General features: G+C 37.9%; 1 protein-coding gene and 1 long non-coding RNA gene across 3 annotated transcripts; both read right to left on the bottom strand.

Moving 5' to 3' along the window:
- Positions 1-76256: 76256 nt before the first annotated feature.
- Positions 76257-240016, bottom strand: LOC118617398. Of its 2 annotated transcripts, XR_004956825.1 has the most exons (4): positions 239939-240016; positions 220348-220551; positions 219403-219555; positions 76257-76420 (listed from the first exon to the last, which is right to left on the bottom strand). It is a non-coding gene; the product is annotated as an uncharacterized LOC118617398 (long non-coding RNA). The 2 variants fall into 2 exon arrangements; XR_004956824.1 differs by lacking the exon at positions 76257-76420 and having other exon boundaries at positions 218798-219555.
- Positions 95910-96077, bottom strand: LOC118617397 (40S ribosomal protein S3a-like). Its single transcript, XM_036243314.1, has one exon. It carries the CDS (start codon positions 96075-96077, stop codon positions 95910-95912), a length of 168 nt encoding a protein of 55 aa, XP_036099207.1.
- Positions 240017-288358: the final 48342 nt, after the last annotated feature.

Genomic DNA, 288358 nt, shown 5'->3' with positions numbered 1-288358 from the left:
GGAGTAAGAACACAGATTATCCTACATCCTGAGAGAGGTGTGGGCTCTGTTTCACTCTTCTTAATATTCGACCACGCTAACAAAAGAACCAAATGCTTAATAGTTGTGCAACAAAGACTTTCTGGATGATCCCCACTTTATTGCTGACATTGAGGTCTAGAGAGATGAAGACCTTGACTAAGGTATCATAGGAAGTGGCCGAAATTCCACTCAGGGTCACAAGACCACTTCATTTTTCACTTGACTGTGTTGACACTTGGTGTTTCTTGAGTTAACAACTCATAGAAATGCCAAATCACTGGCATTACTGAAACTCATATTGATTTGTCAGGTTTATCATGATCACATTAAAATATACACAAATGTCTTCATTGATCAAGTTGATATTGCTGGTGGTTACTAAAGCAAATCACTTTCCACATGTATTTAGGCCATATTTCCGGTAGCACTTCTTGATTTTCTCAAAGAATATCCCTCTGTCCCTTAAAGCAGGCTGGACAAATTTTCATACTTTCACTAGAAGAATCTCAAGTGGTGGCAAACTAATGCTTCTCCTGTTTTCCCTCTGGAAAAGCTAATAGATTATGATCAATTGTTCAGGCTTGATAGCATTCTCCCTTTTCTGACAATGCTTTTTCCCAGAGCACATTTTTATTTTTTTCAAACAAGAACCATTTACATGAAAACCTTCCTCTATGTCTTATCAGCCTACATCTTGATGGGTCTGTTTTATTTCTTTTTGCTCACTCACTATTACCAATGTGTACATTTATATATATATATTTACTTTTGATCAATTTTTAATAGGTATCTATTCTTTCGTGTCTCTGAGTCTCATCCATATGAATGCTAAGAAGGTCAAAAATACAATGATCACACTTCGAAGATTCCATTATGCCTTCCTTTTCCTTTCTAGGAGGACAATGTACACAAAATTCTATTGAAATTTCTTGAATGAACTATATATAATAAAATATTTTAGTGTCATTGACTTTGCAGTGAAATTAAACTTGAATTAGAATTCTGGCTGTGATAATTACCACTAAATTTGAGCAAGTTGCTTAATTGTTCTACACCTTTGATTTCTTATCTCTAAAATGGTTCTGATAACACAGTTTATTTTTTAGGGCTGTGAATATTAAACGAGATAATACACGAAAAGTGCTCAACACAGAACCAGCTTGTCCTAAACACATGTGAATTACTTACTTGCGTCTTCTATATTTATTGATATAGAGAGTTGATCTTTTCAGTCTTCCAAATGGGAAGTGTAATGTGGACCTAGAAGTCATGTTGTAATATTCCCAAAATAACAAGAAAAAATACTTGCTGAAAAGTCAAATCTATAGGAGCTTTGCAGTACATGAATGAATGTCCATGGCACTGGATAGCCTACACAATATAACACACATACATGCACACACACAAAATAGAAGTAAAAGTTGCTATTTAGATAGTCACAAATGCAACACACACACACACACACACACACATGCATACACACTCAATATGAAAACTCTACAATATTATATTTTTGGAAGTAGTATCTTTATAATTATATGTCCTTAAATATAATTCATGCCTTTAGTTCCACTTGCCACATTAAATTCCAGAGTTCATAATTCTCCTTGTAAACACTAATGTAAAATTTTATTTTCATGGTTTAAAGTATACATTCATTTGTGAATTCTCCATGCAATGTTTACATTGTGAAGGTAAGGAAAATGTCTGGGTGGTAAACACATGTTCTCTTCTTTGTACTTCTTGGAGTGTGACAGATAACCTAAACTTATAGGTGCCACCCTGCCCTACTCCCCTAAACTTTCTTACAATATGGATTCCATTCTGTTTTAGCAAGTTTATGTGTGTACACGTATTTATAGGCTTATTTCAGTACCAGCACCTCAAAAACCTCTAGGCTATTTTCTAGTCTAAAAAAAATTAGGTGACGGGCAGTGTAGACCAAGGTCTTTAGGAGACTTTCACTGCCCTATCTATTCTTGTTCTCAATGACTTTGTGGAGAAATCACTTTGGAAAGTTTCTTTAAAAATCTGACTTTAATAGACTCTTTTCTCTTTGATAAGGTGAACATATTATCCAAGAAAAAATGGATAATTATGAATGAATAAAGATTTTGGTTTCAGGTGTGATAAGTAGTCATAGAAGTGACCTATTGGACACTAACATTTTCAAGGGTATGGGAATGTTTTTCATACTTATTTGGGGGGATGCTAGGGATCCGAGGCAGGACCACTGACGGTGGTACAAAAGGTGAGGGATCGAGTTGCCAAGTGGCCAGGAACTGTAGGCTTCCCTCTTGGTCTTCAGTGAAGATAAATGGGATTCATTTGCTTTTCATATTGGGATTCTAGTTTTTTTTAATTGAGATATAGTTTATATAACATAATATTCATCATTTAAATTGTAGAACTCAGTGTTTTTTAGTATTTTCACAAGGTTGTCCATTGATCACCATTATCTAATTGTGCAACATTTTCATTAACCCCAAGAGAAACCCTGTTCCCATTAGTGGTCACTTTCCATTTTCTTCTTCCACCAACTCCTGGTAATTACTAATCTACTTTCTGTCTCTATGGATGTGCCTATTCTGGATATTTGATAAAAATAGAATCATTTAGTATGTAGCCTTTGGTGTCTGGCTTCTTTGACTTGACAGAATGTTTTCAAGGTTCACCCTCATTGCAGTTTCCATCAGTTCATTTCTTTTTATGGCTGAACCTTCCTTTGTCTGGATATACTGCCTTTTGTTTATCTAGTCGTGAATTGATGGACATTTAGGCTGTTTCTACCTTTAGGCTGTTAGAAATGCTCTGCAATGGACATTCATATAAATTAGCATTTGTTTTCAATTCTCTTGGTATATACCTAGGAGTGGAATCGCTGGGTTATATGGTAACTTTGTTTAACATTTTTGGGGAACTGTCAAACCACTTTCCACAGTGGCTATACCATTTGCATTCCCACCAACAATATGTGAGGATATATATTGAGGGTGAACACATTTAAGGTGAAATGTAGCCAGGGATAAAATTTCAAAACCTAATACATGAGTAAAAATGGAAAATTATTTGAAATCAGGATGATCTAGTAATATCTAGGACATGACTCCCCCGTCACCACTTTTAGGGCTTTTCATAGTGATGATACTTAACGATATGTGCTATATAGGAATTTCCTGTCTAGTTTGGTTGAGAATAACAACGGTTTAAATTCCAGGGAGTGGCTCAGAGGCTTATTCTCTCTCTCTGCCCCAGCCCATTCCTCTTTGCTCTACTTCTGTGAATACTGTTTAATTCTGTTCATTTCGTGAGGATCAGCCTAGATGTCTTTCAAGTCTTTCCTGACCGATCCAACTTCTGGTTAGATATCACTCTTATCCATCTGGTGTCTGGTCTATCCATTTGATTGTAACCAAGCTATCTAATATCGGTTGCTTTGTTCATGAATGTAGATGCCTTGTCTTCCTAATTCTGAGGCCAGCACCATATGTAATATTTCTTTTGCTTTCCCAAGGTATATGTTCTGGTATTGGGATTCCTGTATGTTTAGCAAATAATCAGATGATCAGTTTTAAAAAAGAAGATTTTTGAGCAGTGAACAGGGAATTACCATTTTTCTTTTTTTTTTTTTTTTAGCAAATCTTGTGCTAGGTTCCAAGCTAGGGGCTTATCTGTTAATAATCATAACTCTATGAGCTGGCTGTTTATATTTTCTCATTTTGGGGGGAAATGGAAGGTTAGAGAGTTCCCCCCACATCATATGGCCAATAAATGACAGAGGTGGGATTTGAGTTCAGATATGATTTCACCATGTTATAAAGCTTCATTAGGTTTTAAAAATCCCCCCCAAAAGGCTATTTAAGAAAGCTATTTAAAAACATTGTAGATTCTTATGCATCTGGAATAGTTTAAGTATGGGAATTCCTAGAAGCAGGGGAAAGAATACATTAAGCTTTGAGGCTCTGCAATCTTTACGATTTGATTTTAATAGGTGATGTTAAATTCCTCTTTTTCTTAAACAGAAACTAATTTTAAAAGAGATCTGACTTGGAATATTGACATAATTAAAGCTATCAAATAATTTTCTTAGTTTTTACAAGATTTAAAATTTTTTGGATCATTGCTTACAATAATCCAGCTATATGTATACTATAAAGTTGATCTGCCACAGGATAATGCCATTTTCACAGTGACCAAAGGTGATTTTCCGGTACTGTTAAAATTCTATTTATACTGCTTTGCACATCACCTTTGGTATATAATGATGAAAGTCTTAACATGTGAATATACTCTGTCAACAAAATTAATATATTTATAATTTTGAAAAACAAGGAAAACACCCTGTAGAAGAAACAGCATTGTACTTGAAGGAGGGTTGGTCCTCACATGGTCACAAGGTGGGTGTATAACATTATAAAATACTAAGGTTGGGCCAGGTGATCTGGAGGGTGCTTTCAGTTTGAAGGCTAATGATCATCATAATGGGAGATTCTAGAGAATGAAAGCTACACTAAAGAGATTTGCATGCTCTGAGCTGCCTTTTAGAAAGTTGGCAGTAGCCTTGACATCAATCATAAGCCAGAGGGCAGAGCTACAATGTGTGATTGTAAAGCTTCTAGCTCTTAATTTTTGGGTGAGTTTCTGACACTTCAGGGTGGTTTGAATGGCTCTGAGTGCCCTAGTGCCACACGAAGCTCCCATCACTTGAATCCTAATGAAACCTTCACAGATGTGCACTGGAAAGATTTTCTGGGAAAGTTGGACAAATGAAACTGTAAATGCCTTCCAGCTGGCATGCTTAAATGTTCTTCATCTCATTGGAGACATGTTCAAGTTAATTTCAGTTGATGACTGATAGCTCATCCAAATGTTACTCAAGATAATGTGGAGCCATTTTTCTCGCTTAGTGATGAACTCAGATGAGAGGGTGATGAATGAAAAAAAATGTAAGGAAGATTTCTCAATTTAAAAAAATGGCATTATTGCACAAGCACAAAACTAAATTATAACATCTTTTAAAAAAGAAAAAGACTCAAGGTCGGGACATAAAAAGCATAAGGCTAATTACACACATACATATGGTGTGTCTTCCAGTTAAGTACTGAGGGAGTTAACACCTTCGTGCCCAGCTGGTTTAGGTCACGCCATTTACATCCTGCTGTTCACAATAGTAATGATAAGAAATGGGCTGCCTGCTATCACTAAGTGCCAGATACAGACCATATGGCAACAAGGCAACCTCGAATTAAAAAAAAAAATAACAGCTTTCTTGAGATTTAACAATCTACTGCACATTTCCTTGATTTCTTTAAATTCCTTTTCTAGTCCTGGCATGGCTGCTGGTTGTATTTCAGCTGTTTAATGTGCGTGTGAGGGAAGCAGGGAGCATGATAACGAAATCACATATCCTGAAATCTACGCTCTTCACTTTGAAAGAATTTCTTCTTTAAATGATAACTTCTCTCTTTATAGAAAGAGCAGAATTCCAGGAAAGGAAAAACATAAAAAGAGATGACATATATGCAGTAGACAGACATATACCATGGGAAGTGGTTTTTTCCCAAAGTAGAGATGAAAACAATGGGATTATAGAATGTTAAGTTTGGAAAGGATCTCAGAGCTTAAAGACTGACCCCTGAGAAGGAAACTGACGCAGAGCTGTGTTAAATCACTGCCCAAGGGAGTTATTGACAGAAATTAGTCTATAATTTAGGCCTATAGGTTTCCATTCTAGTGCCCTTTAAAAATCTATGTCATATGTGGATAGAAATAAAAATAATAAAATTTCAAATAATTAGTTATGATGGTTGATTGAGATAGTGTGTGCTGTGCAACAGATAGGCGGGCCTGGACTACATAATTAAAAATAATACATTTTTGCCCTGGCTGGTTTGGCTCAGCAGTTAGACTGTCTGCCTGCAGACCTAAGGATTGTGGGTTCCATCTGGTCAAAGGCACTAACCTGGGATTTAGGTTCAATCACTGGCCCCAATCAGGGTCGTGGGGAAGCAACCAATCCACGTGTCTCTCTCACATCGATGTTTCTCTGATGTTTCTCTCTCTCTCTCTCTCTCTCTCTCTCTCCCCCCCTTCTCTCTCCTCCTCCCTTTCTCCCTCTCCCTCTCCCTCCCCCTCCCACTCTAAAAATCAATGGAAAAATATCCTCAGGTGAGGATTAACAAAAATAAAAACATTAAAATTTTAACAAATACATATTCTTTTGAGGAAAACTTTAATACAGCTCTAATATGATTTTGTTAAGTGAAGTATCAAGTTGCCCTAACCACTCATCAAATCATTTTTTGGTATTGATTTTACAGTCATTTTCCAAATCTTTCTCTGTACACAAATTAAAAATAGCATATTTCTCATGGTCCGATGATGGATACCCTCTTCTGTAAGATGGGCCTATGTTATTTCAAAGGTCTCTTTCACCTCCAGAAGATTAGGTTCTAAAATACCTGTTCACAATGAAGTCTGCTTTTTAAAACTGTAATCATCTGAATTCAAGGTAGTTCAAGATTTAACTTTTGCTGAATTTTCTTTTTTTTTCTTAAATATGTTTTCATTAATTTTTTTAATCAGAAGTGTAGTTTATTAATTAAATTTTGTTACAGATGTTTCTCCTTTTCCCCCCACTGATTCCCCCCTCCCCCTCCCTCCCTGCCCTGTCCCCAGCTTTGTTTTCCATGTCCACTGTTCATGCATACATGCCTATAAGTTCTGTGGTTTATCTCTCCCCCACCATCTCCTCTTCTGGGGAGTCTTGGATTCAATATTACTCCTCTTCTGGGGATTGTCAGTCTGTACCCCACTTCCACACCTCTGGGACTACCCCATTCCTCAGACTGTTATGTTCATTATATTCCACAAATAAGTGAGATCATATGATACTTGTCTTTCTCTGGTTGGCTTGTTTCACTTAGGATGATACTTTCCAGATCCCTCCATGTAGTCTCAAAGGATAAGAGATCTTTTTTCTTACAGCTGCGTAGTACTCCATTGTGCATATGTACCACTGCTTTTTTATCCATTTGTCTACTGATGGACACTTGGGCTATTTCCAGATCTTAGCTATTGTAAATAGTGCTGCTACAAACATGGGTGGGGGTACATATATTCTTTCTGATTGGTGTTTCAGGCTTCTTAGGGTATATTCCTAGAAGTGGGATCACTGGGTCAAATGGAAGTTCAATTTTTAATTTTTTGAGGTAATACCATATTGTTTTCCATAGTGGCTGCACCAGTCTGCATTCCCACCAGGAGTGTACTAGAGACTCCTTTTCTCTACACCCTCGCCAACACTTGTTGTTTGATGATTTGTTGATGGTGGCCATTCTGACAGGTGTGAGGTGATACCTCATTGTTGTCTTAATTTGCATCTCTCTGGTGATTAGTGATGATAAGCATTTCTTCATATGTCTCTTAGCCATTTGTATGTCCTGTTTGGAGAGGTGTCTATTTAGTTCCTCTGCCCATTTTTTAATTGGGTTCTTTGTCTTCCTTTTGTTGAGTTGTATGAGCACTCTATATATATTGGAAATTAACCCCTTATCTGATGTATCATTGGCAGTTATGCTCTCCCATACAGTGGGTAGCCTTTTTGTTTTGATGATAGTTTCTTTTGCTGTGCAGAAGCTTTTGAGTTTGATGTAGTCCCATGTGTTCATTTTCTCCTTTGTTTCTATTGCCTTAAGTGATGTATCAGTGAAAATTTTGCTGCGTATAATGTCTGAAATTGTGTTGCCTACAGTTTCTTCTAGGATTTTTATGGATTCATGAGTCACATTTACGTTTTTGATCCATTTTGAGTTTATTCTCGTGTAGGGTGTAAGTTGATGGTCTAGTTTCATTTTTCTGCATGTAGCTGTCCAATTTTCCCAGCACCATTTATTAAAGAGGCTGTCCTTACTCCACTGTATGCTCTTGCCACCTTTGTCAAATATTAATTGAGCATATTGCCTTGGTCACCCACAGGCAGGCAGAGAAGCCAGTAACTGACATCAAACCACAGAGATTAAGATGATGGACAAGTAGGTGACACTTTCAGCATGTTTCTGGAAAATAACAGTTTATGGCCACTGGAGAGGAGAAGGGTTCTTTTAAGTAGGTCATGTTGGGTGTATATATGTTTATCAAGGTTATATCTTCCTGTTGGATAGATCCTTTCAATATTATGTAGTGGCCTTCTTTGTCTCTAGTTATGGCCTTCATTTTGAAGTCTATTTTATCAGATATGAGTATTGCTACCCCAGCTTTTTTTTCCTTTTTGTTTGCTTGGAAGATTTTTTTCCATCCCTTCACTTTCAATCTATGTGAGTCTTTTGTTGTGAGGTGGGTCTCTTGAAACAACATATAGATGAGTCATGCTTTCTTATCCAATCAGCTACTCTGTCTCTTTTTATGGGAGCATTCAATCCATTTACATTTATTGATATGTACTTATTTATTGCCATTTTTGTTTAGTGTGGTTCTATTTTTCTTCCCATTTCTCCTGCTAATTACAGCAGTCCTTTTAACATTTCTTGCAGTGCTGGTTTGGTGCCAATGTATTCCCTTAGCCTTTTTTTTTTTTTTGTCTGGGAAGCTCTTTATTTGACCTTCTATTTTGAATGATAGCCTTGCTGGGTAGAGTAGTTTTGGATTCAGATCCTTGTTTGTCATGACCTTGATTACTTCATGCCATTCCCTTCTGGCCTGTAGTGTTTCTTGTGAGAAGTCAGCTGAGAGCCTTATGGGATTTCCTTTGTAGGTAACCTGTTGCTTATCTCTTGCTGCTTTTAGGATTCTCTCTTTGTCTTTAATTTTTGGCAGTTTGATTATTATGTGTCTTGGTATGGGTCTGTTTGGGTTCTTCGTACTTGGGGCTCTCTGTGCTTCTTGAACTTGAATTCCTTCTTCTCTCACCAAATTAGGAAAGTTTTCTGTCACTATTTCTTCAAATATATTCTCTAACCCTTGCTCATTTTCTTCTTCTTCGGGGACTCTTATGTTGCGAATGTTATTATGTTTCCAGTTGTCCCACAGTTCTCTTAAGCTGTCTTCCTGTTTTTTTAATCGTTTTTTCCTTTTGGTTTTCTGATTGGTTGATTTTTTTCTACCCTGTCTTCTAATTCACTGATCCGGTCCTCAGTTTCCTCTACTCTGCTTTTTAGACCTTCCAATGTGTTTTTCATTTCTGATATGTCATTTTTAATTTCCAACTGGTTGATTTTCAACATTTCTATGTCTTTATTCATGGTGCTCATATCCTTACACATGCTGTTGAGCTTCCTCAAGATCATGGCTCTGAATTCTAGTTCTGTTATCTTGCTTAACTATACCTCATTTACCTCATCTTCGGTAGAGGTCTCTTGTTCTTTCATTTGGCTTTTGTTTCTGTTTTTCACCATTTTAGCTATCGCAGTGGGCTTTGGAGTCTGCCAAATTTTCCCTGTGGGTGTTTGTGTTCTGCTGTTTGTGGCTCCCTCCCCTGGGTTTGGATGAGCCAGGGAGGACCCACTTTAACCACCACTGTCAAGTCTTAACTTTCCTCTTTTTTTTTTTTTGCCTGGAGGCTATTAGTAGAGGTCACCTGCAGACCCTTGGTTTCTGAGTTGCCTGAGAAACTCCCTCAGGTGCTCAGTGTAAGAGGATTTCCTGAGGGTGGGGCAGCTGCTAGTTGTTAATGGGCCTCAATTAGCATTTCAGTGGCCACCAGGTGCGGTTGAATCTCCGAGGGAGGGGCCACCACCTCTCCCCAGGGCCCTGGGAAGGAGTAAAATGACCACAGTCCTGAGTGGCTGCACTCAGCAAAAGCTCTGAGCACCCTCCAAATCCCGAGTGTCCCCACACAGTTCCAGTCCAGTCTGCCTTCCCTCTGCCAGAACCCAAGGTGAGTGGCTGCTGCCAATTTAGCCTCAGTCTCGACTCTGCGTCGTGGAGCCGCCTGGGACTTTTAACCCAAGGGCTCTGCTCCCAGCTAAGGGCGGCCGAGTCTGCAGCACCAGCCGAAGGCGTAGCACTCAGCTGAGTTCGCAGGACTTAGCCGCGGTCGCAGCTGAGGCGGCAGCAGCTTCCAGCTGAGTCCCCTGTTCCCGGCCGAGTCCCCTGGTCCCCGCCCAGGCCGCTGCGGACCGTGGGCTCCGGCCCCCTCTCGCGTCCTCGCAAGCCGACCAGGATTGAGTCGGTGTCCCTGGTTGTGTGGTCCTCCAGGCTGCCTTTCGGTTGCCCCTTCCTGACGATTTGTCTTTATTTTCGTTGTGAACCCAGTTTGGTCCCGGGAGATGGTCTGTGTAGCTCCATTCACTCCGCCGCCATTTTTTTCTCTCTGTTCAACTTTTGCTGAATTTTCAAAGGCACTCTATAGTGTTGGTTATAATTTTTTTTGCTATAGCTTTATAATTTCAAATTATACCTAGATATTTCAGAACATTGTTCTCAAGATAAATGTTCAGAAATTTCTATCTACTATTGATGGAAAAGTTATCCATTGGAATTTTTCCATAACTCACGCTTAAATGTATAAAATTGGAAGCCCTTGAGGCTATTTGCATCGGTGCAGAATTTTTCACTTTTTTGTCTGTATAAGTGGCCATGTCTTTTTAAACGCGTCTAAAGTGAAGCAATACTTATTATTTAGATTGCATTAGGCTTTGTGTATGTCTACATTTTCACCTCTATACTCCATGATAAAAACCTATCCCAGGGATCAGAACATCAGGAGGACAGGTATAAAAAGTTATGGACAGCCCTGGCCGGCTTGGCTCAGCAGTTATAGTGTCGACCAGCGGACCAAAGAGTTGTGGGTTCGATTCTGGTCAAGGGCACATACCTTGGCTGCAGTGTGGTCCCTGGCCCTGGTAGGGGTTGTGCAGGAGGCAACCAATCAATGTGTTTTTCTCGTATTGATGTCTCTTTCTCTTTCTCCCTTATAATCTATCTGAAGATAAATGGAAAAATATCCTCGGGTGAGGATTTAAAAAAAAATAAGAGAGACTGCCATGGGTCACAACTTTTAGTTAAAAGCAGAGTAAAAATCTGAGTTTAGAAGATTATAATTTAAGTTTGAACTAACAACTAATTTATTGAAAATTCTTTTTGTTATTCAGTTTTGATTTGATTGGAAATTACTCAAGGCCTTCAGAGGATATATATAAATGATTATTAAAGGCCACAATAGGAATTATGTCAAAATCCATCATGAGTTCCAAAAATGTCATCACTCATTTCAATTTTTGGGGGTGCAAAAAATGTAACTTTCCTCACACCAACTTTTCCAGCTGGGTTAATAATCAAATTAACACGAGACAGAGTAACAGGAGAAATGTCCAAAATGTATTACAGCTGTACATTCGGGGGTGCCCTAACACATGAGATTTGAGGACACATTGGGAAATTGAGGTTTATATGTCATTTTGGACAAAGAAGAAAGGGGTTGGGATCTGGGATTTCAAAGGGAGGCAGGTAATTCACAGAAAGACAACCTGTGGTAAACAAATTCTTGCTGGGCAAGCCAGAAACAATGGGCCACAGAGGGAAATGCAGCGAACAGATCTTTGCTTGCTTCTCCCTGTTTGCTATACTCAGTTCAAATAGTCTGAGGTGGACAGGCTGAGACTCCCTTCTAGAAGCAGGTCCTCTGTCTGCATTCCCCGAGACAGGAAAGGGAGAGGGTCCCCGGTTCTTTCTGAGTCCTTGCTTTCCTACCACCCAGCCTAAAGTTGATATTCCAAAAGGCATTTTGAAATGGCAAACCTTTGACCCCTTCAGCCTCTAGAACAGGTGGGACAACTGTCCTGTTTATTTCAACGTGCATTTGGAAATAACACTGGTAATAAAGGGCAATGACTTGGATCATAAAAATAAAGGTTTTTTTTCTCTAATACAACTGTCTGGTAAAAGGAGTCCGAGCTCTTTGAAAAAAATGTCTGATTCTAAGGCCGGGGCAAGGAACATATAAGAGTCTAGAGCTTATATTCCCAGGAAAAAAAAAAGAAAGTGTTCAGAAACCCAAAGCCATGGAAGAGGGAAGATAGTCAAAGTGATACAGGAACCAAACTGAAAGACCTCCTAGTGGCCAAAGCTGGGCCAATCTGAGCAACAAAATAAATAACATAGTATTAGAGTATAACCCAATGTATAAAATAAATATCCATTAATATACACTGATAAATAAATGATTAAGTAAGTAAACGAAGCAGAGATAAATCTCTGAATACTTCCAAATAATTTTTATAGCTACTCATCTTTCAAGGAGGTGGATCTTGACTCCTTACCCCGTAAGTGTGAGCTGTGCTTAGAGATTTGCTTCCAGAGAATAGGAGTAGGTAAAAAAAAAAAAAAAAAAAAGAAGTAACTTTACAGTGAAGAAACCTGGCAAATGCTATTTCAATTAGATGATCAATGTTAACATCCTCAGCTTAAGTTACATTGATAGCCTGTAGCCTGGAAATGATGTGATAAGAATGGCATTCTGTGGTCTTCTTTCCCCAAAGCCTATACAAATCCAAATCGAAGGAGGGACATGCTACAATATACATGATCAGTACTCCTCAAAACTGTCGAGGTTGTGAAAAACAAGGAAATTCTGCTAACCTTTCAAACCAGATGAGACCAAGGAGACATGAGTACTGAATGTAATATGTATCTTGGATTAGATCCTGTGACAGAAAAAGAAAAAGAATAGTATCAGAAATATGAATGAACTCTGAATTCAGTATGAGTTCAGTCAGTAGAATGTGTCTGTATTGGGTTATTAGATGTGACAAGTGTATAACACCTATATACTAACAATAAGGGAAACTGGGTGTAGGGTAGATGGTAACTCTCGATATTATTTTTGTAACTCTTCTGTAAATCTAAAACTGTTCTCAAAAAGTTTATGTAAAAATAAAGGAATTTAATGATTTTTCTTCTCTAAAGTTTCCATAAGGTATGTTGCATGTTTTGGCTGACACGTTCTGTTTGATTAGTCTTCTTTACAAAGACTTTTGGAATAACTAGGCAATGGACAACTTGCATGATTGCAACAATTTACATGAGTATAAAATAGAGAAATAAATTGTTTCAAGTTATGCTGCGCTCTGCCACAAAGTTCAAATCATTTCATAAAGTCATCACTCATTTTCTAATGTGATAAAATTTATGAAGGTACAGTAGCACACCTCCCCTCCCCCATCTGTCATTTTGTTTTCAGTGGTTTCAGTTACCCATGGCCAACTGTAGTCTGAAAATATTAAATGGAAAATTCCAGAAATAAATAATCCCTAAATTTTAAATTGTGTGCGGTTCTTATGCCATCCTGCTTCTTCCCTGCATCATCCCTTTGTCTAACGTTTCTGTGCTCCACACTCTACCCACCAGGAGCCACATGGGTTATCAGATCGCTGTCATGGTACTGCAGTGCTTGTGTCCCAGTCACCCTCATTTTACTTAATAAACCACATTCACATGACTTTTAGAGCAGTATATTGTTATAATTGTTCCATTTTATTATTAGTTATTGTTGTTAATCTCCTACTGTGCCTAATCTATAAACTTAATCATAGATGTGCTTGTGCAGGTAAAAACATAACATATATAGGGCTTGGTGCTATCTACAGTTTCAGGAATCCACTCAGGGTCCTGAAACATATCTCTTGGGGGTAAGGAGGGGCTACTGGATGTTGTAAATTGTCGAAGGCTGCAAAATCTGTGCTATCATCAGTATCGCTTTACAATTACCTTTATTCTTATTCCTCAGAGCTCCACAATGTATCGGTTACTAGAGGAAGTTTCTATACATTAGGAAATCTGTATCTTCATAAAGTTAGTGCAAAAAAAAAGGTTTCATTTATGCCCATAAAATAGCACTTAATGTGATTTTAATTATATAGATATGACCTTACAATTAAGCATAATTGTCCAATTCGGTTGATTTCTTCTTCCTTGGTCAAACCAAGTGTTTCATATTCTGAGTCTCACACTTGATGAGCCATTTTAATAATAAAAGATAAAGAGCCTGATAATATCTTTAATGTACATAGGATTTGACCCTGAGCATCCGGACATAGGCTGATTGAAGTCAGCAAGGCAAAGCTGCAGACAGTAAGGCAAAATTACTGAATATTTATTCTCTCACTCTCTGTGTATGAGTGGGTGACAGAACATTTCTTTTTGTGAATTGGGACTGCAGTCATCTTTGATACGGATCCGCCCCAGGAGTGGGAAGAAAAGCAGAGCCATCGTGCAGGTCCCCTGATGGGGTGATTCGCAGTGGTGGGAAGCTGCACCCCTACTGTGAACTTTCCCTGTGGATTTTTAGAAAGACTTTAAATTGAGGTGTAATTGAAATACTATATACTGTACAGATTTAAAGTGTTCGGTTTGGTCATTCTTGGTATATGTATGCAACCATGAAATAATCACCGCAGTCAAAATAATGAACATATTTATCCTGACACATTTCTACGGATACAATGCTTAACTCTAAATATGAAATTGAAATGTCCATATGTATACTTAAAACACACAATTATGGGCCATTTCTGACTAATAAAATTGTTTGACATACAAGAATTTCTATTTTTTTTTAAAAAAAAGAAAAGAAAGAAACTCATTTCCACTGTTTTTAATATATAACTTATATTCTCCCCATGACTAAAATATGAGGACTGTCACTGAGCAGAGTAGACTTTGAAAGCCAGCTACCATCGGTGCACGAACCGGGGCACCAAGCCACTGCTGGGAAGGGGTCCAGGGGAGCTGCACAGGGACAAACGTCCTGCTCTGTTCCAGAGCTCCAAGCTCTCTCCTGGCTCGCAGAGCGCACCTTCTTGTGCAGCGTCATGTGGCAGGAGGGGTTGAGGAGGAGGGAGAGAGGGGGAGAGAGGAAAGAGGAGGGAGAAGAAGGAGGAGGAGGAGGAAAAGAAGAAAGGAGCTCTTTTGTTTCTCTTCTTATAGAAGCACTGATTTCATCTGAGGCCCCAGCCATGACCTCATGTAGAACATGGTTCTCTCCCTGAAACCCCATCTCCACTGTCAGCACCCTGGGGGTTAGGAACTTCAACATGTGGATTTTGAAGGGAAGCTGTTCAGTCCATAGCAATGGATCTTGTACCGTGACCTTCCAAAGTAAACCCATCAAGGAGTAAACAACTTGGATGGAAAGACTTACACAAGAAGTAATAGACTTTTCTAATCCCAGTCTTGGAAAACATCTCTTCTTGGTCCCTCCGTTTCCTCAATGGAAAAGTGAAAGAGTTCAAGCAGATCTTTAAGTCCCCAGCTTTCATTCAGAGATTATAGCTCCTGTTTTGTAATTAGTTGATATATTTGTATAGTCTATGATTCCTTCAGATTTGACATCAATTTGGCAGGAGAGCAAACTGCCTGTCGTGAGGCTGTGAGTATGGGCCTACTCTAGATTTGATATTAAGGTTTCTTAGTACCTTCGTGTGTCCATGCTCATATCATTGGAGATCATCAACAACAAGGTCATGGGATGTAGCCAGTCCACCAGCTTTCACGTGATAAACCTTCTGGCTTTCCGAGGAACTGAAACTTTAGGTACAATGCACACGCGCACATGCACATATGCACACGCAGTTACACTATTTTCTCCTCTTCACAAGCAACCATTTCATTTCTTTTAGCTAATTATTTTGGGATTTACTGCCATTTTAAACATCTTCATGCTTGTATTGCTACTTCTTGACTTTCCATTTTAGGCTTTGTCAATTGACTTTCTGTCACAGAAGAGGAAAAGTGATTTTTCCCACCCCTTCTCATTAACCATTCATCTAACTGTCATATTGTAATTTTGCTTAGACCACTACCTAGTGTTTACATTGCTATGACTATTAACAGCTAAACTATATTATAAACTATGATGGATTTTCTTTTCCTACTGAAGTTTGTGTCCCCCTGGAGATCTTTAGAACTCGGTCAGCATCCTTTTACCTGTAGTTTCTCCCAGCTTGCAATACCTGCCTTTCTACTTCCCACTTGCTCTGCAAATATGTTAGCATTTCCCCCTATTAATACAGAGGTAGTCTATTTTTTAAATGTGGCAAATTCTTGGTAGTAGAGTCTGTTTATCTGTGAAAAATATTTTTCACTCAATAAGTATTTATTGAATGAGGTAGGCACTATTCTAGGTCTTGGAGGTAAAGCTGTGAATGCTATAAAGTTCCTCTCTTGCATTATAGGGAAATTCAGACACTATAAGTTTCCAAATCAACCAAGACAAATGCCTCTAAATGCAACATTTTTTGTTGTGTTTTTCCTTTTAAATGAGAAACTGTTTTAATATCAGCTAATGTGGCAATACATGCTTATCTGTATTGAGTTCATAAATATGCAGGTAAATACTTACCCAGCTTAGGTTTATCATCTCCTTTAAACTCCAGGGTTTTGTTTAATGACTCAAGTTTTTAAAATCACTGAAGAGAACTGGAGGGCCCTAAATTAGTGCCAATCACAGCCGAGACAAAAACATTTGGGGCTTTACAGAGCAATTAAATACAGGAATAGCCAGTTTCAGTACAAAATCCTCTTAGTGAAATCACTGTCCTACATAATGAAATGCTCTATCTTTTAAAATTTGTTTTTGAAAATAAAGATGAGGTGACATATTTGCCCAAACTTTATTTTTACCATTCAACATGACCTACTTAAAAGAACCCTTCTTCTCTCCAGTGGCCATAAACTGTTATTTTCCAGAGACATGCTGAAAGTGTCACCTACTTGTCCATCATCTTAATCTCTGTGGTTTGATGTCAGTTACTGGCTTCTCTGCCTGCCTGTGGGTGACCAATGACATAGCAGGCTAGTTCAGGAAAACCCAGATCATTGATGCAAGGCATGTGACAAACAAAATGACACCCATATTTTATTTCCACTTGCAGAAGAAGGCAGTTCTTCATTAGCCCTATTGATTCTGTGCACATGTCAGTGCTGGTAAATACCTTTCACACAATATCCGCCTAATGAAACTCTGAGAGAAATGACAAGCTTGCCATTAACCTTTACAGCAACTGATGGTGGTAGAACCAAAATTTATCACTTCTAAAAACTACTTGTCAGTGTTTTATGGATCATTTGTCTAAGAGATAACTATTAATGAAGTAGGTTTTAACCTTGAGGAGTTAAGCCTTCTGCAAGTAAGTTGCTGAAATAATTAGGTGAACAATCACTAATTTTAATACTAGAAAAAAGGCATACATGTTTTCAGAATTTTAAATATTTTCCTAGCTTCAAACTCAGGGACACATAACTCAACTACAACAACAATGAAATGTCCTCCTAATTGTGCAAAGAGAGAGACTATATCAGAAAAACAATGAAAACAAATACATGTATATGTAAATAAATACATGTACTTAGCTTTTACTCTTCTCTTCTTTTAGTAAAATAAAGGTAGAGAATGCTATAACATCTGCTATCAGAATCTGGAATTCTGCGTTTAGCTCGCCTTTCTCATAACTGAAATGTGAGTACCCTGGAATCCACTGCAAGGTCCCGAATACTCCTAAAGCATTTTACAAGTTTTAAAAATATTTTTAATAACCACATTCTTTTCATCACTTTGCAAGCCACCTGAGATTCTAAAATCTCCTTCGCTGATTCAGTGCGTAGTCAGAGTTGACGCTAGGGGTCAATGTTCCCCAGAACCGCCTGGGATCTTGTTCAAACTGCAGGCCCCTGACTCCCTACCCTGGACCTACTGAGTCGGAATCTGTACCGGGTTGGGCCTTGACGGGTATGTTGTTAAGAAGGCACCTCCATTGCACTCAGGGTTACTTTAAGGCTAAGTAGAAATGTTGCAATCGATCCTGATTTTTCTTTCTTTCTTGTTATCTAAAGCCTCCTAAATTTCTAACGATAGCTGCAGCTTTACTTGGCTTTGTGATGATAGGCTTGCCAACAGGATTTGTGTTGTTTCTTCTTCCTTTTTATTGAATTTACTAGGGTGACACTGGTTAACAAAATTATACAGATTTCCAGTGCACAGTTCTACAGTGAATTGTCTGTATGCTGTATTTTGTGTTCACCATCTTAAGTCATGTCTCTCCGTCACCATTTATCCCCCCATCTCTTCCCCTCCCCCACATCTCCTCCCTGACTTCCCTGCTTGTTCAATCTTTGAGATCTCAGAGCAGTTAATTTCTTAATTCATTGAAGGAAAGTGTCACTCCTAGCTTTTAATTTTGACATTAGCTTGGTAAGAATTCTAAAAAATTAATTTTTTGAGAAAACAATTTTAAGATTTGTTAGAATTAGGCAAAACAGGCAGTCCCACGGTCTACTGGTTGGGTTGTAAACTGGTACAGTCTTTTTGGAATGTGGCCCTCTCATCTGGGAAGGTGAGGAAGGTCACCTCGGGCCGCTGTGGCAGGCGGGTCAGCCTTGTACCCTCCTCCCCCTCCACCACGCACGTATCGTAGACTCTGGGAAACATCAGTCTCTAGGTTTATTTCAGCCCACGTGCCTGAGCCAATGCGAATGCAGACAGACTATCCTACAAGTTGGTTCCCTTGTTACCTTCCGTTCTATGTTCTTGGCATGAGCCCTTGTACACAGGCATGACTGCATGAGTCCTTGTTTGTGGTGTCTTAAGTTACTTTGCACATGCTGCTACAAAGACAGCTGAAAGTGTATCTCTGCAACTAGATATATTTAGCCATTCACTGACAGCTCTCCTGCACACAGATATGCTTTATACTCATTGAATGCTATACAAATTTGGAAGATAATGAAAAGCACTTTGTGAGGGTGTCAAAGGGGGAAAAAAGGAGGGACATCTGTAATACTTTCAACAATAAAGAAAAAAATTTAAAAAGCTCTTTGCAAATGAGTATTAGCTGTGAACTATATGGGTAGCTACAGCATATCAGGCACTATATCAAGCATTTCTAATAAATTATCTCTCATATTCTCCCCAAAACTGTAAAGTAGGTGATATTGTCCTCATTTTAGAAGTAAGGAAATGGAGGCTGTGATAGTTGAATCCAACATCATACAAGTAAGGAGTAGAAAGAAATTTTAATTCAGATGTAAAGTCAGTAGTTAAAATACTACAGCCAATCAGACGTCTGCTCTACTTTAACTGAATCTTGCTTAACAATACCTGGTCTATACAGTAACTTTAAGGATTCACCTGGAGCCAGGCTGGTAGGCGTTTCCACACTACCAATGTGAACTTGGGAAAAGTTCTCAATCTCTGAGAGTTTGTTTGTTTACCTACAAAATGAGATTATTTGGGGATAAAATAAAGACATGGGAGCCAAGAGCCTAGTCATAGGAGGTTGTTACGACTGTTACCTGATCTCATTCAAGTCCAACTGTAGCGATTCCCCAGGTCCATGTTGTGACTTCATAGCAAATCAAAAGGTGAGAATAGAACTCACAGCTTCTAATCTAAAACTTCAGGTTAAATTGAGAATAGAAGGTTTGGATTTCTACCCATTCTGAGAAAGGGAGTAATTCTAAAAGAACCTCACACCAAAACCCAAATATGAGCCCAGTTTTATACACAGGCAGGGCTACCTTACTGTCACACTTTGCTGGAAACAGCTCACCACAGACTGCTGTGTGGAGAAAGACGTGTTCTTTTCCTCCAGTTCTTCCAGAAAACATTCTGTCATCCCTTTGCCACGATACTGCGACAGTGTAACAAGTGTGGGAAATTCAAACAAGTAAAAAAAAAATATTGATCTGAAGTGGAGAAATAGAAACCTGGAAAATGTCTCACTTCCACTTCTTCCTCACATATTTTGTCATTTTGTCAACTGTCCAATTCTCAGAATCTGGGTAAGTGTTTGGAGGGCAATTCAAAGAAACATGCCCTGGCCGGTTTGGCTCAGAGGTTGGAGCGTCGGCCTGCGGTCCAGAGAGACCGGGGTTCGGCTCTCGCTAAGGGCATGTTCCTCGGTTGCAGTTTGTCCCTGGCCCTGGTTGGGTCGTGCAGGTGGCGGCCACTCGATGTGTCCCTTTCGCGTCAATGTTTCTCTCTCTCTCTTTTCCTCCCACTCTATCTGAACAAAATGTGGAAAAAGTGTAAAAAATGTCCTCGAGTGAGGATTAAAAAAAAAAAAGAAAGAAACACGAAGGACTAAACAAAAGAAGAAAAAAGCATATGCAAAAGAACTTTGTTTGAAGAAGTTATGAATAAAGCAAACAACTCCAGTGTCATGTAATATTTATTCAGCACCAAGAAAATTAATGAGAGGGTTGTCTAACCTTTAGGAATTTGGGGATAAATGACTTGAGCCTTGATATCTTTACACTGAAGTCACAGTAGGAGTCACAATGAGGCTCCAGTGCTTGTCATAAATACAGTAATTACTCTTCACTACTTCACTAGAGATCCCTTTCTACACCCCCCAAAAACAGTATAATGCTAATTCACATTCATAAAAATGACAGGTTCTGTGGTTCCTTAACAGACATTGTATAAGGCTCCAGTTTAAAACAGACTTAAAGAAAAACCCTCAATATTCATTTAGAAAAAAATTACTACAAAGAGTTTTTGTACATAGTGGATAAACAATAGACTATAGGGCCAGGATGTATGTGGTTTCGTTTGTTCCTAACCCTCCCACTTACTAAGTGTGTGACTTTGGGGAAGATACTAACCGCTCTTTGAGTCTGTTTTCTCACCTGCAAAATGGGAATGATATGTGGATATAAAACATTCAGAATAGTACCTGGTACATAGCTGTGGCCATCTAAACCAGCTTCTTTAAGCAGGTGTCTGAGTCGCCATCTAGCCATTTGGTCTTGAGTAGTCTGAGTCTGATTTTAAGATTTTCCTAATCTTAAAATAGGGAACATATCTGGTACCTAGCTGCAGAGCGAGGACTACAGATTGTCTTTGAAACAAGGCTATATATAGTGAATCTAGTGGTTCCTTGCATCATAACCTTTTATGGCCCTTTATAGCTTTTATATTTCTCTTCTCACCTTTTATCTTCTGATATAATTATTTGTATGTGTGTGTGTGTGTATATATATCTATAGAAATATATATATATAACCCCTCTCTCTCTCTGGAATAATAATATATTCCAGATTATTAATTTTTTGAGAAGTGGGAGAAATATATGTTTATACTCCATGACATATAGGTCAGTATGTTATATGTGGCAGGTACTCCAAAATTGTTCATTGGCTAACTGAAAAACATTTTAATATTAGCTTAATTTTAGCACTTTAGGGTACACCAAATCCTGTTAGTCTCTTTAGCTTTGCATTGTGAATTATAAAATATTCCCCAAGAATCTGGGAAATCAACATTGTAATATTTTCTATATCATATAGATATAGTAAATAGAGTACAAGTTTACAAACATATTTTAAAAATTGCCCTGGCCGGTTTGGCTCAGAGGTTGGAGTGTCGGCCTGTGGCCCAGAGAGACCCGGGTTCGGTTCCCGCTGGGGGCATGTGCCTCGGTTGCAGTTTGTCCCCAGCCCTGGTTGGTCGTGCGGGTGGCAGCCACTTGATGTGTCCCTTTCACATCGATGTTTCTCTCTCTGTCTTCCTCTCTCTCCCTCCCACTCTGTCTGTACAACAACAAAAAAATGTCCTCGGGTGGGGATAAAAAAAAAAAAATCTTAAAAAATATTTAAAAAATTGTATTTTTCCATTGGTTTTCTGCCATCATATTTTTTGTCTCATAAGCTCACAGCCCCCTAAAATCCTCATTCATGTTAACCTTTCCCCAGGTAGCGGAAACTGCTAACGTGAACAAGAAGGCCCCGTTCTTACACGTCCAGTCAGCTTCCCGGCGCTCTCCAGTGCCAGGGCCGGCTTCGTGCTGTTCTCCCCTTGGGTGCACGCACACCGATTTCTCACCGTGAGGCTGTTTGGTCCCAGCACGGCTTCTGCATTCACAAAGTCACAGTTCTTCAGGTGTTCACTCAATAGTTTATCTTTTTTTCTTGGAAACAATCTTTTAGCAGTGTATTATTTTCCTACGGCTACTGTACAAATGATCATAAACTCAGTGGCTTAAAACCACACACATGTGTTGTCTCACAGTTCTGTAGCCTGGAGAAGTCTGACAGGGGTCTCCCTGGTGTCAAGCAAGGTGTTGTCAAGGCTGTGTTTCTCTTGGAGGCTTTAGGGGCGAATCCATTTCCTTGAACTTCTGGAGGTCATCTGAATTCCATGATTGGTGGCCTTGCTCCTCCTTCTTCCCAACCAGCAGCCGTGAGGTGAGTCCCTTCCTTGTCACATCACGCTGACCTTTCCTTCTGTCTTCCTCTCCCACATTTAAGAGCCCTTGTGATTACATCGGGCCACCCAGATAAACCAGAATGATCTCCCTATTTTAAGGTCCTCTAATTAGCAACTTTAATCCAATCTGCAACCTTAATTCTATAAGGTGACATATTCGTAGGTTCTGGGAGTTAGGACATGGATATCTTCATTATTCTGTGTACCATAAGCTGTTCAAAATAGGTTCGATGTCCTTTAAAACTGTGCAGATTAGCATGTCTTGGAAAACTGAGATGGTAAAATCGGGGTTCTTTAATAGTTTGGGGGAAATCAGACCTCTAAATGGAAAGATCCTCACTGTGGGAAGCGCACCCTAGAGCAGTGCTGAGAGGGGTCTGCTCAGCAGCCGGGTTTCCGCGGTGACAGGCGGCCTGGCCTAGCAGGGTCACTGCGGGGCACTCCCCCAGGCTCCGGCGCGAGCAACCAGGAGACAACGCACAGAGCTCTCCGGGCGGCGCACTTGGTCTCCAGGTCCACAGGCTGCAGAGCCTCCGCCAGCCCAGCCTGGGTTCCACGCTGTGCTTGCAACACGCTGGACTCAATGGAAAGATTGCTCTCACGTCAGACAGTTTCTGCGACTGACAGGTTGACGGCAAAGGGAAGTGAATGGCGAACAGAGAACGTCTCAAGTCCGCCTAAGGATACCAGAGTCCCCAGTGTCGCATCTGAGCTCCAGACTGAGCGTGGAGAGCTTCAGGTGCAAGCCAGCCTCTGCACTCCGTTTCCACCTTTGGGATTGCCATGAGCCGCATGGTCTCGGAATGAGACACCAGGGGCAAGCCCAGCCCTTTTCCTCGAGACTGGTCATCACGGGCATTTTACTTTTTAGGCCTCAGTTTCTGCAACTGTAGAATTAGGGTCATTTTTATTACAATATAGGATGACTATAAGAAAAGTGAGGCACTGTGTTAATGTGTTAGTATAGTGCTTGGTCCTCAGTGGGGGGCACACGTTTACTTTTTCTCTTTTCAATCTGCTAGACCTTGCTGCCTTAAATCCCACCCAAAGTATTAGGGAGAATACGAGAGGTATGTCTTTCACCCACCGCTAACAGCTGCTGAATTTTCTTTCCATTGATGTACTATTGACACCACAGGAGACAATTTTTTTATTTTTTTTATCCTCAACCGAGGATATTTTTCCACTTTTTGTTCAGATAGAGTGGGAGAAAGAGAGAGAGAAACATCGACATGAAAGGGACACATCAAGTGGCTGCCACCCTCACGACCAACCAGGGCCAGGGACAAACTGCAACCGAGGTACACGCCCTTAGCCAAACCCAGGTCTCTCTGGACCACAGGCTGACGCTCTAACCGCTGAGCCAAACCGGGCAGGGCCACAGGAGACAAATTTGAGGGAGTAATGCTATGTCCCTGAGAGTGTCATCGAGGCAAAAATTAACCAATTCGGGCTAACTAATGGAAACTAACTCTGGTTTCTTGTTGTCTGATAATAAATCACTTTGTTTTCTAAGTGATTTTTGAGTTATGAAATCATCCTAACTGATAAATAATAACTCAAAGCCTTAGAGTCATAAATTTTCATAGTTCCACATTCTGATTGTGTTAAAGAACTAGTCAATGTTTTTGGGGATCCTTAGGGTATTTAATTGAGTAGTTAAGGGTGAATAGGCAACAATTTTCATGAGGTTGAGGAGGGAGGGTCAGGCCAACTCTCACAAACATAAGATGCCAATACAGACTTAAAGGAACCAGTCTGATTTTGTGGGGAAATGCGAGATGCCCTGGTCTAAATGTGAACGCCAAAGATAAGTTTTGCTAAGTTATAAGTATGTGTTTGGCCTCTCTGGAAGTGGATAGAAATCGAGTCTGGCATAAAAAGGTGATTTGGGTTCTCTGACTTTGTTACTTTTAAGCTGTCAGGCTTACCAAATAAATTCATTCATGTAAAAGCCTGCTTCTAAACCTTCAAAGCTTTAATCAGGGGCCACTCCTACTGATTTTGTTCCATGTGAATTATTTTTAGTTTACGGTTTCACCATGATCTTTGGTTCTCACATGCTCAGGGGTTCATTACCATTTTCCCCCTGCTCTCTCCTGCACAGTTTGAACCTCCCTCTGTCAGTATCAAAGGCTCCCTGAAGAATAGCCTACCTATTCTGGTCCACGAGGACCACCTCCTCTGGCACAGACCTTTCTGAACCACAGATTTGCTCCAGCTTTCTGCAGCTCCTGGACAAGATCCACCCAAACCCTTCTTATTCGGCCAGAAAATTGACAAAGCCATTGACAAAAGCCTATTCTTTTAATTGACCAGCATTCAGCATGTACTTGGTTTTTGAACATCTAATTGCAGAAAGTAAATATCAACTTTACTTTTGCAGGGAACATTCAGTTATCTCAAAGTGTATATTGCAGAATTATATAAAAAAAATGATTAAACCAACATTCATTCACATTGATATACATTTAGAGGCTATACACATATCAAATAAAAGTGGGTATAATGAATTAAACAAGATTTGGCTTTTCAGGATAACCTTTATTGTTCTTTCTTAAGCACAGAAGAATGTTTCTGTACAGTGGACAAACACTTGTTTTCTTGGTCCTCGTTGTTTCCTGAAACTATGGGCTAAGCTGAAAGGCCATTAGGGCAGGAACCTCATCATTCTCGTCACTCCTGGAATCTACTGTTTAGTGAAATGCTTGATATACATTGTGTGCTGCTCTTTAAATACATATTTTTTAATAAATAATTGTTTCTGATAGTCAAAAGCATTGAAGCAAACTGTGGGGTGCTATGATCTAGTGAACGTACTATGCTCCCAGAAGACTACGTAAGAGACCAGTCACTGATTTCCACCGTGGTCTCAGAGTCAAAGGGGCATGAAGCAGTCTTGTCCAGTGATCTCTCCCCCACTGGATGCTTGTTACATTCAGTCACTTGTCTGAGGCATTCTTTCAGGAGAAAGACAGAAAAAAATGTACTCCATCTTCTGTGTGACTGGATTTTCAGATCCAGAACAATAGTTGTTGCTTCTGCATGGGAACAGTTCCCAATTTTTCATGACATCATTTCTTCTTTCCCTTACTATCTTGATATTTGATCCTTGCACCTTTCTCTGGGATACAGATGTTTCCTTTAAAATGCGGTATCAAGGAATTAAACTCAATACTCCTCATCTACTCTTTTTATCCCAATTTTTAAAAGAAAATATTAACCCTAGAGAAATGTTGAAGGAATACTGCATTGAACACCTCCATACTGTTCACATGCGTTCAACTATTGTTAATATGTTGCCACATTTGCTTTACTTCACTCCATGTATGTGTATGAAAGTTTACCTGAAACATTGATATTAAGTTGCTGACATTATAACACATTATTCCTAAATGCATGAGCATACATTCTGAAAGAACAAAGACAACAACCCATGTAACCACTATACCATCAACACATCCAAGAATTATTTAACATAGTAATGGTAATATATAGTCCAATTCAAACACCTCAGTTGTCGTACAATTGTTCTTTATAGGCGTTTCTTTTTCTTTTCCCTGTCTCGGGGTCCAATCAGGGATCATGCTTTGCATTTGGTCGTTGTCTCCTTAATCTTTTTAATGTCCCTCACTTTTCTTTTTCTTGGATTGTATTGACCTTTTTAAAGAATTCGGTCTGTTGTCTTACAGAATGTTCCACAAACTAAATTGGCCTGATTGACTTTTTCATTATAGTTTCAGATTAAGCATTTTAAAGGAATACTGCATAAATAATATGTCAGATCACTTTATCACATCAAGGGGCGCATGGTAGCGGTTTGTCCTGTTACAGGTGGAAAACATTTTGATCATTTGGTGAAGATGGCATTTCCAGACTCTCTATTATAAAGGTCAGTCTTCACTTCTGTGATTACTCAACAAATTATGTGTTGCTGCTTTAAGACTATATGCATATCCTGTTCTCCAACATGTTATACCTATAGTTTCAGCGTTCATTGATGATCTCGCTTTCATCAGTTATGACACTGGCAGTTGCAACACTTCTAATTTCATTTCCTCAACCTCCACTAGCTGGCATTCTCCTATAAAGAAGAGCTTTGGCTTTCCTGATATGCTTTGAGCACTTTTGATCTCCTTTGATCTGCATAGAACACCCTCAGTAATGCAGCCTGAGACTGCAGTGAATTATTTTTCGCAGTCAGGTCACACAGTTCACTCATTCAAAGAACAAGTTGTAGTTCCATTTGAACATGTAGAATTTTAAATCATTCTTGGTATCTCAGAGCACTAAAGGGTAATTAATTAGAAATGTTCATATAATTCATAAGGGATATTACTACTTCTTTAGCATCCTGACTTATTTCATTTTTTGTGTGTGTGTTTTCAAAGCTCTCTACTGATTTAATATATTTTTCTGGCCTCTTGCTATACTTCCTACTATAGATCTATCTACCTTGTCACTGGCCTGCAATGTCTAACAATAAAAGTGATTACATGATATTTATGGAAACCATTGCAATTCTACCCTTAGCTACAAAGTCAGCTGCTAATGAATTTTTTCCACATCAGTACTGTGTGTTAACATATCAGGGCATAAATGTTTTCACTGCATGCTAAAATTAAGTGAGAATTAGAAACATTAAATATGGGAATCAGATGAATACCCTTGAGATGCTGTTATTATTTAAGCATATTAATTAATCAGGAAATGGGCTAAATAGTTTGAAATTAGGATTATTTGGTTCATTATCCCCCCCCCCCCCCCTTTCTAAGAATACAACACAGACCAGAGAAACCAAAAGTCAGTTTTTTCAAGGACATGCTGATTGTTTTTTTGTTTGGGTTGATTCATAAAGTACATGAATTCCTGGATTGGTGTTTCTCTCCTGAGTATGATCATCCCTCAAACAAGCTTAAAGGAGAACAGATGTGCCTTTTCTTCCCGTGAAGACTGTATGAAGCTGCTGCAGTTAAACATACTTCTCAGCTGTGTCTTCGTAACTGCAATTTGGCATTGCTTTCTAATTTATCAAATTGAAAAAAAAAAAAACATAAGGCAAAAATTATGAGTCATTTCTCTCATTATTATACTGATTACACAGATTCAACACGAACAAGACAGATGCTAATTTGTACATAAAACATATTCCTTTTGACAGGAAAATATACATAAGTTGTGGTTGGAAAAAGACAACAGGGATACTGTTAGAACATTTTTGGGTTTATGTGGAAAGTTTCCAGTGAAAGGCATGAGCTCCTGCTTTATTACATCAACAATAATGTCTAGATATAGAATGTCAGTAAAAGCACCCAAACAAAATTCTTCCTGCGGAACCAGATGCCGTATCAATGGGCCATTCTTTAACCAGTGGTGAATCCAAGCAAATCAAGGCAGGGGTTGTGATGAACAGAGAACCATGTGGTCTACTCTAGTCCCAATTTCTAGCACCATTTCTTCTGCAAGCATTCCAATGTGACCTTCAGCAATTTCCAGAACATCTTTAGGCCTCTGTTTTCTCATTTCTTAACTGGAGATATTGGGGTTATATGCTGGCTTGTGTACCTTTTAGCTATAATATTTGACATACGAATTCTACTTTTTGAGTTATGTAGAATGAGTTTGTGATCTAAGTGTCTGTAAACCAATATAAATTTATAGACAAATAACCCCCATGGCAGGTGAATTTTCCCCAAATCCCATTACTACCCAGAAAAATTTGATATTAAAAGCAACTTCCTTCCTGATAACCTTAGAAGTACTTAAGTGCCATAAATTCAAGACTCCGACAGCAGAGCAGGGATGCTGGCTGCCAGGAATGAGGGCAAAGCAGACGGCAGGAGAGCGTGCGGAAAAGCCGGCAGCTGTAAGGATTGTCGTGGTGATGGGAGAATTTCTGCTACTCAACCTGCAATAAAATCATACTCTTCTTTTAATGCCTAGTCAAAATGCTACTTACCCCATAAAACCTTCCCAATTGTCCTTCCCTGACTCTGCTTTATACGGATTTGTTCTTTGCCCCTTTGATTTGGTCCTCTATTAAAAGGAGCTGTTTAGCCCTGGCCAGGTTGGCTCAGCAGTTAGAGTGGCAGCCCATGGATCAAAGAGTCGTGGGTTCGATTCCGGTCAAGGGAACATACCTCTGTTGCGGTTTGGTCCTCAACCCTTTCACATTGATGTTTCTTTCTCTCTGTCTCTCTCTCTCCTTTCTTCCCTCCCACTCTGTCTGAGGATAGATGGAAAAGTAACCTTGGGTGAGGATTAAAAAAATAAATTACTGGGTCAAATGGAATTTTTAATTTTTTGAGGTAACACCATATTGTTTTCCATAGTGGCTGCACCAGTCTGCATTCCCACCAGCAGTGTACTAGAGTCCCCTTTTCTCCACACCCTCGCCAACACTTGTTGTTTGATGATTTGTTGATGGCGGCCATTCTGACAGTTGTGAGGTGATACCGCATTGTTGTTTTAATTTGCATTTGACCCAGTAATCCCACTTCTAGGAATATTCCCTAAGAAGCCTGAAACACCAATCAGAAAAAAATATATGTACCCCCATGTTCGTAGCAGCACTATTTACAATAGCTAAGATCTGGAAACAGCCCAAGTGTCCATCAGTAGGTGAATGGATATAAATATGTGGTACATATACACAATGGAGTACTATGCATCTATAAGAAAGAAAGATCTCTTATCCTTTGAGACAACATGGAGGGACCTAGAAAGTATTATCCTAAGCAAAACAAGCCAAACAGAGAAAGACAAGAATCATATGATCTCACTTATTTGTGGAATATAGTGAACATAACAGTCTGAGGAATGGGGTAGTCCCAGAGACATGGAAGTGGGGTACAGACTGACAATCCCCAGAAGAGGAGGTGGTGGGGGAGAGATAAACCACAGAACTTATATGCATGTATGCATGAACAATGGACATGGACAACAAAGCTGGGGACAGGGCAGGGAGGAAGTGGGAGGGGGAATCAGTGGGGGGAAAAGGAGAAACATCTGTAACAAAAATAAATTGATTAATTAATATTAAAAAATAAAATAAAATGAGCTTTTTACATGTTAATCCTTCCCATTGTTTTGTAAATTTCAGGAACCCTCAGACACTTCTCTTTCTTTACTTTTTTCTTTTTCTTTAAATTTTTTTTTCTTTTTTATTGATCTTAAGAGAGAAAGGAAAGGAGAGAGAGAAACATCAATGAGAGAGAACATCAATTGGTCACCTCCAGCATGCCCCTCAGATGGGGATCGGGCCCACAACCTGGGCATGTGCCCTGACTGGGAATCAAACCGGTGACCTTTTGGTGCATGGGTCGATGCTCAACCACTGAGCTACACCGGCCGGGCTGACACTTCTCTTTCACTTTTGTGTTCATTCTTCCTCCTTTTGTCTTCTCTTGCTCTTCTTGCATCCCCACTCCCAGACCACGTGCTCTACATGTGGTACCCACAGAACATTTACTTGTCAAATTGAGCATTATTTCCATTGCCAAATGAGAATACAAATGACGGAGCGTCATGATCATTGCATTGGAGGAGTTTCTTGGTCAAATGATCAAATGGGCCGTTGACTTGGTGTTCTGTGTGTGCAGTCTCTGAGTATTAGCTTCATTACGTAAAGTAAATGTCTCACACCAGTTAATTGAAAGACTAACTCCTCTTTGCTGCAACTACTATTGATTAATAATTACTGATATGTATTTTCCACTCTCTTTCTCATTATGATTGTCAACAGTTAAGTACCCATCAATCTCTGGCAGACAAATTATAAGATTTACATGACTCTGAGCTTCCTGAAGTCAGGGACCATGTCTTGTTCAACTTTGTGTCTCCAGTACCAGGCATGGTATTTGACACTAATTCTGAACTCTGTCAAAGCTTTTTAAAAAATCCTCACCCAAGAATATTTTTCCATTGATTTTTTAGATAGAGTGGAAGGAAGGGAGGAGGGAAGGAGAGAGAGAGAGAAAAAAACATCCATGTGAGGGAGACATAGATTGGTTAACTCCTGCACGACTCTGGCTGGGAACGAGGGTTGAACTTACAACTCAGGTACGTGCTCTTGACCAGGAATCGAACCCATGCCCTTTGGTCCTCGGGCTGCTGCTCTAACTGCTGAGCCAAACCCTCCAGGGCTGTCAATTTTTTGTTTTTAATCCTCACCCGAGGACATTTTTGCATTTATCTTCAGATAGAGCGGCAGGAAGAGAGAGAGAAACAAGTCAATGTGAGAGAGACCAATCGACTAGTTGCCACCTGCACGACCCCAACTGGGGCTGGGGACAAACTGCAACCAAGGTACATGCCCTTAGTGGGATCCAAACCCAGGACTCTCTCATCCGCAGGCTGATGCTCTAACTGCTGAACCAAACTGGCCAGGGCTGTCAATGCTTATTTAATGGAACAGTCCTGACCTATGAGCAAGGTTAAGGTTAGGCAGACAAAAACCAATACATTTTTTTTTCTTGGATGAATTAAAAAGAGAAAACACTTTCAAGATAGCAAGTAAGTGATTGGAGCTCTCTATGAACCATAATATTGACGATATTTTCGTAATAACTAGTCTCTAATTAGTCTCAATTCAACAATGCATTAATTTTTAATGAACTCATATCAGGGGAGTGTAAGACTCAGTGGATACAAAGGGAATCATATTAACATCATAGATTAAATAATCTGTTTAACTAGCTCATTTCAGATATGTCTGGGGAGCTGATAAAAAAAAGTTTCTAATTATTTTTTTCTCCATTCTGGCCTATGAGTGAGATTTTTTTATTTTATTTAATGACCTGATAAAAGTTTGTTAGAAATTTCTTTCAGTGAACAGTTTCTAGTTTATAACATTCATTCTTAAGTGTTCTAGGATACTAATAATACAGGTAAGAGAGTTGATCTCTTTGTAACTACAGGAAGAAAATTAGAGAATTCCAAGTTGCCTGAGTAAAATGTGAACAAACTTTTGTTGTTGGAGTTCAGAGTGTGGATAAGGTCAGTCGCAATAAATACTGTTATTTCCCTGACAGTCCTCTAGATCCAAGGCCCGTGTATGTGGGATGTTTGTCTGTCCACCAGGGGTTCTACCAGTCTCTCACTTTTCCACAAAGTAGCTACCAGCTGTCCTATCCTCCTCCATAATGTCCAAATTATAGGACGCCTCTCCCAGGAAGCGTGTGAGGGGGCCTGTGGGAAGCCAGAGGCCCCCTTACGTCTGTGTCACTGGCTGCACCATGGTCAGAAGCCCCAGAGCGATGATGCCTGTGCTGATGTGGAAGATGATTCAGCGTATTAATTTATTGTGTGATCTATATAAAATATTTAGAATTTTATTTGCTTTATATTCTACATGATAAGAGTAAAGAAAAAATATTTCCTCTAAATGCTCTAAGAATAATGGGGGCTTTGGGGTCAGATAATGGAGGAAATACAACATGCCATGTGCTTCTCTTGGACATTCCTGACATACGTTAGCAAACCAAGAACCTTCGAGAAATTAACATTGTAATCCCGGCATTTCCTGAATTTATCTGACTGTTCTGCATTCTCCTTCTTCCTCCCACTCCCTGTCACTCTTTCTCCTCCTCTTTTTGGCAGAACATCTACAATGAACAGAACACTTTAACCTCTGATGCATTCTTTGGGAAAACTCTAGACAGGTTAGAATTCATTATGAAATAAAGTCATAGCAGAAAACTATAGCATTGTCTAGAATGTGTAGCCCTGATGATTTGCTCTTATGGAGTTGCTTTTTGGTGCTAAGTCCTGATAACTTTCTTATAAAAGTTATAAATGTTTGAAGATATTGTTCATCCCAGTGAACTTCCCTAGGAAGTTCAAAGTTAAAATGTTCTTAAGCACATTTTCTGTTAATTACTAAGGAAACTTTGCTTCTCCCAGAGAACTGATACTTTTCTCTCATAGACAGTGAGCATTATCAGCAACTCTATCTCCATAACTAAAGCATTATACTTCCAGTTAACAAGATGTCAGGAGATGGTTCAGTTAGACTTTGAGTAACTCAGCAGCTCAATGACATTCATGCATTCATGACTTCTCATTTTTCTTAGCTCTGCCACCTGAGTGCCAAGCTTGTTATCAGATAGCCTCATTCATGGATGTTAGATGGTTACAGTAGCACCAGGAGCCAAATCCTTATGCAGTGACATTTGGCAGAATACAACATATCTGCAGCTCTCAGTGTATTCTTGTTAATTTCAAACATGTCAAAGAAACATCACCCGGAGGACCCCCAGTTACCACCTACCATGTCATTGACCCAAACCAGGTTAAGTGCACATCTAGAACAACTACTAGCAGAAATCTACTAACAGGGAGAATGAGATTTTATGACTGTCTTAGACTAATCAGAATTTACCCCCAGTCTAGTTAGTTCCCTGAATAAAAGAGAATTTTGGGAATAAAGTGGAGAGAAGAATAGACCTTGACTAGGAACCAACAGTGCCTTTTAGAATCACAAAGAGGGTCTCCTTCTCATTGTAAAGTAGAAAGCATAGAATTCAATTTTATAAATTATGTATTTACCTGGATGTCCTTTCTGTATTTGCTCTATTCTCCCCCACCCCCCTTAGTCTTGATATTAAGTTAAATTTATTTTTCTGCTTATGATATTTTGCACACTATTTTTTGGCATTTTTTCCTGATGTTCCATACTTTATGTGGTTTTCAAAATGTGTAAACTACAGTTATCGTATCAGGCTCAAACTAGGTAATAGAAGGTAAGTAGGTGACGGCTCTGGGTTTGGACATACAGGATTCATTGACATTCTAGCGGAATAGTTAGAACTTGTCAGTTCAAAGTGACTTTGAGTCAAGCCTTTAAAAACATGGCTGTAATAATAGACTTCCCAAGCATGTTAACACTGAATATTCTCATATAATTAACATTTCTAATTTACAGACAAGCGGTGGTGGCACTTGCTGTCACAGGTAGAATTTAATTAGCCAAGACAAATAAATTAGGTTTCACGCTTCTATCAGGACAGAGGAATTGCAGAGGCTGGTCTGGAAATTTCAAGCCATAGAAAATGCCATTTGACCTCTCAGGGAAATTAACTTTTCCAACTGCCATTTGGGAAAGTTCTAATTAGAGGAAGACATATTGGTATTATTGACTTATTTATTACAATGGATGCCATGTAGGGTACTTTCTTAGAGTTCTGGAAAACTCTTCAAATGTTATTTTGCTCAATGCACAGCTGCATGACAGACGAGATGGGAGGCAACTTAGGACTGGGTACGTGTCAACTGGACCATAGGAAGAGAAGCCTTACAGGGAGTAATCGTAGAATCTCAAAAGACTTACTTTATCCTTGTCATATGGGAACCACCTTGTATTACATTTCCTTTTGCACAAGAGCCTTACAAAATACAGAATGCACAGTTAAATATATTTGAAGAAAATTAGCCTGTATGGTAATGGGAAACATTGCAGAGAAGAGAGAAATGTTCACCAGGCAAAGGTGAACTCATTTCATAGGGAAATAAATAAATAGTGGGAAGACATGCAACATGAAGGAGGGATGGTCAGGTCCGGTCAGTGTGGCTCAGTGGTTGAGTGTCGAACCATGCACAAATAGGTCGCCAGTTCAATTCCCAGTCAGGACGCATGCCCGTTGTGGGTCCCATCCCCAATGGGTGGCATGCAAGAGGTGGCCAATTGATGCTCTCTCCCATTGATGTTTCTATCTCTCTCTCCCTCTCCCTTCCTCTCTCTCTAAAATCAATAAAGGGGAAAAAAAAGTGATGGTCAGTAGACATCTGGAGAGAAATGAGTTAATTAAATTATATATAGGATAATAATTACTATCAAAGGACTTGTAGGTAGAGATATAATTAATTATAGGGTTTTGCAAACTTGAAAACACCTTGTGTGCTTGAGAGCTTAAATAAAAACGTTACTTGAACAGGAAGTAAGAAGAAAGAACATGTTGGAATCAACAAGAACCCTGGAGGCACAGACATAACAAAGAGAGATAGAAAATTTGATTTTCTTGCAGCCAGAAAAGGAAGGGGATAGAACAGTTAACTATAATGCATGATTATTTTTAAGTTATTCCTATAGGATGTGTAATGTATGTTTTCTCAGCTCCCCGATGAAATAATTCATAAAAGCTAAAATGTCTCTCTAATGTTTTGTGGGTTGGCTTGTACTTGAACAGTGTGACTTTTCAGTTTATTCAATTTAGACTTGGGAGAACAGCCACTTCTGTGTTTCATTGGTTGGGTTTCTGTAAGTGAATTTATTTTATGTTTTTATTTGTTTCACTTTTGGAAGGTGATATTACTTTTTTTCTGTCTCACTGCAGAGGCATAGAATTATCTTGGGCTCTGCTCTGCTATTCTCTCTCAAGCACCCATGAAAAGAGCACATTCCCCACCTCACCATGAAGCCAAAGCTCTCTCAGAAAGGACCTCCTGCTTGGGACCTGGGGATAAATGAGCCAGGTATGTACTTATGGAAAGTGAGGTGGGGTGGCAAGGCACCACTGGTTTGGCATTCCTACTGATAACCTTAATTATTTGCCTTTGGACAACCTCTGCTCTTGGTTGACTTCCTGTGGACACCTGGGGAGCTTCTCTGGAGTTTCTCTGAGGACTCTTGGAATGCATGGTTTTAATCTTTGTAGTGGTCCTCTCTGCCTGTTTTGGTGTATGTGTGTGTGTGCGTGTATGTTAAACAATGACTCTCTGTCTTACTAATTCCAACTTTCTTCTAGAAATTTCACAAAATGTTTGCCCATCAAGGTAGTTTCTACTGTTTTCTAACTAATGTCTATTTGTTTTTATTTCAATTGGATTTTGGGAGGAAAGATAATTAGGTATAATCTATTAAATCAGCCATCTTTAACAAAGGTCACAGTTGTATATTCTTCATGCTTTAAAATGTTCTGTATGTACATTGGCCTTATACAGTTTTTTCTTAATGGATTAGCAATACTAAAATAGATTCAGTTTTTCATACTTCATGGTTTCATGATAAGGGGAAAACATCCATTTGACCAATTTTTATTTAACCCAACTCATGTAATTACTATTTTGGTTTAAGATATTAGCTTAAGGTGGAGGCTCTTATTTAATAAACAGCAGATATTCAGATTTTAGTGGTATTGACTTACGGCATTGTGTTGGAATGTGGAAAGCATCATACATAAAAGAATAATTAATGGAATATGAGTTGGTGCTGTACTTTTTCCTCGCGACTACTTTTTTATTCTTTTAGAGCTAAATTATTAAAATTTGACTTATTGACGAACATTGCTATATGTATACTCAAGCTAATAAATATACTAAGTGAGGAATCAACTTTTAGTGTTAGAGTCAAATTAGGGCAAGTATCATGGACCAAGTTTTGAGTGTGGACTTGAAAGACCTGGGAACAAATCTTGACACTGTCACGTTTTATGATTTTTTTTTTAAAGATAGTTATCTGTGTTCCTGACGTCTACCCAGTTTCCTCCTCTGTATACTGGGGATAATATCATCCTCTCGTTGTTGACAGTAAATAAGAACATCCTGTATTTAATAAGTGCTCAATTAATGTAATTGAAATCTAGTACTGCTATGTTACCATGTCATCCTCTGCTGCTTTCTCTCCCCATTTCCTCCTCTCCTCTAGCCCCGGTTCTCCCCGGAGTGTTGACATTACTACGTACAGTCTGATATGCTCCTGTCAGTTTTGTTCTTGCATTCAGCCCTGTTCATCTTTTTCTTGACTTATTTGTACATATTAGATTAATCTTAGAGCCAGAATTCTATTCTTTAATATATATATATACACACACACATATATATATGTTTTATTGATGTTTTAGAGAGAGAGGGAGGGAGAGAGAGAGATAGAAACATCCATCAGCTGCCTTCTACACGCCCCCTACTGGGGACTGAGTCCACCACCCAGCATGTGCCCTGACAGGAACCAGGACCTCTCTTTCCATGGTATGGCGCTCATCCACGGAGCCACACCAGCCGGGCAGAATTTTATTCTTTTGTGTTTTTTTTTTTTTTTACCCTTTTCTGCCCAAATTCCCCAAATTATGCTTTTGTTCCTTTGATGTCTTCTCCAACACCTGCTCCAAGGCCAAGCTGGAAATGCTGGGTAGCATAGCAGGCGGGAGGGCAGGGTTTTCATAGTCATTCCTCTCTTTCAGACAGGTCATCAAATCACTGGTCCACTATAGTGATCTGAGTGGTAAAATAAAATAATTAGGAAACATAGGAAATGGAGAAGTTAGAATTTCTAAAAAGATAATCCTAAAATCATGTTATTTAAATACTTATTCCCTGTACAATTCCTGGTCTAACTCTCCTGGCTTTGAGGATGAGGGTGAGATCCTGGCTACAGTGATTAGTTGAGGGAGGAACAGGTACATGATCCAATTGTTCCTGGTAGAAATAAGATTCTTTTGAAGAGTCACGGGAAATGCATTTGGGGGACCCATGCAGAGGAGGACTTGAGGCATAGTGGTAAGATTTACTGGAGAGAGAACAAAGAACTGCCCCCAGGTGCCTGATGTCCCCTTCATGACCGGATGGCTCTGCTCTATCTCATTGTGGAAGAAGTCCAGGATCTGACCTGCATCCCTGCCTGTCAGGCCCGGGAGGGCCAAGACCCAGAGATGCAGAACTTCTCTGTGTCTAATTTCCCCACTTGTATGTCCACGCCAAGGCCTGATAGTGCACAGGCCATGACCATCACTGTGCTGCAACCTGCACTTGGGAGAGAAGATGAGAAAGATGGACCCTGATGCCATTTTGTGAGCCCTGGTGTCCATCTGGGCCCGTACCATTCAGCTACACAAGCTCCTAAGAGCCCCTAAATTCTCTTTTGTGCTGAACACAATTGAATTGGATATTTGTCCCTGAGGAGGACAAACATTTTGCCAGCCCAAAATACGCCTCATAGGATATTGATTTTAGACTGGTTATTAAGAGACAAAAGACTCAGAAATAACCTTTAACCCTCCTCCTTCCTTGTTTAAAGAATTCAGATAGAAAAACTTGCTTAAAGTAAGGAAATATTACCTTAGCATCATAACATAAACTGAATGTGACAGACAGGGAGAAGCCTGTTGGTTGCTCTTCCTCTGGGGACCATGGTTTCTGGGCGGCCCAGCAAGAATTTGTTATGCACATGTTTGCTCTTTCTCATCTCCCTGTGAGTTGCCTCCTCTCTCTTTCCATCCCAGACCACTGCCCTCCTTCATTTTGTCCAAAATGGCTTATGAACCTCACTGCCCAGTGTGTCTTGGGTCTCATATTCTTAAGGTGCCCTCATATGTACATTCATAATAAAAACTGGACATTTTCTCCTGCTAATCTGTCTTGTGTTGATTTGCTTGTTAGCCAGCTAGAAGAATTTAGAACGTGGTAGGAGAATTATGTTTCTTGCCCCTCCCCCACACATGCATATGTATTACCCAACAGAGCAGTTCTGAATCTCATGCCAAGAGCTAGGTCTACCACCTAAAAATATCATTTGGTTTCAAAACTTAATGACCTGTTTTTTTTTGTTTGTTTGTTTTTTTTTTATCCTCACTCGAGGATATTTTTCCATTTTTTGTTCAGATAGAGTGGGAGGGAGAGAGAGGAAGGGAGAGAGAGAGAGAAACATCGACGTGAAGGGACACATCGAGTGGCTGCCACCCGCACTACCAACCAGGGCTGGGGACAAACTGCAACCGAAGTACGTGCCCTTAGCGGGAACCGAACCCGGGTCTCTCCGGACCGCAGGCCGACGCTCTAACCACTGAGCCAAACTGGCCAGGGCTTAATGACCTGTTTTTATATGGATGGACTCCAAATATTATTTTCCCAAATCTAGGCAAAGTTTAAGGGGAAAGCAATAGATCAGTCATTAGGAAGGTATCACTTTTTGAATATTTCCTGTGTTAATCCTGTCCCTCCTTTATTTAATAATCACCTAGCCCTTTCCTGGCTCACCTGACCTAAATTTAGACATTGCATTATGATTTTAGATACAAAGGAATAGAAAATGCTATTAATTTTTTTTAAATTAGTAATTAGTTTACTAAACGGATTACTCAATGACCATCTCAGCAAACCGAGATTGTTTTTTCTCTGAGGATTCTACCTGTCATGAGGTCTGAAGTTGTGGACATCTTAAAAAATTCTCACCATTCACTGAGAACCGTGATTGTTGGTTTTATCTTCCCAGAACACTGTAGATTTGGGCCAAGTTTAGAGGTGGCTGGGTTGATAGTTAGGTGAGTATTTTGAGATTCACAGGTTAAAGATTCTCTATGAGTAAACAATTTTGGATTCTGCAAAATGGCATATAACGCTGATAACACAGTAGCAAACTCTTTAGGAGAGAAACAGTAAATTTTCATCCTGTTGCAGTCACTGTGAGCGAATTCCTTCTAAAGCTTAGCAGCTACAATTTGTATATAAAGAATATTAATAATGCTTTCAAGCAATTTTGCAACATAATAGAAAATCATTGTTTTGGGATCCTCTGATTTTTCAGAATGATGAGAGAGTTGTTTCTAACAAGCATGGTGAGAACATGCAGCTGTCATTATGTGCTCAAAACAAAGAAAAATCATTCTGTTTGTGTGGACTTGGGCAGTGGCACCGAAGCACACAGTAGGGCAAGTCCTGCCCCAGGGCTGCAGGACACAGTTCATGGTGTTTCCGGTCGGCAGTGCAGCAGGGTGCTGCAGAGGGTGGCAGATCCTTAGAAAACTCTGAGCTGTGTCTCTGTGTTCAGGGCCCCGATGATGTAATTGGCCTCTTATACTCCTGAAAACAATTGCATCATACTTGCTTAGTTGACAGATTTGTTTATACCTCTTGTTTTTTTCCCTAGAAAAATAGTTCTTAAGATTAAATGGTGAGGTTTTAGAGAGATTTTTTATTACCCCCCCTTTTTTTATTCCTAACTTTAAACCTCACTGTTAAAGAAGAGCTTCAGTATCATTGTGACATGTGGAAGGCACCGTCACTGTCATATCATAGCCAACATTTCATATCCAAGTCAAAGCAAACACACTGGTGAATTCAAGTACACACACTAATGTAGGATTTAAAGGAAGGAATAACTAAATATACAATGGCTTATATGCGTAAAGTAAATATAGAGAATTACATAGGAAGCCAATTATATGGCGATCCAGACATAAAAAAAAACCCCAAATTTCTAATATGCATGTACTGTGCTTTCTATTAAACTGATAAATAAGATCTACAGCGGGCCTAGTAGCTACCTTAATTTCCAAGGAGTAATAAGCATTAAACAATATTTGCAACAATTATAAAATGACAAAGGCTCAAATACTCTATCACTATTGTGGTGATAAAGAACGGAAATGTTAAATTTCACTTTGAGGTTGTAAAAATAAAGACGCAGTAGTAGTGTGTTTGGGAAGGGATGATGTTGGCCGAAGACTGCTTCTAAGTAAACCGGTTTCAGAAATGCAAGCTACCTTCTTTTAACAGGTGGCTGTCTAAATGGCTCCAAGAGCCGTTCTTATACTTTCCATTTCTTCCACTTCACCTCCCTTTGTTATTCACTGTCTGTTTCTTCCAAACTGTTAGGCAGTAAAGGGAAAGAAAACATACCCGGGGCCCTTGGGGAACTAGGGGAGAGGATTTTTACACTTTCCTCACAGCCTTGCTGTCGGTCTAGCTGCAAACAGTAGCCAGGCTGGAGGCAGCCTCGAAGGGGAAAGGCCTTCAGAAAAGGATGCTCACAAACCGGATGCCTGGAATCTGGGCAGGGCAGAAAGGAACATTTGGGAAACCGGTCCTGGAAAACAGGAAAGGCCTACGGGAGTTCACCGACAACAACCTAGAATTCAGCTAAGATTTCCTACATGCCAGCTATCATCGGACATTCATTGTATCTATTATAAAAACATAGTATATGTTTGTGAATACGTATTGGCTATTTGTCTGTTTCAAAACTTGTTTGATCTTCTAAAAAATGCCATTATGAGTATTGCTACTCCCATTTTAGCGATGAGGAAAACTGAGGCACGGAGATGTTAAATGCTTGCCCAAAGTCACACATTTTGTAAGCAGCAGAGCCAGACTCAGAATCGAAAGCTTACTTCCTAATTCTTCCCCACAAGGACCATTAAAGGGATTGGGCTGACCCGAGTGTAGTCAGGGTATATAAAATGTTTACATGGAGTTTCCAAAATGTCCTGAGATATTTTTTTTAGTCTGTTGATTTTTCACCGGCATACAATTATTTTATGCTATCATGCACTTAAAATCAGACGCTTTATATTTGAACTGTTCCTGAAATTACCACGTGTGTGTAGTTCTCCCTTGGCTAATTCATATGCTTCTTAACTCCAAGTGTTTCAGCACAGAGGGAGAAGACGTTCCAAATCACCTGCTCAGCCCCGAGAGCTGGGTGCGCGAGCCGGCGGTGCATGCAGCAGTTCATTAGGGAAAGGAATTGGATCTGATTAACTTCTGCTGTACACTGATTGACTAAGGCAGTCCATTTTGCTAACATTTATACTGCAGTAGAGTTTAATTAGGAATTATTTTGCCATGAGGCAAACTAGACTGACAGAAAGCAGAGAGTGAAAATTTACAATGCTATATAAATATCTATTTCTAATTTTCTGCTAATAGCTTTTCTATTTTACTTCTGGCTTTGGGCACCCACTTTTTATAAGTACACATAATTGTGTTCCTAAAATAAAATATACAGCAAAATTAATAAAGACAAAGAAATAAATCTAAGAAACACAGAATCAGAATCCAGTATGACAGCTCCTCTATGTACACATTTATTTTACTCTATTGACTTGATGTTAATGGTCACGTCAGTCAAAAAAATAGATAAACCGACTGATGTGGCGGTTTTGGAATAGTGATTTGCTCTTACGTATCAGGGGGAGTGCGGAATGTAGAAAGATTTTCCACTGCAGGATGCCACCCTAATGTATTCTGTCTTCAGAGCTTTTTCTCTGTTTTTCTTTTTTTCTCAGATGCCTCTCTGTTGGTTTGCTTCTTAAAGTGATTAAAGGATTATAGAGACTGCTTCAAATTAGTCAGGCTCATCCAAGATATTTCCTAGAGAATAAAACTATTAGCTTGAAAAGCTCAGAATACAAAAGTGACTGGGTAGGAAAGGGAGATGTGGAGGGAGATGTTCACTTTCAAGGGCAAAAGTTCCAACTTTAATTGTGTGTCCTAGTTCGCATTTGGTAATTGCTGTTCATGTCGGTTTCGGGCACAAAGATGTGGATAGCTGTGCCATTCAGACAAGCACGAACAGGAAGTGTGCACACATTGAACTCGGGTCCGAAACCAGCTCTGTTTTACTGACCTACCTTAAGGTCTAGATAATGTGGGATATAAAATAATTAGTAAGCATATCAGATTGCAAATCTGAAGTTCTCATTTTTAACTCAAATCTTGTCTTATTTGATCACCAAGACCTCCAATAAAAATGACGTCCTGGTTTGTATCAGTACAATAAAGCATTTGAGGAGAGTCAATAGGTTCAGTTCATCATTATAATTAGCAGCCGGGTTTATAGCTTTAGCAATAAAAATCCCGATGTAATATACAGAACAAGGAACTAACTACTCAGTCTTGTCCAAAAGACTCAGTGCATATCTTTCACTGTTTTCTTTTAAGGATGAGTTTTTTGTTAGCATCTTTCTAGCCTGTCATATGAAAAATTGGTCATGCAACACGGATATTTTAAAAATTTTGTTCAACTTTTTTTTACTGTTCAACAAATAGTAGTTTGCTCTAGAATAAATTTAAAAAAATAAATAAAATCAAAATAAAGAGCAAAAATGGCCTGTAATCCTTTCTCCTCCCTTCACTAGATAGCCACTGTAAACAATTGAGTCTATAGCCTCCCAGACATATATGTAGATGCATGTTTCCAGATATATACATATATTTCTGATAAAAATATTCAATATCCACATTTTAGAAACACATTTTAAAAGTTGCATCTTTTGATCTCACCTTAAATAAATTTCCTGGTCTCCTTCTCATTCTTTCATAAACTCTCATTATTTAAGTTTGCATCAAGTAAATGGTCAATTAAGCTTATACTTATTAGCTAGCTAATTGCTAGTTAAATGTCTTTTTCTGTTTCTAAAATCAGACATATTTCAATTTTCTTTTAACTTTTCTGAGTTTAAATTCATGCATTTAAATGTATATATTGAAGGTTCACAACACATTCAGAGATAAATGAGGGGCTGGGGGCAATAACAAAGGGCAAGAACTGATCACTTTCTTTAAAGTGATTCTAGTGTGCTCGGGTACAAGACACACACGCGCGCATGGATGGGAGAGCCGATGGTGCAACAGAGGAGAGAACAGGGACAAACACCTGGAATTAAAGACTCCTCCGGGAAGGCTTCAAGGTTGGCAGGAGGCTGCTGCACGGGGAGATTTAAACTGCAGGAGGGAGGGGAAACTTTTCCAGGTGAGGAAAGCAGGCAAAGCCCACTCGCGGAGTGATAATGACCTTGGCACAGCAGACCTTCGTCGGGTGCAGAATGTACAGAGGAAAAGGTGGTTGTAAAGTTTGATGGTGGTTACAAAAAATGTAATCGTTATTAGTTTACAACATTTTGACCTGAACCCACATTTTGTCCATTTGCATGATTTTATCTTGGTATATTGAAGCCTTATCTAATATCATCTTTATCTCGAGCAGCTCCTTAGCTCCCCTGCAAACTCTCAGGCGCCTGTCCCAGTCCCACCGAGCTTTCAATCACGCGTCCACACTGCACTCATCGTATCCCCTCTATTGAACTCTCCAGATTATCACCAGGGGATCTGTCAATAAAGCAAAGCTTAACTCGAACTTGGCTCAGTAAGGGAGAAGAACATGACCTTGACTGTCCTAGAAGTGGAATATTTACAGAATTTTGTCATCAAGGCTTAAGTGGTTTAAGGGTGCTCCCTCAAATTGGAAGCTAATTGGGACTGCACAGATCTCCTAAAGAAAGCCTTGATAAGCAAACTTTTGTTTGGTAAGTGGGTTGTTTGCTCAGGTGGACAGTCTTATCTTTAATAAATGCATTGGTAGGAATTTCCTAAAACAATCGGTGGAATTATTTCTTGGCTTGCACTTTTATCTGTCTCTGGAAGTTTTCCAGAAGAAAGAACTAAGTCACATTGACATAGGTGGTCTACAGACTTATCTAAGGCATGTAGACACAGATGTTGTCAGTTCACACCTCTCTTATCCAAGTCCTTCTAAGATGTTTCCTGCCTGAGTCACTAGTAACACCACCATCCCCTTCTCTCCCAAGGAAAAGAACTTGGCGATCTTTTCATGTCCCCACATTCTAATGCAGGCTCTCACCCTCCACTCCCGTACCTGGTAGTTGCTTCCCAAATACTCTTTCTTCCACACAAAGGTTAGAGCTTTATTTCTGAGATAAATAGCTGAACGTATAATTTTTCTCCTAAAAGAATCTCAATAGTTTCACAATGTATACATATACATGGTTTCATCATTTGTACACCATAAATATATACAATTTTTATTTTATTTTAAGTTTTTAGAGAGAGAGAGAGAAACAGATGTGAGAGAGACACATCAACTGGTTGCCTCCCACATGACCCCGACTAGGCCAGGGGTGAACCACAATCTAGATACATGCCCTTGACTGGAATCAAACCCACGACTCATTGGTCCGCAGGCTGAAGCTCTAATCTCTGAGCCAAACTGGCCAGGGCAATAAATACAATTTTTACTTGGCATTGATACCTCAGTAAAGCTGGAGGGGGGGGGGGGAGTTTCCCAGCACCTAAGAGTAAAACCTGAAAAGCACAGCCCTTTTAGGCCTTTGTTCCACCTAATGCACATTTCCTCTCGCTCTGCTCAAAGGCCAGTTTTCTCTTCTCTTTCTGTGGTGTCACCGCTCTGTTTGCTTCCCATTTCTTCATATTTCTCGCTGCCTTTCTTCTAGTTTCCTGATTTCCTATTGTTTTGATTAGTGTCTTGGGGTTATGCTTCGGCTCATCACAATTTGTATTTTCTGTTTTCTTTTCAGATGATCTCAGCTATTATTATTTTTTTATCCTCACCAGAGGACATTTTTTTCAATTTTTTGTTCAGATAGAGTGGGAGGGAGAGAGGGGAAGAGAGAGAGAAACATCAATGTGAAAGGGACACGTTGAATGGCTGCCACCCACACGACCCAACCAGGGCCCGGGACAAACTGCAACGGAGGTATGTGCCCTTATCGGGAACCGAACCCGGGTCTTTCTGGACCACAGACTGACGCCCTAACCACCGAACCAAACCGGCCAGGGCTGATCTCAGCTATTTTAATGCATTTGCTTCCTCATAGTTGATTGTTCTTCAGTCCACATTCTTCTTCCTTAACTCTCCATACGCAGAATCACCAATGCTCCTCACATCTCCTTGGGATTCCCATGGGTATCTGAGAACTAACATGCCCGAACGAAACTCAGTCCTCCTTTTATATTTCTTATCACTAGCATCATCATCCAAGGAGCAAACCCGAGTGTCATCTTTACTCAGTCTTGTCACTCACCTTTACCTTGCTAGTTTCACTTCCTTAGAATTGCTTAGATCTTTCCTGTCATCTCCGTCCCTCTACATTTGCCCTAGTTCACGCCTTATCCTCTCTTGCCTGAGATTTTGTGTAACTCCTAACTGCTCTTCCTGACACCTTGCTGTTTTCAAACAAAATTTCTATAGAGCTACTTGTGTTTCTGAAATAGCAAAACAGTCATCTCTTATAACCCTTCAATGGTTCCCAAGAGCCTGCAGAATAAAACTCAAAATAAAGCTCAAACTTCTTAACATTCAATAAAAAACCTTCTGGTCCCACTTCTAGGAATATACCCAAAGAAACCTGAAACACCAATCAGAAAGAATATATGTACCCCATTTTTATAGCAGCACTTTTTACAATAGGTAAGATCTGGAAACAGCCCAAGTGTCCATCAGTAGACAAATGGATAAAAAAGCTGTGGTACATATACACAATGGAGTACTATTCAGCTGTAAGAAAGATCACTTATCCCTTGAGATGACGTGGAGGAATCTGGAAAGTATTATCCAAAGTGAAACAAGCCAAGCAGAGAAAGACAAGTATCACATGATCTCACTTATTTGTGGAATATAATGAACATAACAGTCTGAGAAACAGGGTAGACCCAGAGACATGGAAGTAGGGTACAGACTGACATCCCTCAGAAGAGGGGGTGGTGGGGGGAAGGAAGAGATAAACCACACAACTTACATGCATGTATGTATGAACAATGGACATGGACAACAAAGGTGGGAACAGGGTGGGGAGGGAGGGAGAGGGGGGAATCAGTGGGGGGAAAAGGAGAAACATCTGTAACAAAAATAAATAAATTAATTAAAAAAATAAAATAAAATGAATTTACTATAAAAAAAAATATATATATATATAAAGCCTTCTGTAAAACCTGTTCCCTCTGACTCAATCCTACCTTATCTGTCTTGTGTTTTACATCTCAGCAATTATGATTTATTTTATCTTTTGCCTTTGAAATTGTGTTTGATGTTTTCTTCTCCTGGAGTTTACATATTTCCTAATTCTCTTGAAAAATCTTTTTCTCTAAGATCCCATTGAGCATCTTTCTGAGAAATCCTTCTCCTTGGATAAAATTGTTTCCTTTCTGTATTCTCATAGTGACATATTATTAAACATACTGTAATGAAATTATTTATTGTAGACTACCCTTGGTGAATTATTCAGGACTTGGACCATATCATAATTTTTGTGTATTTTAGTTAACCCTCACAAACATACAACAAAATAGGCACTTTAGTCATTATAATCACTTTACTCATGAGAATTTTAAGTTTATGAAATTTTAGTAATATTTTCAAGGTTATATAGCTAGCAAGAGACAAAGCTTGAACTTGAACCCAAATATGTTTGACTTTTAACTATTGTGCTCTAATGAGAAGATGTTATAGTAAGATCAGTGTCTGCACATTGTGGATATTCAATACATGTTATTTATTATTATTAACAAAATATATTTTAATTATTTATTTTTGTATATCTAGTACATAGTCTATTATAAGTGCCCAATAAATGTTTGTTTTGTTAACCTAAAATTATTTTAAAAACCTTTCAAAGTGATAAGCAACACACATTTGTTGACATCAATAAGAATAGCTATTTGGGAATCATTAATTCAGGCAGAAACCCAAATAATATTTCAATTAGGAGACAAAGACAATGGGTGGTTATGAGCAAGAGAAAGGGAACAGTTACATCAATAGATGGATGGCATTTATATCGGTACAAATAACATAACATAGTGATGTTAATTTTAAACAATGTCTTTAATTTTAGTCCATTAATCATTAGTCAAGTAGTCATTACAACTGCTTTCTTGGTCTCTTTGCAAACAGTTCTTTTTTAAAGAAAATTAGTTAACTTATTTATTTTTTTACAGATGTTTCTCCTTTTCCCCCCACTGATTCTCCCCTTCCCCTCCCTCCCCACCCTGTCCCCACTTTTGTTGTCCATGTCCGTTGTTCATGCACACATGCATATAAGTTCTGTGGTTTATCTCTCCCCCCACCCCCTTTTCTTGGGATTGTCAGTCTGTACCCCACTTCCATGTCTCTGGGACTACCCCGTTCCTCAGACTGTTATGTTTATTATGTTCCACAAATAAGTGAGATCATGTGATATTTGTCTTCTTGGCAAACAGTTCTTTTGAAAGGCACTAGGTTGCTCAGGTTCAGTCAAAGGTTATTTTGCCCTGTTTTTAGCATTCCAGGGCTTGAGGTATATGATTATGACTTAAAAGGTAAGGGACTTGCAGGAGGCAGCCGAATGATGTTTTTCTTTCACATCAAATTTTCTACCTCTCTCTCCCTTCCTCTCTCTCTAAAAAAAAATCAATAAAAACATATGTAAAAGGTATATACCTCTGGCAAGACAGCTCTAGCTTCATTTTAAAGTGGCTCTGTTTGTATTATTGTTTACGGTTTCTTAGAAATAAAAGATGGTTCTTGACATTCTCTGAGTTGAATAAATACTTTTTTTGAACATGCTGTCTTTAACCTGTACAACACTATTTTATGCTGTATTGCTGTGAGTTGTTCAAATGTTTGTTCCTCATATAGCCATGAACAAGGTTAGACTATATATGTCATTATTTGTCCACATACCTTCCATATGCTGTTTGCAAATAGAGATGTTTAAAAAAATCTTAGTAGAATTAGATTATCAAGATATAATTTGCATACATATAGATATATAAGTCTTAAGTATACAGCAAGCGATGACAAATGTAGACACCTACTTCATAAAGGCACAGAACACTTTCATCAATCCAAAGAGTTTCTTTATTTCTCTTCTCAGTCAATTAATGTCCCATCTACCATGCAACACTATTCTGATTTTTTTCATCATTAATTAAGTTTTGTCTCTTCAAGACCTTAATATAATTAGAGTTATACAGTATGCATTATTTTGTGTCTGACTTCTTTTGTTCAATGACTTAGAGGAATATCCATATTTGTGTGTGCCAGTAGTTTGTAACTTTTTACTGCTCAACAGCATTTTATTTTACAAATATACCACAAATTGTTTGTCCATTCTCCTGTTGATGGACATTTTTGTTATTTCCAGACTTTGGCTATTAGGAATAAAGCTGCTATAAACATTCTAATACAACATGTCTTATGTACATGTGTTTTTATTTCTCTTGGGTAAATGTTTAGAAGAGGGCAGCTATGTCATTGAGTAGGTGTGTTTAATTTTATGAGAAACTGTCAGATTAATTCTCAAATTGGTTGTATATTTTATACGCCCACCACCAACATATGAAAATTCCAGTAACTTCACATCCTTGCCAGCATTTCATAATATTATTCATTTTAATTTTATTAAATCTAGTGGGCCTTTTGGGGCATCTCACTGTAGTTTTAATTTGTATTTCCAGATAATTAATGATGTTGAACATGTTTTCATGAACTTATGTTGAATTTGGATATTTTTCTTTGTAAGTTTCTATTAAACTATTTTGTGATTGCTTATTGGGTTGTTTCTCTTTTTATTATTGAAGTGTAATTGTTCTTTATATATTCTGGATATAGGTCCTTGGTTGATGTGTGTATTGCAAATATTTTCTCCCAGTCTGTGACTTTCTTTGTCTTTTTAGCTATACTTTTTGAGAAATAGAAATTTTTACTTTTGATGAAGAACAATTTATGCATTTTTTTTGTTTATGATTATTGCTTTCTAGATTCTTTGTAAGAAGTCTTTGCCTGTCTTGAGTGCACAGTATTTTTCTACTTTTGCTTTTAGATATTTTATACTTTTAGACTTTATGTTTAAGCCTATGATCTATTTTAAATAACTATTTGGTTATAGATTGAGATAGGCATTGAAGATTGTCTTTTTCCATATAAATAATATACATTTGTCCTAATAGCCCTGGATAAAATACTTTTCTCCAAAATACTTTGGACTCTATGTAAAAAGAAAATCATTGTTTATATAAGATTGTGTCAATTTTAGACACTCCATTCTGTTCCATTGATATACTTGTCTAATTATCTGTTTTAATTAAGTAAGTAAATGTAGCTTTGTAGTAAATGTTGAAATCAGGTAGTAATATAGTCCCCCAATTTGTTATTTTTCAAGTTTCTTTGAAATATTAGGTCCTTTGTATTTCCATAGAAATTTTAAAATCAGCTCATCAATTTCTAAAAAAGAGCCTTCTGGGATTTTGATTAAGGTTTGTGTGTGATACATCTGATAAGGGGTTAATTTCAAAAGTATATAAAGTACTCATACAACTCAACAAAACAAAGAGAAAAGTCCAATTAAAAAATGGGCAGAAGCCCTGGCTGGTTTGGCTCAGCGGTTAGAGCGTCAGCCTGTGGTCCAGAGAGACCTGGGTTCGGTTCCCGCTAAGGGCACGTACCTTGGTTGCAGTTTATCCTCGGCCCTGGTTGGGTCATGTGGGTGGCAACCACTCGATGTGACCCTTTCACATCGATGTTTCTCTCTCTCCCTCCCACTCTATCTGAACAAAAGACAGAAAAATGTCCTTGGGTGAGGACAAAAAATAATAAAAAATAAATAAATAAATAAAAAATGGGCAAAGGACCTGAATGACTACTTTTCCAAAGAGGACATACAAATGGCCAAGAGACATATGAAAAAATGCTCAACGTCACTAATTATCAGAGAGATGCAAACTAAAATGACAATGAGTTATCACCTCACACCTGCAAGAATGGCTGCCATCAACAGATCGATGTGGAGGAGAAGGAACCCTAGTATACCACTGGTGGGAATGCAGAATGGTACATTCTGGTACTGAGAAAAACTGTAGAGTTTCCTCAAAAAATTAAAAATGGAACTTCCATTTGACCCAGTGATCCCACTTCTAGGAATATATCCTAAGAACCCCAAACCACCAACAAAGTAGAATATATACACTCTATGTTCATAGCAGCATTATTTATAATAGCTAAGATCTGGAAACAGCCCAAGTGCCCATCAGTAGATGAGTGGATAAAAAGCTGTGGTACATATACACCATGGACTATTATGCAGCTGTCAAAAAGTAGAATCTATAACCCTTTGAAACAGCATGGATGGAACTGGAGATTACTGTGCTAAGCTAAATAAGTCAGTCAGATAAAGCCAAATATCACATGATCTCACTTATATGTGGAATCGAATAAACAAACAAAATAAATTCATGAATAAAATGGTACCAGAGGCCTAGAAACAGAGAACAGACTGATGAATTTCAGAGGAAAGGGACTGGGGGGGTGGGGGGAAGAATAGGTTAACCAAAGAACCTATATGTATATATGTATTGCCCATGGACATAAACAATAGGGTAGCAAAGGCCTAGGGTGGGATGGAAACTAGGTGGAGGGGGGCAATGGGAGAAATATGTTATGAGACATCTATAAAACTCTCAACAACAAAGATTTTTAAAAATTGCTTTGAATCTAAGATCAACTCATCAAGAATTGGCTACTTAAAACAATAGACTCTTCAAATTCATGAACATGGTATAGCTCTCCATTTATTTAGTGTGTAAATTGCTCTCAAAGATGTTTTGTAGTCTTAAATGTAGAGATCTTGCACATATATAGTTAAATTTATTTCTAAGTGTTTTTGTTTTTTAATGCTATTGTAAATAGTGTATTAAATTTTTAATTTTCAGTTTTTTATTGCTGATATATATATATGTGTGTATGTATAAAATTTATTTTTTATATTGACCTTGTATCATATGGCTTTTCTAAATTCACTAATGACTTCGAGTAAATTTCCTGTAGATTGTTTAGAATTATCTGCATAATCTTATCTGATAATAAAGATAGTTGAACTTTTTTCTTTATAATCTATATGTCTATTTCTCCTTTTCCTGTCTTTTTGCATTAGCTAACACCTTTATTACATTGTTGAATGAAAGTAGTGGGAGCAAACATTGTTCTTAATTTTATAGGGAAGGTGTTATATATTTTACCATCAAGTATGATGTTTGCTGTAGGGTTTCATAGAAACCCTTTATAGACGTACCTCAGAAATATTGTGAGTTTGGTTCCAGATTACTACAATAAAGTATATATCACAATAAAGTCAGTCACAGATTTTTTTAGCTTCCCAGTGCATGTTAAAGTTCTTTTCACACTATACTGTAGTCTATTAAGTGTACAACAGCATAGTCTAAAAAATACAATGTACATAGTACTATTAAAAAGTACTTTATTGCTTAAAAAAGCAAACCATCATCTGAGCCTTTAGCAAGTCATAATCTTTTCACTGGTAGAGGTCTTGCCTCTATGTTGATGGCTGCTGGCTCATCAGGGTGGTGTTTGCCAAAGGCTGGGATGGCTGTGGCAATTTCTTTAAACAAGATGACAGTGAAACTTGCTACATCAGTTGAAATTTCCTTTCATGACTGATTTCTCTGTAGCATGTGATGCTGTTTAATAGCATTTTACTCACAGTAGAACTTCTTTCAAAATTGGAGTCAGTCCTCTCAAACCCTGCTCTAGCTTTATCAATTAAATGTATATACTACTTTAAATCCTGTGTTATCATTTCAACAATATTCACAGCATCTTCACTAGGAGTAGATTCCATCTCAAGCCACCACTTTTTTTGCTTATCAATAAGAAGTAACTCCTTGACCGTTAAGTTTTATCATGAAATTGCAGCAATTCAGTCACACCTTTAGGTTTCACTAATTCTGGTTCTCTTGCTATTTCTACCACACCTGCAGTTACTTGCTCCACTGAAGTCTTAAACCTCTCAAAGTCACCCATGAGGGTTGGAATCAACTTATTCCAAACTCCAGTTAATGTTGGTATTTTGACCTCTTGCCATGAATCACAAATGTACTTAATGGTATCTAGAATGGTAAATTTTTTCCAGAATGTTTTCAATTTACTTTGTCCAGATCTATCAGAAGAATTGGTATCTATTGCAACTATAGCCTTATGAAATATATTTCCTTTTTTATAATAATTTTATTTTTTTCAATTATAATTTATATTCAATGTTATTTTGTATTAGTTCCAGGTGTATAGTCCAGTGGTTAGACAACCATATACTTTATAAAGTGTTCCCTCTGATATTTCCATTACCTACTTGGCACTGTACATAGATATTACACTCTTATTGATTATATTTTCTATGCTTTACTTTAAATTCTTGTTTTTGTTTTTGTTTTTGTTTTTGGTTCATGCCCCTAGCAGGAACTGAACCCGGGACTCTCTGGCCCACAGGCCGACGCTCCAACCACTGAGTCAAACCTGCCAGGGCTCATAACTATTTTATAACTACCAATCTTATTTCTCAATCCCTTCACCTTTTAACCCTGACCTTGAAGTCCTCCCCCTCTGGCAATCATCAGTCTTGTCTCTATGAATCTGTTTCTGTTTTGCCTGTTCATTTATATTGCTATTTAGATTTCACATAGAAGTAAAATGATTTGGTAATTGTCTTTCTATGACTGAATTATTTTACTTAGTATAATACCCTCCAGGTCCATCCATACTGTTGCAAATAGTAAGATTTTGTTCTTTTTCATGGCCCAGTAATAGTCCATTGTATATATGTACCACAGTTTTTTTATCCACTTATCTATTGATGGGCACTTGGGTGACCTTTATAGTTTGGCTATTGTAAATAATACTGGAATAAATATAGGTGTGCAGATATTCTTTCAAATTTGTGTTTTGGGTTTCCTCAGATATATACCTAGAATTGAAATCACTGGGTCATGAGGCAGTTCCATTTTTATTTTTTTTGAGGAACCTCCATCCTGGTTGCACCAATGTTCATTTTCATTAGCAATAACTATACAACTCCTAGAAGGAATATAGGCAATAAAATTCCAGGCATTTCTCTTAGTAATATTTTTTCTGGTATGTCTCCTTGGGCAAGAGAAACAAAAGGAAAAGTAAACAAATGGAACTTCATCAAACTAAAAACCTTTTGCATAGCAAAGGAAACTATCAACAAAGTGAAAAGACACCCCACTGAATGAAAGAACATATTTGCCGATGATATAACTGATAATTTGTAAGTAACTCACACAATTTAACACCATCTCCCCCCACCCCACAATCCAATAAAATATGTTTCCTAAATAATAAGACTTGAAAGTTGAAATTACTCCTTGATCCATGGGCTACAGAATGAATGTTGTATTAACAGACATGAAAATAACATTAATCTCATTGAATACCTTCATCAGAGCTCTTTGGTGACCAGGTGCATTGTCAATGAGCAGTAGTATTTAGAAAGGATTCCCCCCCCCCCCCCCGAACATTATGTCTGAACAGTGGGTTTAAAATATTCTGAAAACAATGTTGTAAATAGATGTGCACTCATCCGGGCTTAGTTATCCCACTTATAGAGCATATGAAGAGTAGGTTTAGCATAATTCTTTAAGGGCCCTAGAATTTCTAGAATAGTAAATGAGCATTGCCTTAAACTTAAACTCAGCAGCTGTATTAGCCTCTCACAAGAGAGTCAGAATGTCCTCTGAAGCCTTAAAGGCAGGCATTGACTTCTCCTCTCTATGAAAGTCCTAGATGGCATCTTCGTCCAATGTAAGGCTATTTCTACTATACCGAAAACCTATTGTATAGCATAGTCACCTTCATGAATTATCTTAGCTACATCTTCTGGATAACTTGCTGCAGCTTTTACATCAACACTTGCTGCTTCACATTTTTGCACTTTTTTTTTTTATCCTCACTTGAGGACATTTTTCCATGTTTTGTTCAGATAGATGGGAAGGAGAGAGAGAGAGAAGCATTGAGGTGAAAGGGACACATCGAGTGGCTGCCTCCCGTACAACCCAACCAGGGCCGGGGACAAACTGCAACCGAGGTATGTGCCCTTAGGGGGAACCAAACCGGGTCTCTCTGGACCGCAGGCCGACGCTCTAACCATTGGGCAAAACCAGCCAGGGCCACTTTTGCACTTTTATGTTATGGAGAGGCTACTTAAACCCAGTGAACCAACCTCTGCTAGCTTTAAACTTTTCTTCTGAAGTTCCATCACCTCTTTCAGCCTTTATAGAATTGAAGAGAGTTAGGGCTTTGTCTGAATTAGGTTTTGGCTTAAGGTAATGTTGTGGCTAGTTTGATCTTCAATCTGGACCACTAAAACTTTCTCAATATCAGCAATAAGTTTGTTTTGCTTTCTTATTATTCATGTGTTCATTCATTGAGTAGCACTTGTAATTTCCTTCAAGAACTTTTTCTTTGCATTCACAACTTGGCTAATGTTTGGTGCAAAAGGCATTATCTTTGGCCTATGTTGGCTTTCAACATACCTTAGCTTAATTATTTCTAGCTTTTGATTTAAAGTAAAAGATATGAAACTCTTTCACTTAAAGAAGCCATTGTAGGGTTGTTAACTGGCCTCATTTTAATATTGTTGTGTCTCAAGAAATAGGGGAGCCAGAGGAGAAGGAGAGAGATGGCCAGTCCATGGAGCAGTCAGAACACATGACTTTTTTTGTTAAGTTGGCTGTCTTATCTGGGCATGGTTTATGGTGCTCCCCACCCCCAAATTACAATAGTAACATTAAAAATCACTGATTACAGACCATTATAACAAATATAATAATGTTAAAAGTTTGAAATATTGCAAGAATTACTAAAATGTGACACAGAGACACAAAATGAGCAAATGCATTTGGAAAAATGATGCTGATAGCTTTGCTCCAAACAAGGTTGTCACAAACCTTCAATGTGTAAAAAACACAGTATCTGTGAAGTGCAATAAAGAGTAGTACAATAAAGCAAGATATACCTATATATATTTTTTCAATTATTTACTGTTATTCTACCTGTGTTTTTATATTTCAAGTAAGTTGGATCTTTTTTTTTTTATCCTCAACCGAGGACGTTTTTTCATTTTTTGTTCAGACAGAGTGGGAAGGAGAAAGAGGAAGAAACATAGACGTGAAAGGGACACATTGAGTGGCTGTCACCCACACAACCCAACCAGGGCCCGGACAAACTGCAACCGAGTTACATGCTCTTAGTGGGAACCGAACCTGGGCCTCTCTGGACCACAGGCTGATGTTCTAACCACTTAGCAAACTGGCCAGGGCGGATCTTGTTGTTTTTAATCCTGCTAGACAATTTCTGCATTTGAATTTGTGTGATTAGCCCATTTCTGAGTAGTTATTGATATATTTACATTTGTCTACCATCTTTTTATTTTCTTCTTGTTTGATAAAATCTTTTTTTTTCTTTTTTAAACCTTACTTAGGATTTATTATTTTCTAATATTTTATTTTATATTCTCCATTGGACTTTAGCTACAACTCTCTATAAATTTTTAAAATGGCAATCTAGGGTTTATAGTAAGCATCTGTAGTTTATTATAATCTATCTTCAAATAATATTATTGTACACCTCATGTATAATTTAAGAACCTTATACCAATATATTTCCATTTACTCTCTCCTATGCTTTGTTCTTTTGTTGTCATATTTTACTTCCACAAATCTTATATATTCCACACTTCAGCATAAATTATACTTTAAAGAATCAACTGTCTTTTAAAGAGGTTTTATAAACAGGAAAAATAAACTATACTCACCCATATACTTACTATTTGCAATGTTCTTTTCTACGTAAAGACCTGAGTTTACATTTGGTATCATTCTCTTTCAATCCGAAAAGCTTCCTTTAACATTTCTGGTAGTGAAGGTTATTGGTAACAGATTATCTCAGCTTCTACGTATATGACATTGTCTATTTCATTCTCACTTTTTATGAACACTTTTTTTGGATGTAGAATCCTCAATTGACATTTCTCCCAGAAATTTAATGATATCATTTTTTGTTGTTGTTTTCTGGTTTACTTATGAATATTCAAAGGTTATTTTATAATTTTCCTCTATTAATAAAGGTCTCTTTTTCCGCTTAGTTGCTTTAAGGATTCAACTTTTTATTTTTATTTTTTTTACTATTTATTGTCAGCAATTTGATTATGATGTGCCTTGATGTGGTTCTGGTTATGTTTATTCTGCTCTTGGTCTGTGAGCTTCTTGGACCTGTGTTTATATTTCAAATCAAATTTTGAAAATTCTTGGCCATTGTTTCTTCAATTTTTTTGGACCCCATCCTGTCTCTTGTCCTTTTCTAGGATTCCAATTACATATTTATTAGACTGTTTGACATTGTTTCAGAGATCACTGAAACTCTGTTCATTTTTTAAGCCTTTATTATTTTTTCTTTCTTTCTTTCTGGCTTCAGTTTATGTTGTTTCTATTGCCTGATCTTGAAGTTCACTATATTTTTCTTCTATTATATTTAATCTTTTGTGAAGCCCATGCAGTGATTTTTTTATTTCATTATATTTTTTTCTGTAGAATTTTCATGTGGTTCCTTCCTTTGTATGGTTTCTATTTATCTAGAATCTGTACCTGTTTCCTCATTATACTCATGTTTTATTTTAAACCTTTGAACATGGACATGCTATTATGCTTTTCACTAAGGGTTCTTGTCCGTTAATTGAATCAACTTTGTAATTTCCAGTTCTGTTTTTATTTACTGATTTTTCTTCTGATTATGGGTCATGTCCTTCTCCCTCTTTGCATGTCTGCAAAGTTTTATGAGATCCTAGATATTGTGATTGATGCTTATGAAGTAGATTTTGTTTCCTTCCTCGAAATTGTTGAATTGTATGTCAGATGCTTAACATATTTGAAAATCAGCTTGATCCCACTGAGGATTTTTTAAGTTCTGTTATGACAAGTTTAAAGCAGATTTTGCAGAGTTAGCCCTACTCTTCAGCTGTTGTCTTTCCGATGTCTCTTCTGAGTATCCTAAAGATTTAAGGAAGACTTTCCAAGCTTGTTGGTCAGAATGGCCCTCCATCTCATGCTAGTTCTTGTGGATGGTCTGATTACAGCCTCAGACAGTTGTTCTCTACCCACTAGGTCTTCTTTGCCTGGTTTTATGTAACTAAACCCCTCATGTGTGCAACTTAGTATTCAACCAAAGATTTAAGGGGACTGCCATTGATTTTTGGAGTTCTTTCTCTGTGTGACTCTCTTTTTGCCCCTCAAATTCTGGGTGACTTTAACTCACTTACGTCTGATCCTATTTCCTCATCTAGTGGGACTACGGTGCTCTGCTTAATTTCTGTCTTCTACCTTTGGTTTCTAAAGTACCTTCGTGAGCAATCTGGGTCAACTGTGGGGTTCCTTTCATTTGTTTCTTTTTTCTCAAGGACTAAAGTCCTGTAATGCCTATCACTAGCATATGAAAAAAAATGTATATAGTTTGCCCAGTTTTCTAGTTGTTGTGGCAAGAGGGATAATCCAAGATTAGTTAACTCATGCATGGCTAACATTGGGAGTCTAGCTAAAATTAGATTAAGTCATAAAAAGTAGCTGGCAATGTTATAAATTTATGGACTAAAAAGAAATTTGTGATGGTTAGGAAATCAAAGTATTATTTACTAAAGCAAGTTTTAAGGATATATTGATCACTTCTTCATTTTTATTAAAGGAGTTTCTACAGTAGTTATTTTTTTATGTACTCTTATTAAATAAACACTTCATCTTCTACAATGTCTTTTGCTCATATAAATAAATTATAATTTAGCAACAAACTTCTGACAAATATGGCTCATTGATGAGTGGATGGCTTTTTACAGTTTTTATTTGTGCTAAAGCTACTTTTCTTAATCATGAAAAAATAGCTTGTGCGTAAAAATCTACCACAGAGAGTAGATTTTGGCGATATTGACAGACAGGATGCATACATCCTGCTAAACTCACCCAAACCCACTGAGCTGTGATGAGCATCTCCCTTCATCTGGATGAGTGAGCACATGGTGTTTCTCATTTAAATACCAAAATAGTTCTCAGAGATTTATAGTAGCATGAAGCCACAGTGTAATGATATCTTTTTGACAATAAGCATGTCTATAAGAAAAGGCTTGAGTTGACTTAGGGACAGTCTTTAGGGAAGATTTTAAAATGCTGATATTGCAATGACATTGGCCCCAATCAGCAGGCTATTTTTAACTTTTCTGCCTCTCATGAAGAATTGAGCAGAAAGCAGCCCTGAAACCAAATATGTGCAGAGAAAATGAACAACCTGTAATATCTACTCTAAACTCTGACCCTTATCAAGTATTTTATGATTGAGGAGAAAAAAACCTTAGGGAAAAATACAGAGTAGTAAAAGTTTTGAAAATATAACGTATGAGGGTTGTTTTTATGGCTTGTGGTTACTTGAAAATTAGAAACCTAGGGAGGAATAAAGTGTTTCTCTTACTCTATTGGCTTTGGAGGTTGAATGGTGGACATTATAAAAAGGTAGAAATGTGCTTTCAAGACCCTCTGCATACCAAGAAACAGAAAAAAAAAACATTTGGAAATCATAACACAAGTAAACTTTCTTTACTTTTCAAATATGCTTATGACCTCTTTCAATTCCCCACTGTAACAGATCCTTGAAAAAGCAGATTATTCTGAACCATTTGAACCAAAGTGAAAAAAAAACAAAAAACCTTAAATTATTTTGCTATATTCAGTGGGGTGCTGGTAAACCAGCTCTCTGGGGCTGGGGGAGGAAGCCTTTACTTTTGGTGCTTGTTGATTTCTATGGTGCAAATATTCTCACCATTGCCAAATCAAGTTACCAGATTTTAACAACTGGCTTGCAAAATTGCTGGATATTTAACAGCTGACAGTCCACATAGGTAGCTCCAACTCACCAGTGGCTGTATTCCACAGTGTAAGAGAGGGGTTGTGATGGTCTTAGTTTAGCAGTCTGGCACCAAATTTTTGTGAAGTATGACTTTGGGATAAAAATATTTCTGGCTGTATTAAATAATTTGGAATTTATTAAATCTACAAAGAATTGCTGTGAAAATTGAATGAGATAATGATGAGTGCTTAGCACAATTCCTGAAACATAATAAGCATTCAATAATTGGCAGCTGTTATTGACTATAGGTAGTTTTATGAGATATTATAGTCTAATTACATGAAAGTAAGTATGTTTAATAATTTTTAATTAATTAATTAATTTTTGTTACGGATGTTCCTCCTTTTCCCCCCACTAGTTGCCCCCTTCCACTCCCTCCCCTCCCTGTCCCCAGCTTTGTTGTCCATGTCCACTGTTCATGCATACATGCATAAAAGTTCTGTGGTTTATCTCTCCCCCACCACCTCCTCTTCAGGGAGTGTCAGTCTGTACCCCACTTCCACGTCTCTGGGACTACCCCATTCCTCAGACTGTTATGTTATTATATTCCACAAATAAGTGAGATCATATGATACTTGTCTTTCTCTGTTTGGCTTGTTTCGCTTAATATAATACTCTCCAGGTCCCTCCATGTCGTCTCAAAGGATAAGAGATCTTTCTCTCTTACAGCTGCTTAGTACTCCATTGTGTGTATGTACCACCGCTTTTTTATCCATTTGTCTACTGATGGACACTTGGGCTGTTTCTAGGTCTTAGCTATTGTAAATAGTGCTGCTACACACATGGGGGTACATATATTCTTTCTGATTGGTGTTTCAGGTTTCTTAGGGTATATTCCTAGAAGTGGGATCACTGGGTCAAATGGAAGTTCAATTTTTAATTTTTTGAGGTAATACCATATTGTTTTCCATAGTGGCTGCACCAGTCTGCATTCCCACCAGCAGTGTACCAGAGTCCCCTTTTCTCCACACCCTCGCCAACACTTGTTGTTTGATGATTTGTTGATGGCGGCCATTCTGACAGGTGTGAGGTGATACCTCATTATTGTTTTAATTTGCATCTCACTGATGATTAGTGATGTTGAGCATTTCTTCATATGTCTCTTAGCCATTTGTATGTCCTGTTTGGAGAGGTGTCTATTTAGTTCCTCTGCCCATTTTTTAATTGGGTTCTTTGTCTTCCTTTTGTTGAGTTGTATGAGTACTCTATATATATTGGAAATTAACCCTGTATCTGATGTATCATTGGCAATTATGCTCTCCCATACAGTGCATTGCCTTTTTATTTTGATGATTGTATCTTTTGCTGTGCAGAAGATTTTGAGTTTGATGTAGTTCCACGTGTTCATATTCCCCTTTGTTTCTGTTGCCTTAAGTGATGTATTAGTGAAAATTCTGTTGCATATGATGTCGGAAATGTTGTTGCCTACATCTTCTTCTAGGATTTTTATGGATTCCCAGTCACATTTAAGTCTTTTATTCATTTTGAGTTTATTCTTGTGTATGGTGTAAGTTGATGGTCCAGTTTCATTTTTTGCATGTAGCTGTCCAATTTTTCCAACACATTTATTAAAGAGGCTGTGTTTACTCCACTGTATGCTCTTGCTCCCTTTGTCAAATATTAATTGAGCATATTGCCTTGGGTCCATTTCTGGGTTCTCTGTTCTGTTCAACTGGTCTATACACCTGTTCTTGTGCCAGTACCAGGCTGTTTTGATTACAGTGGCTTTGTAGTATAACCTGAAATCTGGTAATGTGATCCCTCCAAGTTTGTTCCTTTGCAAGATTGCTGTGGTTATTCAAGGACTTTTTTTTTTTTTTTGGTTCCATATGAACTTTTGAAGTATTTGTTCTAGTTCTGTGAAGTATGTCATTGGTATTTTGATGGGTATTGCACTGAATCTATAGATTGCTTTGGGTAGTATGGACATTTTAATGATGCTAATTCTTTCAATCCATGAACAAGGTATGTGCTTCCACTTTTTTTATATCTTCCTCTATTTCTTTTTTCAATGACCTGTAGTTTTCTGTGAATAGGTTCTTTATTTCTTTGGTTAAGTTTATTCCTAGGTATTTTACTTTTTTTTGCTGCAATGGTAAATGGGATTGTTTTTTCAGTTTCTCTTTCTGTGAGTTCATCATTGGTGTATAAGAATGCCATTGATTTCTTGACGTTAATTTTGTATCCTGCTACTTTGCCAAATTCATTTAATAGTCTAGTAAATTTCTGATGGAGTCTTTGTGGTTTTCTACATATAGTATCATGTCATCTGCAAATAATGACATTTTCACTTCCTCCTTTCCAATTGGGATCCCTTTTATTTTTTCTTCCTGTCTGATTGCTGTGGCTAAGACTTCCAGTACTATGTTAAATAAGAGTGGCAAAAGTGGGCATCCTTGTCTTGTTCCTGTACTTAAGGACAATGCTTTTAGTTTTTGCCCATTGAGTATGATGTTGGCTGTAGGTCTTTCATATGTAGCCTTTATTATGTTGAGATATGATCCCTCTATTCCCAGATTGCAGAGCATTTTTATCAGAAATGGGTGCTGGATTTTGTCAAATGCTTTTTCAGCATCTATTGATATGACCATATGATTTTATCTTTCATTTTGTTTATGTTGTGTATCACATTTATTGATTTGCGAATATTGTACCAGCCTTGCATCCCTGGGATGAATCCCACTTGGTCATGGTGGATAATTTTTTGGTGTATTGCTAGATCCGATTTGCAAGTATTTTGTTCAGGATTTTGGCATCTATGTTCATCAGGGATATTGGCCTGTAGTTTTCTTTCTTTGTAGTGTTTTTTTCTGGTTTTGGAATTTAAATTATGCTGGCCTCATAAAACGAGTGTGGAAGTCTTCTTTCTTCTTGAATTTTTTGAAATAGTTTGAGGAGAATGGGTATTAGCTCTTCTTTGAATGTTCGGTAAAATTCCCACATGAAGCCATCTGGGCCTGGGCTTTTGTTTGCTGGGAGAGTCTTGATTACATCTTCAATTTCTTTTGTTGTTATTGGTCTATTCAAGTTTTCTGTCTCTTCCTGGTCCAGTTTTGGGAGACTATGTGTTTCTAGAAATTTGTCCATTTTGCTTAGATCGAATTTGTTGCTGTATAATTGTTCATAATATTTGTTAACAATCCTTTGTATTTATGTGGTGTCAGTTATTATTTCTTCTCTTTCATTTTTGATTTTGTGTATTTGGGTTCTCTCTCTTTGTTTCTTGGTGAGTCTAGCTAAGGGTTCATCAATCTTGTTTATCTTTTCAAGGAACCAGTTCTTTGTTTCATTGATCCTTTCAATTGTTTTTTTGGTCTACATGTCATTTATTTCTGCTCTGATCTTTACTATTTCCTTCCATCTACTTGCTCTGGGGTTTTGTTTTTGTTTGTTTTCTAGTTCTTTAAGTTGTGAGGTTAGATAGTCTACTAGAAATTTGTCTTGTTTCTTGAGATAGGCCTGTAGTGCTATGAACTTCCCTCTCAGAACTGCCTTTGCTGCATCCCATAGATTTTGTGTTGTTGTGTGTTCATTTTCATTGGTTTTGAGGAAGTTTTTCACTTCTTCTTTGATCTCCATGGTAACCCATTCATTGTTCAATAACATGCTGTTTATCTTCCATGTGTTGAAATGTCTTTGCATGTTCTTGTTACAATTGATTTCTAGTTTCATGCCATTGTGATCTGAGAAGAGGCTTGATATGATTTCAATCTTCTTGAACTTGTAGAGACTTAGTTTGTGCTCTAACATGTGGTCTATCTTTGAGAATGTCCCATGTGCACTTGAGAAGAATGTGAATTCTATAGTTTTGGGGTGTAATTATCTCTAGATATCTATGAAATCCATTTGATCTCGTGTTTCATTTAGAATCTGTGTTTCCTTGTTAATTTTTTTTTCTAGAAATCTATCCATGATGTCAGTGGGGTATTGAAGTCCCCTGCTATGATTGTATTGCTGTTGATTTCTCCTTTGAAGTCCTCCAAAATATTTTTAATATATGTTGGTTCTCCTATATTGGGTGCATATATGTTTACCAAGGTTATATCTTCCTGTTGGGTAGATCCTTTCAATATTATGTAGTGGCCTTCTTCGTCTCTAGTTATGGCCTTCATTTTGAAATCTACTTTATCAGATATGAGTATTCCTACCCCAGACTTTTTTTTTTTTTTGCTTTCTGTTTGCTTGAAAGATTTTTTTCCATCCCTTTACTTTCTCTCTATGTAAGTCTTTTGTTGTGAGGTGGGTCTCTTGTAAACAACATATATGTGAGTCATGCTTTTTTATCCATCAGCTACTCTTTGTCTTTTTATCGGAGCATTCAAACCATTCACATTTAAGGTGATAATTGATATGTACTTATTTATTGCCATTTTTGTTTAATGTGGTTCTGTTTTTCTTCCTATTTCTTCTACTAATTACAGCAGTCCTTTTAGCATATCTTGCAGTGCTGGTTTGGTGCTAATGTATTCCCTTAGCCTTATTTGACCTTCTATTTTGAAGGATAGCATTGCTGGATAGAGTAGTCTTGGATTCAGATCCTTGTTTTTCATGACCTTGATTACTTCATATCAATCCCTTCTGGCCTGTTGAGAAATCAGCTGAGAGCCTTATGGGGTTTTCTTTGTAGGTAACCTGTTGCTTATCTCTTGCTGCCTTTACGATTCTCTTTTTGTCTTTAATTTTTGGCATTTTAATTACTGTGTGTCTTGGTGGGGGCCTGTTTGGGTTTCTTATTTGGGTTCTTCTTACTTGGGGCTCTCTGTGCTTCTTGAACTTGAATGCCTTTTTCCTTCACCAAGTTAGGAACGTTTTTTGTCACTATTTCTTCAAATATATGCTCTAATTCTTGTCCATTTTCTTCCTCTTTGGGGACTCCTATGATGTCAATATTATTACGTTTCCAGTTGTCCCACAGTTCTCTTAAGCTGTCTTTCTGGTTTTTAAGTGTTTTTTCCTTTTGGTTTTCTGATTGGTTGATTTTTTCTACCCTGTGTTCTAATTCACTGATCTGGTCCTCAGCTGCCTCTACTCTGCTGGGTAGTCCTCCCAATGTGTTCTTAATTTCTGCTATGTCATTCTTCATTTCCACTTGGTTGATTTGCAATGTTTTTATCTTTACTCACGGTGCTGATGTCCATACTCATGCTGTTGAGCTTCCTCAAGATCATGGCTCTGAACTCTACCTCTGATACTTTGCTTAGCTGCATTTCATTTATTTCATCTTTGATAGAGTTTTCTTGTTCTTTCATTTGGGATTTGTTTCTTTGTTTCACCATTTTGGCTATCTCAGTGAGTTTTGGAGCCTGCCAAATCTTCCCTGTGGGTGTTGGTGTTCTACTGTTTATGGTTCCCTCTACTGGGTTTGTATGAGCCTGGGTGGGCCCACATTAAACACCACTGCCAAGTTTTACTTTCCGGGGTAGATTGGCAAGCCCAGGAAAGGTTCAGTTATCCTCTAGCTTTTTCATGGTGGCTAGTAGGCTCAATTACTCAGTTCCTTGGAGTGTAGCCCTGGTGTTCTGCATAAGAGGATTTCCAGAGCTTGAGATAGATGCTGGTTGTCAATGAGCCTCAATTTGCATTTCTTTTTTTCACCTGGGAAAGGCTGAATCTCCAAAGGGGGACTGCTGCTTTTCCCCACAGCTCTGGGAAGGAGCACACTGGCCACTGTCCTTTGTGGCTACAACTCAGCAAAAACTCTGAGTGTCCTCCAAATCCAGGGGGTCCCCACAGAGTTCCAGCCCAGTCTGCCCTCCCTCTGCCATAGCCCCCAGGTGTGTGGCTGTGGCTATTTTAGTGCTTTGTCTTGGCTCTCTGCTCTGTGGAGAGGGCTTGGTCTTTATTCCCCAAGGGTGCGGCTCACAGCTAAGACTGCTGCTGTCCATTGGCTCCCAGCCCACCACCCTCTCAAGCCTCCGCAGATCCTACCAGTGTCCCTGGTTATATGGTCCTGTCCTGCTGCTTTTCTGTTGCTTTGTTCCGAGGATTTGTCTTTATTTTAGTGGTTATTTCCGTTTGGTCCTGAGAGATTGTTTGTGTAACTCCTATTCACTCCGCCTCCATTTTCACATCCTCCGAAAGTAAGTATGTTTTAAATCCGAGGATAGAAAAAATAAATTTAAAAACTATTACTAAAAAACTACTATGAATTCAATAATTTTTTTGGAAAAAACATTGTTTTAATCACATCATGTTCTATTTACATTTGAAAAATTATTTGTATAACTATTTACTCCAACTGCAGACCATGCTTGGATGCATATGGATTTTTGTATGTATTTTAATAGCCTCCCAAGGGTCAAGGATCTCTGGGTTTGGAACTGCCACACTGATAAGTTTGCAGTGAGGAACTGGTGAGAGGGATCTGTTTCCCCTGCAGAGACGGGTGAATGGCTGAACTGAGGAGCTCACTGGAGTCGCTCCTGCTTTCACACACGTGTTTATCCGAACAGCCCAGCCCGTGTGTGGCTTGGTAATGGAATTTCAAGGGAGATCAAATTGTATGTAAATTGGGTGAGACTGATTTTATTTTTCTAAGGTTGTATTATATTTTAATAAAAAATAAGCGCATTCATTTCTACTTTTCAGAACTCTATGTTTTGAGAGAGAATATCAGTATCTTTTGACCTATGAAAAATTGCTGATTAAAGTAGCTAATTTATTAATTTTCTTAGGATGGTCTTTCTTAGGTCTTTTTGTCAGAAACCTTCTAGAGAGTTTCACTTCTGAAGTTCACTCAATTATTATCATTAGATGCAAGTGTGGGAGAAAGGAGGTTCACAGTTATAATACAAATCTAAATACAATAATTAATTAATAATACTGTAATACAAGAATAAAGTCTGTGTTTTCCATACTCACAACTGTAAGCATGCTTTTGCCCACCCCTGTATTTTATTCGTAAAAGGTTCAGTCAAAAGGATTTTCTGAATTTTTAAGTCTAAACAGCTAATGTTTTGTTCTTTTAATAACAAAAACACAATGAAATTTTAATAAAAAATATTTTGAGAGGTAGCATGAGAGTATTTCTAATGTTCTTTTTTTTTTAGTAGAAACAATGTCACCTTTTTTAGTGCTCTTGTGCCAAGCTATCAAAATATATTTAGTCCAGTGTTCATATTTAACCAAAGAATCAGATTATATTTGCATTTGTGCCTATTAGTGGTCATAAAACTGCAGCTACAATAATTAACAATAAGACAGTCAGCATCCATAGAGTTCCCTAGTTGTCCACTTTCGTGTGATCTTAAAGCTTCCCAGTTACACCTCTGGAAAACCACTGAGAAGTGCAAGTGGAGAAGAGGCTGTCAAGCAGCCACATGAACTGGTCAGAATCATAATGTTGGCAGTTCTGTAATCACTGAGCATACAAAGGCTGCAGGACAAATACTTTTTCCACCAACTGACTAAATGTGTATTATTGATGCATGCTTTAAAAAACACAGGTGAAAACACACCATTCTTTGTGTGTGTGTGTGTGTGTGTGTGTGGTACACACCCCTAGCGGGAACTGAACCTGGGACTCTCTGGTCCACAGGCCAACGCTCAACCGCTGAGCCAAACTGGTCAGGACGAAAACACACCATTCTTTGAGCTGAACTTTTAAGCATTTTCAATCTAATCATTGCTTGCTGACTTGCAGAAAGAAGGAATGCTGCCTAATACTCAATTAGCTGTTCCATAATTAACTATGCTGAATGCATTATAAGGACACATTTCTTTTTCAGCTAAGGAGCAAACAGTGGCCAAAATCTCTTACTGAAATGTCCTATATGGAGTCAGTCTAACCTTATCCATTTATTGGACACCATCCCAGAGTCACCAGGACTGTTGTCCTATCTGACAAGCCCTGATTGCTTGCGGAGCCCCGTGCAGGACCTGGAGGGCACCATATCTGGCTAATTTATCAGAGAACCTGGGTTGCTGGTGCAAGGAGTCCTGTGTCTAATGACACAAAAAGGCAAAAAAGTTCACTGAAAGGCAAACAGAGATGATTTGATTGTTTGTCTACTTGTCCAGGCTCTCAGTTTGTCTGTCTCAAAATTACTTTTATTTTCTGAAAGAATCTCCATTAGTTTCTTCGGGCTGTGATAACAGAGTACTCTGAACTGGCTGGCTCAAAGCAATAGAAATGTATTCTTCCACAGTTCTGAAGGACAGAAGTCAAGGTTTTGGCAGGATCTCTGTTCCCTCCCAAGTATCTAGGGGAGGATTCTTCCTTGCTTCTTCCAACTCCCAGTAGTTCTAGGCATTTCTTATCTTTTGACAACATAACTCCAATCACTGTCTTTATCTTCACATGACCATCTTCCCTCTATGTCTGTGCCTTCGCTTGGTGGTCTCCTGTGTGTGTGTGTGTGTGTCCATCCAATTTTTTCTATTATGAGGATGCCAGTCATATTGGATTAGGGCCCATTCTAGTGATCTCATCTTAAACTTGATCACATCTGGAGAGACCATATTCCCAAATAAAGTTACATTCACAGGTACCAGGGGTTTAAGACTTTAACATATCATTTTGGGACACAATTCAATCTGTTATAGGACCTAAGAATGCAAATTACTTCTTCTGGCAGTAGATGAGGGAGTTGAATCAATTGTAGCAATAAGCTCCAAGTGCTCCAAGATGTTTGAGACAAAAACATAAATGAAGGGAGTGTGACTCATTAATTCATTTGTTCATTCAACATAATATATTACAGACCTACTATGGGTCAGAAATGAATTGGCCGTGACCATAAAGTGATAAACAAGACAATGTGATATCTGCCCTCATGACGCTTGGAGTTTTGTAGTAGATTTATAAATATTCAATTAATCATAGTTGAGTTAAACCTAGTGAATTAAGAATTTGAAAATGTACGAAAGCATATACTGGGAGGATTTGACACAGAGTGGGGAATCAGAGAAGGCCTTCCTGAAAATCAAGATAATGTGGCCATGACAGTCTAACAATAATAAAAATGATGACTGCGAACATCAACTGTGCACTTACCCAGGCACCACTGTGATTGTTTTGCTTGTATCAACTCTCCCATCTTCATGTCTATCCTTACTTTACAGATGAGGAGATGCGGCAGAGAGTGGTTGGGTAAATTGCTGAAAGTTGCACAAGAGGTAGGATTTCTGAGGTCTGGTTAAAAATGAGAGAGGCAAGGGTGTGGGGAAAGAAAGCCCCACATGGACGCAGCAGCATGTGTGCCGGCTCTGGGCCAGGGTGGTCCCCTCCGTGGCTGGAGTGAGGTGAGCAAGGAGGAAGGTGATGCAGGAAGGGTGAGAGAGGCAGTCAAGGGTTCAGATCCTGAAGGGTCTTGCAGGCCAAATGAAGACATCTGTCTTTATCCCAAAAGTAATGTGAAACTGTTGATGGGTTTATATAGGACAATGTCTTAAAGAAATCTATATATTAAGGGGAGGGGCAATATTTTGTTGCAATGTAAAAAAAAAAAAAAAAGGATTGGAGAAAGACAAGTGTCTCCAGGAAGGGTTAATAAGAAGCTTCATGAAAAAGATAATGGTGACTTGGCCTAAACTTGTGACAATGGAGATGGATAGAGGTAGACAACATTGTGACTATTAGGAAGTAGGACTGAGCAGACAGGGCCAATATCTAGTGTGTTTTCATGATCAGCTGGGTAGATAGTGGTGCCACTTACTGCAATAGGGATTATTGGATGAAGAGCCAGTTTTAGAGAGAAAACTGTGGCTTGATTTGGACACACTGAGTTATTTGAAAGGCTCTACCAAATACAGTTCTGCAGTACAAAGACAGTGTCAGGAGAGAGCTGTAATTACTGATGTCATTATAATATTGATAGCATTTGAAACTGTGGGAATGAGTGAGTTTGAGCAGATGGAAAGAAGGGGGTGTGAACAGGCTAGGAGCTTTGGATGAAGTACCAAGGATCTCTAGTATTTAAAAATAGGTAGAGAAAAGAAAGCGAGAATTAGAAAAGTGGCTGAAAGGTGAGAGGAGGTAAATTAGGAGCTAGGACATGATGTGGCAAAAGCCATGGGAAGAGAGGGTTTCAAGGGAGTAAAGCGGTCTAATATTTCTGAATAAGATGATAAATAAAAATGTGCATTAGACTTAGCAGAAAAGTCACTGATAACCTTATCAAAAATAAGTTTAATGATGTTGAAAGGGCAATGGTGCATTGAAATGACTGTGGTCTTTTGAAATAAAGAAGCTGAAAAGTAAGACTTGTGTACCATCTTGAAGAGTGTGGTATGGGGAGATGATAGGGTAGTGGCTGACGGTAATGTGGAATCTTGGGGTGTGTGTGTGTGTGTGTGTGTGTGTGTGTGTGTGTGTTTTAAATGGCGATTTTTGTTTAGATCAAACTTAAACATTCAGGAAGAAATCAGTGGAAAGAGAGTAAAAGTTATTTAAACTACAGAATAAAGAGGAAAAATGATAGCCTAAGATTCCAGACCGTTAAAAATTGATGGCAATTGTAGCAAGCAGGGAGGAGAGGAAGGAGCAGAAGCAAATTTGGTGGCAGGAAGTTTCTATTTCATGGCTTCCAATTGTTTTGAGAGATAGGAAATGAGGTAATTTGCCCTGAGCGAGAGAAGAGGGGCTTGGAGTCGGAGGAGATTGGAGTAGTCATCGCAGAGAGCGGGAGGATGCTGTAGAAACCCAGGTGAGAAAGCGCGTTGGTTCAGAGATCTTCGTCAGCTGGTTTCCCAGATGTGTTTCAAATGTCAGCGATGAAACCTGGTGCACATCTGTTGAAGCACTTAGCATCTTTGTTGAAAGGAGGTTTTATGAATTTGAGGTTGCAAGTTTGCCTAAAGGCAAACATTTCTTTGCATCATTTGAAAGTCATTCTTCGCAGATTCTAATGGGACTGCTACCAGCTTTAGGGATTTGAAATGTTGTGAGGAAATGTAGCTTCTTCTGTATTACAATTTCCACCCACCAGCAAGGCTTCTGCACATTGCTCTCCGGTTCCTTTGGAAGGTCGTCCACTGTCCTTAGTGCTTGCTTTGTTGTAGACAATTTCTCCTTTCCTTGAAGGCAATTTGCCAAGGAGACAGTCACGCTTAGGAAGCTTTTGTCACAGGATTATTACCTCTATTAAAAATTTTTTCACATTAGAAAGAGAGATTTATCATGAAATAAATGACGGTTATTCCATATTTAGAATTAGTGTTGTCACTGGAAGAGAAAATGGTGTGCTTTCGCGTGTTTGTCTAGTCTTTATCCTGTACCAAATGGCTTGAGTCAGTTTTGACAACTTTTGCCACTTCTGATGAAAACTTGGTAAGTAATTTGACAATGTTCCTTTTATCAATGTTGTTGCTTAAACAACTCACCTTTCAATTCTGTAGTAAATTTTCCTGTATTACCACACATTCTGGTGGTGGTATTTAAGCTTCTCTGTTAATGCTTACATTTTATTTTGGAATTGAGATTAGCATAATTTTTTTTAGCAACTCTCATTCTTCATAATGATTTAATGATGTTGGATTTACAGAAAGAAAATGTACTGAAATTAATCCAGGAGCATATATATGTGAATATATCTGATACCTTCTATTTTTTTTATTTATTTTTTTATTATTATTTTTTTAATCCTCACTGGAGGATATTTTTCCATTGATTTTCAGATGTGAGGAGAGACACATCGATTGGTTGCCTCCCACGAACCACAACCGAGGTACATGCCCTTGACCGGAATCAAACCTGCAACTCTTTGGTCCACAGGCCGACGCTCTAACCACTGAGAAAAACTAATCAAGGCTATTTTTTATTTTTTAAATTATAGTTGATATACAATGTTTTATCAGTTTCAGGTGTACAACATAGTGATTAGACATTTATGAAGTGAACACCCTGAAAAATCTAGTACCCATCTGACACCATAAATAGTTATTACAATATTATTGACTATATTCCCTGGGCTGTACTTTATATCTCTGTGAGTATTTTTATAACTGGAAATTTATACTTCTTTTTTATTTTTTTTTATTTTTATTTTTTATCCTCACCCGAGGACACTTTTTCATTCTTTGTTCAGATAGAGCAGGAGGGAGAGAGAGAGAGAAACATCGATGTGAAAGGGACACATCGAGTGGCTGCCACCCGCACGACCAACCAGGGCCGGGGACAAACTGCAACCGAGGTACATGCCCTTAGCGGGAACCGAACCCGGGTCTCTCCGGACCGCAGGCCGATGCTCTAACCGCTGAGCCAAACCGGCCAGGGCTGGAAATTTGTACTTCTTAAGCCCTTCATCTTTTTCATCCATCCACCAAGTCCCCTCCCCTTTGGCAATCATCAGTTTCCATCTGATACCTTGGTCAGTTCCTCATTCATCCTGTTCCATTGTCCAGCTTGATTGTACCCTTCTTTCTATAGCAATTGAAAACCTTTCTTTGACAAAAAATTTAGAAGTGATAGCACTTTATTTGCCAGTTTGCATTATTAGAAAATATTTCAAAAAGTATTTCAAATTTTCAAAAGTGATATTAGTTCCTTCATAGAACCAGGAAATTCTCAAAAGATGTGACATACCAACAGTGATAAAATACTCTGAGTATGACTGATACATATAGTTAATTATGAAAATCACCTTAGTAGCTTTAGAATAGCTTTTATTTGTTACTTTAGGAAAATGCTATTCATCGTGTAGAATTAGCAGCCTTTAGAAATTTCAAGGCAGTTTGTTTTCTGCAAGGAATGCCTTGTACATACAATTCATTCCAGAAGGGAGCCTAGCACCCCCTGAATGGCTTCATAAAGTGACTCATTATGGGCTAATTAGTTCATTTTCAACATTCATTGATTCATTTCAACTTTAGTTAGGCAAATTAACCACCTGAGGTGCACCTGTTTGCAAGCATGTGCTACAGAAAAAAAGGGTCTACTCCTCCAGGGAGAAGCAGAGAGTGCTGCATGTGGTAAATGCTTGAAGAATCACAAATTTCCTCAAAATCTCACTACTATTCATTTTTGAGAAAATGCGTGTCTCTACCGCAACTTCTTTCCGATTTGCTTTTATGCTATCAAAGTATCTGCTGGCTTTGCAACAACTATTGCTCAGATCATCTTCCACTGGATGTTTATTGTGTAGCTAGAGAAGATGTAATATTCAAGTATTTCACCTACTTGCAAGAAACATAGATTCTTTAGCTACAGAGGAAACAGTTTTAAAATGCCAATGGCCTTAGCACCTAAAACTCTCTATGATCTTGCCTCACATTTTTGCGTTTCCCAATGGACAGAACAGGGTAGAGAATTCTTATGAAAAAATATTCCCTTTTTAAAAAGAGCATCAAAATATTCATTGGAGCCACTCCATAGATATAGAATGGGTCCCATCCTAAATTTAGTTCATGTCAAGTCTGATGACAGCATTCACACACCCAAAGTGTATGAAAAGATTTATTGCCAACCTTCCAGGCAGGTTCAAACTCACTTGAGGGAAGGGGGAGAGGAGATGTGCTTGGCGTCTCTGTGGTTAGGAGATGGCCAAGGTGAGGGTTCCTGTGTGGGGTGAACCTTCCCACCGATGCCAAAGGAAGGAGCACCTGGGCTTTCGTATCAGCTTGTCCAGACCCAGGGCAGAAGGGAGGAGGGAGAGGTGAGACTTCAAAGATATCTGCAATCAGCCCTGGCTGGTTTGGCTCAGCGGTTAGAGCATCGGCCCAAGGCCCAATGAGTTGTGGGTTCGATTCCAGCCAAGGGCATGTACCTCAGTTGCAGTTTGTCCCCGGCCCTGGTTGGAGTGGTGCGGAGGCAGCCTGTTCATGTGTCCCTTTCACAACACTTCGATATTTCTCTTTCTCTCCCTCACTCCCACTGTATCTAAAGATAAGTGAAAAAACATCCCCAGGTGAAGATTAAGAAAAAAAAGATATCTGTAATCAAGCATTGTAGAGTCAGATTCTTTATTGCAGAAGCCATCATGAAAAAAAAAATCAGGATTTTGTGGGGAAAGTGTGAACTTTCATTTTTGTAGTGCTTTTAAAGGTCTAATGCATGGTGGGTGGGGAATCATTTCTTTTTGTGTTTAAGGCCTCCAAAGTTGTGATTGGCCCTGGGCCACAACTTACCTTTCTAACCTTTTCTACTCTCTGTCTTGGAAACCACCTTTGAGCCACATGGAATCATGTGTTCAAGTCTCTAGCCCTTCACCTTTGGTCCGTCTCTATTCCTGGATGCCTTTCTTACCTCATTTGCAGGTTGGTATGTATTTGTCAAGTCCAGTTCAAAGGCTTGAACCTTTTTCTGGTTCTGCCTCTTGGAAGGAATTGCTGCTAACTCTAAAGCCCCCAAACATGTTTTGCTTCCTCTTAGTATAGTCCTTGTTCTCTAGCTGGTCTTTGAAAGAGCAGGGAGACCAGAATCCAAGAAACTGGTGCGTGTTTATACCTTCCACACTGTCTCTCATAGGACGTCAGCTCCTAGAACACAGGGCCTTTGTCTGACACTGTCGTTTCTTTAACTCTTTGAACAGTTCCTGGCATAGAATAGGTGTTCCCTACTTTTCCGTACATGAATAATAATACAAAACATTTATTGAATGAATGAAAGCTAAATTCACAAAACCTGTTTGATTCAAACTTGTATTAAATTTGTAAATTGCTTTTTTAGGCATTGCTTAAATAGAAGGGGAATGCATCTTTTCCTGAGAGTTTAGCATTTCAACTGGTTGAGTTGGCAGTTGAACTCATTTAAAAGGGAAAAATCAGCATTGGATCAGGCGTTCACATCTGGGCATCTCTGATTTGGTTCTGTAACAGAGAATCTAGTGTTCTCAGAAACCGAGACAGACTTGGATTGAAACACAGAGCATGACATAACCTGCAGATCCGTGCGAAGGTACTCTGCAAGCTTAAACCTTTTGCTCCTGCCCTGTCCCTGGTTTTCAGAGATCTACGCCACATCTGTTCTTTTCATCACAGCTGTAGGCAAAACTGGCAGACGCTGCAACACCGGCTTCCTCAGGCGGCGCACGGATTCTCCTGGGCTGTTCATACGGGTGCAGTATTTATTAGAGGTGGACCGCAGACAGGCAGTGATACAAGGAGTGAGCTCAGTTACTGATCCTTGTGAACGTACGACAGTGTCATGTGGGTCAGTGTGAATGAGGGAGGTGTAATGAAGAAAGAGAAGTCAGGAGTAAATATTTCCAAAGAAGAAGTTTTAGCCTCAGTGTTCGGGGCCCTTTTCTTCTCCAGGGGAATATAAGCCAAACACAGTCTGTAGAAAGTTACAGTATTTGAGCTCAGAGATGCTCCTCCCAAATTAAGGGCATCAAAAATCTCTATCTAAACCAAATTTCAACAAATGGTTATTCTATTTATTTATTTTTTAATTTTTTTTTTTTCTTATTTGATTTTAGAGAGAGAGGAAGTGAGAGGGAGAGAGAGATGAGAGAGAACATCAACTGGCTGCCTCCTGCATGCCCCCACTGGGGATCGGGCCCACAACTTGGGCATGTGTCTTGACCGGGAATCGAACTGGCAACCTCTTGGTGCATGGGTTGACGCTCATTCAGTGAGCCACACCAGCCAGATGGTTATTTATTTTCTCATTTTTATTAAAAAAGTCTCCTTACCTTTCTCTGTGTCTCTTTATATTCAAGAACTTAGCCTGCCCTTCATTCTTAGGTTCCAGTGCCACAGCAGAAAGGGAAAAGGGGAAAAGGGAAGGATACTTGATTATGGAAAGGGATGATCAATAAAACTAGGAGGACTAGCAAGCTGATTGCTAAGGAGCCTGGGGCAGATTGTATTTTCCACTTCTTGAATCTACACTGATTTATAATTTTGATGAAAGGAACATTATATTTCATCCAGAGATCAGGCCTTAAAAGGTCTTGCAGCTTTTGCCTTTGACCTCCTGGATGCTCCCCTGAAACTTCCATGTAAGAAGCCAGCTGAGTTTACTGGAAGATAGGAAGGCACACGGGGAGGAGCTGGGGCACCAGCCAAGAGTCAGCTGCAACCATCAACCAGCCGTGAAAGAAGCTGTCTTGCGCCTCTTCTCTCTGCTGAGCCACCAGTTGAATGCAGCTGCGTGAGTGAGCCTGGGTGAACCCCGCGGAGAAACCACCCAGGCAGCCCACACATTCATGAGGAAGAAACAAACCATGTTGTTTTTAGCTGCTTTAGGCTGATTTGTTACATGACTCATGATAACTGATACAGTCTGGCTGTGAGTTTCACATTTATTTAGTCTGCCTGGGAAGTCTTAATTATTTCTTGCCATTCTCCAACTTCTCAGTTTTTTTCAAAACAATAACATTTCAGCATCTTTAGCTGTTACTTATCTCTGAAGTGTCCTTAATGACTAGTGTCCTTGTTCATGGATCCATATGTTGATTCAGTATAATTTTGCTTCAGCATCATGGATGTGTTAGGAAGTAGCTAACTGAAACTGTGGAGAGAGGCTGGCACGAGACCTGTGCTTTTCAAATCAATATGGGCTGACAAATAAAAACGAAATAGACTGGGATAGATAGCAAAGTCCCACACAGTAAAGATGAACATCGTTTCAGTTATTTAAACGTATGTGTGTACTGAGTCATACAACAAATGAGGGTTCCTATTTTTAAAAGTTTAGAAGACACTTGATAATATCATGGAGAACTCAGACACTATCCTAAAAGTTTTATATTTGTGCTATAGTTTGAGGTGTCACTGAAGAGGGATCTGTTTGAAGGGGGAATGGCAGAAGTTGGGAGAGCAATTAGGAGACTAGACTGAAACACATAAACTGAGAGGCTTTCTTGGGTTTGGAGAAAAAGGAGTAGACCTGAAGTGTTTAGGAACTTTAATTAGAAAAACTCTATTATACTATACCAAAGCAATAGTATAATCAATGGGCATATGAACACATGAACAAGGACACTTGTCATTAAGGGCACTGAATGGGGGTGAAGGGAAGGGAGGCATCAAGGGAATGATTGATATTGAGCAGTTCTTGACAGATTTTATGTGGGAAGTAATGTTGAGAAAGCATCTGGGATAATTCACAGATTTCTATCTGGTATGAATGGCATGGCCACCAGCAGAGATAAGTAATGTAGTTGTAAGAGCAGCATTTTGGGGGACTCTAGTAATTAATTTACTTCAGGAATGTGTTGATTGCAGAACGTTCAACAGCAGGTAGCTAGATATGTAAATCTGAAGCTGGAGAAACAGACATGGGTGCAAGTCAATGGTGATTGAAACGAACATGGTAGATGTATTAAGAGACTTTGTAAAGAGAGAAAAATGCCCTGCCCAAATCTATTCATATTTTAGGGGTTTCGTTAATAAATGCACAGAATTCAGTTCATAAAGAATAGTTAATTTATCACTCCCAGATGTATGTGTAATTTTAACAGTCCAAAAAAAAAAAAAGTGTTGTACAGTTAGGTTGGCTTATGATTCAAAATATAGAATTTAGTGTGAGTTAAACATATTCACACAAACTTGTGCCGTTGATGATGACAAAAGTTTAAAGAGAAAATCAATATTAATACAAAAATAGGCATCATTTCCAGAAGAGAAAACTTCAGAACACTATCAACAGGCTAGCTTTGCATGTATTCCCTATAAAAATGTGTGTTTTATCTGAATTAAATAGCCATTGATATCTAATTCAGCGATGTATGTGTGTGTGTGTGTGTGTGTGTGTGTGTGTGAGAGAGAGAGAGAGAGGATATATACACTTCTCTTTTTAAGTGATAATACTTGGGGGGAGGCAATGACTTTTTAAAATAAATTAGACACACAATAACAAAGCTTTATTGTTGAAATTGTTTTCATGGAAGTGTAACAAATCACTCAATTCAAAAATATCTTTATCCTTGAAATTGACCTTATCCTAGTCATGGATTGTTGGCATTTAATATTCAAGACTCCTAATTCTTCTTGAAAGGCTGTTGCAGGAGAATTGCTTGTAGAATGTTTAATGATTTAGTCAGCCTCACAGTCCATCATATCTGGGAACCAAAGAAAAGAGACACAGACAAGCTGATTCTTTCACATTAATGAAAACATTACCTGGTTATGAATTAATTTTAAGCAATGATCATAGAAAATTAAAAATAATAACATAAGTATCTACTTTTTAAAAGGGTTTTTGCTATTTATATCCTTCATCTATATTTGAAAGATCTGTATTTTAAGTGCTTTAAGGTAGGATGCTTTAGCCTTCACTGTTTCCATTAGATTCACTCAGCATGTTAAAACCTTAGCATTCGTTCAGTCTCTCTGGTGACTTTCAGTGACATTATTTCAGGAAACTGCTATTTACAAACCCAGAATATTGCTGTGAAATAAAAGAATAATGATGGCATAAAGCTTGTAGGTTATTTTTCTCATATACATTTAATGAACAGAACAATAAAAATATAAGCTGCATCAATACGTTAATGTGTTTGAAAAAATTTAGACAGACAACTGGTTATGTTTAACAAGAAAAAAAAAATGGCTTCATTCAATGAGTAGATTATAAGCTAAATTCTTTCTCATTTCTCCCCATTGTTTGTTTTTGTGATTAAATATGCAGAAAGTAGAATTTGCTTTCTGGTACGGGTAATACAGGGTGGGGCAAAAGTAGGTTTATAGTTGTTCGTATGGGAAATAATACAATAATTAATAAATAATAATATAAGAATAAACTCTGTTTTGCATACTCACAACTGTAAGCCTATTTTGCCCCTCCTGTATAAGCCAGATGATTGAGAAATGAAGGCCAACCATATTCCCTTATTTCTAAGTACAAATTTGTGCCTGGGAGATACCTTTGAAAGTTCTGGGGGTTACATGTAAACCAGCTCTTTGTAACAGTGTCTATCAAAGTTACAGCCACATGGAGACAGACCTGTCTTTTATTTATTTATTTATTTATTTATTTATTTATTTATTTATTTATTTATGTTACAGATGTTTCTCCTTTTTCCCCCATTGACACCCTCCTCCCCCTCCCTCCCCGCCCCGTCCCCAGCTTTGTTGTCCATGTCCATTGGCTCTGCGTACATGCATATAAATTCTGTGCTTTATTCCCCCCGCCCACCTCCTTCTCTGGGGATTGTCGGTCTGTACCCTACTTCCACGGGAGATAGACCTGTCTTAATATGGGTGCAAGAACATTTTGGCTTCCAGGTGGCAGTAAACTATTTGACATCTTCATTAAGATGTCTAACAGGTGCCACAGACGTAACCAGTCCCAAACTCATCTAATTCTGCTCCTCTCTTGGCTTTTCCTGCCTCATTGTTCAGGCTAAACAGGTCTATTCCTTGACAGCTCTTTCTCTAACAGCCCACATCCGGTGTGTCAGAGCACCCCGTCCGCTCTGCCTTTAAGATGCATTCAGACCCCAACTTATCATCACCACCCCAGTCCAGGTCACCCCATCTCTTGCCTGGATTGTTGTAGCAGCTGCTGACAGGTGCCTGTTTTCACTCTGCTCTCTGCTGTCTCAACACAGCACCCAGGGTGATCCGTTTTAATATGTAGATTCCCTACTTGAAATCCTCCCAAGATCTACGTGCCTCTCGGTAAAATGAAAAGTCTATATTGTGACCTACAAGGTTCTGTTGGACCGGATTTATAGGTTACTCTGCTCCTCCTTGTTTATTCCTCTCCCTGGCATTCTCCTTGCTATTCCTCCAACACACCAGACGCACGTGTGCTCCAGGGCTTTTGCATTGACTAGTTTCTCTGCAGAGAGTATTTTCCCAGAAATCCACAGGGCCTGCTCTCTCATCCCCTTCCGACCTTCACTTACACCCCATCTTCTTAGCCAGGCCTTCACTGGCCTCTTCGCTGAAAGTTGCAATCACCCCCAAAGTTCTTAATTCTTTTTTTCCAGCTTTCTTTGCCTCTGTAGTATTTATCACCATCTAAGCTATGATCTATGTTTCTTATTTACTTTTTATTGTCTGTCTTCTCAACTAGACTATAAGTTCCCTGAGGACAGAGGGTTTTTTGTTTTTCGATACCCTGTGTGCTTAGAAGAATACCTGACACATAGTAGGTAATAAATATGTGTTGAATAAATGAACAAATGTACCCATGAAACTATGTAATAGTACTTTATGCCATATGTTTTAAAAACATACTACCATGCCGTGAATACAAGTCTTGCTTTTTATATTTAACAATATGGTTTGGAAGCTTTTCCATGTTCGTGTGTTTCTCAGTCTTAATTGTTGGAATTTCTTAGTAAGTCTTACATGGACATAGCTCATGCATGAAGGGACTTTAAAATTATTTCTAATTTTAATAAGTACAATGTAACATGCATATTCTACACCCGCTGCCTTGGGCATATGCGGGTGTATATCTTTAGGGTCGTGTGACAGATTTGTGTTTTTACCCTTGGTAAGCTGAAACGATGTTCCCTGGAATTCCCTTTTCTACGTGGCTTCTGCATAGTGTGGGCTCTAAGAGGCGTTGCTGTGCGATTTGGAAGGTGGACGCCAGTGGGAGCCGTATGCTTTTTACACGTGGAGAGTTGGTGTTGGCACCAGGCGTGGTCGCCGCTCCTGCAGCCTTTCAACAGGCCCGCAGTCCATGGGCAGAGGCTGGGCCGCGGTGAGGCCAGCGCCAGCCAGGTCTCCTGCTGCAGCTGCCTCTACTGCTGTGAAAGGGACACGTTTAGCTACCTGATGACAAGAGCCAGCTTCTCTTGTAGGACACTTCAGTCATTCAATGGACAAGTTTGGTGGTGGTGAGAAACGAACATCGATTCCCACCCTTCCTCATGGCACCAGGCTCAGACTCCCAGGTTCAAGTTCATTTTACAGCCCCCCCCCGCCCCTGCCATTACTTCTATTTTCCCTTCCTGACCACCTATCCTGCAGATTTCAGGCTCCGGCAACAGACAACAGGAACAACAGCTACACACAGACTGTGCAGCCAGCTCCCCCAACTGCATTAGTTCAAACCCTAAATGTATGTAATTATTTCCTATGTAAAACACTCTCTCTCTCTCTCAATATATATATGTATACACACACACACATATATGCACACACATACACATATATATTCATATGTATATATTCATATATATATTCTATATATATGAATTCCTAGTGGTTCTGCTTCTCTGATGAAATGCTGACTGATGCAGGTAGATAACAAGCATCAAATTTGCCATAGGATTTGTACATTTTTTCATTTTAGTAGATTAAAAGTTTGATCTCCGCTCTATGAAATGTTGGAAGCATTTCCCCCCAGGGAGCTGTAAATTGTGAATTGGTTTCATGTGTTTGCACCTTCATGCCACTAAGCACCCGCAGGCTGTGTGTTGGGGCGGGGAGGGTACCCGCGGAAGAGACTGGGGAAGGGACACGAGTAATACGGGTACAAATGATGTCTAGTCCTCATCTGCACAGCTGGCCTCGGTTAACAGCACCACTGTGAATCAATTTACATTTTCAATATTCCTTTTGTAATGCCAGAAATCAAAAACATAATTTCAACAAAACACAAGCCTTTTTGTTGACTGTCACCGAAGGTTTTCTGTCCATGAACAAAAGCAATTTTTCCTCAGTGTATGCGTTCTTTCTCGTGGCAGATGTGGGACAGATGTTTTTACTGTGGACCCATGGGGACTTTCAGGGAAAACACCCTCCTAATTATTCAAAGCAGCCAAAAACTGTGTTTTATAACTTAGTGATGGAATTTGGAAAATGTCTCACAGCTTAAAACACTCCTATTAAGATGCCATACTAGTTTTCGTCCTTTGATCACACTACATCCTCGAGTAAGTTCCTGAGACCTCTCTCTTTAGAGAGACCTGGCAGGATGCTTACCTCATCTCTTGCTTCTTTGTTATTACTCACTGAAATGGGCTCTGGAAGATGAAGGCCTCATTAGATGCCCTAATTTCCTCTAACATAAAGAGTCCCTAGCAAGCAGTAATCCCTAAAGATCCCTAAAGTAATCCCTAATCGGAGGAGTCTCCCTCTGTCCATGTGCGGCTGGAGGGGTGTGCTCACCACGCTGTGCTGCGTGGGCTGCCCAGCCTTACCTCGGCCAGACCAAGGTTCACAACAGACAAGTCACTGCGACTGTCCCACAGAGCCCCAGAGGATGGGCCCACCTGTGGCTTTAACCAAATTGACATTGATTGCTGGCATTAGGTTCGGCAACTAGGAAAAGCCCTTCTTGTGTGTTTTGTATTTTGTTCTGCAAAATTTAGAGGAGTTTTTTCAGTAAAGGAGGGGTTAATGTTACCTCTTTCTTGAAAGCTGAACCCCCCTCAGCGAAGAACTGGGCCTCTGTGGGTCTCTGGGGAGTTCTGCCTGCTGGCAGCCAAGCGCCTGGGCGCGGGGGAGAGCAGGAGGTTAACCTGCTCTGCAGTGAGACACTCACTGAGCAGCCTTGTTTGTATTCCGAAGGTGCCTGTTGTGGACTCTCGGCCACTCCCCGGGGAACTTCAGAGCATGCTGTCACCTGCTCGGGGAGGATTAGGATGCGTTCAAGCTTTGGAGCAGGTGTACTGATAATGTGTAAAGTCTGAACAGATTTGCAGAAGGCCTGCCCTCCTCAGGTCCCTACTTATTAGTTCTTAGACAGATTTTTTCACTTTTTGTATATATATTTTTCTTTTTTAAAACACCATGAAAGCTCACTGCAATTGAAAAATATCTTTATTTTCAGAGCACTTTTGGTCTGGGGTTTTGTGTCTTGTCCTTCCCTTCACATAACTTTTCTGTGAGCACATTCATCATGGTCTTTCCTGGTTGACTCTAGAACATTCTCTGCTTTTGTAGACCCTGAGATGCAGTTTTCCTATTCTTGAGCTGAAAATAAGTCCCTTCCCAGGCCTGGCTCAGATGTTGTTTCCTCTCCCTTTTAGGTCCCAGAGGGTTCCCACCGAGGGAGGTGCATGTAGGCTTCTGGGAGGAGTTACATTGTAAGGCATGGTGTGCAGTTTTCCTATGTAACTCTGGGTCCAGAGTAGGCCCTTGGCACAGCAGTGACCTCAGGTGCCCACCTGACATCAACCAGCCCACTCTCACTCAGCTCCTGCCTCTGCCAGCCAGCGCCCCAGCACAGGCATGCTGGGAGGAGTCCGCTCCTGTCTTCCCCGCCCCACGGCCTACCGATGTCCAACAGGGGGCGCTGTGGACCTCATTTCATGGAGTCCTGGGGAAGAGGGGGATCTCAGCCACTCTGCTTCCAGACCTCGCTCCTCATTTACTTGTTCTATAAGGTCAGACAAATTATTTCATCTCTCTGTGCCTCAGTTTCTTCATCTGTGAAATGGGGGATAAAAACAGCTTGTTTACCACATAGTATTGGTAGTATTTATTGAATCAATATGTGTCTGCTTTCTTGAATACTACTATTTCTGACATGTTCAAGACACTGCAGGTATTACTAGGGTATTTCTTTTCTTTTAAAAGGACAATTCTAGATGATTGACTTTTTTTTAATTGAGAGAATGTCCAGGCTTTTAACGTTCTCTTTCCCTTCTCCCTTTACTTCTCCTTTAAAGTCCTCTCTGTGACTGCACTGGGAGGGGAAGCACACCATGTGTCATGTTGCATCCCCGTGTTTGTAACATGACATGCATGGCTTTCTTCATGTAACCATGGTAACAACGCAGAAGTGGGAGTAGCTGCTTGCCTGGACTAGAAGCTCCTGTGACAGGTGGATGGACCTACAGTCTGTTTCTTGACAAATTTAACCTTAACATCTATAAATACTGTGGTTAATACCAGATAACAGTGCTGATAGAGTGGAAGTAACCCCTGAGAAGGAGGCTTTGGGGGCGGGACTGGGTGGGGCAGGGGCCTGCAATTGTCTTGTTTTACACATTTTAGCACGATTTGACTGGTAGCTATTTTTTCTTTCGTTATTTATTATTATCAAAAACATGACTATACTTCCATTTATTGACCCCCCCTCCCCCCAGTTTTATGTATTATCTCATGGTTTTCTGTTACTGGGAGGTGAGGATTTAGACCTTCCACAGACCTCCTTTGATCTCTCCCGTATATTTTGGTTAGCTCAATGCTGTATTTAGACAGGGTCCTGACTGTAAACATTGTTCATTGGAGAGCCATGTGGTCCATTTTCGTTTATCATCCAATGTAGGGTAATCTTGGAGTTCATAGCAACTACTTTGGTTTACTTTTCTATGTATCAATCATTTATTCATGCCTCTTGATATCTTCAAACACAATGGGTGAGCCACCAGGTTTGGCTTTGTCAAGGATATCTTTCCTCTAGCCCTCCATCTTCCTGCTCTAGCCCGGTAGTTATCCTGGGTCTTCCCGCAACCATCAGGAGACAGGGGCTGTGATTCCCTGGTTACATTCCTTATTCCTCAAACCCAGTGTCTCCCTTCCCTTGATCAGGTGGAGGGCAGCAGTGACCACACATGCACCGGGGTCTAAGTTTCCTCCCTGCCTCCTTTGGCTGTGAAATCTGAGCAAGTTTCACCATCTCCTGAGAAAGGGGAAGAATGGGGATGCAGTTTTTGGGGGCTTTTCCTCATGTGCATTTCCATGCTCACTCACACCCACAGCCATCTTCAAGGCAGTTCTAATTATGCTCGTTTTATCAATCAGGAAACTGAGGTGGAAAGAGGCTTTAAAAATCTGCCCAAGCTCACATTATGATGTAGAACTGAGAAAGGAGTAATTGGTTATATAATTTATTATTAATTGATTTCAATTTCACAGAAATGCATTTCAGAGAATTAATCTGAGACTTATTATAATTTTTTCTTTTCTTCATTTAATCTTTTTCCTCTTTCTAGTTTTGCCTAACAAATTAATTCATCACTGTTTTTGAATGATAATCCTAGATTAAAATGCTATTTTCTGTAATTAGAATATCGGCTTAATTATTACAAGATAATAATCAACGGAGACATTTTACAGATACAGGAAATTGAGTTTGACTATACTATACCATATAAGTGTTAGTCTGGATACTTAAGATCTTTTTCATGGGCATAACACAAAAAGCATTTAGTATTTTTAACTGCTAACAGAGTAATTACAGACATATCTTAGAAATACTGACTACAGTTCTCATTAGAGAAACAATTTTTCACTCCCAGTTCTTTATAGAATTATTTGTCTGTTGAACTTAAAGTTGAGGCAATGACTTAGATGACCTTCAGTTGTCTCCTTTAGTCCTAACATGTTAAAAATCACTTCATACTAAAATGGGGGACTGTACAAAAATGATAGACCAGTGTCCGATGAGTCCATAACTGTTATGGACTGAATGTTTGTGTCCCCTCAAATTCCCTGTGTTGAAGCCCAGCCTTCCAACGTGATGGGATTTGGAGGTGGGAATCTTTGGGAGATAATTAGGTGTAGATGAGGCCCTAAGGGTGGAGCCCCTGATGAGATTAGCATCCTTGCAGGAAAAGGAGGTGAGACCACAGCTCTCTTTCTACCACGTGAGACCCTGAGAGAAAGCAGCTGTCCACAGGCCAGGGAAAGGACTCTCACTAGGACCAGAGTTGGCTGGAACATCGATCTTAGACTTTCTAGCCTCCAGAACCATGAGGAATAGATTTTTGTCCTTTAAATCACCTAGTCTATGGTATTTTGTGATAGCAGCCTGAACATACTATTGCAGTAATTCATTTATTAGAATTTGGAATACTTTCAGAACTTGGATATTATAATATTGACAAGAAACACTTTATATTTAAAAGGAGCATTTCTATTCTAGTCTAAGATGCTGTATAATTTGGAGGCTGTATAATTTTTTTTTTTTTAATCAGAGCCGTGCGGTTGGAAACACTGGGGTCCAAGTTCCACCTTTGGCTGTGGAAATCTGAGCAAGTTTCTCCGCCTGTAACATGGTGTTAATGATCTGCCCCTTGCAGGGCATTGTGAGCGTCAAGAAGCAGATGTCCATCAGGTGCCTAGCATCATGCCTTGTATGTAATAAGTACTCAACATAGAGTAGCTTTGTTGTTATCAATGACTCTCTCTCTCTCTCTCTCTCTCTCTCTCTCCCCCCCCCCCTCTCCCTCCTCCTCTGTCTCTCTGTCTCTCTCCCCCTGAGTTGGTAAATAAAGGCCCAAATCAAAAGTGGTTTCTGGACTAAGATGTCCATGTTACTTGGGATCAGGTCAGGAGACAAAACTCACAGTGTTTTGAACAGGAGACATTTAATATAAAGAATAGTGAACTGACGTAACAGAATTAGACTGAGAGTCAAAGGAAATTGTAAAGAATAAGGGGCAGCAGACATAGCAGCAGCCACGATGCCTAGAGTGAGATTCAGTATTCAAGGAAGGGCCCTTGCCTCACCCAGGCTAGGATCCAGCCTTCTTGGAGGGAACTGGGGTAGCTTGCTAAATGGCAGAAAAGTCACTGTGGTGTGGCCCTGATAGAACTTGACAGAAATCTTTCCTCTGGGTTGGTAGGGAAGATTTTCCACAGAAAGGCCTCAGAACTTTCTAGGTACTGCTGGTTACTAGACGTTGACGAAACTGGAAACTGGGGAAGCCACCCCCTGCAGGAGTCTTGTCCTGTGTGTGGACTTCTGTGTGTGGCTTGGACCACAAACTTCTAGGTCACCTGCTTGGGATGAAGATCAATTTGCCGGCTTGCTAGATGACTAGCCTTGCAGGGTCCTGGGCGTCGATATACATGAGGCTGGGTACAGAGACCTGGGCTGGGACACCAGCCTGCCATGTCTGGGGCTCCTGGCTATGACACTAATGCTTGAATTCCGAGTGGGAAAGAGTGTGTTAGAGGAAGGTGCATCCTTCTGGATCTCAGCACAGGAGAAACTGCCAAGGCTCATTCTCGCACCTCCTGACAAAGTATAACATCTTGCTGGATGGCACAGGAGAAATATTCACAGAGCCCAATTCTATCATCACAGAGCATGTGAAAGGGTGAATTGCAGCTGAGGTGCAATACATCAATAACCAGTGTCATGTCACAATAAAAAACATGCATGCAAAGAAATTGTCAAATCAGGACAACTTGACAGTGTGCCTGGCACTGTGTGCCTTAGAGAATCAAACATGTTAATCCCAATTAGGGTGATAAATGTGACGTGGACCATACTAGTTATAAGACATCCAAAAAATTAATTTTAAATCTGGTCCTCAAAGAACTTAAAGTATGGCTGAAGAAGTAAGAATACAGGAAACAATTAGAAACAAACAATAAGATGCTGTCAAGTGTTTAGAGGCAGACATTACTTTCTGCCAAAAAACTATAGAGGTGACAGATTTTTTTCACTGTTGCTTTTATGTTCTTATGTCTCCCTGATTCTCCACAGACACACTTAAACTGTTTTCTATTTAAGTATTTATTACATTCAATAATAAAATATATTTTCTACAAGCTTTAAAAATACAAATAAGCATTACTTTAAAATCATGTAAGATATTCCATATGCACACTGATTCTTAGTTTCTCAAAACCTGAAGATCATTACTTTGTAGACTAGCAAGAACTTTTTATTTTGGTTAAATAAAAGTTCTTGCCCCATCACAGTGACTTCTTATTTGTTGCTGATTTCCCACTTGTTTTTCTTGCTATTGCCTCTTTTAAGAAATGTATTGGTAGTGAAAACAACAACAACAAGAACAACAACCCATGTCGAAATTCTGTAGAGCTGGTTTGAATCTCAGCTCTGTCACTTATTAGCTTTGTGGGCTTGACTAACTCATTTGTTCTGTTTTAGTCTTTTTTATTAATTAGAATAATTTAAAAACTGTAAATCATAGGAAAGACAGTTAAGAAGTTCCAAGATATATAAGGAGTTATTATTTGAACAAATAACTGTGTTACATTACTTCTGATCTTAAGCACAGGTTGAGTTTTTTATGGAAAGTTGGGAGAAGTTGGTGAAGGATCACAAAACCACTTTGAAAAATCATGGAGACTTCAATGGATGATCAAACAAACTTTCATCCATTCATCCAAGGGAATATTGCTTAGCAACAAAAAGGAGTGAACTCTTGGTACCTGCAATAACCTGGATGAATTCCAGAAAATTATGCTGAAGGAGAAAAGCCAATCCCCAAAGTTTCATGATATATGCTTTCAATCATATAACTTTCTTGAAATAACACTATAGAAATGGAAAAAAAAATAGGGGTTGCCAGAAATTAAGGTGGGGTAGGAGGGCTTATGGGTGAGAGGGAAGTGTGTATGACTGTAAAAGGGTAGTGTGCAGGATCTTTGGGGGATGGAAATCTTCTGTATCGTGTTTGCACCTGTCAGTATTCTGGTTGTGGTATTGGTCTATAATTTTGCAAGATGTTACCATTGGGTAAAACTATGTAAATGATATAAGTATCTCTTGAATATTTCTTATAACTGCATGTACATCCATAATCATTTCAAGATACAAAGTTTAATTTAGAATACTATGATACAATATGAGAAAAATAGCATTTTGAAATGCTTGGAAATTAGAAGATAAAATAACAATTGTATATTATACACATGTTTGCATATGTAGTATACATATTGCAATGTACATAATTGTGTGCATATGAATAAACTTAAAATATCAACTATTTCTACATTTACAAAAAAACATTTGTGAGCCCATAGTACACATACACCACACACATACAGAGGAGGTGTTTGATGTTTGAAGATTCAACATTCACACTTCCCACAAGGGCTGAATTAGTCCAGGGCATGTAGGAATTCATATTTTTGCCAATTCATGGAATGTATTTGCACTTTGCTATTCTGGTTGTTAGCAAGTTGTTTGCTATCCAGGGAGCAACCACAACATGATTTTATGGTTTGTTGTCATCCTATATCCTTTATAACACCCTCTGTGATATAAAATTATATTCTTTCTGAAAAATAGCCATTAAATAAAAGAAAGATTCTAATAAAATATAATTTTTTAGTATTAGGATATGCAGGGGGGAAATGAAGTGCTAGTAAAGGAGCAAGTCACATGTTTGTTTTTAAAATTTAAGGGATTCACCCTGGCTGGTTTGGCTCAGCGAGTGGAATGTCAGCCTGTGGACCAAAGAGTCATGAGTTCGATTCCGGTCAAGGGCACATACCCCGGTTGCGGTTCCTTCCCGGCCCTAGTTGGGGTCATGTGGGAGGCAACTAATCGACGTGTCTCTCTCACATCAATGTTTCTCTTGCTCTCTCCCTCCTGCTCTATCTGAAGATAAATGAAAAAATATCCTCGGGTGAGGATTAAAAAAATATATATATATATAATTTAAGGCATTCAAAATGTAAAGGTATTGACATATATCCCCTGAGAATGTCAATGTTTCAGAAATACACATAAAATGTGTATTAACATGTTATTGAAGAAATTTAAGTAGAATGTGAAATAATTTTAATAGCAGAACATGCATGTTATACAAGGATTTCCAGTAATGAAAAATAGAAATTTGTAAGGATTTTTATAACCAAGGATAAACTAATGATGCCAAAATTATATCAACAAAGAGCCAATAATACTTAAAATGTTTAATCATGGAAACGTATTATCTAAAAGAGTATTTCTGCATACATTTTTCCCTTTTTCTCACTCCTTTGTGTAGCTTTTTATTTTAAGTGTTATAATTTCTAGCACCAACCAAAGATTTCTCTTTCAGTTGGTTATGACCATCACCGTTTTAAAAACGTCTTTGCTAGACGAAGCCCTCTGTTCCGAATGAACAGTGTTCTAACTCCGTGATGGGTCGGAGGAGGCTGTGCAATGTATCAGCAAATAACGCTACAAAAATGCTCAGGATGCTTTTCTGTCCTTCGGGTCCAGACATATACAGCTCGCTTCACACAATCACACAAATCATAAAGGGAAAATACTACACTTTATTATATTTTCTATAGCTTTTCGGTATCATCTTCCTCTTCAAACATCCATAGCTTCCAGTCCCAGTAACTTTGGCTATTGCAATATGAATGTACCAGTTGGAAAATATATTTTCGAAATGATTTTTGTTTCTTGCATGAATGTTTTGCACAATTTTTATTTCAAATTTAGTCTACTTTTATTACCGCACATGGAAACTTACAGTTTAATAATTGTGTTTCACATGCATGTTTAATAGCTTTCTGGGGTGCTGATGTAAGTTCTAAAACGTTTGTGGGCCTTTGAACACATGGGCCCACATATCAACCATGTAAACTCTGGCAGAACTTTATTTACTCTAATGATCCAAGGGCATGTGACGTTGGGAAAAGCATGAGCATGGTTTCTGGAACTTTCTAGTTCCCTTGGAAATAATTAAATGGTGATCTGCTTAGAATGGCAGCGTAAATTGCCTTGACTACAGTGTCTCTAAGTGATAATTTTCCTTTTTCTCAAAAATATGTTTAACTAACTTCATTTTTAGGTAGGGAAGCAATGCGGTTTTTGAGGAGAGTCAGAGAGAAAAGGGGAAGAGTAACTATGCAGCCTACAGCCTTTACTTTGCATTCTTTTTTAAGGTTCAGAGGCTGTTAGAATGGTGATATGTGCGTGCACCTATCTCATACATTTCATTTAGTAGAGAGAAAAAAATAACTCTATTTGGAGATTTTTGTTTTTGTTTTGTAAACAAGTTTAGGCTCTATTCAGTGTTCTGCTATGCAGTCAAACATGGGGAATCTTGTTAGTTACAAAGCAGACAGTTACAGTCTACTGGTTTCAATGTTATACTTTCTTTTTGTTTTTGTTTTGTTTTTTATGAATCTCACTTTCTTAATAATGGTGCAACTGTCTTTTTGGCTAGATAGCTTTTTGTTGTGAGAGTTTGTCTTGTACACTGTAGGATGCTTCTTCTTTTTCTTTTCTTTCTTTCTTTTTTTTGTTTTTTGTTTTGTTAATCTTCATCCAAGGATATCTTTCCATTGATTTTTTTAGAGAAAGGAAGGGGGGGGGAGACCTATGTGAGAGAGACATATCAACTTGTCTCCCCCACATGACCCCCTTCCAAATGTGGCCAAGATTGACCCTCAACCCAGGCATGTGCCTCCAAAGGGCAATCAATATGAGACCTCTGGGGCACAGGCCAGTGCTCCAACCACTGAGCCACACTGGCCAGGGTTGTGGGATGCTTCTTAACCGCATGCCTAATCTCTGCTCACTAGATGACAACAGCCCACCGCCTCCATGGGTTATGACAACCACAAATGTCTCCAATCATTGCCAACATTTCCAAAGAAGAAAAACTCACTTCCAGCTGAGAAGCACAATTTTAAAGATATTAAATTATATGTACATAAGTCTTAACAAAGCTTAATATTAAATATAGCGTATCTTCTGCCCAGAGAAGATGAGGACCTTAAAATACTATGTCTGAACTCCTTCCTTATAGATTCATTTTCCATTCTGATAAAGCACTTCCTTTGAAATTATGCTTTCTGTAAGTATCAAGTCTTTTACTCGGTATATGTATCTAAAATTTGTTAATTTTGTCCTTACTTTTAAGTGATAGTTGAGGTTGGGTTAGAAAGATGATACTACTTTTTCTTAGCAAATAGGAGATATTACTCCATTTGAGTTTGACATGTATCATTTCTCTTAGGAAGTCAGTTGACAACCTGGTAATCATTAGTTGAAAGTGACCTGTCTTTTCTAAGTTGGTTCTATTCTTTCATTATCTTTGATGTTCTGTGGTTTCCTTATGATATGTTCTTCTATATGTAGATTTGCCTTTAATATGTCTTACTCAGGATTTGACAAGTGTTTTTATTTTTTTTATTTTATTAATTTTTAGAGTGAGAAGAACAGAGAGGGAGAGAAAGATAGAAACATTGATGAGAGAGAACTCATCAACTGGTCACCTCCAGCATGCCCCCTGACTGGGAATCTGGCACATAGCCTGAGCATGTGCCCTGACCGGGAATCGAACCAACGACCTCTCGGTGCATGGGTCAACGCTCAACCACTGAGCCACACCATCTAGGTTAACAAGCATTTTTAATCTGAGTATTCATGCTTTCTTCAAATCTAGAAAATTCTTCAACATCATCTCTTCATATATCACTTTTCCTTTATTTTCTGGAATCTCTCCCAGAATTGTCAAAGAAATAAGTTGAAATATCTTATTCATTCTTTGTATCTCAACTCTCACATTTCTATCCCTTATCCATGTTCTCTTTAGTACTGCCCAACGTAACTGCTTAAACATTTGAGTTCTTAATGTTAATGAAATACATTATTATTTCCCATTATGTTTCTTCTTGAATTTTGGTTACATTAGTTTTATCTCTGAATATTTAAAAACTGTTTTATAGTATCTATTTTAGATTTGTTTTAAGGAATTGATAGGATGTGAATTTTTCTATTTTTGAAACTGCTCACTCTGGTTTTGGCAATTTATTTCCTCTGTGTATGCTGAAATGTGTTACAAATGAGCTCATTGTCAGTGGGAGTTACTTTACTGTAGGAGGCTGAGTGACCTAAGTTGTGAGGGTGTCTTTATAGTTTTTAGATACATAAATGTCTTAGCTCTGAGCTTCCCTCTGTGCATTGGATACATGTGTAAATTCAGACATCACACCCACAAGCTTGTGCTTTTTATTTTCATCAGATTACAATTATTCTTCCAGTGACCCATGGAGATTAGATTCTCTCTGCCATATCCCAAGGACTATGGGTAGATTCTCTGATCCTTTTGGACTGGATAAGACAACTCATGTAGATTCTCTTATTTAAATGGGAGCTCAGTTCCATTGCCCAGACATCAGGCCCATGGCCACCACAAGCATCTTGGTGGAGTTCTTAAAAATCCAGCCATTTAATACGGGTGTATTAAACCCATATGCTTGGAGGGACATTTGTTTAGTTCTCACTCACTGTAAGTTTCCTCTTATTTTCTGGCACCAGAAATTTCTCATTTGTATTTTTAAGCTTGGCCTTGAATTTCAAGTTTATTGGTTATATTATATCAATATAATGTTAATATATAATTTTTGTGTTGAAAGTTTCTAACATAAAATGAATTTTCTGTATTGACTAAAACTCATTTGATTTTCTTTTTTTGTCAGTTTTTACATTTTATGTTATATTTTATTTTCTTTTTAATAATTTATTGGGTTCATACTAGTTAACACAATTTTATTGGGTCCAGGTGCACAATTCTACAACAGGTCATCTGTACACTGTATTGTGTGTTCACCATCCCAAGTCAAGACTCTTCATTGCCATTCATCCCCCATACCCTCCTCCTCTGCCCCTCCCCCTCCCCCTCTTGCAATCACCACACTGTTGTTGCTGTCCATAAGTTTTTTCTCTTTTGCTCAATCCTTCCACCCCTCTGTCCAGTGACCCCTGACATCTTTCAGTCTGCTGTCTATGAGTCTGTCTCTATTTTGCTTGCTAGTTCATTAGTTTCTACATATGAGTACAATCATATGGTACTTGTTTTCTCCGACTGGCCTATTTCCCTTAGAATAATGCTCTCTGAGTCTATTCATGCTGTTGCAAATGGTAAGATTTCCTTCTTTTTTACGGCCAAGTAGTGTTCCATCGTGTAAATGTACCACTGCTTTTTTATCCACTCATCTGCTGATAGACACTTGGGCTGCTTCCCAATCTTGGCTATTGTAAATCACACTGCTATCAACATAGAGATACATATATTCTTCTAAATTATTGTTTTGGGTTCCTTTGGATATATTCCCAGAAGTGGTCATAAGGGAGTTTCATTTTTAAATTTTTGAGGTAGCTCTATACTGCTTTCCACAGTGGCTGCATCAGTCTGCATTCCCACCAACAGTGCACGAGGGTTCCCTTTTCTCCACTTCCTTGAAAACACTTGTTGTTTGCTGATTTATTGATAATACCCATTGTGATAGGTGTGAGGTGATATCTCACTGTGGTTTAAATTTGCATTTCTATGATGACTAGTGATGTTGAGCATTTTTTCATACGTCTATTGGCCATCTGTATGTACTCTTTTGAGAGATGTAAATTCAGGTTCTTTGCCCATTTCTTAGTTGGATTATTTAATTTTGTGGTGTTGAGTTTTATAAGTTCTTTCTAAATTTTGGATATTAACCCTTTATTATATATATTGGTGAATATATTCTCCCATTCAGTGGATTGTCTTTTCATTCTGTTGATGGTTTCCTGTGCTGGGCAAAAACCTTCAGGGCCAGTTTGGCCCAGTGATTAGAGCATTGGCCCACAGACCAAAGAGTTGTGGATTCGATTCCGGTCAAGGGCACGTATCTCGGTTGGGGTTTGTCCCTGGCCCTGGTCCCAGTCGTGTGGGAGGCAACCAATCGATATGTCTCTCTCACATCAATATTTCTCTCTCTCTCTCCCCCCTCCTACTCTGTCTGAAAATAAAGAAATAAAATGGAAAAATATCCTCAGGTGAGGATTACAAATTAATTAATTAATTAATTATTTATTTTTTTAAAAAGAAAAACTTTTTAGTTTGATGTAGTCCCATTTATTTATTTTTTCTTTTGTTTCCCTTGCCTGAGGGGATATATTAGAAAAAATATTGCTATAAGAAATGTCTGAGATTTTACTGCCTATGTTTTCTTCTAGGAGTTTTATGGTTTGTAGTCTAATATTTAAGTCTTTAATTTGTTTTGACTTTATTCTTGTGTATGGTGTAAGAAGGTGGTCATTTTATTTTTTTTTGGCATGTATCTGTCCAATATTCCCAACACCATTTATTGAATATACTGTCTTTACCCCATTGTATGTTTTTCACTTCTTTATCAAATGTTAATTGACTATAAAGATATGGGTTTATTTCTGGGCTCTTTTTTCTGTTTCATTTATCTATATGTTTGTTTGTATGCCAGTACCATGCTGTTTTGATTACTATAGCCTTGTAGTATTATTTGGTATCTGGTAGCATGTCCTTCAACTTTTTCTTTTGTCTCAAGAATGCTGTGGCTATTCGGGGTCTTTTGTGGTTTCATACAAATATTTGGAATATTTGTTCTTGTTCTGTGACATATGCCATTGGTATCTTGATAGGAATTGTGTTGAATCTATAGATTGCTTTGGATAGTATGGGCATTTTAATGATGTTAATTCTTCCTATCCATGAACACAGTAATAAGTCCACTTATTTGTATCTTCTTCAATTTCTTTCTTCAATGTGTTATAATTTTCTGAGTACAGGTTTTTTACCTCCTTGGTTAAATTTATGCCTGGGTATTTTATTCTTTTTGAAGCAATTGTGAATGGAATTGTTTTCTTAGTTTCTCTTTCTTATAGTTCATTATTGGTATATAAAAATGTGACTGATTTCTGGATATTTACTACGTATTCTGCTAATTTACTGAATTCATTTATCAGTTCTAGTAGTTTTTTGGTGAAATCTTTAGGATTCTCTATGTACTGTATTATGTCATTTGCAAATAATGACAGTTTTATTTCTTCCTTTCCAATTTGGATGCTCTTTATTTCTTCTTCTTGTCTAATTGCTGTGGCTAGAACTTTCAGTAGTATGTTGAATAAGAGTGTTAAAAGTGGACATTCCTGTCTTATTCCTGATCTTAAGGGAAACACCTGTAGTTTTGGCCCACTGAATTAATTTGATTTTCTAACACATCATTTTTTCCTATTACTGATTTTGTTTCTATATCTTTATTTTTTAAATCATTATTTTATCTGGTTCTATTTAGGTCGTAATTTCTCCTTATAAGCTTTCTACTTCTGTTTCACACAGATTGTTCCTTTTTACATCCTACTATGAAACATATTTTAAAATGCTCTCTGTTAGTTTATATAGTAAATATTCTTCAGGTGTCTTCACTTCATTTTTGCTTTAGGATAAAGTTTGTTTCCCCATCATCTGCAGTAAACATTGTCATAAATTCTGCTCTGGGGTCTTTTCTCTGGTTGACCCTCTAGAGAGCTACCCTTCATCCTCCTTCACCCTGGGTGTTTTCACAGTATGCCCTGTGAGCCAATACGTATGTCTGCAGCAACAGGCTAGAGAATCTTCTGGCTTCCAGTTGGATTCAGCCAATGGGAGCACCTGCAAGAGGAGAATGCCAATGGAATATTTCTTTTCCTACCTTCATTTATTCCAGGTTTTTGAGGCTTGGCACAGCACCTGTGAGGAACCCTTTCTATACAGCCATCCTCTCTATATTCCAAGAACTGTTCTCTGACCTTGTCCCTTCATACTTGAGGGAGAAATGGCTCCCAATAGTTCCTAACCCTGGGGATCTGCATCCTCCTCCTCCGGTTCCTCTATATCCTGCCCACACCTTGGAAAAAGAATATTTTTATTAAATTATTTTCCTTTATTTAGTTTTTGTTTCTTTTTTGTTTTTCTTTCTCTCTCCCTTTTTTTTGTTTGTTTTGTTTTTCTGAATCCTGATTAGTGAAAATTTCACTTTGGTTTTAGATTTTACTATTTTTTTCCCTCGTTCTTTATTGGAAGGCGATCTATCTAGATAGCCAAAGGGTTTGAGAAGATTCCTTAGTCATAACCTTAAAATGGATTAGTCTATTCTGTTTTTTATATTTATAGCTTGAATGTATTACTTTCATATTGTATGACTTTGTTAATATCAAATAGAAATCTCTCCTATAACATTGCCTCTCTCTCCAATATACTTCTCTGCTGAACTCAATGCCAGTTGTGACAGACATAGTTAGCTAGCCAACTTATTTTTTTGTATAGAAAAGAAATATAAAGCCATTTTCTGGCATATATACAATAAAAAATTATTATTTGAAGAGGTACTTCATCTGACTGAGGTTAAAACAAAGAGAAAGACTTAATATGGAAAAAGTTAAACTAGAAAAAGACTTACAGATGCCTTCTTCTTCAACTGGAGCCAAGTAGCTCTTATCAGACCAGCCCTCCAGAGATTAATAAAAACTATCAACAGGTTTTTATTTTTTCGCAAATAGGCTATTTTATTTGTCACCATTAAGTGTCCGAATTTTAAACAGATTTTTGGACTGGAAGCTCATTCAACTTTAGCACCTGTTTTATCTCCAGTAGCTTTTCTAGAACTGCTACCTTCACCAGGAAGCTCTATGGCTTTTCCCAGTTCAAACTTGGGCTTGTTTAGCATTTTGACTTTTCTAACAAAGACATCATGGAGCGGGCAAATAGATTGGCACGCCTTTTCTATGTCTTATCTAATGTGATCTGGAATAAATTTATTGACCACTTTTTTGTTTGTTAATTTGTTGGCACCTCTCAGATTATGATTTCCATCATCTTCTTCTGGATTTAGCAGACCTGTTGTGGATGCTAAGCATAAGAGATCTTCTGAATCCGATTGTTGCATTTTTTTAGTAAAACCAACAAAGAATAGACAAAGCAAATAAACTTTATTAGTGTCGACATCAACATGAACTTCAGTCATGGTCTGCCACTTTTTTAAACATGGAGCACATTCTATCACAGATAAGATCCATGCCATGGAAATTAGTCAGGCAGTTTTTGTGTCCTGAACAGCCTTAGTAATTAGCTGGAATTTTCTAAATGCAAGTTCATCATTCTGCAGATCCACCAGGCTCACTTCAAACACATGACCCTTGAGATCATCAGATGTGATTTAGGTTCCTTGAGTTCTCATGACAAGTGTTTTTCCAATATCTATTATATTGACCATAACTGGTACTTTCACATTATACCAATCTTTCTTAGAAAATGGACCAACCACTTTCTTCTGGGCCCCCTCTTTGCTGTCTTTTATAAGGTACGTATTCTTGTTGACCACCATGGTATGGTTCAAAGAGCCAAAAGGCAAAAACTATTAACTCTTGTGAAAACATAAATAAAACAACTACATGATGGCACCAGAGAATAAAAAAAGAGCAGGCAGAAATAATTAAAGGGAAGATGGCACTTGGAAAAAGAGAAAGGAACTTGATGAGTTTCCTGTTTTTAAAAATTTTAGCCTGAGGGCAGACCCCAGTCTGCCCTACTAGAGACAGTTAAAACTGATAGAAAATTCACAATTTTATTTAGTTGAAAAACTAAAAGACAGAGTTCAGTGGGCAACTGCAACCATGAGGACATGAGGAGAAAAATACCAGAAAATCAGAAAGCTAGAGAGCTAGAAAGCCCCAGCTTAGGTATATAACAGCCCAACTAATGCTGAAAGAGGTCAACTGAGCTTTGCAATGCTGCACATAGCAAGGAGACAGAGTATTGTACTTTGTGTTTAACCAAACTAACTGCTTGTCAAGGGGGATACAAGACTTGTAGGTATTTGCTTACTGAACTTGTCATCAGAGTAGTTTGTCTGTGTAGAGAGTTTCTTTTCCTTTAGTTCTTTTTCTTTTATTGTCTCTTCCTCCTGCCCTTCAGTTCCTGCCAGTTTCTTCAGATGTTTTCTTCAATCTCCATTCATCTTTCTACAATCCAGACTGAATCTTTTATTCCTTTTCCTTCCTGTCATTCAGCCATTACTAGCAAGGAACAAGAACACTGAAAATAACTCAACAACAAAAAAGGTGAGCTCTGTTCAAAGCATAGAAAATTAAGACAGGAAAAGGAGGTAGCCTTTATGGAGACAACTGGGCCTAGTGTCAGAAAGTCATCAGATATAGAAAAATGAAAATATTTCTCTTTCTAAGACTACATGATCTTTTGTCATTACTTATCTCTGCGTGTGATCCAATATTGCAGCCCCAAGCAGAGACCTCTGCCCTTGAGTCTTCATGACTACGTGGCCTCCACTCTGAGATGACTCATTCTCTGAGTCCAATTTCCAGGAAAATTAAAAACAAGACATCCACTTTATGTGTTTACCAGCTCTGAGTTAACGGTGCTGACAACTGGTCCCATAAGCAGGGGCTGGTGAGATGTATGTGTGGGGAATGAATAGGTGGCTACATGACCCCGATAGAAGGCCTCTGGGATGACGAAGATTTTCTAAGAAGGAGGCAGGCAAATTATCTGTCAAATATACTGCAACCTCTGAAATCAATAATAGGTGATATCTTGGTACAGTACATAATAACAATAGACAACTATTTTCATGATGGGGACACTGCTAGGGTACTTGTTAAATCAAGAGTATTCCTTTTGCTGTGCTCAACAAGAGTTGTATAGATCACAGTAATGATCATTTTAATTGTCGAGGACCTTAAGTCATGTTTTTTCATCTTCAAAATTCAAATAGCATAATTTGATGTATTATCTTATTTTCTAACAATAGGAACAGACCAATGATGGTGGTTATTATAAGCAAATATATTTTCTCTTCACCTTATTTCACATAGACCTCTGAATATCCTTTTAATTGTTATATATATAATCATTTTCCTATTAAGAAGGAATGGTGTTAACATCCAGGAAAAGACCCTAAAGTAATACAAGAAATACATCAAAATCTTAACAATGGTTATCTTTGGGAGTAAGATGTAGGAGTGATTTTATTTCATTTAAAAAATTATGTTAAAATAGTCTATAATTAATTGCATCGCTTTGATAATAAAAAATAACTATTCAAATAATGAATTCTAAGTGCACAGGGGAAAATATTTTTGTAAATGAGAAGAACTGTGGGTAGAAGTAAGTGATTAAAGTTATGTAAGAATCTAAGTATAGCTGAGAAAAGCACAGAAGTAAAATCCAGGCCAAACTAGAGAAAGGGAGTGCTAAATTTAGACTTACAATAAAAAAAGAGAAAGTAAGAAATAAAGGTCAACATAAGAGAAAATAAAGAAAAGCTAGAAGTCAGACTGACATTCACCTTTAAATATACTTAGTAGAGTTGCAAATAAAAATTGCTTTTGCCACAAAGAGGCATGGAAAACTTTCAGTTAAAAATTCTGAAAAGACACACTTTTTTTCATTGGTAAACTATATATTCACAAAAAACTTTCAGTGGCCTCACTGGGAATGGAGATAAGAAAGAGAGTCAAGATTCGTGATGAGAATAAAAAAAAAAAATGTGAGGAAATAAAGATAATTCAAATGTGATTACTTAATGTGATCATTCAAAAATTTATATTTTATCTACCAAAAGTCTAGCGGCAGGAAGGAGGGGAATCACCGTAACAGTAGAGCAGTGATTTCTAAATGCTGGCCTAGAAGTAACGGGGGCTTCCATTGATCAAGATTTCATTAATTATTTTTAGGAAAGGGAGGAAAATATGAACAATATTATGAGCTTTACATTAAGGTCAATTTATTAAATTTATGTGAGATTATGTTCTTCATAGATTTTTATTGTTAAAATGTCCTTTCTCTTATAAAATCACATAGATAGTAAATGATGGCTCTTAATGTATCTGCAGCAGAAAGAAGAGCTGGGAATGCTATATTCCCCACAAATTTTAAGAATCTGTTAGATCCAAGAGTTAGAGAACTACAGCTTTAAACCATTGTTATTGTATGTTTCCTTAAAGAGACGATAGTTCAGTTGAGCAAGGTGATAGATACATGTTCATAAATAGAAACAATGCCAGGCGCTGTGTGGCTGTGTGACATAGTGAGTGGCACAGATGTGGGCCCAGAAGCATCATGGCAGGTCTCAAGGTGGAGGGGAGACCACCCTGGAATTTATACTACATGACATTCAAAGGTCTATAAACTGAGTAGATCTATTTATTGGGCATGCTCCAAAAATATAAATAAATAAAAAGTTCAAATAGACAGGATCGATGCAATTTGAGAAAAATCATGTACCTCAAGATTGAGTTAAGTAATTAAAGTTATTTGTTGGTTTTGAAGCAAGGTCTATAATCATTTAAAATTATTATTAAGATTGTTCTCTATGTCTTTGGTGTTCTGTTTTTTTTATGGTTTTATTTTTTAATTTAATTAATTTATTTTTGTTATAGAGGTTTCTCCTTTTTCCCCCACTGATACACCCCTCCCCCACCCTCCTCGCCCTGTCCCCAGCTTTGTTGTCTATGTCCATTGTTCATGCATACATGCATATAAGTTCTGTGCTTTATCTCTCCCCTCCCCCCTCTTCTGGGGATTGTCAGTCTGTACCCCACTTCCATGTCTCTGGGACTACCCCGTTCCTCAGACTATGTTCATTATATTCCACAAATAAGTGAGATCATGTGATATTTGTCTCTCTCTGCTTGGCTTGTTTTGCTTAGGATAATGCTCTCTAGGTACCTCCATGTTGTCTCAAAAAAATAAGAGCTCTTTCTTTCTTAAAGCTGCATAGTACTCCATTGTGTATATGTACCACCGCTTTTTTATCCATTTGTCTACTGATGGACAATTGAGCTGTTTCCAGATCTTAGCTATTGTAAATAGTGCTGCTACGAACTTGGGGGTACATATATTCTTCCTGATTGGTGTTTCAGGCTTCTTAGGTTATATTCCTAGAAGTGGGATCACTGGGTCAAATGGAAGTTCCATTTTTAATTTTTTGAGGTAACACCATATTGTTTTCCATAGTGGCTGCACCAGTCTGCATTCCCACCAGCAGTGTACTAGAGTCCCCTTTTCTCCACACCCTCGCCAACACTTGTTGTTTGATGATTTGTTGATGGTGGCCATTTTGACAGGTGTGAGATGATACCTCATTGTTGTTTTAATTTGTATCTCTCTGACGATTAGTGATGTTGAGCATTTCTTCATATGTCTCTTAGCCATTTGTATGTCCTGTTTGGAGAGGTGTCTATTTAGTTCCTCTGCCCATTTTTAATTGGGTTTTTTGTCTTCCTTTTGTTAAGTTGTATGAGCACTCTCTATATATTGGAAATTAATCCCTCATCTGACGTATCATTGGCAATTATGTTCTCCCATACAGTGCATTGCCTTTTTATTTTGATGATTGTATCTTTTGCTGTGCAGAAGATTTTGAGTTTGATGTAGTCCCACGTGTTCATTTTCCCTTTGTTTCTGTTGCCTTAGGTGATGTATCAGTGAAAATTCTGTTGCATATGATGTCGGAAATGTTGTTGCCTACATTTTCTTCTAGGATTTTTATGGATTCCCAGTCACATTTAAGTCTTTTATTCATTTTGAGTTTATTCTTGTGTGTGGTGTAAGCTGATGGTCTAGTTTCATTTTTGTGCATGTAGCTGTTCAATTTTCCCAACACCATTTATTAAAGAGGCTGTTTTTACTCCACTGTATATTCTTGCTCCCTTTGTCAAATATTAATTGAGCATTTTGTCTTGGGTTTATTTCTGGGTTCTCTGTTCTGTTCCACTGGTCTATATGCCTATTCTTGTGCCAGTACCAGGCCGTTTTGAGTACAGTGGCTTTGTAGTATAACCTGAAATCTGGTAATGTGATCTCTCCAACTTTGTTCTTCTTTTTCAACATTGGTGTGGCAATTTGGGGTCGTTTTTGGTTTCATATGAACTTTTGAAGTATTTGTTCTAGTTCTCTGAAGTATGTCATTGGTATATTGATGGGGATTGCATTGAACCTATAGATTGCTTTGGGTAGTATTGACATTATAATGATGTTAATTCTTCCAAACCATGAACAAGGTATGTGCTTCCACTTTTTTATATCTTCCTCTATTTCTTTTTTCAATGACCTGTAGTTTTCTGCGAATAGGTCCTTTATTTCTTTGGTTAAGTTTATTCCTAGGTATCTTACTTATTTTGCCACAATAGTTAATGGGAATGTTTTTTTAGTTTCTCTTTCTGTGAGTTCATCATTGGTGTATAAGAATGCCATTGATTTCTTGATGTTAATTTTGTATCCTGCTACTTTGCCAAATTCATTTATTAAGTCTAGTAAATTTTTGATGTAGTCTTTGGGGTTTTCTACGTATAGTATCATATCATCTGCAAATAATGACAGTTTCAGTTTCTCCTTTCCAATTGGGATCCCTTTTATTTTTTCTTCCTGTCTGATTGCTGTAGCTAAGACTTCCAGTACTATGTTAAATAAGAGTGGCAAAAGTGGGCATCCTTGTCTTGTTCCTGTTCTTAAGGGAAATGCTTTTAGTTTTTGCCCATTGAGTATGATGTTGGCTGTAGGTCTTTCATATATGGCCTTTATTATGTCGAGATATGATCCCTCTATTCCCAGATTACTAAGCGTTTTTATCAGAAATGGGTGCTGGATTTTGTTGAATGCTTTTTCAGTGTCTATTGATATGATCATATGATTTTTATCTTTCATTTTGTTTATGTGGTGTATCACATTTATTGATTTGCAAATATTGTACTAGTCTTACATCCCTGGGATGAATCCTATTTGGTCATGGTGAATAATTTTTTTTGATGTATTGCTGGATTCGATTTACTAGTATTTTTTTCAGGATTTTGGCATCTATGTTCATCAGGGATATTGGCTTGTAGTTTTCTTTCTTTGTAGTGTCTTTTTCAGGTTTTGGAATTAGAATTACGCTGTCCTCATAAAACGAGTTTGGAAGTCTTCTTTCTTGTTGAATTTTTTGAAATAGTTTGAGGAGAATGGGTGTTAGTTCTTCTTTGAATGTTCGGTAAAATTCCCCTGTGAAGCGGTCCGACCCTGGGCTTTTGTTTGCTGGGAGAGTCTTGATTACATCTTCAATTTCTTTTGCTGTTATTGGTGTGTTCAAGTTTTCTATCTCTTCTTGGTCTGGTTTTGGGAGACTATGTGTTTCTAGAAATTTGTCCATTTCACTTAGATTGTCAAATTTGTTGCCATATAATTGTTCATAAGATTTATTAATGATCCTTTGTATTTCTGTGGTGTCAGTTATTATTTCTCCTCTTTCATTTTTGATTTTGTGTATTTGGGTTCTCCTTGTTTCTTGGTGAGTCTAGCTAAGGGTCCATCAATCTTGTTTATCTTTTCAAAGAACCAGCTCTTTGTTTCATTGATCCTTTGAATTGTTTTTTGGTCTCCATGTCATTTATTTCTGCTCTGATCTTTACTATATCCTTCCTTCTACTTGCTCTGGGGTTTTCTTTTTGTTTGTTTTCTAGTTCTTTAAGTTGTGTGGTTAGATAGTCTATTAGAAATTTTTCTTGTTTCTTGAGGTAGGCCTGTAGTGCTATGAACTTCCCTGTAGTGATGGCTGGTAGTTGAGAAGGGTTCAGTGACTGGTGTTCTGCTTTTTAAACTATATATCTAGGTTTGCATTTCTTATTATTTATTCAGTGTAAGACATGCTAATCTTCTTAAACCTATGGCTTTATGTCTTTAATTTGGGGAAATTCTCAGCCATTCAAATATTATCTTTTCATATTTTCTCTATATTTTCAATCCACAACCCCAAGTACACATATAATAGAACACCTTATTCTGTGTATCATGTCTCTGAATGTAACATCTGGCCTGGCAGAAGGGTTCAAATCAATGCTCACCTGGGCCTTGAATTTTGGGAAGACATTGCCTGTTGAGCAGTCTGTCAGCTGCCTGATGTCCCAGGTCTACTTTTCTGTTGGCCAGATGTCATCAACCTCTGTGTTTTCTTAGTCTCTCAGTGTTGCTGTCCCATGGACCAGTAACTTGTTATACATCCTAGAGCACAACGTGGAACAATACACTATGAAATTGGAGAGGAGCCCTCATTTAGAGGTCTGAGGTGTGCCTTGAGTCCTTACCGTCCCTAGGCTCACTCAGGAGACTGCATTCTTGGTGCTCTTTACCTTTATATTCTTTTTTCCCCCTTCTTTATAGGTTTTTTAGAGAGAGGAAGGGAGAGGGAGAGAGAGATAGAAACATCGATGAGAGAGAATATCAATTGGCCGCCTCCTGCATGCCCTCCACTGGGGATTGGGCCCACAGCCTGGGCATGTGCCCTGACCAAGAATCAAACTGGAGAACTCTTGGTGCATGGTCGACACTCAAACAGTGAGCCACACCAGCCAGACTACCTTTATGTTCTTTCTCCAGATATCACATGGCTTTATTCCTCACTTCTTTCAAATCTTTGTTCAAGTGTCATTTGATTAGCTCTTTCATGAACACTCTTTATTTATTTATTATTTAAATTTTATTTTATTTTTGTTACAGTACACATTCAATATCATTTTGTATTAGTTTCAGGTGTAGAGTGTAGTGGTTAGATAATCATATACTTTATAAAGTATTCCCCCCAGTATTTCCAGTACCCACCAGTATTGACTATATTTCTTATGCTTTACTTAATTCCCATGACTATTTTGTAAATACAAATTGGTACTTCTTAATCTCTTCACATTTTTCACCAGCCCCCACAACACCCCTCCCCTTGGGCAACCATAAGTTTATTCTCTATGTCTATGAGTCTGTTTCTATTTTATTTATTTTTCATAAACACTCTGTTTAAAATGATAAAATGATAGCTAGTTGTTATTTCAATTTCTTGGTTTGCTTATAGTTTAAATTTGAATCTGAGAACTGCATGAAGTATAGCATTATGGTTATAAGGTGTTTGGGGAGAATTTCTCCTCCGCCCTCTGGACAAAGATCCCTATTATCTCCCCTTAATGGCAGTTGCATTTTCTCTCATTTCTCCTTTTACCTAGGATATAACTCATTAGGGAGATTGGGGTCTCAGCTTTACTTGAAATCTGTTTTCTCTCTCTCTCTCTCTCTCTCTCTCTCTCTCTCTCTCTCTCTCTCTCTGTCTCTCGGACTCTTTGCCTTGTTCCTAGCTCTGGCAAAGGCTTAACAACTCAAACTCATTGCTATGATTTTTTTTTTTTTTTTTTTTATCCTCACCCGAGGACATTTTTCCATTTTTTGTTCAGATAGAGCGGGAGGGAGAGAGAGGAATAGAGAGAGAGAGAGAGAAATATCGACGTGAAGGGACACATCGAGTGGCTGCCACCCGCACAAACAACCAGGGCCGGGGACAAACTGCAATCGTGGTACGTGCCCTTAGCGGGAACTGAACCCGGGTCTCTCTGTACCGCAGGCCGACGCTCCAACCGCTGAGCCAAACTGGCCAGGGCCTCATTGCTATGATTTATCCAACTCCTAAAGATACCTGAAACTTCATCTCACTGCATATCACTCTGGCTTGCAGTTAGCTTTTTTTTTGGTATTTGAGGATTTTCCATTACATTCCTATGATCTCAGCTATTTATTCATAAGAATATTTGCTATATATATTTTCTCTCACATTTCTTGGTGTCTTCTAGAAAGGATACACACACACACACACACACACACACACACACACACACACACATTTATAAAACCTACCCCATTGCTGGAAATAAAAAATAAAATTAGTGTTTTGACATTATTAATTGACATGGTACAAGGCAAGATTAGAAGGATGAAAACTCAGTAGTGTACATGTTAGAAGGTTAGTACAAAACACTTAACAAAAAATAGACTTTTCAAGAGCAGTTTTAGGTTTACAACAGAATTGAGAGGGAGATACAGGATTTTCCTATATTCCCTTTGCTGCTGCACCTGCATAAATTCCCCCATTATACATCACGCACTAGAAAGGTACTTCTTTTGTAACCAAAGATGAACCTATATTAACACAAATAAATCTCCCCAAATTCATAGTTTATCTTAGGGTTCACTCTTTTTTTTTTTTTCCACAATATGGGTTTAGATAAATGTATAAGGACCTGTATCCATCATTATAATTTTATCCAAAGTATTTTCACTGCCCTGAAATTCTTCTGTGCTCTACCAATTCATCTCCCTCTGCCCCCAGCAGCCCTGGCAACCACTGATCATTCTATTGTCTGTATATTTTGCCTTTCCTATGATGTTATATAATTGGAATCATAGGTGAGTTTGTAGCCTTTTCAGATTAGTTTCTTTCCCTTAGTAACATGCATTTTAAGGTTCCTCCATGTCTTTACATAGCTCACTTCTTTTTAGCACTGAATAATATTCCTGTCTAGATGTACCACAGTTTATTTATTTATCCACTTACCCTCTGAAGGGGATCTTAGATACTTCCAATGTTTGACAATTGTGAATAAAGCTGCTACAAATATTTGTGTACAGGGTTTTATGGGGCCTTAAGTTTCCAACCCCTTTGGAACACCACCTAAATACAAAGGGGTATAATTGCTGAATCATGATAAGAGTGTTTAATTTTGTAAGGAACTGCCAAGCTGTCTTAAAGCTGTTGTATCATTTTGCATTCCCACCAGCAGTGAATGAGAGTTTCCGATGTCCCACACCCTCACCAACATTTGAAGTTGTCAGTGTTCTGGATTTGGGCTATTTTAATAGTTGTGTAGTGCTTAGTCATAAATTAAGATAGACATTTTTTAAACTTAGAAATGTTGTGTATATACCATGTGAGTATAGGGGAAAGTGGTAGAGGAAACATTTTCTCTTTGTTGGAAAATAATGATGACTCGGGAGAAAACTTTTTGGAGGAGAGGGATAAACAGTTGAGTAGGAAGCATTATTCTGTTACCTAAGAAAGAAAATAGACAATTTTGACTTTTACAGGAGAGGGCAAAAGGAAGATGTTTTAACCAAGTTTAAAACACCAACAGCTGATTTATATCTCATACTAAGAGTTACTTAGAAAGGACCTTTATACTTCTTTAAACATTAAATAAAAATTATAGGAAAATCCAACAATTTATCATGTAATGAATGTATGAATATAGTTTAGTAGATTACACATCTCTGAGCATGATAAAACTTAAATGTATTTCATGTTTTAACAAATACAATTTCATGTCCATTAATCATTCCATTGATTAGGTTATTTTATGCTTTCAGTCACCAAAGGATAAAAGATTACTTAGTGAAATTTGTTCCCAATGAATTGAATGCATGAAACAATTCTGAATCTAGATTTATGTGACAGATGTTTGAGGAATAATGTTCTAATTCCATCATAAAACTGTAAAATAGAAGCAATCTTGTGTTTTTAAAATGTAGCTCCTCTATGCTCACTTATTTGAGAATACAAACTGCTTGCATGAAAACAATAAATAAGTAAACACCTCATGGCATGTCCCTTAGAAACAACTTCCTCTTGCATGAATGAAATGTTGAGAGTCAAGAGAGCAGTTGGGATTTTTCCTTTAACTTTTCTTTACTGCTACATGGTTTGATCAAGAGGGATTTTAAGTAATTAGCATATGGTATGTGAATAACCTACTAAAATCCATTAAATAACCATCAGTTAGTTAACACATTACAAAGTTGGAAGGGAGTGTAAGAGATTTTCTTGTTCAAGGTGTTTACTTAGGCAGATGAAGATCTAAATCAGACATACCCAACTAGTTGCTGGAGTTGACTCATCAATTAAGTAGCTGGTGTGATGCAATGTGCCAGCATCAGCAGTTATGGCCATCACCTCTGGGTAGGAGGTTTGACACTTCTCTTTCCTTTACACAGTTTTTGGGTTGCCATGAACTTTCTCTCTTGTTTCTGATCTGTGTTATAAGTAACCCCCGCCCTCGTCGCCATGTAATTTGGGGCTTTAGCTTTCAATGAAGGGACTTAAAGCAAATGAAAACTCCACTGAGAAGAATCAGAAAGTAGACACAATGCACACACATACCTACAAACACCTGTCTGAAGGTGTTGTAGAGCTCCTCAGAAGCCAGGACTTGGCCGGAGATCTCCAGAGATGGAAAGCTCATTGACATAAGCCCACCATTTGCATATTGTGCTGTTCTTGGGACACATGCCAATTTTTTAGCTTGATAGAGTGAAAAGCTGAAGGCAAATGCGAAGGAGCAGCAAAGCCAGCTGAGTTTTCAGCAATCTAACAGGGTTTAGGACACAAAAATAGAGGTATAGACCCGGGAGCACTGCCAGAACTTGATGATCCAAGATGCTGAAGATAAATGAAGTACAGGGAGGTGTTTTGGAAGTGGTAGAAGAGAACTGGGTCATTGCCCCTCAGGCATCTGTTGATTTGTAAGCTACACAGGACAAGAGAACCAAAGCTAAGCAAAAAAGTAAAAGTCAAGCAAAGATTTCAGCAGTCAACTTCTTTGTTGGGGAAACAAAAATTGGAGTAAAGAATATTGCACGTGGAGAGGCCTTGGTAAAAGATCCTAGACTCTCAGCAAGGAGCCTCTGGTGGTGGGGGTGAGGGTGTTGTTCTAAACGCGAGAAAGAGTTCAAGCTTTCTAGTGTCTGAAGTACAGCCTCAAGTCACCTAGATGGAGACATCTTTCAGCACTCTGGCTGTCTGCCAGAGAGTGAGGTGAGAGGGTTCCGGACGTAGATAGCATCCAGAACCTCTCTGATTTTCCATGCACAATGACTGGATTCCACACAAAATTACCAGGCGTACCAAGAAACATGTCCAAGAGAAAAAGACAGTCAATAGAATTAGCCCGTGATTGGGGCAGGCTATTGCAATAGAATACTAAGGTTTTAAATTTATGGTAATTAATATGTTCAAGATAATAGAGGGTGAGATGGGCAATTTAACCAGAGATCCGAAATCTATAAAAGGAAAGTGTAGAACTAAACATATAATTTAAAATAAAAACTCAATAGATGTGTTTCATAGACTGACGCATCTGAAAAAAAAAAAGGGGGGGGGTATGTGTTAGGAAAGAAGAAAGACCGAAGCTCAGAAAGGAACAGAATGGGAAATAAAAATAAAAAAAAGATCATAAAGGGTATATGGAGACATGAAAAGGTCCTTGTGTGTAATTTTTAAGACAGAAGGGAAAAGTGTGATTGGAGCAGAAGCAATATTTGAAGATCAAGTGACTGAAAATGTTTCAAAAGTGAAGAGAGTAACCGAGCTACAATCATGAAGAGCTATGAACCCAAGCATAGAGAAGTTGGAAAAACAAACAATGTACTATGCAATTGCATCATAGTAAAAACTATTTCATATTAAAGATAGGGAAAAAATATAAAGGGCAGAGAAGCCTGAGACAAAAAGATACATTCACCTTTATAAGATCAACAATAAAACAAATAACAGGCTTCTCAAGAGTATCAATCAATGCAAGTCAGACTATTAAATTACATCTTTAAATTACTGAAACTAACTGACAACCTAGAATTCTTAGTGAAAGTTTCTTTAAAAGTAGAGGTGACGTAAAAACATTTGTAGGCAAAGATTCTGAGAATTTTTTTTTTTTTTTTTATCCTCACCCGAGGACATTTTTCCATTTTTTGTTCAGATAGAGCAGGAGGGAGAGAGAGGAAGAGAGAGAGAGAGAAACATCGATGTGAAGGGACACATCGAGGGGCTGCCACCTGCACAAGCAACCAGGGCCAGGGACAAACTGCAACCGAGGTATGTGCCCTTAGTGGGAACCGAACCCGGGTCTCTCCAGACCGCAGGCCGACGCTCTAACCGCTGAGCCAAACTGGCCAGGGCGATTCTGAGAATTTTCTTTGGGAGTCCTGACACTACAAGAAATACTACAGGGAATTCTTCAGACTGAAGGGAAATAATTCCATGCAGAAACATGGAAATGTAGGAAGGTATAAACAGCAACACAATGGTAACTATGCGAATAAATCTAAGCGACTACGCACTGTACAAAGCAACAACAATGATTTCCCTGAGAATTTAAAATAATTTTTAAAACTTAATATAATAAATTATTTCAGAAGTATGTCTTTCTTCTTCACCTTCCATCTGATTTTCCTTTTCCCATGGGCTATAAAAAAGTCATATCCTTATAAACAATGAGACAACATGTAGGCTTGTTTAGTTGATTAGTCTTGCTAAAGTATATGACGACGACAGCATCCTAGCACTTTCGTGGCCCCTCGAGTGCTTTCTGTGTTGATTTAGATTTGGGAGGGGCTGTTGCTGTGCACAACAGAGTTTCTGGTGCCCGGATTGCATTTACTTTGTTTTGTCTTGCTGCCTTTGTCTTTGTATAACTGCTCCATCCATGTACCCCCACCCCCATTGCCTAGGATTGCTCCCGGCGATCCTTTTCTTTCTGCCTTTACATATCCACTTTTTGTTTGAAGTGACTCCATATCCCAAGACAAAATTTGCTAACACTTTTATCATGCATGTACCCAAGTGCTTGCTTTGAATGAATGACAAGTTTAAAAAATACTTTTCATGTAGGAAAAAAAGATATTTGATTGGATCTGTGACAAGACCCAACGCTGGATCCATGAGCTAAAGACAGACACCGAAAGGAAGACAAGGTTTTAGTGTTTTATTGACTTTAAATGTATACACCTTATTGTCGGGCATAGCTGAAGTTCAGAGGTTTAGACATGCTTAGTTAAGGGTTACAGAGTCTACCTGGAACATGCCATTTCATTGCACAAACAAATGATGTATTGCCATTTTAAATGGCATTTTTTTGATATTTGTTTAATATTTACCTAGTAGAGACATGGAGGGACCTAACTTTTTTAATTGAATTTTTTTGGGGTGACACTGGTTAACAAAAGTACACAGGTTTCATATTCTACAACACATCATCTGTACACGGTATTGTGTGTTCACCACCCCAAGTCAAGTCTCCATTTATCCCCCCTATACCTGCTTACACCTCCCTCTACCACCCCCCTCCCAATCACCACACTGTGGCCCCTGTCCATGAGTAGTTCTTTCTCTTTTTTTTCTTTTTTGCTCAATTTCTCCAACCCCCCCACTAGCCCCACCCCTTGACAGCTATCAGCCTGCTTTCTATCCATGAGTCTGTCTCTATTAAATTAATAAACTGCCTACCTATTTATTTATTTACATTTAAACTATGTAATTTATTTTATGTACTGAACATTGTGTAGTGTTTTAATTTATTTGAAATTATCTTTTATTTTACAATCTTTCTGTTACTCATAGTTTATAACATGTTAATCACTCTCAATCACTGAGGATAGAGGTAACACATATAATTACAGTCTTGTTCAAAATACATTTAAAATATTTATTTTTAATTGCTTTCATGATGGAAGAAAATGTTTCCTACTCTGTATTACTGTTCTTTCTGTTATCTTTTCTTTCCCTTTTTAAAATTGAGATATAACTGACATAGCATTGTGGAAATTGAGGATGCACAACATGTTGATTTGATCCATTTATATATTGCAGTATGATTACCACTGTGGCTTTAGCTAACACCTCCATCAGGTCACATAACTATTCTTTTTGTGGTGAGACCAATTAAAATCTAGTCTCTTAGCAACTTTGAGGTTTATAATACAGTTTTGTTGACTATCATTATGCTGTGCAAAGATCTGTAAGACTTATTTATCTACTAGTTGCAAGTGTATACCCTTAAACAACATCTCCCCAATTTTCTTTTGAAAGTCCCTGAACCAGTTGCCTTTCTTTTTTTTTTTTTTTTTTTTAATCCTCACCCGAGGACATGTTTCCATTTTTTGTACAGATAGAGTGGGAGGGAGAGAGAGGTAGAGAGAGGGGGGGGGGGGACATCGATGTGAAAGAGACACATCGAGTGGCTGCCACCCGCACGACCAACCAGGGCCGGGGACAAACTGCAACCGAGGTACATGCCCTAGGTGGGAACCGAACCCAGGTCTCTCCGGAACCGCAGGCGGACGCTCCAACCGCTGAGGCAAACCGGCCAGGGCTGAACCAGTTGCCTTTCTACAAGGCATGTTAAATATTAAAACTGAGAGAACAAAACCTTCCACCCACGCCTGGTCATTGCACTCCTGTGCACGCGTGATTTTGATTCAGAATTTCTTCTGACAATAGCTACTCAATATTGGCTGGCTCTCAGCTGAATAGCCTCTGAGTCGAGGGTGGGCTTGCCAGCAGTTGCAATGTGGGTGCAGCAAACTTGCTATGTGAACTACAAAACCCACTCAAGCAAAAGAGGGTGGGTGGTGCCAGTGAGGAGTGTTTTTGAAACAATTGTCCACTAGAGGGCACTGTCTACTTCAGTAGGTGAGTAACCAAGTTACATACTGGAATTACATAAGGCATTCTGTGTAGCAAGTCCATTAAATTGGCAGCAATACCTAATTTGCTGCAATGAAACTTGAGCACTGTTTATTGGTGTGGTCTCAGGGAGCTTCCTGGCTTGTGGCTGAATTGTGTTTTTCAGTCTAACCCTACTAATAATTGCTACCAGTGGAATTCCCTACCACTTCCCTGTCTTCTCTAAGCTTTGTTTTTGTAATCTTGGACATTTTTGCCATTTAGAATATCTTTTGTGAATAATTCAACCTGGATGATGAGAGTGTATCAGATCAAACCACCACATGAGATGGAGCTAACAGGAATTGTTTTTCCAATACTTACTCATGCTTCTGCAGTTGTTTACAATACAACAGCATTCCTTCAGAGTAAGCAAATATTAACATGCTTTAGGTTAAATTTCATAAGCATGATCCCAAAGCAAGTTGAAAAGGTTACATCTGTATAGAATTTTATGGTATATAAAGAGCATTTCCACTGTGGAAACCATCTGGCCCCATGTATAGTGACAGCAAAGGGAGAAATTTTGGAGAACTCTGACCATGGACATTAATTGGCTTTCTATTCAAGTATCTAAAATACAATATACTTTGATGAACAAGTTTATCAAAGTATACTCTTTAGTTTACATGAGAAATCTGTGTTGTTCCTAGAGATGGGTGTTCTCTAATTCTCTGTGTGTGTGTATGTGTGTGTGTGTGTATGAACATGCATGAGCATGAAATAACCATCTTACCTTTGTTAAGATTCCATTTTGTCCCCTTGCTATTGTGCGTAAAATTTTAGTATTTCCTGGCATTAACTGAAAATAAGTGGCATTATGCCCACAATTACCTCTTTTTAATTCCCAAATTGTTTCCATGACAAGGATGGTGGCAGGACAAGATAAGGAGAAATAAATTTCAATTTATCTCCAGTACATTTAACATATTTAAAATTATAGCACATGTTAATCAAATTTACAGCATTTTTATATTATTGTTTATTTCTTCCCCAGTAGAACTATTTTTGAACATGTAAAAGACTAATTTGAAATATTTCATTTTTGAAAGATTAAAGCAGTTTCAGGTTCACAGCATGTCACATGAGATTAAAATGTTTCAATATGTTTATTTTATGAAGAAACACTGGTTTAAGAAATACAACACAGCCCAGCTATTGTGGCTCAGTGGACTGAGCATTGTCCTATGGACTGAGAGGTCTGGATCGATTCCTGGTCAGGGCACATGCCCAGATTGCAGGCTCAATCCCCAGTACGAGGCCTGCAGGAAGCAGGCAATCGATGTTTCTCTTGCACATCGATGTTTCTATCTCTCTCTCTCTCCCTCCCTCTCTCTCAAAAAAATCAATAAAAACATATAAAAAATTTATATATATATATAAAGAAATACAACACACTTTTCATAGGACAGTTCATAATTGAATTGTATCAAGATTACACATTACATAGTTGAGTGTACTTAATGACTTAGTATTATGGGCAGAAATTAATTGCTAACTTTTTAACTGAAAAAAGAGGCTACTTTTCTGACTTTTGACATGTAATAAAAAATAAATAAAATATTAAATAAAACACACAAAAACCAAAATAGCCATCATTCCCAAGGTGTTACAAATCTAATGTTTACTAGATATACAAAATTAAGATAAAAATATCCTGAGAACTAAATCATTAAGATACTAAATTTAAAGATACTAAAAGTAAAGAATAAATCATTCAAATTCACAAACACATTGAAAGGGGGTGTGAATAATTGGAAAACTCCTTTTAGGCAAATAAGTTTTGGGTCAGGTAGCTTGGGAAAAATGGTTTATTTCTGTGACTGTAACCTTAAAGTTTCTAAATCTATCATTTAATTTGCCCACATATATATAAATGCTGCACATAAGTACCCAGGAACATATTTTTACCCTTCAACACATTTCTAAATGTTTATGTTATAACATATGCATATTTTTATGTATGTATATATATTGTATCTATACACATATATATCAGTTATTCATTGTCACAATAATATTGCATAACAAATAATTATGATACCTTAAGGGCATAAAATAATACATCTTTATTTATCTCGCACTCAGATAATCTTGGCTGGGTTTACTTATGCACCTATAAGCTGGAGTCATAAGGTGGCTCTGCTGATCACAGCTGGCTCACTCACACAGTGAGGATACACTGGTGTTGGCTGATTTAGGATGGCCTTGGCTGGAATGAGTGGTCCACATGTTTTTCAGCCACCAGCAGATCAGCCTGGTAGAAGTGCAAGAGCAATAGCAGATAATTGAATGCTTTTATTCAAGTCCTGAATGCACCATAACTGCTAACATTGAACCAAGGAAAGCAAGTTGCAGAGCTGAATTCAAAATCAAGGGGTAGGAAAATATATTCCACTCCTTTTTTGAGGTGGGACATGTACAGTTATATGGCAAAGAGTGTGAATGATGGAGGAGGTAAAGAATGAAAGCCATCAATGGACTCAATCTACTGAACTTTTATATGTAGATTTTTAAATGACTTATCTTTATAGAACTAAGAGTTTTTCTTGTCTAGTACTCAATCTCTATGTATAATGGAAAAAGAAAGGCCTTGAAGTTTTCTCTAACATGAAATGAAGATAACAGTTTTGCTTTCACAGATATTTTAATATTAAATTTCTATTTTCTTATAAGATTTAATTTCTAGGAAAGTGGAATTGAATATATTCTCAAAGGATTTGAAAGTAAATGGTAAAAAGCAGAGAGGAAAATATTGACTATGTTGTCTTTTTGGAATTCTGTGACATTCCTCTTCCTTCTCTGCTTGCAATATATCTTGTACTTTCTTCTTCCTTCATGTTCAGATATCATAGAAACACTTAATGACACTTAAGCTCCATTAAGCCAAGGAAAACAAATGAACGAGCTAAAACAAATGGATTCCACTTCCAAACTCAAAGCATGAGATTGGGAAAAGAATTCAAGGGTTTGGAAACTAGTCCTGGCAGCTAGCCATCCACAGGGTGTTTGCCTGGGGATTTTATGCCCACGTAAGACACACCAGAGTAGGAAGGAGAAAAAAGTATAGATCAAAGTGGTATAATGTAAATTCTAAGTCATGAAATTGCAGAGAGGAAATATAATGAAGTGAAACTACTATCAAATTAGAGAAAAAGGCTTAGGTTCTCAGAACAAAGAAGCTTAAGACTCCTTCTTCTACTCCTGTTATTTCTAAATATTTGTAGTCTTGACAGGCTGCTAGAATTGTCCCTCCCAGTTCATAGATCCACTGTGCATTAGTAATGCTTTTGGAAAACTCATGCGTTGAAGTTGCTTACCTGTGGAAAAGCATGCTTTTCTCTTTAACGGCAGTCTAAGAAAGAAAAAGGGGAAGTAGAAAAGAGGACTGAAAAGGTAAAATATTTATCTGGAATTTGACTTCATTTTTGAAGATGGTGTTCTAGCAGAAAATAAAAAGTAAATTACTATTAAAAACAAAGAAGAAAACTCTCGGGAATCTTTTGTAAATTATAAACATGTAAAATATTTGAAAAGTTCTATCATGACTGCTGGAATATTTTGTACTCAACTTGTAACCATGAGAAACAGGTTATGATTAATTTGTCTGAATCATTTATGCTTGGCATTGTTCTTAGGTTCATGCAGTTATTTTAGGAAAGAGAGAAAGTTCAAGGGACCAATAGATAATGGAGATAACATAAATCTGAATCTGTTAGTACATGCTTTTAAAATCCATAGCTGCCATGATTTAAAAATTACCTCCAACTACTGGTTAAGCAATTTGTTCCACTATCAAGGGGTCCTTAACATTTTTTAGATAAGGATCACTTCAGAGACTGATCTCAAATCTCCTCCCAAGGAAAATTCAGAGATTTTTAGACCAACTTGTACAAAGTAACTAATGACTTTTAGTTCTATTGAAAAATAATAATATAATCCTGTTGCATTTAAAGATATAAAAACCACAGTTCATGCTGCTAATTATAGATGAGATGACCAAATGGAGAATTTTTACCACTTAACAATACTAATAATAATGTTATTGTTATTATTAACAAATTTATATGGTTTATAAAGCACTTTTGTGTACATTATGTGTGTTGATCCTCAAAACAACATTGTAAGATAGACATGACTATTATTATTTTATTATTATTATTTTATGATTAAAACTACTGAAACCTCAGTTTAAATAATTTTTTCAATATAGCACTGAATGACAGAAGTGGCATGTAAATTTAGGTTTTCTTTTTTAGGGAGTAGTACTTATTAGTTTATACCACTCCTTTTTGTGCAGTGTACTTCATTTTTCTCATCTGAACAATATGCTTAATAATGGTCCCTACCTCACAAAGGAATACAGAAAATTAACTGAGATAATACATATAAAACACTTAGAATAAAGCATAGCATATAGCAAATGCTTGATAAATGTAAGTCATTATTGTTATAACAAATACATATGTAATCAGAATGCAAACTGCAATAGCTAAATAGAAACTTTACACATAAAAAGTACTCAGAGTGAATTGATTTTAAAAACCAAGAAAATCATAGCTTGTCTAGAGTCAGCAAGCTTTTATCCTCGTGACTTTTATATAAATATTACTTTCAAAATCGCCTGTAGTTGATGTTTAAAATCATGTGACTTTAATAAAAGATTCAGTTGTATTTAACCATGTTAAGTGCATTTTAGGAAACTAGTGATTCACTCAACTTTAGAACTCCAGTACATGGGAATTTCTTTTCTTTTAAGCTCTGGAGATAATTAATAAGAAAGTGTATGGTGCCTAAGCAATTTCTGCTCTAGAAAACTCATTTATATGGGGGTGCCTTACCCTCCTGTATGCTAGTCACCAAACTCAATTTCTGAAAAAGAGTAGGCAGCACACACTAACAAATAGTTTTGTTTTTGGTAGGAGCTTCCTATCTAAACCATACTGAGTGGTTCTCAACGTTCTTAATGCCATGACCCTTTAATACAGTTCCTCATGTTATGGTGACCCAAACCATAAAATTATTTTTGTTGCTACTTCATAACTGTAATTTTGCTACTGTTATGAATCGTAATGTAAATATCTAATATGCAGGATGTATTTTCATTGTTACAAATTGAACAGAATTAAAGCATAGTGATTAATCACAAAAATAATATGTAATTATATATTGTAAAATATTTATTTTTAATTATAAATAAATGAAATTTTGTCTTGAAGCGTGGTGTAGCATGAGTAACAGTCTTAATATAACAACAGTAAACTACATTGCTACATTTTGCGACAGTATGTGTAACAAGCCAAAGTCAGTGTGAAGGTTGAGATTGCTTCTTTCTCACCAGATCAGAAATTCTCAGGGCAACCTTTGCAAGAGCACAACCAAGATCATCTTCCACAACAAGTCCTCTTCTGTATTTAGACTTGATAACCAGCAATCTGGAAAACCCTGTTGTTGGAAATGTAAGAAGAAGGCACAACACAGTCTCAGACAGAACAGGATATGACTGCAAACACTTGATCCAGAATTTTGTAACTGGTATTGTAGAGAAATCCGTTCTCGCTGTATCACTGTTAATAAGTTCAATGAACTCCTCTTGTGCTGTCTCAGGAACATCTTCAACTTTGACTGTGAATGGGCTTCTGGCAAGTGCAAATGTGGTGTCAGGTAGATTTGGAAAGTACAGTGAAATTTCGTCTGCAAGCATGTGCAAGTGTTCTTTCACAGAAATTATCATTGTAATCTTTTTGTCTGGTTCAATGTCATGTTCCTCAAAGAAAACAGACAAGGTAGGCAACATGAAAATTTTATTTTCATCCAATTTTGTTTGCCAAAGCTGAAGTTTCATTTGGAATGATCGAATCTTTTCAGTCAAATTGAGGCATGTTGCATTTGGTCCTTGCAGTGATAAATTCAACTCATTCAAGATAGCAAAGATGTCAACCAAGTAAGTTATTTTCTGCAGTTCACTTTTATCACTGAGAAGTGCTTCTAACCGCGGTATTGCTTTCTGATTAAAAAACATTTTGAGTTCATCACGAAGCTCAAAAACACATTTTAAAACTTTTCCTGTTGACAACCATCTCACTTTAGTGTGAAATAGGAGAGCCTTGTTTGACGCATCCAACTCTTCGCACAGTTGCGAAAACAGTTGACTGTTTAAAGTGCTCACCTTTACAAAATCCACAGAATTTATGACGCTTTTCATTACTTCTTGTAACTCTTGTAGCAGCATCTTTTTTGCTAATATTTGCTGATGAATTATGCAGTGAGTTCTGTTCAGTTTTGGTGACTCATTCAGTACCAGACGTTGAAATCCAGATCGACATCCTTGCATAGCTGGAGCACCATCTGTGCAAACACCACAAACCTTTTCCCAAGAGATCTTATGCTCTTTCAGAAATGAACCAACTGTGTCAAATACATCACGTGCAGTAGTTGTGGTTTCAAGAGGTTTGCAAACAAGAAAGTCATCTTTAAAGTCGCCATCATTAATATACCTCACAAAACCAGTAACTGTGAACAGTTTGCAATGTCTGTAGATTCATCAAGCTGGAAGTGGAGCAGATTTAATTTCCTGGATTACCTGATTAAGAATATCAGCAGATATGTCATCTATTCTTCTGTGGACATTGTTGTTAGATAAGGAAATTGTACTCAATGTCATAACAAATTTGTCTCCGATAAAAACTCAAACAATATCTTTGGCCACTGGCAACAGTAAATCCTCAGCAATGGTGTGAGGTTTCATAGCTCTAGTGATTCTGAGTGCCACCAAATATGAAGCTTCAATGGCTGCTACATTTTGTTTGTGGTACTTGCCACCAGTGTCAAGTCTGGCTTTCTTGAGTCCATCAACTTTGCTTCTAAAATAGTTGGTATCCTTGCCAGCAAACCTCGGATGCTTGCTATCAAAATGGCATTTTTGTTTGTTTGGCTTCATAGATTCAGCTGACAGAACTTCACAACAAATAACACATTGTGGTTTCTCAATTCCTGCTGTAATTACTGAGGTAAAACCATACTGTAAAACATCCTCACTATATTTTCTTTTCCTAATGTTCTTCTCTACACGATCCATTGTCATGGGATGGTTTGCAAATGAAAATAATTATAACAATAGCTTTAATTATACAAAAGATGATACATGGCATAGTTTACTCAATACAGTTCATTAAAGTTTCCTATGATTTACCATTCTCTGTGTTTTTTGTTTTTTGTTTTTTTTACATACCTGTTACTATCACAAGGGGGCAGAATTCACGTCAACCACCCCTGAATATAAAAAGACCAATCAGCATCCAGATTCAGTTCTCATGCTACAGATATTTTTTTTTTTTGCAGTAGTTGATGATTTTACAGTACATGATTTTACATTTACCCAGTAATTATAATTCATAAAGTGTCATTTTACCTCCAATACTGCTACCTTCAACACAGTAGCTGCTTTTTTTTTTAATCCTCACCTGTGGACATTTTTTGATAGTTTGTTCAGATAGAGTGGGAAGGAGAGAGAGAGTAACATCGATGCAAAAGGGACACATCGAGTGGTCACCACCTGCATAACCCAACCAGGGCTGGGGACAAACCGCTACCAAGGTACGTGCTCTTAACAGGAACCGAAACTGGGTCTCTCTGGACTGCAGGCCAATGCTCCAACCACTGAGCCAAACTGGCCAGGGCCACAGTAGCTGCTTTCTACACAGTAGTTACTCTCTACACATGTGTGACTGGTCCACATAAGTGAATTATGGCACCAACCCTGTCACATATACCTGTATTTGTACGGGGTGGATGTGATGAGGTTGGCGTGATGATATCATCACGCCAGGTACTGTATGTGGGTGTATCTGTATGTGGGCGGTCCCGCCTGGAGACAGACAGTGGAGCAGTGTCTCGGTTCTTAAGACCGTCGGAAATATCTGTTTTCCAATGGTCTTAGGCGACCCCTGTGAAAGGGTCGTTTGGCCCCCAAAAAGGTCGTGACCTATAAGTTAAGAACCGCTGCTCTATAGGATGAGTATACTCAAGGGTTTTTAGTAGAAGACATCCTTCTATTTAATCCAGAAAGAGAACAAACAAGGGAAAGAATCCTATCAGGATTGATGACTTTTATATTGTGTTCTATAATTATAATCTCTATAATTGTTTAGTTTTAGTTCTAGAGTTAAAGAAAATTCACATTCATCACCAGTTCTTTTTGCCACTGTTTCCATTTATTTCTTGGGTGGCTAAAATTTAGTCTTCAGTAGTTTCTTCAAGATAAAGTCACAGGCATTATATATCCAGAGTTCTTGCATGTCTAAAGTTTGTTGCTTTTATTCTTGCATGAGAATTTGGGTGGGTATAAATTATTGAGTCATATTCTCTGAGAGCATTGTAGGCATTACTTCACTGTATTCTAGAGTTCCTGGCCAACTTTTGGAGACTAGTCTGATGTTTTACCATTTGTAAATAAATCTCTTGACCTTTATACTTGTAGATTTAAAGAACTCTTTCTACCTTTGAAATACAAAGATTTTATCATTCTATACTGCTATTATTCCATAATAAATTGGTTATTCTATATCCATTTTTTTTTCTTTCTGGGACCAACTGAACTCCTTTTACCTCTAGATTTATCTTTTTTATTTTTAATTTCTGGAATATTTTTTGCATTGTATTTTATAATACTTGTTACGTTTTATTATTTTGATTGTCACCTTTAAGGGAACAATTTATGTAGAGTTGACCATTGAATAATACAGATTTGAACTGTTTAGGTCCACTTATATATGGATTTAAAAAATTAATAAATACCTGTATTGTTTTCACAGATGCACATGGCTGACTGGATGCATTGGTTTGTGCCATTTTATACAGGAAACTGGAGCATCCACAGATTTTTGTATCCACAGGGGCTCGTGAAACCAATCCAAGTTAAGTTTTTGGAGAGTCAAAAGTTATATGTGAATTTTCGAGTGCATGGGGTAGGGACCGGTGCCTCTAACTTCCATGTTGTTCAAGGGTCAGCTGATTTTGTTTGATTTCATAGTAATAATTTTTTCTGTAGTCCTCTTTAACTCCATTTCATTTTGCTTGCTATTCTCAATATTATGTTTCTCGCAGTATTCTGTCCTCTGTGTTTCTGCCAACGTAGTTTTCATTTCTGTGATGGTTTTCCTTTCTATTCCTCTTTTTTCCTAAGTTCTTTCAGCTCATATTTCACTCCTTTGTTACATTTTTATTTACTGTGATTTTTGTTTTACCTTTTATTTAACTAGTTCCTTTATATAATTAATTGCTTCATTATGTATTTTTAATTTATGGAAATATTTTTGGTGGTCTGCTCTGTGGCAAGACTTTTGTGGTAAGTGTTCTTTGTCATTTGTTTTTCCTATTTTTTTCCTTCATGTGATACTATATTTGATGAGAACCAACGTTGATTAGTTTCTGACTATGTATTATCTTTGAGTGAGGTTCTCATCCTGAACCGGTTAATTTTAGGAAGATCTTTGTTTGCAGCATTGTTGGGTTGTTCTTTTCTCCATCTAAGGTAAATGAACCGCTGTGGGTAGGCCTACATTTATGCTGCTAACTTCCACTCTGCCTCTGACTAAATGCTTCCTGGACGTGTGGCACGCCAGTGACATTCTTTGTTCAGGCTTCTTACCTTGATTTCTGTTGCCACGTTAGTCCATGGAGCTCCCACAGTTAGCCCACGCTTCTTCACGTTTCAGTCTAGAGATGTTGACTTACGTTAGCCACTTTGGGAATTCTGCCAGGTTATTCTGAGATCTGCTGCCATCGACATGCATCCTGATCTGTTTATGTCCCATGGTTTGAACTTCTCTTCTTTTGGAAGTCCATACTCATATTATTGTTATTCTGATTCACAGATGTACTTCCTAGGTTTACTGAAATCAAACGCTTCTTTCTGTCTCTTGTTCTCTTCATTTTGTAGGATAGTATTGCCTTTCATGCCAGGGGCATAAAAATGTAACTTTTAAAAATAATTGTAAAGGTACTATCTGAAAGCATTATAAAAACTTTTATTAGTTTAAATTTGTTTTTCAGTGTAGATATTTCTGTTCTTGAAATCATTAACCATCTGTGATAGGAAGTATCACAAAATATACTTATAAAATAGAAGCTCTCACATAATAACCCACATCCATTTGTTCATTTAATAGAGAAGAATTATATCTAGAACAGTTTGGAGAGGTCATAAAATCGAAACAAATTAAGAATCTGTTGTAATCTTGGCTAAAATGGCTAACAGTAGGAGAATCTTCTCAGTAATAAAGCATGCTGGACTTAGACTTCCACAGTGCTTGTAAAGATTCTTAGTTACAAAGGGCTTTATTCTGATGTTGTAAAGATTCTCCACAAATCGTTTATGATGGAATGATGATAAATACTCAATTTTGCAGAGAGGAAAACAAAGTGGATTTTCCTCCAGCATCATCATGCCCATGAATAAAATCTTATTAAAATAGTATTTGAAGCAGAAATGTACAAAGAAGAAAGTGGAGAGGTTTTTTGGAGATGCATCTATGTTTTCAAAGAAAGGATTTATCTGCATTAAGAGCAAATGGGAACACACTGTGAGGATGAACCAGGCTTCTGTGGCTGAGTTCTCCTTTGATTTGAATTCTCGCTCTTCCTCATGGGAACTTAGGAGCTGCTTACCTAAATACTTAATATACATTCAAAGGAGTTGATGAATCTAAAATAGGTCGTGTACCATAACATTAAAAGGTACCATTATTATGCTTGAAATTATTGTTTAGTTCCACTGTCTTATAATCAGAAACAACAATTTTACCATATCAGTCTGGTGCAACCAGTCCAGTTTTAAAGAGACTGAAAAATACATTTGCTGAAGTTAATATAAATGATTAAGTTTGTAAAAAAAAAAAATTAAAAATCAAAAACACTGTTTCAGATGGAGATTCAATTTGACTTAAAGCATTTTGTCCTCTTCAAGGATATTAATACTTGTTTTGTGATTTTACTTTTTATCCCTCATAATTTTTATGCTACATGAAATTTCACCAGTCTATTTTTTTTCAGATTCAATATGCTTTTTATTTCTTAGAAATTTTATCAATACAACTTTCTCCAGTTGTCAGATACCTCTTCATTCTAAAAGTATAATTTTTAGGCTAGAATGTGGCTCAATAATGCTTTTGATCAGATAAAGATTAAAAGGTGCTAAAAGATTGCCTGCATTTAATAACAACAAAAAAGCTCCCAACTATTTATATATAAGATCTATATATTTCATTTCAAGAATACTTTATCTTTCCTATCTTTTAAAGTTTATGCTTCCTGACCTTACTGTGACAGATTTTATTTTCTATTTTTACTCCTTCTTTGTAATCTGCCCTACTTTGCCAGTGTTCTCGTCTGTATGCTCCTCAGGGTCCTATAACTAGCCTCAGCTACTACTTACAAGAGTAGAAGGGAAAGTACCTGTCTTTTATTTGTACCTCTATAGTGCTTATTATGGTGCTAATGCAAAGAAAGTGCTTTATAGACACATACATGCCTTTGCTCACTTGATCCTAGCTTTTCAAGTGATGGAAAACCCTTAATGCTTCTGATGTGTTTTCTTCTGTCCCCCTCCACCCCTCGCTTTATTATACATAAGGTTTCCCAAACTTTTTTTTTATCCCTCTCTACTTAAAATTATTTTCCTGTTGCTTATCCAACTCTTTCAGACAGTTTGTCCTCATTGTAGCTTCATATAATCTTCTTCTTTAGGATCCTGATGCCACCAAAATCAATTTGGTTTAAAAGTTATTTTTTGCATATGCTGTTAATTTTTGAGGGGTATTATTCACACTTTTTAAAAAATTTTTATTTTTTATTTATCCTCACCCGAGGACATTTTCCCATTTTTTGTTCAGATAGAGTGGGAAGGGGAGAGAGAGAGAGAGAGAGAGAGAGAGAGAGAGAGAGAGAGAGAGAGAAACATCAATGTGAAAGGGACACATTGAGTGGTTGCCACCCACACGACCCAACCAGGCCTGGAGACAAACTGCGTGCCCTTAGCGGGAACCGAACCTCAGTCTCTATGCACCACAGGCCGACGCTCCAAACGCTGAGCCAAACTGGCCAGGGCTATTATTCACACTTTTTAAACATGGTCCTAGAGTAAAAAGAAGTTCATAAATGATTATTCTTTTATGAATTCTCTGAAAAGGTTAATAATGTTTCAACAAAATTAAACTCCATTCTGACCAGTTATTCCTGCACGTAAACACCCGAGCAGTTCTCTAAAAACCCTGGGACTGACACCCAGGGGAGACATAAAGATAAGGGGTTAATGGTGGCCTTGGAAAACTTGGAGGGACCATAGAAAGAAAGAGATTAATGATGGCCCTGACCTCTGCTGGAGCAGATGCCTCCCTTACCTCTGAGACAGTTACGTGGCACCAGTTATGTGGCACCAAGAGAATGTGGGATTTTTAATGTAGTTTCTTTTTTTTTGTTTTTTAAAGTTTCTGTAGTTTGCATCTATATAAGCCAGAGAACACAGAAATTTCGATGCTGAGCTCTTTACGGCTCAGCACGCCTGCACCCAGGCGTATGTAATAAAGCTGTTTTGCTCCACTCTGGCCTTACGTTGTGGATGTGATCTCCCCGGCTCACGCCTGTCACTCTCTCTCCTTCGGATTCCTCACATGTGGTCAGTGGGGTATCTTGAATGGACCATGCAACCCTTTCTTCTTTTTTCTTCTCCTAGTGGTGGTGATAGCTCCTCTTGTGGCTAATTTCAAAGTAGCAACTCTGCTGACCCTGCCCACTAAAGGTTCTGCTGCTGTCCCATGTCTGTGCGGTGGTTGCTGGAGCTCCATGTCCAGGTCCTGCTGTGTGCCAAGTGCGCCCGCTCACGTCCCTGACGAGGCATTGGTGCAGTTCTCTGTTTTTGCGTCAGTGACTGGCCCCATCTCCCACTGTTGCAGAAACTAACCATTTTAGTAAATGACTTATATTTGCAGTCTGATTTTCACCCATTTAGGTTTTATTTTTATATTTTGCAACTGCTTTGCCTTAGGAACCAGGTAATAGCCTGTATAGCCTTGTTAGATAGGACAAGGGCCTCAAGGTCTGTGCCGTGCTTACTAAATGCTATTCTTGTTAAAGGTTAGAATGTACTGCAGTGTTTTGCAGACCAGCTGTAAACAGGCCTAGCTGGACTGGAACTCAACCAGATAAATTTAGCTATCTTCAAAGAAGAAAGCAATGTGTAATTGACCAAATAGTGTAATATAAGCAGTAGACAAGCCTCCCTTTGCATATGAATCCCCTGTCTCCTTTACTTGCTGCAAGTAAATAAAACTATCTTGTGACAACCACCTCTCCTTTTTTAAAATAATTCTTACCCAGGTATAAGCCCAATTCCAGAGAGAGAGAGAGAGAGAGAGAGAGAGAGAGAGAGAGACTAATGCAGGAGAGAACATTGGTGAGCTGCCTTCCAAACTTGCCACCTAGCTATGTGCCTTGACTGGGACTCGACCCCACCACCTTTCAGTATTCCAACCAACTGAGCCACATCTGCCAGGCCCACCTCTCATTCTTGATTAGAAAACACCAAGCAGTGAACCCCTTAAGTTTTGTAACAACCTGGTCTAACTTAAAGAGAAACTGAATAATATGCAACATTACATGTTCAGAACCACCCTGATAACAGCCCTCTTTCTAGTGTAATTTCGTGTCAGAATGTAAATGTACTGAAGACTAATGGCTTAATGTAATTTCCTCTTTAAAAGAAACTACTCTTGCAGCAACAGAAAAATTAGAAATGTACCATTCATTTCTAAACACAACTGATAAAGCACCATTTCCCCCCAATTATTTTTCTACATGCACTTCCTCTTCATTTAGAATCTATAATTAAAGAGTCAAAGCATTTACCTTCTTTGAGGGTCATCTGTGCTTAATATAAAACTCTTAAAATAGGAAATATAGTTGGTGATCATGACCTTCACCCTTAGATGCAGATACTCATTTGAAAAATGTGAGTATAGGCAAAAGATTTCTATGTGTTTGGTACCTTAGTCCAATACTTTGACACAATTATAGCTAATGGAGTGACATGATGCCTTCATATAAATGGAAAGAGAAAGTTGAATAACTCTTCTTCAAGGAGTGCAGGGTAAAGAAAAGGGAGAAGGGGCTCGAATAGCAGTAAGAGAACGCTGACCAAGCGCTCAGGGTACTGGAAGTTTGGGAATACAAACTAAAATCCAAAGAAAGACTACATAATTCTCTCTTGCCTACATGTCTTTAAAAATTAGGTAAAAATTTGCCTTAGGTTTCAACAAACAGTAACCCCTGGACGAATTAGAGTAAAGAAGAAAGATAATTTTCAGAGGTTTTTGCTTCAGCCCTCTAAAGCTACTGGCATACCCCACATGTATGGAGACTGAGGATGCCAACTCTCTGGGTAATGATGGCTTATGTCAATAATTATTACTGGTAACAATGCTTCCTAAGAAACATGGGATTTATGGGCAACTATGGCTATGGACATACATAGCCTTCTTGGTTTTCAATTATGTAATTGCAGAATGTTAAGTTTCTATGCCATCTGAGATCTCTGGTTAAATGTTTACTATCGTATGGACTTTGGAATTCTAGTTCATAGGGAAATTGTCAGGTATCTTCTGATAAATAAGTTTGAGAAATTCCAGGTTAAAGCAAAGTCAAATGGATTTCCTTATCATAGGGCTTTTCAGAGTTGTTTTATTTATTTTTAATGATAATGAACCTATGAATAGCCAAGAGAGGAATTTTGAGTAAGAAATTGGGTCAGCTGCATGTAACAGAAACCCAATTACACTGGTTTGACTAAAGAAGGACATTGTTTGTTTGTTTGTTTATTTATTTACTTATTGAATGAAAAGAAGTCCAGGGGCTAGCAGCCCAGGGCTGGTTAAATGTCTTCATGAAGTCATCCTAATCTGACCTTCAATTTTCCTACTCAGTTAATTTTTATTGGGTAATTTTCCACCTGAAGATTTTGGGAAGAATCCCACATCTACAGGCCTTGTGTTACCATTGCTTTCTTTGGTGTATTACTCAGTAGCTGTTGCTAACATTTCATAGCCAGACTGCGTTATATGCTCTTAGGGAGCCTGAAGTTTGTGAAAGATTTTAAACTTTGAACCAAATCAGAATTCCACAGGTGAGGAAGGTCAGAGGAATGGGTATTGAAAAGCAAATTAAAATGTTTGTCATGTAGCATTTTCTAACTTATTTTTCCACTGCTCTAACCCCTCATTTCACCCCCCCCCCTTTTTTTTTCTTTTCTTTTTTTTTTTTTATCCTCACCCGAGGACATTTTTCCATTTTTTGTTCAGATAGAGCGGGAGGGAGAGAGAGGAAGAGAGAGAGAGAGAAACATCGATGTGAAGGGACACATCGAGTGGCTGCCACCAGCACGACCAACCAGGGCCGGGGACAAACTGCAACCGAGGTACATGCCCTTAGCGGGAACCGAACCCGGGTCTCTCTGTACCGCAGGCCGACGCTCTAACCGCTGAGCCAAACCGGCCAGGGCCCACCACCCCTTTTAAGGGACTATCTAACAAGGGCATTTGGGACACAATGAGTGTAATCTAACTTTCAGATATACATTTTAAAAACTGAAGCATATATATATATATATATATATATATATATATATATATATAAAGATTTGCTTAATTTTTCATGCTCCCATTAGTTATAATTTGAATTCAATGTCCAAGAAAATAGCCAGCAGATAAATATGTTTATTTGTCTTGAAAAGTTCTGAAGCATTTCTTTCAGCTCTTACACTGGTAGCCCACTTTAAGCCTTCCTTTACTTGGTTTTACAATTCAGAGCTTAAAACATTATCTTCACATTTATCTTCATTTGCAAATTGGGAGGTTTAGTTATTGAGATAATCATAAAAAGGAGTAATTTTAGAACTTCAAGCAGACATTTTTAATGTGAAACATTTGTCTCTGATATCAATTTTATGGGATTATTTTATTGCATATGCATGTTACAAATGACAGATAGTTTTAATATCACCATGATTAATCGAATATGTTTCTTAGGTTATCCTGCAGAGGAGAATATCGCGATGAAATATTGATAAAGTTCTTCGAAGAACAGCAAAATTGTCATGATATTTTAGGAAGGCTTTAAAATGGAAATTGTATTTTCTCTCTTTTAACAGGCAAGGTATTTTACAGCTGAAGATTAAAATATTCTATTGATTTTTATTATGAAAAAATCATCTCCTAAGATTTCTGTGTCACCCAAAAAGTCTTTCTAATCACCTTGGTTTTCATGGACTTAGGTCATATTTTCCAGAATAATATTAAATTTTGTCAATGATATCAGTTTGTGAATTAGTAACTTAGAAATTCATATTAAAATCACAGTGTCTAAACTAAATTGAAAAAAATCTAGAGAACATTTAGTAGAAACAAGTGGAGTGTATTTAAGGAAGAAAAATACTTGTTAAAAACATAAGATGGGTCATTTATAAATTTGAATAAACCATTGAGGAAAATATCTTATGTAGAGTGAAGGAAAAGATCTTAGCTATAGTGAAGTAATCTAGAAATATAACATCTAGTAGTATGCTGCATTACTCATTCTATCCATGACCTTGCCCTGACTTCCTGTAGACATTGTATTTCCCATTGATATTGGGCTTGACCGTGTCACTGGCTTTGGCTAATGGAATGTGAAAACACATAGTATTGAATGTGCCTGTGTAGACTGGCTGTGTTCCTCTTTAAACATCTGCTTTCTTTTATGATAACAGCATGCCCAGACCGTGGCTGTCCTTTAGTCTGGGATCTAGAAAATGAAGATCTATACAGCTAAGTTGAACCCAGCAGAGATGAAGCCAATCTGCAGATTTCGTGTAAAGTGAGCAAGACATAAATGTTTGCTATTGTGAGCCACTGAGATTTGAGGACTATTTGTTGTAGCACAATAAGCGGATTAGGAAATCTATCAGTAATATTTTGCTGGAATACCCTGACATGTAAATAGATGCACTATGTCAAACATTGTTAATCTTCCTGTGGCTCAGTATTACCTACATTGCCTCTGGTATCATTTAAAAAACTTTTCTACATAACTTTGCCTTTATTTTCACAGGGAAAATATTAAGGAAAGTATACTTAGAAAGTAACAGAAGGAGTGTTCTAGAATTGTACATTCATAGGTTCAAAAATAGTTATTAAGAAACAACTATTGCCAGGCTCTGCTCTACACACCAGAGAATACTGCAATGAACAAAAAATGTGAAGTCCTTGCTCTCTTGGAGCTTAAGTTATAGTCAGAGGAGACACACAATAAGCAAGTCAATTTATCAGTGATCAGTGGCATGAAGAAAAACAAGGCAGGGTAAAGGAAACAGGTGACTGAGGTAGGTGCCGTTTTAGATAGAACCATCTAGAAGGACTCTCTGAAGATACAGCATTTGCACTAGGTGTCTAATGCTATGGAAGAATCTGCACTTTGCCTTCAGTCAGGCCTGAGGTTGACATGCAGCTCCAGCACTAATCAGCGGGGTCACTGACCTTAGCCAAGTTGCCTTACCCTTCTGATCTTGGTTTCTTTGATGTAAAATGGCAATTATAATATAAATACCACATGCATATTGGAAGGTTAATAGGTAAACATTTAAAGGAATCAGCACAATATTTAACACATAGGAGGTCCTTAACAATTGTCAGTTATCATTGTAAGCATTTAATAGCAAGGAATGACCTAGAGGCCTAGGACCAGCTATTATTATCACTGTGAAGTGGAATTGGGGTGGCTCTAATCATGCAGGGTCCATCAGAGAGTTTACACAAGGTCTTGCAGAGTTTTTATGGGATGAGGGGCAGGCAAAAGAAAACCAAATCCTTATGGAAGGAGTGGAGAATAGCATGTGCTAGTCAGTATGTTGGGCATCTGCAACATGTCGCCCTGCATCATGCAACTCCAAGCAGCGTCAAGTACCAGCACCAAGGGAAAGGAAACACCAGCTAGGGTTTTGCTGAATGAGATGGTGCTGCCACTGGCTTTCACTGTATTCACTGGCCTAATCTATGTGTATTGCTTAGTCAACATCCTCCTTCTCTGGCCCAGGACCTCACTGTTTTAAATTTTCTCATTCTTCCAAAGATACAGAGTAATAGAATGAAAGTGACAACTAATTGGAGTCAGAAGACCTGGATTCATGTTTTGATTTTACAATTATCTTAGTTTTTTTTGTATCTAAAATTGCTTCATGCAATTCTATCAAGAATTAAGCGACAAAACGTGTGCTGAAAAAGCCTCATTCAAATGTCTCACTGGTTGAGCATCAATCCATGCACCAAGAAGTCACCAGTTCAATTTCTGGTCAGGGCACATGCCCAGGTTGTGGGCTTGATCCACAGTGTGGGGAAGGTGGGCATGCAGGAGGCAGCCAATCATTCTCACTGATGTTTCTATCTTTCCCTCTTCCTTCCTCTCTCTCTAAACCTCTCTCAATAAAGAAAATAAAAAAAATTTTAAATATCTTCACCCCCTAAGAATAAAAGTTCATTCACTTGTTCATTCATTTGCTCATGTACTCATTCATGAAATACTAATCCACTTGGGTAAGACAGGAAAGGAGATCAAGACAAATAAAAGTAGAAATGCAGAGTCAGTGAACAAACCATCACGTTTACATATAAATCACTATCTTACTTTTTCTTTAACCTAAACAAATATGTCCAAAGGCTTTCTGTTATTTCTACCTAAATGTGTGTGTGTGTGTGTGTGTGTGTGTGTACATACGCATTATTTTATATATGGATATGCTACAAATAAAAGTAAGTTTAAAATTTGGTTTCATTTCAAGGGTCCTTTCACCAGCCTGAGAGACCTAGTGTCTTCAGAAATGATTGCTTAAACTTTTTAAGTATTTACTAAGATTGTTGTAATTTACATAACCATGTTGTTTCTAAGACACAAATTTAGACAACAAAGAATTAGTTAAATAATGTCAACAACTAGAAAATACATTTTTCTAAAAAAAGACATTTAGTTAACATAAATATCATTGCCTCTGAAAGGATTAAATCCAAATAATATCTCTCCACCTCCAACATAGCTTCTGGACATCGCCCACACTTCCAGCTGCTTGCTGGACATTCACATTTGGAGGCTCACACTAGTAGCAAACATTTTATTTGCTTTAAACTGAATTCATTTCTTTTCCAAAACTTGATTCTTATACTTCCTCAGAGACTTATGCTCCAAACCTTAGAATCATTTTTATTTATTTATTTTAAATTTATTTTCTTTATTGATTAGAGATAGAGAGAGAAACATTGATGTGAGAGAACATCGATTGGCTGTCTCCTGCATGCCCCCCACTGGAGATCTGGCCCACAACGTGGGCATGTGCCCTGACCAGAAATCAAACAGGCAACCTCTTGGTGCATGGGTCAACACCCAACCACTGAGCCACACTGGCCGAGCAATATGATCATTTTTAATTAGTCTCCCTTTTCATTTATGATAGTATCCTCATCTTATTCTACTTCCAATACTCAGTGTTACAGGTGCCCCTCCTGAGACTCTGATATCACAGTTCTATGCAATTACTTATCTCTCTTGGGAATAATATGGTATTAAGAAGTTGTGACTAATAATCAAGTTGCAAAAGGACCCCTGTACCCTTTTCCCATTCATTTTCCACAAGATAAATTATACATTCTGTAACAAGGATAGAAGAAAAATTACATGTATTGCAAATTCCCGTGAGAAATCCCTGTTTGTCTAGCCAATTATATATATTTGCTACTTGAAGTTTATTTTAGAGATAGAAAAAAATCTTGTCTGTTGGCACCCAAATGAGGTTAAGGATGTTTTCATTCCATGTCACCATTGAACCTGCCTCAAATAAACTAAGAACTATAATTGGATGTCACTTGGGGTCCTTGGTTTCCCCTGCAGGGAAAGTAATAAAAAAATTAGAACATATTTCCCCATTGAAATAAGTGTCTGGTAATTTCCCTTAAGCCTGTCTGTGGGTTGTAGGCAAAGCCTCCTCTCTGTGTTTGCCTGAGAACCAAGTAAGCTAGATGAAGTCAGGTGTCCAGGTTTCCTGGACTTTGAAGAGATAGCACATTTGCCAGAGGGCTGTAAGCAGTGTATGTAATATTTGGTATTTCCATAACACTACTTTTCAAGATTTTTTCTGAGTAACTAATGGGCAGTTCTTTCCTGTTAAATTCTTGGGGGTGGGAAGAGATTAACCAAAGAATTTACATGCATAGATGCATTACCCATGGGCACAGACTATAGGGTGGTGAAGGCCTGGGGGGTGGGGATGGGAACTGGGAGGAGGGAGGCAATTAGGAGAAAAGGGGGAGGAACCTCTGTAATACTCTCAGCAATAACGATAACGAAAGAATGAAAGAATTGGGAAAATCATTCTGAGATATGGTGATCCACACATGTTGCCCACAATAAGCCTTCTCACTGATGAGTGATGCCAGCAGCCTGAGACAAGTAGTCTTGTCAGGGGCTAGTTTCTTCCCAAGAAATATCTTCTTGCCTTCTTAACATTGGAACATAAGAGAATGTTTCTATTAATTACAGTTAATTTATTTGAGGTTGTTTCTTATATTCATTATGTGCTTGAGAAAGGAATGCAAAGGCACAGAATATTAAAAAACCTTTTTATATTTAGTGTTTCTTCTCAAGTTATTTATATATTAGTAAATGATGTACAGTGATGGTAATACTGTGATATGCTAATATTTTCATTGTTTTATGTAGGGAGAGTTATTCATGGAACACATATTTAATGAGCACCTGCTTTATGCCAAGAATATTCCTAGATACAGAGATGAACAACACAGAAAAGGTCCTTTTGTTGGGGGCTTACAATTGTGGGGGTTTAGAACCAGTCACCCAAAGATGTGCCTCTGTGGTATGTGGATTATTTTGAGCTAAAGGCAACTTGAGCTATGGGCTCAAGAGCATGTTTGCCCCTTCCTTAACCACCTATGAGAACTTGAATTGGTGCCCTTGCTCAAAAATGTATTAGAGAGAACCACTTTTGACCTACCTATAGGGCAGAACAAACTTCTACTTACTAAACATCTGCTCTTCCTATGACCCTGCAATGGTTCCCTTTAGCTCCCAAGGTGTGTTACCTCATCCTAGCTCAGAATGTGTTCATCCTACAACACTCCTGTCTGCCTCTGTCTCCTGCATGCGGGGTCTCATACATCGGTATTGAATCTGGTGATTGTCTCTTGCTAATCTTTCTCATGTCTGTTTGATTGTTAGAGCAGCTGAAAGAACCTTGAGGATAGAGGAAATTTTCTTACTCCCGCACACAGTTTAGTGGGGGTCCCTCGTCCCTCGTTTATCGCGGTGAATCCGTTCCAGGCTCTCGGGGTTGCACCTGGCATTGAAGGGTTCCCGGGGTGTTCCAATACATAGGCCTACAGTCCACACGTACAGTAATTTTAATTTTAATTGTAATACAGGGGGGTATAATTGACTCGGACAACCGAGCGGGAGCTGTATCATTTTCACAGTCTCGATCAACTTTTTAATGAATATATTTGAAAAAAACCATGATAGGGTGAAGCTGCGAAAGTCGAAGCGCGAAGTGGTAAGGGGCGACTGCAATTCTATTCGGTCAGAAGGTTTTGTTTAAAATATATAATTTCTCTATAAAGTATATTTTAAAAAAGAGTTCTGGTTTTTTTATGAGTAACTTTTTAAAAATAAGTTTTGTTTCAAAACAACACAGATTTTTGTTTTTTGCTTTTGAGGCAGAGTTGACCATACTTACTGGTAGTTAAAAAATTAATAAACAAAAATATAGATAATAAAAAAAGGAAAAGTTTAGATTTAAAACATCCCATAATCCTAGAATTAACAAGAGATAACATTTTAGCATATTTTACAGATATTTTTCTATACACAGAAACATAAATTTTAGAAAACAAAATTATATTTCTATAGAGATATAATTTCAAATACACAATCAGTAATCAAATTATGCTATTTTGGTACAAACAAAGCATAGTAAATGACTTTTTAAATTAGTTAATTTATGTTTGTTACAGATGTTTCTTCTTTTCCCTCCATTAACACCTTCCTCCCGATCCTGTGTATGTCCATTGGTCATGCATATATGCATATGAGTTCTTTGACTTATCTTTGCCCCCTCCCTCCCCCGCCTCGAGGTTTGTTAGTCTGAACCCTACTTCTATGTCTCTGGGTCTATTTTGTTCATTAGCTTATTTTGTCCATTATATTCCACAGATAAGTGAGAGCATGTGGTATTTGTCTTTCTCTGATTGGCTTATTTCACTTAGCATAATATCTCCAGGTCCCTCAATGTCATTTTAAAGGTTAAGATATCTTTCTTTCTTACAGCTGCATAGTACGCCATTGTATATATGTACCACTGCTTTTTTATCCACTCATGTATTGATGGAAACTTGGGCTGTTTCTAGATCTTAGCAATTGTAAATGGTGCTGCTATGAACATAGGGGTGCATATATTCTTTCTGATTGGTGTTTCAGGCTTCTTAGGATATATTCCTAGAAGTCTGGGTCAAATGGCAGTTCAATTTTTAATTTTTTGAGGAAACACCATATTGTTTTCCATAGTGGCTGCACCAGTCTGCATTCCCACCAGCAGTGTACTAGAGTCCCCTTTTCTCAACACCCTCGCCAACACTTGTTGTTTGATGATTTGTTGATGGCGGCCATTCTGACAGGTGTGAGGTGATAACTCATAGTCATTTTAATTTGCATCTCTCTGATGATTAGTGATGTTGAGACTTTTTTCATATGTCTCTTGGCCATTTGCATGTCCTGTTTGGAGAGGTGTCTATTTAGGTCTTCTGCCTTTTTTTCATTGGATTCTTTGTCTTCCTTTGTTTTGTAGCATTGTATGAGCACTCTATATATTTTGGAAATTAACTCCTTACCTGATGTACTGTTGGCAATTATGCTCTCCCATATAGTGGTTTCCCTTTCCATTTTGATGCTTGTTTCTTTTATTGGGCAAAAGCTTTTAGTTTGATATAGTCCCATTTATTACTTTTTTCCCTTGATTTCTCTCGCCTTAGGTGTTGTATCAGTGAAAATGATCTTTAAAAAGAAAAATCTCTAAAGCAATTTTCTTGCCAGAAGGAGCAAAAACAGACCCAGGTTACTTTAAAAACTGAGGATTTATTTTAACATCCTGTGTAGCACTAAAGAAGCTGGAAATGGTGCCAGTGTTTGGGAACTGGAAGACCGATCAGGTAATTGTGACACTCCTCAGCTTTCGATTCTCTCCTCTCTTCTCACTGCTCTACCAGTGTGCTCCACCAGCGTGACAGTGTGGCTTCCCTTGCTCTGTGTCCCCATCATGTCTTCTTACCTCAACTGCTCTTCCGAATATACTCTTCTTTCTCTTAAACACACGTACCTGCTTTAATACCACCCATGCAGCCTGAATTGCTATGTCACTAATATTAAAATATTCTTCACACACACACACACACACACACACACACACACACACGCTCCTGTACAGATTAACTCTATGTTCATTTAAGCATATTTCCATTTCCCATGACCTGACTACAGTCATATGTATTCAGCCTCTGCAAACTAGTTCGACAAATGGCACTTTACACTCTTGGCCAATGAGCTTTCTCCATCAGAGATGATTGAATTCTGCAACGTGTAGTTTTCAACTCTTGGTCTTTATTTGTGTCATATATTTTGACCCTTAATAGTTGACCAGGTGTTGGAAAGTGATAGTGGGGGATCTGTCATACAAACTACAGCCAGAAAAAAAAATGAAGAAAGTATGTTGGATGATAGGATGAAAGCTTCGGCTTGAGAGGTCTTCAAGGAGTTGGTGAGGAAATCAGAAGATGGAGATGATCTGGCATGAGGGATGGATGTATGGAAATCCTTTCATTTTAGCAGCTACATCTTGTCACAGCAGCTGGAGGAAACTACGGCAGGGGACAGCCAATGTTTGATACAAGTGACACGCCTCAGAGAGGCTATATTGCTAGTTTGCAAATTGCCCAATGCTGCTTATATCTGGAAAGTACACAAAGTCTTTTCAAGGACTGTTTTAAAAATATTTTTTATTAGTTTCAGGTATAAAGCATAGTGGTTAGATAATCATGTACTTTACAAAGTGTTCTCCCCAATATTTCTAGTATTCACCTGGCACCACACATACTTGTTACAATATTATTGACTATATTCCCTAAGCTGTACTTTACATCCCCATGAGTATTTTGTAGCTATTAACTTTTACTTCTTAATTTCTTCACCTTTTTTACCTGGACCTCCAAGTGTCCTCCCCTCTCTGTGTCTCTGACTCTGTTTCAGTTTTGTTTGTTCATTTATTTTATTCATATGGTATTTGCTTTCTCTGACTATTTCACTTAACATAATACTGTCTAGGTTCATTCATGTTATTGTAAATGGTAAGATTTCATTCTTTTTTTGTGGCCAAGTAATATTCCATTGCACATGTGTACCATGAACTTTTTTATCCACTCATCTACTATTGGCATTGAGTTGCTTCCATAACTTGGCTATTTTAAATAATGCTGTAGTGAACATAGGGGTGCATATATTCTTTTGAATAAGTGTTTTGGGTTTCTTCAGATATATTACCAGAAGTGGAATTGCTGAGTCATAAGGCACTTGCATTTTTGTTTTTTTTGACGTAACCCCATACGGATTTCCACAGTGGCTGCACCAGTCTTTATTCCCACCAACAGTGCACAATGGTTCCCTTTGCTCCACATCCTCCTCGCCAACATGTGTTTGTTGACTCATTGATGACAGCCATTCTGATTGCCCAGTACTACAGCCCAGGTGTGAGGTGATATCTCATTGTGGTTTTAATTTCCATTTCTTGGATGACTTATGATGCTGAGCATTTCTTCATATGTCTATTGATCTTCTGTATGTCCTCTTTAGAGAAGTGTCTACTCAGGTTCTCTGCCAAGGACACAGATAGTTTTAAGGGAATTCATTCTTCAGAGAATTAACTTTCATGCATACTGTTCTTGAAACTGATCTGCCTGAGTAATGTCAAGATGTTAGGTCAGTTCTCTCTCTCTCTTTTTTTTTTTCCATAATTGTTCTTTTTCTACTTAAGTTCCACCCAAAGCGTCCAGGTCCCAAATAACAGGAAAACATTTTTAAAAATGGTGCCTTTAAGTCTACCTTAATCAAAACACCTTATATGTATATTTCAGTCATTGTTGTTGGCAGAATTCTAGAGTGTTCCCAAGAGTCCCAACCCCTGATGTATAATTCTCTCCTCTGGAGAGTGGGCAGGACCTGTGGGTAGTATGGGATAGGCATTCTCAAGAGTACTTTACAGAGTACAAGACTATCTTCGCCCAGAGGCAGAGATTCTCCTGTTGGTCTTGAGGAAGTAAGCAGTCATGCAGTGAAATGTCTTGTGGGAGCAACATGAGACTGGGAATTGTGGGGTCCTCTCTGATCTAAGAGTGGCCCTGGTTGACAGCCGCAACCAGATTCTAAAGCTGCAAGGAACTGAATATACCAAAGACCATCTTGAAAGGAGCCTGGGTGGGGTTCAAAAAGTAATGCTGCCCAGCTGACACTTAGTGAAATATCTGCAGCCTGTGACACCCTGGGCAGAGGCCTAGACTCCTAACCCAAAGAAATGTTGACATGATAAATCATGTTGTTCTAAGCTGCAACATTTGTGGTAATTTGTTATTCAGCATAGAAAACCGATGCAACTGTTCAGAAAGTATTTACTGAGCACATACTATATTTTAGACACTGAGAGTGTTTAACAACATTTTCCCAAATCTCTGCCCTCAGAAGCCTTACCTTTTGGTGGATAGAATAACCATAATCAAATTTAAAGTGTAAAATATCTAGCATTTTAGCTAGTTGTCAGAGTGAAACAAATGAAGTAGGAAAATGGGAAATGACTTGGGATGGGGTCTCATGAGGCCCAGGAAGGAAAGGAAAAGGCAGAGGGGCCAGCGATGGACAGTGGAGTGGATGAGGATGGGGAATAGGAGATGAGGTCAGGCAGGCAAGAGGAGACCAGATCATGCAGAGCTTCGAAGGTCGTGGTAAGCTTTGTGCCTTTAATTCTGAGTGACTTGAGGAACCAAGGGAGATTTTAAGCAGGGAAGTGATATGATTTTACTTTTGTGGAGCAAACTCACTGTCATTGTTATAATATAATGTGGTATAGATTATATTAATGTGGTATAGATTGACGAGAGGCGAGGTGGGGGGCGGAGACGCCAGTTAAGATTCTATTGTAATAACTCAGGCAAGAGGAGATAGTGGCTGGATCAGGGTGATGGTAGTGGAAAAAAGTTGTTAAATTCAATTCCTATCTTTTCAACGAAATTGAAAGCAAATATTGTTGATATGAAGTTGAAGTCTCCTTCTGTTCCCACTACTTATTTATGTAAAGAAGTTTTCTTAAAACGTATATCTCTATAAAATGGACATGTAGAATAAATTTGATGCTGAAACCTAACCTCATTCTTGCAACAAGTAATATGTAGTCATGGATACATGAACTAATTAAAACCTCCCCAGCAATCTAATTAAGAGACACATTTTTGCCTTTAATTTTTAATTAAAAATTTTAAAGTATTTTTACTATTTGTATATTAATAATAATATTAATAAAACTCAGTACACAAAAAAAGTGTCTTTAACGTATAAAACCTTATAGTCACAGGATTAAAAAGTTAATTTCAATTTATATATTTCTTTTATAGAGAAGATTGATAGAGTGGCTAGTTACAGACCTTCATGTGAATATGTTGACTAGGACATTACATTAAATAAACATCTGGGGGAGTGAAATGGAAATGTGAGTACAAAGAAAGGAACAATGAAAGTTTTTTAACTCTTCAAGGATTATGTGATGATTGATTTTTTTTTTAAATCCTCACCCAAGGATATTTTTCCATTTATCTTCAGATAGAGTTGGAGTGAGGGAGGGGGAGAGAGAGAAACATCGATGTGAGAGAGACGCATTGGTTGGTTGCCTCCTGAACAACCCCACCCGGGCCAGGTTCGAACGGCAGCTGAAGTACATGCCCTCGACTGGAATCGAACCCACGCCTCTTTGGTCCACGGGCTGGCGCTGCAACCACTGAGCCAAACCTGGCAGAGGGTGATGATTAATTTTAAAAATGGTTGAGGCTTAGCATCGAATCACTATGGTATTTAGATCTGTATACATTCAAATTGGGCTGCCTCAAGCATCCGTGGAGCCCAGGCCATGAGTAGAGACGAAGGCCCGCCTAGTATATGCTTAAATATTTAAGAGATTTAAGTCAAGCTAACAAATTATATAACCCTATGTTACCCTGAAAAATGTACTCTCAATGTAACAGAGAATCAAAGTATGAAGTTTGGTTTTTATATGTCTCAAAGTTGACAAAATATTAATGAGGACTGAATTTATTTTATTGTATGTGTTTGGATGTTTTGCTGGTGAACCAGAGTTGTTTGCATACATGAAGAAAACAAGGAGATATGTAATATAAATTGTTATATGTTCTTCCATACATTTCATTTTTGTTCCTATTTGGGAATAACATTTTGTTGTCATAAGCAAAGTTTTCACATAAAAGTTTTCATTTTATTAATGGTGATAACCTAAAGGACTAACAATAAAATGTATTGTATTTATATTTACAGTGCATAAAACTGGAAAATATGTTTATAAAGAAACATAAAAACAATAAGAAATCTATTTTAATATTTTGAAAAATGTCCTTTTTATTAAAATAGAATTTTTATTAATGTTAGAAAGCATAATACAAATTATAAATAATGAACATTAAACATTTACATCAAAATTACTCATTATTCAACATTATTAAATATATTTATTAAAAGAAAATTATTTGCAATTCTGTTGTTCAATTTTCATCTAGTTGCCAGTGCAAAAAAATTGTGTAGATATTAATGTATACAAACAAGAGGTAACATTAATTGTTTATTATTTTAAATCATCCTCAGCTATTATATGTGAATACTGCTCTAGTCAGAAATCAGAGAGGCAACAAAATGGTTATTTGACCCTGCTGGAAATATTACTCTGTTATTGCTAGAATATGTGGCATTCATGCCACCCGGCATAGAAGCTTGCTGAGTTCATTAATGTGTCCTTCGCTTACTAAAGCACTCTGTCTGCTCAAACCTCTGCTCTCCGAAGCAGTGTCTGACTCAGACTCAGTGAGAGCACGCCCTACAGGCTTTTAAAACGTTGAGAGGCAGTCTCATTTCAGGTGAGTGCTAGGCCGTGAGGTGTGCAAAAGGGACCCCCTGGGGCTTGAATGGTGTTAGTATTGAGAACAGAGGTTTACAGTGATAGATTGTGGTGTATATTAGACGTCAGGTCTCGAGTAGTACAGAGAATCCTAGGTGTTTTTAAATGAATTTGTATATTGTGCCTTCATGATATGCAGGGGTCCTCTTGCTTAGGTCTAAGGATTTGACTTCATTAAAACATATTATCTTTATTTAAAAATAATAATATTTACACATGTAAGAAAATAATTTTCAAATATTTAAATTTATGATTAAAATTGTGCATTGCAATGTATAATGGGATATAAGATACATAGTTTCATCAAATTACTGTGGGGTTACTAGAGCAAAAAAAGTTTTGAAAATGTTGGACAGGAAGCTGTATGTGGTGCTAATTCAATAGCCTTCCCATTTCTCAAACTAAATATGCCAGTGCCTCCATTTCAAATACATGAAATAAAATATATGTGGTTCATTGAGTTTTTCTTTTTTCCTTTTTTGCCGCAATACTTCTTGGCCTATGATTTCACCTATTATTTGACCACCTCTGATCTAATCAGCTGTGTCCAGGATTTGAGTCACATATTAGGGACCTCTCCAGCACAATGGACATAGATTTTGTTCCAGGAGTGTGTTTATTATATAAGTTATAGGCCTCAAATAGTCTTTGTACTGCTATCATCTTTAATTGGGCAGGGACAAATCCTGGGAGGCATATATGAGAAAAGGAATGAGTACTATAATACAAAGGACCAGGATGAGATTAGTTCTTACTAGATATTACTATTTAACGAGAATGATAGCAATGGAAAAGAAATAAAGTAGCTGCATGAACCCCAAATGGTGAAATTGTAAACAGTCCCCAGAAATGAGTAGTTCAAAGAATTTTTGGCAGCACTCTCTCTGGTTGGTACAAAACAGCGCATAGCTACATGTATGGTTTCCGGAGTCAGTCTACCTGGGTTCTCAGCCTAGTTTACCACTAACTATCTATGTGAACCTAGGCAAGTTACCTAACCAGTCTGTGTCTCAAATTCCACATCCACACACCAGGAAAAATATAATAACTTCCTAATAGGATTGTGAGCATTAAATGAGATCATCGTTTGTCTCTTTGAATAGAGTCTGTTATATTTAAAAAACGAAGAAACACCAGTGTTATGTGTAAAAAACTTATTTGAATCATTTTATAACATGTATTTTTTAATGTAACATATGGATTGGTATAATTCTCAGTCTGCATTAATAGAGGGAAGGAAAGATGTTAATAATATGGAAAACCAGAAATTAAATAAAGATGCATTAACTCATCTGTTCATCATTTCTGGAAATGACCATCAATTTTTAATAATAATTTTCTCTTTTTAATGGTTGCACCTTTTTTATAAGCACCGCTTTTATTACAAACACAGAAAAGCAATAAACATAAAAAACAATTCATTCCTAAAACGGAAACAGCTCCATGCTCATTTGCCAGTACTACCACCAACTCCTTCATACTCCCATGAATTTTCTGAAATTAACTGCATTTAGAAATGAATGGTGAATTCATTCCTATTTCATGATTACTTAATATTTATATGGACGCCCTATTGAAGAGGAAAACAGTGAGAGATCTGTAAAATACAACCAAGAAATTCAAGCATTTAAATTCAAAGTGAAAAGACATGCATGTTAAAGCAAAGTAATTCTAAAAGCAACATGAGTCCATTCATTAGCAATAATTTCCAGTGTGCTTTGGTAGAATTATTACTCAATAGTCTTGTTTTAGGATCCAAAGGCAATTTCTGCCCTGCTAAGTTGTTATTTTAATTTTAGCAAAACAAAAAATCCCTCTTATTTCCAAACTACAGAATGCATCACACATGTGTGTGCATCACACACACACTTTTAAAACCACACCACAAATTACTTTCAACCATAAACTTATAGGAATAATTATTTTCTAAAAATGTTTATAAAAGGCTTTTACATTGTGGTTAAAACTCAAGAATCAACCACTAGTCCTTTTCAAAAAAATTCATACAAGTCAGATTTGAAAACTGCAGTTCGAGTTTTAGCCACTTCAGAGTCACTATACTCCTTTTTCAGAAACTTAGTTTATAAATTTAGATATTTAATATAGTTAGGATCTCTCTATGAAAACTTTTTAAGTCAAATGATTATATTTGAGATAGATATCACATTCTAATTTTTATTTTTAATATTTTTTTCTTTATTGATTTTAGAAAGAGGAAGGGAGAGGGAGAAAGAGATGGAAACATTGATGAGAAAGAAAATTGATTGGCTACCTCCTGCATGCCCCCCACTGGGGATCAGGCCCACAATCTGGGCATGTGCCCTGACCAGGAATTGAACTGGCAATTTCTTGTAAATGGGTTGATGCTCAATCAGTGAGCCACACCAGCTGGGCTTGGATCCTAATTTTTAGTTAGAAGTCCTTTTTAAGGTAGATGAATAGTTATTCCCATTTAGCAAATGTCCAGAAAGACACAAGAGATAATGGAAATGTCTGGACATGATGTAACAGTTTATTTCAATGCTATGTTACAATTTAGGACAACTAGATAAGACCCTGATCTTTAAACAAAAGAGGGTTTACTTTAACTGGTGATCCTGGGCTTTTTACAATGACCTTGATGCCAAAGCTCCAAGGCTGTGGTTTCAGAGCAGAGAGGAAGCAGAACTCCGTGTGAATCAGGGTTCAAGCCTTGACTTTACCCCATTCCAGATAAGGAGGGTATTTTAAGTCTCTACTCAGGCTTCTTATCTATAAATTGAGGGTAATATCATATCTACCACTTAGTATGTGATGAGGATAAAGAGTCAATAAATACATATACTTGGAACTCAACCTGGTACATAGTATGCATTTAATAAATGTTATATTACTGCTGTTATAATTGTATTGTTTTGTTGTTGGTCTTATTTCTATGATTAGCATTGGGTTTATGCACATATAATAGTATTTACTTAGGAAGATTCAGGGTCATATCAGTGATTCCCTGGTTAGAACAATTACCCCTTTCCCTGTCAAATTAAACTCCTTTTATAGATGTCTGAAGTTATACATTAGCAGTTTGTTCTTATTAGGACTATGGATTTAGAGCTGGGCCACAGAGGGGCTTGCATGCCAGGAACTGTGCCAATTTGACAACGTCCTTGGATTGGATAATTAAGGCCATCAGCAGGTGGCTAATCATCCCAGTAGGTAGACAGACTATGGGGTAAGGGAATTTGGTCATCTGTAGGTCCTGGGCAGCAAGCAGCTCAGCTCAGGGAGGTGAGCTTGGCAGCAGGTATCATGACTCAGTCATGGATACTAAGGATCAAGGGCAGCAGACCCACCCCTAGAGAGTCTGGGAAGGCGAATCCCCTGTTATGAATAATGGAATAAAGGAACAGGTTCTCTTTACTGGTTGTCTGTGTGAAAGTCATATCTTAGTCACACAGAAAAAGCCAATAATCCAGCCTAGCAGAATGACAGAAATGCCCCATGGCTATTTACCACTCTAACATTTTTACTTTGTGGTGAACACTGGTGCTTTTACAACACACCACCAATATATCATGATGATAATACTCCATGTTCTTTAGGGCAGTCATCTCTCTCCACTCTGCTTACGTGCTCTGGGTGAAGCTTTCCTCAGTTTCCAGGGTTGGAGAAAGTGACCTTAACTAGATCACTTAGCATATTCTATTCCTCTAGCCACAGTGACTGATTTAGGATGGGCCCATCACCCAAATTAGTTTATGAGAATCAAGAGGACTTAAGCCCAGAACTCCATGCTATCATGGAGTCAGATCATCTCTGTGCTGTTAAGTGTGGTGCTGATATGACCCTGGGTCTTCTTGAGATTCCCACATGGAGCCTGAAAAATAGAGTCCACTCAAAAAAGAAATGGATCTGGTTAGGTCCCTGAATCAAGTGTCTCCTGAACACTTTGGTTTACATGAGCTAATATGCTATCTGTACTTAAATATGTTTGGTAAAGTTTACTGTCATTTGCAACAACAATAAATCTAGGAAGGCACACACCTTAACAACTTGGTATCTTTATTACAAACTATCTTCCTCTTGGACCCCTGAGTTCCTAAAGGGAAAGATTGTGTCTCAGTTACTTTTGTATTAACAGGTAATGTATCTTGTCAAGTAATCGACATGTAGCAGGTACTCAATATTCGTGCATTGAATAAGTAAGTGAGTAAGGGAACGAACGAATGAACGAATGAATGAATGAATGAATGAATGAGCAAAGCTAATTGGATGCTATATCACTAAGGGTCTAGAAATAGGTTGGTAAACTATGGCTTGTGGGTCATATCTAGCCCACTATCTTTGTAAATAAAGTTTTATTGGCTGCTTTTGTGTTACAATGGTAGAGTTGAGTATTTATAACAGAGACTACATGGCTTGCAAAACCTAAAATACTCTCTAGCTTTTACAGAAAGAGTTTGATGACCCCAGCAGATTTTACTTTCTGTGCCTGTGGATCAAATCAAAGTTTAGAATTAACATAAAGCTAGGTTACATGGATGCTGGAGCAAGGAAGCAAGCAAGACAGTGGTGTTCCCAGTATCTCTATCACAATATTACATTTCAAGCAGGAATATCATATCATTACTTAACATTTCACTTCGAATGAGCTTCATATATTGCTATTTGTTGATGGTTAATACAATATAATAGGTGAGAGGTGAGATGACTGGTTAAGTCACAGGACGTTTGTGTGTGTGTGTGTGTGTGTGTGTGTGTGTGATATTTAAACATGGAGGAGAGGAGTGAAGAGATGGGGAAGTGTATGTGGCAGGGGGCAGTTGGGAGGAATGCTTAAAAGAAAAAATAATGAAGATAAGGAGGATAATGTTTCTGGAGACAAACTTTTCCTCCTCTACAGTATTGCTTCATGATGACCCATTTATTCTCCTATTAAATTTTAAACATGTTTGGTTTTGGAGGTGATACTCCATCCTATTAATATGCCAACTGGAATTTTTATAAGACATATGGGACAAATAAGCAAAATTTCAGAAAACAGCACTTCTAATTAATTAGGTCAATGGACAGTTTGTACTGATAAAATGGAAGGAGTTTTGTGCCAATTTTATTTTTAAAATATGACAAAATGTGCTCAGAAATGAAAACAGTTATCAAAACAAGTGTTTCCAGTTACAATTTTAAAACATGCTCTCTAGAATTCTATTGATTCTAAAGAATATATATAAATATATATTTATAAAAATATTTTTAAAATTCTGAATATCTTTCCATTTTAAATAATGGAGATCTTATAAAATGAATGGGCTTCAGCATTTTCAGGATACTAAAGATGAGCAAAAAAAAAAGAATAACAATTATTTAGAAAACGACATCTACAAAAATGCAAGGCTACCTCTATACTAAAAGAAAGAGCTGCCAAGCATTGATCTCTTTTGATTCACCAGAGAAATTAAGTTGAAAGTAGTTTGGAGGACTCGTTTTAGGCTAACAGTTCAAATTTATTCATCTTTAGTTTGCTAGCAAAACATAAAGAGTATGCTAAATCCACAGAGTTGCCTTTGCTACCCGAATTAACAACAGGAAGGGTTGACTTTCAGCACTGAATTTTTTTTCATTTTTATGTTAATGTGCCCTTTAATTCTTTCCAATTTTCATTGACAGAAGTATACATTTTTTTAGAGAGAGGAATTTAGCAAAACAAGAAATCTCTCTAAAATAATATCCCGAATTAGCTAATTTAGGAAGAGATGTGAAGGGTACTATTACATCAACTTCCAAGATGATTGCTTTAGTAAAAAGCAAATTAAGGTTGGTAAAGTATAAGTTTATTGCTGTAATGTTTTTTACTATGTTTGTTCCATTTCCTATATAACAGAAAATGAAACTTCTGCCTTAGGCTTTATATCATCTCAAGTTGAATGCTTTTGCTTATAAACAGGGAAAATGACTAAGTGTAGAAACACTTACCTGCAGTAACCTTTCAATCTCAACCATCGGGAACATACCTGTAAACTAAGAATCAGGAGTAATAAAAATTTTAAATAGTCAAGTGTTTTGCCTGCAATGTGTTATGATAGGGGTAATATTCAAAATTTATAAAGAAATCTTAATCAACAGATAATGGGAAAAGGTGGTAAAATCAGGAGATATTATAAGGCAAAGAATCAGGAAAATCTATTTACTGAAGAAGAATTCAAATAACCACATGGGAAACATTTCACAAGTTGCTCATCCTAACCAATAACCCCAAATTTCAAACTAAAACACTGAAATACCATTTCATACCCTTCAAATTGTCTGTAATTCTTTATTGCAGTGAGTGGGTTTATGGGGAAAAAGTAACTCACACACTGGTAATGAGAGCATGTTTAGGCAACATTTTGGAGAGCGTTTGAGCAATTTCTAATGAAGTTGAAAATGCAAAAACTGGATGATCACTCCTAGATATAAACCCTAGAAACCCTTGGGTATATGCACAGAGATAGGTCCTAGGATGTACATGACAGCATTGAATACATGAGGAAAATATTGAAAAGAAGCAGATGTCCAACAGCAGGGGAATAGGACATTATATTGTAAAATACTTACATATGTGCGTACTGTACAGCAGTGTGAAATGAATTAACTGCATTCATATAGATCAAGTGGAGAGAGCACCAAAATAATGTTGAGCTTAAAAAGCAAATTGCACAGATATACACTTGTTTGGGAATAGAAAAGGGAACAGAAGTTTGAAGGAGTAAGTATGAGTAAATAATATTTACTAATAGAATCTATTTTACTGAAAATTACTGAAAGAAATGTGACAGATTTTAACTTTCTCAAATGCTGGGTGGTAGATACTTAAATATCTATTATGTTGTTTTTGTAGGTTTTGTATATTAAAAATAATTTCCAAAAGAAAATGCAGCATAACCTCAAAGAATAAATTTTTGTTTTCAAGCAAAAGGAAAGTTTCATTTGAAAGATAGCCAGACTCCCTGCAGCAGGAAGGGGGCCCAAGTGGGTTGCTGGTGAGGCTCCTGTGTCTAGGGGTAGATAGATGACTTGCTAGCTTCCGATTGGTCCTTTCAAGGAATTCTGCCTTAGCAACATCCATACATTTTAAAGCTTGTGTTTCCTGCCTGACTGGGTTTAGCCCTAGGTCATCTAGCTCTAAATTCATAGTACCCTTCTGGAAAAAGCGTATGTGGGCATCACTGATTTTTAAAAGCTTGCCCTACCAGGTGAATTGGGACAGATTTGATTAGCAAAGATATACATGTTGTCCCCAAACATTCCCTAGTTGGAAGTGGACAGGTTCTGATATAGCATTAAAAGTTAAAACATTTTCTCAAATAAAAATACAAGTCCTCATTTGGGTCCTATTTATTTTTAATATTATTAGACTTAAACTTGCTGCTGTGGTTAAGATTACTTGCTAATATGGCCAGATTACCTCATTGCATTGTGTTTTCCATTACTTAGGCTGTTTATTAAAGATACACATTACCGGGTTCCACCTCAGAGCCAGCAAATTATAATTATCAGGGAGCAGCCTGGAAATGTGTATCCTTAACAAGGGCTTTGGCAGATTTTGAAATTTAACCAAGTTCAGGAATCTTTATGTGATTAAAAAGGGTTGAGAAAGCCAAGAATAACTTGTTGGAAGCAGGCAAACAGATAGTTGTTAAGGGAGATGTGTCTGACTGAACCCAGAAAGGAGAACTAAAAATTAGGAGCAGCCAGAGTAAACAAACACCCAACACAACAGTCTAGGGTCAGCTGGTGTCTGAACAGATCTGTGTTGCTGTATCGTCCCTGGGGAGGTTCTGAGGTTACAACAGAGAACGTAAATCATGTTTTGAATGCTGACCCAGAATCATTCAAAGAAGCTAAAGTATGCCTAGAGAGACTCTCTTGAAGGAAAGGAAGAACTAATATATTTCTTAAGGAATTTCATGAAAACTGTTTTAAAACATGTACACATAAAAGTCCTCCTCCTTTCGCCCTCGCAATGGTTGTGTTCTGGATGCCTTAGGGAATTCACACAAGGGTACAGACAATGTGAGGTTTTAAGATACAGAACCCTGACTGCTTCCATGAGGACTTGGCAGCTGAGTAGTGAAAGAGAGCATGACGAGCATCCACTTTGGGGCAGGAATTGGATTCAAATTTGGCGTAAAATAGTATTAATGAAAACAAGCACTAAAGAACTGATATTTGAGTACTTGAAATGTGCAAAGTAGTATGATAGGTGTTTTACGTATTGTTTTCCTATTCAAAAAATTAATTCTTTGTTCCTGCCACCAATCGAGCTCTCTGTGATAAATATAGATGTCACACCACCCCATCTCATACAACGTCTTGGCAACACACACAGCTACCCAGTGCAATATAAGAGATCAATGTCATGAACAAATTAAACAAACTCCCCCAAATCCAATACTCAAGCTGTGTGTAAAATATCTCTAATGTGCCATTATCACACAGCTGGGTGACAGACATCAGCACATGATACTAGTTCTTACCTAATCACTAACTGAGCCCAGCATAATACTCAGTGGAGATGTACTCATTAGACAAATGTTATATGCACAGATCTCTGTTCATTTTAATATCTTCAGAGACATGAATTAGATTTTTATCACAAGGTAACAACTTGATTGTCCTCATTGCTCATCATTGTTGAAATATATTTTATAATCCATTAAGTGTATACATATCTTTTGTTTTTGTACTGCTATAAAATAAAACTAATTTTGAATCACAAGTGTGGAAGTCCTAAAGTACCTTTATGTAAATTAGTTTGAAAAAGTGAGGCTGGCAACTGTGAACTCAGAGTTAATTTAATTAGAACAAGTTCTCTAAATTTGCATTTTGGGTTCATCTTTGCAGCCAGGCTTTTTTTGTTTATTTGGTTTTTTTTTTTTTTTCATGTGTTGCTTTGTGTCTCTCTGTATCTAAGTGTTCATCCATACCCTCAATCTGGTATTGGTTTGATGAATATCTTGGATATTTTTCATACAAGCCCAGCCTTGCTCAGTATACCATGGAGTTTGGCCCAATTTCAGAAGCTCCTTCTTGACCAATGTCATGAGTCTGGTTTTCAGTCACACACCCATATGAGTCATGGTGCTAAAGCCCTTCTAACTAGATGAGACGTACTCATATCAACAGGGTAAGCCAAATGGCAAAGTTTATAATCCTGTTCACAATATCTGTATTCTAAAATCAAGCTTAATTCAGTATAAATTTCTAGACTTAGAAGGAACGAAGACTTCAGTGTGATTTTTCTTGATTAGACCCACCTTTTTATAGAGCTATCTAGCTTGCTGTACTGTTACAAACCGATAAAGAGAAAAGCAGCCCCTGACATTCAGGAGCTGGTCTGGCACTATGATCTAGACCTTGGTATTGCTATGACTTGGCTTGATGCTCACAACTAGGTCTTGGTGTTTTCTTGTTGGACATAAGCAATTTTAGAGGACATCAACGTCAGGCCTGGCCGTTCTGTGACTATAATGGGTGAAGACAAAAAGCCAGACTCCTCTGTAATCATGCCTAGACACAGACAATATGTGAACGTTGTCCTAACAATAAAAATTACCAAACATTCCCTTCTTCTGACTAGTATGAATGATTGCTACTTCTTTACTGGTTGTAATTTCAGCTTCATTCTAGTTTTCTCTCACTATAGGTAAGACTTATTGAGATATCTAATGGTAAAATTGTTCCTAAAGAGACTTTCTTGAAGGAAAGGAAGAACTAATATATTTCTTAAGGAGTTTAATAAAAACTGTTTTAAAACACATATACTTGTTGACAAAACCCCATCAATAGTGAATCCCCACTACTTTGGCTTATTGCCAAAATCACCCAGCCCAAACCCAAATTTTATAATAAGTTTTTTCTGACAGTCTTTTTCTGAGATACCCCACTGTGTTTCATGGTATACATTCTCTCTTGCTGCAACAAACAATACACTCAACTTGTTTAACTACATGTCTCTTCCTGGGTCTGTGACTGTAGAACATTGACACAATTCTAAGTTTCTCTAGCTTAATGAGCCAGAACCTTTACTTTCCATACCTGATCTCTTTATTGCCCTCCTGATTTTATCTGCTCCTAATCCTTGCAGTACTTTAGCCTTAGATTATTTCTTAAATTTGTCATCTGCTTAGATTTGCTTCTAGGCTGAATTTTCCTATGTCCAACTCCTACTGGCTCCTATACTAAGACTTTAGACTATTAACTAGACTTCCTATATACGTCATATATATGTACCATTCCTTAATAAAGTTGGTTAAATAAAGATTATTTTTATGAGTAGTCAGGTTAGACTAGGCAATATCTAAACTCTTTTTCCACTCTCAAATTGAATATGTCTTTAAGCTTCATTTAATTATACTCACAAAGACATATACTCTTATGGTTATACTAATCAAAATAAAGAAGGCCAAATTGCATTTACTCTTTCAAATGGTGAAAAGAGAGAAACCTTTATTAATTTAATTTGGAACACACGTAGCTAGTTATGTAGAAGGAAAATGATCTCATTATTTAAGTGCAAACTCTCCACTCACAATGATTGTGATTTAATTTATCCTATTTGACTGGCTCATAGTCATTTACAAATTTTCATTACTTTGCTACTCTCACCTTAAAATTTAATGTTCTAGTAAGTATTGCTGTAAAAGAAAAGGAATATATGTCATGCATGGATCTATGATAAAATCATTGCCCTCGATAACACATAAACATAAAGTCGGCTCTTCTTAGTCATATACAAGTGTCCAAAAATCACACATCTACCTACTAGAAAGAACTAGGTTAATTAATGACATATAGCTCTTTGGATTTACTTCCATATGACTCAGTGTTTGTTAAGTGCTCTTTTGGTAATTCCTCTCCCCAAATTTAAGGACAGCAAATAAATATATGCATCCAGCAAACAGGAAACTGGGACATTTTAAGAATTTGCTTGAACTCTAAATGTTAGAAGAGTGTTTATAATTAGGTCTCTTGTTTTCCAATCTATTTTTTTTTTCCAATCCTTGTATAGATGCTCTGCCATCCTTAAATTCCTATTTATCTGTGTATGTGTATTTGTGTGTGGGTGAGGGGGTCCTTCACATTATGTATTTCTATGGAATATAGTGCTACACTTCTGGGAAATCCAGTATTGTTGAAATACAGAATTAAATCCTGGAGAATAGTCTAGTCAGCCAATATCAGTTTATAGGAAGGAGAACGAAGGGATTGCTCTAAGGGCTGGGGAATCTCAGTTGTCTTGTGAAGTTCTTAAGAGAGGTCAGATAGGCATTTTAATTGATTTAGGATTAAGTTGATGCATTATGTATCCCCACAGAATTTTTCTCACTTCATCTAGGATATAAATGACAGAAGTTGAGTCACAACAAAAATTCCATCATGTGTTCTGTGCCCTTTTCTTTAGGATCCCCTAAATGCCCAACCCAGACTGATGAAAATTAAATTGGGTAGTAAAAGAAAAAATAACTAGGGCATTTTAATAAGTTTATAACCCTTGTTTTCAGTAGGAACAACTACCTAGTTTCTATTGTTTAAATATTTAGAAAGAGTATTAAATTACACCTGGAAAATTAAGCAGATTAGCTGAATGAGATGTCCATTCTGTAGTTTTCCTGCTTTCCTCTAAAACTGTTAAATTTTCTATAACAACATTAGTTTAGAGGTGTATACAGGCATTAGAAACAATAAAGAAGCAAAGGAAAAGGAGCAGAAAGAGAGAAGACATAACACCAATTCAGGAATGAAATATGAAACATTAAGATAATAAGAGAAGTCTATGAGAAACTCTACAGAAGCAAATTTGTCAATTTTGATAAAAATGGACCAAGTTCTCAAAAAAATGCAAACTACCACAACTCACTCAATGTAAAATAAATAATTTGATAACTCTAATAACTAGGGAGGAAATTGAATTCATAATTTAAAAATTTCCCATGACAAATTCTTCAGTCCCAGGTGGTTTGCAGGGAGAATTATACCAAATGTTTAATGAATAATTAACACCAATTTTATGCAATGTCTTCAAAAAATAGAATAAGATGGAACACATTTCAAGTCATTCTATAAAGTTAATATTACCTTGATACCAAAACTAGATGAAGAGGGTACAAAAAATAAAATAAAACTATAGACTGAGTATTTTCATGAATATAGATATAAGAATCCTTAACAAAATGTTAGCAAATTTAACTCAGCAATATATTAAAAATAATTATATATTACATGTACAAGTAATTCTAGTTAAATGTTTGCTTCAATATTTTAAAATCAATTAATGTAATCTATCATATTAACAGGCTAAAAAAGAGAAATCACATGATCATATCAATAAATGTAGAAAATACATATGACAAAATTTAACATCCATTCATAGTAAAATTCAGAAAAACAGGAATAGAAGGGAACATACTCAATTTGATAAAAAGCATCTATAAAAATACCTATAGTGCCCTGGCCGGATTGGCTCAGCAATTGGAGCTGTGGCCTGTGGACCAGAGAGTCCCGGGTTCGATCCCCACTAGGAGCACATACCAAAAAAATAATAATAATAATAAAAAAAATAATAAATACCTATAGTTAACTTTATATGTAATGATAAAAGACTGAAAGCTTTCTCTCTAAGATCAGGAACAAAATAATAATGTTTACTCTCACCACTCTTATTTAACAATGGTAGAGGTTTTAGTTAGAGTAATTCAGCAATTAAAGGAAATAAAAAGCATACATATCAGAAATGAATAGAAATTATTCATATTTGTAGATACCATAACTGTATATGTATAAAATACTAAGAAATCTTAAAAAAAAAAGTCTAAAACTAAAAATTTAGTTCAATAATGCTGTTTGGTACATAATAAGTAAACAACAAACAATGACATTTCTATATACCAGCAATGAACATATAGATGTTGAGATCAAAAATATAATACCATTTACAAAAAATTGTACTTTTATGTGTAAGTCTACCTGACTTACATGATAGAAACGACACAGTGCTGATGAAAGAAACCGAGCAGGATTAAAGAAGTGGAGAGGCTATACCAAGGTCACGAATTAGAAGACTCAATCTAGTAAAGATGTCAATTTTCTTTAAATGAATATAGAGGTTTAACACAATTTCTGTCGGAGGCATGAAAGATATTTTTGTAGCTATAAACAAGATAACTGTAAAAGTTAGATGAAAAGTCAGAGTAACTGGAATGGCTGAAGCAACTATGAAAAAGAAGAATGTGGGGGAATCAGCTTGCTCAATGTCAAGGCTCACTATGTAGTCACAGTAGTCAAGCCTGCATGGTGGTGGCAGAACAGAGAGATGTGGACGAACAGAACAGAGCAGAGAAGCCAGAAATGGATGCAGAAAATGTGTTCCCGTGATTGTGACAAAGGCGCAAAGGCAATTCAACGGAAGACATAGCTTTTCCAAAGAAAGTGATTAGAGCCATTAGGCATACACAGGCCAAAAAATAAACCTTGATCTAAATCTTGTTCCTGCTACAAAAATTAACTCAAAATGGATTATGGAATTAAATGTAAAGTGTAAAACTATAAAACTTTTAGTAAAAAAGAAGAAAATCTTGAGTCAGTTCTGGGCAAAACATAAAACATGACCTCTAAAAAGAAACACTGATAAATTGAGCTTCATAAAAAAAAAAAATTAATTGCTTTATGAAAGACCCTGTTAAGAGAATGAAAAGACAAGCTTCCAACTTGAATAAAATATTTACAGACCACATATTTAACAGAGAATTAGTATCTGGAATATATAAAGAACTTAAAGTTCGACAGAAAAAAGCAAACAATTCAATTAGAACACAGGCAAAAAGAATGAAGAAAATAAAGAGATGGCAAAAATCCCATAAGTAGTTTATTGACCTCATTGCAATTAGGGAAATGAAAATTAAAATCACAGTGAAATACTACTACATACCTATCAGAATGGCTAAAATAGAAAACAGTGGCAACATAAAATACTGTCGAGGACGCAGAGAAGTGTTGCTGATGAGAATGTAACATGGTGCAGCCACCCTGGAAAACCCTATGTCAGTTTCTTTAAATATTTCAACTTGCAAATACCATACAGCTCAGCAATTATACTCCTGGGCATTTATTTCAGAGAAATTAAAACATGTTTGTACAAAAACCTATACACAAATGTTTATAACAGATTTGTCATAGTCAAAACCTGGATACAACCCAGATGTCCTTCAGCGGTTAGACAAACTGTGGCATATCAATATCATGGAATACTACTCAGTGTGGCTTTGAAAGGATAACGTGAAGAATCCTTGTGGCGATAAAAGGAGAAGAGGAGGGAGCACGGTTCCCTCTTGACTGTATTAATGTCAGCATTCTGATTATGATCATTGACTATAGTATAGTTAAGATGTCACTGGGAGAAAACTGGATGAAGGGATTATGAGTTCTCTACTATTTCTTTACACAGCATATAAATTTTCCCAAAATAAAATGTTTAATTGAAAAGAAAATAAACTTAGGTAATATTGTTAATTTTCTTCTTGTTTTCAACAGGAGCAACTACACAGTGCCTATTGCTTACATATTTAAAAAGTAAAATATTAAATTAGCCCGGCTGCTGTGGCTCCGTGGATTGAGCATCATCCCATGGACTGAGAGGTCCCGGTTTGATTCTGGATCAGGGTACATGCCTGGGTTGTGGGCTCAATCTCCAGTAGGGGGCATGCAGGAGGCAGCTAATCAATGTGTCTCTCTCTCTAAAAAATCAATTTAAAAAAGTATTAAAAAAATGTTAAGACTTAGAAAAGAAAACAGAACATCAACAGAAGCACATATTGTACATTCTGTAGTTTCCCAGCTTCTCTCTGAAACTGTTCAATTGTCTATAACGACATCTCTTTAGAGGTGTGCAGAGGGAGGAGAAACAGACTCAATTGTTTCCAAATACCTTTAATTTACATAATTTCAACAATTCAAAAATCATTTTACTTCCAAATGTAAACTCTCCTTTTAGAAAGAACAAAATGTCTTTTTATTTTGTTTTCATTACAACATAAATGCCTGCTTTTTGTAGTAAATTTAGGAAGTAGCAAAAGTATAAAACAGAATATTTTTAAAAAACTATCCATAATTTATTACCATAATCTACTACCCATAATCTGGCATTGTGGCTGATTTCCTTATGCTTTTTTCATGTTTTTTGTTTGTTTATTTCTTACAGAGTTAAAATCATGCTGTAAATACAATTTTGTAGATTAATTTTTTATTCAGAATTGCAAACAAATGTTTTAGTATTTGCATAATAAAATGTGCTTTTATTTCAATTTTCTTAGCCATTTTTTCTAACTTAAGACAATTTGATCTTTAAGTCTTTTTTACTATTATAAATAATGTAATTAGATACATTTTTCTATATAAATAACTTTCTATGATTATTACTTCCAAGTTTCAGCAGTGAAATTGATGAATCACAATATATGACTATTATAAGTTTCTTGATCTATATTACTGTTTGCTTTAGTCAAATCCCTCATATGGTACTAAAAACACTGATAATATTTATGCAAATATATTTTAAAATATTTTCTCAGGAAGCAGAAAAAAATTAACAGGCATAATTACAACTACTATTCTTAGATTACCTCAGGATATATGTACCTTTTTTCAGAATATGAATTTCACTTTATTAGTGAAAAAAAAAATCACCTTTGGAAATTGTACTTGGTGGAGGCTATGGTGGTGGACATGCCAACCACTTAAACCTTTTTCTAATATGCATTTCAGCACTACAGAGGCTGGTAAATTAAAAACTATGCTTTATTTCTAAGATTTTCTTGCATCTAGGGTTGTGGATACAAAAATATATTTCACTAGGTCAATGCTCTTGAACAGAATTTTGGAAGGTAAAAGTAAGACAAATGTCATCTTCCTGTTTTCTCTTTTCCAGCACGCACAGGGGAAAGGGCATGTTAGGACACAGTCACCCAGCAGCCACCTGCAATCCAAGATGAGAGGTCTCAATAGATGCCAATCCTGCTGGCACCTTGACCTTGGATTTCTATCCTCTAGGACTGTGAGAAACTAATTTTTTGTTCTTTAAGCCACACAGCCTGTGGTATTTTGTTATGGCAGCCCAAGCAGACTGATACAGACTCTCTATTTTAAAATAATGTTTGCCCAGCAAATAGCCTTAGAAGACAGAGATACTACCCTTAAGGAGCAAAGGGCAACATGCTTACTTCCCATTACAAAAGGTTCTTGTTCTCTAAATTCAGGGCTCCTCTCTTATCATGGGACCTACTGCAAGTACAGGTTTTTGTGTGTTGTTTGACTCTTTTTACATTTCCCTGTGGGGACTGAAGTTCAGGCCACCAACATAAATCATGACACTTTGACTACTGTTATTGCTGTGAATAAATAACTTCATTTTCTCTAAGGCATCTCCTACCTCTTACCAGCACTCATTGAACTGTGGCAAGCTCCCATGCTAAGATTAGAGGGTTAGTGAGGTCAGCTCTCAGAACCTTCACAGTCCTTGGCAATTAGCAAATCTACTCCAGTGCTATATTAAAGTGAGTATACATTACAACCAGGTGTACTATATTATGCAAATGTAAGGATGGCTTACCATTCAAAATTCAATGAACGGACTTTATCACATTGAAGAAGAAAAGTAGAAAAGAAAAGAACATTGTATTAGATAAATAAAAGCATTGGATGGAACACAACACTCATCCTTAATTAAAATAAAATATCTTAGTAAACTACAAATAGGAAACCTCCTCAGAATGAGTGTCTGTGAAACCCTTAAAGGAAAATTATACTTAATGGTCAAATGTTGAAGAATTTTCTTCTAAAACTGTAATAAGAAAGGATTTTCAGGCTATCATTAATTCCATTGCATGTTGTACTGAAGATTCTGGCAAATGCAAGCAAAACCAAAAGTTGTTTTAAATAAAGAAAGAAGAAGAAGAAAAAACAAAAGGATTAGAGAGGAATAAATAGAGCTGTCATTATGTGCAGAAGACATGATAGGGTTGGCAGAAAATCCAACAGTTTTCAAACTATTAGAATGAACAGATGAATTTAGCAAGATTGCTGATCACAAAGACAACACACAAAAGTATATTTTATTTCTCTATATAACAATAAACAAACAGGAAATAAACATTTTTAAAGGATGCCACTGACAATGTCATTTCTTAAAATCAAATACCTGGGAGCCTCCTTGAGGAAAACAAAAAATTAAATGTGCTACTAAAAACTCACCAGAATGGCAACAATTAATAATATGTGTTCTCAGTTGTTGGAAAGGGTATGGGACAACCAGAACTCCCAAACACCACCGGATGGAGTATAAAGGTGTACAATTCCTTTGGAATACTGTTTGGCTGTGACTCCCTAAAGCACAGCAGTTCCATTCATAAGTATAATATATGCAATAGAAATGCACACATAGCTTCACAAAAAAAAATACCTAAGAATGTTCATAACAGCACTATTTTCAATAGCTCCAAAGTGGAAACGACTCAGATGCTTCTCAATAGTCAAATAAATAAATTGTGGTACATTCACATAGAACAAGGTTGACACACATTTTTTATGAAGGGCCAGATAGTAATTATTTCAGTTTTGCAGGTAATACAGTCTCTGTCACAACTTCTCAATTCTGCCATTGTAGCATGAAAGCATTCATAGACAATATGTAAACAGATAAACATGCTTTGTTGCAATAAAATTTAATTAATTGGCACTAAAATTGTATTCTGCAATAGTGTTCTTCTTTTGATTGTTTCTTCAATGATTTAAAAATGTGAAAACCATTTGTGTCTTATAGATTGTGTAGACATAAGTGGTAAGCCAGATTTGGCTCTTGGACAATTATGCCAACAACCCTCAAAGAATACATACAAAATCAGAATGGAGAAAACTACCATTACATGCAACAATTTGGAAGAATCTTGTAAACATAATGTTGAGTGACTGAAGTTGGAATAAGAAGAGTGAATACTGTATGATTCCACTTACTAGAAGTTCAAAAAGATGAGACTAACCTATGATATCAGAAGTTAGATTACTGGTTCCATTTGGCAGAGGTGCTTCAAATGTGGCCTGAGGGGTGCTTTGAGGATGCCAGTGATGCATCTGAGTCTGGGTGCTAATAACAAAAGTGTGATCACTTTTTAAATGTTTATTGAACTGTGCCTTACGATTTTTGTGACATTTTGTTTGCTATACTTTAATAAAAGTTCAAAATGCTTTTAATTCTCACTGTCCCTTTAAATATTTTTATCTGGGAAATGTTTTATCCTTTCACTGGATAAAAACTCTGATAGCCCTGTGATTTTCTTGTCTCTTTTGGGTAATAGATGGTCTTGTGCAAATTATGGCTTTGACTTAGAAATTATGATATATTAATTGCATTCATCTTTGTTTAAATGCATGCTTCTCTTATCCCTGCCCTCAAATGTAGTCTGTAGAGGATCACTACATGATTTTAGGTACTGGAGTATCTGGTTTCTTTCTTTTATTTACTTTCCTTCTCCCCAGTTGCTGGTCATTCTTAAGGACTGTTTGGGTTAATGAACAGAGGGAAGAGAGAATGGGAACAGAAAGTTCTGATTTGACTGGTATTGTTGGAATATGTTTTTTGGCTTTATGGAAGTTTCAGAAAAACTGAATTTTCTCTTGTGTATGTCTCTCATGCAGTTTTGGAAACTCTCCATTTAGCATCCTCCAACGGCAACTCAGTTGATCTTGATATATTCTCTGTCTTTTCTTGATGCTTTACCTTTCGTCTGGTTCTCCCAGTGTCTAGTCCATATAGTTTTGTCATTTGGAGCCCTACAGAACTCCTACTTGGTAGTCTTCTTAAGAAGAAATCAAAATAGCTCCAGGCTGGCTATCTTCCCAACCTGGCCTACACACATGGTCCATAGTAAACACGGGTGCATATTTTGTTCAAATCCATCCTGGAAGCACAAGCAAACCCAAAATAGCACCTCCCCTTCACTCTGTAGTTTGCTTGGCAGTCCATCTGCTCAAAAGTGGAATATAAGTGCATTGTCTTCCCAAATTTTAGGATAGTTGTCAAACACACTTGGTGGTCCTGTTACCACCCAGATCACCAGACTCAGAGAAAGGAGAGCTCTATCCATCTCTCACCCCTGTGTGTGTTTGACTCTGTGTGTGTGTGTGTGTGTGTGTGTGTGTGTGTGTGTATGTGTAGAGTGGGGGTCACTGGGGAACTATATATGGCATCATGGTTCATAAAAATTAATATCTTAAAATTGCATTTATTTGTTGCAAGGGAGGGTGAAAAGTTGTCATGTTTGTCTAAGACATCTTGGTCTTAAAAACAGAATAGTTGAACTCTTCTAGTTCTGATGATTTGGCCCTCTAGTTATCTATAGACCTTTACAGTTAAATCAACTAAAAATACTACATCAAAGTTTATTTTTAAAACTCATATTTTTAGATTTATTAAATTTTAAGAGTATAACTGAAACTCTCTTGGTAGACAAGTCCATTCACGTGCACCATGGGACTTTATTAACTATCACAGTCCTCTAAAATCATGTTTAGAAAGGAAGACTTCAAATATAGATTTCTTATCCACAAATGCCTAAATCAATTCCAGAAAGCAAACAAATTACGGAAACTGTATTAACTTTGAATAGGGAAATTTCCTAATCCTAGAAGCTAACTTAGTCTCAGGTTGGCAAGTAATCTAAAGACTGAGGTCAAGGGTACTAGCTACTAAATGATCTTCTAGTTTAAATAAAGTATAAATCTTTATAAGACAAGTCGTTTGGGATGAGATGTTTTTCTACATAAAAAAAATGGCAAGTGTACTAAAGTCTAGGAATTTAGCAGCATTTCTTTCTATGTAATGTGCTATTTATCACAATATAGCCTTCATACTGCTTCTATTATATATATTTACTTCTATTTCTTTTTAAATTGACTCATGTTCATTGGACACATTTAAGCAACATGTTTTTAACTTCCAGGCCTTGTGAAGGCCAGAAAGAGAGAGCAATTGAGGTATTTCTCCTCCCAAGATATGGTTTTCAAAATGACAGTGTTCTTTTGTGGTCATTGCTCCTATCAGGTTGTTCTTCTCATTGGGTTAAGTCGCAATCTTTCCTTTCAAACCATGTCAAGTCTAGACATAGTCATGGTGTCCCATTGTTGCCAGTCCCTGGGTGATTGTTTATTCCTAGTTGGTTACTTTAATCCTCCCACATATCTGTGAATAATTCTTTCATTAAGCTTTTTCATTAAGCTCTTTGTCATCTGTTTTATTGTGTTTGTCATCTGTTTGTCATGCTTGAGACTCTAACAATAATTTAGGCCACCCTTCTTCCCCTCAGAACTCTGTAGATGTTAGTCTACTGTCTTCTGGTTTGAGTGTTGCTATAAAGAAATCTTCTGCTAGCTGGATATCCCTTGAGACTGCCCCCTCTATAAAACCTTTGTTGATACTGTGATATTTCTGTCTATATGCCTGAATAATAATTTATTCTAGAAGTTCACTAACTCACAAAGATATGCCCCAGGGTTGATCATTTTATATCAGTGTTTTCTGGAGAGGTCCTTTTAATTTTCAGATCAGCACATTCTTTACTTTAAGAAACTTATTCTATTACATCACTGTATATATTTTCTATACTCTTATGTCATCTTCTCAACTTCCTACACATTAAATACTCTTGAGCTCTATTATCATAACCCATTGCACCACATCTGTTATCTTTCTTGAATGGAATTTTATCACTTTTATTTTCTTCTGCTCTGACTGTGAGCATCTTGATCCTTCCATCCATGCTTCTAATCAGGTTTCAGCCATGAGTATGTGGTTTCAGTGTAATGTTTCATCTTGTTTCATTGATTTCATTTTTTAAAATGTATTTCTATATACAAAACAAAAGTTATGGATGTTCTTGTTTTCTCCATGTTGGATTTCTTATATGTCTTATATAACTGAGTTTTTTTCCTCCATTTTCCTTCACTTCAATTTTTACCGTTATCATACTATTTATTTTCATCTTACATTTAACAGAGTCAACTCTATCCAAGCCTTCTATTTGCCCAAGTATAGAATGAATAACTTATTCTAGACTCCCTTTTCCTTATCTGGGTTCTATTGGTATTCTCTCCAAAGCACCTGGTATGTATGTATTACCCTCATTCAGCTTAATTTATCCTGTTACATGAGAGTAAGGGGGAGTAGAATTCGAATGGGGATGTGGGCAACTATTATTGGTAGACTGTGTCTCTGATATTTTTTATAATTATGTTAAAAATCTTGTACTGACATTTATTCCACTATTCAAGAGCCTCTCATATTTCCTAAGGGCCACTGTGTTACTCAGGGTTCAAATATGGAAGCATAAACACTGGGAAATATATATATGTATAGGATTTGGCCTCATGTAAGTGGTTAACCAGCATCTGGAAGGCATTTTTTTTTTTTTTTTTTTTTTCAGATCTGATGCTAAAACTTAGAGTCTTCAGAACAAGCAATTGGGAAAGAAAGATTAATGTAAAATTGGAATTCAAAGGCATCAGCTGAAACTCCACATGAAAGAACTAAGACCCATGTCATTCTTCAGCCTCTGGTGTTAGTAACTTGAGTGTTCTGCAGAAGCCAGGCCCTTCCTCGCAGAATTAAACACACACATATGGCCCAGGAATCAGAAAAACTGAAGGACAATGCCCAGCTGGTAGGATAGGCAGGCTTAGCTATGCTCCACACCAACAAGATGGGGCAATACATCATGGTCAAACTTCACTGGACTGGTAAACACAATATATTTGAGCTACAACATGCTATTGCTTCTCTTTCCCTCTGAATCTCCCAAGCATCTCTCTCATTGACCATCCTAACTAAAAACATATAAGGAAGGAAATTCTGGGAAATGTAGTTCAACCCAGCCAAGTGGACAAAGGTATTGTCCCTAGGACTTATTGTTATTGTTCTCAAATAAAGTAGGGTTTTCCTTGAGGCCTTTATTTCTAATAGACACAATCAGAGCCAGCTTTTATTTTCTATTTCATTTGCTTCTTCCCTGAAACCAATCAAGAAAGTCACATCTAAACAATCATATTATAAATTAGTCATATTTGCATTTTCATGAGAAAATAAAGAAAATAACAGTCCTTATGATATTTTATACTTTGTATTTTGATTTTATGTTTAACTTTACACAAACTCACTCCAAAGACAATAATTTTGTATTCAGGGCTATTTATGAAGCTGATCTTACAACTATATTTTTCATGTGCAGAGTGAAGCAAAAAGAAATGTTTTAGCCAAATTTACTTTCACTGAGCCTTTATTTTTTCAGACACTTTGTCTAAAGCGTTCATCAAAGAGCTTCTCTGAAATTACCTGAGCTCCTAAAAGCATTTTTACTCAATGCAAAGCTTTGAAATGACTCAACTTGATTAGACGGTTATTTCAAAAGCCGCAATTAACATTCAACAGTGAAAAACACAATAGTGACTTAAAACAAAATTCAACTAGTGATTTGAAAACATCAGCAAAACTTCACATAAAAAAAAAATTTCGGCCAAATGGCCGAAACCCTCGCACCTAATTTAGCACTGCTGCAGAACATTGTTTCTTCTGTCAAGTGCCAAGAACTTGTTCCCTGGCAAACATACAAACTGTAAATCTAAACATATAAACTAAGGATCTTGACTCACCCAGGTGTTTTCTCTGCTTGCCAGATTTGGCAAATTATGAGTTGTTAACTGAAAATGCACAAAAAACAAGAAAGTTAAGAACCTAATTTTAGCTTCAATTTTGGTCTTGTGATGCTGGTATATAAACTGTTTGCATACTTTTTAACTTAGTGCTATACAACTATTTTCTATTAATTTAAAGCAGTCGTCATTCTGTTTTCTACATTTTCTAGAAAATGTCAAAGTCAAGTTGTTCAGAACTGCCCAGCTGAGTATGTAAAACTTCCCAAAACAAAGCCCTGGGCCTTTACTTTCTTATCTGTAAATGGGGATTAAAATACTTCTATCTGATTATCTGACAAGACTTTTTTTGGTTCTCAAAAGTGATATTTAAAAAACAAAAACAAAAAACTACTCTGTAAAAATTTAAATGTGAATCATTATGGCAAAGCCTGGACTAGAAGAGATGTTTGAGCTTTTGAATAAGTGACCAAAAAGCTCTTTGCGAATTAAGTAGTGTTCTTTCTTCTGAGAAGTGAAGATTTGAATTTATATCTTCAGAAACTCAATTGAACTAGTAAATAAAATTCTCAGAAATATCTAGAACACACTGAAAATGGTTATTTCCTAGCAATAAATCCATAAATTAAAAGGGAATGAGGCCTTGCATTGCAATCCAGTTTGTGAATTTAGGACATTCCAGTATTAAGTGCGGGGATTGTACATTATTTTACCTATTCTTTCCCTTTTAGTTGAGATGAACTGTTGCAGTTGGAACCTTTTGGTTTGTCATCCTAAAGTAGATCCTATTGAGAGCTATTGTTATACTTGTTCCAGTGTCTGTGTACCTCAAGTTCTCATAATAAAAGTATGGTTGAACAGTTCCCTAGAAAGACAATTGACATTAACCTTTAAAGCATAATTTTCAAAAGGTGAAAAACTGTTATAAAGGCATAAAATAAACATCTCAAAAGTTTTATTTAAATCATCAGTTAATGAGGGAACCAATCAGATGTTAAAACTGTTTCAACTGGCTCTCCTGGAAAGAAACAAAAGCCCTGTTGTGTAGTGTCTGCCAGTTTTTGTAGCACAAGTACTCCCACCAGGCGGATTTTGAGCTACCAATGTGAAGTCTATAAGCTTTCTAAAGTCCTGCAAACTAAACAATTGGTTCTCATGAGCCAGTCGAGCTCCAGCACCCCACTATTATAGATATATGTCCAATTCAATAAAGGGATGTTAAGATAAAGTATGTGGCTTATGAAACGCTTAAAGTTATTTTTCCAGCAGACAGGAATTATTTGTACCTCTACTGAACAAAATCTATAAGTTAACCTCTCTCTTACAAAACTGTAAAATAGCCCAGTCAATAGAGTCAAACTTAGCACTTCACTGAAAGAACACCTAATAATTGATTTTGTATTTTCTAAGTTATGAATAATGTTTTCTGATGCAGCCAATTGCTAAATCTGTAATGAATTAATGTTCTTCTGACTCAATTGAAAAATAGAAGTTCCCCTACTAGGCTGTGAGATACTTGAACATAGGGAATCTTTTTTTGTTCTTGTTTTTTTTTAGCTCTCAGTAAGTATCTGGGATCCTGTAGGTGCTGAATAAATGTCTGGCAAATTAATGAGTACAATTTTGTATGAGAAAAGTAGAAGCGAATTTCTCAAAAGTGGACAATCTCTTTTTCATTCTTCTCTCTTTTCTTTATATTCCTGCCAAGGAATAAGACTGAACCCAGTTAAAGGTGATAAATGTTCTTTGGTCTCAAGAGAAACTTTAAAGACAATGAAAAAAAATTTTAAAGGCACTGGAAAACATGAGGTAAATGGTAGACAGGTAAAAAACAAATGTAACAATACTTATTATTGAAGTAGTATTTTGAATGTTGACTTTTGATTTATTATAAAAGTATGATGCAGTGAGAGTAAAATAGAAATTATAGTTTTTAAGGGAACAAAAAGATTGAAGATAAAATTAACAAAATAAGACCATTTTTTTGGCCCAAAATTAAAACACAGTGACCACTAAGCTTATGATAACTAAAAATCAAACAAACAGAAAAAGTGTAAGTTGATCACAACCTTTTTACATTAGGTGATTGCTGATTAATGTACTCTAAAGAAGTAGTAAAAAAAAAAAAAAAGTGAAGACATTGGCACTTAGTTGAATTGTGATCCACTCATTAATTAATCAAAAATTTATTTAATGCCTACTATATGCCAGGCATTGTACTAAATGCTAGAGAGATAGTCAAGAAAAAGAAAATGTTCCTATTTTGTAGAACTTACTTGCTATTGAGATCATGTGTAGAGGTAAAATTCAGAAGATGAAAACAATTCAGGAGAGGACCCTGAAAAGGATGTGAAGCCTGTGAGGTAGGAGGAGAACCGTGAGTGGTGTCTAGGAGGCCAGGTGAAGAAGTATTTTAAGGTAGAAGGTGTGATCAAACAACTGAATCTAATGACATCAATAGGTTGAACAAGAAGTAACTGAAATTTAACAACATGTATTTAGCACTATGAAGGTCTTTGATTAATTGGCAAGAGCACTTTTAGTGAAGTAGTGATACAAGCTTGATTAGAATGGTTCAAGAGAGAATGGGAAGAGAATTGGAGGCACCAAATGTAGACAATTCTTTTTAGAGTTTTGCTTTAAAGTGAAACAGAAAATGAAATGTTATCAGAGGGTGAGACCAGGACAAAGTGATACCATTGTAATAATCTGGTGATTATTTAACAGGAAAGGAGTAAGGGGAGATAAGATAATATAGACATGCTATTTATACAGCTTTTCCAAAAAGCTGAAGTTAGCACTCTCCAAATCTGTTCCTCACTAATTGATGGGGAAGGGACTGGACAAAAGCAGTTTAGATGCATGTCAAGTAAAGTCTGTGTGACTTGGAAGGTTCTTCTTACCTGTCCTTCACACCTAGGAACAGGTAATTGGCCAGAATAGGCAATGCCACTGCAAGTTCGTGAAATCTGAAATACATAATCCCCTAGTCAAAGGAAGTTCTCGCTCTTGCTCTCTTGGCACTTGACCCTCCTGTACTCTTGGGACTCTTGTTGCAGGGGGACACTCTTTTGCATTTGCCCACATGGCCCAGAGCCATGTGGACTCCACACAATGGACCAATGAACTGAATCTACTCTGATACCTCAGGTGGACCTAGCTTCACTGTGAAGAGGAAACTCTGGACACTGGCCCTGCTAAACCCACAGCTGCACATCTTCCAGACCTTCAAATGTAAGCAGCTAAAATCCCCTTTAGGGAAGCAAAGAGGCCCTGAAAATATTCATCATATTCATAGGATAAAATTTGCATTAATACCTAAAGAAGGCTTCAAAGCAGTCCATAAACATTAATCAACTGAGCATCAGAACATACCTATGAAGTAAGAAATAACTATTTTTCCCCAGTTTTTAGGCCAGGAAAAGGCAGTAGGCAAGTAACTAGTTAACCTGAAGATAATTAATTTAGCAGTAAGATTAAATTTCTACAAAATAGACTGGGGTCTTACACTGTGACTCCAAAAACTTGTATGGAAGATAAGAGTGCTGACAACATCAGAGAAACGTCTCAAATCCATTCCTGCCTCACTTATTTCCAATGTGGTCTTGGACAAGTTTACCTCCAAGTAAATGGGAATAACTATATCTCAAAAGGTAACAAAAGAATAAAATGGCAATGTAGGCATAGCAATTTTACATAGCAATTAACCCATTGTCGTCAAATAAATGGAATATTTCATCCTTTACTTATTTACCATTTATTCCATTAAGAGAGCTAATGAGTACACTTCTGCTGGGGTGAAAAATCGAAACTAATGTTGCCATTGTAGCCATCAGGTAATCCTCAATTGATACTATTCTGAGTGTACATGTGAACTATTTATTTAACAAGTTGTATAATTTTGGGATCCACTGGGTTTTATCATCCTTATATGTGACCCAGAGTTTCTGAACCAAAAGAAATCATTTTTAATTTACTGAGGATTAAGAAAAACTCCCTATTTGAAAGCAACAGTCTATTTGCAAGTTGCTTCCAAAATCGTCACCACAAATATCTTTGTACACTCTCCCTTTATTTAAAAATATAAATTATAAACTCAGGATTCCCATATAAAAATTTTTTTTCCTTTTTTTTTCTGCATTTCTAGTTTAGAGATACAGGCTAAATAACTCTCATTCATAAAGTTACATTTTCAGGACTGGTTAGTTTAGGCACAATGTTGGGATGTGGAAGGAAAAACTATACTATTTTTTTTTTTTATCCTCACCCGAGGACATTTTTCCATTTTTTGTACAGATAGAGTGGGAGGGAGAGAGAGGAAAGGAGAGAGAGAGAGAAACATCGATGTGAAAGGAACACATCGAGTGGCTGCCACCCGCACAACCAACCAGGGCCGGGGACAAACTGCAACCGAGGTACGTGCCCTTAGCGGGAACCGAACCCGGGTCTCTCCGGACCGCAGGCCGACGCTCTAACCGCTGAGCCAAACTGGCCAGGGCGAAACTATACTATTTTTTAACAAGAAGCCATCAACTCTAAGTAATGATACATTGGGTTAAAAAAAAATGGTGACATTTTGTTTCAAGCTCTAGGTTGTTTGAAGGCTATATATATTGTAATGGCATTGTACTATTTATTTGAAGGGAAACTTTTTATTTCTTGTTTGTTTGGGATTCTTCCGGCCTCTTGTTTTGTCTAGTGTTCCTATGCCCTTCTTATGGAAATTTGTTTTAATTTTGTTTCCTATAGGCGTCACAACAGAGGTCAGATTTGAAAGTTCTTTAACATCAAATCTCACATAAAAGAATGATCACAAGGTTATGCTAATTTATAAAGAAGAGCTGTCATTTATGTCTCTTGTTTCCTCTCTGACCTCCTGTCTAATCGCATACCCTCTGTGGCTGACTTCAAACTCTTCCTTCCAATACATTATAATTCTTTAATATATTCTTTACTTTTTATAAATAGAAAGCAAACCCTTTGCCAAAAAATGCAGACTATGTGTGGTGGTGAAATCTGTGGACATCAGGGGACCACAGAGGTCATCTATATAGACAATTATTTTGCCCACAATGTAATTGAGACACAACCATAATTATATTCAAAGGCCAGCAGCCAATGTTGGGCAAAACTGGAATTTGAACTATCTTAACTCTTAGAGAGAGAAACAAAAAAGCATTTACCTACAACGGTATTTTTATTAATGGATTGGATGTTTTTTGGAAAGATTTAGTTGGATTGGATGAAGCACAAAAGCAAGAAAATATGTGCTGACAAGGGTAGTAAAGATACACTTACATTACTACCATTTCTCTTCTCCCAAGCCTGGGCAGCCCAACTCAGAAAGAGACTCCTTTCCCATCGGAGAAGGACAGTGAAGTGGGTGCTGGCAGATCCAGCCAGTCCCAGCACCAGTCCAACTCCTGCAGCTCTACGTGACTCCTGGTGGGCTCCCACAACCTAAGCCCCAGCTCACCCTGGTGCTTGCTGGCTCTAGCAACACCACTGGTGCCTGCCAGCCCTGGTGGCCTCAGGTAGCACTTGCTGCCCCAGTCAGCATCTTTGGCACCAGGTGCTCAGCAGGCCCCCATAAACCCAGACCCTTGTCCACTCTGCCTACTTACTTCAGCAGCCTGGGTGGCTTCCAAGGCAGGGCTCCTAGGAATGCAGGCCCCCATCTCACTCAGGTATCTGCCAGTTCCAGTAGCCTCATGCACCTTCCACCACTCCAGAAAATTTCCACAGTGGGCTCCCTGCAGGCTCATGGGAACCTAGTCCTTTGTCTTACCCTGTAGGCCCAGGCAGTTCATATGACATTAGGCTTTTGGCAGCCTCCTACTAATTCAGGTCCTCAGTTTATCCCAGTGCCCACAGGCTCTAGTAACCCCAAATGGTGTTCATGGCACCTTAAGTCAACCTGCTGCCCACTGACTCCAGAGGACCAAGCAGCTCTTGTGGCAACAGGCTACCTATAAGATCCTGTGAATTCAGACCCCCATCTCAGCCTGGTGTCTTCAGGCTCTCGCAGCCCCAGGTAGTTCTTGTGGTCCCAGGCAGTATTGTTAATTCCAGTCTCTTTTAAAGCTCCTGTGAACCCAGGCCCCCAATCCACTCCAGCATCTGCCAGCTCCTGAAAGCCCCAGGCATATCCAGTGGTCCAGGTTCCCAGCTTGCCCCATTGCCGGCTGACTCCCACGGCACCAGGCACTCACAGGTTCTTGTGAAATCAGTTTCTTAGCTCACGCCACCACTGATCCTCTCCTGTGGCCCTGGGTGGCTCCTATTACCTCAGGATCCTGATGAACACCCATGAACACAAGCTCCAAGTGGGTACCTGTGAACTCAGCATTCTGGCAGGGCCCAGTGCCAAGCTGACTATGGCCATGCTAGGCTCTTGACCCTTCCTAACAATGGGACACCCAATGACTCTATCAACAAGCCCACCCATGGACACTACCAGACTGCCTCCTAGAATGTCTGGATAGGCTGACTGGTACAGGGCTTTGCCTGCTAAGTCCAGTCTATACAACTTGGAAGAGAAGCCTATGTCCTGAAATGCACATACACCAATGCAAGGCCACAAGGATCATGAATAATCAAAGAAACATGACAACACTAAAGTGAACTCATAATATTCCAATGACTGACTTCAAAGATATAGAGATCCATGAACTGTCTGATAAAAAAAAATCAGAATAATCACCTTAAAGAAATTCAATGAACTACAGAAAAACATAGACAACTAAATAAAACTGGAAAAAAGTGCATGAACAAAATGAGAAGTTTAACAACAACAACAACAACAAAAAAAACATTTAAAAAATCAAGCAGAAATTCTATAGTTGAATAGTACAACTGAACTGAAGAATTAATACAAAGCTTCAACAAAACTGTTGACTAAGATGAATAAATAGTGAACTAAAGACAGATAATTTGAAATTATATGGTCAAGAACAAAAAGAAAAAGAATTTTAAAAACCTACATGAATTTTGAAATAGCATTCAGATAAATAATATATGCATTATTGGAGTCCCAGAAGGAGAAGAGAGGGAGAAAAGACCAGAAAGCTTATTTAACAAAACAGTGGCTGAGAATGTCTCAAATCTGGAGAGAGATTTATATATCAAAGTTCATGAAACTAATATGTCACCCCAAAATCTCAACCCAAAATGATTTCCCCCAAGACACATTATAATAAAACTGTCTAAAATCAAAGAAAGATATTTTTAAAAATTCATATATATAAGGGAATTTCCATAATACTATCAACATTTTTTTCTAAACACAATGATATAAAAAAATAATAACAGAAAGAAAACTATTATGTGCAGATGAAACAACATATTCCTGAACAACCAATAGGTCAAAGAAGAAATCAAAAGAAAATAAATTATTATCTTGAAATAAGCAAAAATGGAAACACGGTGAATCAAAACTCATGGGTTACAGAAAAAGCAATTCTGAGACTAAGTTTATAGTGATAATGCTTACATTAATAAGAAAGAAAAAACTAAGCTCAAAGTTAGCAGGAAAAAAAGAAATAACAAAGATCAGAACAGAAGTAAATGAAATAGAGACCAGAAAAGCAATAGAAAAGATCAATGAAAATAAGACTTATTTTTAGAAAAGATAAACAAAATCGATAAACCCTTAATTAGACAAAAAAGAGAGAGAGAAGACTTAAATAAAGTCAGAAATGGAAGAGGAGACATTACAACTGATAACATAAAATACAGAGGCTAATAAAAGACTAATATAAATAATTATATGCCAACAAATTGGATGACCTAGAAGAAATAGGTAAATTCTTAGAAACATAAAACCTACCAAGACTAAATCATAAAGCAATAGAAAATTTGAACAGACCAATAAGTGAAGAGATTTGATCAGAAACCAAAAACCTCTTAACAAAGAAAAGCCCAGAATAAATAGTTTACCTGGTAAAGTCTACCAAACACTTAAAGAAGAATTAAGACCAATCCTTGTCCAACTTTTCAAAGAAAATGAAAAGGAGGGAACACTCCCAAAGTCATTTTAATAGACCAGCATTACCCTGATACCAAAGCTAGATAAGAACAAGAAAGAAAAGAAAAGGCCAGTATCCCTGAAGAATATAGATACAAAAAATATCAACAAAACACAAGCAAACTAAATTCAACAGCACATTTAAAGAACCACCATAAGATGCAAGGATGATTCAACATACACAAATCAATAAATGTGATATGCAACATTAATAGAATGAAAGATAGTCATATGACAATCTCAACAGATGCAGAAAATGCAATTAACTAAAAACAACATCCATTCATGACAAAAACTATTAACAAATTGGGTATAGAAGGACTGTACCTCACCATAATATAGTGCCATATATGAGAAAACCCCAGCAAACATCATAATAAATGGTGAAAGGTTGTAAGCTTTTCCACAAGATCAGGAATTAGACAAGAGTGCCTACTCTCATCACCCCTATTCAACATAGTCCCGGAGATCTTAGCCAGAGCAATCAGGCAAGAAAAAGAAATAAAAGACATCCAAATTGAAAAGAGAAGTAAAACTATGTTTTCAGCAGAGATGATCATATATGTACAGAACCCTAAATCTCTGCCAAAAAACTATTAGAACTAATTAACAAATTCAGTAAAGTTGCAGGATAGAAAACTAACATACAAAAATCAGTTGTATTTCTATATACTACCAAGAAAGTATCTGAAAAGAAATTTTAAAATTTCCATTTTCAAAAGCATCAAAAAAGTCAAATACTTAGGCATAAATTTAACGTAGGAGGTAAAAGATGTATACACTAAAAGTTATAAGACATTGGTTAAATAAACTGAAGAAGATACAAGTAATGAAAAGATATCTGTGTCCATGGGTTGCACGAGTAAATATTATTAAAATTTCCATACTACCCCAAACCATCTATAGATTCAATGCAATTCCTATCAAAATTTCAATAATATTTCTTACAGAAATAGAAAACACAATCCTAAAATTTGTATTGAATTAGAAAAGACCCTGAAGACCCCCAAAGCAATCCTGAGAAAGATGTGCAAAGCTGAAGGTATCACAATTCCTGGCATAAAAATAGACACATAGACCAATGCACCGGAGTGGAGAGCCCAGAAATAAAACCATAGGTATACAGCCAACTAATATTTGACAAAAGAGCCAAGAAAACTCAATCATCAAAATAGTATTGGGAAAACTGGATAACCTCATGCAGAAAAAGAAAATTGGACCACTCCCCCAAATTAATTTGACATGGATTAGAGACTTAAAATGTAAGAACAGAAAATGTAGCCTGACCAGTGTGGCTCATTGTATTGAGTATCATCCCATGGACTAAGAGGTCCTGGTTTAATTTCTGGTCAGGGCACCTGTCTGGGTTATAGGCTCAATCCTCAGTAGGGGGCATGCAGGAGGCAGCCAATCTATGTTTCTCTCTCACATCAATGTTTCTATCTCTCCCCCTCTCTGTCTCTCTAAAATCAATGAAGAAAATTAAATAAATAAAATAAAATAAAATAAAATAAAATACAGTATGTTATATAATTGATACTTGTTAAGAAAAATGATTTTAAAATTTAACATCACACAAAAAAGGTAATTATGTAATGGGATGGAGGTGTTAACTAACCTTATTGTGGTACCCATACTGCAATATATGTGTACCAAATTATCTCATCTCATACCTAAACTTACATATATTATGTATCAGTAATGTCTTAATAAAGCTAGAGGAGATAAAGAGAAAAATTTAGTTGGTTGAGATGGATCATTAAGCATTCAAATGTGCTGAATAGCAATAAATGTGATATCACAGGTCTCTCACATTTAGCATACTCTGCCTCAGGTAGACCTTGGTTAAAAATACTGAAGAATGTATGCCCTGGCCGGTTTGGCTCAAGAGCTAGAGTGTCAGCCCATGGACCAGAGAGTCCTGGGTTCAGTTCCTGCTAAGGACACGTACCTCGGTTGCAGTTTGTCCCCGGCCCCAGTTGGGGTTGTGTGGGTGGCGACTACTCCATGTGTCTCTCTTGCATCAATGTTTCTCTCTGTCTCTTCCTCCCTCTCTCCCTCCCGCTCTATCTGAAGATAAATGCAAAAAAAAAAAAAAAAAAAGTCCTTGGGTAAGGATCGAGAAAAAAAAATACTGAAGAATGTAGATGGTAAATATGGCATGCTCTTAAGTAATCTCCTTTAATATTCAGGAAGATCTTTGATCTTGTATACTCTCAGTTGAACATGGCAAGAAATTAATGTATTGGGCAAACTCAACAGTAGTGGTTTATTCAAAGCAGTATCAGTCATACTCATGACAGAAGATTTCTAATTTGCTTCATGTAAAGTTTGGTGTGTGTCCTGTTAACCAACAGATCCCATTTCCTTATCTTGTAAGGAAAACTGCTTGAATATCTAAAAATTTCTCAGACTGAATGCATTTTGCAGCCAATTTGCATCTAGCATTTGGCGAATTTTGTGAGACATTAATTTGGAGAGAAGTCCCTATTTCAGTCCTCGGATCTCAATGCTGCTGGAAGTTCTAATCTTCTGATGTGCAAAGCCAAACTGTCAAAGAATTCTGAACATTTGGGAATGTTCCTGATAGGAGACAATCTTCTCACTTGAAAGTAGAAATGAATCTATATTTATAACATGAGATGTATTACTTTTATAATAGGTTGTAATAAAAACACTTGGTTTACATTTTTAAATATTTGAAAAGCCTCTCTCCCTCACAAAATATTTCCCAAAATTAAACAAAAAGTCAGATATTTATTAGAGATAATGCAAGCTACATAAACAAATTCAGTGTTGGTGGTAGAAGGCTTTATTTAAATCTAATAATGTACTGTGACTATCTCAAACACAAGTAGTACATACAGCAAAATAAAAGACTCCTTTCCTGCCCTGAAGATTCTTTGTTAATGAAATATTTATCTTCTTCGCTGTCTTTTCACTTCAATTTACCACTGTAACCAACATTGTCTGGAAAAAAAATTACATAACATAAAATGTCAGGCAAACTGATAAATGTAAAGTCAATTACGTCTTTTACATTATCCATGTTGATTTTATCAATTGTAAATCATGTCTCTGAATTCTGGTAACATTATTATTTTTCTGCCTTGTTTGCTCTGGTTCTATCTGCAGCTAGAGATCCGATATGTTTATTGCAGTTAAGCCCTCACTTTGGAAAAGAGGTCAGTGCCCCTGACTAAATAGTCAGGTATTGCATCTTTTAAAAATGCTCGCAGCACACCAGTGGAAAATCGCTGCTTTAGACGGAGCTCCAGGACAAGTGACTTTTTTGTTTCTTCTGTGCTGCCAGATCCTTATTTTGGTCCCTTCAGAAATGAAGTCTGAACTATTTCCAGTAATAACATGTTTTTGCTCTGAGCCTCAGTTCCCAAATCTGGGTCCCCAACTCATTTATAACACCCCCGGAGGCAGTCACTGCGTCTCCCTGCCATTTCCCTATTCTTTCTTTTAATTCTGGCTTTCCTTTTCAGGAAGGGTCTGCACATGCGCAGCCTGCTGGCTTGTCCTACGCTGCGTTTCCGCTTCCGCTTTCGCTTCCGCTTCCGTATTTCTCCACAGGTCAACCCGTAGATGTCTCCTGGGGTCAACTGCTGCAAATCCTGGCGGGGTGGGGGGATTCGGGCAGGTAGGCCGTTGATTTCTCTCTTTTCATGGAGGGTTCCGAAAAGGTAGGACTTTCAGCCTTGGAAACGGCACCTCCTCGCCCTGGGCTCCTGGACGCAGGGGCAGGTTTCTGGGTGGGGCAGGACGCGGAGGGCCTCTCCTTCTGCCGGGTGTGCCTTTATTCCCAGGAAGCTGACATTTCTTTCACACCTGCCCACGGACTGCCCCCTTCGCCCCCTCAGCGTACTACCCCCAGTATCCAGCACATATCCAGAAATTGCTCACACTTCCCCAGCACTGTTTGAAGAAAGGGGTTCTTTTTCTTACTAGAAACTATTTCACACAGGTATGAGAAGTGTAATATATCACAGGGAAACGAGCACCTGTCTACACACTACACAACTGTTAATGATAAATATTTCACTCTCTGACAATAGATTGGTGACAAATTCGCAAACACAGAATTTTTTTTAAAAAAGAAATATAATGAAGTGACTGTCCTATAAAATAGGAATAGGAAGAACGCTGAATATCATAAAATGTGTTTCAAGCTGTGTTTGGGCACATGTATACTGGAGGCCTCACGAAGCAGTTGTAGTTCTTCTTACATGCTTACTATACATTTGTTCTGTTACAGGATACGTTAAATCAAAACCATTATACGTGGAAACAGAATTATGACCATGTGCATTAAATAAATAAAAAATAAGTAAAGCTTGAAGTTCTGGTAAGTAGTTACAGATCAGACTTACTAGTATAAAGAAAGGCAGAAAGTACAAGTAGGGATAACAGGCCAAGGCACATTACAGGCTGCCAGTGTGGAGAAAACGAGGAAGAACAAGTCTCTCCCGTGATCTTGAGAGCTGGATTTGAAGCTGTAGGATCAAAATTATTTCCTTTGCTTCATGGATACTGCCATAAGTGCGCTGTATATTGTAACCCTTTTCAGTTACACGTGTAGCTGGAAATGCTTGAATATATTAAGTGGAGAGAATATGCCGAGTAAAACATTGAGTAGTTTCAAGATGCCATCTTTATTTTATTTAAGCTTCCCTCTCGATAAAATCTGTTACTTCGCTGAGCTTTTAGAGTCGTCTCTTATAAAATTTTCTTAGTATTATTGTATATTAAAATATACTACCAATTTTTTACTTTGGGTGGTGGACACATAGTGTAATATAAGGATCTTGTAACTGAAGTCCACACCTGAAATTTGTATGATCCTCAATAAATTTAATAAAAATAAATAAATAAAATACTACCGATTTATAGTTATGAGGGTTTAGTTCGGCAAGACAGTTGGAAGTCCAATGCCAGTAGTGGCCACCTAATCATGAATTTCTGAAACATCCTTGAAGGGGAAGTTGCTCCCCATGTTAAGAATTCTGAAGTCCCCTGTGTTCCTTTTGCCATCACAGACCCCTACATCACTACCAAATGCTACCCTACATCTTATGTTTGTAATTTCCTTGGTTTACATTTAGTTTTAATATACATGCATGCATTTCTAAGAATATAATTAGCTTGAGATACTTATGATTTCATATATCTAATATCATGCTGCATATTATTTTCTTCTTTACGTCACACATGCTTTTGAGAATCATCCATGTGGAAGCATGTTGCTCTGTTTAGTTCATTTTGAATGACAGTCTTCTGTGGAATGAATATGACATATATCTATTTTCCAATCATTGGGTGTTTGGGTTGTTTCTAGGCTTTGTGTTTTTTTTTTATGTTATGAAAGTATTGTTATTAACATTCTCTTACATGTCTTCTCATGCCATACATGACAGCTCTAGGGTGTGCATTTGGGGAATAAAATGCATGAATTATGGAGTAAGCACATGTCTGACTTCAGTAGATTAATGCCAAGTGAATTTTTCAAAGTAATTAGGCTCATTTACAGTCTCACTAGCTGTTTATATATGGTCTTATTGCTATACATCTTCACCAACACTTAGCAATGTAAGACTTGTTTTTGATAATATATTAGTGTGAAATGGTATTTTGTAATTTATTCATTTCCCCAGGTACTAATGATATTGCATGTCTTTAAAAATGGGTATGAGTTGTTTGAGTTTTGCCCTTTTGTGAAATGACTGTTCATATCTTTTGCTCATTTGAAAAACATTTTTTTAATTGATTTTTAGAGAGAGAGGGAAATGAAGAGGGAGAGAGAGATGAAAACATCGATGAGAGAGATCATCGATTAGTCGCCTCCAGCATGCCCCCCAACTGGGGATTTGGCCCACAACCTGGGCATGTGTTCTGACTGGGAATCGAACCAGTGACCTCTTGGTGCATGGGTCGCTGCTCAACCACAGAGCCACACAGGCCAGGCTGCTCATTTTTTTCTATTAGATTTCTTACTGCTTTCGTGTTTTTCATATGTTCTAAATACACATCCTTTGCTGTTTACATGTACAGTTGCAAATATTTTCTTCCAGTTTGGGCTTTTTCTTTTCATTTTCTATGATGCCTTTTGATGGATGAAATTTCCAATTTATTAAGTACAATTGATCAAACTTTAAAAAAAATGATTGCAATGCTTGTGTCTTAAAGCATTTTCTTCAGCAAGATGATACTTGTTTTCTTCCATTTTTATTAAACTTTTGAAATTTTGGTTTTTCTATTTAAATTGTGAATCCATTAATAATTGATATTTGTTCATAGTATAAAGTAATCAATTTTCTCCTCACCATTTATTGATTATAACTCTTTTCCCTCTGATTACAGTTCATCACTGTCATATTAGGATATTACACATGAGTTGGTCTGTGTTTCCACTTTCTATTCAACTGCATTAGTTTATTTAGCTCTGTAACAATGACACATGTTTTAAATACTAAAGCTTTTTAATACATCTTGATATAATCTAAGCCCCCCAAATAGTCAACTTAAGGAGTATCTTAGTGAATTTTGGATCTTTGCTCTTCTTTATGCATTTTAGAATTCACTTATTAAGTTATATCCTAATATATTTTTATTTATATAAGTTCTATTTGGTTCCTTTTCAGATCTGTCTAGTCATATTTGATTTATGACTTGTTCTTAATTTATACTTAGAATTATTATTTTTTATTCTTTAAATATATTAACCATATTTCTATTTTTTGTTTGATTCTAATATATGAAGTCTCTGTAGATCTGATTTTTTGTTTCCAGAGAGTCATGTTCATATTCATTTTTTTTCATACCATGGGTTTCATAGATCCTAGGTGGGCCACAGCCTTGTTACAGCACAAAGTTGGGTAAGTAAGACATTGCACTATTCTCTGCAGCTTCTCAGCTCCTGTGCTAGGATTTTTGGTATGCTTTCTAGATTTTGCTTTGGATATTTGGGCATTCTTTGTTCAAATTTCTATATGCCAATATAATTTCAAAACTATGTGCTATTAAATACTTGCTTTTTCTTTATCTTCGTTATTGTGACACAGTACAGAGTAGTGGTTAAGGCTATAAACTCTATTATTACACTGTCTTAATTCAAATCTGGACTTTACCAATTATGAGCTCTGCAAACTAAAATTTACCTATATGAATGAACCTCAATTTCTCATGTTATGTTAGTATAAATTTGGTTCAGTGATAAATTGGGCTTTGAATAGTACTGAAAGAGCCAATGCATGTAAAGCATAGTGAATGCATGTAAAGAATGCATGGTGCCTAACACATAGGGACAATTCGATAAATATTGCTTATCATTAGCTTTGTTGTTTCCCCTCTAAACTCCAAGTACTGAGTCTTTGACATAATTGCTATAAGGGTGTAGATTGATTGACAGGTGGTAAATGCTTCTGGGATTACTGGTACCAGTAACCCACTCCAGAAAGTAATGATGAAGTATTGATGGGAGAAAGGTTTAGTATGTATGGTACAAAGTAGGGCCACCTGTGGGCCTCTCAGATATACCCTTGGGTTTGATGGCTGCCTCAGAGTAGTCCTGCCCACATGATGGTGCTCTTCTCCTGTATTCCCAGGAGGTCCAAGGTATTTCCAGGGCAGTGGGAATGCCACAGGAGAAAGAGAATCATTAGGTATTCTACCATAATAACATATATTGTTATGGTAATTTCTACTGTGTTTTACTCTTCGATTTCATCTCAAAAGAACAGCCATCTTAACCATCTTTTCCTCCCTTTATTTCTTAAGAGATATATTTACTTAAAGCATTTCCAGTGATAGGTCCAGATAGAATTATTTTGGAAATATAAGCACAAAGATAAACCCTAGTCTTAGGTTATTTTGTTTAGAAGATTGAGAGACCAAGTGGGTGTAATTTAATGTGATGAGAAATGTCCCTTTTTCCCCTTAGCATAAATTTAGACACTTTAGATTTAGTTAAACTTGAAAATATAGTTTAAAAAAACTTTTTTTTCTTAGAGTATCTTTTCCTGATAACCCCTTTCTTTTGATTCTCCAGAAGCTATTTGTCTTGTCACTACTCATTCCCCCTGGTGTTTGAAGCTATAGGTCTTCACTAAAGCAGAAAGGATTTTGCAGCTCCTACTTTCTTTCAGCACTCAGCTCCAGTGGTAATTTTTTGGGGGATTATCATATACTAGCAGAGTTAAAATATTCATTAACACATGAACCAGACCTCTCAATAGAAAATTATTCTGAATCTACTAATTAGTCAAGGTGAGACATTTAGCACATTAAATTACTTTTACTTAGTTTTATTACCATTAATAGCTTAGCTTATTATACCTAAACAATTTTTAAATCCTTTAAAAAAACACACACACACACACAAACATATGCGCTTCCTTAAGAATCTACTTATATGTTCTGACTTTGTACTTTATTTGTTATTTTTCTAGTTCCTTGAGGTATAAAGGTGGGCTGTTTGTTTGAGATTTTTCTTATTTCTTGAGGTTTAAATATCCAATGTTTAAGCTTACTGTTCTGGTTTGTACTTATGCATGTTGTACACATGGCAAAAAGACTTGGAAAATAAAAATTTTTTAATGTTTTGTTTGTGGAAACAACACAACAGGAGATTAATTTTGGAGTAATAAATGGGCCAAATAGTGTGTGCCAGGGTCAACTCCTCACTCCCCTCTTCAAATATTTGGGCTGGTAGGAATATGCTAATATATTTCTATCTCCCAGTTAAAGGAAAAGCTCTTTTTAGTTCAACCAAGAGAATGACTTTGAGATTTATGCCTGAATTGGAGTTTATATTTCAAGGGATATGGAACATTGTGATGAAGAGATGACATCCTGGAAGTCACTTCTCTTTTAAAAGCTATTCTTAGATTTGAAGGAAGATGGAAATTACTTTTTATTTTTTTTACTTTATTGCCAAATTGGCCAGGGTTGAAGCCCATACTCTTTTTTTTTAATCCTCACCCGAGGACATTTTTCCATTTTTTGTTCAGATAGAGTGGGGGGGAGAGAGAGAGAGAGAGAGAGAGAGAGAGAGAGAGAGAGAGAAACATCAATGTGAAAGGGACACATCGAGTGGCTGCCTCCCGCACCACCCAACCAGGGCTGGGGACAAACTGCAACCGAGGTATGTGCCCTTAGCAGGAACCGAACCTGGGTCTCTCTGGACCGCAGGCCGATGCTCTAACCGCTGAGCAAAACCGGCCAGGGCCTCTTTCTTTTCTTTTTTTTTTTTAATTTATTTTTCTTTATTGATTTTTAGAGAGAGAAGAAGAGAGAGAACATTGACTGACCGCCTCTTGCATGCCCCCCACTGGGGATTTGGTCTACAACCTAGACATGTGCCCTGACCAGGAATTGAACCAGCAGCCTCTTGGTACATCAGTCAACACTCAACCACTGAGTCACATCGGCTGGGGCAGAAATTACTTTTAATGAATACTATATTTCAAAGGATTCTTAAAACTACATTTATTAACAATCATAAAACTTACCATTCCTTGAAATATATTCTTTTTGTTAAATAGTGACTAAATGTATTGTTCTTTATTGAGATAAATATTTGTATTATTGGTTAATATTGAGATTGAGAAAAAAGTTACATGAGAAAACATACTGGCAATAGGAAACAGAAATTTATTAGGGTGATTTCATGATATATATCAATCACAGTGTATTTCAATGACTTCTTTGAGGTGTTGCCTGCAATTTTCACTCCATACCTAGATAGGAATTTTAACAAGATTGATCCTGTCTATCCAGTGTGAGTTTATGACCCTGACTCATCTCTCTTGCATTCTACCTCAGGGCTTACCTGTACAAAGAGAATGCATTATAATTACTTTCCCTAGGTATCCCAGTATGAAAAAGTAGTATATTTAAATAATGACTGTAATCTGCAGTTAAGAAATACATTTTATTTTACAATAGTGTACACACATTTATGTTCACTCACCTATGACAACTGAAATAATAATGTCAGGAAATAATGCATACATTTACTATTTAAAAATTTCTAGATATCTCTATTTTGTTTTATTAAAAAATAATAGTTGGCACAAACTAAATTAATGGAATGAGCCATAGTGTGAAAGATGCTCTTCAAAAAGATGTCTACCAGACATTTGCAGAAACTTCTTTATAAGGGTCTGCTCAGTCAGCAAAAACACAATTCAGGAAGCTTAGCAGCCCAGTTTGTGGCATTTTCCTGAATTGCAAGAAACTTGAGGGGCTTCCTGTAAACAATAGCTGCTAGACTCTGATAATACATTTGGGCCCAGTTAACCACAAGAAGTCCTTTATAACAGGAGAGAGATTGGAAAATGGCAGCAGAGTGAATGGAAGCTAAACAGACCACCTCCCAGGACCAAACTGGAATTACAACTAAAATAAAGACAAATCATCAGGAAAAAAACAAATAAAAAGAAGCTGGGGAGAACTTGTACCACCAGGGACAGAAAAAGGATGCCAAATCAAGCCTGGTAGAAACTGCAGAGGCATGTGAGGGCGGGCTGGGAGCCCAGGGATAGCACTTGAGAGCTGTATTAGCTGGGTGCACTTCCCACTGAGAAAGCAGGGTTTTTTTTAAAAACATCAAATCGGCTACAACCCTTCACCTTAGGATCCAGCAGAGGGAGGGACAATTGGACTGGAAATATGTAGAGGGATTCTGGGGCTTCTGACTCAGGAGAGAGCTAGACAGGAGAACACCGGGAGTTTTGTGTTGAATCACTCCCTCAAAGGGTAGTAGCCATATTACTCAAAGAGCCCCTTCCCAGAGCCCTAGGGAGTATCGGCCCTTCCACAAGAATTCAACACCACCAGGTCAGACCAGAGAAATACAAATTGAGGCTAATTAACATCCAGTCTGATAGCAAGCAAGTGCCCCAGCCACTGGAAATCCTCTTACAACTGAGGGATTTTTCATTCAGCTGAGGGCTACAAATCTAGGCTCATCAAATAACTGAGACCAATAGCTTCCAGGCAGAAAGCTAGAGGATAACTAAACCTTTTCTTGGCTTGCAAATCTACCCAAGAAAGTAAGATTTGACAGTAGTGTTTAATGTGGGTCTTCCCACAGGCATCCAAACCCTGTACAAGGAGCCACAACCAGGGGAACACCAATACCCACAGGGAAATCTGGCAGGCTCCAAAACCCACGGAGACAGCCAAAATGGTGAAACAAAGAAACAAATTACCAAATGAAAGAATAAGATAATTTGACAAGAGAAGAAATAAATGATATAGAATTAAGCAAGATATCAGAGGAAGAGTTCAGAGTAATAATCATGAGGAAGTTCAACAGCATGAGTAAAGATATAGAAACATTGAAAACCAAGCAATTGGAAATGAAGAATGACATAGCAGAAATAAAGAACACATTGGAAGGAATAACCAGCAGAGTAGAGGAGCTGAGGACCAGATCAGTGAATTAGAAGAAAGGGTAGAAAAAAATCACCCAATCAGAAAACAAAAAGAAAAAACAAAAAAACAGGAAGACAGTTTAAGAGAACTGTGGGACAATTGGAACGTAACAACATCTGCATCATAGGAGTCCAGAAGAAGAAAATGAGCAAGGGTTAGAGAATATATTTGAAAAAATAGTGACAGAAAACTTTCCTAACTTGGTGAAGGAAAAAGGCATACAAATACAAGAAGCACAGAGAGCACCAAGTAAGAAGAACCTAAACAGGCCAACCCCGAGATACATAATAATTAAAATGCCAAAAACTAAAGACAAAGATAGAATTCTTTTTTTATTATTAATTAATTTTTGTTACAGATGTTTCTCCTTTTTCCCCCACTGATTCCCCCTCCCCCTCCCTCCCTGCCCTGTCCCCAGCTTTGTTGTCCATGTCCATTGTTCATACATACGTGCATATAAGTTCTGTGGTTTATCTCTCCCCCACCACCCCCTCTTCTGGGGATTGTCAGTCTGTACCCCACTTCCATGTCTCTGGGACTACCCCATTCCTCAACCTGTTATATTCATTATATTCCACAAATAAGTGAGATCATATGATACTTGTCTTTCTCTGTTTGGTTTGTTTCAGTTAGGATGATACTTTCCAGGTCCCTCCATGTAGTCTCAAAGGATAAGAGATCTTTCTTTCTTACAGCTGCATAGTACTCCATTGTGTATATGTACCACTGCTTTTTTATCCATTTGTTTACTGATGGACACTTGGGCTGTTTCCATATCTTAGCTATTGTAAATAGTGCTGCTACAAACATGGGTGGGGGTACATATATTCTTTCTGATTGGTGTTTCAGGCTTCTTAGGGTATATTCCTAGAAGTGGGATCACTGGGTCAAATGGCAGTTCAATTTTTAATTTTTTGATGTAACACCATATTGTTTTCCATAGTGGCTGCACCAGTCTGCATTCCCACCAGCAGTGTACTAGAGTCCCCTTTTCTCCATACCCTTGACAACATTTGTTGTTTGATGATTTGTTGATGGCGGCCATTCTGACAGGTGTGAGGTGATACCTCATTGTTGTTTTAATTTGCATCTCTCTGATGATTATGATGTTGAGCATTTCTTCATATGTTTCTTAGCCATTTGTATGTCCTGTTTGGAGAAGTGTCTATTTAGTTCCTCTGCCCATTTATTAATAGGGTTGACAAAGATAGAATTCTAAAGACAGCAAGAGATAAGCAGCAGATTACCAACAAAGGAAGCCCCAAAATGCTGTCAGCTGACTTCTCAACAGAAACACTACAGGCCAGAAAGGAATGGCATGAAGTAATCAAGGTAATGAAACACAAGGATCTGAATCCAAGACCACTCTATCTAGCAAGGCTATCAATTCAAAATAGAAGGTGAAATAAAGAGCTTCCCAGGCAAAAAAAAGTTAAGAGAATATATTAGCACCAAACTAGCACTCCAAGAAATGCTGAAAGGACTACTGTAATTAGCATAAGAAATAGGAAGAGAAACATAACCATAATGAACAAAAATGGCAATAAATAAGTACATATCAATAATGACCTTAAACGTAAATTGATTAAATGCTCTGATCAAAAGACAGAGTAGCTGAATGGATTAGAAAGCATGACTCATATATATGTTGTTTACAATTGATCCACCTCACAACAAAAGACTCACATAGGTTGAAAGTAAAGGAATGGAAAAAAATCTCCCAAGCAAATGAAAAGGAAAAAAAAAAAAAAGCTGGGGTAGCAATACTCATATCTGATAAAATAGACTTCAATATGAAGGCTGTAACTAAAGACAAAGAAGGCCACTAAATAATATCGAAAGGATCTATCCAAAAGGAGTATATAACCTTGGTAAATATATATGCACACAACATAGGAGCATCAAAATACATTTAAAAACTTCTGGAGGACTTCAAAGGAGAAGTCAACAGCAATATAGTCATAGCAGGGCACATCAACACCCTGCTGACATCACTGGATAGAGCCTCTAGACCAGCGGTTCTCAACCTGTGGGTCGCGACCCCTTTGGGAGTTGAACAGCCATTTCACAGTAAGACATAACAGTAGCAAAATTATAGTTATGAAGTAGCAATTAAAATAATTTTATGGTTGGGGGGTCACCACAAAATGAAGAACTGTATTAAAGGGTTGCAGCATTAGGAAGGTTGAGAACCACTGCTGAGTCTAGACAAAAAAATTAACAGGAAAACAGAGACTCTAAATGATGCACTAGATCAAATGGATTTAATAGATATCTACAGATAATTATACCCCAAAACTTCAGAACTCACATTCTTCTCAAGTGCACATGGCACTTGCTCAAAGATAGACCACATGTTAGAACACAAACTTAGTCTCTACAAGTTCAAGAATATTGAAATCATATTGCATCTTCTCAGATCACAATGGCAGGAAACTAGAAATCAGTTATAACAAAAACACATAAGAACATTCAAACACATGAAGGCTAAATAACATGTTATTAAACAACAAATGGGTTACCAAGGAGATCAAAGAAGAAATTAGAAACTTCCTAGAAAACAATGAAAATGAACAAACCATAACAGAAAATCTATGGGATGCAGCAAAAGCAGTCCTGAGAGGGAAGTTCATAACACTATGGGCCTACTTCAGGAAACCAGAAAAATTTCTAATTGACTTTCTAACCCTAAAACTTAAATAACTAGAAAGTAAACAAAAAGAAAAACCCAGAGCAAGTAGAAGGAAAGCAATAGTAAAGGTCAGAGCAGAAATAAACGACATAGAGACTAAAAAAACAATTACAAGATCAATGAAACAAAGAACTAGTTCTTTGAAAAAATAAACAAGATTGATGGACCCTTAGCCAGACTCATCAAGAAACAAAAAGAACAGAACCAAATACACAAAATCAGAAATGAAAGAGGAGAAGTAACAACTGACACCAAAGAAATATAAAAGTTCATAAAAAAAATACTATGAACAGTTGTATGCCAACAAATTGCACAATTTAGGTAAAAAGGACAAATTTCTAGAAACACAGTCTCCCAAAACTGAACCAGGAAGAGATAAAAAACTTGAACAGACAGATAATAACTAAGGAAATTGAGGGTGTAATCAAGAAACTGCCCGCAGCCCTGGCCGGTTTGCTCATTGGTTAGAGCATTGGCCTGCAGTCCAGAAAGACCCGGGTTTGGTTCCCGGTGAGGGCGCATATCTCCATTGCAATTTGTCCCTGGCCCTGGTTGGTCGTGCAGGTGGCAGCCACTCAATGTGTTCCTTTCACGTTGATGTTTATCTCTCTCTCTCTTCCCTCTCTCTAAAATCAATAAAGGAAAAAAAAAAAAGTGTGGTCTTCATCTGTTTAAAAAAAGAAAAGGAAACTGACAGCAAACAAAAGCCCAGGCTTGGGTGGCTTCACAGGGGTGTTTTACTGAACATTCAAAGAGCATCTATTACCCATTAAGAAGGACGACTTCCAAACTTATTTTATGAGACCAGCATAATTCTAATTCCAAAACCAGAAAAAGACCCTACAAAGAATGAAAACTACAGGCCAATATCCCTGATTAACATAGATGCCAAAATTCTTAACAAAATATTAGCAAATCAGATCCAGTAATACATTAAAAAAATTATTCACCATGACCAAGTGGGATTCATCCCAGGGATGCAAGGCTGGTACAGGATTTGCAAATCAATAAATCTGATGCACCACATAAACAAAATGAAAGATAAAAACCATACAATCATATCAATAGACGCTGAAAAAGCATTTGACAAAATCCAGCACCCATTTCCGATAAAAACAGTCAGCAATGTAGGAATAGAGGGATCAGATATCAACATAATAAAGGCCACATATGGAAGACCCAGCCAACATCATACTCAATGGGTAAAAACTAAAAGCATTTCCCTTAAGAATAGGGACAAGACAGGGATGCCCACTTTCGCCACTCTTATTTCACATAGTGCTGGAAGTCTTAGCCACAGCAATCAGACATGAAGAAAAAATTAAAAGGGATCCAAATTGAAAAGAAGGAAGTGAAACTAATTATTCACAGATTACATGATATTATATATAGAAAACCCTAAAAACTCCATAAAAAATTTGCTAGATTTAATAAATTTGACAAGGTAGTAGGATATACAATTAACATCAAGAAATCGATGGCATTCTTATACACCAATAATGAATTCACAGAAAGAGAAACTAAAAACACAATCTCATTTACCATTGCAGCAAAAACATTGAGATACTTGGGAATAAACTTAACCAAAGAAGTAAAGAACCTATTTACAAAAAACTACAGGACACTGAAAAAAGAAATAGGAGAAGATATAAAAAAAGTGGAAGCACATACCTTGTTCATGAATTGGAAGAATTAACATCATTAAAATGTCCATACTACCTAAAGCAATCTATAGATTAAATGCAATCCCCATCAAAATACCAATGACATATTTCACAGAACTAGAACAAATACTCCAAAAGTTATATAGAACCAAAAAAGACCCCAAATAGCCTCAGCAATCTGGAAAAAGAAGAACAGAGTAGGAGGGATCACAATACCGGATATCTGGTTACATTACAAAGCCATTGTAATCAAAACAGCCTGGTTCTGGCACAAGAACAGGCATATAGATCAATGGAACAGAACAGGGAACCTGGAAATAGACCCAAGACATTATGCTCAATTAATATTTGACAACGGTGGCAAGAGCATACTCTGGAATAAAGACAGCATTTTAAATATATGGCGTTGGGAAAACTGGACAGCTACATGCAAAAAAATGAAAATATATCATCAACTTACACCATCATGGCCCTTGTACCATTTTAGATGAAAATCAGTGAAAAAGATAGAAAATTTTACCTTTGACCAGATGTGAGAAGGGTAACAATTGATGCCACATGGACTCTAACTATACAAGTTCTCAATAACAACCACCATCTGCCCTCCAGGAGTTAAACCTAGAATCATTTTGTCTGAAGAAATTCAATTTTGATAATGTGGAAATAAAAACAATGATAAGAATGTTTAAACTTTAGTGAGATTGATTGCAAATTATGAACAGTATTTAGTTAGGAACAAAAACCCAGGGTTTTTTTTTGTATATTTTGTAGGGTATTTGTATTTTTTGAGGGACTTTCTTCAAACGTACCATTTCAGGTTGACATAATTTATATTGATGTTCTCATTCTATTTAGCTTGCACCTATGAAATAACTATATCATATAAATATGAAGTACAGGGAATTTTCCTTTATAATGGATGTTTTTAAGAAAATAGGAGCTTTTCATGTTACAATTTTCTAAAGGTTGTCATAAAATGGAATGTCCCTTCCTATAAATGAGAAACAATGAAAAAATACATTAATCTCTTCTGAGACATTGCAAATTTTTTTTTACTGATTTAAATAAATAGCATAAATCCCCATCACCTTACCTGGGAGTTTCTATCACAGACTCCTCATGCTGAATCTCCTGTACTCTGAACTGTGCAGCTCAATCTTGACATCATAGATCTATCTGTTTCAGCCTTAAGCCCAGATAATTCCACATTACTGCCACTCATAGTCATTATTTCACTAGTGCTTCTCTCATATCTTTTTTTCTCCCATATTTCAAACCTTGCTTAGTCTAAATTCTTGCTACTTACTTCTCTATCAAACCTTTCAGTTCTAACTTCTAGAACCCCCATTCCACACTAAACAAGATACTGTAGTTGCTAAACTTTTAAAAAACATACTACTATTTTTACTTTTGTTTTCCAGCTAAACCCTACCCCTCCTTGTGAATATAAATACCCCTGGAGCACTCCAGGTAGATGTATTCATTCTCTTAATACACTATCTGTGGTAGACTGAATAATGCCCACCCAGCTTCTCCCAAATGTCCACACTCTAATACCCAGTACCTGTGCATATGTTACTTTACATGGTAAAAAGAGACTTTGAAGATGTTTTAAATTATGGATCTTGAACTGGTGAAACTATTGTGGATTATATGGGTGGGCCTAACATAATCACATGGATTCTTATAAGGGGAGGCAGGAAGATAAGAATCAGAGAGAAAGAAATTACAAGGAAGGAGGCAGAGCTTAGAGACAAGAGAAGATACTATGCTTCTGACTTTAAAGATGGAAGAAAGGGCCATGAGACAAGAAATGCGGGTGGCCTCTGTACCTTAGAACAGGCAAGGAAACAGATTCTTCCCCAGATCTCTGAGGATTGCAGTCCTGCCAACGCCCTGATTTTAATCCAGTTAAACTGATTTCAGATTTCTAACTTAAAGAGCTATAAGAGAGTAAGTTTGTATTGAGTTAGGCTACTAAGTTTCTGTGATTTGTTATAGCATCAGTGGAAACTAAAACACCATTATTCATCAACTTTTGTGGCAAAAAGTTTCCCCCTAAGTGGTTTGTGACATCGGTTCATGATCCTTAAACTACCGCTGTCTTGTCACAGCCATATCATATGTTGGCACCTTGCTCTTCTTTATCTCTTGCTCTCCCTTTATCTCAGAAGTCCACCACTTTCATTGTGCTCTGGATTTTGTCTCCAAGACTACTACTTAACTTCTCTCTTACTTCATTATTCATTCTGGAATTTATGGTACCCTGAACCTCTCTTAATTCCCTTGGATCCTCATCTTTATGTTACATCTGTCTTGTAAGTCCTCCACCTAAAGGTAATCTCATTGTCTGCCTCTTATATCTGAGCTGTTGAGAATTGATCAAATAAAATTCCTCAAATATATAGACAGCTCAATATAAATCCATGATCTCCACAGCTAATTGTTTTTCGAAACTGGTCATGGTTCATTTTATGTGGCTACAAACAGATCTGTCTCTTATTAACAGCATTTATTATATTAAATCTTCACAATTCTTTTTAAGCTTCTACAAAAACTACCCTTCTCAATGTGGCAGATGACCTTAACTTTTACCTTATAGGTGAGCAAATGTGAACTATCTCCACTCCGTTGCCTATAGAGGGCCCGGGGGGCGGGGGGGGGGGGGGGAGGATACACACACACACACATTTGCAGGATCTGTATTTGTAAAAACAGTTTTACAAAACAGTTTTACTTTTTTAAAAAAGTATTACTAAGTTAATGGAGCCATGTGAGGTTTAGTGATTATTGATGAAGAGTTAGAATAGTGGGTAGAGATGAAGCATTTGCATATTTGCTATTATGAATCATTGCATGAGAAGATTTATCATAGTATCTAGCACCATTTCTTCTTGTTCAGGTCCAGGAACCATGGCATCATTTTCTTTATTGTCAATGAGCCATTGCTGGTTAATTTTGTATCTCTCACCATTAGTAACAGATAGCAATACTATTGTTAGTTTAAGAATCAATATTAAAATAGTAGATATTTTATTGACTCTGTAGTACCCAGATATCATTTATTAAATGCTGGTTACATCGTTATTGATGATGCTACACCATCCGTTGTGCCACCCATGAATATTAGTTTCCAATAACTCTCTTGAAGGTTGTTACTGTGCTTTACTGATGATGATCACAAGTCCAGTTTGTACCATAATTCGTTTTTTGAATATGTTAAATCTACTGTTCAGAATCTTATAATATTAATATAGAACAAGACCTCTTTCAAGCATGTCTTTTCTTGAATTCTTCAGGTTATATTCACTGCCTTCTAAGAATGTGATCTCTTTCAGTGTTGACCTCCCCCCTGCCCCATCTTCTACATATCACCACAAGTGAAAAGGATAAGTGAATGACTTGGATAAGCAAGTAGAAAAAGTCCATTTCACGCAGGGACTATCCTTCTTTTAGTTCAGCTTAAGACCAACCAAGAGAAGTTGATGTACCTTTTGATATTATGAGTTATAGTCATAAAAGCCTTTAGAGGAAATAGGTAAAAAATTTGTCCTTGAGTGGTCAGTTTTAGTCACTAGAGAACTTACCCATGTAACTGTCACTGAAATCAAGATATAGAGTATTTCCAGCATCTCAAAAGGTTCTCTTTTGCCTTGGCAGTACATTGTCATCCACTCCAAGCCCAGCCAACCTTTAGCCACTGTTTGTTTGATTTGCCTGTCCTAGAACTTCATGTACACGGAATTATGTTGTATATACTTTTTTTGTGTCTTGATTATTTTGCTTATAATAATGTTTTGATGATTTATTTGTGTTTTGCACTAATTAATAGTTGATATTTTTATTGTTGAGTAGTATTCTATTGAATGAGTATGCCAAATTTTGTTTATTAATTCACCTTTGATAGTCATTTGGATTGTTTCTGGTTTGGTGCTATTATGAATAAAATTGCTATAACCATTCATATACAAATATTTTTGTATACATATCTTCTCACTTATCTTGGATAATACCTAAGAACTAGATTGCTATATCATGGTAAATACGTGTTTAAATTTATAAAGAAGTGCTAAACTATTTTCCAGGGTGTAAAATGGAGAGGTGGTCCACTTCTGTCAACAACATATGGAAACTCTGGTTGTTGCACATCTTCAGCAGCACTCATTCTTCTCTTTTTAAACATTTCAATCATTCTAGTGAGCATGCATTAGCTTATTATTGTAGCTTTACTTTTTTATTTTTCATACTGACCAGTGATGCTGAGCATTTTGGGGTCATCATTAATCATTTTTTCATCTTATTTTGAGAAACATTTCTTAAAAAATTATTTTGGCAATTTAAAAAACTGAGTTGCTTGTCTTATAGTTGTGAAAACTCTTTCTAGATATCAGTCTTTCATGCGTTGTGAATATTTTTCTCCCAATCTGTGGCTTGACTTTCAATATTCTAAACTATGTCTTTCCAGAAGCAGATGTTTTTAATTTGGATGAAGTTTAGTTCATCAAAGTTTATTTTTTTCCTTTTATGTTTACTGCTTTCTGTATTCTGAGAAATATTTGCCTAATTAAGGTAGTGAAGATTTTATCCTATGCTTTCCCCAGAAACTTTTATGGTTAAATGTATGATCTATTTTGAGTAAATTTTTTTTTTCTGTGAGGTGTGAGTAAAGGATTGGGTTTATTTTTCTAATGAATATCTAATTGTCCCTGTGACCATTTGTTAAAGAGTTTGTCCTTGCCTATTAATTTACCCTGGTATCTTTGTTGAAAAGTTATTGATTATATATGTGTGGGTCTATTTCTGGACTGTTTATTACTTTCCATTGAGCTAAAAATCTAGCCTTACACCAATACCATGCTGTCTTGATTACTACTGCTTTATCATAAACCTTCAAATCAGGTAGTGTCAGTCCTCCAACTTTATTTTTTTACTTTAATAGTTTTGACTATTTCAGATTTTTTGCATTTTCATGCAAATTCTAGATCTAGTATGTCAGTTTCTATAAGAAAATAATCTTTGGGGTTTTTCAATCCACGGAGGTGATGTATTTGTCCATTTATTTAGGTCTGCTTGAATTTCTCTTGGCAACATTCAGTAGTTTACTGTATATAGGTTTCTCACATATTTTGTTAAAAATTGGTAGGCATTTTATATATATATATATTTTTTTTATCCTCACCCGAGGACATTTTTTCATTTTTTGTTCAGATAGAGCGGGAGGGAGAGAGAGGAAGAGAGAGAGAGAAACATCGATATGAAAGGGACACATCGAGTGGCTGCCACCCGCACGACCAACCAGGGCTGGGGACAAACTGCAACCAAGGCACGTGCCCTTAGCGGGAACCGAACCCGGGTCTCTCTGTACCGCAGGCTGACGCTCTAACCGCTGAGCCAAACCGGCCAGGGCAATATATATATTTTTTGATGCTTGTATTGTGCACCTTGTCCAACCCACTTGTTAATTCTATTAACCTTTTTAAAAAATTTTATGGGATTTTCTACATACAAGATCATGTTGGCTAAAATTAAAAACCGTTTCTCTTTATATTTTTCAATCTGTATTTCTTTGTTGCTTTTTCTTGCCTCATTACACTAAATAGGACCTCAAGTACAATGTTAAATGGAAGTATTAAAGCAGACATCCCTGCCTTTTTCCCATTCTTAGAGGAAAGGTGTTTATATTTTAACCATAAGTATAAAGTTAGCTGTAGGTTTTTCATAGTTGCTGTGCTAGTTTCCTAGAACTGCTGAAATCACCACAAATTGGGTGTTTTAACAAAGTCAATTTATTCTCTCAAAATCTTGAGGCTAGAATTCTGAAATCAAGATGTTGACAGGGCCATGCTTTCTCCAAAAGTTCTAGGGTAGGAGCCTTCCTTGCCTCTCCCTAGTTTCTGGTCATTGGAAATTCTTGGAATTCCTTGGTTTACATAGCTACATCACTCTAAAGTTTCCCTCTCTCTTTCCATGGCCATTATTTCTCTGGGTGTGACTTCACATCAACTTCTCTGTGCCTTCACATGGTTTTCTTTTTCTTTACTTTTTTTTTTTAATATTTTTTCTTTATTGATTTTTAGAGAGAGAGGAAATGAGAGGGAGAGAGAGATAGAAACATTGATGAGAGAGAACATCGATTGGCCGCCCCCTGCATGCCCCCCACTGGGGATCGGGCCCACAACCTGGGCATGTGCCCTGACTGGGAATCAAACCAAAGACCTCTTGGTGCATGGGTCGATGCTCAATCACTGAGCCACACCGGCCAGACCACGTGGTTTTCTTAACAAGGACATCAATCATCTGATTTATGACCCACTGTAATCCAAGATGATGTTATTTTAACTTAATTAATTTCATCTGCAAATATTCTATTTCCATGTATGGTCACATTCACAGGAAGCAGGAATAAGGACTTCAGTATATCTGTTTAGAGTTACAATCCAACCCCATAATAAGTGTCTTTTATTGGATTGAGGATTTTTCTTTCTATTCCTAGTTTGCTGACTGTTTGTATTATGAATGCATGTTGAGTTCTATTGAGATGATCTGAATCTATTGAGATGGTTATAATGTTTCTTTGTTTTTAACACAGTAAAATATATTGGTTAATATTTTATAGCATATTGTAGAAAATTTCAAAAATCAGCAAAGTAGAAATGTTTGCAGTGAATATTGCTATACCCACTATCTATAATCTGCCATTAGTATCTTACTGTATCTGCTTTACCAGGTGTATCTCTCACTACCTGTCCCTCTCCTTTCACAGTCCATCTTTTCTTTATGTGTCTCAAAGTACATCGCAGACACCAGCACACTTTTCCCTGATACTCCAACATGCTCATAATTTCTAACGTTCAGTATTTGTTTAATCTTTTTACTTTTGAAGTTTACATACACAAAAATCAGTTCCAAGCAGATTGTAGATCTAAAGGTGAGAGTCACATACAATAATGTTTCTATAAATAATTTAAAAGAATATCTTAATAATCATATCTTCATTATGGTAAAGAGTCATTTCTTTAACAAGATACAAAATGTCCTAATTATAATATAAAAAGATTCCAGTTTATTAATTAAAGATCTCTTTCTACTCACTAAAAGATGCTATTTAAGGAATAATGAGATAAGTAACAGAGTTGAAGGAGCTATTTGCAATATATATCCTCAGTAAAGAATATGTCTCATAACAATAAATAAAAGACAACTCAGTATTAAAACAATACAAGTCTATGCCCTGGCCAGTGTGGCTTGGTGGTTAGAGTGTCGGCCCACACACTGAAGGGTTCCTGGTTCGATTCCCAGTCAAGGGCACATACCTAGGTTGCTGGTTTGATCCCTGGCCTGTGTAGGAGGCAACAAATGTGTCGCTCTCACGTTGATGTTTCTCTCTCTCTCTTCCCTCCCTCTCTCCCTCCCTCCCTCCCCAGCCTTCCTTCCCTTCCACTCTCTCTAAAAAAGTCAATGGAAAAAATATCCTTGGGTGAGGATTAACAAGTAAACAAATAAATAAAGAATAATGTCTAGTCTTCACAGCTTCACTCACTCCTTCCTTCTGACATGTTTTCTAGAGGTATATATTCAGAGCTCTCAACTCTGAAGAACAGAATGAATACTCAGGAGATTTCTGAAAAGTTAAAGGTAATCGAACTTCAGAACAATAGAGTGAGTTTTCCACTGCTGTCCTTTCAAATTATTTGTGTCTTTATATAGTGAATAGCAAGTGCAAAATATATTATAAAAAGGAAAGAGGGCCATGGGTTATTATGTACTAAGAAACTAATTTTTAAATATCTATAAAAAGTTTATTATTTTTTTTGTTACCATATTGAAGACTATTTTTAGTGAAGAATCCATATTATTCTGAATGAGGAGTTTGGAACCTAATAGAATGGACAGAGAACACTGTATCTTTGTGGGGCCTTTTAAATTAGATTTTCATATGTTCTTAAATATATACATTTTGCAAGTAAGAATGCACTATGGTAAATATAAATAAAACTTTTGATAATTTAAAGATTTAGGATCTTAGTTTTTCTATCTAAGAAATAAAACATAATATATTCTCTCCCTGTAAAATGATAAAAACATAAAAATAAATAGGACTCTATTACACATCAGTCATCCTTTATTATACCTATTAATGAATAAGTATACAAAAAAACATCGTTCTTTTCTTATAGCTAAAGTGTTCCCATTAAATGATAACAACCACACTCCCACACAAACACAAATTATGTGAGCAATGTAGGTCAGCAGCCAGTTATACAATAAACTATGTGGGGTAATAAATAGGTTTAATTTTAAGTAATTAGTTCCTTTTAGAATTCTTGAATATTAGAGTGAATCTTTTGGGGTTTTGTGGGTGGAGGGTGAAGGGAGCAGAGTGATGAGTAAGTAGTTAATGATGTATTTTCCATAGATCTGTGCAATGCCGGCAGAATGGTGGTCATTGAAAGTGTTAATTCACAATTCACGCAAGTTGGTTTGAATGCTGGGTGAGCACAGAAATATATATGGATAACTATGTTTCTTGTTAGCATTCCTGAGATGCTTGATTTGTTAATATTCAGTTCACATAGAAAGGTTCTTCAGCACAACCTCTTCCTCCAACCCACCCCCACCCCGAATTATTTTTATTTCCTGCTGAACGTTGCAGGGGAGGTTGACATTTAGGGCTACCTAGCCAGTGATTCACACTTACATTTTGTTTTGTCCACACTGGTTCAATGACTCTTGACATACTAGCTAACACAGTCATTATTCTGGTCTGCACTTACATTGGATGACTGATTAATGCCTGCCCCCTTCCATGTGCAGCAAAGCAAAAGCATTTGCACAGTCATTGTAACAACCACATTACACATCATGAAGATAGACTGCAATATTGAGGCAGTATTTATTCTAGAGCAGCAAAGGATTTTCATGTTATATTGTTGCTAAGCAAAGGAAAGAGAAGGAAGCAACTGGAGGTGAGAACTAGATGCTGAAAAGCTGTTTTAAAGAGCATCTATGGAAACGTTAGATGTAATTGTTTTGCATTCAGCACATTTCGGTTTCAGTTTATAGTTTGTCATGTCCTGTTCCAATATTTATTTTCTAGGCTTCAGGTTAATTATATGAAAATGTAGTTCTTTGCAGTTGTTAGTGAAAAAAATAAAACCATTGTTTTAAATGACATCAAAACAAGAAAATACCCTATATTTTAATATTACCTAAAAATATATACATGCTTTATAGATTTATATTCCGTGTATAGTTTCTTCTTACTGTCTTTTTTATGAAGATAGGTTTACTCCATTTTCCTCAGATACTTTAACATTACAATTGTTATTTAAATGAACTATGAACTTTTGGAATCAAGAATTCATGTTTTCTTTCTTTCTTTTTTTTTTTTTTTTTATTACAAATGTCCTCCTTTTTTTTTTAATTAACACCCTCCTCCCTGTCCCTTCACCACACTGTTGTCTGTGTCCATTGGTTATGTATATATGCATATAAGTTCTTTGATTTCTTTCTTCCTGCCCCACACACCTCCCTTCCTTTTGAGGTTTGGCAGTCTGGAAACAGCCCACGTGTCCATCAGTAGACAAGTGGATAAAAACGCTATGATACATATACACAATGGCATACTATGCAACTATAAGAAAGAAAGATCTCTTACCCTTTGAGATGACATGGAGGTACCTGGAGATTATTATTTTAAGCAAAATAAGTCATTCGGAGAAAAACAAGTACCACATGATCTCACTTGTGGAATATAATGAACAAAATAAACTGGTGAACAAAATAGATCCAGAGACATGGAAATAGGAACAAGAATTCACATTTTCTTTTTATTCCTAGCCTCCATTGCCCAATAAAGCAATGACGCTATCTTTGCCTTTTACCTACTTCTCTTCCCCATCATTAGCAAGCTCTTAAAACACTGTCAGGAGTAGTTTACTATGTAAACTATGCATTATAGCCATTCTAATCCAGGTCTGCCTTATTTTATGGCTGTATTGAATGCAGCCAGTGGTGTCAGTCTGTACCATGTTCACTTTATAATAATACCTATTAATTAGTACATGTGTGCTTCCTCTCCTCTCAGGTATTCCTAGCATTTTGACCAAATATTTCCATTGGCAGGTTCTTTAATAAGGAATAATGGTAATAATTTATATGAGATTATAGAAAACATTTTTTCAGGGCCTATTTATTTGTAAAGAATTGCTGGCACCCAGCCAGCGTGGCTCAGTGGTTGAGCATCGACCCAGGCACCAAGAGGTGGCTGGTTCGATTCCCAGTCAGGGCACATGCCCAGGTTGTGGGCTCAATCCCCAGTGGGGAGCATGCAGGAGGCAGCCAATCAATGTTCTCTCTCATCAATGTTTCTCTCTCTCTCCCTCTCTCTAAAATCAATGAAGGAAAAAAAAAAAAAAAGAATTGCTTGCATTTCTTTACAAATAAATAAGCCCTGGGAAAAATGGGAAAAATGCTGGCACTTCCAAAATGAGAAAGTCCAACTGTCCTCCACTTTTTTTTTTTTTTTTGAAATATTTGATAATTTTAGCAACTTAATTTCTCCCTAAGTAAAGTAAGTTAACATAGTATTATATTTAACTAGTATTCATTGTTATTCATCCATGCAGTTAGGTAAGGTATTATTTGATAAACCTAATTGAGAGGACAGATTCACTTAATATTTTCATCATCCCTTGCATTTTTTAAACTGAGGGAAAGAAAACTTTCAGCTGGAAGAAGTTTCAGTGTCTCACAATTCAAGGTTAAAAAGATGCACTTTCCATTCAAATTAAGCAGGTGCAAAAGGTGAAATGAGAAGGTTCAACAACATTTCGAACAGCCCCAGACTATCCGTAATCTGGTGGTATAAGAATAAAAATCAGGCCATTCAAAATGTAATAAAATTAACCTGGAAGTATTACAGCCTGTCTGTAAAAAGCAAATGATGATAAGACAAGAGGGAAAATTGTTGGAAAATTGCCTAGTGAAAAAGGAATATGCAACTGGGACTTGAATTGTGTTTTCCCAAAGATTAATGTTAAGCTAGGTTGGCATTCTCCAGTTAGCCTTTATCACATGTTATCATTTCTTCATTCTGCATAACCAGTTTATATCATTTTCAATATATTGGTTTATGCTCTAATCCAAATAAAAGTGCTGTTCATTATTGCAACTATCCCAAGGGTTTATTATCCAATTACCCAGCTATCCACATAGTTCAGATAGCCTTGGAAAGTTCTGCTTCTTGCTTTATGAGAGTCTTGTGTTGAAATGAAAAGGTGAATCACAAGTTCAGCCCCATGTAGGAGGCATATTCTAAATGTTTTGTACCATATTCATACAAGTGTGTTTCATAATTCATAGAGCAAGAACTAAGGCTGCAGCTATTAATGGAATATTTTTGTTAGTAAATCTGCTTTGTAGGACCAGCAAGTGAAGAGAAGGGCAAATGAGTGGCAACTACCACTTCCAGAAAACAATGAAAGTAATTTTGGTGAGCAAGGGGCACTCCTCATTTCTAAAACTGTATTTGCAAATGTTGCATATTACATTTCCCTCTTGAAGATACTAATATGCATTAGAATATTAAAAGTTCTGATATTAAACTTTGTTTAACCTAGAACTTCTCATATTTATTTGGCCACATAATGCTTTCTTTTTACTGTGTGCTTATTAATACATCTAGGACCTTTTTGTTTGTTCCACACACATTTTTGGAGTTTATATAATCATTTGTGAGAAACAATAACGAAGAAGATAGAGAAGCATGGTCCACTGGGAAATGTTCAACACTAACAGAGATAAGGATGGCCAGAATGGAAGCAGAGGAAAGTAGCTGGCTGGCAGATAGATGGCAACCATGTGGAAAGACATGGAGTACAGCTCCAGAGAGAGCTCTGATCCACACAGAATAGGAAATAAGTAGCTGTTCAAGCGGCATTGTTTGATTGTTGCTTATGCCCTGGACGGATAAATGCAATGCCTATAGAGCCGAGGTGTGTGAGCATAGGAATGAGAGTGTGCTCAAGAAATGTCTACCTAACCAGAGTTTAAGAGGGGTACTTCATTGCTCATAAAATTGTCCCAACTTTGATCCTTCTTTATTAAAACAAAAGCAATAACAATAACAAAACCTCCAAAATAAACAAACAACAATAAACTTAGCACTAGAACATCTGTCATCTAAACCACCCTCAAGACAAGTAATCATCTTGGAAAATCCATGTGTGGCCGCCCACGGGGAGAAAGAACTTGTGTGGGACAAACAGCAGCTCCTGGATCAGGCTGACAGGTTCAGATTCTGGATCACAACTTACTAAATGCATAATCTTGGGCAAGATATTTTATTTCTCTAACACATTTTTCCTCAATGTGGGTAATACTGTGTATCTCACTATACCATCTTTTGCCCATATTTTCTTGATGTTCCCAACCAAAAAAAAATTAGAATATTTAATGCGGCATTATGCTGAAATTTTTGCATGCATTATTTTATGTGTTTCTTATAATAAATCTATGAAAAGTAAGTATTATCATTTCACCATTTTACAGAGGAGAAAACTGATATGCAGACAAACGTTACAAGGTTACCTAGATTTTGTTCATTGGAGGAGGAAGATGATGAAATGTAAATTACATGTATGGAGTATGTTTTCTGATTCATCTATTACGGCAGTTGGTAAAAATTAAATATATTTTATTTCATTGCCATGGTTTCAGTGAGCTAAACCTTTACAACTTATTTCTTGAGTAAAATACATAACATGTAATAGAGAAATTAGGAACCCAAATGTTTTCTTTCGGTTGGAATCAGTTGTAAGTTTACAGCATTTGTTCTCCACCCTGCCTGCGCATTAGAATCATTTGACTGTTTTGAAAGCTTTCCAATGCAGGGAGTCCTTCCCCAGGTCTATTAACAAAGATTCCCAAGGTGGATGACTGACTACCTTGTTTTCAAGTTCTCCAGGTGGCTCTGGTCTAACCCAGGATTGAAAACTGCTGTGTAGAGTTGCGTCTCTGGAATCTTCCTTCCTGATTGAAGCAGTGTCTATTTGGCTGGTTCTGAAGTGTTGGCATTTCCTCAGACATTGGAAATGAACACAGAACTGTAAGTGTTTTGAACTTAATTTTAGTTGTTCTTGCATGGTTTAAAAAATGTATTATTTATTGCCAACACATCTTTAAGGTCTCTACCTTAAAGGCATTTATGTAAAAACAGAGGGCAACTAGAAATTTTGGAACATTAGTTATGAACAAATTTAAGTTTCTTGTTGACTGCAAAAATAAAATTCAAGTGAGAAAGAAGCAGAATTTCTCTGAAAGCATGTTCTGGATACTTCACCATCTATCTCTGTGAGATTCCTTCATTTAGAGAGAGGGTTGTGTAGAGACTGAGATAGTCACGTCCAGATTTGCATTTTCCTTGTTGCAGTATTTGGAGCTTTTCTTCTCTCGTTGTGGTTCAGAGACACACAGCTCTTCTCTAGGGGTGTATTAAAGGAGGCCCCTATTAATCCCTCTTGTTGCCCCAAGTGGGAAAAAAATGATGAAATTCCCACCTCAAATATGTTAAAATATTTTTTAAAAAAGCTAAGCTTTAATTAAGTATAGGAAATCCAAAGAAGTTCTGCCTTTTTCCAAAATATGTTCACTCTCTTTTAAAAACAAATATAAAAGTCTTTCAAAGAAAATGTTGGCGCCTGAGTCTTGTTCACAGGATACCTATTTGGCGGAGTAACCCAGCACTAGAGTCACATGATTTCTCTGTTTTTTGTTGACTTTTTTCCAGAGATTTAGTAACCATGAAATTCCATTTCTTGATATGATATACTGACTGATATTACACCCTGAAGATCATAAATTGTCATATAAAAATGATAAATTTTGAAAGGAAAAGAGTGAAAAGTCAGAATAACATTAGAAATGTGGTCGAGGTGACAAATACTGAAATAAGAGGCAGCTTTGCCAGTTAATAGTATTTATTTGAAAAGCCACAGAAAAGTTTAAACTTATTTACAAAAGCATTTTAGTTTTTGTTGTTGTTTTGAATCCTCACCCGAGGATATTCTTCCATTTATCTTCAGATAGAGTGGGAAGGGGGTAGAGAGAAAGACACACACACACACATCAATGTGAGAGAGACACATCGACTGGTTGCCTCCTGCACGACCCTGACTGGGGACCACACCGTAACCAAGGTACCTGCCCTTGACTGAAATTGAACCTGTGACTCTGTTCTGTGGGTGGACACTCTAACTGCTGAGCCAAACTGGCCAGGGTGAAGCATTTTAGTTTTAAAAAAGTCTTAAACAACTGCACGTATTCAATTTATATAAAACCTTAATTCAGGTTTCAAGAGTATGTTGAACTTTCATTCGTTAGGCTTCCTGTAGAACTGAGCCTTGTTTTCATTGTATCCCTGTACCTGGGGGAAACCACCTATCAACTGTCATTTAATTTCATACATATTACAGGAGTTAAAGTCAATTTAGCTTTTTAGTTTCTAATTAACTGCATTTTTATTAAGAATCAGAAAGTCCCATTGAAATGCAATCACACTGAAAAGGGTCAAGAGAGTAGTTTTAAGAAAGGTCATGAAAGTATTTCTGTGTCTTACAGAACATGATTTTCAAACTTCCTTCTGAAGACTATGAAAAGTATAAGTGGCATGTGTTGAAAGTGACATGGTGGACAGCTCTAATATTGCAGATTTCTTTGGGTCTCAATTCTTGAATTCATCTTGCAAATGAATGGTTATGACTTTTATAAAGTTATTCAGTGAGGCTGACAATCATGTTACAATATTGTGCCTAAGGATTCATTCTACTAGAAGGACAAATCTCACACTGTGAGTAATGATAAGAGGACTTCACAGTGTTGTTAGAAAGTTATGATTCTGTTGCTTATAAAAAGAGAGCATGGGAACACATTTGGAAGTTTGAACTATCTAAGTAAGACATGTCCTAGAAAATTTTTAAGTGTTTTAATATGTAAAGGGTGAACATATCGTACATGTATATAGCTTGATAACATTTATGAAGTGGGCAAAGCTGTGTAATCCATCCATTAAGATACAGAACACTACTAACACCCCAGAAGTATTAAACATTACCCCCTAAAGCAAGTTAATACTAGATGTAGTAGTTTGTGTTTACTTTTTTGCTTAACATTTTACCTGTTAGATGCAATCGTATTGATGCATGTAGTATTTATGTTTCAACATTGGAGTAGTATACCACAAACTTATTTATCCCTTCTATTGATATACATTTGGGTTGTTTGTTGCTACAGTGACTAATGTTGCTATGAATATTCTTGTACATGTCTTTTGGTATATACACTTCTGTTGGTATATGTCTAGAAGTGGAATTCTGAGCCATAAGATAGGTATATGTTCAGCTTTTTTAGATGCTGACAAATATTTTCCAAAGGTATCGTACTAATTTACCCTCACGGCAATAGTGTGTATGGATTTCAGTAATGAAGTCAGGGGAAAATTTGTGTTTGGACAGCCCGAGTCAACCCTATGTGTTTGTTTCACCAAAGTAAGTATGAGGTAATGGAGACAGTGTTAGGGTTGTAAATGTGGACTTGGAACATGGATTCTCCTATGGACAGAAACTAGGAAGAAAAAAATCTGAAAATAGAACTTTAGGAAAAGTTTAAATTTAGTGGGGGAATGGAAGAGAGGAAGGAAAGACAGAAATCTCAGAGACTTGGAGCAAAGAAAGTTCAATGTTAAGGTAAACTAAAGATTACATTATGTAGGTAAAAGGATGAACCAGCTCTATTATGGCATGCAGCAAGTACTTGGATAAATGTTTTGTTCAGTGCTGTTCTATTATAGTGGTGGTGAGATGCCATAAGAACTTAACTCTTAGTTATATCATAACATATTAACTTATGCTAAAATTAGTTTCATTATCCATTGTTTCACCACAGTTCTATGAACTTATTGATTAGTTAAGTGAGGGCTTACTCTATAGCCAAGCATTTTAAAGTGAAAATATACAGGGAAGTTGCTCTTGGATTTGGAAATCAGAGTGTCCTGGCTGACATGAAAAACATTTGGAAAAAATGAAAGGGGATGGAAGCCTATTTGCAATGGAATAGAATGAGGAGGAGGAAAGGAACTGGTGAACACATGTAACTATTCCAAGCTGTCAGTGCCAGAAGGATTGAGAGGAATGGGGAAAGGTCATGGATAACTTAATCTGGTGAAGTGCAAGGTGCATTGAGGAAAGTTATCGGAGACAAGCTTGAACAACTACAGAGAACTGATTCTGGAGAGACTTGATTGGCTGATCAGTGTGTCCACTTTTTATCCTTTGGGGCCAGAAGGGTGTCTGATGGGATGGAATGAAAGAGAAAATACTACTCTTTGGAGAGTTTAATGGCCATCCTTCTGCTTTTAGGTTCACTTTGTTGAAATATTTTTGGAAGAACTAATATACTTGAAATTCATTGAAAATGTGGATTGATTTGTAAGGAGGCAAAAAAGTGATTCAAATTTTCCCAGGTTCTCCCTTTTAAAAATAAGCATCATTTCCTAGTATTCTTCTTCACATTCTGTTGTTTCAAGCCAGGGTTTCTCAATAGTAGTAGTACGGACATTTTGGATTGTGGAGGGGCTGTCCTGTGTGTGTATTGTAGAATGTTTGGCCTTACCTACTAGATGCCTTTTTTCCCCTCAGTCATGACAACCAAAGTCTCTACAGACTTTGTCAAATGTCCCCTAGAGCAAAATTGTTCCGCTATCCCCTCATAGAGAACCACTTATGTGAATCCTACTGATTAGTGAGATGATTATATGTTCCCCAAGTAGGTGTTAGGAAGAATAGGTAATCAGCCACAGACAATTAATACTTCCTTTGGTATAACACACTGAGGATTATTTGAAATGAACAAAAAGGTTTTTTCTTTGTTTTTTTTTTACTCATTAAACTGAATTTATTGCTTACTAAGGGAGAGCTGTACTTGGAAGACAGGCTCTGTGAACAAAGCAGAGAGCTTAACTTATATAGGGTTTGTAAAATCATCAAGTCCTACAGTTAACAGATTTTGGAAACAGAATGTATTCAAGGATCAGTTGTCCCTTAGTATTGGATGTATCATTATCATCAGGGACTGTTGATGGAGTTTATTGTTTGTTTGCTTGTTTGTTTCCCAGAGCGGTGGCTGCTGAAGTGAACTGCCCTGATAGATTGGGACTGGTTTGTCACTAGTTCTGGTAGTTACTTATTGCTATAGCCAGAGAACCATCAGTCATTTTCAAGTATGGTAGGAATTTTTTTATTTTCAACAGTATAATGTGCTACAGTTTCTGAAGAAACTTCAAAGGATGGAACAAATATTTCATTTACCAGTCTCCAGGCTTCAAAGACAGTACACTTACAGCCTGATTATGCACTGCCTCCCAAAGTTGCTTGTGCTTTTCTGTTTTAAATGAATGTAATGGTTTTACATTGATGGTATTATTAAACTCTTTATTTCATTATCCAATATATAAAAATATTATAGAATTACTGTTCATTAAAAAACAATATCTGACCTCTTTAATGGTCTCTGCCATTCTTAATTTGGATTCAAGTCAGAATTATATGAGGCAGGGCATTTGAATTAAAATAATTTATTTATTTTTTGATGTTGACTATTTTATCTTCTGGCATGCCTAGTGTATTAGAATAATCAAATGGAAAGAATGTTTCATGTTTTCCTTTCCTTGACTTTGTTGAGTAAGATCACATTATAAGAACAAGGAATATTTTCATTTTTTAGAGAGAGGGCTGCTAATGGTACAGATGGCAGAATAGTGGACTGTCAAATGGTCTCTTGAGTAATAACAGGCAATTAGACTTAATTCTTAACACAGTTTTTTCTCAGGCAAAAGTACTCAAGAGTTCTTTCTTAGGTGAGCATTTATCGAAATGTGATTCTTAGACCAGCAGCATTAGCATCATCTGGAAGCTTGTTAGGAATGTAAATTATTGGTCTGCCCATTCCACAACACCCCTCCCCCACATGAGTCAGAAATTCCACATCCAAATTCTGATGCATGCTCAAGTTTTAGAACTAGTGCCGAAGACTATGGTATGGAGAAGCCAATGGCATCTATCATTTCTTTTACCTCTTCATTTCTAACTCACTTGTTAATCATTCAAACACTGTGAAATAAGATAACGTCCTTAGAAAGCACTTCCTTCTTTCCTATAAATTTATTCTGTTTGTGCTGTGATACATTGGTGTGCACAGATAATTATTAAGGATGATTTATTTGACTAATGAATTACCCATATCTTTGTGGTTTCCAATGTAGCAGCAGCCAGTTCTTGCTAGCAGACATGCTGTGGAATGTTGCAAGGAGCACGGACAAGATCCATTCCTTTCCTGTTGTTACCTTTCTTTTGCTTGCTGCTATAAACTTAAGACAGAGTCTATATTAGAGTTTCAGATAACTAGAACCAATAGGACAAATAAGAGATTTATTATAGGAATTGGCTCTCACAGTTATGAAGGCCAAGAAATCCCACGATCTGCCCTCTGCAAGCTGGAGAACCAGGAAGGCTTTGGTGTTGTTTAGTCTGAGTCCAAAAGCCTGAGAATCGAGGGGCCAGAGGTGGGACTCTCATGTGAGTTCGAACCTCCTGAGCACCAGGAGCACTGATAGCTGAGAGAAGAATGTGAATGCCTCTGCTCAAGCACAGAGAGGCAATTCGCCCTTCTTCTGTCCTTTATTCTATTCAGGCCCTGGACAGATTGGTTGATGACCACTCTCTTTGCTTAGTCTACTGATTCAACTGCTAATCTCTTTCCAAGGACCCTAGTAGACACACTCAGATGTAATGTTTACCAGTTACCTGAGCATCCTTTAGCCAAGTCAAATAAACATAAAATTAACCTTCACACAATTTCACTCAAGTTTTGCATAGTTTAGCTCCCTTGGTTTTGTTTCCCATCAGTCCCTAGCCTACTTCATCTAGTCTCAGCAGTCAGTGCATAGGTTTGGGAGAGGAGGTTTAGATTATTTCATAAAAATATACTCATTTTCAATGATGTGTCTCCATTCCTATCACAATCCTTGATTTTCCTCCCCCACCACTCATCTATTTTTCAACATCTTTGGTGGGAACATAGCATGCAGGTTCTAATTTTAATAAGGAAATCAAGTCTAAGAAGGGTTATTAAATCAATAGCCTAACATAAGGATTGGCCAACTGCGTAAGGAAGTATGGCCAGGCAGCAACCTGGAAGATGCCAAGGACTAGGGCCCCTCTGACAGATACAAATTCTAAAAGCAGGAAATTCCATGTGGCCTCTGCTGGCTGTTGAGGCCTAGGCATGGTCAGGATGGATTTGGGACTGGAAGAGACCACACCTACCAGTTGAAGATTCCAGGGAGTCCAGTTGATGAATTGGAAAGGCCAGCAAGGATCAGATCCAGTCCCAAATCCTCAAAAACTCATTCCTTGGTCACCCTCACTTTCAGTGTTATTTGACCAAAGTTTGTTATACTTCAAAGTTTAGGACTGACTTAGTATTCTGTTCTATTTTCTTAGACTGTCATTGTATTAGTCAGCTCAGGCTGTGTATTAAAATACTATAGCCTGGATGGATGGCTTAAACAACAAGTTTGTGTCTCAGTTCTGGAGGTTGTGAAGTTCAAGATCAAGATATTCTCCCACTTGGTCCCCCAGTGAAAGCTCTCTTCCTATCTTGCAGATGGCTGCCCTTTCTCTGTGTCCTCATATGGGAAGGAGTGTGTGTGTGTGTGTGTACATGCGCACATGCGCGCATGTGGGAGAGAGAGAGACAGACAGACAGAGACAGAGAGACAGAGACAGCACATACTGAGCAAACCCATGGGCCAAATTTACCCTGCTGCACTGGGAACCAACTAGAATGACCTCTTTCAGAAAACCCACTTAAAATTCCCATTAGATTAGGGTTGTGGGGGAGAGCAAAAGTTTTCATAGCATTTCTTCTCACAAGTGCACGAATCCCCCCATGAGAGCCCCACCCTCATAAACTCATCTAAACCTCATTCCTCCCATTGGCCCCATCTCCAAATACCACCATATTGGAGATTAGGGCTTCAACGTATGCATTTTGTAAGGGATACAATTCATTTCATAGCATACGTAGTTTTTATCTCCACTGAGCTTTAGCATCTGTGTAGGCAGTCAGTTAAATTTTGCTCGTTAATTGATATCCACATCCTATGTATAGATGAGCACATATTTGTAAAACATTGAATAAATGACTTTCTATAAGTATGGACACATTGCCTTTTAAAGTTTCTGCTCTGTTGATTAAACATTTAGTCTTATCATTTGCTAGAGTTAGCCTCTGGGGTGGGTGGGAAAGGGGTTCGAGACCGTAGCACCAGGGAAAGCAGCCATGCTCCAGAGGCCAAAGTCTGCAGCATAGCTACCTTTAAGATTTGCTTGTAGATCTGATATTAAAAGCAGATAAATTAATCTAAAATAACTCCTCCTTTCTGTATCTTATTCTGTCAGGATTTTTCTTTATTCCGGGTAAAGCATTCAACAGCTAAAACAAATCAATTAAAGAACAGCATGTACTGAGCAAGTCCTATGTGCCAAATTCACCCTGCTACAGTGGAAACCAACTTTCAGAAATTACCTCTTTCAGAAAACCCAGTTAAAATTCACATTAGATTAGGAGGCAGAGAGTGGAGGGGTTGTTTTTGCACATATGGACCAAACCATTCCATATGGAAACAAAAATCAACGGTCTGCAAACAGACCTTCCTTGATATCAGAACTATCTTTTTACCTGCTTACACATTTCAGGCAAGAAATACAGACTGTCTTGTGTTCCAGTGTGTACACGTAGTTTGTCATGTAATTAGGCTCTGCTTTCCCTTTAAATATGAACTATGGATTCTTGAACAAAACCTTAAAAGTTCTATCAGATTTCAGGTTTTTCTCAAAAGGCCTTTACCTGTCTTTTTTTTTTTTAAGTCAATGTGACCGCCTCCTGAGAATAGGGTGAGCTCTGTTTCCTCACTGAGGTACCCAGGTGGAAGTCTGAAAGTATTGTCGCCATCTACCACCCACACAGCTTGATTTCAATATTATGAGACCAGTGATTTCTAGCCACCGTCACACCCAAGTTTCTTCTGGAATTGTCAGCTAAGTATCTAAATGCTACATGTTATATTTCTGCTGTTTTTCTTTTCTTTTTAAAATAATACATTCTATAATATGTTTAAATGCACAGAAAATTTGCAAAGAGAACAGATATCTGCTTATATATACTTCACTCAGCTAACCATGGAACATTTATTAAACCAAAGAACTTATATGCATATATGCATAACCAGTGGACATAGATGACAGTACTGTGATGGGTGGGACGGGAGCCAGGAGGAGGGTGTCAATGGGGGAAAGGGGAGAAACAAAAAGACAAAAAAATTTTTGTCTTTAACAAAAAATTAATTAATAAATAAAAAACTAAAAAATTAACCCTGGCACAATCAATTACTAAACTCCATATTTTATTTGACTTTCCCAGTTTTTCCACTAATGTCTTTATCTGTTCAGTATCAAGTCCGGGATGCTATGTTGCGTTTAGTCATCATGTCTCCTTAGTGTCCTTAAATCTATCAGTTTCTGTCTTTGTCTTCGATGACCTTGATCCTTTCTGTTTTTAAAGCTCTTTCCAAATATACCTTTTAATATATGCAAGATATCTTATAGTCATTGAATAGAATACCTTATTTATAAATACTAAAATAGTTTTCACATTGTGAGTGTGTGTGTGTGTGTGTGTGTTTTAAATTACTTTTGCTGTTGTTAATCCTCTCCCAAGGATATTTTTCCATAGAGCAGAAGGAAGGGAGGGGGAGAGAGGGAGAGAGAGAGAAACATAGATGTGAGAGAGACACATCAATTGGTTGCCTCTCTCACAGCCAAGGATCAAACCTGCAACCCAGGTACGTGCCCTTGATTGAGAATCATACTCACAACACTTTGGTCAAAGGGCCAACATTCTAACCGCTGAGCCAAACCAGTCAGACCATGGTTACTTTTTGATACTCAAAAGAACCTTGAAAGATAGGAGTCAAATAAATATTTGTTGAAAGAATTACCAAGGAAGACCTCACCTGTTGGTATTTAACTAGCCTTCCTGCTTTTATTATCACCATAACCCAATCCAAGGGGTGCATCTCAAACATTCAGAATAATCTTTTTTAATGCGTTAATTTATCATGTGATAATTGTGTTGGAGGTCCCATGATAATTTGCATAAATTCCAGATTCTTGAGCATGGCATATAAGGTCTTTCAAGATCTGGCTCCCACCCATCCCCCAAGAAGCAGCATATCTTTCTATTTGTCAAATCCATTGTGGCAGATAGCCTCTGAGATAGTTCCTATTCATCACTATCTCCTTTAGTTAATGACTTGCATAATGTCTTCCCCTTGAGTGTGGGTGGATTTATTGGAATCCAGTTGTAAAGGAATGTCACTTCTGAGATTATAAAAAGGACTATGGCTTCTGTCTTGGGTGTTCTCTCTCACTCTCCCATTTAAGAGAAGCCAGCCAACATTTGTGGGTTCCCTTAATGAGAGGCCCACTTGTGGAGGAATTGATATATCTGGCCAGTAGCCAGTGATGACCTGAGCCCTGCCAATAGCCATGTATATAATAGCCTTCTGGAGATGACCACAACCCTGGCCTTCTAAAACTTTGTAAGAAACCCTGAACCAAGGACCCAGCTGAGCCATTTTTAAATTCCTAACTCAAAGAATTGGTGAGTTAGTGAATGTTTATTGTTGTAAGCCATTGCATTTTGGAGTAATCTTTAATATAACTAACGCATGTTTTATCCAGATGGACTACCTAGAATATCACACATTAGCCACATTTTCTCATACATTGGTTCTAGATGTTTAGACAGTTATTTTGAAATTTAATCAACATTCGCTAAGTCTTTACATAATGCCAGGCTGTGTGCTAGGTGCTCAGACTAAGGATGCCAAAATATGGTTTAAAGAATTCACGACTGACTAGAAAAGACAATGATGTTTGTCACTAGTAATAATGTGGTAAGTGCTGTAGTTGAGGAATTAATGGATTTCTGTGAATTTAGAAGCATAGTTATTTGAATTGAGAATCAAAGGGATGCCAAGAAACTTCTGAACTAGATTTTGGAGGTTAGTGGGGTTTCATTACACAGGAAAGGCAGGAGTGGGAAAACTGTGAACAAAGGAGAGTGTGGAATACATGTTGTTTGGGGGGCTGGCGAAAATGACAGTGTGCTGGGATGGAGGTGTGCTAGAGGGGCCCGGTAGTGAAAGAGGAGACTGTTTTCAGTGCTCCTTCCGACCTGATACTGACAAGGTCCATTCCTCAAGCCCAGCTCACATTTCCTTGAAACCATCTCTGACTATTTCTGCCCTTAATGATCTCTCTCATTCTATTACTTACTGTCTCATAGTGATCTTAAAGTGCTGCCCTAGCAAACTCTTTGGGCTGATGAATAGTGTCTTTTCTTCTGTGTGAGTATCCAGAATGTTGTTGAACACATAAAGTTAGATAAACACGTAATTGATGTATTGAAAATGGCCTTTAACTTCTGTGTTTCTTAAAGGCTAAGTTAAAATGATTCAGCCGAATACAGATACACAACCAGCCACTCTAAAGCAAAATGAGGACCATGCCTAATAACAATGCTGAGAATGCAGGTACAGGGGAATGGTTGCTGACATTTGAGCTGATATTTAGACACATAGACTTGATGTCGGTAGGCAAATGAACACTTGGGTGTGGGATGAGCACAAGAAAATGCACATATGGGGCTGAAAACTGCTTAGATAGGAGCCTCCAACCTAATTGGAATGGAGTTCTGTTCCAGGGAGCAGTTTTGAGAGATGACTAGGTGGCACAGGTGAGCCCAACTGAGAAGATATAAGCCCTGACCCATAAAGGAGAAACCAGTTTGGTACTGGCCTGGCTGGTCTGTCCCATGGATCCCTGAGAAGTAATTTATGGATAGTCATGGCACCAAGAGTCCTTTATCCCTAACTAAGGTACATATTCTGAAGGATACATATTACTGTAACCTGCATTTGAACTCTCCAATTAATATAGGGTCATAAACCCCTGAAGGTCCCACAGAGTATTTCAGGAAATCACAAGAAGTGTTCTGCCTGAACTCACAAATGAGTCTAATCAGTTACTGTGTGGCATCCATGTTTGTATTTCTCTATTTATTTTTTCCCATACTGCCTGCCCTCTACCTAGAATAGGACCACCACTCACTGCTTCTGGCCCCTGCCTGGCCTTCTGTGTATCACTCCTCCCACAGAGCAGCAAGAAGGCTTGCACTGGATGGGTTCTTCCTGCTGCCTCTGATGGATGGAGCTCAAGGCACTCAAACTTCTGGCCTTCTTTGTCATTATAATCATTACAGTCATGTTCCTTGTGTCACAGATATGGGAACCCTCATGTGTTACAGACTAGAAAAACAAAACAAAACAACAGTTATTTCTATTTCTGCTAATAGCTTCATAATCTTATTCACACCCTCTACCTCATGAATCCAGTCAGGGACAAGCAGAACAGGAGAGGGGGTTGGACCTCAATAAAAATCTTAGTGATAAACATGATACTTTCTTCACATTTTCCTCATCCTCATCTCTAAGGCTGCATTACTCTTAAGAAGTTGTCTGATCTTTATTTATTCCAGGAATCTGTAGTTTCTCATATGTTGGCTTCTGGTAGGTTGAGCAGATGTCCTCAGGCATCTCCAAACTCCTGGTGGAAATAGCTGGGGTGTAAGCCAGGACCACAGCTCTACCATGCTCATGTCTAAACAAGGGATGACAGACTGGAAGGAGTTGTGTATCCCAGAGAGGGGCAGGACCAGAGAAAAAGGAGGGAGATTTATTATGTGTTGGGACGGACAAGGGGAGAGCTGACTTGGATGGATTCTGCAGACAAGGATCTGTTTGTTGCCTTTGCTGGGCATCGTTTTACTAACTCTGGGTATATGCTTGTATGTATAGAACAATTAAAAATAAGAGGTAAGCAAGGGGCTAAAATTGTTGTGATAATCAGACAGAGGTATATAGTATGCTTTTAAAAAAAATTTTTTTTTAGAAACCAATAACTCTATTTGAAGAAATGGCAAAACTTGAAGGAAAAAACCTTAAGTGAACATTTTGCAAGGGCAGTATTGCAACATGCATGCTTGGCATGGTGACCAGGGGAATTCACCCTGTGACTGTGGGGAAGGCAGTCCAGGTTCAATTCTTCTTGTCATTCTCACCCAAGGTGAGCTTATCAAAGAGGTACTCTACAAGGCTGGATTTCAGGGCTCCAAGCTTGGGTAGGTTGGTGATATCGTTCCCCAACTCTTTGATCAACTTCATCTGCTCATACTGATAGTGACTCTCCAGAAAGTCACACAGGTGGGGTTCCTTCTTCCCTGTGGCCACGTGGCCAGCTGGTGCAGATCGAACAGGCTCTGGTTCACACTCGTCTGTCTCCAGGTGCAATACACTTCTTGGCCCTTAAGTCATTCTCTCAGTGGTTGCTGTCAAGCCTGTTGTTGCATGGGTGGAGCTGGTTCTGCAGCTGCATCAGCCTCTCTACATGCTCCCTCTCCATTCTCAACTGCAACAGGGTGAAATGAACCAAGTTCTTCAAGGCCATGTAGTCACCATCAAAATAGGATGGTATGGGAAGGTATACATATGATTTAGATGAGAGCAAGCAGGAAATTATTGAAATAATCTGGGTATGGAGTGATAAACATGTTTCCTGCTTTCCTTGCCTGCCAGGAAACTCATAGTTAAATTTTGTGCTGACTTGTAATAGCTGTCATTTGTCCAAATTTAGAATATGGTTACCTTCATCTTCATTTTTAAATCATTTTTACTTCCTTTGCCTATTGGATGTTATTTTACTTAATTTTTCTTATAAGCCACCACATCTTACTTTTCAGAAGTGGACTTTAAGTTAAAAAATTGCATGAATGAAAACATTTATTGGCAGTAATGGCAAGGCTGGAGTGAAAGAAACTAATTTGACATGAAGATTTTGTGAAGAGCGAAGGGTTTTATAAAGCACCGGGTTGAGATACCACCTAGTAGATGACTGCTGGTGGTGTGATTGGGAGTTAGGGATCAAGTTTAAGATGACTGAATTTATTGGGGTGCATGCTTAATAAAATTATATAGGTTTAAGGTGTACAATTATATAATACCTCATCTGTATACTGTATTATGTGTTCACCATCCTAAGTTGTAACCGAAACCAAGGTTTGGCTGCCTGCCACCATGAAAGCCAAACTCACAAGACAGATGCCAGTGAAAAAGTAAAGAGTAAGTTTATTCAAGTGCCAGCATTTTGAGAAAAATGGGAGACTCTTATCCAAAGCCTATCTTCCCGTCTCAGTGCAGGCAGAAATTTTTATAAGGAGGGGGAGGGAAAGCAGAACAAAGAGATCAAGGGGTGTGGGTTGAAAAGTTCTCTACTTGCAGACTAGCCCAGTCCATTCTGATAAGGACCTCGAAACTGATCAAATGATGGTCTGATGTGCATCATCTGGTCCTTGTCATCCTGGTTCTATGATTGAAGGTCATCAAATCTCCCGGAACTGGGATGACTGAAAGTTGGAGTCTGTATCTTCTGAAGTTAGTTCCTAGGATTCTTATACAAACATGCTGTTTATCTACAAGCTACATATTAGTCAGAGTCAGCATTTACAGAAGCAGTGTCAAAAGAATGATGGAGTGGGTTATAATTCCCCACTCTTATAAAGTCATATATTTTTCCATCACTATTTCTGCCCCCTTTACCTTTTCCTACCTACCCCACCCCCATTTCCCTCCAGTAATGATCATACTATTTTCTGTGAGGTTGTTGTTGTTGTTGTTTTTTTGCTTTATCCCTTCACTTGTGCACCCAGCCCCCCACTTCTTCCCTCTGACAGCTATGAGTCTGTTTCTGTTTTGTTGTTGTTGTTGTTAGTTTATTTTACTTATTAGATTCCACGTATAAGTGACATCATGTGGTGTTTGTCTTTCTCTGATGGACTTATTTCACTTAGCATAATACTCTCCAGGTCCATCCATGCTGTCGCAAAAGGTCAGAGTTCCTTCTTTTTTATGGCTAAGTAGTATTCCATTGTGTAAATGTACCACAACTTTTTTTTTCACTCATCTACTGATGAGCACTTGAGCTACTTCCAAATCTTGGCTATTGTAAATAGAGCTGCAGTGGACACAGGAATGCATATATTCTTTTGAATGAGTGTTTTGAGTTTCTTCAGGTATATTTGCAGAAGTGAAATTGCTGGGTCATATGGCAGTTCCATTTTCAATTCTTGGAGGTAACCTGCTTTCCCCAGTGGCTGCACCAATCTGCATTCCCACCAACAGTGCATGAGGTTTCCTTATGAAAAGATGCTCAATGTTACTAATTATCAGAGAAATGCAAATTAAAACCACAGTGAGATATCACCTCACACCTGTCAGAATGGCTATCATAAATAAATCCACAAACAAGTGTTGGTAAGAATGTAGAGAAAAGATCCTCTGCCCATTTTTTAATTGGGTTCTTTGTCTTCATTTTGTTGATCTATATGAGCACTCGATATATTTTGGAAATTAACCCCTTATCTGATATATCATTGGCAATTATGCTCTTGCATACAGTGGGTTCCCTTTCCATTTTGATGGTTGTTTCTTTTGCTGTGCAGAAGCTTTTTGGTTTGATGTAGTCCCATGTGTTCATTTTTTACTTTGTTTCTGTTGCCTTAGGTGTTGTATCAATGAAAATTCTGCTGCGTAAAATGTCTGAAATTTTGTTGCCTACATTTTCTTCTAGGATTTTTATGGATTCATGAGTCACATTTAAGTCTTTTATCCATTTTGAGTTTATTCTTGTGTATGGTGTAAGTTGATGGTCTATTGTCATTTGACCCAGTGATCCCACTTCTAGGAATATACCCTAAGAAGCCTGAAACACCAATCAGAAAGAATATATGTACCCCCATGTTCATAGCAGCACTATTTAAAATAGTTAAGATCTGGAAACAGCCCTAATGTCCATCAGTAGACAAATGGATAAAAAAGCTGTGGTCCATATACACAATGGAGTACTATGCAGCTTTAAGAAAGAAAGATCTCTTATCCTTTGAGACAACATGGAGGGACCTGGAAAGTATTATCCTAAGCGAAACAAGCCAAACAGGGAAAGACAAGTATCATATAATCTCACTTATTTGTGGAATATAATGAACATAACAGTCTGAAGAGCAGGGTAGTGCCAGAGACATGGAAGTAGGGTACAGACTGACAGTCCCCAGAAGAGGGGGTGGGAGGGAGAGATAAACCACAGAACTTATATGCATGTATGCATGAACAATGGACATGGACAACAAAGCTGGGGACAGGGTGGGGAGGGAGGGGGAAGAGGGTGTCAATGGGGGAAAAAGGAGAAACATCTGTAACAAAAATAAATAAAATATAAAACAATTAATAAAAAGTGTTTTTTAATCTAAAAAAAAGAATGTAGAGAAAATACATTGTAACTTTTAAACTTCAGATGACAAGAAGCTGAGGTTATGGTTCAGAAGCTATTGTTGAATTCTAAGGAAGTGCAGTATATCCACACCCACTTTAAAGATTAGGAATTCAAACTGGATAATGGCCTGAATTATGCATGCGAGGCTTAGTAAGGCTCTGCTCCTTTTCAAGGTTGAGCAGATGGAGGAGCAGGAAGGCTGGTGTGATCAGAGTTGCTAGGCAATTCACACGGACTGGATGTCTTCATCATTAATACGGAGCAGGGACTGCATGGGGATCACAGTGGTGTGCTAGGCATTACAACGTATTAGTGAGGACTCTTGATCTTTAGAAGCTTATAAAGAAAATACAACATAATGAAAGATTAGCAAACAGAAAGGTATAATGATCAAATCCTGGAGGATATAGCACAAGGGTGTGCAAACCCAAATTCCTGTGGGACTCAGACAAATCATCTAAATGAGTAAAGTGGATAAGATGTAATACAAAGAAGATAGGGGGGACCATGGCAAGCTAGAGAGCACTTGATCCATTAAAGAGGGCAGCTTCTAATCAGATATAACTCATTTCAGTGTGGGAATGGGAGTGCCATACTCCCAGATAGTCTGATTACTCAAGGTAGAAAATCTTTCAAGAAAATAGGATTATCTAAATATTGTCTGAGTATTGTAATTAAATGTATAGACCAAACAAAATGCTATATGACTGCATTAACCCTATGGACCATTGCTTTGTATTCTCTGGAAGAGGGTTGCTTTTCCATATCCCTAGAGAGAGGTAGGAATCACACATACTGTTATTTACACAGAAGAAGCTGGCTGGGGAAATTGAAGGGGAAAGATAGCACTTGCTTAAGGAACGGATAAAGCATAGCCAGATGCGGGAGTAAAATCCCATCTCTGCTAGATAGGTTTAGAGGGGTGATGTGGGGTCTCCTCCAAAGTAGACTCAATTACTCTATTTTAATGCAGCACCTCGAATAAAGACGTAAGCAGAGGCCACTCCTCAGTCAATGCAGGGCGAGACTCTTGTTGGGGTTGAGGACGAGGAGTCTGGATTTCCCATAAAGACATGATTAAGTCTTCTGGTGCAAAGCTAGATGGAGTGTGGTTGCCACAGCTGTATTATGTGGCAATTAATCTGAAAATGGAGGGGGGTGTTCAATCACATATACCTCAGTTAATATTCACTATATGTGAGAAAGACAATTTACAAAATCTTCCAAGTTTCCAAAGGGTTAGATTATGGGATGTGAAGTTGGCTTTGGGGTTTTAACCCTAGTTTTATGGTTTTAATAATAACAATATTTATGTGTTTACTGTGTACTAGAAAGTATAGTGAATTTTTCCGCATGCATTATCTCAATTATTCCTTAAGAACCCTGAAGCAGGTACTGTTATCAGTTAAAATGGAGTTCTTGGGGTGCTGCAAGGAAAATAATTTCCTGAGGCCCCCATGGAGGATGGGATTTCATGAAAAGCTCTATTGATGATGTAAAATTAAGGGGTTCTGCCCCAAGGTCCCATCTCCATCCATCTCGCCATGGAAGAAATTTCATCTTGTCTTCAGCAGGGCCAGAATAAGGGCCACTGCCCTTAGTTTCTGTTCCATATTAAAGTCCAGTGCAGTCCTGCATCTGGATAACTTAGGTTGTGTCCATTGTATGTGGGGTCTTCACAGCCATGGGACATGTGGCTGCCTAAGACCACATGGCTATGGAGAGAGAACAGGCGAGTGCATGTCACAGAGCAAGAGAGAGCTAGTGCAAGAAAACAACAACTAGAGAGAGGGAACTCTTTGTCTGGGAATTTAAACTTTAAATATTTTGTATGCTTCTGATGGGGTCCACCCCCTGGCCAATCCACTGTTCCCAGGCTAGACTGGCAGACGAGCACTTCCCTGTGCCACCCTGACTTCACTGAGCATTCACTCCTCTCCCGCCTTGTGTGGTCCCTTCCCCCAGGGATCTGCAGGGAGTGGGCCACTGGTTCCCTGGGGAGCGTGCAGCTGTAGCTTCCTAGTGCAGCTGCCCAGGTGACCATGCTTACAACATCTGGCCTCCCCTTCGCTCTTTTCCCATTTTTAATATTAACAAACTAGCTCATTTAGATTATAACAGTATTATTATTATTATTACCCCACATCTGCTAATTCAGCGGTGAAGTACCTTGTTCAGAGTCACACAGCTAATAAGTGGTAGCGTCATGTCCTGGAGCCAGACTGGTCTGATTCTGAAGTGTGAGCTCTATGATGCAAACTTTCTCCACTGATTTGACCCTGACAAGTTTCTAATTTTCCCTGAGGAACTATTGCAGAATGTTGTTATAAAAATTAAATGTGGCGATATATGTGACAAATGTTTTGTAAACTGTTAAAGGGTTGCTGGTTTAATTGGCATTTACCTGGCACCAACGAGATTTTGGACAAATTGCTAGGTGATTTCATTTTGATGGCTCTAACTTTTTTTTTTAATTCCTCATATGAAACTGTTAATTGACTCTACTGCTTCCATTCAAAATAAATGATCCCTTGTCCTATCACTTTTGTTCTTGTGCTGTTTACGTCTTTATGTGCCCTAATTATATGGTCTCCCTCTGGGACCAGCTAGGGATGAAGATATGAGACCCAGCCCACCCGAGGCTCCTGTTCATTTTACCACTGTCCCATGAGCCCAGCACTGAAGAACTTTCCCTTTAAACAGTGAACATTTTTTCTCCATGGGCTTTTAAAATAAAAAATCATGACCCACTGCTGAGCATGTATCCAGAAATGCTGTTAGTTGAAATCACAGGAAGAACTATTGCAGAATGTGGAAACTTTGTCCTAACACATTTTCATCTGAAATGTTATATTCTTTGACTCTCTAAGGGAGAAAAAGAAAGGAAATAGAAATAGAAATAAATGAGACAATATAAATGGATATGAGCAGGAATCCAGCCAAACAGCAGGTTGCCATACAGAAACACAGAGAATGGTTTCTGCAAGTCGAACAAAAGCCTGTCATAGGCCTGGGAACCGGAGGCGCTGGGCCTGAAGACAGGTACCACAGTCCATGAAAGTACGCACCAGTGTGAGCGGGGCATGGCGTTCTTCCCCTGTTCAACGACTTGATAACTGCATTGGGCTGGCAAAGAAAATTCTTCTTAGTGTTGGTCAGTATAATAACAGCTTGCCAGAAAAATACCCCCCTCTTCATTTTCTTTCTCATATTTTAAGGAAAGAAAATAGATATTAGGAAAAAGGAGGAAAAAAACCAGCATGTGGCACAAAGAGCTGTTTATTTTGAGCCAGATTTAAGGGTAAACTATGAAGAATGTAGCCTAGAAATTAGAAGATTTTACCTGATTAATGAAAATAAGTTTAGTACATCAGACCCAGGATTCAGTGGTCCATAGGTGCATCTCTTAATTAATAAAGAGCATTCAACAAAATTGTAAATTATTTGTGTGGTACATATTATTTTGTGCCACTTCTTAAAAGATAAAAGACATCTGAATGTAAAATGTATAGAACTCAAATATGATACTCTTCTCTTCAACACTTATTGCACATAAGACACAGTATTAGGCGCGGTAACTCAGATCATGTCAGTTCTTTACAATCTTCCAGTGTCTTCCCATTGAACGTAGAATTAAGTGTAAACACAGAATGGTGCCACCAGCCCCGGGTGAGCTGGCCCCCAGATCCCCCAGCTTCATCTGTGGGACTCCATCCTCTTTCCAGCTGCCCTGCCTTCATGGGTCTCAAACACTCAAGCCCTTTGCCACTTGGGGTCCTGTCTACTTGCTGTTTTCTCCTGCCTGGAATACTCGTCTCCTGTCTGTTTTCGTTTTTGTTTTTTTGCTTATTTTTATTTTTATTGCTTTCTCCCTCAAACTCTTCAAGTCTCATATTAATATCATATTCTCAGAAAGACCTTCCGTGATTCTCCTTTATAAAAAAAACCTTTCCATCCCCTACCGCACTCTGCCCCCATTGATAATTGTACAGCAGCAGCTTTTATTTCCTTTCTAGAACCCCTGCCAGTTCTTCTTGTTTACCTGATTGTTTTTGCTTCCTCTGCTATACTGTAGGCTCCATGAGGGCAGAGTCCCTGTCATTCTTAATTTTTACTGTGTTAAGTCCTAAAATGATGACTGGCACACTAGACACATACTACTAATTTGCTATATAAATTAATAAATGTGGGTAATGGAAACTAATATTTATAGACCCCCCCACTTTTATGCCAAGCATTATGCTAATTATTATTACATTAGTTACATAGTTATTGTGAGATATGTATTATTTTCTCCAGCTCACTGATGAAAAAGTGGGAACTTAGGTAACACAAGGCTGCATAAGTCCTTAAGGAATGCCCAGTCTGATTATGTTAGCGTGAGCTCATTATATAATGGATCCAGGTTTTTTCTTCCACTATGACATGTTGAAACCTCATAGAGCATGTTTAAATTAAGTGGTTGGATTTAGCCTGTTCTTCATAATTTCAGTGAATTATGCATGTATTTGTAGGTATGAATCTGTCTTTATGAATTAAACATCTCCTGAGTACAGACACTGTCTTCCTAGTTCCCATAACAGTGAAATGCCCAGTATATAAACATGTATTATTCTTTCATTACATTATTCTTTACATTCACATAGCCCTCTAGCAAAGAAATTTCTGACACGTTAGCTCTTTATATTTCCTTTCGCGTTGCCAATAGGCAAGCAGGGCAGGTGTTACTTTTTATTATCTTCTGCCACAGATGCTGCAGCTGCTGAAGCTCTGCGATGTTGAGTGGCTTGCCCAAGGTCAGGCTGCGGCTGGTGGCGAGGCCTCTGGGCCTCGTTTTCTGTCCCAGAGCGCAGTTGTCCTGAAAGCTGTGACCTACTCTCCACTGGTTCCCCTGCTCATCCTTCTCACCTCAAGCCTTCTCTCCTCCGAGCATCTCCTGGAGGCAGCACGATGATATGCTGAGAGCTTTAAACAGAGGTGAGGATGAAGGGCTTTTCAGTTGGGAAAACAGAGGAGCAAACAGATTTCTCTGCCTATTTCCCTTTTATCCACAGTGCTCTTCTGTCCCCAGAAAAAAAAGCAGAGGGAGAGTGTCACCATAGAGCCCTTCAGAATACTGTTTCAAAACATTTGGATGGGGGACAGTGAAAAGGTAAATCTTTTTTCTTCTCTGACCATTTGACCAGATACACTAATAAAGCATGTCCCCAAACATCTCTCAAATAGTTCCCTCTTCTTCATTTCCACTAGCTCTGCTCTTGCTTCTGTCATCATAATCCGTATGTATTCTTTAATAATATTTTGACTTGTCTCCTTTCCTTCAGCCTAGTCACCATCCATTCTGTTCTCCATACTGCAAATAGTGATTCCATTTCAGAGCACTGGCTTAATCATACTGCTTTTCTCCTTAAGTAATCACTGGTCCCCAAGATTATAGCCTAAATCCAAACTCTTCCATATATCATTGAAAGCCATTGACAGTTGAGTCCCTTATGGTTTCAGCCTCCCTTCCTGCTGTGTATTAGACCGTCATTTTAGAATACCTCTGCGTGTGTGCAGGCCACACAATCTCTTACCCTGTGCCTTTTCCTGGAGTTCCTGCTTTCTGAGTGCCCGCTCCCCAGTTCTCTCTAGGTTCAACTCAAAAGTAACTTCCCATTTGAAGCTTTTCTGGATTCTCCTTTATTATCCCTTTTTCCAAAGAAGATATTTTTATTCCAGCCTTGTTCCCATGGCAGTTTGCTTAGACATTATTAGGGCTACAATTATAACACCGTTTTTAATGCTGTGACAAGATGGTTTGTCAACAGAATAGAATAGCTTAAATAATAATGATAGCTGTTTTTCACTTACTTCTATTCAGCATCTTCACTTTATGGACAGAGGTCTCATGGAGAGCAGGGACATCACCTTATTCCTCTTTGTGACATTAGGACCTAGTGTAGCACCTGGTATGTAGTAGTCTGTTATTCATGTCTGCTGGACTCCAGGCATTCTTCTGGGCACTTCACATGTGCTCTCTCATTCTTACTGCAATCCTCTGATGTGGCCATGATGCTGTCATTTTGCAGATAAGAAAACTGAGGTTAATGGAATTTTTCCCCAGGGATAACATTTAAACGGATGTGCGTGTCTAAGTCCCAAACTGTGTACTTTCCCATTAGATAAGCTATTTCCTCGTATAAATTGATCAAATATGAAATATCATGTCTCCAATATGTAGAAAATATCCCCTAGCCTGAGTCTCATGAAAGCTGTTAAAGATGGCTGGCAGTTTGGTACTTAAAGTGATTGAGCGGGAAAGCCAGGAAAAGGAGACTGGAGAAAGGGAGTTTGGGGGCAGGGGCTGGGGGAGATGAGATTAGTAGACAGAGACTACCGGGGATATATCAGCAGAACTTAATGGAGGGAAGTAAATGAAGTCCGTGAGTTACTGGGATAACTTTCTAGCTCCTAAGTGAAAACTTATCCTGAGTAAGACACACAAGTTAAAAATGAAAAATATTGCAGTAGACAGAGATGTAAAGTGTTATTTTACAAGAGCTTTAACATGTAATCCTTCAGAGTCCTAGTATCAGTTACAAAGTTGGCAGAGAAGGCTGACTTCCCAGGTCTAACCTACTGCCTGTGGTTTTTATTCATTGTCTACTACTTCTAAACCATGCAATATTGGTCAAATTTAACAAACAAATCCCATACATGACTATAGCATTCCCCCTGAACATCTGCAGCACTTTTATTTGGCAATAGGAAGTGGGAGAAAAATCAGGTGGGACGTTGGATGAGAGGTCATAAAAAACCCTAATAAATTATCTTACATGCTGACATTGTTATAGAGGTTTTTGCAAAGTACTTCCAGGTTGGTTGGGGATTTTCAGAATTTTCAATATTTTAAAAGGAACAATACATTTCCTTTTCGCAACAAGGACATTTCTGACCAAGGAAGCTGCAGTGACACACTTTTCCGGAGATGAGAGAATAGCACATACACACATGTTCACCAATAATTGTAGAAAAATGAATTAGATGTTGGGTAAGTGCTGTTCTCTCAACTTGAGAATGGTCATAAAGGGAGCGGAAAGGGCCCTGGGTCTTCAAAGGAAGCAAATTAGTTGCAGCAGCCTCAGACAAGTTGGAGAAACATCTGGCAAGGCTGATAATAGATTGACTTCCTGAAATGTGGGTTTGACTATGATGACTTCAGACAGGAAGCTTAACTTTCTTATAATGTTGGGAAAAGATATAAAATTACAAAGTAAGTCTGCGTCTTACAGAATTTTAGTTCTCAAAAACAGTGTGTTTTATAAAATTATAGAGGTTTAAAGTTGTTTTCACCAGGATTATCTAACAGCTATCAAACATTTCATCTATTCTTCTCATTCATTGGGAATAAAGAAAAATATGTGTATTTGTGTCTATTATGTCCAAATGCTGTAATCTCTTCAAACTTACATCTTGGAGGCAATTTTAATAGAAATGACATTTCTTTCATCCAAACAAGAATTTTGATATGGAAAAAGTTGTGACTATAATAAATTTGAAAGAACTAACAAGGAGAAAAATTAATAACCAGCAAAGAAATTAGCCGTGTTTCCCAATGCATGGCCATTGGCTTTTTCCAGGCCTTAAGACAGGGCTATAAGAATAAGCTTAGGAGTTATCAAATATATATGCAATTTCTTAGATTTTATTCACACACATGTCAGTATTGTATGTGACTATAAATTGCTTAGGGCATTCTCTCAGGAGAGAGAAAAACCCTTTAGCACCATATTTGTTCTATCTCACCTACCCCCAAAAGTGCATTTGATTGCTGTGTCCAAACAACTAAGCAATATTTAAACCTTTTTCTGTTTTTAAGGGAAGAGGAAACTCCAAAAGTTTGCAACTCTTCACTGCTACTGAATATAGGGTTCCTTTTTGAGAGTGAAGAAAATGTTCTGAAATTAGATAGTGGTGATGGTTGCACAACTCCGGTAATACACTAAAACCATTGAACTGACACTTTACATGGTGATTTATATAGTACATGACTTATATATCAATATAACTCTTAATAAAATAAGTGACACTCTTAAAAATTTCTTTTAAGTATTACGGGGACTTGCCCTGTCTGTTTGTTAAGGCAAATCAGGATAACACTGCCAGAGGCTTTTCAAAGATATTTTTATTACTTGTGAAAATATACATGCACACAGTAAGGTCTAGGCATTATAATGAGACCTGGTGCTGGTTTTCTGAATCAGTTAAACAATTTTGTGCCTGAATAATTTTAGTATTAGAGGGAAACTTTTCAATAAGAATTTCACTAAGAAGCTCTCACCTTTGTGTTTCTAATACTAACAATGTTAGGTTATTTTATCCATACTTTATCCAAATGCTAAGTTTCATAGAAACTCTAATCAGTAGCCACATCACTCATATTCTGAAGAAATAGACCAGGAAACTGGATGTAGATCAATATGACCTTCTTTGCCAAGAAGTTTCACCACAAGGAACTCACACTATATCTTGCAAGGGCTCATTGAGAGTGGCCCCTCAACATGTAATCAGTCATGGAGAATAACAACAGAGATGAGATGTTTAAGATCTACTGTTGTCCTCTGTCTGAAGATCAAATTCCTTCTCAGTGGCTGCAGTAAAAGTCCAATTTTATTTTTATTGTCTAGTTATTTAGCTGGTAACTCCTGGGGCTGACAGAGCCTAGCTGAAAACCTTAGGACTTTATGACATCCTTTTCACTCTCACCTGCCAGCAACTGCGATCTTAGTGGAGGCTGTAAATGCCCTCTGCTGAGATACCATGTGGGTTCTGTTTTCTGCTCTCTGAGACTCATCGCCAGAATGCCAGTGATGGTCATCTGATTATGAAACTTGTGGAAAACTGAACTTCAAACTATTTGACTATTTCCTGTTTTTATCTGTTACTTACAGTTTTAGTTCTTTAGTTTCTAAGTCTTATAGAAACATATAATTTCCTATTAAAAAAAAAACATCTATTTGTACATTAAAGTCAAGAATAATGAGGCCTAACAAAATGGTAAGAGTCTGGTAGTGGCCCATTAAATTCAGTGAACAATTTCAGAATATCTCAGGTTATATAGGTAGTTAGAAACAGGTTTTGTATATGCCTATAAATCAAAATAACTGGCTATATAAACAAGCCAGCTTCTAAATCAACCTAGTTGATTTCCCTCACACAGAATACACCTTCAATGAATTGACTCCATTTTGGGTTTGGACTTTACCAGCTTTTCTACTAAGATCATATACTCTTAATTTATCATCATCTGTGATGGAAGTACTGTGGCAACTGAGGGGGGTCTTTGCCTGTGGGGATAGAAAATCATCCCGGCTCACCTGGGGATTTTGGGGTGCTCACTAGTTATTCATCCCCTTCAATTGTGGCTGCTGGGACTATGACTTATTTCACTGTTTCTAAACAAGTCTACTTTTTACTATAATACAGCCACTGTAGTAGGAGAAAGAAACATGACTTTCCAGGCCCACTTCACTGAAGACCACTTTTCATCAATTATTTATTTATAATTGACATTTTGTTTACAGTGTTGTGGCTTTATAAATATTATCCACAGCTGAAATATGTAAATGATTCTTGTGATAATTCTTGTTTTCTATCATGTCCACTTTTTTTGTGTTCCCTGGATTTAATAATTGCCATGGTTTTTGGTTGGTTGTTTAGCCTCCTATTTACCAGACACTCAAATCTTAATTTTTGTTAGTATTGAAAATCTGATTCTTGGAGATTCAGACTGCAAGTGATCTCATGTATTTGGTCTTTTATCCTAGAGTTAACTGTTTCTCCCACTTCAGTGTGGATGGATTGATCTGTGGACATGCTGTACCAGCATCGACCAGAAGACTCTGGAGGCCATCCTGTCTCCTAAATTTCATGTATTTTTCTTAATTTACTCCTGCATTTTGAGATATTATATTCTCTGTCTGCTTCCTAAAAAAAAAAGGAGATATGTTTTGAGATAGTGTATATCTGGGAATGCCTTAATTCCATTCCTAATTTGATCTTTTGCCAAGATATATAATTCTCTACTGGAAATCTTCAGAGTTGTGAAAGCATTGCTCTGTTTTCTTGTTAAATTTCAGATTTGCCATTAAGAAATCTGATGCTATTCTTATTCTTAAAATATGTGACTTATCTTTGTTTTTAACCCTTCAATGAAAGTACCTAAGATTTTTCCATTATTCCTAATACTTAAAAATGTTATAGTACAGTTACTTTTAAAATCCTTTATCTCTCTCTCTCTCTCTCTCTCTTTTTTTGGTGGTACGTGCTCCTTGCGGGAACCAAACCTGGGACTCTCTGATCCACAGGCCAACGCTCAACTGTCGAGCCAAACTGGTCAGGGCTCCTTTATCTCTTTTAAACTGGACATTCACATCCTTTGTGGAGGGGAGCAGGGGAAGTTCTGTGATGTGAATTAACGTCGTTTTCTGCTCTTGGCTATAGTAAGCCAGCTACTCCTCCTGCACCTGGTTTTCTGCTTTCAAAACTTTGTCCCCATTTCTCACCTGTTGTGATCTTGTCTCCAATTCTCTTTGACCTTGTAGATTTATGTCTTTTTAAAACTTCTTAACTATCATTAAGTAGAGTTTTTGGAAAGAGTGGCAATAAGTGGAAATGGGAGAGAGGTGTTCAAACTACCGTGTTTAACTAGGAACTTAAAATTTATATTTACTTCTACTAAATGTAATCTTGATGGTTCTAGCCATCAGTCTAGGTTGTCAGGATCTTCAAACACCAGTACTGCCATCTGTTACACTGTTTATATCACCAAGCTTTGTGACATCTGCAAAGATACCCTTTTGGGGAGTCTAGGATGAATATGGCTATTTAATATATTTTCTAAGGTTTTCAGCACAATAAATACTCATAGAAATTTGACTGCTGTATATGAAAACTCCGCCTAGTCAGTATACATCACCTTTTGGTCTTGAGTTGTGACCAGAGCTTCTAAGAAGTTTATCAGAATATTTGAAGCAGATGTGCCCCCAATCCCTCTCTCCCCTCACCACACACATCCAAACATGCAGTAGTTATTCATCTATCTATAAAGAAAGGCATCTATAACTCCTGACATTTGAATATTAGAGTTATGGGACTATGATCTTAATTCATATGGCTAATCAGAGTACAAGTAGCTGATAACATTTAATAGTATTTTATTGCCTCACACTTTTAGACTCTTCTACTATGCCTGCTGATAACATCTCCTTACTAGGGATTGAAGATGATCCAGAAGAAACACAGACTTCCTATATGTACCTTATGTTTTACAGGGAAAGGGGCTTAAGTCAACTTGATGGAAGATGATAGAATATTCTAGAAAAAATCAAAACTTCATCACAAATTCAAGATAGGCCAAACTGGAGTAGAATAAAATTCTGAAAATAACATGAGTCCATTTTATTCAAATGTTTAAAATGAAATGATATAAAAGCTAAGAGCTACAAGTTACCTTAAAATTTTGTGGTTGCAAATTTGAAGGTAAAATATTGCTGAGTTTGTTTACTTGAAACCTAGTTTCCTTGCCATAGATTGTGCTTTAGCCCAACTCTCACCTACTTTGTTTTTTTTTTAAATCCTCACCTGAGAATATTTTTCTATTTATCTTCAGATAGAGTGAGAAGGAGGGGGAGAGAGGGAGAGAGAGAGAAACATCGATGTGAGAGGGACACATCGACTGGTCACCTCCCACATGCTCTAACTGACCTGGGCCCCAAGGCTGAGGTGACTAGATTCCATTCTTATGTAGGCCTAGTGGCTAAAGCAACTAAATGACTACATTTTTATCATCAATGGACCTTCCTCGATATTTTTCCAGTAATAGGTTAATTACCCCTGGAAGTAAAGGAATTTTGCCTAAGATTATAGTTGTGCCACATGTTGGGAGGTATTTGCAGTTTCCGAGTATCAGAAACTGCAAATCATAAGCCCAGTGAATAATGCTAATTTTGACTTCTGTAATTGCTGTCACACCCACTATTGTACTGGTCCCCTGAGTGGGGGAGAAAAAGGGGGGGGTGGGGCTTCTGTCTTTAAAATAGGAAGAGCAAGAAGAGAGCAAGAAGAATCGGGGCTGAGGATCTGGGGAAGCTGTACCCCCAGCCCGCTGGTGTAATGAAGTGCTCCTTTACAAGTTGACTGTGTGTCTCTGGTCATCTCCCTGACACGTTACAACATTTGGAGGCCCCAGCAAGATTTCTGGTGTTTTGGGACACCAAAGGCTAGACGCCTAGGATGGGCAGCCTCTCCCAATCCAGCTGCCGGAAACCTGTTGGTTGAGAGGAGGCGCCCCCTGAGTTCCAGGGCCCCAAAGATCCTAGACCGGCCAAGAGATGCCAAGATGTCCCCAAAAAGATGAAAGGAGACCTGGTGAAAGGCTCCGGAGGTAAGTTCTGGGTGACCGGTCTATCTGGATGACAGTGAGAGGCCAGATGCGGCACAGCCTCTCCTCTCCTGGGAATCCCCCTAAGACATTAGAGAAGGGTCCAAATCTGGCAAATTCTGGTTAAAGTCTGGCAAATTCTGTTCATTCAAACCCACCATTGGAGCAAAAGGGGAGACTGATCACCACCCAAGCAACATAGGCACTGCTCAGGATAGGGAATTTCTAGAAGGAAATTCATATGGTGTGTGTGACTGTGTGAATGTAATTGTGTGTGAGTGACCGTGCTCCACGACATTTGTTACAAAGCCTGTGTGAGTCCTACCCAGTGGTTCCATGATGGCCTCATACGGCTAAAAGGCAGTTATCAGGTTCTTGGAGCACTTTGGTGTTCCACCAGCAAACCTGATCCGAGTTGGGGGCTTATTCCAACCTGCCACATGCCAAGAGGCATCTGAAATCTCCGCGAGGGGAGCGGCCAGGTGGATGAAGTGCAAGTTTCTGTCTTGTGTGTCTTCCCTTGTTTTTGTCCTCATCTGCCTCCCTGCTGTGTCTCCCTCAACTTTGTGGCAGTTAGTCTAATCATGGATAGCAGCCCTAGTGCCCAGAAGAACTCATTGAGTTGCATATTGAAACATTCTTAGAGAAGGATTTGAGGAAGGTTTGATTAGGGCATGAATATTGGTATGGGCCCCAAACTGGGCCCCACGAAAAACCTGGCAAAGGTAGGGAAGTGCCTGTGAGGCAGAGATAGAGCAAAAGGCCTGAACAAGTTTCCGGTGCAGACATTTACTCTTTGGGCCCTAATTAGAGTTTGCCTTGATCCTGTGCAGGAGGCTAACAAGGTGGAGAAGCAAGGTGTAGTGAAAGACTCAAGGAAAGCAGAGAAAGGCTGAGTCCTTGAAGACTCCCCCATCATCTTCTGCTACAGCTGTGATTAATATTTGTGTTTGAAGGCCTGAAAAGAGCTCCCAACAGGGGAACTCTGTTGCCTGCTAAGCCCTTGGCTGGTGCTGCACAGATTCGCGGGGACCAGGGGACTCAGCGGGACCCTGCTACCAAGGCTGAGTCCCGCGAACTCTGCGTGCTAAGCCCTTGGCTGGTGCCGCACGGACTCGCGGGGACCAGGGGACTGTGCTGGACACTACTGACACCTCTGCAGTGACCCACTACCGCGGCTCAGTACAGGGGCTTCAGCTGAGTGCAACCCCCTCAGCTGATGCCACAGCCGCGGCCGCCCTTGGCTGGAAGCAGCGCCCTTGGGTTAAAAGTCCCAGGCTAAAAGTCCCAGGCGGCTCCACGACGCAGAGTACGGACAGAGGCTAAATTGGCAGCAGCCACTCACCTTGGGCTCCGGCAGAGGGAAGGCAGACTGGACTAGAACTGTGTGGGGACACTCGGGATTTGGAGGGTGCTAAGAGCTTTCCCTGAGTGCAGCCATGCAGGACTGTGGTCATTTTACTCCTTCCCAGGGCCCTGGGGAGAGGGGGCGGTCCCTCCCTCAGAGATTCAACCCCATCCGGTGGCCATTGAAACACTAATTGAGGCCCATTAACAACGAACACCTGCCTCACTCTCAGGAAATCCTCTTACACTGAGCACCTGAGGGAGTTTTTCAGGCAACTCAGAAACCAAGGGTCTGCAGGTGACTTCTACTAATAGCCTCCAGGCAAAAAAAGCTAGAGGATAACTACCATTCCCTGGGCTAGCAACACTAACCAGAAAAGCTGAGACTTGACGGTGGTGTTTAAAGTGGGTCCTCCCTGGTGCATCCAAACCCAGGAGAGGGAGCCACAAACAGCAGAACACCAACACCCACTGGGAAAATTTGGCAGACTCCAAAGCCCACTGTGATAGCCAAAATGGTGAAAAACAGAAACAAAAGCCAAAATGAAAGAACAAGAGACCTCTACGGAAGATGAGATAAATGGGTGCAGTTAAGCAAGTTAACAGAACTAGAATGTAGGGCCATGATGTTGCGGAAGCTCAACAGCATGTGTAAGGACATGAGCACCATGAGTAAAGACATAGAAATGTTGAAAATAAACCAGTTGGAAATGAAAAACCAACAGGAAGAAATGAAGAATGACATATCAGAAATGAAAAACACATTGGAAGGTCTAAAAAGCAGACTAGGGGAAGCTGAGGAATGGATCAGTGAATTAGAAGACAGGGTAGAAGAAATCAACCAATCAGAAAACCAAAAGGAAAAAAACGATTAAAAAACAGGAAGACAGCTTAACAGAACTGTGGGACAACTGGAAACTTAATGATATTCGCATCATAGGAGTCCCTGAAGAAGAAGAAAAAAGCGCGGGTTAGAGAATATATTCAAAGAAATAGTGACAGAAAACTTCCCTAATTTGGTGAAGGAAGAAGGCATTCAAGTTCAAGAAGCACAGAGAGCCCCAAGTAAGAAGAACCCAAACAGGCCCACACTAAGACACATAGTAATCAAACTGCCAAAAATTAAAGACAAAGAGAGAATCCTAAAAGCAGCAAGAGATAAGCAACAGGTTACCTACAAAGGAAACCCCATAAGGCTCTGAGCTGACTTTTCACAAGAAACACTACAGGCTAGAAGGGAATGGCATGAAGTAATCAAGGTCATGAAAAACAAGGATCTGAATCCAAGACTACTCTACCCAGCAAGGCTATCATTCAAAATAGAAGGTCAAATAAAGAGCTTCCCAGACAAAAAAAAGGCTAAGGGAATACATTAGCACCAAACCAGCACTACAAGAAATGTTAAAAGGACTGCTGTAATTACCAGGAGAAATGGAAAGGAAAATAGGACCACACTAAACAAAAATGGCAATAAATAAGTACATATCAATAATCACCTTAAATGTAAATGGACTGAATGCTCCCATAAAAAGACACAGAGTAGCTGATTGGATAAGAAAGCATGACTCATCTATATGTTGTTTACAAGAGACCCACCTCACAACAAAAGACTCACATAGATTGAAAGTGAAGGGATGGAACAAAATCTTTCAAGCAAACGGAAAAGAAAAAAAAGCTGGGGTAGCAATACTTATATCTGATAAAATAGATTTCAGAATGAAGGCCATAATTAGAGACAAAGAAGGCCACTACATAATATGGAAAGAATCTATCCAACAGGAAGATATAACCTTGATAAACACATATGCACCCAATATAGGAGCACCAAAATATATTTAAAAACTTCTGGAGGACTTCAAAGGAGAATTCGATAGCAATACAATCATAGCAGGGGACTCCAACACCCCACTGACGTCACTGGATAGATCCTCTAGACAAAAAATTAGCAAGGAAACAGAGACTCTAAATGAAGCACTAGACCAAATGGATTTAATAGATATCTACAGAGAACTACACCCCAAAACTACAGAATTCACATTCTTCTCAAGTGCACATAGAACATTCTCAAAGATAGACCACATGTTAGGGCACAAACTAAGTCTCTACAAGTTCAAGAAGATTGAAATTATATCAAGCATCTCTCAGACCACAATGGCATGAAACTAGAAATCAATTGCAAGAACATACAAAGACATTTGAACACATGGAAGCTATATAGCATGTTATAAAACAATGAATGGGTCACCGAGGAGATCAAGGAAGAAATAAAAAACTTCCTGGAAACCAATGAAAATGAAGACACAGCCCTGGCTGGTTTGGCTCAGCGGTTAGAGCATCGGCCTGAGGTACAGAGAGACCCGGGTTCGGTTCCCGCTAAGGGCACGTACCTTGGTTGCAGTTTGACCCCGGCCCTGGTTGGTCGTGCGGGTGGCAGCCACTCGATGTGTCCCTTCACATCGATGTTTCTCTCTCTCTCTCTTCCTCTCTCTCCCTCCTGCTCTATCTGAACAAAAAATAGAAAAATGTCCGCGGGTGAGGATGAAAAAAGAAAATGAAGACACAACAACACAAAATCTATGGGATGCAGCGAAAGCAGTTCTGAGAGGGAAGTTCATAGCACTACAGGCCTACCTCTAAAAAGAAGAAAAATCTCTAATAGACTATCTAACTTAAAGAACTAGAGAGCAAACAAAAAGAAAACCCCAGAGGAAGTAGAAGGAAGGAAATAGTAAGGATCAGAGCAGAAATAAATGACATAGAGACCAAAAAAACAATTCAAAGGATCAATAAAACAAAAGGCTGTTTTTTTGAAAAGATAAACAAGATTGATAGACCCTTTGCTAGACTCACCAAGAAACAAAGAGAGAGAACCCACATACACAAAATCAGAAATGAAAGAGGAGAAGTAACAACTGACACCACAGAAATACAAAAGATCATTAACAACTACTATGAACAATTATATGGCAACAAATTCAACAATCTAAGCAAAATTGACAAATTTCTAGAAACACATAGTCTCCCAAAACTGGATCAGGAAGAGATAGAAAACTTGAACAGACCAATAACAACTAAAGAAAATGAAGAGGTAATCAAGACTCTCCCAGCAAACAAAAGCCCAGGCCCGGATGGCTTCATGGGGGAGTTTTACCGAACATTCAAAGAAGAACTAATACTCATTCTCCTCAAACTATTTCAAAAAATACAAAAAGAAGGAAGACTTCCAAACTCGTTTTATGAAGCCAGCATAATTCTAATTCCAAAACCAGAAAGAGACACAACAGAGAAAGAAAACTACAGGCCAATATCCCTGATGAACATAGATGCCAAAATCCTGAACAAAATACTAGCAAATCAGATCCAGCAATACACCAAAAAATTATCCACCATGACCAAGTGGGATTCATCCCAGGGATGCAAGGCTGGTACAATATTCGCAAATCCATAAATGTGATACACCACATAAATAAAATGAAGAATAAAAACCACATGATAATATCTATCAATAGATGCTGAAAAAGCCTTAGACAAAATCCAGCATCCATTTCTGATAAAAACGCTCAGCAGTGTGGGAATAGAGGGATCATATCTAGATATAATAAAGGCCACATATGAAAGACCTACAGCCAACATAATACTCAATGGGCAAAAACTAAAAGCATTTCCCTTAAGAACAGGAACAAGGCAAGGATGCTCACTTTCACCACTCCTATTTAACATAGTACTGGAAGTCTTAACCATAGCAATCAGACAGGAAGAAAAAATAAAAGGGATCCAAATTGGAAAGGAGGAAGTGAAATTGTCATTATTTGCAGATGACATGATACTGTACATAGCAAACCCCAAAGACTCCATCAAAAGTTTACTAGACTTAATAAATGAATTTGGCAGAGTAGCAGGATACAAAATTAACGTCAAGAAATCGATGGCATTCTTATACACCAATGATGAACTCACAGAAAGAGAAACTAAGCAAACAATCCCATTTACCATTGCGGCAAAAAAATTAAGATACCTAGGAATAAACTTAACCAAAGAAATAAAGGACCTATTCGCAGAAAACTACAGGTCATTGAAAAAAGAAATAGAGGAAGATATAAAAAAGTGGAAGCACATACCCTGTTCATGGATTGGGAGAATTAACATCATTAAAATGTCCATATTACCAAAGCAATATATAGATTCAACGCAATCCCCATCAAAATACCAATGGCATACTTCACAGAATTAGAACAATTACTTCAAAAGTTCATATGGAACCAAAAAAGGCCTCGAATAGCCACAGCAATCTTGAAAAGGAAGAACAAAGTTGGAGGGATCACAATACCAGATTTCAGGTTATACTACAAAGCCACTATAATCAAAACAGCCTCGTACTGGCACAAGAACAGGTATATAGACCAGTGGAACAGAACAGAGAACCCAGAAATGGACCCAAGGCAATATGCACAATTAATATTTGACAAAGGTGGCAAAAGCATACAGTGGAGTAAGGACAGCCTCTTTAATAAATGGTGCTGGGAAAATTGGACAGCTACTTGCAGAAAAATGAAACTAGACCATCGACTTACACCCTACACGAGAATACACTCAAAATGGATAAAAGACTTAAATGTAACTCATGAATCCATAAAAATCCTAGAAGAGACTGTAGGCAACAAAATTTCAGACCTCATACGCAGCAGAATTTTTACTGACACATCACCTAAGGCAATAGAAACAAAGGAGAAAATGAACACATGGGACTACATCAAACTCAAAAGCTTCTGCACAGCGAAAGATACAATCATCAAAATGGAAAGGCTACCCACTGTATGGGAGAGTATAAGTGCCAATGATATATCAGATAAGGGGTTAATTTCCAATACATATAGAGTGCTCATACAACTCCACAAAAGGAAGACAAAGAATTCAGTTAGAAAATGGGCAGAGGAACTAAATAGACACCTCTCCAAACAGGACATACAAATGGCTACGAGACATATGAAGAAATGCTCAACATCACTAATCATCAGAGAGATGCAAATTAAAACAACAATGAGGTATCCCCTCACACCTGTCAGAATGGCCGCCATCCACAAATCATCAAACAACAAGTGTTGGAGAGGGTGTGGAGAAAAGGGGACTCTAGTGCACTGCTGGTGGGAATGCAGACTGGTGCAGCCACTATGGAAAACAATATGGTGTTACCTCCAAAAATTAACAATTGATCTTCCATTTGACCCAGTGATCCCACTTCTAGGAATATACCCTAAGAAGCATAAAACACCAATCAGAAAGAATATATGTACCCCCATGTTTGTAGCAGCACTATTTACAATTGCTAAGATCTGGAAACAGCCCAAGTGTTTATCAGTAGAAGAATGGATAAAAGAACTGTGGTACATATACACATGGAGTACTACACAGCTGTAAGAAAGAAAGATTTCTTATCCTTTGAGACTACATGGAGGGACCTTGAAAGTATCATCCTAAGTGAAACAAGCCAAACAGAGAAAGACAAGTTTCATATGATCTCACTTATTCGTGGAATATAATGAACATAACAGTCTGAGGAATGGGGTAGTCCCAGAGATGTGGAAGTGGGCTATAGACTGACAATCCCCTAAAGAGGGGGATGGTGGGGGAGAGATAAACCACAGAACTTATATGCATGTATGCATGAACAGTGGACATGGACAACAATCTGGGGAAAGGGCAAGGAGGGAGAGGGAGGGGGGAATCAGTGGGGGGAAAAGGAGAAACATCTGTAACAAAAATTTATTAATTAAAAAAAAAAAAAAAGAGCTCCCAACAAAAGGAAAAAATTTGCTAGCTCTTGCATGCATCAGACAAGGACCTGAAGAGCCATATCAAGATTGTGTAGCTCAGCTGCTACAGGCAGTTAACAGAGTAATAAGTGATTCAGGGGCTGTCCCTGCCATTGGGCCACTCTGTCCATCCTCCATGGTGCCGTGCATTGGGACTGGGGTCCGGTGTGGAAATCCCCTTGTCCTGGAAAACAGAGGCCGTTGTCCATGAGGCCACAGGGTTCTCTGGGGAGGGCAGTCAGACCACAGAAGGGTCATGTTTCTTTCAATGCCAGCCCTGGTGGCTTGTCTGTCTGCCACCCCAGATTTGATGGCAGCAAGTTTCCAACAGGCTTCTCTGAACTTTGGGAGTTGAAAACAGGGATCCCAGCTGCGGGCACAAAGTGCTCTTGGAGAGTTGAAAAACACTCTGCCCTGTGTAAACATGTGCGCTAGGATGACGCTCCTCTTCTCTGCATTCTTTTGAAAACCTGGGGTCAGAGGACATTTTCTTACACCTCTGCCCACTGTGGGACTCAAATATGGCCAGGGGAGGGCTTCCTTGTACACTTTTCACTGTGTTCTTCTGTTAGGCCTAAAGGCCCAAATGATTAAAAAGCTCAAAAGGTATATAATAATAAAGACACCCCTGGGGAAAAATAAGACAAAATAATAGCAAAGGTAGTAAAATCAGCCTTAAGGGAAACAGGGCCCATGGAGAAGGATCACCCTAGGAAGGGTCAGGCTAGAATGCCTAGGTCCCAATTAGGGGTAGAAAAGACAAGGGCAAAGTCAGGTGTAGAGGAACAAAGTAAAATCTTTAACTTGGAAAAATGACAGGACCAGGGCTCCTTCCAACTGAGCCCTTGGGAGCCAAGAATAACAAGACAATAGGGGACAAACTAGTTAGTTTCCTGGTAGATACTGGTGCAGCAGACTCAGTCCTGACCCAGCCAGTGGGCCCCTAACCTACCCCTGGACTTCAGAGAGACTATAGACCTTGGGGAAAATACTGTGACTCATTTGTTTCTGGTCATGCCAGAGTGCCCATACCCCTTACCCAAATGTGATATTCTCCAGTGACTATTCAATTGCTGGCCACTGTCACTCCAGGCCAGCCCCACATCAAGTTTCACAAGGCATCGGCCATCAATCCTGCCAGCCTGCCTCCAGAGGATTACCAGGAGAATCCTCTACAGGACTGCATGGAGGTAATTGACATAGTGTAGACAGCCCACCTAGACCTCAAGGATGTCCCACTGCCATCATTATGTGAGGTATTGTTCATGGATGGGAGCAGCTAGGTCCAGGAAGAAATCAGGTATGCTGGGGCAGCGTAGTAACTCTGGACCATGGTGTCTTGTCAGAGTCCTTGACTAGGGGAACTTTAGCCCAATGGGCCAAACTCATAGCCCTAATCCAGGCTCTCTGATGGGGCAAGAAAAATCTGCTGCAAATCAGAAAGCTCAGGAGTCAACCCTAAAACCAGTGGGGGCCTCTCCAGATATACTAGGTCAGAAAATGACCTAGCCAAGCAGAAACAAGCCATAAAAGAAATCAATGGGTGGTGGACACTACCTGATGGGAGGTTGTTAGTCCCAGAGGCTCTAGGTAGGACTTTAGTCAACTAGCTGCACCAGACTACCTGCTTAGGTTACACCAAGCTTACTGAACTCCTGAGAGGCAGGTAATGTCCAGTTAGGTCACAGGGAAAGGGAGAAGGCGGAGGGAGCAGGAATGTGTGGGTCTGAGTAGGGAGGAGGAGAAGAAAAACTGGGGAATGTGCAGACAGCAGATAGATTGAGCAAGCTCTCAGGTTCATGTCAGGGGAAGGACTAGGAAAGTCGCAGAGGGTCTATGCAAGTTAAAGAAGGATTGTGTAGAGGGAAGAAATAAAAAGAAGGATTATTCAGAGGAAATAAAAAGATAAGAAAGGATAAAAGAAAGGGGCGTACATATTACAGGAAGACCAGACATTGGAGGAATGCTCAAGAAGGGGAGAAAATAGGACACTAGGAAAAAGAGAGCGTGCCCCTGGTGACGGAATAACAGCCTGGGACGTAGTAAAGCGAGTAACAGGTTTAGGCTACTCCTGACCCTTGGATCAGACAATGGCCCCACCTTTATAGCAAAGAGATCATAGGATATCTCTAAATGGTTAGATATACATTGGAAGCTCAGTTGTGCTTACCACCCACATAGTTCCGGGAAGATAGAGCACATGAACAGGACCTTAAAGGAAACCTTATCCAAATTACTTTAGAAAATGGTGAAAACTGGACCACTCTGCTCCCCCTTACCCTCTTACAGTTCTTGCAGGCCCTGCAGTCTGCCCAGAAAGCTGTCCATAAACACGTCTGCGGCATCCTGCCTGTGCCCACCTCGGACCCTGTGCACCCTTTCCAGCCTGGGGACTCAATATGGCTAAAGAAATTCACCACCGAGGGAGTAACTCTGGCCTGGAAGGGACTATACACTGTCGCCCTGCCTGCACCAGCAGCTCTCAAGGTCAACAGCATCCCGATCTGGCAGCACCATCCCTGGCTGATGGGGAAAAGCAAAATGGACAGTTCAGGCCTCTCCAGATAAGACTCTTACATTTATCGAGACTCTGATTTTTCTGGTTATGACTGTACAGGGGAATCCTTATAGACCTGGGTCCCAAAGGAACCGGGAACTTAGAAATGGTCCTACGGGACAGGAGAGGATTAGACCTCTTATTTCTTAAGGAAGGAGGATTATGTGTTGCACTGGGAGAGAAATGCTGTTTTTATGCAAATAATTCAGGGATTATTCAAAAAAGTTTATCACTAGTTAGAGAAAAATATCGAGGAACAAGAAAGAAAAAGGCGACAATCTGAAAATTGGTTTACAACTCTATTATCCGCCATTGCTGGCCCTCTCACTATATTATGTTTACTCCTAGCCCGTGGCCATGTCTAATAAACAGTCTCATAAAAACTGAGTCGAGTCAATGATTTGACTTGTCAGGAAAACCAGTGGGGAATGACCTGGGCCCCTAGACTAAGGCGACTAGATTCCATTCTTATGTAGGCCTTGGTGACTACTTTGGCTAAGGTGACTAAATAACTCCATTTTTATCATCAATGGACCTTCCTCAATATTTTTCCAATAATAGGATAATTGCTCCTGGAAGTAAAGGAAATTGGCCTAAGATTATAGCTGCCTCACATGTTGGGAGGTATTTGCAGTTTCTGTCTGTCAGAAACTGCAAATCATGAGCCCAGTGAATAATGCTAATTTTGACTTCTGTAATAGCTGTCACACCCACTATTGTACCGGTCCCCTGAGAGGGGGCAAAGGGGGAAGGGGCTTCTGTCTTTAAAATAGGAAGAGCAAGAAGAGAGCAAGAAGAATCGGGGCTGCCCTGGCCAGTTTGGCTCAGCGGTTGAGCATTGGCCTGCGGACCAGAGAGTTCCAGGTTCGGTTCCCGCTAGGGCACGTACCACAAAAAAAAAAAAAAAGAAGAAGAATCATGGCTGAGGATCTGGGGACGCTGTACCCCCGGCCCGCTGGAGTAATGAAGTGCTCCTTTACAATTCGACTGTGCGTCTCTGGTCATCTCTGCCACATTACAACATAACCTCTGAGCCAAACCGGAGAGGGCCCAACGCTGACCTGTTATAAGGTTGATGTTTATAAGTTCTTTTGATTGTTGGTGAAATCACCATTATATATATACCTTTTTTTTTCTGTTCTCTTAGTGAAATTTATTGTTTGTTCTCACAGGAAGGCACACCTAAAAACTGATCACAAATGGTCACACTTGTCTTTCACAGTCGAGATACAAAGGCATGAGCCCGATGAAATTATATACTAAACCACTTTACCATTACCCCCAGAGAAAAAAACTTGAACTGCATTCAAGCTAGTGTTGTTTGTAAATAACCATTATGCATTTTGTTTTCATTCAGAATTCAGATTTTTAAAAATCATGAATAGGTTGATGTGGTTAAAATAAAAGTTGGAAAAATATTCACAAAGGTTTACAGTAGTCTTATAATAATAGTTCATCAACTCTAGCCCTAAATGGCAATGAATTCAATTACAACAATGCAGTTTCCCTTTAGACGGCTTTAGTTCTGATAAAGCTTTCCTAAAATAGAGTCTCAGAAACCCCAGGAGATGGGCATACCCACCCGTCAACTGCCTTGCCGTCGGTCCCCAGGAGGGCAGCTTGGCCTCTGTTAACTGGTAGTTTCTCTGAGCGGGCACTCTGCCTTGTAACATTAGCTTATCATTTCTCTTGGACTTAAACAAAGAGGACCTGACTGTGTGGTGTCAGATCAGAAGCAGATGCTGTGTGTCTGAGGAGAGCGCAGGGGGAATGAGTGAGAGTCCTCACAATGCTTGGTGATGCGCTTAAGATTAGGGTCTAGCCATCACTGCTACTACTGGAAGGGCTTGTCTTCCCATTTCTCAATAATAGTAATTTATGAAAGGAGTGGGGGCTCAGTAGGGGAAGTGGGGGGGATCTATAATACTTTCAACAATAAAGATAAATTTTAAAAAAGAAATACATACTGTACTTTTTACGTAACCTCATGAGAGGCATTAGGTACTTAAACAAAGTGGCTCTAATTGCCTAGCAGCCTGTAATTACGTGTTACAGTTAGGCCAGGTCAGTCAAGGTGTGATCTATTATTTCACTAATAATTCTTTTTTCTGTTGTAGTAGGAACTCTTCCAATAGTGTCTGGGGAGAAGGGGGGAAATAAATCCCTGACATTTTTTCTTTGAATCAATTTAAATACACACACACACACACAAACCTGCAGTAAAAGCTTACAATGAGTTTTTGCACTATTAGATTAGGCTAATCTGAACAGAAGTATTTATGTAGCATGTGCAGTTAAAATATAACCAGCACCACAACTCATTACAGCAGACACTTCCATTAGCACTCAGAGGACGTAGTGAATATGCACTTAATGTTGAAAGATACCGTAAATACAGATGTAGTAAAGGGCACTGCCTCCAAAATTGTACGTTATAATAACTGGGTTATGTTGGAAGGACACAAATGCCGCATTTCCAGAAATAGTCCAAAAAGTTGGCTTTATACTTTCAAATGCCTGAGGCGGTCACTAGAGGGGTTTGGTTTATCAGGACTTGAGATATAATTCTGTCTTGGGAGAACCGTGTGGGGGTGGAATCAAGATTCTTGCCTGAGGGAGAAAAACGTAAACTGTTTTCAATTACATAAAACCGAAGTGGGCATATGACAAGGCTTAGCCTCGGAAGGGAATGTGATGGATGGAGCGCCCCACAGATACGCACAACTGTTGAATTCCTGCTGCTTCTCCTGTGGATGCGCGGGGCTCACCTGGGTCACATCTGCCCTGACTGCAGGAAGTCTTACTGAGGTTATCTCCATGAGTGCTCTCCTGTTTGAAATGCTCTGCCTACAGTCTGCCTGCAGGAACAGAGGAGGTTATGTGGATGGTTCAATGGCATTCCAGATCGTTAAAAAACGATTTTGAAAGGTTCTGAATGTTTTCCCTTTTATGTCATCTCATCATTGCCTACCTTCCTCAAAAGCAGTTCTTAGCTTATAAGCAGCAGAGGACGGAGCATTCTGTCCCATGAAACTTTAATTTGGGTAATTTTTAAAGGAGAGTCTATATTTCTTTTATAATAACACTTCTTGCTTCTTGAACTTTTCCAAACAAATAGGAAGGCTGAAATATGAATGTTTATAAAGGCAGGGGAAATTATAGTTTTAACTTTTTTTACCATTCACTATAAAATTACCACCCGGGTCACTAAATTACATATTTATTTCTTCTGGGATGCCTGCTCATTTGAACACCTATATTTAATCAGAAAATTAAAGCACAGGGAGAAAGGTAAAAAGCGATTACCTGTAAAGTATAGCATGCAGAGTATGGTGATGCGGCTAGCAGAGAGCCCCCACTGTGAGTAATGCTACCAGAGAAGCTGGGCTGTATGAAGGGAGGAAGTAGATTAAGATGATGTCATCAGCTTGGCCTTACTTCCAGAACCAAAGTGGCCATGTCATGGGGATTTGAGACGCAACCTGGGGCGGGGACTGCCTCATGGTTTACAGCGTGTCTCCAGCTGACTCAGAGCCCTTGCCCACCTTTCAGCCAGTGATGCTCCTGCTGATAGAAACGTCAATAAGAAAATCCTACCATCAAAGCACTTATTATTCCAATTTTAATATCATTGTCAATTTCTTGTCAGGCTACAATGGAAAAATATTCAAAGAAATAGGAACATCTGGAAATACCTCATTAACATCCACTATTGTTATTTGCTTATGTGATCTTTGCGTTCTTATGATCCTTGTTTTATGAAACATACTCATCTCCATAGCCATTTACACTAGGAAAGAACACAGGGAAAAGGGGAAGGAAGCAGGGAACGTACGAAGGCAGAGGAGTATTGACAGGATAGGATGGGAAATGTCTTGATGGAAAATGCCACATGGACCTTTCTCCTCCTCAGTTCCAGAGCCCCCTCTAGGATCAGAGCTGCTTTCTTGTGTCCTTTTTTTGCCACAGAAAACACTTTACATTTGGGAGACCCTCCAACATGGGGGACACCCCATGTATTTTCTCTATCTAATCAAGAATGACTTTGGACAGTTCCTCCCAGGGTCGTTAGTATTCTAGACTCGAAACTTCAGTGTTTTGGGTTTTTGAGGATTTAAGTAGTTTTAAGGATGTAGCCTGGCCTGGAGCTGAGCTTCTGCCTGCAACTTCAGACTGTGATGTATTTTAATAGGTTTCCTGTCCTATCTCTCTGTTCACAGGTTGATCTATGAAAACCAATAATATGAAGTCACTATGCCATTTCCCGTACCTGAAATATTAGTTTCAACTTTTATTTTTCTCTTTTACAGAAAACTTTCATAACAGAAAACCTTCAGGAAAAAATATGACACTATTGGAAATCTACAAGCTATATACAGCCTGCTGCTTTTCAGAAATATTGACTGGTATATGACTATCTTTCTCCTCGTTTTTTCTTTTAAGTTTTCATTCATACTGGCTAAGTTTATAGACTCACATGCGACCTGCTGACAAACAGGGCCAGACAATTTTGGGTTTTGTTTCTCTAGGTGATTGGAAGTTTCTTATGGGGAGGACCCTGTTCTTCTTTGTCACCCTTAGACCCAAATATAAAGTCTGACATCCAATAAGTGCTCTACTGGTGCTTTTGAAATCAAAGTGTTGAATGCATATCATCAAAGTTCATTCATAAACAGAGTAGAATATTTCCTATTTGTACCTTTTAAAGCAGTTTCATATCAGTTTCTTCACAGTACTCGGGTGCAGAATTGGTCTCCCATATTTACTATTGTTGCATCATAATATTAATGAGTTTGCTACTATCAGAGTTGAATTACTGTCACCATTCAAAGACCCCACATCTCTACTACAAAGTAGTTCTTTTGGTTCTCCAGCATGGAGAAATGTCACCTGGAGTCTGGTTGGCCTGGAATCACTTGGCTTAAGCAAGATCTTTTGTGACAATGTTGGAACAGATAGATGGCACCTAACCGGTGATAATTATACTAGTGAATATTTCAGTGACACTTAGATTGAAGATAAGCTTTCCTGCATGCACAGCCTGATGAGATGTAATTTTGTCACCTTACGTGCCCAGTTTAAATAAACTTACCAAACAATGCTGACAGAAAAATAGTGTAGTCAAGAGAAAAAATTAGTATTGCCTTCATTTTTTTTTTTTTTTTATCCTCACCCGAGGACATTTTTCCATTTTTTGTTCAGATAGAGTGGGAGGGAGAGAGAGAAACATCAACGTGAAAGAGACACATTGAGTGGTTGCCACCCACACGACCAACCAGGGCCGGGGACAAACTGCAACTGAGGTACGTGCCCTTAGCGGGAACCGAACCCGGGTCTCTTTGGACCGCAGGCTGATGCTCTAACTGCTGAGCCAAACCGGCCAGGACTGCCTTCGCTTTTTGTTTCCTCCAGCAGCCTCGACACATTTAGAACTATCTCTGTTGAGAGATCGACTGAGAGGAGGCAAGGAAGGTCTTTATAGTTAGATCTGGCTTGAATCTCAACCTGATAACTTTGTATCCATGGGGACTTGGGAATTGGATTCGCTCATCCAGTTTTCTCTTCTGTAAAGTAGAGAAAATGCATAACTCCACAGGGTTCTGGTTAAATAAACATGAAGTTTCCAGCACAGTGACTGCCAAGGTAAGCTCATTTTAAATATTAGTTAGATTCCCTTCTCAAATATATCTTGTATTGATCTTAATATTTAGAGTTGAAAATTCATGGGAGAGAAAATATAAAAACTTCATTTAATGATTTTGGGTGTTTTTTTATGAATTGATCAACATGCTAAGCATATTGAGTAACTTATCTTCAGTAATAATTTATACTTCACTTGAGTATAGAGTGAGTAATTTATACTTCACTTGAGTATAAAGTGAAATGAAAGTGAGAATTTTGTTTTTATGGAAAATCATGATAAAATAATGGGGAAAAGTCTTTGTGAATCAGAAGGCCCATTGCTAGTTCTACTTCTGCCCAAATGCAATACATCAAACATGAAATCTATCTTCTCTTCTTTAAGTTTGTTCATCATCCCAACTCTTCCTGTGAGACAGTCTTGAATCATCTATAGCAGACATCATCGGGTTGTTTTTCTCATCTTCCCTGCATCTAAGCAGTCATTAATTTTGTGGCTTCTTGCTTCATAATGGCTTTGTCATCTACTCCTTCCTTCTCATTCCCAGTGCTAGTCCCCAGTCCAACCCTTACCTTGTTTGCAGACAATTGCAGTAGTCTCCTAATAGAACTTCCCATTCCATACTTATCCTCAAAAAGAAAAGAAGAAACCTAATTGCTTCCAATAACTTTTTGTATAGATTACTGAAAAGTTGAATATCTTTATAACTAGCTGCTGAACTTTCTCATAGATCTGACTAGGGTGACCACGTTATCCAGCTCAAGCACTTGCCGTGGGCTCCAATATAACTGGAAACCCATGGAGTCGTACAGTGGATAGCCTATGTGGCCTTGCACTGAGGTCCTGTCTGTACTGTGTCCGAATCACTCATTCAAACAATTATTGGGTCTTACACCCCCTTCACTAATTCTCAGTGTTCGCACCATAAACTCCAGGGGAAAACCTGAGATTCATTATCCTCTATAATCTAGGCCTGAACTGCCTTCCTCACCCTATGTCCACTACTTATGAGAATCTCCCATGACATCCAGACTGGTTATGCATGACTCTCACCCAGAATAGACAAATCTAGAGGCTACCTATGGGGCACTACTAGCAGTATTAAATCTTAGAGAGGGTTTATTCCTTTTTAGGTATTTATAGATTTTCCCTAATGGTAAATTTTTAATAAATATTTGGGAGGGCAGAGAGAAGGAATTATATTATAGTAGTCCCCCACTTATCTGTGGTTTTACTATCCGTGGTTTTAGTTATCCATGGCCAACCACAGTATCAAAATATTAAATGGGAATTTCCATGATGAAAGCTCCCACTGTCCCTTTGATAAATTGTTAAATGGTTCATAAATGATTTTTTAAATTTCTCAACATAACAAATCATTCATATGTTAATAATTTGGGTTTCCTTGTCAATGAGTTGCCTGTTAATATCTTTTTTTATAATTGAGTTATTTCTTTTTCTATAGTACTTCTATTTATATTCTTGATATCAAAACATTTTGTGTAATATGCATTGCAGATATATTTTCCCGATATGTGGCTTTATTTTAACTTTGATTTGGGATTTTCAAAATTAGATTTTAAAAAAATATTTTACTATTTTATAGTTAATCTTTCTCATTGTGATTTTTACTTTTTGTGTCTTACTAAATAAATAATTTAGTACTGAAAGGCATTAAAATATTTTTCTATATTTGCATACAAATGTAGAAAGCAAAACTTAAAATTTTTTAAGTCTTTAATCTTTGTGGGTTTTAATGTAAGTACAATAAGTTCCTATACTACATCGTATTTCCCCCCATGTATATGCTGTCCCAGCATGGTTGAATATTCCACTCTTCAGCCACTGATATATAATGCCAACTTTCTTATATAGCAAATTCTATATTGTTATGAGCCTTTGGGGGCTCTCTACTCTATTCCATTGGTCCCCTTATCTATCCTCAAACCAAGTCAACCCAATTCACTCTTTTATGCCAATATCTCATTGCTATTTGGGGCCTCTTTTATGCTCTATAAATTAAAAAAAATTTTGTTGTTGTTAATCCTCACTCAAGGATAGTTCCATTGATTTTTTAGATAGAGTGGAAGGGAGAGAGGGAGGAAGAGGGGGAGAAAGAGAGAGAGAGAACGAGAGAGAGAGAAAAACAAACATTGATGTGAGAGAGACACATTGATTGGTTGCCTCCCATATGACACCAACCCAGGTTGGGGATAAAACCTGCAACCCAGGCATGTGCCCTTGATAGGGAATCAAACCCACAACTCTTGGTGAGCAGGCCGATGCTCTCAACACTGAGCCAAACCAGCCAGGGCCTCTATAAATTTCAGGATAAACATATCAAGGTTTATAAAAAATACAAATGAGATTTTGATTGGAATTATATTGGATGTGAAAATTTCTTTAAGAAAACTGCCATCTTTACAGTAGTATATTTTTTCATCAACATCAGATATAGCAGACCCATCCTTTTATTTTAAATTCCTTTTCTAAATTCTAGGAATATATTTTTAAATAGTAAATAGCAGTACTTATTTTTTAATCTAATCTATAAATATTTTTTTAAAGAAATAAGTTTAATTTGTTTATATATACTTTACTGATTATATTTATTTTATTATTATATTTGTCTATTTTGTGTTTCTATTATTTTCCTTTTCTTCTTTTATAGTTTTTGTTGAATTGATCTTTATTCTTTAATTATTGCCTCTAACTTAAAACTGGTTTGAAAGTTTTAATTGTATTTTATTTTGTTGTAGTTACTAATTTTATAATATATACTTTAAGTCCAAAGTTAATATGTTTAATTTCCTCTTAAACTATATTGGAAACTGGAAAGATGATTCTCATATCTACAGTCTTCAATTATCCATGTTATTGTTGACCAGTCTGCACAACAAACCACCCCAAACTGTGGTGACTTAAAACAACACTGTTTCATTGTTTCAGGTCTTACATTTAAATTTTTAACCCATTCTGAGTTAACTTTTGTGCATACTGTAAGATAGTATCATTCTTCTGCATTTGGTTCTCCAGTTTCCCCAACATGATTTATTGAAAATGCTTTTTTTCCCCTCCATATATTCTTGGCTCCTTTGTCATTAATTAGTTTTGCATATATACGTGTGGGTTTATTTCTGAACTTCCAATTCTGTTACATTGGTTCATGTGTCTGCTTTTTTTCTTTTTTGACACTATTACAGATGCCCCCCCATCTCCTCCTTTTTCCACCTCCACTCAGCCTCCCCCCACCATGGCCTTCAACACTCTGTTGCCTGTGTCCATGAGCCATGTATATGTGTTCTTTGGCTACTCTCTTCACCTTCTTTTACCCAGTCTCCCTCTACCCGCGCCCCCTCTGACCTCTGTCAGTTTGTTCCAGGTATCCATGCCTCTGGTTCTATTTTATTCATCAGTTTATTTTGATTTCTATAGTTTTTTAGTATAATTTGAAATAGGAGAATTTTGTGAATTTAACTTCAAAGGCAAGAGAAACAAAAGCAAAAATAAACAAGTAGGACTACATCAAACTAAAATTCTTCTGCATAGCAAAGGAAAACACCAGAAAACAAAAAGGTAACCAACTGAATGTGAGAAGATATTTTCAAAAGATACTTCTAATAAGGGGTTAATATCCAAAATATGTAAAGAACTCATGCAACCCAATTTCAAAATGGTCAGAGTATAGAAACAGACATTTTTCCATTGAAGATATATAGATGCTCAATAGGCATATTAGAACGTGTTCAACATCACTACTTATTAGGGAAATGTAAATCAAAACCACAAATTAAAAATAAGCTCCATAAACGCAATTGGTTGATATTTCATATATCTCACTTAATATAGATTCCTTTTCTCTCTGTTTTATTTGTTAAAGTTTGGTCATTCTTTGTTAATGTAGAGTTTCATAAATACTTTGATGATTATATTTTCATGACATCATTTAACATGTTCCTGTCTCCCCTGTATTTCCTGTAGATTGCAACTCGATTTAGATGCTGTCAAATGAAAATTCCAGTATTAAAGGGTCAAGTCTACTTCACACGTGGTGTGATATATACTTTTACCAGACATATATAATGTGTAGTCTAATTTTCATGATTTTTAGCAGTCCTCAATCCATTACATTTGCTGGGGTTGTGAAACATTCCAATTCTATTATTCCTTATTTTGTGTGAGGCAAGATCTTTCTATAAAGTAGAACTTCACTTTATTAAACTATTTGGTTGCCCTGAGTTATAATTGGCATTGTAAAGGCAATTTAAATGTTTGATTCTTTCCTTTTATTCATCATTTCTCTAAATGATCACATCTTTCCCCCAGCCCGAAGCCCCTCAGGTCTAAATCGAGGACTCAAATCCCCATGGCCACTGTGGCTTGTGCTACAAATTGAATTCCTGGCTCCATATTCTTTCTTTCTTTTTTTCTAATACCTAGGGCTTTTCCTTTATTTTGAGCTTGGTACCTTCCCTCTCAAAAAAATGAGTTATATTTCTGTGCAGCATTTTCATGTTTAGAACTGGAGGGTTTGTCCCCCCATCCCATCCCAGTCTGTCATATCGCCAGACTTCATTTCAGCTTCTTTCTGTCTTTTTTTAAATCCTCACCTGAGGATATGTTTTCAGTGATTTTTAGAGAGAGAGAGAGGAAAGGAAGAAGAGAGAGAGAGAGAAAAAGAAACATTAATTGGTTGCTTTTCTGTACACACACAGACCCGCAACCTCGGTGTGTGTCCTGACCAGGAATGGAACCTGCAACCTTGTGTATGGGATGACACTTCAACCCACTGAGCAGCCCAGCCAGGGCTCAGCTAATTTTTTAGAGCAATTTATTTTTATTGCCTGAAAAAATGTGAATATGAATGTAAATGAATGTTAACATATTAGTGCATTTTAATAAAAATATAATTCAGCGTTTTCTTCAAAATTATAAAATGGTTCTTTTTTATGTATAAACAATAATTTTTATAAGCGTATCTGTGATTCTGTAACAAAATATAACTTCTGGGGGGAATTATTTCCAATAATATTTAAAACATGATTTGAGCAGAAACTATTTTCCGTTGGAAATGATGTGAGTTCAGAGGTCCTGTGGTCCTCACGCTCCAGATGTTCCTCTAATTGGGGGGCATGCGGGAACATTGGAGCCTTCTGTTTGAAGAATATAATACAACGTTCTCCCCTCCTAGCACACATTTAAGTTTTGTTTTACCTAATGGGGCAGAGTCATACTTTTTTTCTAGTGCCACACAAATCAGAATACATTATTTTATTCCATAACAAATTGTCATTTAGTGGTAGTTTACCTCTGTGCTCATAAATAAATTTTCTCAGGACTTTACCGCAGTGAAAATTCTCCCTTTGTCTCTCAGATAGTTCATTCACAGGCAGATATCCCTGGTGTTCATCATTTTGTTCACCACGTTTAAGGGAGGAAAAACGAGGACATAGTCTTGAGTAGTGAGTGCTGGTGATGCTCTGTCAGCTGCATGTTAACATTGCTGACGGCTGTCTTACAAGTCCCTGCATTACCGGTTCACAGTGGGAGCTGGGCCCTTGCCAGCATCTGGTAAAGAGATTCAGTTGCAGGCGTTTGTTTGGGGGCTGGTGATACCGGCTTACTTGGTGGGCTTCCCAGCACACGTGCTGGGCGTATGGGAAATGGACAATGCATTTTCAAAATTTTACCGTGAATGTTGAGCACACTTGTCTCAGGAAACTTCTCTTTCTTATCACTGGAAAAACATATGTCTGTCAGATACTTGTAACTGTGCCTGCCAAACTCAGCTTAGGAAACAAACGTGGCCCATAGAAAGATTTCATTATCACAGAGGATTCCAGTAATAGAGGCTGAAGTTGTGTTCTCAGTCCCGCGAGGGGCTGAATCACTGCCACAAAGGGATCTGGGAGCAAGCAGGTATTTTCAGAATTAAAAGAATGCTGTAAAATGTAAAAATAATTTTTTTTAATCTGCCCAATAAAATATCACCTTAAAAAACATCCAATTAATAGCTATATTCTTATTTCTACATTTTAAGAAAATTTTTTAAATACTAGAATAAATAGATTCAAATTCTTAACTGATTAGAAATAATTCCGAACAGAATACTTATTAAACAGAACACAAATTTGAGTGTAAACTAGTTTCTGTGGAATATGTGTTTAGGATGGTAAAGGGGGAAAATAATGTTAAGGGTTTTATGTACACGAAACTTTAATTCTTGCAGTTATGTAGTGAAGAAGCTATCATTATTACCTCTGTTTTACAGATGTGGAAACTGAGGTACAGAGAGACCTAAGTAAATGATTCTCATAGTAAGTGATAGGGTTAGGGTACAGCTCTCTGGGGTGACTGTCACATTGTCAGAGTCAAGGAAGAGGGCGCAGGTGTGACAGGTAGGAGTTGCAGAGGTTCCTGTGTGGTTGAGGTTGGTTTTAGCCAAGGGTTTTCATAGTGAATTGTAAAGATGCCAACACAGAGGATACATTTTCATCCCTTCATCTTCATGCTCCCCCTTTCCCTTTTATATTCATAATAGTTTGAGGAATGATTGAATAGAATGTTAATGATGTTCACTCTGTCATTGCCTGTATACCGGGTTGGCCCCTATCAGAAAAAAAGGCTCTCCAGTTTCAGAACTGAAGTCACTTAAAATTGTGAACTGTTCCTCTGAACCTGTGGGCTATGCTTCAGAATACAGTATAGTTATTGAATCACTTGATTGTTTTACCTTTCTGTATCATTAAGTTTTCTCTGTGATAAAAGCTCCAACAGCTTTGGCAGGGGGAAGGGAGATGGGGGAGGGTGGAGGAACAAAAATAATTTCCCTTTCCTTTATTTTACTTATGTGCAAATTTCATATCTACCCTAACAAGAACTAACATTGATTCTCTGAATTCAGTACTAAGTATTTTTCAATCCAAGAAACTCTGGCTTGTCATTACCTCTGTGACAAAAGCAAAAGCAATTACAGTGTTGTCCCTTTCTTCCTTCAGTTGCCACACTACGTAATAGCTGTAATCTAGCCTTCTATTTTAGTCTAGAGGCAGTCCATGGATCACAAAATGGCTCATTTTCTTTTTTAACAGAATACTTGTGTAATTGTTAGAGTCTTTTTTTTTATTATTTTGAGTTGAAATCTGTCTTGCAATCACTTCCAGTTCGTGGGATTGGTTTTGCGTCTAGTATCGTCATCCTCAGATTCAGTGTGGCCTTTTTTACCTGACAGCCCATTTAGATATTTTCAATAAGCTGTAAGGTAGCCTTTTAATTATGTTTTTTGTTTTCTAGTGACATATCCCTAGGTTTTTAATCATTCTACAAGGTGTGGTTTTCTTACCCTTCTTATAACTCATTGCTTTCTCTCAATCCAACCTACTTTGCCAGCTGCCCATAGAGTGCTTCCCAGGTACAGTGCAATTCTGCAGCTTTGGTCTGGCCAACCAGAGTGCACAAATACAAGACTTGTTATGGATGGTTCTTCTCTACGAATGCATTTAGCTAAGCCAGAAAATCCCCGAAGGAGAGCATGCCCAAGAAAGGACTGCAAAGGCAGACAGGGTGTGGAACTGGCCGGTCAGATTCTTAAATATCAAAATTCTAAAGCAAAATTTTGGTTTTTCTACTAGCAGAGGAAGCCAGTAAGAAGATATTTATCTTCTAGGCACTAGATATTGAGTACTCACGTCTCTTTGGTTTTCTCTACATGAAATGTTCTCCATCTTTTCCAACTACTTGGCATATGTCAGCTCTTTTTTCCAGCTCCTTCTTTGTGAGGGATTCTTGACTGCCTAATGCTCTTTGTTAAGTGACTCTACCATACCCACAGCAGTTACTGAGGGGGATAGTTGTGTTCAGTCTGTAGGCACAGTTGATTGGGCAAAGGGCTGAGATACCTAACTTAATGGCATGCATGATGTGGTCCAGCTCAAAGAGAGGAATGGGGCCTGATGGACCTCTCTTTAGAGAATGGGGAAAAGAGAGAGACTGGGCCTGTAGCTATAGGAATAGCCAAGTCATAGGTTACTTGGAGCTGTAGTGGTCCTCTTATGCCATGCAAGCCAAAGTCCTGGAACAATAGTCCATAGAGAAGAGAGCAGAACATATTGATAGGCAGGTGTGATAGGCAGAGACAAAGAATCTGTGACTGAGAGGCCACTGACTCAAGGCAGTGCTGGAGCAATCTCTGGGCTCACTTTGTTCGTTTTACATCTCTCAGGACTCACTGGCCTTCATTTTGTCATGTCCAGCATCTTAAAGTCTTTTTAAAAAGAATATATTTTCTCTTGTTGTTTGAAGTGAGAGGGTAAATCAGGTCCTTGTTATTCTATCTTGGCTAGAAATAGAAGTTATATAACTTGTTGACTTATTTTGTTAGAAACATTTGATTCAATATTGCAGTCAAGTATACTTGCTGACATTTTGTCCGGGAAGAATTTTTTTTTTTTTCTGATTAGGATCTTAATCAAAGAGACTTATGTCATTCTCACAATTTGAAGCAGGTCCTTTGTGCTGTAAGTACCTCTGACAAGAGTATAACATGCTTAATCTTTGGTTTCACTGCTGCTCAAAATCAAAGCTGAGGTGAAAGGCAATGAGTTAGTAATGGATTAAGATGGTCCCACATTTTCTTTAGAGGAAACCCATTCCAGTGAACCATTTGAGTAAAAATAGTTTCCCAAGAGGAACTTAATTCTGGAAAGATAATGATCTGTTTTAGATACCTGTAAATTGCAATTATGTTTGGTTAACTTATGAACTGTGAGTATTGGAAGTGTTACAAGACTTAGAAAGCTTGTTGCTATGTAATTTATGCAGTTCATTTCCAAAGCTCAGGGGAGACAAACATATTTAGGAAGGGAACATGGACCTGCATTCAAGAAAACAGTGCAAAGATAAGCATGCATGGCTCTGTGCACATGAAGCTACACAAGAAGTACTACTAATATAATCAGAAGTAGCAATGTACTTAAAATTTCCTTCAAAACAAAGGGAAATGGAAAAGTGAATTTTACTTCTACCTAGAAGAAAACTCACTTATCTGTGAAGTCCTGAAGCAAAGGACTTCCCTTCCTCATGCCAAATCTTTATGCCTAGAGAATGGACTCCACAGTTTCAGTCCCTATAATGGCAACCCCTCTGTAACCAAGTAGAGCAGAGAAAGGCAGATCGTACAAGTCCTTCATCTAGGAGCAGCACCTAGGGTCTATTCTATGGAGAAAGCCCTCACTACTTAATGAACTCAACATCCTGGGCTGAAGGAAGTCTGGTACTGTAGACAGTTAGGAATAAAACCTGAATTTCTTCAAGCTTACTTACAGAGGACTGTTCTCAGGCCATTCATCAGTGATCAGCAAATGATAATTTAAAAATATTTCTTTAAAAAAAACCCAGAGCTTTTTATTACAAATGACTCCCTGAAGGCAAGTGTTCAGGGTAAGTCTTTGGGTTGTCGGCCTCTGCCTAATCTCACTGTCCTGCATTCTGTTGCAGGCCTCTGCTTAGGGCATCACTGATGCTACAGCTTTCCCTCTAGGGATCAGATATAAAAAATAAAAACACAGCTATTGGATATATGATTTATATCTTTAGTAAGTCTAAAGTTAAAACCCACTACTGTTGCTTCTAAAATGCTGTATAAAACAATGTCCTTGATTCCTGTGACTCAGAAATAAAAATCTAGGTTATTTAATATAAAAAAGTTATAATGATATGTCCCCATACAGACTACAGGCACTGAAGTGTTCTCAGAAAACTACAGGACACTGAGAAAAAAAAGAGGAAGATATAAAAAAGTGGAAACATATACCATGTTCATGGATCAGAAAAATCAACATCATTAACATGTCCATACTACCCAAAACAATCTACAATTTCAATGCAATCTCTATTGAAGTAACAATGACATGTTTCACAGAACTAGAACAAATACTCCAAAAGTTTATATGGAACCAAAAAAGACCCAGAATAGCCACAGCAATCTTGAAAAAGAATAACAAAGTGGGAGGGATCACAATACCAGATATCAAGTGATACTACAAAGCCACTGTAATCAAAGCAGCCTGGTACTGGCACAAGAATAGGCATATAGATCAATAGAACAGAAAAGAGAACACAGATATTGACCCAAGATAGTATGCACAATTAATATTCAACAAAGGAGGCAAGAGCATATATTGGAGTAAAGACAGCCTCTTTAATAAATGGTATTGGGAAAATTGGACAGCTACATGCAAAAAAAATTAAGCTAGACTACCAAATTACATCATATATAAGAATAAATGCAAAATGGATAAAAGACTTAAATGTAACTCATGAAACCATAAAAATTCTAGAAAAAAATGTAGGCAACAAAATTTCAGACATTATACGCAGCAGAATTTTCACTGATACAACACCTAAGGCAACAGAGAAAAGTAAAAAATTAATACATGGGACTACATCAAACCAAAAAGCTTCTGCATCTCAAAGAAACCACCACTAAAATGAAAAGAGAACCCACTATCTGGGAGAACATATTTTCCAATGATACATCAGATAAGGGGTTAATATCTAAAATATATAGAGTACTCATACAACTCAATGAAAGGAAGACACATAATTTAATTTAAAAATGAGCAGAGGACCTGAATAGACACTTCTTCAAACAAGACATACAAATGGCCAGGAGACATATGAAAAAATGCTCAATATTTCTAATCATCAGAAAGATGCAAATTAAAATGACTATGAAATATCACCTCATACCTCCCAGAATGGTAGCCATCAACAAATCCTCAAACAAGTGCTGGCAAGGGTGTGGAGAAAAGGGGACTCTAGTACACTGCTGGTGGGAACGCAGACTGGTGCAACCACTATGGAAAACAATATGGTGTTTCCTCAAGAAATTAAAAATGGAACTGCCATTTGACTCAGTGATCCCACATCTTAGAATACGCCCTAAGAATCCTGAAACACCAATCAGAAAGAATATATGTACCCCTATGTTCATAGCAGCGCTATTTACAATTGCTGTGATCTGGAAACAGACCAAGTGCCCATCCATAGATGAGTGGTTAAAAAAGCTGTGGTACATATACACAATGGAGTCCTATGCAGCTCTAAGAAAGAAAGATCTCTTACCCTTTGAGACAACATGGATGGACCTGGAGAGTATTACGCTGAGTGAAATAAGCCAGTCAGAGAAAGATTAGTACCACATGATCTCATTTATTTATAGAACATCATGAACAAAATAAGCTGTCAACCAAAATAGATCCAGAGTCATGAAAGTAGGGAACAGACTGACACACCTCAGAGGGAAGTGGGATGGGAGGGGTGGGAAGAGATAAACCAGATAACTTACATGCATGTATGCACAAACCAGTAAACACAGACATTAGGTTGGAGAAAGCAAGGGGAGGGTGAGAGTGGGGAGGATGGGGTCAATGGGGAAAAAGGGGGGCGTCTGTATTATTTTCAATAATTAAATAAATAGAAAAGTCTTGGGGTAGTGAGTAATCAGTAAACCTGGGGCCAGAGTTCAAGCTCCAGACTGGGGCACAATAATCTACCTAATTCCCAAATTATATTTGAGATTAAGTCCCAGAAATATCAAATGGTTTACTCACTGCCACACACTAGTAGAATAATTTGCCTCTGCAAACGGAGACATTTTATAGTAACAAATTAAGGCAGGAACAGTCAAGTACTGTGAGCCAGCCAAAACCTTTAGAACAGCCATTCCAGGTAACATTTTAGATATCTCCCATCATAAATTCTATGCTGTGCCAAGACACTAGCTATAGTGCCAGGCTTTCCAAACTGGGATGCCAGTGCACTGCCACTTTGTGAATTTGAATGGGATATTTGAAAGTATTTTTAATACAACATGTTACTTTTCAAGGCAATATCAAGCATGCAATGGCAGGAACAGGCTGAAGCCCATATTCCAGAATGTGTGCTTTTATTGTCTATATGTTGGCTACTTCAGAGGGGACGTTCGCACAGCATTCTGAAGATTTTCCTTCTAAACAATAAATGCACCTACATACATCCAGGTAGGTAAGATGAGAGCCCTTATTTAATCTGATCAAATTAGTTTCTTCTTGCAAAGAGAAAAAGAAACAATACAATTTTTTAAAAATAATCATGACATTTTATCTGTAAACAAGTGTGTTCAAATAGCAATGCTTTCCATTATAGATGCTTTTAAATCTCCTGATTATGTCATCATAATGGAATTTTTCTGCATCTAATATGAGTCTAATTATCTCATTTTTTTCCAGTTCTATTCTACCAGTGGCTAACCTTGAACAAATGCATGTTCTGGTTTCAGTCCTTCCTCTATATTTCCATAAAATAAGAAGATGATACTTTTTGTCTACCTGTCTTATCAAGATAAAGTGAACAATAAACTTATCCCATATTGGGCTTTGACCCATAACAGAGTTATTTGCTTAGGCACATAATAATTTATATGATGTGAATTGTAAGGTGTAAGCATTTTATTCCTTTTATTACTGATAATCTTGCATAGACAACAGGAACTGTTAATAATTTTATGTGGCCCAGTAAATTTTCCATTATTATTAATGAAAATGATTTGTTTTAAGAAAAATAAAAACAAAAGGAGCCCTGGCTGCCCTGGCTGGTTTGGCTCAGGGCATTGGCCCGCGGACCAGAGAGTCCTTGGTTCGGTTCCTGCTAAGGGCACATACCTCGGTTGCAGTTTGTCCCCAGCCCGGGTACGGGTCGTGTGGGTGGCAACCAGTCTATGTGTCTCTCTCACATCAATATTTCTCTCTCTTTCTCCCCGCCTCCTCCCTCCTGTTCTGTCTGAAGATAAATGCAAAAATGTCCTCAGGAGGACAAAAAAAAAAAAAGAGCCCTGGCCAGTGTGGCTTGGTTGGAGTGTCTTCCTACACACCAAAAGGTTCAGGTTCAATCCCCAGTTGGGGCACGTATGGAAGACAGCCAATTGATGTTTCTCTGTCACATTGATGTTTCTCTCTTTCTCCCCCCCCACCTCCTTCCCTTCCTCTAAGATCAATTTAAAAAATCATAGAAAAATATTTTATGATTTGGGAATATGTGACAGAAATTAAATGAATGCTGAAGTGCAATGTTCTTTTATATTTAATTAGAAAATGCCAATAGAAATTCTAATTTTTTTGATCAATTTTCAGAAACATCCTCAGATGTTATTACATAAGTGTTAAAGATGCTTTTGTTACTTCCGAGTACATCTAGGTGCTGTTGCTGTCCCAGTAAATGATTGAATCTCCATATTGCTGCTGATTTTATTTTATATTTTTGTTAATTCTCACTCGAGGATATTTTCCCATTGATTTTTAGATAGAGAGGAAGGGAGGGAGGGGGCGAGAGAGAAACATCTATGTGAGAGAGACATCGATTGGTCGCCTCCCTTATGACCCTAACCAGGACCAGGGTCGAACCTGCAACCCAGGTACATACCCTTGACTGGGAATCGAACCTATGACCCTTCAGTCCACGGCCCACGCTCTAACTGCTGAGGTAGACTGGCCAGGGCAAGAGCTAAATTTTTTTGTTTGTTTGTTTTTGATAGAATGGGAGGGAGAGAGAGGAAGGGAGAGAGAGAGAGAAACATCGACGTGACGGGACACATGGAGTGGCTGCCAACCACACGACCAACCAGGGCCGGGGACAAACTGCAACCGAAGTATGTGCCCTTAGCGGGAACCGAACCCGGGTCTCTCTGTACCGCAGGCCGACGCTCTAACCGCTGAACCAAACTGGCCAGGGCAAGAGCTAAATTTTTATATTCAGTTTATATGTACAGTTAGGCTTAACTTTTTAAATTACATCATTTATCAGTGAGTTTGTAGAGTTGTTTTTGATTGTGTAAAGTATACTGCCTTATTCCTTCAGCATTCAGAATTTCTTATAGGATCCTTTGGCAAAGCAATAACTTTTCATCTTGTAATGACTAAAATATGTTATATAAAATGAAATATATGATTTTTGACAACAACATTTCTATTAGAAGCTTAATTCTTGTATGGATATCCTTGAATCCTGTGTCTATGAAATTGAGTGGCTTATTTTATTCTAATGATTCTACTGTTGACATTCATTTCAATCTTGGCATATTTCTCAACCTGACTACAGAGAAATCTTCCAGAAAACTTTGCCTCAAAGGAACATGTCCACTGGCTTATTTTTTAGAATTAGAATATTCTGCTTTGACTTTAGATGCAGGAAAGATCACATTCTGTAGAATATTTTATTTACCTTTGAGGATCTAGTACAAGGTCATGGATGCAGTTTACCTACATAAATCATATGGGAAATGGCCCAGATGAAAGTAGCCTCTGTAAATCAGAAGACTGCATAGCTATCCAATACCCAAGACCTCTGGGAGCTCATACAAAAGCTGCCAATGCAAGTTAGATTATTGATAAATTATGTGACAGCCACTAGACACCAAGTGAAGATTGAAACAATAAAATTTGATTGAAACAATAAAATTTTTCATAGGTTACTGACTAATATATGAATATGTAGTTAGTTGAAATTTAAGAGGGACTGTGATTAGTTTTCTATGACCAAATGTGTGCAACATTTCTACTGTTTCCGCCTAATAGTTTTGTTAATCCTCTTAAAGGTGTATTCCAGCTAAACATCTGAATCCTAAGGTGTATTTCTTAGGGCAGGACTTTTCAACCTCAGTACTACTGGCATTTGGGGCCAGAGAATTCTTTGTTACTGGAGACTATCCTGTGCATTTAGGATGTTCAGGAACATCCTTGGTGTATACCCACTAGATGCTAGTAGCTCCTTTCCTCTCACCCCACCCCAGTTGCAATAATTTGAAAATCTCTCCAGACATTGCCAGATGCCCGAGAAGCAAAAACATCCTGGTTGAAAACCACTACTATAGAGCCAAGAAACGAATAAATCCTTTCTCCCATTTCATTCTCTTTCAGTCCTCTTGGAAGACACTCCTCATGATTATTATCTTATGTGATTACTGAGGGGGCCATATTCCATGCCTCTATAAAAAATACAGTTACACTCCACTGAGGGCTCAGGAACCACAATTTTTATCTTGGGGCAATGTCTTTTGTTTTCATTAAAAACTAACCCAGTTGATTTTATGCAAGAATAAATTTTCCAAAGTAGTGTACTACCTCACTACTTTATTTGTGCAGAGGGAAACTGGATTGCTACTCAGAAATTTAGCTGCTTGAATTCAAAATAAGAGTAATAGGAATAAATGTGTGTGTAACAGGAATACAGAGAACCAAAATGTCTTTTACATCTTTTGGAATACAGTGTGAATAGCTAGTTATTCACTACTTGCTTTCTTCTTTAGCTTTTGATGTGTGTATCAGACATGTGTTTGTTGCAGGTGACAGAGATCACAACCCATTATCTAGAGTCAAGAGCAACACAAGCTTTGGACCAACCCAATACAAGGGGTAGTATGGCTGCCGGAGCCTCTGTCTTATGGTTTACCTCTGTTATCTACATGTGGGGTGTTAGCTTCCTTTCAGGTAGGCTCTGTCATCATGCTTGCAAGGTAACTATAGTTGAAGGTCTTAGGTTCTTTCAGCTTTAGGTCTAGAAGGGAAGAGAGGGCATGTATGTCAGGAAGTGGGGTATGTCTTGCCCAAACTACTTGAATTGTAATGGATGGGAGAAAATTGACAATAATTACTAGGCTGAGAGAGTGTTAAATTGTTTTTGAGGACAAAAAGAACATATGATCCTTTCTAGTTGGCTCTCTCCTACTTCACTAAAAGCAAATAAGGCCATTGATAGCAGGAATCATGTCTTATTCCCCTTGAGTCTTTATAATAATTTGTGTTCGAAAGACATACAATGCAGAATTTGTACGTTTAAAGGGGCTTAGAAATCACACACCTTATTCTGACAAAGAGTTCAAAGCATTTTTCTTTAATCCTCACCCGAGGACATTTTTGCATTCATCTTCAGATAGAGTGGGAGGGAACGAGGGAGGAAGAGAGAGAGAGAAACATCGATGTGAGAGAGACACATCGACTGGCTGCCACCCACACGACCCCAACCGGGGCGGGGACGAACTGCAACCAAGGTACATGCCCTTAGCGGAAACCGAACCCAGGACTCTCTGGTTCGTGGGCCAATGCTCTAACCGCTGAGCCAAACTGGCCAGAGCTCAAAGTATTTTTTATATTTAAAATAAGGCAAAATTTTTACAGACTTCCCAGAGAATAAGAGTACCAGGGGAGAAGGATGCTATCCTGTTCTAAAGTAGTTATCATTCAAATGACTTACCTGAGGTCATAGATAGTAAGATGATAAAATTTTCACTTACACAATGTCTTTCTGAGAGAAATGGAGATAAAAAAGTATTTCCCACAGAAAGGAAGAGGAGAATACAAATATATATTATTTTTAAAGGATTTCTTTCACTAACAAGGTTCAGTTTTCCTATATAATATAAAACCACAAAGGTGGGTTTAATGAATCCCTCGATTCTAAGATATAGAACAAAAAGATCTAGTTATCTACAATCAGATTAAATAAAGAAAAATAAAGCTTATTTACGTCATGCTTGCTTTGAGATTTATTTGGATAAGAAAATTAGGCTTCCAAAATATGCAGTCTAACTTCATATTCAATGAGATATATTTGGAATCTATGTTACTTTGATGCCACCGTGAGAAACAGAAAACAAAGCAACAAACAGGCACTTAATGCGTCACCAGAAAGGGTCCTGGTTTTCATGAACACCACGCTTCATTCACCTCAAAGAATGGTAACACAGTGCCCCCATTGTGCCTCCTAATGACACATCTCTGTATGTGAGAAATGTAATTGTCATTTCACAAAGCATGGAGCACATTATGTTAGATGAGGTCTTACATTTTTACATGTTTTGACAAAAACAAGAACATTCTCATTTGCACAACAAATGTGTTTAGTTTAAAAAATATACAATTATTTCTTCTACAATAAAGATGTGATTTAAAATAATTAATATCAAAGGCTATAAGTTGTATTTATGGTCAAACAACATAATTCTAAATTACTTACGTAAATATGTTCAGATGCACTCTATGTACATATCCAAATGTGATTCGTTGCAAACAATACACTTAATTTTTTGCCAACTCAAATAATGATAAATCTGATCTTGTAATATTTCAAAAAGATTCCTTTGTCAAGGTGGAGATTACATGTTTATAAACAGATACTAATTCATATAAACATTTTAAAGAATAAAAATTCTATTAGAAATATTAGTAGGAAGAATTATAGAAGCACCTTTGATATAGTTTAAATAGCTTTGACTTTTTTGTTGAATAAAGACTATTCGAATCTTCTTTATCTCCTACTTTGCAGCAGGATTCTTAATTCTCTGGGAAAATCTTTATTTATAAAGATGACTGCTGTGCTGAATCTGGGTTTATGCAATTTGGGTGATGTTGGCAACCAATAAAAGAAGTCACAGTTCTTTGAGGAAATGCCTGGGTAGTTACCTTCTGGACAGAGTTGGTGAACCGAGGGTGTTTAGTGCTTAGGGAAATGTTCTTCTGGCAGTTAGCCAGGTGTTTATAAGGTTTTTAGTGATATCTTCCTCTGTACTTTTTTTTTAAACAAGGGAGGTTGTTTATTTTGTGAGGTTCTGCTACTTATGAACAGCTATAAGAAATTTGTCTTCTCTCATTAAAAAATTTTTTTTTCTTTGTTGATTTTAGAGAGAGAAGAAGGGAGAGGAAGAGAGATAGAAACATCAATGAGAGAGAACATTGATTGGCCTCCTCCTGCATGCTCCCCACTGGGGATTTGGCCCACATCCTGGGCATGAGCCCCAACTGGGAATCGAACCAGTGACCTCTTGGTGCATGGGTCGATGCTCAACCACTTAGCCATGCCGACCAGGCTGGCTTCTCTCTCTCTCTTTCTCTCTCTCTTTTTTTAATTTCCTAATCTGTAAAACCAGATTTAGAGAACTGGGAGATTCTAGGAGGAAGGAGATATGAAAGGGTTGAGCACAAGGCCTGGGACCATGGAGGCTCATGGTATTTGTTTCCTTCATCCTCCCCTAACACTCCCAACTCCCATGTCCCATACCTCTTAGATGATGTCAAGCTTCTATCTTTGTCCCCCCAACCTGAACCTGTATTACCATTATAATTAGCTAGTTATTAATATTAATAGGAAAGGAGCTAAAGGGAGACCAGACATTATGAGCACGGCCATCTGGGCACCTTCACCAGGAAGCTGCAACTTTAAAGCACCAGGGAACCACTGGTCGATTCTTTGCAAATCACAGGGGGAAGGGGTCCAACAAAGGGGGAGATGGACAAATGTGCGGTAGTGTTTGGGTAACGTAGGGAAGGTACTTGTGTGTCAATCTAGCCTGGGAAACCATGGATTGGCTAGAGGGGGTGGAGCAAATGCAAGCTCCATGAAAATTTGTGAATACATAATACCCTAGACAAAGGAATTCTCATTCTCTTGTTCCTCTGCATTTGCTCCTGCCTGTGTTCTCTCTGTGGCCTTGTGGCCCTCCATACACAATGGACTAATAGACTGCAGCTGGGAACGCAAATTAAGCTAGCCTGATGATGGACTGGAGTGTGCATACATGGAGCACTGCTTTGACTTAGCCCTACTGAAAACAGAATAAAACATTTTTATTTTATTTTTTCTTTATTGATTTGAGAAAGAGAGGAAGGGCGAAGGAGAGAGAGATGAAAACGTCGATGAGAGAAAACATCAATTGGCCACCTCCTGCATGCCCCTGACTGGGGATTTTGACCACAACCTGGGCACGTTCCCTGACTGGGATTCAAACCAGCTACCTCTTGGTGCATGAGTGACACTCAACCACTGAGCCACACTGGCTGGGCTGGGACTTTTTTCTTGATAGGACGAATGTAAATGGGACCTTAGAAACTCATGAGTTTGATTCCACAAAAATAAATCTACAACATCTCATCCTCCCGTGTAAGTCTCAGAAAAGTCCTTTTCTCGTGACATCGCAAGAAGCCCACTCCCACCAGCAACAGGTGGGGACTCAGAGAGCTCCCCACCAATAACACCTGCAACCACACAAAATGACCTCTTCATTGGAGGTATCTCTGGTTCTACCTTAGACCAAAGAGTTCAATGAATGGTATTAAATTCTCTAAGTACAATCATAGGCATCATTATATTCTCAAAGCAGCTTGGGGGGAAATCTTGTTATTATATAATATACCTCAAGCAGGATAACAAACATCCTCTGAATGTGACCCTCCAGAAACTTAACTTACCTCACGTTCCTGTCGTTTTCACTGATTTAATAGGAAAGAATGTCTTTAAGTTCAGTGGAAGATTTAAAGATGGATTTTCAGGGTACCAGTGATATGTCAATTTAGACTTCTGCAAAAAAGTAACTCTAGTTGAATCACCCAATTCCCCAAAAGAATGATGATATGGGTAAAGATCCGAAAGTACAGAGTACATAACTTTGGCAGTGGTTGTGAGATTTCTGAAAGCCCTAATGTCCTAAATATACTTTCTGTAACTAGTTTATAAGGGTACTCCTATCATTTTCTGATATAATTATAATAATGACCCAAGAGTTAGCTAATTAAAAGTTGTTCATTAATGACAAAGAAACCTGCTACTATTAACCATTTGAAAATAGTCTTTAGTATAGAAAATACAAATAAAATAGTTACAGCTCCATGCATAGTGATTTGCCACAGTTTTAACAGGTGATCAATCATAGACTTGAGCAAAAAGTAGTCAATAACCCTACTAGCAGCATACTGAATTTTCAGTTGTTATGGAAATTTAGAACAAAGTAATATTTATCAATTGCTTAATAGCAAATATAATACAATATTTATATTCAAGGGTTTTTAAATGTTATATAATAAATACACTGCAAATATGTGAAAATAATTAAACTCAAACAGAAAACATTTTTTAGATACTAAAGGCTATTATTTTCACTGAATTTAGTAACAAATTTGATTTTTCTAATTACTAAATGTGATTTTTTCCATGCGATTAACAATTCTGTATACAATTTTATGGATAGACTTCATAAAAATGAAATCATAAATCTTACATATATCTTGACAGAAGAAAACTCTATGCATAGTGCTTCCATCAAAGGCAGAACTAAAAGTAATCTTTTTTTTTTTTTTACTTCCTAGAATAGTGGTATTGAACTCCTAGAGAGGACGTGGAAGCTCTGTGACTTTCCCAGTACCTTGCCCTAGGAATGAAAATAATCTTGAAAAGATCTACCTCCTCACTTCCTTCATGTCTTGGGACCCTGTGAGATTTCAACCAAAATTATTTATATTTTCCAAGTTCAGTATGAGCCCAAGCAGAGTTTTACTTGTGAACATTATGTATTTTTAACCTGCCATGAAGTGAGAACTCGATTTCTAATAAGTAAAAGTAAACACAGAGAAAATTCTGAGAATAGGAAACTCTTATATACAATTCTTTGACAGAATGAACCACCAAATTAAAATACATTTATGAAATAAATAGGTACCAAAGGAAACAGAATATATTAAATAGAACACTGGAAAAACCTAATAATGAGAAGAAATAAGGCCATCAGAGAGTCTAATGTTAAAACACTGTATTTTCAAATAATAAAAAGGCAGCAACATCTCCTTCTGGGACTTCATAAAATGGATTTTAGACCTACTGTTCGTTGACAATGAAGGTAAAAACAGAAGAGAAGAAGCAAATACATGTTCCAGGGATGTGCTGATAGGAAGTATTATATTCTCTCAAAGGATCAAAGGGACCATAGATAAGAAAGTTCACTACACATTCTCCAAGAGATTATTTCTGGCCTCATATGAAGATAGGTGAGCATGGTGAAGGCAAGGTTGAACATCTTGAGATTCTAGAAAAATCATGCCAGGAAAACTAGCTAAATCCTCTTGTCCTTAGTCTTTCCATCCGCTGAATGAATGCATAGGCCCGCTGTTCATGGATTGGAGGTGGGACAAGGCTGAAGGAAGGACATCAGGTAAGAAGCTGTCACGACAGACAAGAGATGATGAGTACCTTGGCTGTAGTCATGTGGATGAACTGAAGGAAGGTGAGAGAGTGGATTACATGGCTAGTTCGAAAGTTAAATCTGAACAAATAGGGAGGGAGTCCAAAAAAGCAAAAAAGAACAACAACAACAAAGGAAGGTAGCTCACGTGACACCAGGTTTCTGGTTTGAACAGGAATATGTCTAGCTTATGTGAACTGACGTGCAAGTACTCAGCACCATGCCATGTGCACTTGGTGTGTAATGTTGACCCACTGCCTTTGCACAAGCACCAGTGATGTCAGGTGATGTTTTCTTTCTTACTCTCTCAGGCATGTGTTATGCATCCTGAGCAATTGGGACTCTCCTAGGGCCCTCACTTCCAAATTGTTTCAATCAAGAGATAGTGGTTAGGAGGCCACAGAAGAATAAATAGGTAGGACACAGGATGTTTAGGGCAGTGTAACTACTCTGTATGATACTATAATGGTGCTTACCTATTAATTCGTCCAAAATTAGAATATACAAAATCAAAAATAAACCCCAATGGACGTTCGGTATTAATGATGTGTCACTGTAGGTACCTCGTCACAGATGTACCCCTTTGTGGTGGATGTTGAACATGGAGGAGGCTGCGCATGTGTAGGGCAAGGGGTATATGAGGAATCTGTACATTCTTCTCAGTTTTGCTGTGAGCTTAACCTGCTCTAAAAATAAGTCTAATTCAGAAAAAAAGACAGTGATTGGAGCAGATGCAAAGTGCATATCTACAAATCGAATGCCTTAGACCTGAGTCAGGAGTGAGATGGCAGGGGGTGGTGTGAAATGAGAAGTAGGTTGTAACGTATATTGGGGTGCTGTAATGATGAATGTACCCCACAATTCTGTTCAGGGATGAGAAAAAATAGAAGAAATATTTTAGGAAAAAACCCACAAAGAAAATGAATGATACCAATTTATTTTTTATCTGAGTATATATGTAAAATCTGCTCTATGGAGACAACTCTAATTCTGATGTTCCAGAAACTCAAGAGAACACTAACTGCTCCTTTTCAGGAATTTTAAGTTTTCTTTCTTTCCTTTTTTTAAGTTCTTTTTTTCTCAGTTTCTGGAACATATTACATGTAGGCTGGAAGAAATATATGAGCTTTTCTACCTTGAAATGGAAATTCTACTAGGAATTGAAAAATAATTCATTCACTACATTTTAATTGAACACTGTTATGTTTCAGAGACTGTTCTAAGTGGTGGGGCTATACTAGTAAACCAACTAAATAAAATCTTAACCTTTGTGGAGATTTCGGTTAGAGCAGAGAGAAAGTAAACATACAGCTAAGACTAAAATATCTAAGTGCCAAGAAGAATGAAGCAGAAGGAGCTAGAGAGTGATCAGGGAGGGAGGCGGTTGCTCTTTCCCCCAGAGTGGGAGGAGACCTCAGTGAATGAAGGAGTCACGTGCACACTGAGAGGGGAGGGCCTCAAGCAGAGCGAAGAGCAGGGCATGAGTGACAGGTTGAGGAACAGCAAGGAGCGGAGTGCTGGAAACAGAGACGTGGGAGGTGCGTCAGGCAGGTACCCAGGGAGCAGAACACCCAGTGCCTTGTAGGCTGTCACTTCTCTGTTGCTACAAAGCAAATCACACCAAAACCTAAGTGGCTCAAAACCATGTGGTCTAGGACAGCCTCACTCCCTTGTCAAGGATCTCCCGACATGGTTTCCATCTTGCCTTCTTCATGTGGTGGCAGCATTCCAGGGGTGACAGTGGGAGCTTTAGGCCTCTTGAAACCTAGGTTCAGGCCTTGTTCAATGTCCCCTCTGATACAGACTAATAATCAAAGGAGGTCACCAGGCCAGCCTAGATTCAGGGGGTGGGGAAACAGACTCCACCTCTTATTGGGGGAAGCAGCAAAGCCGCTGTGGCCACTGAAAACCCCCTAACAAGCTTAGGAGAAAGACTTAGAATTGCTTTGTATGAGTCATGAGAAGCAATAGGAGGATTTTGAGTAGAGAGTCATAAGAGCTAAATTTGTTTTTCAATCATTGCACTGGCTTCTGTATGGAAAATAAACACGAAATTCGTTGAGGCTAACACTGAATAGTATGCCCTCTATTTTCCACTAAACCTACAGAAAGAAAAGAGCTGACAGCTTTTAATAGAGTTGTATGGTTATAATCCATGGGTCTCCTCATAGTTCAACGTGCTGCAAAGGAGTATAAACCAGGCAGGACACAAAAGTAAAGCTTTCTTTTCCAGAGAAAGGTAATGATCTTCCTGTACTATATTTCCACTTGCATTTATTTATTTTTTTAATTTAGCTTTTCACATTAAAAAATCAGAAGCTTTCCCATAAATATATTCCTGGTTTCTCTTGAAAAATCAAGTATAGAAATGGCATGAAATTCTCCATGTTGCACTGGCACCTTGTCTTCCAAAATAAGATGATCATGATTATATCAAACAAGACACTCATATCTTTGTCCAAAGAACTTCCAGCACTGTACAAATGCTCTGTGGCGGAAACAACCATCTACATGATTAACTAGAACATTTCATAGATGTGCATAGATTATGCGTACTGTAACTGTACAGATTTCTCAGTTCACAATTGCTGTCATTTTTATTTCGTCTTCTGTTTTATTTTGGGTTTTTTTGTTTGTTTGTTTTTGTTTTCATCACAGTAAGTGTAGGACAGAAGGCCATGTATTGAGTGGATTAACTAAGAGGCTGACTGGAAGAGGCCGAGGTGTGTTGGTTGGGGGCAGGGCTGGAGCCGGTCCACTGCCCAGCGGGGTCTCAAGGAGGGAGGACCTCGGGGAGCATCTACTTCAGTTTCTCCTTTGCCATCATGAGAGTGAGTCTTGGACTGTCAGGAACCCAGCCGATAGGCCTGTGGGCAGAATGCAGCCCCAGATGTGTGTTATTTCACCTTCAATACATTTCACTGTTAATTTCATTTAGTTTTCAACATTCAAAAACCAGGAGCTTTCACATCAACCTGTATTTCTGGTTTCTCTTGAAATATCAAGTTATCTGAGAATATTGGATTTTTCACCACCTTCCCCACCAAGTCCGCCTGAACTCCGGTGACATTTTATTGCAACCTCTGGGTCACACAGATTTACGGGAAGAGATGAGGCCAGAAGCTCCAATCATGTGTTCTTCCTGCTCTTTCTTCATTACCTTGCTTTGTGATTCTAGTTTTACCGATACTTTTTTTAGACAATATCCATTCAAATCTACTGCTTTCATCTCCAAATCGGATAAAGAAGTTTGTGGAGATTGCATTTTAATAAAGCCATTCCCCACCCTTTTAATTAAAAAAAAAAAATCTATAACGCTCTGAACAAAAGGCGGACAGGCCATGTCAGATCAAGACCAGGAGAGACCATGCGCGGACAATGAGGCCGGACGGAGTCCCCCCTTCTGAGCAGCCCTGGGAGGACTTCAGCTGAGAAGAAGCCGTTAATAAACTCACAATAATCAAACTGGGGCCTGCTCACTTCAGAGTTCACTCATGAGAAAGCGTCATATCTTTTAGCCTTGTGTTAAAATGTTATAAAACCCATTGCTCTCTGTGCAGAGGTGCATTAGGCGTACAGAGGAATGATGTCTGCTGCCAGGCAACAAATGACAACAAAAGCTGCCTGCAGTCGTCCCCGGCTCCTAGAATATGCGTTAGATGCATTCAGTTTGGTAGATCTGGCTGAGGCGTTGTACTCATAAAAGGGTTCATTGTGAACTTTAAAATGTCTTTCTTGAGTAACAGATAAAACTCCACGTAAATGGTGTCACATATTATCTTCTGATATGTTTACCTGGAATGCTGGCCACCTTTTTTTTTTTTTTTTTACTTTATTTTGAAATAAATGTCTATTTGTCCTCACTAATGGCCTCTCTGCATGTCACAGTATTGTTTATAATTAGCAATTTTGTGACTTTGATGGACACTTGTGTTAAAGAAAGCAAGAAATTCAAAGAGCTATTTCATGCCTCATGCGAAATAGCACATCCCATTTTTGCAACTGAGGTAATTAATTGTCTATTTCTGTACATGAGCACATATGGGTGTCATGATCGGCACACCTACACACACTCAGCAGAATGACTGCCTCCAGATTTCCCCTGGAAAATCATCAACTAGCACTTGGAAACTATTAAAGCCACACTAGGCACCAAAAAGACTCGTAAGTTTTGTAAGAGGTATAGTAAATATGTATCCTGGCAAAAATATTTGTCATTGAAATTCATATCCCTGTAAATCATGTTAGAATAAAAATATGAACAGTCTTTGATTGCCTTGCTAGAATCGAAGGGACTAATAAGAGTTTGTAAACACCTGTCTCAGAGGATGTCTAAGATGGCTTTGGACAATTACATTTTTTTAATTGATCTCTTACTTTGCATATGATCAAACTATGTTGCCCTGGAGACCTTACTCCAGAGATTTCCTTGTCTATCCTCACTGCCCTGCTAAATATGAAACTTAGAGTCTTCTTATGTACTCTGTTAGCTGGCTCTTCCTCTAAGTTATAGATTATAAATCAATTTATAGGTGATTAGCAGGATCATGTCTCCCAATAACTCCTAGCCTATTTCTGAGTGCATAAAAAGTGTCAAGGAGAATAAAAAGACAAATGAGCTCAAATGACATTAAAGAAGGATGCATGTATTGCTCAGTGATATTAGAGCCCTCTGAACAGCTCCAACTGCCTTTTGAAGCTGGCCTCCATTTACCTCCCTGCTCCAGCCAGACTGCTCGGTACCAGGGTCTGAGCATGCCTTCAACTTCTCTGCTTTCTTAGACCCTGCCTTAGACCCAGTGCCCTCTTCTCCACTCTACTTCTCATCTGTTAACTTTTGGCTTCTACCCCTAATACTTGGTTTATAACCTCTACCTCTGGACAGTTGAGTTGATCTGTAAGGAGCCAGCTCCAAGCTTGGGCCAAGCACTGGACTCCATGATGGCATCACCTGGTCCCTGTGTCAGGGAACTTGATATCCAGTAGGAAACCCCATGGCCACACTGTGCCTCCAGGGCGTTGACGGAGAATGTCCCCAGGCCTGTGTGTGTTCAAGAGGCACTGATCCCAAAGCTGAGGAGACAGGAGGTGAAGCTGCATGATCAAAGTCACCCGAGGAAGGGGTGCAAAGAGATGATCATGGCTAAAATGGAGGGGAGAGCAAAGGTTCAGAGAGGAATCCAGATGGGATGCTGCTGGGTAAGTGCAGATCCTGACGTTGAGGGAGAGAGGTGAGGGATGCATCCAGATAGGTGATCGTGCGGAAGCTCTCCAGGACCCCGGGTGCTCCGTGAACTCCTTCATCCTGCCTTAGTGGGAAGCACAGGAGCACAGAGAGAGATCCTCCTACGATCTCTGAAATTCTGTCATTTCTGACCCCAACTCTCTCGTATTTATCGCAGCCAAAAACTAACTCGAATAGCATCGTCTTCCTGTTGATGTCCATATTGCATCCTCAGTAATGGACTTTGTAATAACAGTTCATCCCAAGTGCTTGTCAGTTTTCTCTATTTGCTTTTAAAAGCATATTCTGGGAGGGCAGAAACCTCATCTTATTTGCTGTTTATCCGCACAGTTTCTAGTACTATCAGTATTTATGGGATGAGAGAATAAACGCTGTGGGCGGGGTCCCAGCCCGAGTCTTTGGTATCTTCCTTTCAGTGGCTCCAGGCTGAACTTAAGGACTTGAATGTAAAAATGTTTCCCTTTATTTGTTGCTGCACAAGTACTGAAAGCTGATGAGGGGCCAGTGTCTGGACCCACAGTACTGGACATGACAGTTACAGTCACTGACCTCTTGCATTTTATATTCCACCTTTTCTCTTGCATCTCTACATTTACCCCTGTGGTTTAAAAGGTTCAAGAAAATTAGAAGACAGGCCTTGCACAAAAAGCAAATCATTTGAGAGGATCTGGAAGCCCGTGGCCGAGAGTTTGGGCTTAGTGGAAAGAGATGGAAAGTCATGCCAGGTAGCATGGGTTGGAATACTCGTTCTGTCGTGAATAGGTGTGTATTTTTGCACATGCTGCCTTTCTTCTCTAAATTTGTTTATCCATCCAAAAACCTCCTGAGGGTAGCATGTGGCTTTTATTGGCTGTGCAGTAGATGTTAGATGTTATTTCCTCATCCTTCTGTTGATTTTCTATAAGGACAGCCTTTCTTCATGGAGACAGAGGGCTAAAAAGAGCCTGCAGCAGGCCTTTGGGGCCTTCCTGGTGTAGATGTCAGGGGAGCACAGAATAATTTCAGGCCATGTACCCTACTGCTCAGCAACGGGGAGATGCCAGCACTAACTGTCAAAGGAAATGACTAGTAAGAGTAGAAACCTTATCTCTCGTTTTGTCTGCATTTTATCTGAGTTTGAAATGTGTTACAATACCCTGGGGAGTACGTATTATTCATTTCCATTTCACAGATGAGAAATTTGAGGCTCAGAGAAGCTAATGTGCCAAAAGGCATAGAGCCAAGATTTGACTAACGGTGTATTGAACATCAAAGCCCAAGCCTTCCCTAAGAACCCCAAAGTTCTGTTATTCTGTCAGTCGTGAAAAAAAAGAAGTACTCTCACTCATGTTCTCGTCTAGTACTGATTGTACATGACAAAAGGCAGAGATCTGTTTTAAAAGTCTAGGAAAAGATATCAAAAAGAAATTGCACTATGACAGTCATGCTCAGAAGCACAGATAATCACAGTTTGTGTAGGTTAACCTCTGCCAAGAAAACATCTTGAGCAGCTGAGCTGAAGGGCATTGACAGAGCAGTAACTTGGTCAAAATGTGACTTTGGACACTTGATACACTTTTCCAGAAACAAAAGTTGATTAGCTTATATTGTGATACAATATGTTTCAAACATTTTTCATTCTCAGGTTGTTAAGTAGGATACATGAAATGTAATATATGTAGGTTCTAACTATTAGCTTTCATAACTATCTATCCTGATCTTACCTGCTGATGATATAAAGCTGAGATGATCCCCATTCTTTGCAATATTATAGAGTAAATGAAATTAGAGTTTAGGGCAACAGTAAGTTCTTTTCCCAGAATCCTGCTCACCAGCTGGTGATGCCTCTGCGGTCCTCATACAGACACCTACCAGCACCTTGGATTTCCAGTCCCACCATGTTTCTCTGTGTAAATTTATTACCTCAAACCCCCAGCCAGGTGTCCCCCTGCCCACAGTACCACCTTCTGATCTAATCTAGTCTGGAATTGACCTGCCTTCTCTGTAAGAAGTAAGCAATTCATCTTTTAATTAAATTAATTCACTCTACAGTGTGACCAACAAACAGAACCCAATGTGTTTCTTCCAAGCGTATTTGCAACCAATGGGGAACAATTATGTAAGAGTGAGAAAAGGTGCATTAGGCAGACCATGAGAGTCTAGTGTGATCAGAGGGAAAGACGTATTAGGTTGAGTAGCAGGATGCTTCATGAAGAGATTCTGTATTACAAAGAGGAACAGAGGAGGAAGAAGTACTGATGTACTTTTACCAACTTCGTGTGTGAGGGAAGAGAGGTGAAGAAGAGATCTGGAGATCTGCAAAGTGTGGGTTAGGAGTTGGTATACATGTACATTTGCCCTCACAATACATGAAACTTTCTAGTATGTTCCAGGTAACTTTTGTCTCCGAGGACACATCAGAGGGGTAGGAAAGGATTCCCAAGCAGGTAGACTTAAGCCACAGCTTACTCTGCTGCCTGGTTTCTCCCGATGCCAGCAGCCCTGGCAGATGTGACTTTGTGTGTTAGGGACTGGGGTGCAGCCAGCTATCGGTGTCAGCTTTTCTGCATAGCCATTCCTCCTACATCACCTGGCTGGCTGGGCCTGTGATGGGAACTGTTTTCTTGATTGTTGCAAAGTGTTTGATACATTCCGGTCTAGTTTCAAATATATTTGAGAACCAGAATTTCAGAACAGTTTCATAAAGGTGACAGTGACTTGACACAATGCTGGAAAATGTTTCCTCACCACTGTGCTGGAAGCCAGCAGTTAATTAAGCCATCACTCTGTAAACACAGGGAAGGCATCAGTTTTCATTTGCTTACCCCAACTCTGCCTCTCATTTTGAAGTTCCTGGGAGTTCAAATACTTGAGTGTAGGGGAAAAATCAAACAAACAAACAAAACAAAACAAAACATAACAAATTACCTTGCTTGTCTTCTAGAGCCTTTTAAACTGCATAGCATACAAGGCATGCACGCTCTCTCCAGTGTGCTATTGTGTTCATCACCTCCTCTGCCTCCTGCTCAGTGCCACACAGACTCCTGGGAAAGCGCCGGTCTCTGCAGGCTGTTACGGGCAGCCCTTCCCAGGGCCTCCCATGAAAACTCCAGGCTTCTGAATGCAGAAGAGTTTTCTGTCGGCAGGATTCATTTACATTCTAACTGACAAGGTTTTGGTCTCGGTCTTTGTTCATACTACCGTGTCTGTTCAAATTAACAGTAAACTCAGTTGTGCTCTTCTGACCAAGGGTCACATTCTCATCTGGTGACTTGCTCTGGGCAGCTACAAGTGGCTACAACAAAGGCCTTAGTTGTTAATGTCCTGTCTTTTACAAGGGAATATCAGAATCTCCTTTATGCATAAAAAACTGTTCCCTTGATTTGTGTTTGTAACCACTGACCACACCATTTACAGCCTTCTTCCTCTTTTTTTTTCTTTTTCTTAATGTTAGATTGAAAAGTCTATACAAGGGTTCGGGGCTTTTTGAAACTGACCACCATATGTCATTTCTTTAAAAGACAGTTGAGTGGTGATCTATTTCACTTGTTCCAGTATGACTTGGAATTACTGTGGTTCCAATTCAGATGGTTTTGATTCTGCCTTGTGAGCTAATGACTCTATATGAGTCCCTCCGAGCATCATCATTTGTGCCAGCATGGTATGAGTTGAGTCTGTATATCTAAGGCAGATATGTGCAGTCCAGAGGGCTGGGCAATTCCTGGGTCGTCGTGGTAGAGGGCAGGGCGAATAGCCCTGTAAGTCAATGGCCTCTGCAGTCACTGATGTTTGTGACTTTTTGAAGTCCTTCCAATGCCAGAACCTTCTCTGAACCTCAAATGTATAACTTAACCCATTTGTAAAAGGCCAAATCATTTGCAAATTATCAGAAGAAATTTCTCATATTAAAATAACACACAAAACTTTTACTTTCAATTTAAAAAGCCTTAAGCCTAGAAAACTTGGAATTTTAGAACATATAAATTATTTTTTTCATTTACTAAATGATAAGTGATAAGCTGTATTAAAGTTATTTACCATTACTTTGTTTTTGAGATCTTTATTTTTTAATTTAGTAATATCCTGTACTGAGACCTGTTTTCATAGTGGCTGAATTGCAAATATAACGTTTTGTTTGAAGGGGGCCAGTTTCTTTCTAAATATGACTAGATCTATCAATTAGGACAGACATGGATATTATTATATATTATGTATAGAGCAAAGTTCATGGTTCAGAAACTTCTGTTTTGCTCTCAGCTTGAGGTTGATAAATGTTTCATCTCATATCAGGGAGACCCATTGATTTAATCATTACATTCATATGGTAACTGCGGTTAAAAAAAAAAAAAAAAAAAGCAGAGACCATGTTCCTTTTCTATCTGGGCAAACCACTAAGTCACATACCTCAACACCCCTTGACTCCTGCACGACCACGGCACTCCGTGAACGGTGAGCAGAAGTGATGTGTTCCATCTGTGTGCTATGAAGAAGCTGTGATATTTTCTCTTCCTTTCCTCTTCTAGCAGCTGGTGGCCATGATAAGGCCCTGCAGATCACAGAGCCACAAAGGAAGGAATTTGGTTGCCTGAATGATTGAGGTGGAGAGAATCATCTTTGCCAACCAGCTACACCATCTTGGACTATTAGATGAATGAGAAATAATTTTCTGTTCTAGGCATAAATGCCATCCAGGCAACTGTTTTATAAGAAATTCATGAAAAGAAGGGAAGGAGCCCGCTTGTTTGGAGAAATGCTTTATTTTACAATTGATGAGAGAAAGGAAATTCTTTCTGAAAGGACTTAGTGTTATTAAACATTTCTGGGTGAAGAAGGCAAGGGGCAAAGGAGTGGGAGAAAGGAAGAGATGTTTCTGAGTTCTTGTGTATCTGTGATTAGAAAGGTAAAGTAAAGCAAGTGTTAGTAAATCATCATTGTTACCATCCCGAGTTCCCACTGGGTCCAGAAAAATGCATCTAGGCTCTCGGGATCCAGACTGCGCGTTCATGGAAGGAGCAGCCAGGGGACACTGCCTGGGCGAGTGAGTCCCTTTCCGTTAGGTGACTGGTCATCCTACTGCCTTTACTTCTACCTCATGAAGAATCTCTACATGCAGACTATATTCGATCAAAGGTTTAGTTTTCTGTCATTTATTATTGCTTCTTATATATAATGACTCCTTTATAAAATTGGAAGTAAAAAATAAAATAAAATTTGAAGTAAATCATATTGCAACCTAATGTAATAATCATATCTATGATTTTAACCACAAGTTTGGGCCTATGCAATGATCTTTCCGGAGACCCAAAGACTTCATTTTTTCCCTTAATTTATGAGGTCATGTCAACCTCCCATTATCATTTCGAGATCCTGAGTGTTTCAAGTTTTCCCTCACTTGCCTTCTGTTTTATATCAGCCTCCTGGTACACATTCGCAAGAGCCCCAGTTCAACTCTGACACGTATAGTCCAACCTTGAAGATGGTGTTTTCTACCTCAACTTGACAGCAGAACAGTTTGGAGTGAGAAATGAAGGAAAGGGCGTGGAAACAAACCACATATATCATCGCCAGTTCGTGACGATTACCTACATCACAGCCTTGGAAAGGTCACAGATTCCCACCTCTATTTCTTCACCGAGCTTCCCTCAAAACCTGACAGTGTGATATGACATCCTTTTCTGACAGACGTGGGAAACACTGCTCTCTCAGTTCACAACGGTGACTCTTTCTACGAGCAGATATTCTTCAATGGCAATTATTTATTCATGGAAAAATATAAAAAATGTATTACCTTTCGTGAAAGTCATACCACAATTAGACAGTGTGTGAACAGTTGCCAAATGAAAGGAATGGAGAGGCTGTCACCTGGAAAAAGCAGTTTGTCTGTACAAATAAACGTGTTGGTACAAAGAATAATCCTCTTACACATCATGCCAAGATAAACAAAATCAAAACTGGTATAATTCATTCCTTTTTCTCCTGAGGAGAGTGGACTTTGAATATATGCAGCTATATTATACTTTGAAACGCTTGTTTAATAAAACTGTAAATTCAAATTAAGAATGTATTGTGTTTCATAATACACAAAGAATCATCTCTGCTAAGAAAACTTCAAAATTTTTAGGCAAAACATTTTGCAAAATGCATAGTTCTTTGCGGTGTTTTTCTGAACAGACCATACATATATTCACTTTGAGTTTCCTGTACTCTATATAATTATTTTTAAAATGAAGTTTCTAAGAATAGTCATGGAGATGTAAACTACAGAGTAGGGAATATAGTCAATAATATTGTAATAACTATGTGTGGTAACAGATGGGTACTAGATGTATCAAGATGATGACCTCATATAGATGTCCAATCACTGTGTTGTACACCTGAAACTAATATACTATTGTACATCAACTGTAATTGAAAAATAAAAAGTTATTGAAAAGAAAACAGAAATGAGGTCCATAAAATTCATAACCACATACCGCTTCTGCTTTTAAGTAGACAAGAAATAAATACACAGTACTGTTTGTTTGGGATTCATGTAGGAATATCCCCACCGTTGCTGATGAGTTTTTCTCATCAATTTCTTTAACATCTTGTCCAAAATCATCTGCCATTGGTGATAAATAGATACTATTAGAATGATCAAAAATATTTGAGGTGTGTATTACTGGAAACAAATTTAGTTTAATATTACTTAAACATTGGTGATAATATTTATAAATCAATTTTAGATAATTTTCAGTTTCATCTTTATTGTTCCAGTCTCAAAAGTGAGTTTGACTACTTTGCCTTTGATATTTTAACAAGTAATTAATTAAACTGTCACACTATTTTTTCTTCTATTCCATTGGCTAAATGGTGAAACTGGATGGAGATGTGTACTTATCAGAATGATTTCCAATCTATTTTCACTTTCTCACCTTTGCAACTTCATAAATCTAATGGCTATGGTAGGTTCATGGTGTAAGACATTAGTTATTAAAAGCTGATATCTGAGCCCAGCTGCTGTGGCTCAGTGGTTGAGCAATGACCTGTGTACCAAGAGGTCACTGGTTCAACTGCCAGTAGGGCCACATGCCCAGTAGGGGGCATGCAGGAGGCAGCCAATCAATGTTGATGCTTCTCTCTCTCATAGGTGTTTCTATCTCTCTCTTCCTCTCCTTTCCTCTATCTCTAAAAAAAAAATCAATAATTTTTAAAAATGCTGATATCTAAGATATTTATGAGCCCTTATTATTCAGATGTTGAATTAATAACCCATGTTTCTGTAAAAGTAATATACACAAATGGGTCTATTTAGAATGGAAATGAAGAAAATTCATAATAAATAAAGATTTTTGAAGAATTTGTCAATAAATTAATCACAGGTTTAATGATTTAGATAAGTTTAATGGAAGAAATATATAATATATGACATTAGCATTGATTTCTACATTTTAACACCTTCTTGAAAAAAATTAGTGGACATTATTAAATGACTCTTATTGATGAATTTATTCAAAACATAAAAAGAAAAAAACTGAAATAAAGATGATAACATCATGTTTGACCACTACTGGGAGTCAAAGGACCAGAATATTCATTATTTGGGGACATTCACTTTCTCTTTAACCCTTTTCAAGTTTTTTCAGTGTTGCCACTGAGAAGTCTGTTGATGCTTGTCAATGCCTTTCAGTTCCAATGGTCCAAAATGCTCATCCTAAACATCTTTACTCCATAGAGCTGTGCAGTGAAATTTTTACTTTTAAGCTATAGCTTGTTCCATGGTTATCTTGATACAAATTATAACAGAATCAAGATGAGTTCAAGGCTTTAGCAGTTCAAATGTTCAAAGAGTAAAATTGTATCTAACACAGTAGAGCAAAGTGTCTAAGATCTTGTGCTCCAGAAACAGGCCACCATTCAAGTCCCAGGTGCCTTCTTTCAAACAAAGTGAACTTGCAGTATCAGAACCTCACTTTGAGAGGAGGAGATTTGATGATGTTAAAAATAAGAACAACGGAAATGATGAACAGATACTGGTGCTTACTATGTCCCAGGCACTGCACTAAATTCTTCACCTATAAAGTAAGTTGACCCTTGAACAACATGGGTTTAAACCATGTGGATCCACTTACGTATGGATTTTTTTTTTTTTTTTTTCAGTAACCACTAATCTGTGGTTGGAAGTCCACAGATGTGAAGGCCTAACTGTGTTCATTGATCTATGCCATTTCATATAGGAGCCTTTGTGGATCTTGGTAAATGCGGAGGCCCTGGAACAAATCCCCCACAGATACAAAGGACAACTGAGTTTTGGGGAGTCAAACGTTTATGTGGATTTTTGACTGTGCAGGTGTTGGTGCCCATAACCCACCTTGTTCAAGCATCACTTGTACTTATTTGATAGGACTTTGGAAAAATAAGTGATATGATGAACATAGAGCACAAGGGAAGTATCTGATAAACAATTGTTACTTTTTCTACTACTGTTACTATAATAGTTCCAGCTCTACTTCTTCCACCTCCTAATCCTCTAGATCTTAGCTTTGACCTGAAATGGACTTCTCAATAGTGTTTCCAGACAAACTGCAGGTACTCAGCAAACACAAATTTGAGATAAACTGCAAATAACCTTTTCATGTAAGTATTGTAAGGGGTATACTTATGCTAAATTTTAATTATCTGAAATTCAAATTTAACAGAGTAACTTTACTTTTACTTGTTAATCTGGCAACCCTACTTCAAAAATCTGTGAATAATTTGTCCTACTGGTGGAAGATAGGGCAGTGGCATTTGCTGAGTCTCCAGGGACGAGCTCAGCGGATGTATCGCATGTTCAGTTAAGGTTCTTGCATTCACAATGTATTTCCTAGGCTCATAGAACATCTTTTCAATATGGTAATCTGTTACTAGTGGTCTAGTCACTATTTTCATGCAGTAATTATATTTGAATCACTATGCATAAATAACAGTAAAAAATTGATATACACGATAAAGATGTAAACAACTGTTCAGAATTCATCAAGCACTTCAACTATTTGAAAATTCAAAATATTCAAAAATATTTTACCAAATATATTATTTTGATTATAAAATGTATCTCTGTTTTTAGGAATCTTAGTCTCTTGCTTCTATCTAATCCATCCTTAAACATAAGAATGATATTTCTATAAAAGTTATTTTTGATGTTCTTAAAACTTTTTGAGTCTTTTTGTCCATTCCCAATGTCTTATTTTTTTCCAAATTATATTATAATTTATCTATTACTGAAAAGTGTCTTATTCTCACAGTATTGCAGAACATTACACATCAGAAAAGGATTCTGATTTTCATACTTGAGAGACATTTCTGCCCCTCCTTCCACATCACACATTTATCTAAAGATAAGACATGCCTCACCATTTGGAAGTTATTCCGCAAAATGTCAGAGTTGAGCATTAACATTATACACTTTTATCTACAAAAATCACCCCTTTGAGCATGAATATCAGTCTAGATGTGCACTTTTTGACATTATTGCTTATCACGGGGTTGCCGTTTTAATGTTACATCAATTCTCCAACTGGCTATGAATCAAATAAAAACACCTATTCTAAATAATTATACACTTTTATATAATTTAACATTTTGACAATATAGCATTTATCATTATCACCCCACACTTCTCTTTGGGAAATTATTAACATTTTTGGCATTCTCAAAACAATTCCATCTTTACTCATTTGCATGAGTGACAGCAAAATCATGAAGCAGGTTAAGTTGGTCTCTCAGATACCCTCCCACTTGTTCATGACCTTGCTTCTTGCTCTTGACACCTCAAACATTTGTGGGAGGAATGAACAAATGAGTATGATAGCAATCCAGATGGCCACTGCCGAGACTGTGAGTTTCAGCGACTGCCAATGCGTAGTACTCATTCCTTTGCTAAAACAACTGTGCAGGATGGATTGAGGGGAAGGGGCAAATATTCATCACTGCAACATTTTCTGTCACCTCTAGAAACTGGTAGGAGGAAACAGTCCTCTAAACACAGTAGGTTCTGTTTAGATTAAAATAATTTTTTTTCTTCACTGCTTTGTGAAGAAATCTCATTGCAGCAATGATTATTATACAGACATTTGTTTAATATTTTATGGTTCATAAGAACTCTTACAAATCATTTTGGGGGAATTCTTTGCCAATGATCAAGAAAAATTTCCTTCTCCCACTGAGACTCTGAATTAATCAAGCTTTTTGTTTGCTTTTCTTTTTTTTTTTTAATGTTTTTAAACAAGACAGAAAGTGAGAGATTCAGAATCCCAGGGGATATATAGCAGTGAAAAGTGTTTTGTTTTTGTTTTTTGTTGTTGTTGTTTTTGCCAAGATATACATTTTTAATTTTCTCCCAAGATAATATTGATTGAGAATCAAACACTATCCTCAGCCCTCTGCAGAGGGGTGTTGCTTTTGTTTCAAAAGAAAGAAAGGGTAAAGTGCCCCTTCCCTTATTAGGGAAAGGTAGAAGGATAGAACCAGGAGATTCAGCCATGGATACAATCTCTTTCTATAACACCTCGTCACCATTTCCAAAGGGTAAGGTGGCAAAACTTTATTTCCTGTAGCCTAGACAACTGATTGTGGTTATAATAGAGTATAATTTTTCTCATTTGGGAGACACTCAATGATGGATCCTGACCAAGGGGTGGCATGCTTACATTTCTCAAGACAGATAGGAAGTTAAAAATGTTTGCAGAACATCTCAAACTTCCAGTCTTTTGTTTTTGTAACATACAAAACATCTCTGGGTAACAGAATGGCCCACTCTGCGTGGAACTCTGCCTTAGTATACTAATGACATTTATCAAGCCCCCATTTGCCAAGATAAGGAAAATCTGTCGCATAGCAGATAGCCAGGAGGCCCTGGAACTGAAAGTACGCCTTTCCCAGGAGATTCAGAGCAGCCCGCCACTCCGAGCGTGCTCCCTGGACCGGCAACACCAGTATCACCGGGAGACTTACTAGAAATGCAGAAGTTTCTTATTAGAAATATCCCACCCCAGACGACTAAATTACAAACTGCATTTTAACAAGACCTCCAGTGATTTTTATGCACATCAAACTTTGAGAAATATAATCTTAGGACAAATCCAGTATTTGGTGAAAACCTTGCAACACCCCCATGAGGCAGATCATCGCTATTATCCTTTGCATGGTTATGAGGAAATTAAGGCTTTAAAATGTTATTCAAAATAACCTTAACCTTCCTCAAGAATATAGTCTTTAATCGTGATACTAATCACACTAACCATAATATAGCCATAAGAAGAAAACAGCAGCGCCACACATACGTGGCTAAGAGGTCTGGCTCCGGGGTCAGACTGCCTGGGTTCAAATCCTGACTTCACTACAAGTGTAAAATCTTGGGCCAGTTGCTCAATATATTTGTGTTTTAGTTTTCTCAACAACAAGGTAGGAATTTTGAAAGAACCTACCTCTTGGTGTTGAGGAAGGGGATGATTAAATGAATAAACTCAAATAAAACACTTAGAATAGGCCTACCATGTAGTACAAAGATGTTAAATAATAGCACTAGCAGATACAGTAAGGATTCCAGTAGTAACTAACCATTTGTCCATCACTTCCCACATGTTTCACTTGGTTCAATCCTCCAAGTAAGCTCATGAGATAGAGATAGATATGACTGTCACCTCTCCCTAGCGGTGGGGGACTAAGGAAACGCAGTTCTGCCGGAAAGCACGCAGCTGGTGAATGTGGACCTGGCGTGAACACCTCCAGACTAGGCTCCACATTGTAACGCTACACGGCTCTTTGAGCGCCGTAAGTTCGGGTCTTTGGAATGCAAGGCCTCTATTTTCCCACCAAAGTGCATTTCGGGCCAACCATCGAGAAGAGCATTTTCAGATGACAGCTGACTCATTAACGCTGTGTTGTTCAGCCTCTATAGCACTCCACTTCTCTCCAGGCCTCCGTTCCTCCTCTGCCCAGGCTCTGAAGAACTGTCATGCTTTGCTTGCCTCAGGTTTCAAATCAGCAGCAAAATACTCTTAAAAGTGAAGGGTTTCAGCTTCCCTAGGAATCTTCCTGATAAATAGCCTCTTAGCATGGCTGTTTCTAGCCCTTTGAGGAAAATTTGCATTTTGATGGAGAACTTCTGAAGATGAAAAGTTTTAACCTACAGAATGACTATCTAGTGATAGTCTATCAGGTACAAGAGGACAGTGCCCTCTAGGGTAAAACACAATTAAAAAGGAATAAAATTTTTTTTCTAGGGAGTCTCTGATCTCAGCCTATAGGCAAATGGTGTCCCAGATAACAGCCCACCTGCAGACATCTCCACCAAGCTGTGAAGTGTAACATGATAACCTACATGCTTTAGGAGGTGGCAATTCTGATTCTTAACTTAACCTCACTAGTGGCTTTCATTACGAAACATTTGAAAATTATCTGTGATGGCCTAGGAAGATGGAACCCCCTCCCCCTCCCCCCCCCACACACAGCAGCATGGGCTTGAATGTGGTTGTGCGTTTGTGGATGGAGCACATAGTAGATAATTTTAATTTTTCTGTCTCAAGGGAGAGGCCGCCTGAATTGAGAAGGCAATACTCCAGCGGCCTAATGCTGTTTTACAGAATGTATTCCAACTTTAGGAAATCTGGAATTATTGCATACTAATGTTTCCAGTATGCCAATAATTCCAGATTTACCTAAACATGTGAGATACCCTTTCTAAGACTTTACCATGTGAAGGACTTAGAGGTCTGAGGACATAAATACATTTGGTTGTTTTCAATGAGTACAAGAGGCTTGGAGGATGTTGGAAGATTCAGCTAACAATGTATGGAGTACTACTGAAGGGCAGCCTTTTGTTCGAGTAAACCATTAAAGTGTTTGACAAGATTATAATTCGAAGTCCTTGAACAAGATGAAAAAATGATAGTTGAATTTTGAAAATAACAGAAAAGCCACCTGGATGCTTTGTTGTTTGAAATGGAATGAAATTAGAAATGGAATTTCTAATAGGAGAAGTGGAGAGGCTGAAGTTTTATAACTATCCCTATTTAGAACATTAGAGGTCTCTTTCTCTGAGAAAAGGGAAAAGAAATACTATAGGTTGATTAATAAGACACCTAAGATCAAAGTAACAAGAGCATATGTATGCTTGGGGGTTGGTATTACAGGAAGGAATACAGTCTGAGAGGTCTAGAAGATTTCTAAAAATATGTGCAACAACAACAACAACAAATGGAAGAAAAACCCCACAGCAAATCTGATTAAAAAGAAAAGGGAACAGTGTGTTCAAGAGAGTACACAGTGCATCACTGGGCTTCATGTGATAGCTCAAAATCGGAAACAATGGGCCACCAGGACTGGTTTTTCTTTGCTCTTGCTTTAACTCGGCACATTTTGTCATTGTTTCTTTTGCAGAAGTGAGTGGGATGTGACATGTAGGTTGCTATAGTTACTCATTTTTAATGAGTTTTGAGACTGTTCTCCAACCAAATTGCTCTCTCTCACTCAAAGATGTTAGAGGGTAGTGGAGGAGAGATTTGTGACGGAAAAATGACTCATCATAACACAAATCCAGAAAAACATTAAAAATAATTGAGTAAAATTATAATTTACTGAACCGGGATTTATTCTTTGAGTCTCTCGTGTCAAGTATGTGATTTGAGGGCATTTGAGTGACTTATTTGAGTAAAGGTATTTAATCCCTTAAACCAATATTTTGCAGTTGTTGCAACTTTATAACATTTAACATATCTATTAATAATCAAGGAAACAGGATAGCAAAAAGTTCAAATCCAATGTATAAAAATCAAAATATTGCTTTAAATAGCAGAAATTGTGTTGGAATATGTAGCTCCCCAAAACTTCAAATTACCTTTGACGGTAAAAAATAAATAAAATTGATGTAACTATTTGACAGTTATAAAATGAGATTATAAACTTTCTAGTGCAGAAGTGAATGAAGGATGGTCAGAGAAAGTGTCAAAATCACATTATTTAGGGGACCAAGTAAAGGGATGATATCATTCAAGCTAATAAGGGTGACTTCAGATACCTTTTATGCTAATGATAAAGACATTCGGTATGTTGGAGACCTACAGAAAATTATCAAGAAAAACAAAAAAGAGGAATGTTTGGCCAAGATAGTTTTGAAATATTTAGGGCATAGACTTTAGCCCCTTAAGCTGGATTTCCAATACAACTCAGCAAAATTCCATTTGTTTATCCCTCTCCTAAAATGAGCCCAATTTATGGTGCCAGGTGAATACTTGAAATATTGGGGGGATCACTTCATAAAGCACATGATTTGTCTAACCACCATGCTATACACCTGAAACTAATACAAAATATTATGAACATAAACTGTAATAAAGAAATAAAATTTTTCTTAAAGTGAGCTCAACTGTGAATAGCCACTGTGATCACGGGTTAAGCCAGGGAAACATTCTTAACTAGTGTAGCATAGACATTTTTATATAAATGTTATGTTGCTTAAAACAGTTCCAGAGCTATAGAAATACAGAAAACCGACATGTGGGCCCTCTGCTAGTATGGGATACTCTGAAGCAAATTTAGGCATATGAACAGCTACCTTAGAACCAACAAGTTACAGGAAAAGAGCACTTGCCTTAACAATGTAACACATCCAAGCAAACAAAGGTTTGTCCATTGGTTTTGTTTCCTTAGATGCTACATATAAGTGGAAAATCTAAAGTCTTCCTATACTTTGGCTTTATGAAAGGACAATAGAAAGAATAGTGTCGCTTTTGATGGGAGAATTTGATTCAGTGAACAGATGTTTACTTGGTTTTTAATTTTTTTTTTTTATATCTCAGGAATACCAACTTGCCCTGAAGCCAGAGCTGTGGTGTCAATACAATGGCCACTAGCTAAGCACCTTACTAATCTGAATTGAGATGTGCTGAAAGTGTAAACAAATGCCAAATCAGACTGACTATTAATGCTAAAAATAATGTAAAATATCTTATTAATAATTTTACATTGCTTACATTTTGACTGGGTACTGTTTTGGATGTATCGGGTTAAATAACTATTGCTCTCTTTACATTTTTAACGAAGCTCCTTGAGGATTTGAAATCACACCTGTGGTTCACACTGTATCTCCCCTGGACAGTGCTAGGTTAGACCACAGATGTCCTCACATAAGAAATTATTTGGTGGCAAGGTTAGTTACTCGGACATTTTTTCCTCAGAGAAATGATCTTATATGAGTTTATGGGGTGCCTCAGACAGTTGGCAAAGCCTGCTTAGTCCATATGGCACCTGAAGTGTAATATTTCATGTCACCACCGTAGAACACTTGATAAAAATGGTTTCTTAGGAGCAAAAAATGGCTAATTCTACTTAGGGACACCAGCACTCACGTTCCTGAGTCAGAAGTGTTTGGGCAAGGGAATTGCATGTGCATGTGTGTACATGTGTATGGTCATGCGTGAAAAGATGGTTGCACTGGATGAATAAGACAAGGTCATTTCTACCTCTCTTTAGTACCCGGAAGAGAGCAAGTCCTTATACCACCATTTTGCAAATACTGTGAAATCTAAGATAGAAGTAATGGATAGATTCCATAGGATAGGATCTACTGGAAGAATAGTACTATATCTTAATGTTTCAAAATGCATGAGTCTTTGAGAAATGTATGACTAAGTATGAGTTACCTGCACTGTCCTGATTAGGAATTACTTAGAAATCATTTCTAAGTTCACAACTATCTCTTCAAGTTCTTTGGCATACATGAACACCAAGAATCAAAATCTCAAGGCATTATAAATTGCTAATTGGGCTGAATGCAAAAATAACGTTTGAATAAAAAATATACAATCTTCTTATTAATATATATAGCAGTAAGTAAAGTTCATTGGAAATTGCTAATCCAGTGGGAAATAGTCTAAGTCAGTAGATCTCAAGCTTTACTGCATATTAGAAATATCTGGAGGGTTTATTAAAACACTGGCTTCTGGACCCTGTATCTAGTTTCTGATCCATAGGTCTGGGTCAGGGCCTGAGAATTGGCATTTGTGAACTTCCCAGGTGATGGTGCTGGCTGTTGTTGCTATGGGAACCACACTTTGTAAACTACTGAGCTTATTTTTCCCTCAGCGATTCAAAAACATATCAGCAAACATTCAATATTATTCTGTATTAGTTTCAGGTGGACAGAATAGTAGTTAGATAATCACATAGTTTACAAAGCGCCCCCCCCCACCCCAATATTTCAAGTACCCACCTGGTACCATACATAGGTATTACAATGTTATTGACTGTATTCTGTATGCTGTACTTTACATCCCCATGACTATTTTGTACCTACCAATTTGTAGTTCTCAATCCTTTCACCTCTCTCCCCAGCCCCTCCCCTCTGGCAACCATCAGTCTGCTTTCTGTATCTTTGAGTCTGTTTCTATTTTGTTTGTTCATTTGTTCTGTTTTTCAGATTCCACATATAAGTGAAATCATATGGTATTTGTCTTTCTCAGACTTATTTCACTTAGCATAATACCCTCTAGGATCCTCCATGCTGTTGCAAATGATAAAATTTCATTTTTTTTTATGGCTGAGTAATATTCCATTATATATCCGTACCACTCCTTTTTGTTGTTGTTGTTGTTAATCCTCACCTGAGGATATTTTCCCATTGATACTTATAAAAGCGTGGAAGGGAGGGAGAAAGGGAGGGAGGGAGGGAGGGAGGGAGAGAAACATCCATGTGAGAGAGACACATTGATTGGTTCCCTACCACAGGGCCCAGACCAGGACTGGGGATCGAACCTGCAACCCAGGTACAAACCCTGACCAAAATCAAGGTTAGAGCTGTGCACCACTGCTTTTAATCCACTTTCTATTAATGGCCACTTGTGTTGCTTTCATATCTTGGCTATTGTAAATAATTCTGCAATGAACATAGAAATGCATATATTCTTTTGAATTAATGTTTTGGATTTCTTTGACTATACACCGAAATAATATTGGATGTAAGCTGTAATTGAAAAACAATTTTTTAAAAAAGTGTTCTTAGATAAATAAGTACCAGACCCTTGTGAACACTAGGTCATCTGCATATGTAAGTATTCTTAAGGTGCATTAAAGAAACTGGATCACTTAGGGGAAAAAAAGAGAACCGTAGCAGGAAAAACTGTTTTTCTTTATATTTACCAATTTTCACAATTTCTTTTTATTAATTTATTTTTGTTACAAATGCTTCTCCTTTTTTCCCCATTGATATCCGTCTCCCCATCCCCCCCACCCTGTCCCCAGCTTTATTGTCCATGTCCATCGGTTATGTGTACATACATGTGCTTTATCTCTTCCCTACGCACCTCCCCCTCTTCTGAAGGTTGTCAGTCTGTGCCCTACTTCTATGTCTCTAGGTCTACCCTGTTCCTCAGACTGTTATATTCATACATTCCACAAATAAATGAGATCCTGTGATACTTGTCTTTCTCTGATTGTCTTGTTTCACTTAGGATAATACTCTTCAGATTCCTCCATGTCTTCTCAAAGGATAAGAGATCTTTCTTTCTCACAGAAGCATAGTACTCCATTGTGTATATGTACCACAGCTCTTTTATCCAATGTCTACTGATAAACATTTGGACTGTTTCCAGATCTTAGCTATTGTAAATAGTGCTGCTACGAACATGGGGTACATATATTCTCTCTATTGGTGTTTCAGGCTCCTTAGGGTACATTCCTAGAAGTGGGATCACTGGGTCAAATGGCAGTTCAATTTCTAATTTTTTAAGGTAACACCATATTGTTTTCCATAGTGGCTGCACCAGTCTGCATTCCCACCACCAGTGTACTAGAGTCCCCTTTTCTCCACACCCTCGCCAACACTTGTTGTTTGATGATTTGTTGATGGTGGCCATTCTGACAGGTGTAAGGTGATACCTCATTGTTGTTTTAATTTGCATCTCTCTGATGATTAGTGATGTTGAGCATTTCTTCATATGTCTCTTAGCTATTTGTATGCCCTGTTTAAAGAGGTGTCTATTTAGTTCTTCTGTCCATTTTTTAATTGGGTTCTTTGTCTTCCTTTTGTGGAGCTGTATGAGCACTCAATATATTTTGGAAATTAACCCCTTATTTGATGTATCGTTGGCAATTATGCTCTCCCATATAGTGGGTTCCCTTTCCATTTTGATGGTTGTTTCTTTTGCTGTGCAGAAGCTTTTAGTTTGATATAGTCCCATGTGTTCATTTTCTCCTGTATTTCTTTTGGCTTAGGTGATGTATCAGTAAAAATTCTGCTGCGTATGATGTTCAAAATTTTGCCTACATTTTTTTCTAGGATTTTTATGGATTCATGGGTCACATTTAAGTCTTTTATCCATTTTGAGTTTATTCTTGTGTATGGTGTAAATTGATGGTCTAGTTCATTTTTTTTTGTATGTAGCTGTCCATTTTTCCCAGCACCATTTATTAAAGAGGCTGTCTTTACTCCATTGTATGCTCTTGCCACCTTTGTCAAATATTAGTTGAGCATAATGTTTTGGGTCAGTTTCCAGGTTCTTTGTTCTGTTCACTGATCTATATACCTGTTCTTGTGCCAGTAACTGTAGCTTTGTAGTATAACATGATATTTGGTATTGTGATCCCACCTACTTTGTCTTTTTACAAGATTGCTGTGGCTATTTGGGGTCTTTTTTGGTTCCATATGAACTTTTGAAGTATTTGTTCTAGTTCTGTGAAATATGTCGTTGGTATTTTGATGGGGATTGCATTGAATCTATAGATTGCTTTGGGTAATGTGGACATTTTAATGATGTTAATTCTTCCAATCTATGAACAAGGTATATGCTTCCACTTTTTTATCTTTCTTTATTTCTTTTTTCAGTGTTTTGTAGTTTTCTGCAAATAGGTCCTTTACTTCTTTGGTTAAGTTTATTCCTAGGTATCTTAATTTTTTTGCCATGATGGTAAACGGGATTGTTTTTTTTTTTTAGTTTCTCTATCTGTGATTTCATCCTTTGTGTATAAGGATGCTGTCAATTTCTTAATATTAATATTGTATCTTGCTACTTTGCCAAGTTCATTTATTAAGTCTAGTAGATTTTTAATGGAGTCTTTAAAGTTTTCTAAATATAATATGTCATCTGCGAATAATGACAGTTTTACTTCCTCCTCTCTAATTTGGATCCCTTTTACTTTTTCTTCATATCCGATTGCTATGGCTAAGACTTCCAGTACTACGTTAAAGAAGAGTGGAGAAAGTGGCCATCCCTGTCTTGTTCCTCTTCTTAAAGGAAATGCTTTTAGTTTTTTCCCATTGAGTATGATGTTGGCTGTAGGTCTTTCATATATGGCCTTTATTATGTCGAGGTATGATCCCTCTGTTCCCACATTGCTGAATTTTGTCAAATGCTTTTTCAGCATCTATTGATATGATCATGTGGTTTTTATCTTTCATTTTGTTTACGTGGTGTATCACATTTATTGATTTGTGAATATTGTACCAGCCTTGCATCCCTGGGATGAATCCCACTTGGTCATGGTGAATAATTTTTTTGATGTATTGCTGGATCTGATTTGCTAGTATTTTGTTAAGGATTTTGGTATCTATGTTTACCAGAAATATTGGCTTGTAGTTTTCTTTCTTTGTAGTGTCTTTTTCTGGTTTTATGCTGGCCTCATAAAACGAGTTTGGAAGTGTTCCTTCTTCTTGATTTTTTGAAATAATTTGAAGAGAATGGGTGTAAATTCTTCTTTGAATGTTCGTTAAGCTCCCCTGTGAAGCCATCTGGGCCTGGGCTTTTGTTTGTTGGGAGAGTCTTGATTGCCTCTTCAATTTCCTTAGTTGTTATTGGTCTGTTCAAGTTT

Source organism: Molossus molossus, unplaced genomic scaffold (assembly GCF_014108415.1).
Source record: "Molossus molossus isolate mMolMol1 unplaced genomic scaffold, mMolMol1.p scaffold_m16_p_5, whole genome shotgun sequence".
NCBI lineage: Eukaryota > Metazoa > Chordata > Mammalia > Chiroptera > Molossidae > Molossus > Molossus molossus.
This window is presented reverse-complemented; position numbering and strand designations above follow the sequence as displayed.

What these genes read in the sequence shown, in the direction of transcription:
- LOC118617397 (XM_036243314.1), bottom strand. Translation starts at nt 96,077, where the DNA reads ATGGTGGTCAACAAGAATACGTACCTTATAAAAGACAGCAAAGAGGGG.